Source organism: Meriones unguiculatus, chromosome 2 (genome assembly GCF_030254825.1).
Source record: "Meriones unguiculatus strain TT.TT164.6M chromosome 2, Bangor_MerUng_6.1, whole genome shotgun sequence".
Taxonomy (NCBI): Eukaryota; Metazoa; Chordata; class Mammalia; order Rodentia; family Muridae; genus Meriones; species Meriones unguiculatus.
This window is the reverse complement of record NC_083350.1, coordinates 29892411-30180768: the sequence shown is the minus strand read 5'-3', so window position 1 is coordinate 30180768 and position 288358 is coordinate 29892411. Positions and strand designations below refer to the sequence as shown.

General features: G+C 38.9%; 3 protein-coding genes, 1 long non-coding RNA gene and 1 other non-coding gene across 6 annotated transcripts; 4 read left to right on the top strand and 1 right to left on the bottom strand.

Annotated features, from left to right (window-relative positions):
* The first annotated feature begins 45046 nt into the window (after positions 1-45046).
* On the top strand, positions 45047-45153 carry LOC132652696 (U6 spliceosomal RNA). The gene has a single exon (XR_009590273.1). It is a non-coding gene; the product is annotated as a U6 spliceosomal RNA (small nuclear RNA).
* Positions 45154-54295: 9142 nt separating this feature from the next.
* Positions 54296-264210, top strand: Adamts19 (ADAM metallopeptidase with thrombospondin type 1 motif 19). The gene is made up of 23 exons (XM_021634122.2): positions 54296-55034; positions 55589-56238; positions 100279-100444; positions 109876-110048; positions 111135-111218; positions 111901-112058; positions 135838-135881; positions 150436-150541; positions 162559-162699; positions 164614-164764; positions 173726-173827; positions 179030-179160; positions 180077-180249; positions 185490-185617; positions 195496-195616; positions 202667-202747; positions 216578-216735; positions 220329-220482; positions 233262-233397; positions 238840-239044; positions 239943-240095; positions 259623-259800; positions 263070-264210. Exons 1-23 carry the CDS (start codon positions 54947-54949, stop codon positions 263219-263221), a joined length of 3633 nt encoding a protein of 1210 aa, XP_021489797.1. The 5' UTR covers positions 54296-54946; the 3' UTR covers positions 263222-264210.
* Positions 59522-60218, top strand: LOC110546923 (small ribosomal subunit protein eS27-like). The gene has a single exon (XM_021634117.2). It carries the CDS (start codon positions 59563-59565, stop codon positions 59851-59853), a length of 291 nt encoding a protein of 96 aa, XP_021489792.1. The 5' UTR covers positions 59522-59562; the 3' UTR covers positions 59854-60218.
* Positions 118775-120380, bottom strand: LOC132652300 (uncharacterized). Its single transcript, XR_009589793.1, has 3 exons — positions 120299-120380; positions 120082-120167; positions 118775-119783 (listed from the first exon to the last, which is right to left on the bottom strand). It is a non-coding gene; the product is annotated as an uncharacterized LOC132652300 (long non-coding RNA).
* A 9802-nt stretch (positions 264211-274012) lies between the features above and the next one.
* Positions 274013-288103, top strand: Minar2 (membrane integral NOTCH2 associated receptor 2). 2 transcript variants are annotated; one of them, XM_021634125.2, is made up of 5 exons: positions 274258-274339; positions 276256-276313; positions 277236-277296; positions 283209-283433; positions 286761-288103. In XM_021634125.2, the coding sequence occupies exons 3-5, from the start codon at positions 277246-277248 to the stop codon at positions 286938-286940; spliced, it is 456 nt and encodes a 151-aa protein (XP_021489800.1). In that variant the 5' UTR covers positions 274258-274339; positions 276256-276313; positions 277236-277245; the 3' UTR covers positions 286941-288103. The 2 variants fall into 2 exon arrangements, with proteins under 2 accessions (XP_021489799.1, XP_021489800.1); XM_021634124.2 differs by lacking the exons at positions 276256-276313; positions 277236-277296 and having other exon boundaries at positions 274013-274339.
* Positions 288104-288358: the final 255 nt, after the last annotated feature.

Below are 288358 nucleotides of genomic sequence, written 5' to 3'. Positions count from 1 at the left end.
AACTAATACCAAGGGTTTTCAACTTCTCATTAGATACTTTTGATGTTGGGAATATTGTGTGCATCGGTGGGTGCGGAAGGTCCATTTGGCTTAGCTTGTTTGCCACGACAGCCCCGACCTGCACCCAATTACCTGGATGCAGTGTGAGCAGAGGTCAGAGCTCTCCCAAACAGTTCATTCATCTAAGAGTGAAGATGAAAAACAACCAGCAACTCGCCCTGCATTGTGCACTAGCTCTTTGTTTTATCTCCTAAAGGTTTGATGTTTGATAATGAATAAATTAGAATAAAATATGAATGCACCCTCTGTAAGGACCCAGCAGGAAACATTAGCTGTTGAGCCAGATCTCAATCAGCAAATGAAAGAGGGTCCTTTTGGCTCAGAAGCTAAGCCTGGGAAGTCCGCTTATTTAGAGGAGAATTGAAGATGAAAGAGGAAGTGCATGTGCATGCTGCTTGTGTGTGCGTGTGCGTGTGCCTGTGTGTGTCAGGGAGGCAGTAAATGGAAGGAAAAAGTCTCTGCTTTGCTGAAATGCCCCAGTTTATTTAACCCATGCTAAGTAATGCCTTCGTCACCTAAGTTTTTCTAAAAACACTCACCAACTCACTGTTTTCTTATTCTTGATTAAATTGGCAGGCGTGTTTATAAATAATGTACATGGCATGTTGCCGCTTGCGGACTGAACACACCTGACAGCTCATAACTTCTATAATGTATCTACATTGCTGCATAAACTTAGTTTCGTAGAGTAAACTTGACAAAAATGCAGATTGTAGGGCAAGAGGCTCTGTGCTGAGTGACCTGCCCCTTACTGTGTTATGTCCTTGAAAGGTTGCACAGACCCCTGCTCTGAGGCCAGCTTCACTTCAAGCCAGGATCTGAGCCTCCTAGCTTTGCACACCTGGTCACCCAGCCCCTTGCCATGCCAACCCCGCCCCGGACATCTCACTTCCCACAGAAGCTGTGGCATTTGGTTATCAGCTCCCAACTCCTCAGTGGACATTCAGCTTTAAATGAAAACTGGCTCTTCCTGACAGCCCTCCTTCTTTCTGTCCAGGCACCCCTGAAAGTCACAGAAAAAGCTGCTCAGCAGGTTTATGTTCAGAGACTTTTAGAGTTCCTCAGAGGGGGAGGGGCGAATGTCAAGAAACGGTATTTTCCTGGTACTTTTCCCATTTTTACTATGTCCCTCTCCCCATGACAGTTCACACTGTCAGAACAGTTAAGCAGTAAGTTTTGAGAAAAGGATGTGATACGATGTGATACAAGTGGTGCGTGTGGTGTGTGTGTGTGTGTGTGTGTGTGTGTGTTTGTGTGTGTGTGTAGCGCTCAGGCACCTCCTGCATGGAGCCAGAAGTCCTGCAACCTGAGAATATCACGCAGTCTTTTTTCAGTCCTTGAGCACACAGCAGCACAGTCTGTCCTTTTTAATTTTATCTGATGGGTCACCTCTGCCAATGCAGGTTCAATTATTTTAAGTAAAGTTTATAAAGGATAAAAAAAAATGTAGTAAGTTCATTACTGTATTACATGCACATATTCATAGTACATATTTATAATGTAGCATTTGGCTTGCAACTTATAATAAACATTTATTTTTTAATAAAAATGGGAAGGTAAAGCACGTGGCCACTGAAACAGTGGGGACAAACGACATTAAGAAAATGAATGAGGTGTTTTTTTTTTTTTTTCTATTTCTTTGTAAGAATTTTTGGGCAGCTTAAATTTAATCATTAGGATTTCATAGAGGAATGGACTATAAAAGGGTGACATTAAAATACAACAAACCGAAAGTAATATTACTGTCTCTGTAACAGAAATTCAATATGTTTAAATTACATTTTTCTCTTGATTGTATTGCACACTCTCTTTATCTTCATGACTACCAAAGTTAAAATCTTTATCTGACTTTAGTAGCACTGATTTCTGAAGTTATGGATGCCTGGAGCAAGTAAGTATAAATGGTGAAATCCTCTCTTCCCACCATGCAATTAAATGAATTCCAGCAGCGAAGGGAGTGTGCGCTGTGTGACAGGCAAACCCTATGAAGCAGCAAGCTAGGAAATGTGTCATAGTAGCAAACAGCCAGTTGTAGTTCCTCATAGTTTCACTAGGTGGCATGTGACCGGCTTGAGCAGAAGTAGAACTGCAGGGTAGCCGCGATGTGATGATGAATGGAAAAAAGAGCGGTGATCCAGCCATCAGCATTTACGCACAGGCAGGTCTGTCTGGGCAGCTCACAGCTCAGAGAGCTAATATTTGGACTAGCTGTCTATCACACGGTAGAGTGTATGACGCCAGCACTGAAAACACACGCATACGAGTAGCACGATATGGAATGAGCAGATTGTATTTATATATTTAGGCGTATATACACACATGCATATATTTGCCTATGTATCACAACAGTTAAAGAAGAGAAGAGCAAGGGCTACGTGTTAGGGTTTGGAGGAAAGAGAGTGGGAAATGATGTAATTATGTGATAATTTCAAAAAATAAAAAAATAGAAATTATACAAATGAATGAGCCACAAAAGCTGAATGATTAAAAATATTGTATGATCAGCACTCATGGAAAGATTATCATTGTTTCTTTTGATTTTCAACTGTTTAATGTTAGTAATGAGGAAGGTCAACATTTTCTGATTTGTAACATATTCCAAATTATTTACAAGATTATTTAAATTACTAAAATACAAAACTACAGAAATAAACACATTTTGCTGAATGTCTTCAATTATTTGTAAAATATATTTAGATCCTTTGTACGGAGAACTGTTAACAATGGTATTTAGCTACTATAAAGACGATAGCCTAAAGGAGAGACTGCAAACGTTACAAAGATGGCTTTCTTTTTAGTTCGTCTGTGGTAATGAAGAAACGGGAGTCTGTCTCACCACGTTCTGGAATCAATGACTGAACAGTTAGTCTTGGTTAGCTTTCTACTGCTGTAATAAGGACCATAACCAAAAGCAACTTGGGGAAGAAAGCGTTAGTTGTTCATTATCAAGAGAAATCAGGGAATGTTTCAGTCCTTTCTGAGGGAAATCAGGGCAGGCAGTCAAGGAGGCTGGAGACAGGAATTAAATTGGCGGTCAGAGGTTGTGGAGGAATGGTGCTTGCTGGCTTGTTTTTGTGGCTTTATTCATCTTGCTTTTTCATACAGTGTAAGACCACCTGCCCGGGGTGGTTCTGCTCCTAAGTCAGTTATCAACGGGAAAATACCCGATAGCCTGCCTGCAAGCCCATCTGATAGAGGCAATTTCTCAGCTAAGGCTCACCTTTCACATAAGATGCCAGCTTTCATCAAGTTGACAGAAAACAAACAAACAAACAAACAAACAAAAAAACAAAATAATAATTTAAAAAGAAGCCAGCATATTGCATATCATTGATTTTCACTTTCTAAGGGCTACAATTTTTGAGTGAGAATTATACAAAAATGTTCGTTGACATTTTTTTTCTCTCTCTCTCTAGAGGTTTATTTACATTGGGCAAATTGAGTGTGTATTTCAGGAGACTCCTCAAGTAGAAATATCTATCAGTTCCCATTTTAAAGCCATGGGAAAATTACAGACATGTAAAAGAAGTAACTTTTTGTTCTCAGAAAAACAAAGGAATTTTAATTTATTGATGATTCACTTTGAGGCAAACCCAATATGTAACTTTTGACAATAACTCATTAAGAGAAACAACACTATCAAATTACCTGCTAGGGAAGTGAGGCATCTGTGAAAATGTGTGGCTGAAGTTACACTTCAAATGAGTAGAAATATTTGAAGAATGGACAACACCATCAGGCTTCTTCCTATGAGCACTTTTAGCTGTCAGATGTTTCTAGACACTCAATTGGAAAAGGAAATAAAATTTCACAAAACATCTGCCTGCGTAGGAAATAGAAAGCACCTACATGTACTTGCACTGGTGAATGGGCAATGGAAATACAGTACATAAACTCAGCATAATACTAGTCAACAATAAAGGGTAATCGTAGAAAATAAGGTAAGTACATCTAACTGTGCAGGTTTCAGTAGAGAAGGGAGGAAGAAGAAATAAATAACACTAACAACATTTGAAAAAGCAACGGGAAACCATATTTCTTTAAGAGCTCACTTGGTGGTTTATAAATCGTGCCTACATGTGTGTATGTATTTATGGTTTAAATGGTGTTATGCCACATGAATTGATAATGCCTCCCCAAGAGCCACAGTCTAACAAAAACCTCAATTCCAGGATGAGTAACCCCTTTTGAGCTGATGGTCAGAATTGTCCAAGAGACCCCCACAATGATAAAGACTACTACCATAGTCATTGATTGCCTTCCAGAAGAGTTAAGACCTTGTTGCTGAAGGCACCACTCTCTGGACACAGGATTTGGAAGAATTCAGCTGGACCTGACTTGGAAGTCTCCTTCCTGATGTCTTGCTCTCGTAGTATCAAAAGGTCCAATGCTAACGCTCCCATGCCAGCCCATTCCTTCAGGCCTTCTGGTGTTGGTCTCCTTGGTTTGCCTGTGGTGTATATGCAAGATTAGAGTCTCACAACAGCGTAATGCAGCCATGACCATTAAGGCATTTACAGCCATTGAAGCAGGACAGTCTCCCCAAGCATGGGAGCTAAAATGTTACGCTCAGGATGCAAGGCTAAGCACTGCACTCAGGGTCAGCCGCTTTTGACCCAGAGAAGAGCATGTCTGATTGCATGTGGGTTGATGCCCCAGGTCCCACCTCTGAGAAAAAGGTATTGGACGGGTCTGATGCTCTTTGGGTGGATGACACCTAAATGAACACTGGTACAAAGTCCCAATTTATTTCTAATATCAGAGATCAGACCTCTACCCTTGCCTGATACGTCTAAAACAAAAAGGGGGAACTGTAGAGAGCTGCGGAATGCCGCGCCTTAAAGATGGTGCTGGTTTCCGCCTTCCACCTTCCTGATGGTGAGTGCTCTCTGTCACAAACAACTCCATATTTGGCTAAGGATGAGGATCTGACTTGCTTCCATGTATGTGGACCTATCTGCATTGACCACGTGGCACGCTGGGGTTGGCTACCCAGAGGCTATTTAAGCTGTGGGCTGGCTTTCCCCAGGGTCAGAAGATTGTTCAAGGTTCCTGAATAAACTGCATTGAAAAAAAAAAAAAAGTCCAATGCAAGCGGTGGGATGGGGGAGGGGACAATCAATAGTCACACATAGTTATAAAGCCCAAAAATCGCAACAATGAGAGCCTTGGTAAGAAATCACCAGTGCTACAATATTGGCATTAATATCTTGAGGTTAACCAACACACCTGTTTAATTGGACTTAAGGCCTACTCAATAGGAGAGGATTTACTGTAAACCTAGCTAGCTACCTGGCTGAAGAGTGTATTTAATGAATATTTAAAGTGTTCTGGCATGATCTTTCGTCATGTTTCCTAGGTCTGAAGTGTCCTAAATTATAAAAAATTTATAAGTAAATTTATAATTTCCTCAATATGAAAATCCTTCTTTAGGAGTATAGATTTTAGTATGTTTATCCTATATTACATGTCTAATATCCACTTATGAGTGAGTATATACCATGTGATTCTTTTTGTTTCTGCGTTACCTCACTCAGGGTGATCTTTTCTAGTTCCCTCTGTTTGCCTGCAAATTTCATGATGTCCTTGTTTTTAGTTGTTGAGTAGTATTCCATTGTGTAAATGAACCACAATTTCTGTATCCATTCCTCATTTGAGGGACATCTGGTTTGTTTCCAGATTCTGGCTATTATGAATAGAGCTGCGATGAACATGGTTGATAAAATTTCCTTTTTGTATAGTTGAGCATCTTTTGGATATATGCCTAGAAGAGGTATAGCTGGATCTTGAGCTAGCACTATTCCTAACTTTCTGAGAAAGCACTAAATTGATTTCCAGAGTGGTTGTACAAGTTTATATTCCCACAAGCTGGAGACCAACAGAGCTAAAAAACAAAAAACAAAACAAACAAACAAACAAAAAAAAAAAACCTGAGCCCTGGGGGCCCTGAAGAGAATGATATCCCAAGCAAGGACAATGCATGGAGAAGATCTAAAAACCTGGCTCAGATGTAGCCCATAGACTCAGTCTTCAAGTGGGATTCTTAGTAAGGGGAACAGGGGCTTTCTCTGGCATGAACTCTGTGGCTGGCTCTCTGATCACCTGCCCCTGAGGGGTACAGCCTTGCCAGGCCACAGAGGAAGACAATGCAACCAGTCCTGATGAGACCTGATAGGCTATGGTCAGATGGAAGGGGAGGAGGACCTCCCCTATCTGTGGACTAGGGGAAGGGAATAGAGGGAGAACAGGGAAGGTAGATGGGATTGGAAGGAGATGAGGGAGGGGCCCACAGCTGGGATACAAATGGAATAAATTGTACTAAATGATAATAATAAAAAAGAATTTTGGAAAAGAACAGAAAAAAAAAAGAAAATCCTTCTTATCACATAGTTGCACAACACACAGCACAAGGAACAAGTGTAGGCTGAGTTATAACTTAAAATCTGTTTCTAGTCTGTGTCTGGATTGGACTCTTAACGTAGTAGTGCTAGCCTCTCTAAACTTATCAGCTAAAGGACAGCTGTGTAACCACCACAATTTCATTAAACTGATTAGTTATGGCTCAGAGTTGACTTTCAACCAGGCGTCCACATTGACTCGGCCTTCAGGACATAGGTGACCCTCTGTGATGTGGTCCCTGCTAAAAGCTATCCAGCCCTTCTCCCTCTGCCATTCAAGCCCTGGAAAGGCACATGAGTTCATGCTTTCTTCAGACTTTGTCTCTATTTTCAAATTCTACTCTGTGTACCTAGGAGACTTATGTCCTTAATTTTTCCAAAACATTTTTTTCCTGAAAAAACAAACAAACTTCTCTTTCTAAATAATCACCTGCCTCATTTTTATGGATGCCCTAAATAGGGAAGTGAATTTTAGCTACTATATGTACATTTCAAACCAAGTGTCATGCTTGGTCTGTGAGCATATTCAGAAAAAAAAAAAAAAGTACAACAGAACTGTGTTTGAAAAACAGAGAATGTTCTAGCGGCAGTATGGTATGCTGGACAGTATTGTAGTTCCTGCCCTTGGCTTCACCATACACTTCTCACTTCATACCCATATACAGGAGACCTAGAAATATCATTCAAAACAAACAAACAAACACCCAAACAATAACTCTGAAGTCTGAGGCAGTGAGCATCTTGTAAATTCGAATCCCAAATCACCAGTTCATTCTCCGTACCAGAGAACCCATGTGTAACTACTGAAATAATGGCCTAAGGGGAAAAGAAAATAACTTGATAGTTATTTTCCTGTGTTGACCTTACCAACATAGAGTAAGATGCAATAAATACTGGAATAAAAGCATGGGCTTTTAAGAGAATTAAAAGAAAAATAATGCTCTCCCTGTCTAGAGAACTCTATAAAACCTGGTAAAGATAAAGGTTGCCAACGGGCACTGGAAGATGAACTGAGCTATCCAACAAACTGGCTCCTGTTCTGGACAGAAGCCATAGATGTGCTGGATGATGAAAGCAAGGCAGTATGGTTAGATAACAGCAGGGTTTTGAGTGTTGAAACACGCATTGGAAGCTCAGCTGTCAAAGGGCATGATCAAAGATGAGCTACCAAAGCAAATGGCAAGAATTCACTGGCTTTTTTTTTTTTTGTGCCCTCCAAAATCCACAGTGTGACTGCTTGAGTGGAATTTCCTGCTTTCTGAATGGTTTAAAGTGGAAGGAATCACTAAACGTGGCAATGAGAGTGTCTAACAAAAGTAAAATATATAGTACGATTTAAACACTATGCCACAGATATTCAAAACAGTGGTATTCTGTTTTGTCAAGGGATATTATCTTTGTAGTCTGAAAAGGAACATAAAAATTTAGACTTTTTCTGAAAGTTTAATTCAGTTAATGCTAGATCGAACTTTCTAAGTACACAGTTTTTAAGTCTGTTAAATGCTACAAGATCTTATGCTTAACAACAAAAGAAATTAAAGTTGGAATATATGATTTTTATGCTTCCCTACAATTATGAAAAAAATCAAACTACCCCTAATTACTAGAAAACATCTTACATTCTTTCAAGGGACCCAAATCTATGATCACTCAATTTTGTTTAACAATAAATCTGACCTCTAACTACAGTGCAAGGAGATTTACTGAAGTTTGTCCTCGGGGAGCTTCTGAAATCACCACTTTCACAGATGTTGACATGCTGTCACATCTGAAGGAAATCCCACATTTTTGACCAGGTGTGAGCTGAACAGAAACACAGGGCACACCAGGAGTGCCTCAGCAGAAATGAATACAGATGAAGTGACAACTTCAAAGATGTCACTGGATCCTCAAAGTAGGTGGTCAGCTGAAGGACAAGGAACTCCAGAGTTATGTCCTCGGTGATTCCTTTTCTTCGTGACTTTGGGACAGACTAATCCAGCAATTTCTCAGTTATGCTGTCTGTCTCCAGGTGCCATTACCTAAAAGGAGATTTCAAAGATGCCTAAGAAATGCTGGCATCGTATTTCACAATGTGATTTGTTCATAGGACCTTGTTGACATTTTGAAACTTAAAATTTCAAGACTTGTCACTTTGCCTTTGGTCTTTTTTTTTTTTTTTTTATGAAGTTACATATATCAGACATCATCGCAAACTCTTAGAGAAAAATATCCTGTCACCAACTTTGGTGAGACTCACTAAAGACCCCTGAGCTGGAACAAATGAGAAGCTGTTTTCCCGAGGGCTCTCCTCCTCGCTCTGCTGGCTCCTGTGTCATCCCTCCTAATGGATATGAATCCCAGACTGTCCAGTGTGTGTCCAAGCTAGCAAATACGCCTTCTGTCCACAATACACACACTTTTCTGTTGCTCTTCTAAAACTTGAAAATGTATCAAATGTGGGTGTGTTTCACAAATTTAGTGAGAACCAAATCCAAGGCCAATGACATAGTACTGTCTGCTGCATAGCCAAAAAGAGACAATATATAGAACAAGATATTCTATTTATAAAAGCTATATATCACTCAAGGCAAATATCCTAGTGAAATGAGATCAGAGGAAAGCTACAAACAGAAAGGGGGTGTGTTTTGCTACTTCTCCAAAGTCCTTCTTCACACTCTTGCTTTTGAAGCATATATCCTATATAACTTTAATATGTTTTAAGTTCTTTTATAAAAAAATAGTTAATATCCATGCTGCTCTTAAACATGCTGAATAGCACTCTATTTCCAGATTTGTGAAAAATCCCACTCATTAACTTAGGATAAGCCCAATATGTCAAATATTTTCAAATGATATTAGTAGTTAGCTAGGGTTAGCCTTTCTCTTTCACACAGATATTCCTATAGGCCAGGTCGAAAATGCCCAGGCTAAAATAACCCAAACATGCTTTTCAGTGCTAAGTCTGAATTAGGTAGAGTGATCGTTATTTACTGTGTTAAAGATGATGGGCTCCAGGTTGAAGTGATGCTGCCGTCTAACCGTGGTCTTACCGTGTTGGTGCCACACGATATTTGCGCATGGTTTCTGTATGATCAAACTAAAATCAAAAAAGAGATTCTTCACTAGGGTTCCCATCACACGAAACAAACTCATATGTGCAATTTTTCCTCAGCTTACTCCCCTTGTGGTAAATGTTTAGATTCAATTCTTATATCAATAAGGACATATTATGTACCAGGCATTGAGCTACATACACACTTTCACATGTTATATGAGTTAATTTTTAAACGCTACCAAAGAAAGCACAAAATCTTTCTTAGTTTTGTTAAAAAAAAAAAAAGAAAAAAGATTTCGCTGTGAGGTTTAAATCTACTAAATGCTGGTGTAGGTTGCAGAGAACATGAACCGATATATTTACAGACGCTGTATTCTCAGAAAGATGTTGGCCCCGCTGTCTAATAGGTATAGTTGCCATTCTTCCAGAAACAGAGGGAGTATGTTTCACGTCTTCAAGTCTTCACTGTACTTCGAATTATCTTCATGTCATGGGGATTTATTTTACTTACCCGCAGCCTGTATTCTGCTTAGAATTGCTGCGCCCCATCCGAGACGCTCCCGGGGTTTCTTTAGGGTAGAGATGAAGGTGCTTTATTAGCAACGCACTGTTTTCACCTTGATCTTTATAACCGCTCTTCTGCTGGATCCTGCACGCTTTCCCGTCACACAGTTACAGTCTGCACACGACCTCAACAATACACACTGGAGAAAACATCTATTCTCTACACCAGGGTTTTTCCTGCAAGCTAGGACTGCCTACAAATGTATGCAGTCGAAACCTCTGTCATTCTGGAATTTCTCCATGGTAATCCTGTTTATGTATGTCAAAGCACAACTTGATTACAGCCCTGCTCCTTGGTGGCTCTAGGGCTTAACCCACTGTTTGCCTCCTCTCACTCCAAATTCATATCTTTTCCCTACAAGCTGTTGTTACTGCTGTAGAACAATTAGCTGACAATGCACAGCTTAGGGAAACAAAGGTCTCCTTCCGGGGGACTTGCCCCTCTTCCCCTAACTTCAGAATTCCATTTTTTCAGCTTCCCTTCGGCACCAAACTTCGTGGGAGCTGAATTTCTCTGTCCAGCATCTCTTTCTCCGACACCCATAAACGCTTTAATTCATTCCAAACTGACTCCTGCCTTCAACGTATCTTGTCAAAACAGAAACCACTGTTGTCAGCAGCCTCCACTTCCCCAGCCCGGTGAGAGGATTCACCACGTCATTCCATCGCTCAGCGGAACCCCCCCTTGACGCAGTGTTCTCATGTACTGTGCTCTAACTTTGACAAACCTCACCACCCCTGGTAGCGATACTTTCATCCGGATCTAGCTTTTTGTTGGTCTGCTCTTTAAAATCTGTGGATTAGAAATGCTGGAACCTAGACTTACATATATGTTTTTTTTTTTTTTCTTTTTGGCATTTTAAAATATACTTGGTATCACCAATATCACGAAACAGTACTTGTTACACAGGAGACTCTAACTGGAAAAATAGTGTTTAGGGCATTTCACTGAGCGTCAGTAAAATACAATCAGTAGAGAAACGTTTTACTTCATTTTAATGGTAAGTAGCAAGGCATCTGTGACCCCGCTTTTGGAAGCAAAATGAGCACATGCACGAGGTCAGCGTGGGGGAAGGTAGCACCCCCCAGATGCTTCTTAATAGACACGCGACAACTGGTACCGCCTTCAGACACAGGAAAGGAGACTATCAGCTGAAGTAATCCAGGACTGGATCCAGGTGCCCATCGCATCCCAAGGCAGCTCTTTCAGTAATTCAAAGAAACACGGGTGTAGTTCTGTTATACACTCTCAGGTTTTCAAAGCATCGGCTCTAGTCCCATCAGTTCCAGTTAATACAATTTCACTACAAATGTAATAAAAAATACACATATGATATAGGTGAGACTATTTATTATAATTAAGATGGGAGCACTACTAAATATTGACAAGTCTGTGTGTATGTGTTCCAACTAAGAGAATAAAAGCTATCCATATACAAATAAAACTTAGAAATAGAGACCATGTCCAGTGAACTATCAACAGCGCGAATGTCTGCCCAGTGAATTTTCTGTTGCGTTTCTCGTGTGTTTCTCTCTACTAAAATGATTCAGTAATTATGAATTACATTAGCAACTATAAAATTTAGCAGTATGTATAAAAGAGTTGTCTAAAGACTCCAAAAGCTTTTTCTTTGAGGAGGGAAAAGGCAGCAGTTGTTCTTGCCATTTTACAGCTGAGAGCCACTTCCCTCGGAAATCACTCTCTTGCTTCCCTATCAATTAAATCCTAGACATTAGGGCAGTGTATTCCCTCAATATATGCAATAAGGCTATCTTTGCTGTATATCTCCCCCACATGCAAACATGTAAGTAACCACATTTTTTTATTAGAAATGAACAAAATACCCAATTAGTGCTATTATTATATTAGCATATTAATGTCTTCAGCATATTAATATTACCACATGAGTATTACTGCACATATTAAATTAGCTCTGCCCTAATACTAACTTAGTAAAATTGCCCTTGTTATTGTAAATAATAGCATGTTATTGACATGGTATTTCATTTGAATTGGCTTCTAGGAAAAGATCACTTGCACTTTAGCTTTGATAGCTGTGATGATGGACAACAATAATAAAATATGTGGGCATGAACTGTGTGTTAAGCTCAGCACTGGGCTGCTTAAATGAAAAACAGCCTCTGATAATGCTGCCAACACTAGTCCAAAATAACTCCAGTGTTAGCTATAAATTCTGCCAGGTTCCACAGCTTTAAAAAAAAAAAAAAAGCCATTACTAGGGATCAAACCCAGCTCTGTATAACTTCAACGTCTGTCAGCACTACTATTCTCTTCCATGCTTTATATAATTAATACATGTCAATAAAAAATTGAAATAAAAGATGGAGGGTCTAATGAACCGAAGGCCTCTCTCTCTCATGACTCTGCTTTCTTAAATGAGTCGTCATTATTCTTTGTTTCTTCTGTTTGTTCGGTAAAAGCCTTAGGAAATCAACTGTCATCCATCATACCAGGCAGGGCAGGGTCAACATCTTCTAATGAATGAAATCCAGGGTAAGATGAGAAAGTAGCTTTCTAATTTCAAATTTACACTGGTCTGAACTTTGAAGTGGGTTAGGCATGTCAACGGGAAGCATTTACCTGAAGATCATTTCATCTTATCTTTAATTAAAGGATTAGATGCACTGACACTTAACACACAGGGAAAGTGAGATGCCTTGGAGTAAAAGCAGGGTATTCATTGGAAGGAAAGAGATATACTTGGAGAGTAGATGTTAACCTTTTAAATGCTGACTTTTTGACTTTCCTGGAACCTGAAAAAGATTTATATTCTTTAAGCTACAGAAAGACTCAGTTTTTCTGAGGTATTGCCAGGGCTTTAATTAGAATCGTACAACTCATTGTCTGATACAAATTCAGTTGAATGTGAGCTTCCCTAACAATTTAAAATGATAAATGTACAATCCAAAGTAGTTGTTACTACCTCAAATGTTCACGCCCAGCTACACTACTTCATCTACATGGTTATATCAATTTCTTTTCCCTGACACCCAGGATTATGTATTTAAACAAGAATGGTGACTTATGCAAAGTGTAAACAATGATTGTTAATACAACTATTCAGTTGTTCCGGGGAAAAAAAGTTTAAAATCATAAGCCCACGATTTCCACAGACAACAATATGGTATCAATGCACTATAATTAGTTCCTTTACAATTCTTTTTACTGCAGATAAACCACTACAATTATGGGTCACAGATATTACGTGAGTCCTCATTTGTTCGAGTTTATGCATTATACAGTAGGCACATTGTAAGATTTTATTTTTATGTTGTAATAAAATTAGTTGGTTCTAATAACTGATTTTAGAATATTAAAATTTTCTCATGGGCATGCATTTTCAAGCCAAAAGGGGAGGGGGGAATCAATTAGTGTCTTCAATTATTAACCCATGAAAAACAATGCAAAGATTTGTCAATTTGTCATTGGGAAATCAAGCCGGATCTAATCTAGAAGTTTTCTCCCTGCTGGCTAGCTTTTACAATATTGGGAGGTACTGTGCAAACTACTTTGGGAGAAAAATCATCAGTGGTCCTACCCAGCCGTGGACCTCATAAGCTAGAGCGATGGCTTGCCTGGCAAGCTAGAGCCACTGAAGTGATAGTGGAATGACTATTACGGAGGAAACCATTTTCCTTATTATTGGATTTGAGACCCACACCAGAGAGGATACTTGCACCTGGTCCTGTAAACCTGGTCAAAGCCTATGTCCGAGTAAGTCATGATTGTTTTGCTAAATGGACATGATGGTGGTGTCAAACTCCGTTCTAAATTCTTCTGTTTACAACAACAGATTAATGTTATTCTTTGCTTCCATTGGGGAAGCCCCTTTTTGATGGTGATGGTTAATATGGAGACTAATAATACACCTAAATGCAGAGAATACTTGGCTATGGAGTGCTTAAACCCAAAAGAGACTTGTCTATACTCCCTCCAAGGCTCAAAGAATACAGCAGAAGTCAGGGCAGAAAGACCATAAGAGCCAGAGTGTTTGGTAACGCTGTGAAACGGTGTCTTCTGGACCTGACAGGCCATTGCAGGAAGCTATGCATTTTGCACAAGATCTGCACAAGTTTGGAACACCACTGTTCCCAAATGCATGGGTGAAAAACTTAAGAAGCTTCACTACTTACTGAGGGATTGCGTTTCCTTACTGGGTACTGGGGATGGGGAGTCATTCTCTTCAACAGTGCAGCCACTAATAAGCTACCCACGTTCCTGTAGATAACTCCCTCCTCGTGTAAGTGACCAAACTCAGTGGGCCAAAAGAAGTAAATGAGCAAATGAATAAATAAAGACATAAAATAGGAGGGGTTTGTTGGCAATAAGAAGGTCTTCAGAAGTTGGTCAACTGATCAGAAAAAAAAAGGCAAAACGTTACTACTTAAAGAAAACAATAAGCAAAAAACTTTTGTGTTCATGGTCAGCACGAAGATTCATCTACTCAAATAAGAACATGGGACATGCCTCAGAGATGTAACATGGCCAGTATACACTTCTTGAAAGGTTCTCTTGGAAAGTTTTTCCTGTTTATAGTGTTTCTCTGCATAACGAAGATATGAGTCCAACACACTCAAAGGCAGACAAAGAGGCCATTGTTAATAGGACTGAGACCAATTTCCCCACTTCCCGTTATTTGACACCTCAAAGCTACAAGTGATCTAAAGATGTCTGGGTCTGAGACCAAGAAATAGAAAGAGGCTGTTAGAAGTTCTTACTGAGACTGGTGGGTGGGAAGGGGTCAGGTGTATTTGTCTTTTGTCCATTGTTACAATAACCCTTTCCCAAATCCTGGAGCTGGATTCAATGTTATCTTATCATTGTCATTATTACCCTCTACCTCCCTCTGAGACCAGTATTTGGATGAGATGCTTTTGCTCTGTGTAAATAGCACTGTCAAGAATTATATTAATCTCAGAGCTGATTGGAATAAAACGAGACAAAACAGAAAATACAGGAGAAATAGTCTACAAAGATGGAAAACACCAATGTCTCCCTTCTGTGGTCATGAAGAAGTGGCATTCAGGTTCCCATCCATTGAATCTAGGCTGATCTTATGATTGATTTTGATCAATAACATGGCAGATGGATCTTATAGGGCTTTTGAGTTTAGATATTAAGACACTTCATAAACTATCAGTTCGCTCTCAAATTTCACCTGCCACTTGAATTGTGACTGTGTCAGAAAAACAGAAGACGCTAGAGCAACAGGCAGAGCCAGGTGATCCCAGTCACTGCAGCCTTAGAAGATGCCATGGATGTTTGAATGAGGCTGTCTTCAACTTCACAGAAGATTCCACTTCTACTTAAACAACTGCATGGCAAAATCTAACCCTCAGAACCTCAGATGGTAGCTAAAGGACTGCTAATTTCTGGGATATTTTCTATATGGCAGCTAGTAACTGACACCAATTCCTATTCCAGGTCACACAACACAAAATCTCATTTCCTCCTCACTGCTGCAGTGAGGCAAACTCACTTCCATTTGCCTCTAACATAACTTATTTAGTTATAAGATTATATCACATAATATTGGACTTTTTTTCCCCAGCCAACCTGCACAATAGATGGAATTTGAACAATCAACTGTCTTTACTCTGCTTTTATGACAACATCTCTACCATACTCAGTGCCTTTTGAGAGTATCTTCAAAATCAAAATCTATGTCCAAGGCACCATCCTTCTGATTCCCTTCCAATGTTATTTTCTTTATGTTTCCAGTGTTAAATTCTTATCTCATGAGCAAATAGGAATGGCTTGTGGATTTGCTTTCATTTTTATGGTGTAGTTATCTTTGCTGCAACCATTTGCACTTCATGCTTCCTTGACTGCCTGTTTATAACTCTCTAAATTTTCTAATTCAGGTCATTCTCAGTATGTCATTTACAATCTCATCTTCAACTATGTGCCGGAAATTTTTAATGTCTCAGTGTTTCAAACTTGACATTAATCTAAGTCTTGACTTTTCACTATCAAATTGTGTTATTCCTACACAGTTTTTGAATTACCTGTTTACTTTCCCTGTGGTTCATACATCTGTGGATGACTCTTCTATGAGCCTTCCTTTGTGGTTACTTTGCTCCTATACTTTTCTAAGTCTAAACATTTCATTCCAGCAAAGCTTCTCAGCAATATCCCTTACATCAGGGATATCCACAGGAAGATCCCTTTTTTTGTTTCTTAGTCTGCTCAAAGATTTCAATATTTATCTCCTGTATTAGTTTGATTTTCTATTGTTGGGATAAACAACTCAGCTAAGAGCAACATAAGGAAGAAAGGGTTTAAGTCATTTTCCAATTCCCCAGTTACAGTCTGTGGCTGAAGAAGTTGGAGGCAGGAGCCAAAGCAGAGGCCACCTGAGGATCACTGCTTACTGGCTTGCTCCTCAGGGCTTGCTCAGCTTTCTTACATACAACTCAGGAACAGCTTCCTAAGAGTGACACAGTAAGCTGAGGCCTCCCAGAGCAAGCATCAATCAAGAATATGCCCTACAGACAAGCCCACAGAGTAATCTGACAGAGGCAATTCCTCAACTGGTTTTCTTTTTCAAGGTGACTTATTTGTCTCAAGTTGACAAAAACTAACCAGTGTATTACCTGAATATCAGAGCTGAATGTGCTCATATCCTTAGGTGTTTGTGAGTTTTGAGTGTTCCATTTGCCTCTAACATAACTCATTTAGTTATAAGATTATATCACGTAATATTGGACTTTTTTCCCAGCCAACCTGCACAATAGATGGAATTTGAACAATCAACTCTCTTTACTCTGTCAGATGGCTGTGGCACTCCGACTGGTATGCTTAGAACCTGCAGGAGCTGGAGGACCCTGGAAGTCTTTGATAACTGAGCTGTTGGCCATTGTCTATATGTAGAAGACTTTTGCTAATTCTGTATGTTGTGAATCAAACTTCCATAAAAGTGTCCTTCACCTAGACAGAAGTATGTCTTCCTCCCATATGCCCCATCCTTACTATTTCATCCTCCTCCTCTCATCAGAATTATTGGCACCTGTCACTTTCCTTGTATGCTTGTTCTTTGAGTCTTAAGAATTTGCAACAAAAACTAACTCATGACAGCTACTCATTTATTTTTGAATGTAGGAATAAATATATGGAAAAAAAATGACTGTTGAGGCTGATGAAATTGAGAACTGCCATCATTCTATGTGGGGCTCTTCACCATCCTGGAAAAACTGACCTTCATTGACATCAACCAATAGGGAAGAAAAAAAAAAAAAGAGTCCCTTTCATTGTGGTTAACGAGACATGATTGGAGAACAGCCCAGAGATCTGTCAGCACCCTCCGTAGTTAAGGGTCTGCAAGTTTCTCCGAGATCAAAAGTACTTCAAAGTGTCCCTCTTTCAGAGTCTCTGGCAAGAAATTTTAACACAACAGGAAGGAGAAACGAGTAATTGCAAACTCCCTGCAAACCTTAATGCCATGAGAGTCTCATAAAGCAGGGAAGAACCACGTGCTTCTGCTTAGCATTTTCTTAACACATGCAGTTCCTGGGTCAACTAGTCAGAGCGTCACAACAGGAAAATCCAAAGGGAAAAGCAAATGCAGATCACTGTAGATCACTTTGAAATGTCTGATTTTAAAATCACGCCAATAAAGAGGTATATTCTTGATGGGCATGGTAGCTCATGCCTTTAATCCTAGCACTCAGATGGCAGAGGCAGGCAGCTCACTGAGTTGGAGGCCATCCTTTACAAAGCAAGTTCCAGGACATCCAGGACTACAGAGACAAACTCTGTCTCACCTTCCCCTGCCCCCCACCACAAAGAAAGTAGTTTTCTCCATTTTCCTCTCTGGGTAAGCCATGTGGCTCATCCCTGAGCTTGTCATATGTGCTATGGAACTTATTACACCCCTCACAGATAGTGTCTCTGGCAAAACACAAAAGCCAGGAAGGCTGATAATGGAGGTCTAAAATAAGCCTTATTCAAATCCTCAGTGTCAGCGCTTTCAAACACTCTCCTCCAAATCTGGCATAGGCTAGCAAATAACCTTAGCAACCAACAAGACCCACATGACCATAATGTCACCACTAAGTAGGCCAAATATGCCTTCATAAAGATTAAGGAGGAGATCTGAACCTGTCCACATAGAGAGCATAAAATCACAGACAACCAGTTTAGCAGGACCACTTCTCTTTCTGTGAAGTGAATTGCCGTGGGTGTCAGAGCTCAGCAATAAAATGCATATATTCACTGAACACCATCTCTGGTCAACGCTGATTATTTTTTTATTTTGTAACACCAGTGAATTCAATGGTTCCTGGCCATTGAAGAAAATTACCAACAGGTTCGATATTTTACATTGTATCTTATCTTTTAGAGAAACTGTAGTAGGGTTATCTGTATTTATGGCTAATTCCAGAGATTCATTGAGGTTGGAATGGTAGAGCTAAATAGCATCCATGATTTTCAGGTTTATATTATTAATCGTATAGTATGAAAGACACATTTCATGCACTGAACATTAACTTCTACAAGTTCGTATTAATAAAGCTGGTTACGAGTCAGCAATACAAACTTCAGGAACAGAGGGTCACTATGGGGTTGCAAGCTTCCTCACTATGGGCTGCAATATTTGCCATCTGTGTTCACATGGGCAATGGATGGCTGAAAACAGTGCAGTTCCTCACTCCTATTCATTCTTACATTTATTCATTCTTCTTATCGTATGATATTGTCTTGCTCATTCGTTCAGCAAATTCAGACTTCAAACAAGGAATTCACTGATTAAAACAATGAATCAGTGTTTTAGTTGGAAAACACAGAACACACACATATGTAAATACATAAATAATGATGATTCTTGTAGGCTGTAAGAAACAATGCTTATGACACTTATTATAATGAAGAATTAATAAAGAAGGAAGAGGAGAAGAAGAAGAAGAAGGAGAAAGGGACAAGCCAGGCGTGGTGGTACACGCCTTTACTCCCAGCACTTTAGAGGCAGAGATGGGTGGGTCTCTGTGAGTCCAAGCCCAGCCTGGTCTAAAAAGCAAGTCTAGAACCGGCAGGCCTATTACACAGAGAAACCCTGTCAAGAAAGAAAGAAAGAAAGAAAGAAAGAAAGAAAGAAAGAAAGAAAGAAAGAAAGAAAGAAAGAAAGAAAGAAAGAAAGAAAGAAGGAAGGAAGGAAAGAAGGAAGGAAGGAAGGAAGGAAGGAAGGAAGGAAGGAAGGAAGGAAGGAAGGCAAAGGAAAATAATGAGTGCTCTATCTAGAAGTATTGGGAAGTTGAAAGACTGTTAGATCTTGATATTCAGCCATCTTTCAATGGAGAACTAAATAAACAATGCTATCCAAACTGGAAAGTGATGTTTCACAGGCTGAAAGCGATTTATGTAACTAGGCTTTAAAACACTGAGGTCATTTAGAAACATAAGTTGAAAGGCCTTTTCTATGTAGAAATAAAAAGGATGCAAGCAAAATAGAGACTTTGACATCTGACCACAGTTACAGTCATGACAGATTCGATAAGCTTTTTTATAATGTTTGATTTCCAGTTTAAGCACCTGCAAGGATTTGTTCAAAACTTGGCTTCTGAAACTATCTGTACATCTGACCAATTCCTCCTTAACATTTTCTCATGTTTCAGAAAAAAATTACTTATTCTATTTACCCAAGAATCAACAGGTGGTGTTCCTGGAGTTTTAGAATCTGAAGTAGAACTCCAGAACTATAGGGTGAAGAAAGGAGAGCGAAGCCAGAATATGCCAGCGGGGCAGGCATGCCTTTGACTTGTTTTTTGTTTGTTTGCTTCCTCATGTCTGAGAAATTTCATAGAATCTACCACCTCCTTTTTAAAAGATAAAACTGTAAAGAAACTAAACATTTCCCATCCACCATTCCCGTGAAGCCTGCATTACGGACATATACTCTTTGGAAGTAACTAACAGCTTTGGTTAGATACCCATGTTACTGGAAATACACACAACAGTTAACAGGTTGAAATCATTATTAGAACAAAACAATGGAGGCATCTGGGAGACCTAGAAAGAATCTGGGGAGGTGAGGTAATTACTGCTTTGCTGAGTCCTGCTAGAGTTTGGGAGATAACAGGAAGGCTAATCTGCAGCAGACAGACTGTAAGGTTGGAGAACAGCCAATTAAAAAAGAGTATACTCTTTCCATAGGAAGAAATAGCTTAAGCAAAACTGGCAGAGGGGCAATAGTGACTGGTAGGGAGATATTTATTCTTCCACTACTCAAGTTCTCTTTCTTTGAGTCTCATAATTAAAACAAAACAAAACAAAAACAAACAAACAAACAAACTAAAAAAACCCAAAGGAACCACCCAGATAATTTCTATCTGTGCTGATAGATAATTCCATACATTTAACACCACATGCTAGGTTTATTGAGAAAGTACAGAGGTAGCTCAATTCACCCCAATGTCCAAATTAACCCTAGAGGTATAGCAATGTATGATTAAACTTCCAACTGTATTACAAAGCCACAGTATTAAAACAGAATGGTATTGAAATAAAAATGGACACATTTACCATTGCAGCAACATAGAAAGCTCAGAGGAAACCTACACATTTATCATCAATTGATTTTCAACGAAGATAAACAACAATAACCAAAATCAATGGAAAAAGTAAATTTATTCCATGTAGATTGGAGAGGTTAATATCCAAATGCACAAAGAACTCACTAGGAAAAAAAAACAATTAAAAGGGGACAAATATTTGAGAAAATACTTTTCAAAGAAAGGCAGACGCATAATCAGTGGGTAGGAAAAATGTTCATCACTACTAATTAGAAAAATACATATTAAAATCCTGACAAGAGATCACCTCATAACTTTCTATAATGACTATTAACCAGAGACAACGTACATTTCTGTATTTGCAACACTCAATTTGGAAACTGAGGCAGAAGAATTGCCAGAAGTTCAAGGTCATCCTAGGGACACAGAATGAGCCAGGACTAGCGGGGATTACATAGTGAGACTGTCTCAAACAACAATAACACAACAACAAAAAGAACCTAAAACAAGTAAGATGAGATATAGTTCCAACAAAAGTGGAAACAGAGAACCTGTGTGTAGTGTGAATGAGAATAAACCTTATAGCATGTGGAAGACATGTGGTGGTTCCTTAAAAATCTGAAAGCAGAGTTCCAAGTGGAGCCAACAATCATGACTCAATGTATATCTCAAGCAATAAAATCAGTCTGATGAACTGATATCAAACTTCAGTGTTATATATTATGCATCACAACAGTTAAGATACATCCAAAGTATGTGCTCAAATAGACGGATTAAGGCAATGCGTATGCATGCATGTTCAAGACTATTCTATCTTGAAGAGGAGGAAAATTCTATTGTTTGCTACATGAATGAACATGCCAGTATGTGAAATAGATCAGGAACAACAAAAACGAAAAGATAAATGTCCAATGGCCTCCTCACTCATCTAGGGGATAAAAAATTCCAAAGACTAGAACGGCGGTCAACAAGAGCTATGTGAGAGGGAAGTGGGCCATGTTAACCAAATAACACAATCCTTGGGATCAGTAGAGGGAATTCTCTCTCATGGCCCACTGCACAGAGTAGTAACTAAAACCAGCACAGCATGTGCTTCAAGATTGTTAAAAGACCACATGATTTTAATTGCTGCCGCTACAAAAGAATGTACGTGAAGCGGCCGAGGCTTTGCTACTTAGCTTGATTTCACCATTCTGTTGTATAAAACATATTAAGAGTCATTTTGTAACCCATAGGTATGCACAATAATTTGTCAATGAAACTTATAATTAAAAGTAGAAGTTAAATACTTCAGAATTGATGTTCTCGTGACCCCACACAGCTGCCAGAGCTATCTACACAGTCCTGGCCACAGAGCCCTGCACCCTGGTCGCATTTTGGGAGTGCAGGTTTCAAGTCATGGATAGATAATAATGTTTTCCTGTTAGAACATGGTGGCCATGTGTTTACGGGACAAGCGTGACTAGGTATTGGATGTCTGTTTAACATATCAATCCCCAAATAAAAGAAGAGTGTTTTGTCACAGAAGGATGTATAAGCCTCACTTCTCCAACTGCTTCATGTCCCTGTGAGTGAAACCCACCCATTACTGTTTCTGCCAGCCAGCCTGGGCAATCCAAGGAATTGACAAATTAGATGCCCAGTATGGTGCAAAACCCTTCTAGATCTTGCTCTTGAGTGCCAAAAGCTAGAACATTTCAGGGGACTGAGTCTTCAAAAAGAAAAGTGATGGTTCCTTTGTCTTTGGAGACTCAGAGGCACTATTGAGAATGGGAGCAACATCATTTCTTGGAAGTTCTCTACTATTAAGAAAACTGATCTGTTAAAATGTTTTTGTCCTACTTCTTTGGTGTCACATGCATGGCTAAGAAGTGAAGTACTATTTTAAAGGAGGGAACAGAGGCATATTTAATGACCTTATCATTTATTAACCAGTGTATAAACATCTGTGAGAATTGTTGCAATCACAGGAGAACATCTGGGTGCTTAAGCTTTATTTTTTTTAAAGAATGTTCCAGTAACAAATAAAATGTGGTTGAACCTCATCCCCAAGGAAAAAAAGAATTGATGTTTATGTTTTGAGTTATTCTGTAAAAAAAGGAGCTTTGAAAAGGCAAAAATGATCAGCATGAAAAGAAGTTCCAAGTAATTGAACTGTTTAAACTATAACTGCAGAGAAATCCAAGGATTTAAATATGATGCTTTCATAATAATGATTTTTAAAACAAAAGTAATAACCTTTAATTACTTAATTAATTAGTTGTTTGAGATAGTCTTACTGAATAGCTCTTGCTGGCCTACAACTCACTATGTAGAGTGGACTGGCTTCAAAGTCACAAAAATCAGCCTGCTCTAAAGACCTGCCTTACCATGCCTGGATGATGTGGTACTTTTAAAAGAAAAATAGATCATCAATATTAACTATGACTTAGAAATCCTAGATACACTTATACATAACAACACTACACATATTTAAGATCTCTTCCAAATAATCCCCACAGCAATCTAACCAAACTAAAAAAAGCCAGCCAAAGATTAGTTTATTAAAAATGTCTCAGGAAATGAAAGCCTATTTTACCATACATGGAAAGCATGCTTATGACCTGCAAACCACAGAAGCCCATCAGGTCACAGAGAAACAGGCAGCTCTACTAGAAAACATAGATGGAGAAAGTTGAGCATGAAACACTAGCAAAGGAAAATTAGCATCTGCATGTGTTAACATCATGCCTGTGTCTGTCTAGATTCAAATTTAATTGCACAGATCTATAAAGTAGTGATAACCAGTAGGAAAATGTAAATTCAAACAAGACATAAATTTACATCCTTTGTTTTGTAAAAATGTTATCCTGTCATTAGAAATAGCAATAAGGGAATAAAAACCGTTATTCACCATAGGTTAAAAATGAACTATGAAAACAATTTTGGGAATAATTTGACAGTGCTTAATTCCAAATTAATATTTTAACATCTGTCCATAAGTTCTACTTCTAAGAAGCTGCCTAAGACTTTTTCATACATAATTGCACAAAAAATATGTCAAGAATACTTTCACAACAGTTGTTGTATGGAGAAAAACTAACTTCTATCATCAAAATATTAACTTAATTATGATACATTCATTATATAAAATTAAAATTATGACCTATTTTTACAAAGCTTAGAGTAATATATCGTTATTTAAAGTAATATACCATTAATATACTATATATACTAACTATAATATATAATATATATAGAAACAATATTGAGTAAAAATCAAGGTTCTTATAAATACATGATCAAAAGTCACACATACATACTTTTGCTATGAACCATTACAAATTGACTAGAGGATTCTGGGTTTGCCTTCTATTGCTTTTTTAAAAAATTACTAAAATACCTGAAGTAATAGCAGTATCTTGCTACACAAGAGACAAAGCCAGACTGTGATCTATAAGAACAAGAAAAATGCAGGAGTTAAGTACTATATTTGCATTGACCTTCTACATGGAGCATGTCCAATAATAGAGGTCCTACTATCACTCTCAGTGAGTTGACTAGGCAAAACACTGCTTTTAGTGTTCACAGCTAATATTCCATGGTGCTTTGACTTGACTGTCTATCTATTGAAACCCATGTACAAGCTGAATTGCCATTTGAAAAGTAGGAAATGAGACCCCTGAGAAATGCTTAGATCATAAGAATCCACTCTCACTTGGAGATGTGTGCTCTACACAGCAGACAAAATATGATTTTATGCTTGCTCTCTTTGGCTTTCCAGAACAGTCAATGTCCAAATCATCATCTGGGAGGTGGAAACCAGACACTTACTAAACAGAAACCTGCACTTTGGTTTGGACTTCCAATTTTATAGAAATATAAGAATAAAGAACAAAATATCTGTAATATAGACAGATGATAAGCATATATCTCAGGTAGTCTATAATAGTAGTACAAAAGAGACACGAGGGAAACCATGAAAGTGCATGGTATCGACACCGCTGGCAAGTTCAACAGTGGCTGTCTTTTCTAAGCAAGGGCCAGCACGAAGAGCATTTTAGCAACTTGAAACACTGACAGTACTGAAAAATAACACCACTAAACAAAGGTCATTTACAGAACCACAGCCATTAGAACAATGAGTATAGTAGTGATCAACAGGTGGAAATGTACCCAGTGAGGTCTAGTGCAGAATTACAGAGATAGATAATAGAGCACAGATTCCCTGCTGCAAAATAGACAAGTGGGCAATAATGGAGATGTGGGTATGTTAAGGCAAAAGAAACCAGAGATGGAAAACATAGAGCAGTTTCAATGAAAGTCACAATTTCTCTTTTAGTTTCCAGACACAACCCAGTTTGCACATTCCGTAGTCATTAAGAGGTGATTTAGTCTCCGAGAGGGAGGACCTTGTTTAGACTACAGCAACTATGTGCAGTCATGAATCCTCAGCCCTTTTCCAAGGGAATGTCTGTCTATGTACTCATACAGCTGTATAGCGGGGGAAGGGCATAGTCAGGCATTTGGAAACCATTGTAGACAGAATCTGAGTTGACAGTGATACCATCAAGAAGACTGAAGGCAATATGGCTTGTTTGAAAAAGAGTAGCTCAAATGCGAATTACAGGACAATCACCAAATGCAAAGCTGTATCTGGTCATTATTTTTGTGATCACCATTGCATAACTGTCATTAGCATGTTTGACAGCTTATATGATACCCCAACTGATCTTCTTGGAAGCAAGAGGCATTGTACAAGAAGTGGACAAGAGAATCCAAGTGAAAGGATCACAACTATATTAGCACATAATACTGTAAAGAAAATATCATACATTCTTGGTTTGCGGCATAAGTTAGGTCCACCCTTAAGAAACTACAAAGTACATATAGAATTTTTTACCATCACATGTTGTTTTAAAGAAAAAAAATGTCCCCATCATTACATCTTACTAATAAAGACACAGAAGCCAGATGCTAGAGTGAAAGCCGGCTAGCTCAGAGACGCAAAGCACCCAGCTGACCTTCCTACTCAACTCATGTTCCAGAGGCAAAAGCCTTTCTTACTCAGCTCACATCCCAGATAGAAAAAGGAAAATGCCAGAAGCCTGTAGCCCAAAGCCCCAAAGCCAAATGCTCCTCCTTCTTCTCCATACTGTCTTACATACCCTCCTATAAATACTCCTCTTTTCTGTTTAATCCCTGTCAGCTAGTTTCTTGCTCCATATTTTGACCAGGGTTAACTTTATTTAATCCTGTGTGCAGAAAGCTCTTGGATTAAATGTGAGTGGTAGGACTGAGTCACACCATAACCACTTGTTTACCATAAACAAAAAGGCCTTGGATTAAAGGTGTGCGTTAGGGCTCCACAACACCGAACAAGAAACAAGTTTTTACAGTTCACAATCTCCGGGTTCACAATGGATTAAAATATCCTGCAACAGTCACATCTCCATTTAATCTGCCCATCTGTTTCCTGGAAATGGTGTATAGACCCCATAATGAGAACACAGGTATTCTTAAGACATAGCAGTCAACACAATCGATGCTAAATCAGATTAACATTGCTTTTTAGACACACAGTATATAGTTATTGATTTATACCCTCATTCAAATTAAAAAGATTAGAAAACCTCCTATTTAATTAAATAATATACATTTAAAATTAACCCCACAACTGTATTAGCTCCCACCTCTCTCTGGCATAATATAGCACAAAGAAATTTCGATTATCCAGTATCTTGATGAGCATCAATCTGAGGTATCACAGTGATGACTCTGTGATGAAGTTGGCAGAAGAAAAAGTTGTCATTCTTGTGTCTCTTAAGAAGTGGGGAGCATAAGGGATGATGGAGAAAGAGAGAGATAGATGAGGGAAAGGTGGAGACAAAGAGAAAGAGAGAGAGAGGTGGGTTTAAAGTATTTAATAGTTTTTAATTGTTAGGCATATGCTAGGACATTCTTTCAATAAAGTAAAAGAAAAATAGAATATTGCAGCATCTAGTCCAAAGAAGGACAGGCATCACCATACAGGGAAGTCTATCTCACCTTTATGCTCCATTTACTAGAACTGATAGCACAAATGCTGGTCATGAGTGGGCTCGGGGGATGAAGAGGACTCCTTAGCAAGTCTAAACTTAGGCTGTATAATTTGTCAACCACATGGGTTGCAGAAATTTGTGGTGTAGAGTCTGTGGCAAGCTTCCCTGTAAGAATCCCAACAAAAACTCAGGAGGTTCTGCAGGAGAGCTATACCCTCTGCGACGAGATGTTAACATCTTTTGAGGAACACCCACAGACACGTATGTTGGTGCTGGTGGAGATAGAGGACCTGATTATGGAAGATTAAATTTGTGGCTAAAACTACTCATCAAGGCAGAACCTCATCCAATATGATAATGGATACGTTGAGTAGACCCAGCAAAAACTTCATCATAACTTGAAAAATGGTGCTGGACCAACTGGATGTCTACATGCAGAAAAATGAAAATAGATCCATATTTATCACCCTGCACAAAACTAAAGTCAAAGTGGATCAAGGACCTCAACATAAAACCAGATACCCTAAATCAATTGGAAAAAAAAGTGGGGAACAGCCTAGAACTCATTGGCACAGGAGACAACTTCCTGAACAGAACACCAACAGCACAGGCTCTAAGAGCAACAATCAATAAATAGGACCTCATGAAACTGAAAAGTTTCTGTAAAGCAAAGGATACCGTCATCAAAACAAAACGACTGCCTACAGATTGGGAAAGAATCTTCACTAACCCTTTATCGGACAGAGGACTAATATCCAGTATATACAAAGAACTAAAGAAGCTGAAAAGCAGCAATCCAAGTAATCCAATTAAAAAATGGGGAACAGAGCTAAACAGAGAATTCTCGACAGAGGAATATCGAATGGCAGAAAAACACTTAAAGAAATGCTCATCCTCATTAGCCATCAGGGAAATGCAAATCAAAACGACCCTGAGATAACACCTTACACCCATCAGAATGGCCAAGATGAAAAACTCAAGCGATAACACATGCTGGAGAAGTTGTGGAGAAAGGGGAACCCTCCTCCACTGCTGGTGGGAATGTAAACTGGTACAACCACTCTGGAAAGCTATCTGGCGCTTTCTAAGACAAATAGGAATAGTGCTTCCTCCAGACCCAGCTATACCACTGCTAGGTATATACCCAAAGTTTGTTCAAGTACACAAAAAGGACACTTGCTCAACCATGTTTATAGCAGCTCTATTTATAATAGCCAGAACCTGGAAACAACCCAGATGTCCATCAACGGTGGAATGGGTACAGAAATTGTGGTATTTTTATACAATGGAATACTACTCAGCAATCAAAAAGGAGGAAATCATGAAATTTGCAGGCAAATGGTGGGATCTAGAAAAGATCATTCTGAGTGAAATATCCCAGAAGGAGAAAGACAAACATGGGATATACTCACTTATATAGACCTATAAGATATGATAAACATAATGAAATCTATACACCTAAAAAAGATAATCAATTGAGCGGACATGGGGTAAGATGATCAATCCTCATTTAGAAAGACAGATGGGATGTGCATTGAATGTATGACAGGAGTCTACTGAGCGCATCTGAAAGACTCTAACTAGCAGTGTTTTCAAAGCAAAGACTCATGACCAAACCTTTGGCAGAGTACAGGGAATCATAAGAAAGAAGGGGAGTTAGTCTGATAGGGAAAGGATAGGAGCTCCACAAGGACCAAATATATCTGGGCACAGGGTCTTTTCTGAGACTGACATTCAACCAAGGACCATGTATGGATATAACCTAGAACCTCCACTCAGATGTAGCCTGTGGTAGCTCAGTAACCAATTGGTTTCCCAAAGTGAGGGGAACAGGGACTATTTCTAACAGGAACTCGATGACTGGCTCTTTGGTCTCCCCACCCCCGAAGGGAGGAGCAGTCCTGTTAGGCCACAGAGGAGGGCTTTGCAGCCAGTCCTGAAGATACCTGATAAAACAGGATCAGATGAATGGGGAGGAGGTCCCCCCCATCAGTGGACTTGGAAAGGGGCATGGTGGAGATGAGGGAGGGATGGAGGGAGGGACTGGGAGGGAATGAGGGATGGGGACACGGCTGGGATACAGAGTTAATAAAATGTAACTGATAAAAAAAATAAAATAAAATAAAAAAAAAAAAAGAAAGTGACATATCTGGAATCACCCTCAAGCAATTCCAACGAGCACAGTTTCATTTCAGTCCACGCTTTCCAGAGAGACAGAACTGAGAGGATGCACAGAGGCACAGGGGCTGTAGTTATTATGGGAACTGGCTCACTTCTTCATGGAGAAGTGCCATCCGAGAGCTGGAGAACCAGCAATCCTGGTAGTCTGGGTCAGTCCAAGTGTAAAGAAGTGTCAGAATCAAGAGAGCTGTTGCTATAAATCTCAGGTCTGGGCTGACAACTCTAGAAGGAGGTATATCCCCGCTGGTATAGGTTCTGGGGCCTAACGTTAAAGAAACTCAAGTTATTTTGAGTCAGAAGGACTGGAAAAGGCAGCTAGGCTTTAGGAGAGACAGGACGAGACTTCTCCTGTTTGCTCTACCTGATCTCTCATTTGACTGGGTGGCGGCCCTTTACTTTGATGGAGGAATCTTTCAAAGTGAGTTCACACACTCACCTGCCAGTCGTTTCTGCAAATACATAATAAGCAACCCAGAGACATCTCAGTTATTCTAGTCTACAGCAAAATGGCACAGATTACAGCAGAAGTTCATTCCATGCCTACTAAGGTTGGAGAATAAATAATGCCTTCCCAACCTTCTGAGTATCTCTTAATTCGGTCAAAATGATGTCCAAACCTCATGAAATGCCACATAATCTTAACACGGCACCCACAATTGTAAAAACAATGCAGTCTTGTGGTTTTTCGTAGCACCTTGCTACCCCCACAAGCATTCAGGATGGCTGACTCTGTCAAGTGTTATAATTTTACCCTTTCCCATCATTCAGAGAGCAAAATGAACAAAATAGCTATATCTAATGGAAACTTATTTTGCCGACTAAACTGTGCACATAAATGTCCATAACTGGGAAACCTTTTAACAAAACCATCTCCTTTTATCAAAATAACTGAATGAATTTTTGTAATTTTCAGGAGCAGAGTTGGGATGCAAAAAAAAAAAAAATGAGAAAAGGCATCTTGCTTGAAACTGACAATGCCACTTACTCTGAAAATTTCTACATATCAAGAATGTGCTCAACTTTTCAAGCCACAGGGATCTTGTATGTCAGTTTAAAGTGCCTTCCCAAGCAGTGCGATTAGTTCAGAAGTTCAGTGGCACCACAGTGTTCTATGTGGCACAATACAATTTCCAGCAATTTACCAAATTATTTTCCCATTGGGTTGTATTTTCAAAAGGGAAAAGTATTTCCCCTTTGCATAATAGACACAAGACAAGATCCATGCAAATTCTACACATTGATTTTGCCATTTATAACACTGCCCATAATTTGTTGAGTGCTGACAGTGAGCAAGAACAGTCCCTGTACTCTGAGTTATACAGAACCCAGACAACCAAAGAAAGCTGAATTAACTACACCAGTTAGTGTAAGGCTTTGGGGCTTGTGTCCAGCTATAAATTTTTGCTCTTTGGCTTTTCATTTCCTCTCCTTTATTCTTGTAGGATACCCTGTACAATGAAAGAACATTACTGTCTTTTTGTTTTGTTTTGTTTTGTTTCAGAGCTACCATAGCTCTGAAAAATTCATTTCATTTAAAGTGAATTTAAAAATTTATTTTACATTTAAAAATTATGTATTTAAGAATTCTGCTGCAAATTTAGAACATAGACTTTTAAATATAGTTTATGGATATCACCCAAAGTCCACAATGGCTTTTCACAGAGAAATTAAGTTGATACAAATTTGTGCTATAGTAAACTATTTTGTTGCTAATTTATTGTGTTTCATTTCCATGAAGAGCCTATTTTAGCTGTATAACAAAAAGAAATAAAGGAAAACTATATTTGTTAATTACACACCATTTATTTTTAATAGTATGTTATCTTTGATTTACCTAAGAAGGTCATTGCACTGCATTAAAGAATTTATAAATAGATATTGTTATGAAACAAATTTACTGGTGAGCGTCTTAAAATTACTTTTATAAGTAATTCCAAGTACACTTATATTTATGTTTTCTTTTTAAATGAATCTTGTCTGTAATCACATAAATATAGCATAGAGTTACACATTGAACATTTGGAAATCGTGAGTTTAATGGGATATAAAAGACTCTTTAGGTCAACAAAAATACACCATTGTCTCTATAGAAAGGAACAGCATCTCAGAAGCATTCTAAACAAAATCAATACTTAGTATATCTAAACATGCTGCTGAGATTAAAAAAAACAAAAAAACAAAAAACGAAACTGGCTTATCATCTAGCTCCGATTTTTATGAGTTTATTTATCCTGAGATAACATTTGCAAGGCTTTCCAAAAAACAGGAAAGCAGAAGTTTCTGTTTCTAATTTAAATAGTCACATGACATGTGACCTTAGCTTATGTAGTAAGAGGTATTCTGGCCAGGGCAGTTTCTTCTATGGATCAAAAATATTCTTCTAAAATCATAAAAAGTTAAAACAAATGTCTCTCCAAGCAAAAAATAATAATAACATTAAACCATCAGGGGCATCATCAGTCATAACTTTAAAACACATGCCCAAACAATTAACAGCCAAATCATAGTAAGAAAACTGAGAGGCTCTCTTGAACAATTTGTGGTATTATTTAGAGCCTTCTTTTCCAAGGGAATTGTTCTAGAACGACTGATTTTATTTTTTTGCACTTTCACTCAATAAGCATTAATGAGTCAATTAGGTAAAAGTAAAAATAAGTAAAACAAAGCAGGCTTGATCTATTTTAATAAATTAAATGACAGAAGAGAAAAAAAAGAGTTTCTTTTTCCTGAGTCTTCCTATTATATCTAGTAAACAGCGACATTCCTTTGATGTAGTCCAAGACTTGGCCGATTATTCTATCATTCCTTTCTGCACACTCATAAACACACACACAGATGCACGGGGGAGAAGGGAGGCATGCTGTATTATGACTTCTTTAAATAGTTATAACACAGGAGATACCTCTCTGCACAAAATAGCTCTCTGTAGAAGAAAATATCCCGATGATTTCAAAGTCACAGAGAACATGTCTCATAGTCAGGAGAGGCCAGCCTGTCTTCTCCTCCACCTAGTTCTTCCTTCTCTTTGATGCCACAGGAACAATGGAGGAGTCAGCACAGGGCACAGCCTCTCTGCATGCCAGGGCTCCTCTAGCCCCAAGACGGCTTCTTTAGATTTAAGTAAGGAGTCAACAAAAGAGGTCATTTTTAAAAAAATTGTGTTTAAAAAACAATACCCAGAGCTATTTGCAAAGAGGATTTAGCACAAACTTTCAAAAGGCAGAGGTGGCTACTCCCGTCTGTTACAGCACCGATTCCGCTGACTTCTATCTCTCTTTTAACTGTGGTGGGTGAAAAAACTGAGAGCAGGATCTGTTTGTAATAGTACACATTATACTCCCAGTGGTGACATTGGGTGACTTTTCATACTCACGTGTGATTATTTTCCATTTATACTTCCTGTCGCCTAGATTACTTTAACATCCTTATGGGTTTTCTTTTAGACACTGGTCTACTTAATACAAAGATCATTTTGAATTAGTATCACTGACATTTATTTTGTCCTACGCAGATTTTTTTTCTTACTTTCAAAATATTTTTTCTATTAGGTGCACTTTTGTCTTCTTTTTTATATATATAATAATAAAAAAAACCGTTTGTTCATACACTATATTTTGGTCACATTTTCCTGTCCCCCAAGTCCTCCCAACCATCCTACCTACCTATTTTATATGTTTTTTTTCCTCCGTCTATTTAAAAAAAGAGCAAAAAGAAAAAAATCAACAAGGAAACAAACAAAAGACCCATAGAAACCCCCAAAATAAAAATCAAAACAAACAGACAAAAGGCCATAAAGGCCATGAAGATAAAAACTCTTAGGCATGGGTCTCCCTGGAGTAGGGTTGATGTACCCAGAACACTGCACTGGAGAAAACTGATTTTCCGTTTGCCAGTGAATATCAACTGCAGATAGCTTCTTGATTAAAGGAGGGAGAACTTCTCTACTTCTTCCTCTGAGTGATACAACTCCATCTGGCTTAAACCTGTACAAGTTTTGCGTGCTGCCACAGTCTTTGTGAGTTCACGTGTGCATTAGTTCTGTTGGGTGGAAGGCACTGTTTCTTCATGTCTGCTTAAGATTGTATGTTGTACAAATGGTAGCTCTACTAAAGTGTGAAGTGTACAGCGAACTTTCTTCTTCTTCCTCTTCTTCCTCTTCTTCTTCTTCTTCTTCTTCTTCTTCTTCTTCTTCTTCTTCTTCTTCTTCTTCTTCTTCTTCTTCTTCTTCTAATGAGTATTGTAGCTTACTTTCTGTTGCTGTGATAAAATATTCTGACCAAAAGTGGCTTGGGGAGAAAAGTGTTTATTTTACCTTACAGGATACAATCCATCGTCGAGGAAAGTCAGGACAGGAACTCAAGGTAGGCAGGAAGTACAGGCCATAGAGAAATGCTGCTTACTGGTTTGCTTCCTCTGATATGCTCAGCTGTTTTGCTCAAATACCTACCTGCTAGGAATAGTATCACCCAGAGTGGACTAAGCCTTCCTACATCAATGAGACATTAAGAAAATGCTCGCAGACATGCCCACAGGCCAGTCTCATAGGTCAAGTTGATGAAAGCCAGTCATGATACAGGGTCTCACTAGGTAGGTCAGATCAGCCTCAAACTCACAGAGGTCACCTGCCTCTACCATTTTTGCAAGGATTAAAAGTGTGTGCCCCCACACTCAGCTACTAGATACATGTATTTTTTTTCTTTTTATGTCTACTGTCTTTTCTATGGTATGTCTAAAAGCTTTCTCAACTAAACATCATTCAAATAGTCCCCCATAATGTAACGCTGGGTTCAGATCTGACATTTTGGGGAGTTGGCAGTGGTAGAGGCTGCATCAATGTTCTTGAGAGAAGCAGATGTTCGGAAGTTTATGAATCTCATCCATCTATGCCACAGTTCATTTGGTCAGGCCTACCTTGATCAAGGGCAAGTTTATAGAAAATGAGGCTGGCTGACATAGTCAAAAGGGGATAGTTTGTATTATAGAGGAATGAGTACTTCTAGAGGCACATAAATGTCTCCCATTTTGGATTCACTTCAAGAAGTTTGTATACATGATTCATATACAGGTTTCTTTTCTTCTCACCAGCTTCCTTTAATCAGGTTCCTTCCCAACTTCTTTGTAAAAAGTTGTGTGACAAACCATTAATCATTGTTATTAACTGGGATAGAAATTTACTTCAATGCCTTTCTTTTGTTTCCCATCTGGACAGATAAAGATGCATGCTTGCCATTCAGCCAATTGCTTCCAGAGCAGTATAACATTGCAATAGCCCACCTGTGACCAGAAAATATCCTATGAGCAGAAGTCTAGTCCTCAACTAGTCTAGAGAATTTCTAATGAAACAGTAGATAAAGTTTGAGGGAGAAACATCAGTGAGACAAGAGTATGCATGCTCATGTTTTGAGAGAGAAGAGTTAATAAAAGATAAAGCCCTTGCAACTTCCTGACATATTATCCTGTGTATACATTTTTTTTTATTATTTCATGAGAATTTCTGGATGCTTAAATGGATTCCTTTCTTCTTTTTTCCCTCTTTCTCCCCATTCACTTGTAACATTCTTCCTTTCTTCTACAGCTTGTTTACATGCCTTGAAATATCAGCAAACTCTTAGAAGAACTATTCTTAACCTTTTTAAAAAATTTATTTATTTAATTTTTAGGAGTGCTCTGTCTGCTTCTATACCTACATGCCAGAACAGGGTATCAGATTCCACTAGAGATGGTCATGAGCCACCATGTGGTTCCTGGAAATTGAACTCAGGACCTCTGGAAGAACAGCCACTATTCTTAATTGCTGAGTCTCTAAACAGCTCTAGAAGGAGCTATTCAAATCTCAGCCTCTGAGGAATGGGGGTGAGCAATACAGACCAGTTATTCCTTCATGATGATCATGTGCTAGGAGATGGAGAGCTAGGAGGTAGACCAGAGTTTCCTCTGTTCTTCCATGCTTTGGTATGCTGTTTCAATGAATAGTCAGAAGAACAGAGCATAGCAGTGTTCCAGTTGTCTTAGGGTTAATATTCCCATTTTCTGTCTTTCTGCTGCTCTCTGCAGGGCTGAGGTGATGCAGGATACCATCCAAATCTGCTTCTTTCCTCTTAATAAAATGTTGAGCCATGAGGCTACATCTGCTACCCAAACTTGCACATAGAGACGGTCCTATTCTTGAATTTTGTTAAATGACCCTGATCAAGCATGGCATATACAACTTCAAGGTGTTTTTGCAAACGCTTATGTCTTTCTGACATTCCTCTCACAGACTGAGTGCAGACAATGGAGAGATTACAGGAGATGGAGGGCTCCAGCAGAGGAAGGACCCTGGGTTAAAAAGCAGGAGTGATACTTGTCTCAGCTTTACAGAAGTGTGAAAACATATCATTGTGTTTAACCCATTTTGTATTGTTTGTTTCCATGGCGACTGATTATGCAAAGCAGCTTTGTCTGCTTCAGCCCCCTTCTAGTTGATATGACTTTTACTGTACTGCCATGAGCAGAGTGGATCCAGGTTTTCACTGGAGTTGTAGATTCAGATCAACATTTATTTATGATCTTCTTAAGCCACCAACCCAAACATATCAGTTGCCATGGATTTGGTGTTCTTGGGAATTGATCTTGGCCCAGAGTTCATGTCCAAAAATAACTCCTCACATATCTGAGTATGTTATATTCTATTTGCAAGAACATTACAATACTAGAAAATGCTTCCATTTTCTCTTCTGAGAGGCAATGAGAGAAATTTACTTACGTATCAATCTTCTTCCCTCAGGCTTTCTGAGGGGCTCTTCAGGTTTAGCTTTCTTCGAGGAACTGTGAGATATGTACTAAGCTATGTCTGGGAATTTGACAACAAAGCAATGACCCTCTATTAAAATTAATGATCAAAACTAGGGGTTACTTTTTTTTTTTTTTGCTTTGTCTTCATATCTAAAGACAGATAACATAGGATCCAGTAAAATTACTTATTCATTCCACTCCTGTAATCTTATTATATGTCATTAATCACAAAATGTATGAGTCAGATACAGAAATCTTTGTAGTAACCAGAGGCCATTTGACTAAGACTCAGCCCTACCTAATCCAGGATGCTAGCTACTTATTTGTAGATAGGGCAGCCTCAACAGCATCCCATGTGAGCACTTGAGGCTTAAGTATAACAATGCTAGTCTTCGGCTTGCTACTTTGGGCATGGAATAAAAGAGCCAATTTGGGACCTTTGAGAGGACATAAAGGAATTCCTTCCAACAATCCAGCAGGCTAGTCTCTGTATTACTTTTTTTTTTTCCAAAACTACAAAACCTTACAAGATGTTTAAGATTATTTTATTTTTCAAATTTTAGTCTGTAATTTAAAAATTTTTAATTATTTTTAAGAAGGGATAAATAGAAAGATCTGGAGGGGACAAGAGCTCCACAAGGAGAGAAAAAAAATCTGGGCACAGGGGGTCCTTTCTGAGACTGATACTCCATCAAGGACCATTACTTGAGATAACCTAGAACACAGATGTAGCCTGTGGCAGCTTGGTGTCCAAGTAGGTTCCTTAGTAATGGGCACAGGGACTGTCTCTGACATGAACTCAGTGGCAGGCTCTTTGATTACCTCCCCCTGAGTGGGGGAGCAGCCTTACCAGGCCACAGAAGAAGACAGTGCATCCAGTCCTGGTGAAAACTCATAGACTAGGATTAGAGGGAAGGGGAGGAGGACCTCACCTATCAGTGGACTTGGGAAGGGGCATGGGAAGAGATGAGTGAAGGAGGATGAGAGGGTGGTTACTAGGGAGGGGGCTACATCTTGGATACAAAGTGAATAAACTGTAATTAATAAAATAATAAATAAATTAAAAGAAAAACAAAACAAAAAAAAACGATTATATATTAGCACTGTATTGGTATAATTTCCACCCCTCATTCTCCCACCTCCAACTCCTCTCATATCATCTCACTCCCTCTGAAATACATGACCTCTTTTTAAAATATTGTTACACACACATGTATATCATTATTCTTATGTGCTTAGGGCTGACCATTTGCTGTTGGATATATTAGGAAGTTTATTCCTAGAGAAGATGGCTTTGTCCTCTCTTGGCAGCCTTTAATTGCCTTCATCTCAGGGTTGGGCCTTGTGGCATTTTCTCCATCCACAATGGCATGCCAACTGGTGGTGTCATATATGGTTCCTGGTTAGGCAATCATATTGTTGAGGCTTCGAGGCTTCAGGTCCTTGTCAGAAATAGAAGACATTGTCTCATAGATAAAATCTTAGCCCTCTGCTGCTTACAGTTCTTCCATCCCTTTTCCTGAACAGTTCCTTGAGCCCCAGGTGTAAGAATTTATTGTAGATGCATCAGCAAGATCCAACCGGGAACGCCACAGTAGTTGTTCTCTGCATTTTGGCTATTTGTGGATGTTCAAGAAATGTAATGGTTTCTATGTGCCACACAAAGGAGTTTCCTTGATGAGGGGTGAGTGCTATACTTATCATTGAATATAAAAATGAAGTTATAGAAAAATGGCACTGGTAGTTTCTCCGTTTCTCCTTTGTGTTGCATGATCTCATCAGGCATGGGTAGTTGGCTAGTTTTCCAGTACCAAACACGAATTATCTTTAACTCAGTGGGCCTTAAGTTTAATTATATAGTTGTTGAATAGTTTATCCAAGTTATAAGAGGCACAGTTGTACCCTTGGTAGTATCTTTCCATGATAGTCCTTGCTGTGGCTCATGGGGATCACATGGGTAGGACTATTGATTGTTTTTACCCCTTGCACAGTTTGGCAGCTTGCACAGACAACATCTTCTGACACTGTGAAAGCTAGACTTCACGGCTAGACTTCAGGGCAGAGGCTCCCAGGTTAGTTCCTGATCAGTCCCTCCGAGTCCCGGGTTCGAAGTGCGTGCTGTGTTTAGCAATCGGGTTATACCTCCAAGTGATAATATCAGTCAAGAGGCAGAGAATAAGCTACATATTTTACTTTCAAGTATCGTTGACTACCTTGACCAACAATTCCTCCCTCCCCTGATTCTCTAACCTATATCTATATTGGCCTCTGTTTTTCTCAGTCAAATTCCCCACCCACATTTTTATCCATTTAATATTTAACAATTCGTATATCTATTTAATATATTCTGGTCACGCTTGTCCTTCTTTACCCTCTCCTTAAAGCCTTTCCATCTCTATGAGCCCCTCCTACCAACAAGTTTCCATCCTGCTATCATGTCTTTTTATCTGTTTGGTGGTCCACCAAGTTTAACAAGGCTCTTAAGGGCATGGGTCAAGAGCTAGCTCCTGGAGCATGAATAACTTACAAGTGGTTGTAACACTGAAGACAATGATTCCTTCTCTCACAGCAACCATTAACTGCTAAAGCTCTCCAGAAAAAAAGCCAGGTCTCCTAAAGCCTGTCTCTAACCATGTGTGGATATTTAATGGGCCCAGTCCTGTGCAGTTCTTATGCAGACAGCTGTAACTGTTGGGAATTTGTAAGGGTAATGGCCATGTCAGATGCAGAAGATGGCTTTTTATGCTCTTTCTCCATATTGTCTGGCACTAAACTCTTTCATTGGTCCACTAGAGCAGCTTCCTGGATTTCCACCATTCCTTGCCTGGTCTGGGAGTTTAGAATTTGGCTCTCAGATTCTTTTTGTGTAGGATAATTAGGAACAAGCATGTCATCCCACAAACCTTCAATCCCATACAACAAGTATATGGAAAGAGAAGATCTGCTTTCAGTGCATCTGTCATTCCAGGAGGCCGTAGGCAATAATTTAAGGACATTTTTGTTGCCATGTGTCACAGACCAGAAGAGTCCTACTGATGAAAAGAAATACAATGTTCATTCCCTTCAGCTCAGACTATGCATATCAAGCACTTTGGATTTTTTTTTTTTTTTTTTTTTTTTGGTCCCTTTGACATCAGACTAGTTTAAGTTAGGGCTCTTGCCTGTATCTGCAGAAATGAATTCTGTTTTTGCTTAAGAGGAAAAAAAATGAAATGATGCCATTTGTAGAGCCTAAAATCAGTGAAAAGGCTGGAATGTCAAGCTCTGAACACAGGCACAGACCACAGGAAGCTGCTGCTTGGAGCAGTTGGTTTAGATGACTGTGTGACTGACTTGGGAAACTGAACCAGCTCCTGACACCTGTGCCACTCAGGCCCTTGGACTCCTTCACAGAAGAAGGCTACAGTGCAGTCATTGCCTTGAATATTTTGTTTTGCATTTTTCTGGTATGAACATTTTATTTGCTATGACCAGGACCCATGGAGACTGAAAACCTGGATTGTTGTAATACTATAAGAAATAAGACCAACCCTTACCCTATCTCTGCATAAATTTTTAGTACTAGTAATGGCCAAAGAATTGTGAACATAAAAGGCACATCAGTCTGACTCACTCTTCCATCTATAGCAGGATGTGTAACTTAGGTACTGCTGATATCATCTGTGGTTTCATTGGATCAATTACACAATAAATACTTTTTAATATTTAGCAGTCTAGGCCATCCAACACTTACACTACAAATAGTGTTAAAATTAAGCATTCTCCTACAAGGAGTAAATGTTAGTAAATTATGGAATGCAAGAAGCTTAGCCATTATGTCAAAACAGATGTGTGGGTCTTCAGGTAACAGTCACTATAGTTAGTGATAATCAGTTGTACTTGGTGGGATCTTCTGAAAGAATACAACAAAATAGACTGCACAGAGAGCTCTTGGCTCTCAGTTGCTATGTTTAAGTTTAGAATTGAAATATGGAAGTGTTTGTGTCAATGATAAGTAAATGTTTAGCAGCAAAGACATTCTAGGATATAAGCAGCAAGTGTAAAGACCTATGTGCAGCAAGTGTGAAGACCATGGTTGTTACATACCTTACGATTCAGAAAGTGTGAAGACCATGGTTGTTACATACCTTACGATTCAGAAAGTTGGACTGTCAGTCACATTTTACATAATTTATTTTTCTCTCCACAGTTTTCCCTCCTTGCTCCCCTCAACCTCTCCCCTCATCTACTCCTCTTCCATTTCCCTTCAGAAAAGGGCAGACCTCCCAAGCGCACCAACCCAACATGGCATGGCAAGTTGCAATAAGACTAGGCACCTCTTCTCATATTAAGGCTTGATGAGGCAACCCAATGGGAGGAAACGGATCCCAAAAGCAGGAGAAAAAGTCAGACATGCCTCTGTTTCCACTGTTAGAATACCCACAAGAAGACCAAGCTCTACAACCATAACAAATATTCAGAGGCAAACATTCATAACAAATATTCAAATAGTCAGTGATAGTCACATTGTTAAAGTTTGCTTTTCATTTCTATTTACTACTGAGAGAATCTTTATATACATAATGGAACTGAGTCCTGTATCAAGTTTTATATTTAATCCGAATGATTGACATATGTCATGTCCTAATGTTCTATACCACACTAAGAAATGAGTCTCACAAAATCCTTTCCCCTTCCCCCCCAAAAAAAAAATGGATTTTTTTTTCTGGTTAAAATAATGAAATCCCATTAGGAAACTTTTCATTTATCAGTATTTGCAAAGTCCAGTCATTACAACATGGAAATTGCTCCTGAAGTAGCCTTGTCTCACCCTCTCAAAAAATTAAGTGGAACTAAAGAATCAATTCATGTACACTATTTTATTTCCTTTTCCTTCCTCCTTCTTAGCCATGTTATTTTCTTTTACAGACGATTTTCTGAATAATAAGAATTTAAAAGGCCAGCTCCTATTCTATTAAACAAATACTTGTTCCATGTGCTGAGTGAAGCTATTTAGAATGACCCCTAAGAGAACGAAGGGAGGAGGTGTCTGTGTATATTTGCACACTTAAATCTTTAGCTCTAAGCAACAGAACAAGAAAATTTGAATACAGGGAACTTCCCAGAGACTCATACTCTGACCAAGGACTATTCATGGAGATAACCTAGAACCCCTACACAGATATAGCCCATGGCAGTTTAGATGGGAAGAGGGACTGCCTCTGACATAAACTGATTGGCCTGCTCTTTGATCACCTCCCCCTGAGGGGGGGAGCAGCATTACCAGGCCACAAAAGAAGACAATGCAGCCATTCCTGACGTGATCTGATAGACTAAGATCAGAAGGAAGGAGAGGAAAACCTCCCTTATCAGTGGACTTGGGGAGGAGCATGCATGCAGAGGATTCAGGGGAAGATGGGTGGGATTGGGAGGGGAGGAGGGAGGGGCTTATGGGGGGATACAAAATGAACAAAGTGTAATTAATAATAATAATAATAATAATAAACTTTCTTAAGATAAAAAAAATCTTTAGCTCTATCATATAACATGGCGATGTCTGTCCATATGTTTTTGTTTTGCAGTTGTATAAAAGGCGCAAAAGCTACCTGTGATTATTCCTAGGGAGTAGAATTGTGGGAAAGTGGGAGGAGTTGGGCAAATCAGATGTAGCACATTATAATTTAAACACTAGAAGTATGGAAGACACAGGTGTTCTGGTGGCGCAGATCAGTAGGTATTTATGACACTTTATGAAGCAAACAGACAAGCATGAGGGAGTGTCAGTTATTTAACTTAGTAGAGGTGTGATGTGACATGTTCCAGGCAAAGGGAATAGCATATGGAACCCTGAAGCAGGGAGATCATGCTATAAAGTAAAAATTAAAGACATCCCAAGGGAGGAACATAATGTGATTCTGAAGAAAGGAAGGGGCTTGGACCACACAGGTCTTTAGGTTTTGTTAAGGAGTTTAAAGTTGCTCCTAAGAGCACAAGAAAGCCATTGACGGTTTTTAAATGCAGGGTATTATTTTCATCTTAAACGATAGCTCTGGCTACAGAATAAAAATCGGATTGTAGAGAGACCACAAGGCAGCAGGAGACAGGCTATTGAGGTGGTGCAGTTGTTACACTTAGAATAGCGATGTTGCTTGAAGCTAGGAGCTGAGGGAAATAAGCCCAGGGCCTGATGTAAATGGGACAAAGTGGCCTCCATGTTCTGGGTATAAGAGTGGAGGATGATGATCATTGATAAATGTGGAATCTTGAGAGATGGTCTCAGCTTCTAAAAAGTACATTTTCTAGTTGCTGGTATTTAAATATTGGTGATATCAAATATTTATTTCTTTTTAATTAAAATATAATCATATCATTAACCCTCTTTCCTTCGTCCATCGACATCTTCTCCCTCCAATCCCTCATACGCTCCCCAACTCCCTCTGCAATCCACACCTTTATTTTCTTTATTAGTGTTTTGTGTGTATGTGTGTGTACGCATACATATATAAATAAAACCTGTTGAGTCTGTTTACTGTTGCTTGTGTGTGCATCCACTTGGAACTGAATGACCAATTAGGGGGCTCATTTCTGGAAAAGACTGATTCTCCCTCTTTTAGCACTCTAATGTTGTCTGTAGTTCTTTGTCTAGTTGTGGGGCCCCATGGACTTTCCTCTTTCATGTTGGTATGTCTATTGGCATTGCCCTTGTTCGGGTCTTGTTTAGGGAGTCATATTGTTAAGTTCCTGTGAGTGTGGCTTCCCTGTCATTTCTAGGAGATGCAATCTCACAACAGATCTCCTGGTTGTCTGGATCTCATCATCTTTCTTTCCTTCTTTCATGAGGTTTTCTGAGCCTCAGTTGTAGCAGTTGTGCTGAAGATGTACCCCCTGGGGCTGGGCACCATGAGATCATTTGTTTTGTCATGTTGACCAGTTGTAGTTTCCAGTAATGGTTTCTGTCTGCTGGAGAGAGAAATTGTTTTTGATGAGGGGTGAGAGCAACACTTATCTGTGGGTGTAAGACTAAGTTTAGATGCAGTTAAGAATTATGTTGGTCTTGAGAAGTAATAGTAAGTTCTCTAAGGTTCTTCATCTCACAGACCTATTGCATTAATGGCACTCATATCTTCGTGGCAATTAACACCTCTCTAATTGTACTTAAGGCTCATTTAAGAAGAAGAAAATCAAGCCTAGTACTAAAAACTTAGCCGACATTTTAAATTTTTTTAAAAAATAGATTTAGTGAGATATAATTTAAGTATAATAAATTTACTTAATGTTAAGTTTATAATTTTATTAAGTTCTAAATATTGCCTGTAATAATTAAATCAGTGTCATAACTATGACATAAATCTATCCCATCATCCAATCCCTCATCATATCATGTCTCTTGATTCCCTCACGAGCCCATTTTTGAGATTTTTTTTTTTACCTGTTGTAGATTTTCATATAACCAAAAACTTCCTTCACATAGAATCCTGCTCTTGAGAAGCATTTATGTGGTTGTATGAACAGTGGCTCACATTCTTTCATGCTGAATAATTTTCCAGTACAAGGACATACATCAGTCTCCTTATTAACCAGAAGATGCTCAATGTCACTCCTGGTTTTATTTACACAAATAAAAGTGGCACGATTACTCAAGGACACATCTGTTTTTCATGCACACTTGTTAACTTTTCTCAGATAAATTTCTAGAAACGTACTTGTTGAATTGTACATTAATATGCACTTAAGACATAATTTTAAAAAAGGTATTAAACAATGTTTCTTAAGTGGCACTATCATCTTGCTTCACAGGAAATGTGTGAGAGTCTAAGTTTTTTTATACCCTTTCACACATTTGGTATTGTACAAAAATTTTGAAATTTATCAGTTCTAACAAATATATCAAAGTTGTTGCTTTCCTGTATTTTTAATTAATATGCAACACCAGGATACTTGTTCCCGTTATAAGAATTATATTAGATAGGATAAGGGATCTACACTGAGAAATTTTAGGACTCTCTAAACAAAATGCAAGAAAAAAAATGACATGTTAGAAATTGAAAATCAAGAAGACAAACCTATAAAGGCAGAATAATAAACCAGAAGCTATCAAAATTATTGTACTTAAAATATTGCAGACGTCATGTCTACAGTTTCAAATCAGGTCATTTTCCCCTCACTTTACCTTGGGCTTATGATTTCCTTGTTACACATTTAAAGTATACCCTTTAGCCTATAGCCACCCTATAGCCCTTTAATGCTTTTGTTGGCTCATATTACTTCTATTGTGTCTGGATCTGTTGTTTTACTAATTGACTTTTTTTCTTTGTTATTAGGCCATAGGTTTTATTTTTTTGCTTGTACAGAACATTTAATTGGATGGCAGGGAATGGAATTTTTGCATGGTTGCTATTTTAAAAAAAATCAGTATTCCTTTAAATACAACAAACTTGTTGTGGTAGGCAACACACGGATCACATTGAGAACTACTTTCAAGCATTGCTAAGAGGGTCACATGTCAACGTTAATGCCGAGGCTAACTTTGCCTAACTACTAAGTAGATGCTTTTCTGACAACACTGTCGAGTACCCTGCATGTGTGTTGCCTCTGAACTCTAAGGTCCACACACCGCCTCAGAGAGCACTAATGTTTTCTGTATTTTCTGGCTTCCCTATTGCAGCCAATGGGACGTTAGTTAATATGCTTGTACAAATCACAGCACAGGTAGCTTCTAGAATTCCCAGCTCTGATGTTTCTAGGATCTGTGCACAGATTCATTGAAGTTCTGTCCATTGCAAGATGCAACTCAATTCTTTTATTGTGTTGGACTTCTTGAATCATGCCTGACAGACTACGGGAAAGTGACGGTCGCTTCTACTCTTAGATTACTTAGGTGCTGGGCTCCTATCTTGGGTGTACTCTTGTTTTCCCTTGAATCACACCTCTGTGGAGAACAAAGGCCCTCTGGTTTAGTCTTCTTTACTGAGTATGGACAGGGTCTCTGAACTGTAGTTGAACTTTCTCCTTATCAGAAAATCTGAGCCAGAAGTATCCAAACAGATCCTTTCCTGAGAAGATAATGTGAAATACAAGCCCAGACTTTTTAAAATATAGAACTTCTGGCTTAATTTATTATGTAGCAATAGACAATGATACAAGTAAAGCCTTGCTGCAAAAGAAACTTACATTCTGAGAGTGCCTTTGTAATTGGGTAGCTGGCATTGTAAAGAGTGTCAGTGAGAGTCTAAAGTGACACAAATGTCTTTCTTTATGCTCATTTGGAAAATATTCACATTTAACTATTTGCTAATATAATACAGATATATTCTAGCTTCTTTATCCAGAATTTTTGTTCATTATTTTGTGTATGTTTCATGCTGTGTGAATGTCTGTGTTATACACTGTGGTTAGTGCCTGTACTCACACACACACCTAAAAAAGCCAGAACAGAAGATACCAGATACCTTCATCTATTTCTGTCTGCCTTATTGCTTTAAGACAATAAGAAACTCACCATTGTGCTCACTTAGGCATCACAAATACTAAAATTGTAATGATACAGAGAAGATTAGCATGGTCCCTGTGCAAGGATGACATGCAAATTCGTGACGCATTCATATTTTTACCCAGACTACTACACCAGTAAAGCTATCAATCAACACAGATGGAGAAAACAAAATAGTTCATGACAAAACTCAACTTAAACAAAAGCTACATAGCAACCCAGCCCTACAGAAAATACTAGAAGGAAATCTCCAATCCAACAGAAACAACTGCAACCAAGAAAACATAGGATATAGATAGCTTCACAACAAACATTAACAGAAAACAAACATAGAAACACAGTAACTCCACCAACTCCACAATAAAAGGAGCTAACATTCATTGATTACTATTATTTATTAACATCAACAGACTCAACTCTCCAACAAAAAGAAGCAGACTAACAGAATGGTTGCAGAAACAGGATCCAACATTTTGCTACATCCAAGAAACATACCTCTGCAACAAATATAAACACTACCTCAGAGTAAAGGGCTGGAAAAATGTTTTTCAAGCAAATGGATCCAGAAAACAACCTGGAGTAGCTATCCTAATATCTAATAAAATAGACTTTCAACCAAAATTAATCAAAAAGGATGAGGAGGGGAGCTTCATTCTCGTCAAAGGAAAATTCCACCAGGAGGAAATCACAATCCTGAACATCTATGCCCCCAATACAAGAGCATCAGCATTCCTAAATGAAGCATTGTTAAATTTTAAGTCACACATCAATCCCAACACCTTAATAGTGGGAAACTTCAACACTCCACTCTCACCAAGGGACAAATTATCTGGATTGAAGCTAAATAGGGAAATAATGACACTTACAGAAGTCCTAAATCAAATGGACCTAATAGATGTCTACAGAACTTTTCACCCAAACTCAAATGAGGATACCATCTTTTCAGCACCTCATGAAACCTTCTCAAAAATTGATCATATACTTGGGTAAAAAACAAGTGTAAACAGATACAAGAAGATTGAAATAATCCCTTGTATCCTATCAGACCACCATGGCATAAAACTAGACCTCAACAACAACAGAAATAACAAAACAAACAAACAAAAAAACCTACATACACATGGAAACTAAACAACTCTCTACTCAATGACAGCTTGGTCAGGGAAGAAATGAAAAAAGAAATTAGAGACTTCCTAAAAGTCAATGAAAATGAAGGCACAACATACCCAAACTTATGGGTATGTTGAAAGCAGTGCTAAGAGGAAAGTTCATAGCACTAAGTACCTCCAGAAAGAAGTTGGAGACATCTTATACAAGTAACTTAACAGCACACCTTAAAGCCCTAAGGGGAAAAAAAAGAAGCAGACACACCTAAGAGGAGTAGACTATTGGAAATAATCGAACTCAGAGTTGAAATCAATGAATTAGAAACAAAGAAAACAATACAAAAAATCAATGAGACCAAGAGCTGGTTCTTTGAGAAAATCAACAAGATAAACCCTTAGCCAAACTAACTAAAAGGTAGAGGGACACTATCCAAATCAGCAAAATCAGAAACAAAAAAGGGGACATAATAACAGACACTGAGAAAATCCAATCATTAGTTCTTACTACAAAAGCCTATATGCCACAAAAATTTGAAAATCTAAATGAAATGGACAATTTTCTTGACAATTCCATTTATCCAAAGTAAATCAAGAGCAGGTAAATAGATTGAATAGTCTATTCAATCTATTAGAAGCAGTCATCAAAAGTCTTCCTTCTAAAAAAATGTCCAGGGCCAGATGGTTTTAGTGCAAAATTCTACCAGACCTTCAAAGAGGAGCTAACACCAATTCTCTTCAAACTATTCCACATAATAGAAACAAAAGGAACATTACCAAACTCATTTTATGAAGCCATAGTAACCTTGATACCTAAACACACAAAAATCCAACAAAAAAGAGAACTTCAGACCTATCTCTCTTATGAACATTGATGCAAAAATACTCAATAAAATACTTGCAAACTGAATACAAGAACACATAAAAGTTATCATCCACCATGGCCAAGTAGGCTTCATCCCAGGAATGCAAGGGTGGTTCAATATATGAAAATCCATCAATGTAACCAACCAAATAAACAAACTGAAGGTGAAAAAAACCACACGATAATTTCCTCACATGCCGAAAAAGCATTTGACAAAATCCAACATTTATTCATTTTCAAAGTCTTAGAGAGATCAGGGCTACAAGGCACTTATCTAAACATAGTAAAGACAATATACAGCAAGCCTATAGCCATCATCAAACTTAAATCAATCCCACCGAAATCAGAGACAAGACAAGGCTGCCCACTCTGTCTGTATCTCTTCAACATAGTACTTGAAGTCCTAGCTAGAGCAATAAGACAACTAAAGGAGATCAAGGGGATACAAATAGGGAAGGAAGAGGTCAAAGTGTCACTATTTGCAGATGATATGATAGTATACATGAGCGACCCCAAAAACTCTACCAGGGAACTCCTTCAGCTGATAAACACCTTCAGCAAAGTAGCTGGATACAAAACTAACTCAAATGAATCAGTAGCTCTTTTATATATGTAAGACAAAAGGGCTGAGAAAGAAATTAGGGAAACTACACCCTTCACTATGGCCACAAACAACATAAAGTCTCTTGGTGTGACTCTAAACAAGCAAGAAACCTGTTTGAAAAAAACTTCAAGTCTCTGAAGAAAGAAACTGAAGAAGATATGAGAAGATGGAAAGATCTTACAAGCTCGTGGATCGGTAGGAAACAGTGAAAATGGCCATCCTGCCAAAAGAAATCTACAGATTCAATGCAATTCCCACCAAAATATCAACACAATTTTTTACAGACCTTGAAAGAACAATTCTCAACTTCATATGGAAAATCAAAAAGCTCAGAATTGCCAAAATGATCCTGTACAACAACTGATCGTCTGGAGGTATCTCCATCCCTGATCTTAAGCTATACTACAGAGCAATAGTAGTAAAAATTACATGGCAGTGGCATGGAAACAGAATGGTGGATCAAAGGAATTGAATAGAAAACTCAGAAATAAATCCTCACACTTATAGATACTTGATTTTCAACAAAGAAGCCAAAATGATACAATGGAAAAAAGACAGCATCTTCAACAAATGGTGCTGGTCTAACTGGATGTCTACATGTAGAAAAAAATGCAAATAGATCCATATTTATCACCCTGCACAACACTAAAGTCCAAGTAGAGCAAAGACCTCGACATAAAAGCAGACACACTAAACAGTTAGAAGAAAAAGTGGAGGAGAGCCTTGACCTCATTGGCACAGGAGACAACTTCCTGAACAGAACACCAACAGCACAGGCTCTAAGATTAACAATCAATAAATGGGACTTCACGAAACTGAAAAGCTTCTGTAAAGGAAAGGACACTGTCATCAGAACAAAACAACAGCCTATAGACTGGGAAAGGATCTTCACTAACCCTATATCTGACAGAGGGCTAATATCCAAAATATATAGAGAACTCAAGAAGTTAAAAAGCAGCAAAGCAAGTAATCCAATTAAAAAAAATGGAGTAAAGAGCTAAACAGAGAATTCTCTATAGAGGAATATCAGAGAAACACTTAAAAAAATGTTGAACATCCTTAGTCATCAGGGAAATGCAAATAAAAACGACCCTGAGATTTCACCTTACACCCATTAGAATGGTTAAGATCAAAAACTCAAGTGACAACACATGCTGGAGAGGATTTGGAGAACGGGTATGCGAATCCATTGCTGGTGGGAGTGTAATGTACAGCACTTTGGAAATCAATCTTGTGCTTTCTCAGACCATTAGGAATAGCGCTTCCTCACGTTACAGCTACACCACTCCTAGGCATACATCCAAAAGATGCTCAAGTACACAACAAGGACATTTGCTCAACCATGTTTGTAGCAGCTTTATTTGTGATAGCCAGAACCTGGAAACAACCCAGATGTCCCTCAACAGAGGAATGGATACAGAAATTGTGGTACATTTACACAATGGAATATTACTCAACAATGAAAAACAAGGAAATCATGAAATTTGCAGGTAAATGGTGGGATCTAGAAAAGATCATCCTGAGTGAGGTATTCCAGAAACAGAAAGACACACATGGTATATACTCACTTATAAGTGGATATTAGACATATAATATAGGATAAACATACTTAAATCTGTACACCCAAAGAAGCTAAGCAAGAAGGAGAACCCTGGGAAGGATAATCAATCATCACTCAGAATGGTAAATAGGATGAATATCCAAAGAGGGAGAAAACAGGGAATAGGACAGGAGCCTACCACGGAGAGTCTCTGAAAGACTCTCCCCACTAGGGTATCAAAGCAGATGCTGAGGCTCATAGCCAAACTTTGGGCAGAGTGTAAGGAATCTTATGAAAGAAAGGGGAGATAGAAAGACCTGGAGAGGACACGAGCTCCACAAGGCGAGCAACAAAACCAAGAAATCTGGGCCCAGGGGTCTTTTCTGAGACTGATACTCCAACCAAGGACCATGCATGGATATAACCCAGAACCCCTGCACAGATATAGCCCTTGGCAGCTCAGTCTCCAAGTGGGTACCCTAGTAAGGGGAACAGGGATTGTCTTTGACATGAACTCAGTGGCTGCCTCTTTGATCACCTCCCCCTGATTGGAGCAGCCTTGTCAGGCCACAGAGGAAGACAATGCCAACAGTCCTAATGAGACCTGATAGGCTCGGGTCAGATAGAAGGGGAGGAGGACCTCCTCTATCTTGTAGGGGCATTGAAGGAAAAGAGGGAGGGAATGAGGAAAGGGGCTACAGCTTGGATACAAAGTGAATAAAAGTATAATTAATATAAAGAAAAACAAACCATTTCTTTTCTTTTCAAATAAAAAGAAAGAAAAAAGAAAAGAAAAAAGAAACTCACCTTTTTTTTTTTTTTTTTTAGGCTGCCTGGCCAGTGAGCTTCAAGGATTCACAGTGCTTGTGTTACAGGCATATAGAACCATGCCTTGACTTTTTAACGTGGTAACTGACTGGAATACAAATTCATGTCCGTATGCTTGCATGCAAATGTTTATATCCACAAAGCCTTATCCCTAGCTCCTTCATTCAGATTTGAGCAATGATATATATATTTAACTCATGATTTAATAAAAAATAGGAAACTGACGTGACATAGCAGTATTAAACAAATTACAGATCCTACCCATTCTTCATTAATGTTTGTGTGTCCATATGTGTGCAAGCATGGCTGTATGTTTGTGTATTTCTGTGACATTTTTCTGCTTTTTTTATTTATTTTTAATTTTATTTTTTGTATTGAGAAAGTCATACATGTACTTAATGAAATATAATTATGCATTACAGCCATGTGGTTCTTTCCTGCCTCCGCTTTACTTCTTTCTGAACAGAAATACAACTGAGGCTTCCGTCATTAGTTCAGCTTGTGGGAGTTTAATAAACAGCTCCTTAAGTTTCTGCAGTGTACACAGAGGAGAGGCTAAATTCAGCGATTCATGGAGGGCAGTCATATGCATCTGAAAATTAGTTAGCTGGTCAGATTCTTGACCCTTCAGAATTGAGGAGCCTTGAGAACAGCAAAACCCTTTCATCAATATATGAAATGGAGAGCAATCAAGGATGATAATCAATACCACTTGGGTCTCCAAATGAATGCATACATATAAATATGTGTACATGCGTGCATATGAACATACACATAAACACATATTCTCCACACATACTGCACACATATAAATAAATGCCTTTGTGCGTCTTAGAAATGGATGGGTATAACTTCCTTAAGAACAGAAAATACAAACTTTAAGATGGGAGAAAAATGACAATGATTTAAAATACGCATTCAGAAATTCTTTACTGTGTTTTTCATTGAATGTGAACTGGACAGAGTGGTTTCTTTGGTAGCCATAGACTATGGGAGAGCTGTTGGCTCACCTTTCTTGAAGTTATAAAACAAACACGATTGCTCCTTCATTGTGTAGCCTCTCTCTGACCACAAACACATGTGCCCAGCAACCCTGTGGGGGGAATGAATGTAGCAAGCTGTGAGCACTGTTCTCTGTCCTGTGAAGTGTTCTGAAACTATAGCCCTGGCCAAGAGTTTGATGACAATCTTAGAGAACTCTCAGCCAGAAAGAGCCAGCTCAGACACTCCTAGATTCCTCAGAAACTGTGAAACTGTAAATGTCTATCGTTTTAAACTGTTAAGTTTGCTCTTCAACAATATATGTGGTGCACTCTCTGAAGACCCCTCTTTTCTGGCACTGTAATTTGTAAATTCTAGCTACATTATCTTATGTTCTGGTCTTCAGGATTTTGTTTGATTGTTTCCTGTTCTGAATACTTGATTCTGGGTGGTGGGTTAAGGGAATTATAGTGCTTATTTCACTTGCTTATTTCTTCTCTCTTGGGTCACAGCCCTAGCCTGTATGTGTTTAAGTGCCCGAAAACTATTATTTTATGTGTTGTTACTTAGTATTTTCTTTTAAAACTTTAATGTGTATGTGCGTGTATATGTGTGCAGGTGCACACACATGCACCGATGTCTACATGTGTGTGCACACACATGTCAGAGGATACCTTTAGAAGCTGATTCTGTCCTTTTACCATGTGGATCCAAAGGACTAATCTTAGGTCCTCAGGCTTGGTGGCAGGTGCCTTTTCCTGTTGAGCTATCTCTCTGGCCCCATCTTGTCTGTTGTCTAATTCCTCAACGTCTGAGTTAAAATATGGTCCATACTATTCTGCCATAGCCAGAAACAGTTTAAGTTGTGATCTCATTTCAGATGTGAGTTTTATGGCGAGCTAATACCTTCATGAAATTCAGTAAAAGAGTTCTTTGTATTTCCTTAAGATTTTAAGTCTCTCTTTTCTGGAGTAGGGAGCATTTAAGGTGAGCTTTACGCTGTGAGAAGTGCAGTGCCAATGATGAAGAGAACAAGAGATTTGCGGAGCAGGGAATCAATCCAGCTCTGCCTAGAGAGCACTGAGGTTATAAAATGCAACTATGCACAGCTGTATCTTCTTATTCTCAAACTGTGCCACCTACTTCTCCTCCCTCTGTGTCCTTGCTCTGAGAACACAGAAGCAGTGTTATGTTGATTCTGGCTACTGTCTGGTGATATATGTAGCAACCTGTCATAATCAACTTATTTCCCAGCTGTCCCCACCCCCACCCTGAGAATACTGATGCACACACACACCACAGTCCTCCTCTTTCTTCTCTATTTCACCAGGCACCCTTCACTGAGTCCTAAATCAGATTAGTTCTTTCTTTCATCCACATCCACAAATCACATCCCCTCTCACTGATACTCATAAAACTCTCTTCTAGTCGGAGTACAGACATTTCCCACACGTCGTCATTTCTCTCCCTGGTTTGTTTTGTTTCTCAGCCAGCCACATCAAGTTGGTAGTGGCAGATCAGCAGCTAGAGCTAGTGTTAATTCTGGATCAAGAAGTTGAAATCGGAATAAACTAACATCTTGGACATTTCGTGAAGGCTAGAATCATTATTCAGTGTAGGTCATTAAATTAATCAGGATGTTGTGGCAAATAGACAAAAATAATCATGGCTACCTTTGAAAACCTCATAATCTGGGAGGAGAAATAAATGTGGAATATATTTCAGTGGAAGCTATTTGTAAAAGTATTTGGCTATGTACAAAATAAGTGACATTAGTATTCAAATGGAAGGAAGCAAGGCTGGCTAGAATGCAATTAAATATTTCTGCACTAATTAATTAACCACTTCCAGGAAGGATTTTTATGGATTTCTAATAGTAAGAAAGCACTGAAGTGGGGATGGGAACCTGACATGGGCAACCCTCAACCTTTAGCAATCTGACTTAAAAAGACAGTTCACTTAGTTTCAAGAAATCCCAAATATATTTCGACAAGTCTACATAATTTCCTATGCATTTCTCTTGAAACTCTACTTCAGTGTTGTTGAAGTCAATGTGAGAAATGCCTTAAGGCCTGCATTGTAGTAAGAAGCTTCAACCTTCACAATTTCTGCAGTCCCTTAGCATCAACCTCCCTATCTTTGATGCCCTGCTTAGCTTAATTCTGTGGAACTGAGTTTTGTGAAAAGAAGCCACAGGTTGCTGGATGAGTCTCTGTGAACTCACACCCTGGGGCTATATTTTTAGAGTTTTTACAGGGTGAAATCACCCATTTTATCTAGAACGTTTTTCCTGTCTGTTTTTAAGCTGTGAGCTACCCAAAGCATTCAAGGAACAAGCTTATTGAAACCATTCAAGTGGATTGCCTTTGAAATAAGATCTTCTGCCTCCATTAAAGGCGAGGTTATCACCTTTGAAACCAGGGACAAAGGTAAGACAACAAAGGATGTGAGAAGTAACTCTCAGGGATGAGATTCTCTCTCTCTCTCTCTCTCTCTCTCTCTCTCTCTCTCTCTCTCTCTCTCTCTCTCTCTCTCTCTCTCTCTCTCTCTCTCAACTCTTGACGCCTGGCCTCGTGTAGAGGATTGAAATAGTGGGTTGGCGTAACCATCCTTGATCCTTGAGTCTGATTGAAAGTTTCTTTATGACCGTCAGAGATGTGGGCTGCAACAAAGGGAGAGGAATTTTTGAGATCCAAGACAGGCAAATCACTTATGCACACACAAACAAAAGAGGCGAGATATTTTTCGCCTGGTCTGAGAGCTTTAGAATACAGTTTTTACATTGATCTTAATTTTACTCCAAGAAAAGGAGGAGGAGGAGGAGGAGGAAAAGGAAGAGGAGGATGAAGAGGATGAAGAGGAGGAGGAAAAGAGGAGGAGGAAAAGGAGGAAGAGGAGGAGGAGAGAAACTCAGGCGAATGGAGATCTAAGAAAAGGTGGGCTGGAGGGCTTAGAAATCTCAGTGGTGTCTGTTGTCACTGTCCTGGGAACCTGTTTAGTATGCTCCGTGAGAAATTTTGATTACCTCCTTCCAGGGTTGGAAAGTTCTGAGACACAGAGTAGACCAATCCAAGAAGTTTGATACCCAGGCTGCAGCTCCACGCTCAAGTCTGCACTGAGTTCTGCTTTGTGTGTTGGGCAGATGGTGACAGAACCGGACAGAGGAGGAGCCTGAGAGAAGGGTGGGATGGGAAAGTGAAGACCCTTACCTGTGTTTACCTAAGTCACACCCCTCCCCCGCCCCCCGTGAGGGCAGAAGGTGGGTGGGGGGCATGCAAATGAGGTCTTTCGGAAGGGCCAATCGGGAGGCAGGTGAGGGAATTTGGCTTTTCAGGCTACCCTCGCCCAGCCTGTGAGCACGTGTGCGGTGCGCTGGGACCTTTGTCCCGCAACGTCACGCTTGGCGGGCGCCCCTCGGTCCCCGACTCTGGCCTGACCCGCCTGATCCTCCCCGCCCCACACCCTTCTGCTGAGAGCGCGCTCCCCCGCCCTCCCTCCGCGCCGCGGCGTCCCGGGGAGGGTGCAGATCTCTGCAACCGCAAAGCCGTCCAAACCCGGGCGCCGGCCTCTCTCCGCGCGCGGGTGCTGGCGGCGAGCCTCGGCCGGGACAGCACACTCGTCCGCTCGTCCCGAGGCCGTTCCGCCCGCCGCCCCGAGCCTCCCGGCTGCCGGAGGACTGCAGGTTTGTCCCGCGGGGCTCGGGCTCTGGCCCGCCGGGCCTGGAAACTCCAGCACTGTCCACAGCACAGAAAAGTCGACTCATCACCTAATTCGCCGGGGAGCCGGAGCGCAGGGAGCCGGGGAGCCGCCGGCCGCTCCTCCCCAGCCCAGCCCCGCCCGGGCTCCCGGAGTCACACAGTTTGTCCCCCCCGCCACCCTCCCCCCCCCCTTGGCAGACAAAGGGCCCGAGCACAGTCGCCGCCTGGCCGCCGGCGCTCCGGGGAAGCTGCTTGCGTGCGCTGTGGCTCGCGCGGGAGGCGCGCGCCGTGGAGATGGGCCGCGAGATGCGCCTGTCTCGCCTCTGCTGCTGCTGCTGCCTCCTCTACCATCTAGGCTTCCTGTCGCATGGGACCACCTCAGGTACGTTTCGGAGTGACTTTCCCCTCCAACTTGGCCAATGCGAACGGAGGACGCACACACGGGAAGGCAGGACTGGTGCACCCCGTGCGTGGCGAGCCGAGCTTTGTGGATAGCGGGGCAACAGCTTGCCGGGCAGGCGAACAGGTCGGGTTGCAAGCGGAGCGCACTTCTCCCGGTCCCGTTTCAGCATCTGGGAAAAGATCAGGGGCCCCCACCCCCACTGCAAGTAATGTTTCAAAGCTGTGTTTTCCCGTACCTGGAAGGAAAACCGGGAGGGAGGCGTGCCTGGGGTTACTTTGGTGATTACGCCGGAGTTCGCACCGGTTTCAGTTAGCGTATGATCAACTACCACGACCACACTTTTATTTTGAGAATGCCGAGGTCTGTAAGAAGTTCGGGGCTCGCGGGAGCTTCAGGAGCTAGACGGGTGGTCTCCCCTGCTCTCAGGGAAGCTGAAGGGATCACTGCTCTAAAGTGTCCCTTTGCCTGGGTGCTTGCAGGAGTGGCACCGCCGAACTTTAAGCCCCGCGCCTATCTGTCTGCTTCATCCTCAGGGCTGCAGCTCGCGCCGGACCTCGAGGAATGGGAAGTCGTGTTTCCTGCTCTCTGGCGCCGTGAATCGCCGGCTGGTGGCGGCCGCAGCGGGGGCAGCGCAGACCCAGGCTCCGGGCGCGGCTCTGGGGGCGGCGGCCGGGCGCAAGCTGTGGGCAGCTCGCGCGAGGTGCGCTCTGTGGCCCGGGCGACCCTGGAAGAATCGGCCCGGGGCCAATCTGAGACCTGGTTCGGGTCCTCCCCGCAGCCAGGTGCAGAGGAAGAGGAGGAACTCGAATCTCAGGAGCTGCCCCGGGGATCCAGCGGGGAGACCGCCTTGTCCTCCGGAGCGCCGGCCTCGTGGCAGACCCCGGCGGCCCCGCAGCGGCCCTCGTCCCCGCCCCCGCCCCTGCAAGAGGAACCCAGCACCGAGGAGGTGCTGCTGCGGATCCCGGCCCTCTCCCGGGACCTCTACCTGCTGCTCCGGAGAGATGGCCGCTTCCTTGCGCAGCGCTTCGCGGTGGAGCAGTGGCCAGTTCCGGGTCCCGATCCCACCCAGGCGGCGGCTGACCCTCACCCTTCCACGCTGCCAGACACCGCCTGCTTTTACACCGGGACGGTGCTGCGCCATCCTGGCTCTCTGGCCTCTTTCAGCACCTGTGGAGGTGGCCTGGTAAGCACTCTCCTCCCCCAGCTCGCCATTCCACCCCGTTTTTAATGCTTCAGACTGATTTGCATGCACCTCCTCCTCCTCCTCCTCCTCCATGCTTTCTAGTGTTTCTCTGGGCTTACTTTGACACTTTATCACCCAGGTGCCTACACTAAACGTTTTTTAAGGGAACCCCTCCAGGACAGTCTAGTGAATCCGAGGTCTTGTTGCATAGGAGGAACTTTCGAGTGAACTGTAACTTTCTTTGGGGGCTCTGCCTTCCTCTTTTTTTCTTTTTTTTTTAACGTTTTTCTGTTCTGAGTTTCTAAAACCCGTCCACCACGTGGTGTCTTTCAGGAGTTTGAAGTCAATGGATTCAGTCTGTATTTGCCCCCACCCTCAGTTCATCATCTGTTGTTTTACAGGTTTGTTCGTGGTGGTGGTTTTTAATGGCCTACTGCAAAAGGGTCAGAGCAGTTTTCTGGGAATTATATTCTGACAGGAGTTTGGAATCCTTACGCCTGACAGCATTCTTTCTAAACAAGTCCAGTGCGAAGGTGACTGATCCAAAGCCGCCACAGGGCAGCTCTTGGCCACAGGGCAATCGTGGAATCCCACCAGCAGAGGGCGATGGTTTAACCTCGCCCTGTCCCCCTCTACATGCTTTTTTGACAATAGTCCTTTTTCTTCTCTAGACTCCATGGTGGGAAGGGAGTGGTTTCCTAACACTCCTGTTGAGAAAGTCAAAGCCGCTTCCTCTACCCATGACCATTCCTTGACTTTCTCTTCGAGTTGACCCCACTAGCATTCATAAGTTGGCCTTTACTTTGTGTGGGGTTGGGTATAAAAATATAGATGACAAAATTTGACCATTTTGGTGGGTCTTATATGTTCAGTTTGTGGCAGTAACTGTATTTACCTTGTTTTCCCCACCATAACCTTTTTACTGTTAGTAAAAGGCAGAACTCATTGAAAATCCGTATGTGAGTTGTGGCTCCCTTGTTACTCCGCTTCAGAGAGAGCCATTGACGGATGTAAGAGCTAGTCAAAAAGCAACTTGCATTAAGTTGCATGAAGTAAAATCCAACAGCAATGGATGACAGTCAAAACCCACCCAAAGCCATGGAATGTAAAAGAAAAAAAAAAAAAAACATTAAAAACCCAAACAAGACTGGAAACTTTTACCTCCACCACCAAAGATCGCATGATTGAATGACGTGAACTGTTGGACAGGGCAGCATTTTACCAGTCGCGAATATTCAAATATGGGCACTTTAGACATGACTGAGAAAGTGGCTTGGAAAAATGACATGAAAAGCTTTGAAAATGTTTTCCGTGGAACTGATACTTGAACACCTCAGCAGGGTAAACATTTTGAGGGGGTTTCATTGTCTGCTGGCTTTCAGCTGGGGATTAAATAACGATCCCGGTGCGGTAAGAGCAGTAGGGGGACAAAGCATATCACTGTATTGAAGCTTGGGCTGTGGGTCAGATTTTCCAAATGAGCTATGCCCTCTCGCCATACTTAAGGGAGCAAAGTTAGAATTATGAGTAGGTTTTTCATGGACTGAATAAGAGTTTGACATTCCTCCCTGTTTATCATGTTGGAGTTTTGCTCACTTTTCCTACTAGCTACACACATATACGCTGAACTGGGAAGTCTTTGTTATTGAAGAGAACTGACGTTGCCAGCGATACAGTATAGCAGTCAGAGTTTGGGTAAAAATGTAGGCAAATAGCCAAAGGGTAGGTTTGTTACTCCAACTGCCATGCCAGCCCCCTCCCTTATGTACTCCTGGATTAGGAAAGAGAGAGGATAATTTGTGATCTTGACGCCAGCATTGGCTTCTTCCCCAGTGACAAGTTCTTTACCCCTCTCATGTGAGGAATAAGACAGTCAAATGGTTGAACTGAAAACCTGAATGGTCAACTTTATATCTATTAAATGTATTTTAGATCTTGTGTTAAGGGCTAGAGTAATCTGCCTTCAGAGGCACACAGATAAGTTGCTATATATAAATGGACATGACAGAAGGAGTCATGAAGCAATGGAATGCCATCTTGAGGTGTCAAATGTCACACCAGAATTTAGAAATTCTTGCCCAAGGTAAAACATCAGTAGGGAAGTTGGGACTGGCTTGACTTTCTAATGTCCAGAAGTTTAACTGGGTTCCTTAGAATGGGGAGATATTCTCCAGCCACATCATACAGACAGGAGTGTTTCATTTTGAGGGAAGGAGACTGAGAGAGGCATTGGCAGAGCATGGAAAGGAAATGAACAGAAGAAACTTTAGTATCTAGAAACAGACGACCTTAAAATGTCCATTGAGATCAGACCTCCCGAAGCGTCATCTGTTAAGAGTACGGGCCTTGACTGGCTAACTTGATGAGCCGAGACTACCTTACTGCCGGTCCTGTGACACCTATGGGAGACACTGTGATGCAGAAGGTGGATTGTCTGCAAATGTGCCAGTCTTTAGCTTGGAACAGCTTTTTTTTTTTCCATCAGCAAAGACTTTCTTACTGTGAGTTGCTTAGACATGGGCAAATCACTACATAATCAGTTTTTTTTCTCCCCCTACTCATAACTACTTGCTACTACTTAAGGATAGAGCTGAATTACCTCCTTGATTATCACATATTTTAAAAGATTCACAAGTTAGAATAAAAGGAACAAAGCTGTCAGCTACCCAGCGTTGTAAAGGATTAAGTACTTGGCAAATTAGGCGTTTATTCCCCCAGATACTAATCCAGTTTGGATTATGAAAATACTCATGACAGGATGAATATTTTGGATAGAGGGCTAAGTGCTACCTCATCAAAGTAGCCAGTCTTCTTGAATCTCCATTTTCCCCTTATAAAATGCACACATTGTAATTGTCTTTAGCAACTCATTTACATATGAAGTATTAGACTAAGTGAATGCAACCTTTGCTTAACTATTTAGTAGATTGGATGTGCCCCCAATACTGTTGCAAAAATTGGTCAAATATGGGTTCAATAACTCCTGTACCTAAAGCACCTTATAGATACAGGAACAGAAGCAGATAAGGCAGCAGTGATGCTTTTCAAGGGGTGCTCACCTAGCCTGCCAATCACAAGACCAATCAGGAAGTATGGTAAAGATGATGCAGGCAGGGCTGGAGACATGGCTCAGTGGTTAAGTGCACTGTCTGCTCTTCCAAATGCACCTGGGTTCAATTCCCAGCACCCATATGGCAGCTCACAACTGTCTGTAATGCAAATTCTAACGGATCTGAGACCTTCACACTAATGCACAAAAAATAAAATTAAATAAATTATTAAAAAAAAAAGCCTTTCCAGTGGTGACAACCTCCCTATGAGAACATGCCTCTCGCAAAGGATCGCCTTCATCCCTCTCCAGAAGAGGAGAAGAGGAAACACAAGAAAAAGCACCTGGTGCAGAGCCCCAATTCCTACTTTATAGATGTGAAATGCCCAGGATGCTATAAAATCACCACGGTCTTTAGCCATGCACAAATGGTAGTATTGTGTGTTGGCTGTTTCACTGTTCTCTGTCAGCCTACTGGCAGAAAAGCAAGGCTGACAGAAGGATGCTCCTTCAGGAGGAAGCAGCACCGAACGCACCCGATTGAGGATGAGTGGGAGCCATCCTAATAAACACATTTTGGATTAAAAAAAAAAAAAAGGATGATGCAAGCAAGGCTCCAAGTGCTGGGACTGGCTGCCTTGTTTTCATTTCCAATGCATTCTGAGATGGCTAGTTCTTAGTAGGCAAAAACAAACAAACAAAGCAAGAGCAAAGACCACATGCCAAGGAATAAATAATAATAAGATAATGAAGTTAGTACTTTACATCATACTCTTTAAAATCTAAAATAAATAAGAGTAACAAATTCTGCAAAACAGCACAGCAGTTATGGTAGCCTGAAGTGGACATCAAGTTACTGTTTTTTAGTGGTATCCCGGGCTTCATGCACACTAACAAAAACCTTTATGAATGATCCACATGTTCAGTAACATTACACTTTAAAAGAATCAAATGCACACACAGAGCCAAAGAAGAGTAGACCACTATCTTTTTTTTTTTTTTTTTTTGCTTACAGTTAAACATGTTGATAATTATACTCAGAAGGGTAAACAGAAGTGACTAAATCACTTGCCAATTCTTTACTTAAATTCAGAGTTTTAACTGTTATCCCAGAAGTCAGAGTCTAAGGCGGGAGAATTGTGAATTCAAGACTAGCCTTGGCTATATCATGAAACATTTTCTAAAGTCAAACAAGAGCTTTCAATATCGGTAGTCATTTTGTTTAACATCTGATACAGAATGTGGAACTTCCTGTAAATACTTTTTATTTTTCACTTGCGCTTTTCCTGTAATCAAGAATTCCACACTGTGACAAATGTTGAACAAGTTAATATTTTGGGACCTCTGCTTTAGACAAGTCATATCAGCAACGAAAGTGACATCAGAAGCAAGGGCAGGGGTGATGGAAAGAGAACGCATCTCAAGTAGAACAAATGGGTTACACATCTAAATATCACGCAACAGTCTTCCTGGGAAGTGGTGAACAAATGTCCGCTTACCCCAGAGAGGACACTGATAACAGCCATAGGAAGGATACCATCAAAGTCCAGTTGTCAGACCAATGAGTTTTATTGGCATTTTTACAATATGGGTTAGCAGTTACTTAGAGGAACGGAAATGATTCAAAGACTGATACAGCATTGAAGCCTACAACAGCGTGGAGGCCAGCTCATGGAAGCTGGCAACCAGGAACACACTGCACAGCCCATAAGCAGCTCATGTGGGTTGGAGAATGATCTTTCCTGGCAGCCCAGTCGGTCTGAGCCTTGCGTGGGCCATGGTTTTGGCAGTTCAGCTTATCTGAGAGTGTCTCTTAGCAGTCCGTATTGTTTTTACATGCTTAGGGAAGGAGAGGCCTAGTGAGTATGGTCAGTTTCAGGAACTTCCTGAAGCCTTTGAGTTGTTTCTTGAGCTCAACATGCTCCCTGTAAGACAGAATGTTCCACTGCTGCTTAAATAGGAGTTGTCAACCTGTGGGTCATGACCCCTTTAGAGGGGTCTAATGACCCTTTCACAGGGGTTGCCTAAGACACTCCTTGCATACCAGATATTTACAGTATGATTCATAAAAGTAGTCAAATTATAGTTATGAGGTAGCAACAAAAATCATTTCATGGATTGGGGTCACCACAACATGAAGAACTGTATTGAAGGGTCCCTGAATTAGGAAGGTTGAGAACCACTGGCTTAGAATATCCTGTTGCCTTTCCTCCCAGTAAATATCCTGTGCCTTTTGTAGCTTCTCCTTTCCAATATGCTCTGGGTTGAAGCAATAAAAAAGATACCCGAACTTTGATACACTATGAGAGAATATTTAAAAAAAATCAAAGAGAAAGAGAGAAAAATCTAACAAATTTACTATGGACATCAGTTGAGCTGAGATGATTAACTCTGTAGTGTTTGATGTTAGAGCATGGATTATTCAGAGTTTGAAGCTGTGATTTTGAATCTTGATTTGTATAAGAGGCTCATCTTCCATTAAATTCCGAGGCCAAAAGAAATTATTTCCAAAAATAAAGTGGATTCAGAATTTACCACATAGAACCTCCAAAAAGTGATAAAATGAAAACCCCTCTGTACCTGGTTTCTCATTATTACTCATTGTTTCTTCCTAAGTATCAAACGTGTTATTTGATTGTAAGTACATGATCTGGAGGCCACTGATTCACAAACATATACACACGTAACTTTAGGGTTTTTATAGTACCTGCACCTTCCATGTGTGAGATTTTACTCTTTGAGTGATTGTTTTATTTGACCTCAAGGCTTTTCCATTATCTCTCTCAGTTTGGCTTAATGGACATTTGAATGATATCAATCATCTCCTATTGTCATGAGTAGTGACGAACACTGAAAAGCAGATATACAGCTTTGGCTAGATGCCAGTTTTGCGTGTCTAAAGGCATGTGTGTGTATTAGTAATGTTGTCTGATCGTGTTGTTTTGCACACAGGCCTACAAGACTATGCAAGCCCACCTTTGCCTATAAAGTTATTAGTATTGCTATTAAAATTTCTTTCTTTTTGTTCTCACTATCCTACAGAATTTCTCTTCATATCGTTTATGTATTTTTACTTGTGTTTTGTTCCTCTTCATTTCAAATTATGGAGTTCGTTAAATATTAATGTCTTAAAAGACAAATTTTAATTAAAACTAATAATTCTGAGAATAGGTAATGTTGAAAATATATAAAAATATCGTTTGTAGTCTTCCATCTAGAGAAAGGTATTTAACTTTTAATGTTTTGATGAAAATATTAAACTGTTAAAATCTTTAGGAAACTAGACAAGGTGCACCTTCTTAAATGTCCCTTTTGGTTCATAAGACTAGACCAAATTTCACAGATTTAGATGATCTCATGGACATATGTGGCATTCCTGATCTCATAGAGATCATTTTGTATGTAACCACTCTAAATTTTATTCAGCGGTTTTATCTGTAGCAATCACCTTAGGAAGCACATCTACCTAGCGTCCTGGCTACAATTTTTATGCAAAAAAAATTATAAGTAAGCCTGTTGTACAGCAATCTAACTTCTCCAAAACTTCATCAGAGGTCCTTCACATCTTTACATCATACAATGCAGAAGGTCCAATAAATGCTTCTTGCTCTAAGGCATTGATCATGTGTTGATCAGAATGAGTTCCTTGCTCAGCTACTGATCTGTGTCTTAGACCTGAGAAAAATCCCATCATGTGGGTCAAATTTTAAGAAGAAATTTTGCATTTTCTTATCTAATATTTACTTTTTGAGGTTTGCTAACTGAATCCTAAAGAGCACATTAGAGGTCAGTTTTTAAAGTTTTATGTGAATGAGTGTTTGCTTGTATGTGTATCTGTGCACCACGTGTGTGCCTGGTGCCCTAGGAGATCGGAAGAGGTTGCCTGAATCTCTGGAACTGGAAATGTGGACAATTGTGAACCAACTGTAGGTGCTTGGAATTGAACTCAGGACCTCTGCAAGAATAACCTATGATTCAAAATGCTGAACAAGCATATATTTAAAATCTCTATAGAAGTCTTAAAACACTTGTAAAGAATTACTAAATGACACATTTCCATTGGAGCTCATTAACAAGGGGATGTTTTCATTTAATAGTAATTATAACTCTCCAGATAGTTTAATGTTTCTAATTGAATAAATAAATAATAGAAAAGATGGTATTCCTATTGGGAACTTGGCTAAATTAGAGAATTAATGCATATATCTTTATAAATGATAGGATGGATGGCAATCCCTTTAGGTTTATGGTTTAGGGAGGAGATCGATGAGAAGAGGCTTTCAGGTGCCCCTAGACAAATGAAGACCATGATTTAGTGCAGATTTCAGTGAGCAGCTCCAGTTAGCACATCACCGTGTCATTCTCATCCTTAGTCTGATGCCAGGCCCCGGACTGAGAAAAGTGAGAAAATGGGAGCTCAGCCATTCAAAGCTACATGGGCACTTTTATAGAGTGCTTACACGGTAGTGTTGGAGAGACCCTGGGGATTGGACAGTGCAGCGCTCACTTGTCCAGTAAAAGCATCTTACCTTCAAGTTCTGGAGGATAACCATTGCTACAGCAATAGACTGTAGTATTTAGGGCTGTCTCATGCAAGCGGAAATCTGAGAGCAGCCATTCGAGTAGCTCCGAAAAGCCACAGAACTCAGGATCTTTAATGAGCACTTTACATCCAGCAAACCTTAAAAAATTGTTTTAAAAATATTGAGCTCATTGTTTTTCTATTATTTTCTTTTTCCACAAATTATAAGTGCAGATACCTTCTGTCTATGCCTTCTAATATCCTTCCAGAAACCTACTCACATGTCACTGGGCTATAAATGTGAATTAGTGGAGAGGTAATACAGTGAAATTTTAGTGCCGGTGTGCAAGTCTTTTTTTATTTTCCAGCGCCCCCCTCCAGAGTTAGACACAAGCAGCTAAAACGTACTTTGCATTTTAGATACTAGCTTAAAAATGAGGTAAACAAACATGAATTATTTTAAACTATAATAAAAAATAACTGGCACTAAAACAGATGGCTTATTCGAGCTTTTCTTTAATCATTATGAAATAAAATTTATCAGAAATAGAATATGGAGCATACCTTCAGATTGACAGGGACCTAACCTACCATCAAGTTAAGATGCAACTAAATAAAGACTGAGATGCACTGCTGTGCAGTATTTCTAAATTGTCATGAAGAGAAAGTTGAAAAGTATCTGTGAAGTTATCTAAGCTGAATCTCAGAGCAGTACAGATAAGTTCAAGGGAACTCAATAGGACTTAAATGATAAACTATTTCAAACAGCATATAAATGCCAGGCCTTATGTACATAGTCGTATTCTGAATGTGGTATCAGTAGTCCTGTAAAATCATTAGAGGAGAGAGGATCCAAGATGGCGGCTCCAAGTGCACACAGTTTCTGAGTGGCAGGACCATTGTGATTGCAGAGTAAGCAAAAGGCTTTGAACCCCAAAAGCCAGCATCTATGTATCCCAGGGGAGAGGAGAGACCAGGGTTGCTGGGAACAATCAGTTTCAGCTTCTGGCCTGCTGGCTAATCCTGCCCTTCTCAGGGAAAGTGCCTGGGTTCCTTCCCCAGTTCTAGGATGCTCCAGCCTCTACCCACCCAGCTTTTCTCATCTTCCCAAGGAATACTCCTCTGTTCCATAAGCATGTGGTTCCAGCGTCTGGCTACCCAACTCAGCAGATCCAGGGGAATAGCGCCAGCCTCCAGGCCATACCTCAGACCTTAGCCAGAACTCAGGAGCACTTCAAAATGGTAGTGACCAGCCTTCATGGTGTCTAAGCAGCTTGAGCTCAGAGATCATGGAGCAGAGGGAGTGAATGAATGATGAGACTGCTGATGCGGGGAGTTCCCCTGGTATGAGTGGAGGGTTCCTGGGTTCTTGAGGAGACCTGCTGATCCTCTGGATCATAAAAGCAACACAGCCCCATTCCAGTACACTGTCTCTAGGTCTAATTGGGACACAGCTACCTGAGGAGGACTTCAGACTATTTCCTAAGATCTAGCAGCCAGTCCATAACCACACCCACTGTCCTGAGGAAGGGTACTCCAGGAACATCTAGCCTAGTACCGAGGGCTCTTCCCAAACCCAATAGAAAACAAGAAGGAACCAAGAACTATCACCCAATATCAGAGACAGATGGCTAAAGGCCAGAATAAGAACACAATCAGCAAAAGCGAGGGCAATGTTGCACCCCCAGAACCCAGTTATCCCACTACAAACAACACGACTGCAGCACAAGAAAATGACCTTATATCTATGCTTTTGAAGATGATTGAGGCATTTAAAGAGGAAATGCATAAATTTCTTAAAGAAATACAAAAAAAATGCAGTCAAACAGATGAAGGCCCTTAAAGAAGAAATGAACTGATCACTTAAAGAAATAAAGGAAAATAAAAACAAAAAGGTAAAGGAAATGAACAAAATAGTTCAAGACCTAAAAATGGAAATAGAAACAATAAAGAAAATCCAAACTGAAGAAATCCTGGAGATGGAAAACTTAGGGAAGAAAGCAGGAACTATAGAGGTAAGCATCACCAACAGAGTACAAGAGATGGAAGAAAGACTCTCAGGTGTAGAAGATACAGTTGAAGAAATTGATACATCTGTCAAAGAAAATGTTAAAACTAAAAAAAAAAAAACTTCCAGACACAAGACAAAACCTAAAATTAATAGGAATAGAAAAAACAGAAGATTCCCAGTTCCAAGGCCCAAAAAATATTTTCAACAAAATCATAGAAGAAAATTTCCCCAACCTAAAGAAAGAGATGCCTATAAACTTACAAGAGGCCTACAGAACACTAAATAGATTGGATCAGAAAAGACAATCCTCCCTCCCCATAATAACCAAAACACTAAATATATATATATTAAAAGCTGCAATGGAAAAAGCCCAAGTAACACATAAAGGCAGACCTATCAGAATCACACCAGACTTCTCAACAGAGACAGTGAAACACCAGACTTCTCAACAGAGACAATGAAAGCTGGAAGGGCCTGGACAGATGTCATGCAGACCCTAAAAGAACACAGATGTCAGCCTAGACCTACTATATCCAATAAAACTTTAAATCACCATAGATGGAAAAAACAAGATATTCCATGATAAAACCAAATTTAAACAATATATACACAGCAATCCAGCCCTATAGAAGATACTAGAAAAGGAAAACTCCAACCAAAGAAAGTAAACTACACCCAAGAACAACACAGGAAATAAATAAAGCTACTGCAGAAAACCAACAGAAGAAAAACAGACAAATATACTACCACCAGCAACATCAAAATAACAGGATCTAGCAATCATTGGTCATTAATATCTCTCAAAGGACTTAGGAACTTAATTCTTCAATAAAAAGATACTTAATGGATGTGTAAATAGTATTAATCAAGGACCCAAGGAAGCTAAGTAACAGCAGTGGCCCTTTGGATATCACTCAGATGGAGAAGTAGAGTAGGCTATAGAAGAGGAAGTAGAGGAGGTAAGTGGAGGGAACCGGAGGGAGGGGGTCAGATCTGGGGAGATTGGAGAGGAGAGATTTGAGGGCCTGGAGAGAAAAGGGAAACTGAAAGAGGGGACATCACTGAAACAAGCTGGAGACCTGTGAAAAGGTAGGCTACAGGGAGGATGTGGAGAGGTCTACAAGATGTGCAGAGATAAAGACAGAGATCAAGGAAATGACCAAACAATGCCTGGCCCAACCTGACACCCATCCCATGGGAGAGAGCCAAACCATTAAGGATGCTCTGCTATGTATGCTAGACAGGAGCCTAACTTAACCATTCTCCAAGAGCCCCTGCCCCCAAGCAGCTCTGAGCAAATCAGATGCTCAGACTCACAGCCAAATATCAGGCAGAGCTTTCGGGGGTGGGAGCTGTCTTGTGGAGGAGTGGGAAGGAAGGTTAGTAGGACTTGGAGGGGACAAGAAGGCTGCAAGAAGACCAACAGAGTCAACTAAATCAGACCTATGGCAGGTTACAGAGAGAGAAGCCTTCTACCCATATGTAACAGATGGGTGTTTTGATCTTCGTGTGGGTTCCCTAGAAAGTTGAGCAGGTGCTGTCTATGACGTGGTCTCTGTGCCTGCTTTTGATCACTTTGCCCTAGCCAGGATGCCTTGCCTGGCTTCAGTGGATGAGGGGGAGCTCAGCCCTGATGAGACTTAATGTGCCGGGGTAGGTTGGAGGGGGCAGAGCTCCCTTCTTTTGAGAACTAGGAGAAAGGGGATTGGGTAAAGAGAGTGAAAGGGAGGGCCTGGGAGGAGAACAGAGAAGGGCTCATGATTGGGATGTAAAGTAAATATATAAATTAAAATACTTTTTAAATAAAAAATTCCTTAGAATTAACAGTAGAAACAATGACTATGCTAACAGGAGTTACAACGCAGAAAAATCTCACCAGCTAATAAAATGGAACATTTGATCTATCAGTATTATAATTTGAGTTTGGAGGCATATCTTAATAGTAAGTAAAATATGATATCTTTAGTTATAAAAATAAAACATTTCTAGGAGTAATTTTATTTCCCCGAAGTCAGGTTCAACTAGCTATTGAGAGAGGAACATACATATTATAAGCGTATCTGACATCCATTCTGTCCTCACAAAGGATACAGAACTTCAGAATTGAGTCACATCAAAATAGCAAGCCTGAGTACTCTACTGGAGAATCAAGTAGAAACAGTCAGCAGAGCATAAACTTTGAGCAATTTGTTGTAAAAACAACCACCTTCTAAAAACTAAATTAATAATTGCCTAGTCTATGTTCGTACAGATGATTCCTAATCCCAACAGCTTTTAAGTTGTAATTTTATGTGGTCCAAATAAGTGGTTTTATGCACTAGCATTTTTTAATTATTCAACTTATAATCTTAAAACCAAGTGTCCTCCCTAGACCACCTTCCAAATATGGCCTAATTATTTCTCATAGGAAGATGCAGTCATAGATGTCAGGCTGATTCAGCCTAGAGTAAATCACTCTGTAATGTTGAAAATTAAAAAGGATGCTGCAAGTGTTTTCTTTCTACCATCCTTTATTGGAATTCTGAATTACATGCCGCCAGGGTCAGCTATGCTATGTGTTCAATTCAGTAGTTTGTAGTGCATTTACAGAATTGTACAACCGTCACCATAGTGGAGTTTCAGAACATTTCCATCAGTTCAAAGAGGCTGTTATACCTCTTTTCAGTCACTTTACTTCTACAGCCTCAGGCAGTAATCAATCAGTTTTTTCCATGTAGATTTACCTGACCATTTCCTATAAATGAAATTATACAAGGTTAGTATGTGCCTGACTTGATTCTGTTATCAAATCCTGTTTGTGACCACATTGTACATTCGCTCTCTCCTCTTTTTTTTCTTTTCCTTCCTTCCTTTCTTTTTTTCTTTCTTTCTTTCTTGTTCTTTCTTTTCCCTCTTTTATTTTTTCTTTGATTTTTTTTTTTTTAGAGACAGGGTTTCTCTGTGTAACCCTGGCTGTCCTGGACTCCCTTTGTAGACCAGACTGAACTTGAACTCACAGAGATCCACCTGCCTGTGCCTCCCTGAATATTGGGATTACAGGTGTGCTCCACTGCCCCCTGCTCTCCTTTTCTTTAAAAGAAATTAAGACTCTCTGTTTCTGTGATCTCATTAATCATCATATTTTTTGATGAGTAATGTATTTACCCTTACTTATTTTTATTTTATCATGTTATAATGTTTTTAACTGAAATAGAATTATATTGCCTCTCTCCCCACATCCCACAGCTGCTTCCTGTTACCCTCTTTGGATGTGCCACTTCACGATATCAATGCATCAACTGATGAGCATTTAGATTACTTCCATGTTTAGGTATTGTAAGCACTGCTAATATAAAAAATCTATTTATAAGTCTTTGCAAAGATACATACTCCTAGAGTAGATATATTGAAATGGAATGTCTAGGTCATGTAATAAATGGTGTTTTAAAGTCATTTAAAGTTTGGAAAAAATAATTTTACTATTTAAATTTTGGGGTCAGCATTAAGTCCCACTTTTCATCATGTTAGTTTTATGGTCAATCTGTATTTCTAAAGGATAAGATAATATTAAAACTTTTGTCATGAAAGGAACATTAGAGAAGTCGGAGGGAAGTCAGCAAGATATAAGCACAGTGTCATTTGAAAATCATGCCAGCTCATAAAATGGTAGATTAAAGAAATAGATTTGCTGACTGGAGATATAGCTTAGCTGGCAGCGTGTTTTCCTGGTATGCATAAGGCCCTAGGTTTGATTTGCCCAAAGTGCCCCCCCCAAGACAGACGGGGACACACACACACACACACAAGTGAGGTAGTATACACTCAGGAGGTGGCAAATCATAAATTAAGTCTGAGGCCAAGCTAGGCTTCATGGGTTTCATACTGAAACAAAGCCAAATAAATTAAAATACATGCAAAAGAAAGGGATAAAGGAGAGGGAGAAGTTTTGGTTTTTAACTTAATTCTCATGATTGATTACTTTTCATGTTTAATTTTACATTTCCTTGTCTTTGTTAAGTCCCAAGAGCTTACGTACTGTGTGTGAATTGAAAGCAATATTCCTATCAGGGAGGTAGAGCTATGAAAAGGAGCAGTAAGGAGAAAGAGAAAAGAATTTGCGTCTGATGACATATACTCAGGATATGTTTTAAATGTAAGAATATGGTAATGCTTATTTCCTAGTTTCCACTTGAATGCTTGGGAATAGCATGCTGACATTTCCCTGGGGAGAAGCCTACCTCTGCCCATTAATGTGGTTGCCTAGTTAGCTCACCAGTGATATTTTAGTAAGTGGTCTAAGAACTTGGCTGCTCCTGCCTTTGGCTCTGGAGTCTCCACAAGTTAAAAATTTGTGTTCTTGGTGACACAGTCTGACGTGTTCATGTTCTGAACCTATTCATAGCTTACCGTAGGCTTGAAATAGAGTATGCAGATACATTGGAAATGCATGGTTAACTGGCTGATTCTGCTCTCTAGCAGAAACATACCGGGTGTGTATAACCCCTACTGCTCCTATCACCCTTGGAATTTTGAAAATACAAGAGAAAGATGAAACAAAAGAATCCCCATGATGCAATATGGTTAGAATCATAATAACAACATAGGCTTTTGAAAGTACATTAGAATTTACACAAAAATTTTGTCTGAGGTATGATAAATGCTTTATAGAAAACATAGAACCTCAAAGATGCACTTATGTGCTGTCTGTCTTTTAGAAACTTAATTATATGTCAAGAACTCTATGAGATGTTGCTATCTAAAGTAAAGTTTTTTAAAATATATACTAACTTCAAATTTATTTTCTTAGTTCAAGTCAAGTTTGGATGTGCTGATTTACCTGTTAAAACTTTAGGATATTCTTCAAATTATAAATTTTGAAAGGAGTAGATCACTTAAAAGTATTAAACATGAATCTTTGTGAGTTATGACAGTGGTAGGTAACAAATTACATAAGAAATATGCAGGGATCAGGGAAAACACCCAAATCTTCCAGCTATCATGCTTTGCTGTTAAAGACGTCATGGCCAAGGCAAACAAAAGAAAGCATTTAATTGGGGTCGTCTTGCTTACAGTTTCAGAGAGTTAGTTCGTTATCATCAGAGCAGGAAGCAGACATGGTGCTGAAGCAGTAGTGAGAGCTTTACATCTTAATCTGCAGGAAGCAGGGTGGGTGGGACCTGGTATGGGCTTTTGAAACCTCAAAGCCTACCCTTAGAGATAGACAGAGACACACTGCAATTCATCAGCTGGAGACTAAGCATGCAAATATATGAGCCCATGGGGAACATTCTCATTTAAACTTCCACACAAAATGTGGTGTAATGCCTTCATTGTTTACTTTATAAACACTATGAAGAAAAATTGACTAAAATCTGCTTATAAGTGAGTACATACCCTCTGTGTCTTTCTGGGTCTGGGTTACCTCACTCAGGCTGATCTTTTCTCATTCTATCGATTTGCAAATTTCATGATTTTCTTTTTTTTTTTTTTAATGGCTGAATAGTATTCCATTGTGTAAATGTACTACAGTTTCTTTATCCATTCTTCAGTTGAAGGATATCTAGGTTATTTCCAGTTTCTGGCCATTATGAATAAAGCTGCTGTGAGGATGATTGAGGATATGTACTTATTGTATGGTGGAGCTTCTTTTGGGTGTATGCTCAGGAGTGATATAGCTGGGTCTTAAGGTGGGGCTATTCCCAAATTGATTTCCAAAGTGGTTGTTCGAATTTAAAAGAGGGCTCTCCTTTCTTCACATTCTCTATAGCATGTGTTGTCACTTGAGTTTTTCATATTAGCCATTCTGATCGGTATAAGATGGAATCTCAGAGTCGTTTTGATCTGCATTTCCCTGATGACTAAGGGCGCTTAGCATTTCTTTAAGTGCTTCTCCAACATTCGAGAGTCCTCTTTTGAGAATTATCTGTTTAGTTCTATATCCCATTTTTTTAATTGGAATGTTTGGTTTATTGGCGTTTAATTTCTTGAGTTCTTTGTCTATAAGCGGATTTTAGTCATATAGTACAGGATTGACATGCTCCAATGCACAGATCCCAAGGAGATAAGTAACAAGGGGAACCCAAGGGAGGACTTGTAAATCTCATTCAGGAGGGGAAATAGAATAAACATACGTGGTGGTAGAAGAGAGCAAGGTCAGAAAGAAAGAAGAGTGGAGCTCAGACCTGGGGAGAGAAAAGAGAAACAGTGGATAAGGCATCCCTGCAACTAGCTGCAGACCTAAATCAGAATAGGCCTCTGGGAGGGTATGAGGAGGACTCTAGCTAAGACTCCTAGTAGCAGGGGCCCAGGGAGATTGAAGAGAACATCCTTCAAGACTAAACAAGACTCCTAGTGGATGGAGGAGATGACCAACCCATCCACAAAAACCTCAATCCAAAACTTACTCTACCTAAAGAACTGCAGGGACAAAAGATAGAATAGAGACTGAGGGAATGTCCAGGCAATGCCGGGCCCAACCCTAAGACCCACCCCATGGAAGAAAGCCAACTCCTATCACTACTAAAGATACTCTGATAGGCTTGCAGACGGGAGCTACCAGAGTTGTCCTCTGAGAGGCTCCACCCAGCAACAGTTGGAAACAGATACTTAGACTCACAACCAAACATTGGCGGAAGCATAGGAAGTCTACTGGAAAAGAGGCGGGGAGGATAAATGGATCTAGAGGTGACAAAAGCTCCACAAGAAGACCAACAGAAGCAATCAACCATGGCCCAGAGGGGCCTACGGAGTCTGAAGCAACAGCCAAGGACAATGCATGGTCTGTACCTAGATCCTCTAAGTAGCCGATGGGCATCTTAGGTGTAATGTGCGCCCACTTGTTAGGGAAGTCAGAAATATCTCTGACATGGATCATGTCACCTGCTTTTTGATCGCTTCCCCCTGATGGGATTTCCCTACCAGAACACAGGGAAGGAAGATGTTCTCATGTGAATAGATGTACTGGGGTGTCTGGGTAGGAGAGCTCCCCTATACTAAGGAATGCAGGGTGCAGGAAGGAGGGTAGGACTGAAAAGAGGGGAGATGTATGTATAACTGCAATGTAAATTGAATTAACTAACAAAAATAAATGAAAAAAATAAAAGAAAAATGACAGGTGTAGATGATTTTGTTTCTATTTGCATTAATCTTTAAAGAAAATAAAATCATATTTCACAAAAAGCATAATTGAACCCTCTTATGTTCAATTGTGTTCAAGTATGATACACTCTTGTGTATCCCACTCATAATGTTATATCAGAATGCTCAGTTCTTACAGACACCCTACTAAGACACACTGATTTTTTTCATAGGCATTGGGGGTCTACAGAGGTAAATACTTCTTCAAAATAAGGGGTATGATAACATCTGGGGTGAGGTTCAAAATTGTCTATGTGTGTTTTATTTATCATGATATATAATTGATATTAAACATGATGATAACATAGGCTTGTAGAAAACAGGACTCAAAGGTATGATTATGTGCTTAAGTGTACTATATAAAACCCAATTATATTTTAAGGGCAATGAAACGTTGCTATGTAGGGGAAATAGTTTGCATCATTGTATTCAAAATTTGTACAGAAATTGTCAAGAAATAGATATAGGAGTAGAAATATATATGTTGGAAATATAATCTATCTTTCTCTTCCTTTATGGTTCTCTTGTGTTAGTATGCTTACTATTTTAAAACAAGAAATTTTCACACAGCAGAGATATCTATTTGAAGTTATGCCAGATATTGTTAAATATCTTTAGCACTTTTTCATTTTACAAAGAAGCTCATTTTTTGTTATTGTGTATATGACCTGATGTGTGTAAGATATGTAAGTGCTGTATTAAAGGGTCGTAGCATTAGGAATGTTGAGAACCACTGATCTAGTGACAAAAGCTATAGCAGTAAATTCAACAACTTCATAGCAGTTTCCGACTTGACAAACCCACTTCCCCAGCTCTCTTGGTTGCAAATGAACCTGGGGAGTGTCCTCACAGCTGCCTGTCCTAGTCTTATGGAAGGAGAATAGTCTGGAGGGAGATTGAGCCCACTTTCTCCCTTCCCTAACCTGGAGCTAGACACGGTCTCGGTGACATGGTCTCAGGAGGCCCTGGCTTATTCAGCACACACTGCATGCTTTCTCACAGATCTCTCTGAGGTGTAGGGATATATTTATTGTAAAATTCGAAATAACTAAGACGTAAGTACATAACAAAAGAATCTCAGTCTGAAGATTCTCTCAAGTCCAGCAATGTGCTGTTGCAGAGCGCTCTCCTGAGGGATTACTCACAAGACCCCTGAGCAAGCTACAGCAGAAGCTGCCTTCTCCAGGGGACTTTTGTGGCCCTTGTCGTAAAGCCTTGACTTTCAGGATTTGAAGAGAATTCTGTTCGAGTTTGAGATAGGGAAGAAAGGAGAGTGGCTCTCCTATATATGTTGTTCCAGATAGAGGCTATGTCCACAGAACAGGTTTCTTAATTTCAAAATTATCTACAAATTAAAGACTAAAATTAATAGTTGCAAGTCAGTTACTTGAATTAATGATCTAACACTACTGTCTATTGAATCATACCCTTTCTGACCAAGTCTCAGGTAAGTGCTCTGAGTACTTTTAGCATTACAGTAGAGATGATGGAGGGAAAAACTATAGTGATGAGAGGGTCTGTCAGTGATACTCGATGGCATCCCTCCACCCGGCCACCATGCCCTCATCATCCCTGTCGTCTCCCAGAATTTTTCTTATTTACATTTCTGGAGATCACCCCATCTCCATGCACCATGATCAAAGGCACACGTTTCTTCAATTATTTTTTTTTGGTTGATATTTTTTCTGAGTTTTAAGGGATTCCCCCTCCTTATGGTAGTTTTAGTGTGTAGAGGCAAGGATGAATACCATTTACTGTCTTTGCAAAATTATAACTTTGTGTATGTGTTAAATGGCATTGCAGTTATGTGTCTTGTCTAACTTGTTTATTGGTGTGTAGGGCTAGGGCCCTAATCTGTGACTGTGTATATTGCTCTCTGGTCAAGTCATTAGTTTAAGCCCTTTGTTTATATCCACATTTAAAAATAGCTACATCGTAATCCATAATATGAAAGCATAATTTATTGAGACCACTAGTATCAGCATTTGGACAAGAGCAAGAGCTTTGCTTCTTATTTGCTTTTATTGCTTTCAATATTCAGCCTTTCTGAGAGGGTTTCTAGTTTATATTTAAAATAAGGGAAGTGTTTTTAAATTATGTAGTTGTAGATGATATTAGGAAAATAGATAAATTGTTGCACTACAAAGGAGTGTGTAGGGTGAGTGCTGCGGAGTGTTGTCCAGTGACTGGACGGTGTTTAAAGGCATCTGATCTGTACACCTAGATGCCTATTTAGGACAGGCAAGATTTATCCAGATGTTGTCAGCTGATACCATTTCTTCTAGTCTGTTTTCTCCCTCCCTCCCTCCTTCCCTCCCTCTCTTCCTCTCTCTTTCCCTAGCCCTCTTTCCCAGTCTGTGTGTGAGTGTGTGTGTGTATGCTGTGCCCAATTTCACACACTTGCTGCTCTGGAAAAGAGCATGGAGTGTGGCATCGTGCCGGCTAGTTCAAGCTGGATACGTGCACAGCACACCTCTCTCAGAGGCTCTTTAGGGATGACATGCCGGTGGCTTTGATTGCGTTTATTCATGGCAGTAGCTGTAAAGAATGACACATGTTGCTAGGATTTTAGTTCAGCACCAGTTTACACAGTTGCAAAGGACAGTGGTTCTGCAATACACTGCTTTACCTACAGTTTTACACCTCTCTGTGAGACATTTTCTGGAAATGGTGTCTTTGAGAGAAGAGAGAATAATGCAGGCTGGCATTATTGAAATAGTATATTCTGTCAAACCACCTAAAGATGCCAGCTCAACTTACCTCATCACCAGTTGCACAATAGTTCTCTTTCCTGCAGATCTTTGACCATTGTGGATGGCAGCACTCTTTTTACAGTCAACATTCTCAGTCAGTCATAGTGTTTCTTTGCAGCAGCTTTCATAATGCTCATGATCTTTGCACATTTCCCCACCAATCTTTTAATCATTCGATAAATATATAGTGTTCTGTAACTGTAGAACTTCACAACTGCATGAAAACACGTTGGTTAATTCAGCAACACAGATTATGTGAATATTAAATTTCGCCATTTTTGCCTAAGACCTTTATTTTCAAATGTGTGCATCATGTTGAAGCTCCCATGGTACCCTTGGCAGCTAATTTCTTCCCCAAGTCTCCAGATGTAACCACTATTCTCACCATTGTAAACATATTTCCATTCATATTTTTATAAATTTGTTATGTATGTGCATCCATAAAAGTATCACATTGTTTTGTATTTAAAATGCATTATTGGAATCATACTGTAAAAGTCTTTCTAGAACTTTCCTTTTTCAAGTTGTAACATACACCACCAATTAAAACTGACAAAACCACTCCCCAATCCAAAGCAACAGCAGATGTCATTGTATTCATCACAGTTTCCCCTGATTCTTCTTATTTCCATTCTCTTGCCCATCAGGCCCATGTATCATTTTTGTTGTTGTTTGTTTGTTTGTTTTTTGAGACATCTCTGTGTAGCCATGGCTGTCCTTTACCTCACTCTTTAGACCAGGCTGACCTTGAACTTACAGAGATCCACCTACCTCTGCCTCTCAAATGCTGGTGTTAAAGTCATGGGCCACCACTTTCCAGTCTCATTTTATTTTAATACATAGTTTTACAAGATAAAATATCATGAAATATTTTACGAGATAAAATAACACAAATCGAATAGCAAATTTAGAGGTAGCCCAAACAAAATAATTTCTTTCTCAGAGAACTATCTCACATAGTCATTTCTTATTGATTCCTGAGGAATTTAAAGATTCCTGGTCTCTCCTTAACCAGAATGTTAAGAACTACTAAGATATAGAGAATGTCTAAATAAGTGCTTAAAACCCAACTGGTCAATTTTAATATATAATGCTATTTGTCTTATCAATAATATGATTTAAAATGATACCATTTTACACTTCTATAACTTAATAAAATAATTTTTAAAAACCTCTGTAGCAATTCAGTGAAAATATTTGTATAGGTTTTGTGGTCTTTGAGTTCTCTTTCTAAGTGTACCAAAAATATGCTTTGTAGCAGATAGTTTATCAATAATAATAATGTAACAAATTTGGCTTTTTGTATTGATCACACCTTGTGCAGTATATTGGCCCACTTCTGAATGGGCAATTTTATCTTTATGAATCACAGTACCTATCAAACATGCATTCATATGTACATTCTATTACATCGCAAAATATACATGATGAGTGTACTGATATGTAGGCCCATTAATGCAACTGGATTTATTGGTTTGTCTTTATAACTATAAAATAACGAATGCATCTCTGTACTTTCTTGGTGTTCTCATGCTGAACTCCAAAGAGAATTGCTGCTGAAACAATTAAGCTAATTTTTTCTGTAGCAGAGGATGGATACATCAGTGAGTTACAGTATAATTTAGTAAAACATATTATGACTCCAATTCTAAATGAATTCAGTCTGCAGCAAAATGCAGTAGTGGGATTTGCCATTCGTGTGCATCGTTGTGCTAATTGTTGAATTAAACCTATTATACCCACATGTGGGGCTGAATTCTATATGTGGGATTCATTTAATGAACATCACAAGAGAAGCACACTAGGCTTGTAAGTTGGAGTGAAAATCTTAAACTATTTAGACATGAGCAGTTTGTAGGGCACAGTAAGGAGGTGGTTCGTTTCCTGCAAGGATTTATAATTGTTCAGTGTGCTTTTGTGTGCACAGTGACCTTTAATGGTAGGCGACTGTTAAAAGTGTGAGCTAGGAAAGGGTTGCTTTACTTCACTGTAAGTGCTGCCTCTGTGCCAGGAGCCTCAAACCACCTCAACTGCCAAACCTCAGCCCATATCTTTGATTGAAACACTGACCCGTCTGCCTTTAAATGTATGCCTTTAAATGAATGAGAGGTGGTAAAGATGATCAAATCAGTACTGAATAGATTTTAACATGCTGTCTGTGTTCAGTAAATGGTGGAGGGCAGGCCTGCAATGTTACAGCTATGCCTGTTTAGGGAAATTTCACCGCTTTTGTTAAAAAATTCAAGGCAGTAGAAATGAAGTCATCATCATCAAAGGGCAACATTTTTTGAGAGCCTGTTAAGAAAAGTGGTATTTGCACATTTGATTGATAATATTTGTGGTAAATCTTGTTTTCTGCAGAGGAATTGTCATGTTGCAGAAATAAGAGGGAAATTCACATGTTGAGGTTGCTTTAACCTTCTCACTGCTCAGCCATAGTTAAACGTCTATCACCAGTGCTGTTGCTGCCGTTCCTAGAGGGTATCCACAGGCGGTGGGCTTGGGATGGTGGCCCAAGGCTGCAGGGTGGGAGATGCCTGCACCCCTGCTGCAGGTTGGGAGGCGGAGGGTAGCTTAGGGTTGTGGCAGTGCCAAGCAGGAGTCGGGAATTTTTTCCAGTATTAGCTGGATGTCCTGAAGATGGATCTTCGAGTATCCCCATGGATTCTCTTCTCACTTTAGAAACACAGATGCTGGAGTTTTGGGGTCCATGGTACGGCCTGCCAGTCACTCTGCTCTCACTGCTGAGCTGCTGTTTAGATACCATGCGTGGTCGGCACCACCATCTTGGACCTCCTAAAATCTGTTTAAAAACAACAACACGATGGACAGTTACTTGAAAATTGACCTGAGATGTGGAAGAGCACACGTGTGCCCACAAGCATGTACACACAGCCAACAAGAGAATCAAAATAACAAGAATAGACAATCATTGGTTATTAATACTTCACAACATCAATGGATTTATTTTCCCAATAAAAAGACATAGGGTAACTGAATATGTGAAAACAGGATCCACAATTCTGCTGCATACAAAAAAAAAAAAAAAAAAAAAAAAAAAAAAAAAAAAAAAAAAAACAACACACCTCAGCAACAAAGATAGACATTACCTCAGAGTAAAGGGCTGAAAAAAGGTTTTCCAAGCAAATGCACCCAAGAAGCAAGCTGGAGTAGTCATTCCAATATGGAATAATATAGACTATCAATCAAAATTAATCAAAAGAGATGGGGAAGGACTCTTCATACTCATCAAAGGAAAACTCCACCAAGATGACATCTCAATTCTCAACATCTATGCCTCAAATGCAGGGGGAACATTAATAGAAAAAAAAATTACTAACGCTTAAATCACATACTATACCTCACACATTGATAGTGGGAGACTTCAACATCCCTCTATCACCAATGGATAGGTCATCAAAACAGAAACTAAAGAGAAATGATGAAACTTAGCAATGTTATGGATCAAATGAACCTGACATATTACAGAACATGTCAATCAAACACAAAATAATATACCTTTCCAGCACTTCACAGAACCTTCTCTAATATGGCCATATAGTCAGTCACAAGGCAGTGTTCCTCTGTTTCTATTTTGTGGAATAGTTTGAGGAGTATTGGTATTAGCTCTTCTTTGAAAGTCTGGTAGAATTCTGTCCTAAAACTGTCTGGCCCTGGGATTTCTTTTAGATGGGAGGCTTTTGATGACTGCTTCTATTTCCTTAGGGGATATAGGACTATTTTATTTATTTACCTGATCTTGATCCAGCTTTGGTAAATGGAATCTATCAAGAAAATTGTCCATTTCATTTAGCTTTTCAAATTTTGTGGCATATGGGCTTTTGAAGTAAGACCTCATGTTCTTTGGATTTCTTCAGTGTTTATTGTTATGTCCCTCTTTTCATTTTTGATTTTACTGACTTGGATAGCGTCTCTCTGCCTTTTAGTTAGTTTGACTAATGGTTTCTCTATCTTGTTTTTCTGAAAGAACCAGCTCTTGGTTTCATTGATTCTTTGAATTGTTTTCTTTGTTTCTAGTTTATTGATTCAGCCCTTGAGTTTGATTATTTCCAGCCATCTACTCCTCTTGGGTATGTTTGCTTCTTTGCCTCCTCCCTATAGGGATTTCAGGTGTGTTGTTAAGTTAGGTGTATGAGATGTTTCTAATTTCTTTTTGAAGGCATTTAGTGCTATGAACTTTCTTCTTAACGCTGCTTTCATTGTATTCCATAAGTTTGGGTATGTTGTGCCTTCATTTCCATTGAATTCTAGGAAGTCTTTAATTTCTATCTTTATTTCTTCCCTGACCTAGCTAGTATTGAGTAGAGAGTTGTTCAGTTTCCATGCATGTGTACGCTTTTTTGCTATTTCTGTTGTTTAGGTCCTGCTTTACTACATTGTGGTCTGACAACATAGAAGGTATTATGTCAATCTTGTGTTTGTTGAGGCTTGCTTTGTGACCTACTATATGGTCTATTTTGGTGAAGGTTCCATGAGGTGCTGAGAAGAGGGTATATTCTTTCATGTTTGGGTGAAAAGTTTTGTAGATGTCATTTGATTAATGACATCTGTTAGTGTCATTGTTTCTCTGCTTAGTTTCTGTTTTGTTGACATGCTCTTTGGTGAGAGTGGGGTATTGAAGTCTCCCACTATTAGTATCTGTGCATCTCTGCATGGTTTAAGCTTTATTAATGTTTCTTTTACAAATGTGAGTGCATTTGTATTTGGGGCCTTAGATGTTCAGAACTGAGATGTCTTCTTGGTGGAGTTTTCCTTTGATGAGTATGAAGTGTCCTTCCTCATCTCTTTTGATTAATTTTGGTTAAAACTCTATTTTTTTTAAATAAACATTTTTTTAATTGAAAAAAAGTATTTTTATTAACAAAAATAAAGTTTAATTGTTCTTATCTACAAAATGAATCTTCCCTTTGTTATTAGAAATTTTGAACATTAGTGATATATTTTTTTTCAATGCAGTTTATTCAGAAACCTTGAACAATCCTCGGACCCTGGGGAAAGCCAGCCCACAGCTTAAATAGCCTCTGGGTAGCCAACCCAGGCATGCCACGTGGGCAATGCAGATAGGTCCACATACATGGAAGCAAGCCAGATCCTCAGCCTTAGCCAAATGTGGACTTGTTCGTGACCGAGAGCACTCACCATCAGGAAGGTGGAAGGCGGAAACCAGCTCCATCTTTAAGGCATAGCATTCCGCAGCTCTCTACAGTTCCCCCTTTTTGTTTTAGATGCATCAGGCAAGAGTAGAGGTCTGATCTCTGATATTAGAAATAAATTGGGACTTTGTACCGATGTTCGTTTAGGTGTCATCCACCCAAAGAGCATCAGACCCGTCCGATACCTTTTTCTCAGAGGCGGGACCTGGGGCATCAACCCGCATGCAACCAGACATGCTCTTCTCTGGGTCCAAAGTGGCTGACCCTGAGTGCAGTGCTTAGCCTCACATCCTGAGCATAACATTTTAGCTTTTTATGGTATCCAACCATGCTTGGGGAGAATGTCCTGCTTCAATGGCTGTAAAGGTTATTGGATATTAAAATGGCTACTCCTGCTTGTTTCTTGGGACTTTTTACTTGGAAAAAAAACTTTTTTCAGCCCTTTACTCTCAGGTAATGTCTATCTTTGTGGCTAAGGTGTGTTTCTTGTATGCAGCAGAATGTAGGGTCCTGATTTCCCATCCATTCTGTTAGTCTTTGTCTTTTTATTGGAGAGTTGAGTCCATTGATGTTGAGAAAGTTTAATGACCAGTGACTGACTGTTAGTTCCTTTTATTTTGATGTTGGTTGTGGCAGTGTGTTTGTGTGCTTTTCTACTTTTAGTTTTGCTGTAGTGAAGTTATTTATTTCTTGTGGTTTTCTGGATGTAGTTAGCCTTTTTGGGTTGTATTTTTCCTTTTAGTATCTTTTTTAGTGCTGGATTTGTAGGTAACTATTCTTTAAATTTGTTTTCATTGTGGAATATCTTATTTTTTCATGCACGGTGATTGAGAGTTTTGTTGGGTATAGTTTTGCTGGGCTGACACCTGTGGTCTCTTTGGGTCTGCATGGGATCAGTTCCGACCCTTCTGGATTTCACAGTCTCTGTTGAGAAGTCAGGTGAGATTCTGATGGGTTTGCCATTTTATGTGTCTTTGTCTTTTTTCCTTGAAACTTTTAGTATTTTCTCTTTGTTCTGTATATTTAGTGTTTTGATTAGTATGTGGTGGGAGGACTTTCTTTTCTGCTCTATTCTATCAGGTGTTCTGTAGGCCTCTTGCATGCTTATAGCTATCTCTTTCTTTAAATTTTCTTTTAAATTTAAAAAATATTTTAAATTTAAAATCTTTAAATTTTAAAGATTTTAAAATTTTCTTTTATGTTTTTGTTGAAAACATTTTCTGGGCCTTAGAGATGGGAATCTTCTTTTTCCTTTACTCCTATTATTTTTAGGTTTTGTCTTTTTATGGTGTCTTTGATTTCCTGGATGGTTTCTGTCAGGAATTTTTTTTATTTAATATTTTCTTTGATGGATGCATCAATTTCTTCCATTTTGGTAATAGATGGAAAATTCAGTTCAACCAATGAATTTTTCTATGTTTGAACATCTGCCAAATGAAAGTTGATGTTTATTAACTATTGGGGGTAGCTGTGAGAGCCCCCTCTTACACTGCAGTTGCTTATGCTTTTTTTGTGTGTGTGGGTGCCTTTGGTTTTCATGTGTTTGTTTGCCTGCTTGCTTTTAGAGTTACAGTCTTACTCTTCAGCCCAGACTAGTCTCAAACTCATGGTAATCCTCTGATGAGTGGTTCTTAAAGTGGTAGTTTTCCTCTTCTCTTATTTTGAGTTATCTTCAGCATAAGAGAGATGTCTTCAACATTCATTGCCATGTTTTAGGATTTAAATAACCCAAACTCAAGGCAGAATAAAGAGAACATTCAACAAAATGATGGGAATGACAAGGACAGGAAACCAGTTTCAAGCAGAAATGGTCATAATAACTGGGCTGTGAGCACATTTGTCATGTGTCTGAGGCCTGAAAACATCTCAGATACAGAAACAGAATTTCCTCTGAACAGCAAGGACTGGACTATATTGGAACTGTAGTAACACTTATCCCAAGAGTTGTTACTATCCAGTTAGAGACCAAAATTGCCTCAGCATGGTAACTGCTTTATGTATGTTTGAAAAAAACAGACACAGATATAAATATTTATCAATGATGCTGATGAATGAGACCTTCTCTACATAGAATTTGGAGCCCAGACCAATCTCTATTGTCTTGTCTTGATACTTCCTTATTTAAAGATGTTTTACTGAAACAAAGATTTATGAAGAATGTCCTGTATATCTGAATTGGATCTTAGGATGTCTTGGTTTTCAGAGTGTACACTGTATTATATCGGTTATTTAGGTCTGTGATTTCCTAAGGTTGCATGCAAAACTCAGCATATTGCATGAACATTTTAAACTTCCTCAATCTTGGATGACATGTGTATAAAATGAGAGAATAAAGAAATATTAGGAAGCAAAAAGCATTCAGTTGTATTCAGTTAAGGAAACACTCAGTGGGAAAGAACTGTCAGTACAAGGTTTATCTCTCTCACACAATAAACATGCCTCTGTGATTAGTTAATGCAAGTCAAAATGGAGATGAAAGAATTATTCAAGAATCTGAAATGGAAAAAGCCACCACTCACTTCATTTTGCTGTTATATTGCAAATGAGAAAGGGATTTAATATCTTCAAAAGTAAACTTTTATTATTTGAAGATACTTCAGATTGTTTTCTTAAGAAGTAGAAAAAAGTTAGAAGGTTTCCTTCCTGTGTGTCTTGCTGTATTTTCTACCTCTAGAATACTAATTAATGCATAGTTTACTCTTGGTAAATACTGTTAAGTAAATGAGTACTGTATTTGTTTGACCTTTAATCGACCCCTTAAAAGATGTTGCAGCACTTTTCCATTCTCTGAGTTCCGATGCTATGGTCCTAAATAGTTTGCTTCACTAATCTTGTTTCCATGGTAAAATGAATCTGCATCTTCTCTCTTGGGGTATGTAGGAGGTTGGCAGCTTCTCTGTCAATTGTGAGGTCACCAGTAAGACCTGGCAGTGATGTGCACTTCTCCAGCTGCAGCTGTGCAGCTTTCTCAGTGGTCTCATTCGGCTCCGCTTACAGCTCAGGACTGGGCTGGCATTGCATGAGATAAGCATCACCAGAGCTCATCACCACGGCGAGCGGCTTCCCAAACTGCCCGGTGACTAACGCTTAACAACGAGGTGCCTCACCAAAAAACACCACCTCCTGCTAAAGGTTAGGATGGGTGGGAGCTTGGAAGCCACTTTTCTTTGTTGTTTATGAAACATTATAGATCGAGTGAAGTCAGTTAATGACTCTGGACTCTCCCTTCTGACCACATACTATGGAACACGTGAATTTGTCTCATTTGCAGCGACAGCAGAACCTCACATTGTTAGTGACTTGCGGCAACCCTGATGATGAAGGCATAGGAACGTTCCTTAGCTGAGACTCTGCTGTTGATTTGGACAATAGCCCCAGCACATGTGTTTGATCATTGTGCCTAGCACTTCTGGTTTTTTAACCTTCTGTATGTAGGTTAGACTGGGACAACAGTTTCCTCAGACCAACTGAAGTAGGGCATATTACTAGATTTTCTTCAAATATCCTTCAAGAAAGAATTTAAAAAATAAAATATATATATATATATAAACAATTCCTTTCTATCAACCTTAGCCTTTCTTCCCTTCTACCTGTTTTTGTCTCTCTATTTCACAATTTTAAGGTCCTGGGTTTGATTTTAAATCCTCTGTCTTCTGTCCCTACCTATCCCTGCTAGAACGCATCATTTATTTCTATGGTTTGAATTTCTGTCTCCCACGATTTTTCCAGCTTAAGAACCTCCCTTGAGCTTTATGTGTCTACTTGAATTCTCCATGTGGAAGTCTCACAGATGTGTCAAACTTAGTTAAGTTCTCAGCAGAAAACCATTCTTTACACCCACAGTCCAGTTCATCACTGAGGTCAGGCTTTGATGTCCTAATTACAGAGTCTCCTTTTCTCTTTATTTCATGCTTAAGCCAGATACTCCCGAGTCGCCCTTAATAATTCTGTGACCTGGTTCCATGCTGGGTCAGTGTCAAATCACTGACAAATTTGGGTGATTGCCCTCTGGTTGAGGTGAAAGTCCAAAATAAACCTGAAATGTGTTGAATTTTCTCCACATCTTAATCTAGCCATGCTGATCTTGCACCTGGTTTATTGGGACAGATTTCAAGTTGGTCTGCCTCATTTAGCTTTCATCTCCATTAAGTACATTTCCAAAAAAAGAAAAAGAAAGAGAAAGAAAGGAACAAGAATAGTCTTTGGAGGGTATTGATCTCAGGTGATTCAGGGCACTGTTTGCTTCCAATTACCCTTCCATTAAAACTGAAATGTCTTTCTGTCCCAAGGGGTACCTGCTTTATGCTCCGCCATCGTGGATATGTGTTGTGTGAGGCCTGTCAATGTTGTGGTTGTCACATTAGCTGTTAGTTTTTATACTAAACCCCACTTGTCTCTAGGTTTTCCTCACTGATAGGCTTTACCCTAAGGCCAACAGTGCCCACTGCTTTAAGCACTGCAGCGCCTCCAGACAAGGCTCCTGCCTTTGAGTCTGCGGCTCCATCTTTTTTTTTAAAAAATTTGTTATTAATTACACTTGATTCATTTTGTATTCCCCCATAAGCCCCTCCCTCCTCCCCTCCCGATCCCAACCTCCCTCCCCTTTCTGCATGCATGCCCCTCCCCAAGTCCACTGATAGGGGAGGTTCTCCTCTCCTTTCTGATCTTAGTCTATCAGTTCTCATCAAAAGTGGCTGCATTGTCCTCTCCTGTGGCTTGGTAAGGCTGCTCCCCCCTCAGGGGGAGGTGATCAAAGAGCAGGCCAATCAGATTATGTCAGAGGCAGTCCCTCTTCCCATTACTATGTAACCCACTTGGACACTGAACTGCCCTGGGCTACATCTGTGCAGGGGTTCTAGGTTATCTCCATGAATAGTCCTTGGTTGGAGTATGAGTCTCTGGGAAGACCCCTGTGTGCGGCTCCATCTTTTAAAGTGTATCTATACCCATTTACTGGTGCCCAACCCCCACTCCCGTCCAACACACTTGCACAGATATAACTTAGACAAGTTATGTGTATACATATATAACCTTAAAAGTCAGTGCCTACTCTAATCCTTTGCAAATTACAATGATAGTTTAATGCTTTTCTAGCATATTTACAGAATGACAAAACTATCATCATTACCTAATTTTAGAATATTTTGGAAACTATTTAGAATAATAAAAAAAAGAAACTTTGTGTCCATTAAAAGTTACTTCCAGGTTTTCTTTTTTTTGGCTGGTCTCTGGTAAATTCAATCCACCTTGCATCTCTGGATTTTTTTTTTTTTATCTATACAAGTTTAACAAAACAGAATCATGCCTTAGATAGTATTTTGTGTACTTTCTTTCAAATCTTAAAAACTAAGAGATTTTAAGATTTATTCATGTTGAAATTATAACAACATAATGTCAATTATAACGTCAACATTGCTGAATAATATGGCAATATGTCAATGGTTCTCAACTTGTGGGTTGCAAACCCTATGGGGGTCGAATTACCATTTGACAGGGTCACTTATTATATGCATATCAGATAAAATTATAATTCATGACAGTAGAAAACTTACAGTTATGAAGTGGCAATGAAGATTATTTTATGGTTGGGGTCACTACAACCTAAGAAACTGTATTTAAGAGTCATAGGATTAGGAAGGTTGAGAACCAGTGCATTGTATGAACAAACGTTTTGTATAGCCACTCATCAGTTTGTAGATATTTGTGTTGTTTCAGTCTTTGTGGTGTTATTTTTAAAATACTGCTAGTATGAATATTAGAGGTTTTATGTGGAGGCAATTTTCATTTGTCATGGGTACAGAACTAGGGACAGAATTGCTAGGTCTTAAGATAAAGCCACACGAAACATTTTGAAGCAATGAGCAAATAGTTTTCCAAAGCAGCATTTCATATGCCCACCAGCAGCCTAACACTCTACCTTCCCCCTGTTGTTATTGAAAATATATTTGTCCTCACATAAGTTCTGATTATGGTTACCCTATCTCTATTCCCTCACTTTCTCCCTACCTTTCTTCCAGTCTGGATACAATCTCTTTCTATCTCACATTAAAAAACAAATAGGCATCTAAGGCAATAATAATAATAATAATAATAATAATAATAATAATAATAATATAAAGGTAAAACTAACACATCAGAATTGCACAAAACAAAGAAACACAAGAAACAGAGGCCTACTTGTCCACACACTCAGGAATCCTATAAAAATACTACCCTAAATATAGGTTATATATATGCATGCTTCATACATAAATATATATATACATCTATATGTATAAATAAATACATACATACATACATACATACATACAGCCTGGTACAGTCCTAACATCAACAAAACACTGACCAAGACCAGTTCCATTCCATCCAGGGGGCCTTAAGTCAAATCAGATACTGGTTGGTTACTCCTAAAAGCTTTGTGCTACCATTGCCCATGTATATTTTGCATCAGAAAACCACTGTAGGTCCACAGCTTTTTGGTTGTGTTGGTGTTTACTTTTTTCTTTGGTAGAATGCAGAGTAACTTCCTGTACCAAAGAAGATGGACCATAGGGGTGAAATCTGTATGTAGGCACCAGCTTGACATCACCATGTTCAGTTAGTTGTATAGGTGTTGTCTTCAGCAGTGGGGTCTTGATGTCTATTTCTGGAGTACAGTCTACAGACTTGGTTTTTTAGGAGGGGAGTGGTGGTTCATGGGACCCCTTTGGTCTGCAATGAAGTCAGCTGCAATGGAAAAATGTTATCCTGACTCTGCTGCCTCCATGAATTCTGCCTTCCAGGATCAACTTCTTTTTTTCCTAACACTCACCTCTGTATAGCTATCGCATACATTGTTTATTTAATATGGTTATATTACATGCTGTTTTTCAGGTTTAAATATGTTCTTATCTGGGATGTAGATAGCAGGTGCAAGCAGTCTGTTATAATTTTAAATGTTTGCTTTCACGAACATCAAGTGTGTGACCTGACATCCTTTTGTGTCTTCCAGCATCCTACTTTGCCTTGCTATCTGACAGGTTTCTGCTAAGAAACAGCTTTTTATCCCCCCAATTACAGTCTTAGTCTTTTTTTTTTCATATGACTGGCTGTTATTTTTTTTTTTTTTACTTTATTTGCCCACCCTCTCTAGCTCCTCATCACTTTGCCTGTAATGATGCTTTCTACGATGTGTAATCTGAATCCATGCTTTTTCTGGGGGTGGGGGGAGGTGTCTACTACACTAATATGTCAGATTCATGAAGATAGGGTTCAATGTGCTTTTGTCATCAAATACCTATGCCTTGTCCACTACTTGCGGTATACCATCAGTCTAATCAGAACACTCATAAAGAATGCTTCACAGTCATCAGAAAGATGCAGGGGGACAGAACAGAATGTCTCTTGGTAGACTGGCTATAAACTAAAAGTTTAAAACTTGAATTCATGGCCATTAGCATACATATTCTCAAATTTCCATAGACAACCCAAATTATTTATTAAGCAATGAGATTATAATGGATAGATGGATACAAGTATTTGATGATCAGTCTCGTTACTTAACATAAGCAAATAGCAAATGAGTCCACTAATCCAAGTTCTGAAAGTATTGACATTTGGGAAAACAGTTTAGGACATGCAGTTCATTTTCTCCCATAATCACTGATCCTATAACTTCCATTCGCTTCTTCAACACAGAGGCCATAACACAGCTGTCTGTTATTAGATACATCCATGTTTATGCATGCATGCATTCATGCGTGTGTATGTGTATGCCTCTGTGTGCTGGTGCTTGTACATATGTGTGCTCATGAATATGGATGCCAGAATACAGCTTGGGGTGCCATTTTCCAGACGCTATCCAGTTTGTTTTTGGGACAGTGTTTCTCACTTTCATCAGAAATCACCAAATTAATTTTTTCTCAGCAGGGAATCCCTCCCGGCTCACCCCACTCTGAACCATAGCACATAGATTTCAAGTATGTGCCTACCACTATGCCTGGGTTTTTTACATTGGATCTAGTGACTGAACTCAGGCAAGCAAGCGGTTTTTAAATTTTATTTATATTTTTATAACTTACAGTTTATTCACTTTGTATCTCCACTATAGTCCTCTCCCTCATTCCCTCCCTCCCTCATCTCCTCCCATGCCCCTCTCCAAATCCACTGATAGGGGAGGTCCTCCTCCCCTTTCCTCTGACCCTAGCCTATCAGGTCTCATCAGTACTGGCTGCATTCTCTTCCTCTGTGGCCTGGTACTGAGTTCATGTCAGAGACAGTCCCTGTTCCCATTACTAGGGAACCTACTTGGAGACTGAGCTTCCATGGGTTACATCTGTGCAGGGGTTCTAGGTTATCTCTGTGCATGGTCCTTGGTTGGAGTATCAGTCTCAGAAAAGACCCCTGGGCCCAGAATTTTTTTTTTCTATCCTTGTGGAGCTCCTGTCCCCTGCAGGTCTTTCTATCTCCCCCTTCTTTCCTAAGATTCCCTGCACTCTGCCCAAAGTTTGGCTGTGAGTCTCAGCATCTCCTTCGATGCCTTGCTGGGTAGAGTCTTTCAATGGCCCTCTGTGGTAGGCTCCTGTCCTGTTGCCTGTTTTCTCCCAGATGCCTCAGGGGTTAAGAGCAGTGGCTGCTCTTCCAGAGGACCTGGGTTCAATTCCCAGCGCTCACATGGCAGCTCACAACTGTCTGTAAGTCCTGTATCAGGGGATCTGACACCCTCACACATACATGCAGTCAAAACACCAATGTATGTAAAATAAAAACTAATAAAAGAAAAAATGGCCATATAATGAATGGAAAATTAGCATAAGGATATGTAAAGTAAAAGGCAAGCAAATGTTTATATGAGCCTTCACCACAGCTCCCCGAAAGGGAGTTTCAATCAGTTTTGAAATTCCTATCTCTATCACATATCAGAGGAAACATCAGGAAAAAACAAATAATGGTTTATAGGAAATGGACAAAGAGCATATGTTTCACTGTTAGAAGAGGAATCTGGTCTTGTGTAAGTTTCATGTAAATAAAATACGACTGTGTTAAAAGAACACAACACAAGAAGCCAGCATGAGGCACCCTGCAGTGAAATCTGTAATCCAGTCCAAGAAAAGATGGAGAAGACAGAAACCAAAGGGGTTTACTTTTTAAATGCATACCACATAAGTGATCCAGCTATGGAAGGACCCTGGGCTTCGTTCTGATTATCTTCCAAGTTACATCACTCTTCTAGCTATACATGCATTGCATTTTCTCACAGGTGCTGCTTCTGATCTGTGCCCTACTCTGGACCTTGTCTAGAATATTCCTTGCCCCTGCCCACCAAGCCTGGCACAGCCATCTCCACTCAGAAGTTCCCTCATTCACAGGACCTCCCCCACGTATTTTTAACCCTTTCAGAGTCCTTACAACTGCCTGAATCAACTTAGGCATTTATAACTTCTGATTGTGTTGTCTGGACTCAGACCTCTTAACATATAACCCCCTTCTAGTTTTTCTTGTTCTGATATACTTTTAGGTTGTGAAAGCTCTCATACACTTAACCAGAGCCATCCAATTGATAATTAAAATATCATCCTCCAAACGTCACACCTTCCAACTTATGTCAGCGAGACCTTCTTCTGCTCTGTGCTCTCCATCTTAAGCCTTTCTTAGAATGAACAGTAACTGCGTAAAGGGGAAGAGTCCTTGACATTACCCAAGTTAGGCTTTTCTGGTTTGGCCTGGGCTTCTTTTGATTCTTCAACAGCTGGAGTTGGAAGGGATGCTCAGCGGGAAGGAAGCATTTTTTGCTGATTAATAGTATTATGGGTATTGTTTGCCTGGTGCTTAAAGTAGACACTCTTTAATAGGTAATTTATGGGTTTGGGGAAGACTCTTGTTCATAGAAAGTCTTTAATTTCTGAGGCTCTGCCACTTGTCCTTAGAGACAGGGCCTCATTCCATGCAATCATTTTTTCATCCTATGTAATCGACTACATCTTATGTAATCTAAAGGTCCTTAGTAACTGTTACATTTCATTTTTGTTTTATAGTCATAGAATATAACACAGACAAGAGCCAAGGGTTAGGTGATTGTACAGAACTTAAACAATTGTTAGCCAAGGTAGGTTTTTGAGTCAAATAAATGGCACCTTCTCTCCTCTTCTTGATATTTAATGATGAGCCTTAGAAACCTTCTTCATAGTGGATGGAAGCCTGACCTCTTCTCTCACAAAGCTGGTACTAAGATTTTACTGAGCAAAGGATTGGGTGGCTAAGTAGTTAATAAAATTGATACTCGGGAAGATGCGTGATTATTTATCATTTTAAAAACATACAACTAGCAGATTTAGTGTGTCTGGTTTTATGTTGAGGTCTTTGATCCACGTGGACTTGAGTTTTGTACAGGGTGATAAATATGGATCTATTTGCATTTTTCTACATATAGACATCCAGTTAGATCAGCACCATTTGTTGAAGATGCTGTCTTTTTTCCATTGTATGGTTTTGGCTTCTTTGTCAAAAATCAAATATCCATAGGTGTGTGGATTTATTTCTGAGTCTTCTATTTGATTCCATTGATCCACCATTCTGTTTTTATGTCAGTAGCATGCAGTTTTTATTATTATTGCTCTGTAGCACAGTGTGAGACAGGAGCTCCACAAGGAGAGCATCAGAATCAAGAAATCTGGGACCAGGGGTCTTTTCTGAGACTGATACTCCAACCAAAGACCATGTACAGAGATAACCTAGAACCCTTGTATAGTTGTAGCCCTTGCCAGCTCAGTCTCCAAGTGGGTTCTCTAATAAGGGGAATAGGGACTGTCTCTGACATGAACTCAGTGGCTGCTCTTTGATGATCACTTCCTGCTGATGGGGGAGCAGCCTTACCAGGCCACAGAGGAAGACAATGTCACAGTCCTGATGAGACCTGATAGGCTAGGGTCAGATGAAAGGGGAGGAGGACCTTTCTTATCCGTGGACTTGGAGAGGGACATGGGAGGAGATGAGGGAGGGAGGGCAGGATTGGGGAGGAAGGAGAGAGGGGGCTACAGCTAGGATACAAAGCAAATAAACTGTAATTAATGTAAAAATAAAATTAAAAACTACATAAAGATTGTTTAATGCTATTAAGAAACAGGTTATTTAATATGAAAATGGAAGTAGAATAAAGATCCAAACCTGTATGACTTTGTCTACACATACATAATGTCCCATGATAAATTTGTATATACATCTAAAAGTATGTATGTGTGCAGGTATATGTATGTTAATTGACGAAAAGGAAATCTATACTTACACTCACATGTAACATTCTATATTTTGGATTTGGAGACAATTTTTTTCTTTAACTGCATAAAATGTTGTTATTTAAAATTTTTATTGTCATGTTCAGAAGACTTTAAAAAATAAGCAGAACAGAGACTTAAAGACAAAGTGAAAGCTTAAAGTTCTGTCCCAAATCTGCCATGGGAGAATTATTGGACACCTATGACTTACACAGCCTGGGGAGAAAGCCCTAAGTTGTCTTGGATAGCCAATGTGCCTTTGGCAGTTAACCACTCAAGATAAAGTTCAGAGCCCACAGCAAAATGTTTTTCTCCTCTGCATTGTGAGGGACAAGGCCTGGCCTTGCTGCTGATATCAAAGTTTGGATGTCTACCATCTGTGAGGTGCTATGCCTGACATCCAAATCCTTAGTGAGAAATTTTTTAAAGATGAGGATTATTTGAATTAACAATCACATGGCAAGCTTAGCTTTCTGCAGACAGCCTCCCAAAGGCAATATGCACTCAGAGCCAGGCAATCTTTTGTTTGAATCCTGTCACCACCACGTGCTGATTTGTAATCTTAGGATGCAATAAATCTTTTGGAAACCTCACTTTTGCAACTATAAAACTAGTGAATTAGTAAGTGTGTTCCAAGATCAGTGTGCAGATTAAGTGAAGTAATTACATGTAAAGTACTTGCCACATAAGAATTCGCTCTTCTTGTTTTCATGTACATGTTTTAAAATGAGTTAAAAAGAAATTTATAGATAACTACATATAGTTTTATTATACATGTGCTGTTTACATATTTTGTCAATACACAAACTGGATCATTTGAGAAGAGGGAATGTTAATTGAGGAATGGCCTCAATCACATTGGCTTTTGGGCAAGTCTGTGGTGCATTTTCTCTATCAGTGATTGTGTGGCAGGGCCCAATACTTTGTAGGCAGTACTATGCTTTGGCAGGTGGTCATGGGATGTAGAAGAAATCAGGCTGAGCGATCTGATTAACAGTGTTCTTCCACGGTCTCTGCTTCAGTTCTTCCCTCTAGATTCTTGCCCTGGAATCCCTCAGTGACTTCCCTCAGTGATGGAGTGTGATAGGGACATGTAAGCCAAACAAATCATTCCCTCCTCTTGGTTGGTTTTGGCCAGTATTTTATCACAGCTATGAAAAGCAACTAGAACAGTGGGTAAGAAGAAAGTAGATGGAACCACAAGAAGAAATATGCACTTTGAGAAGTATTAGTTCGCTTTAGAGAGAATGATGATTCATAAAGTGAGCTCATGGAAATGAAAGAAAAAAAACATATTTAAAAGGAAGCAGGATTGTTGGGGTAGAGTTTTGGATGGTCTCTTTATAAGGGGTTATCTAAGCAGTGAGGTATAAAGGCAGAGAACATGTACTGATCAAAGATTAGCTCTGAAATGAGGACCAAGACCCGTTTAAGTCATACTTGGTACATCCACTGGCATTGTCATTATGCTAATTTTGTTCATGCAGCCATATTTTTGAGGTTTCATGTGTGCATTTTTTTTTCTTCTTCAGTGTTTAGGAAACACTGTCTAACAGCATGCATCATGAGCCTTTTAAGATCTGTTCCCCCCTTCTGTGTCTTTTCCTGAGCCTTTGTGTGGGGGTAGCACTTCAGATGTTCAGGGGATGGGGACGCCATTGCCACTTATTCTTCGAATTTTGGCTAGTTATCTATGTCCTTACCTTCATATGTTGCAAAGAGAAGGTTGCCATGCCTAGATGAAAAGCTACAGATGGCCAATGTCTGCTGAGAAAGAGCCGGTTTCCTAAAGGGCTGAATGCCTGTATATAAGGTCACTGATCCCAAGTGGTCTGTCCTAGACACATGTACATATGTACGTTGTTGAATAGATTCAAGAGGTTGAATACACATGTGCTCATAGAGATACTGATTTACATGTAGCAGTAATAATTAAAGAGGAGACCAGGAGTTTGGGGGGAAGGGTGAACAATGGGAAAAATTGCAGGTTGGGGCGTGAGTGATAGAGACAGAGGGCTCATGTGTGAAGTTCATACAAACCCGATATTAAAACATACAGAGCAGCAACAAGTGTGGCAATGAAGAGTTGTAGATGTTGGGTCACAGCTTATGGAGGATGTGTTGACACTGGGAGACTGAGGGAAGATAGAATGGTCAGCAAAATAAAAAGAGTTCTTTTCCAGAGAGTGAATTTAGAATGATTTAAAGTGACTTTTAAAACTGGAATTTATTTTGGAAATTCAGAACTTTAGATGCTGGTCCTTGCTATATGAATTTTAAACAAGCCATGCAACATTTCCAAGGTCCCGTTTTCTTGATTTAAAAACTTCACCAGTTCCCAGTAGATTTCTAAGTGTCTTTCTATTATTATACTTTTATGATTCTCTTTGAAGCTTTTTGGCTGTGAAAGAAAATAGAACGACTTTTATAGTCTGGTTGCTTGAAAAGTTTCCTCGAGATATTACTTGGACATATAAGGAAGGCGACATTGGAAAAGCCTAGTGGAAGAAATGAAATCTGGATTTTCCCTAGATGAAGTAATAGGTGCAGTGAATACAGAGCAGTGAATTGCTATGTTCTCTTTTAGTCCAGAAGAGAAGAAGATATTGGGTTAAGAACGGATTTCTCTGTGTGCCGATGCTGGAATGGGCCTTCTTTCTGAAGGCATGGAGCTATAAACTAACCCCAAACCCTTCTCCTTAGAAGCTCTCAGCCCACACAGGGTGAAATGGGACATTAACTGCATTAGACAGCACACTAACAGAAAATGTGTGGTGCGGAAAGGCCAAGGAAGGCATGGGATCCTTGATGAAATGTTAGGGTCTTCTTGATTTTGAAGAAGTATATCTATGCACAAAATGCAAGGAGATTCTAGAAAGAACATGACGTCTGGAACAGGTCAAATAACACACTAATTGTTATCCTAAAATATTTCAATGTGATGTTTGTTCACACAGATAAAGTCTGTTCATTACAGTTATGCAAGATTTGAGTAGTAAAATAAAATGAAAGACACAGGCAACAGTTTGTCATACACAGCAGCTTCCCATGTTTGTGATAGGAAAATAGAATAGCTCTGCGTGGGTCAGAAATGTATTCCTGTACATATTTGTATCTGTATAAGGAATATACAATTACATATATACAATATACAATTACTTCAGATTTTAATTATAGAAAAATATCATTTTATTTGACTAGGACTTAAAGTAGACTTGAGAGTGTAATTCTTCTTAAGCCCTGTTTTTACACTTTAAGATATAAGCTTTACTTAATTACATATAGTATCACCTACAAAAATACTTAAAGCCAAACAATACAAATTCAGATTACATAGGGCATCAGATACTCGTCTAAGGTATTTTGACAACCATATACTGATGGCAAATCTTTTACAGTTGTGCTTCTTTCAGTACTTCACTCTTGTCTATAATGTATCTTATCTTGTATCAGTAGACGGATTAGTCTAAGACACTCAACAGTAGACACTCTTTTCCTACCTAGAGCATGGTCTTTATGTTCTTCACCTCCCCATTTAATGGGTACATCTTAATTTTTGAATGCATTTTTCTATTTCTCTCTCAATCAGGTACCTTTTAGAAATGTTACCTACAATATATTATCTATTCACCACCACTCATGATGCTTCACCCAAAGACAAAAGCATCATTTCACTATTATCCAAATCCACTACTCTTCCAGGCCTTTCTTATGTCCTGATATTATTAAGTCATTATCTCAGCATCCCCAAATCAAATCTTTTAATTGTTTTATAGACTAGAATTTAAAATTACTGCAATTGATAATAACTGCATATTTATGCCTTTTGTTTTCTACTTATATATGTGTATTGATTTAGAAAGGCTAAATCAAGCTAATTAGCATGATGTTTATGATATTTATATTCTGTCCTGTTCTTTTACTTAACACAGTCTCTCCCTGGTTCATCTAATTTGTCACACACCGAATTTCCTTCTTGTTGGCTAGTATTCCATTGTATACCTGACAATTTTTTCTCTGTTCTTTCACAGATGTTCACTTAGACTGACAAGGGTAAACGATACTCCAGTGAACATGGAAGTGCAAATATCTCTCACTGATTTCATTTTCTTTCTATTCATGGGTGGAATTGCGATAGCCCATTTTAGTGATGTATTGTCACATATCCAGAACATTTAGTACTCAGTATGTAGTCACTCCATATGGGGTATTGAGTCCCAACAAATTCAAGAGATTCACTGAAACTTTACCTGGAAATGGAGAAATGGTGAGAAGGGATCATGGCAGAATGAGGCAATGATTTAACAGAATGGGAGCAGCGTTTTTTTTCTAGGTGAGAAGTAAAACATGGAGTGAAAATCACCCTTGGAGGAACAGAAATGAGAGTCTTGTACTCCCTTGGGCCGTGTAAGTTTTTAGTGAGGTCTACATTAGATGTTTAACATCCATTTTTCTAAGGAGCTTCAAACTAATTTGAACAAATAGAACAATTGCACTTGATTCACTGGCTCAATAATGTTTAAACAGCAATGAACACTGGACAAATCAATGCTCTCGATGTAATTAGAACAGGTGTGTGGGTTCCTGGTGGCAGTACCAGTGTACCTGACAGGAGACCAATATTGTGGACAGCTTACAAAATACAAGAACTGAGCAGAAGACCCAGCAGAGCCAGCACAAAAGGAATAGCAGCTTCTTTTCACATAAGCAATGCTAAATTGAACGATACTAAAATTCTTTTGAAAATCCTTTTCATTATTGTGATATATATATATAATATATATAGGCATATGTGTGGAGGTGATGTGTATATATGTGTGCATGCAGAGGCCAGGAGACAACCTTAAAGCCTGCTGCTTCGTGTACACTTGGATGTATGTGCATGTGTGTAGTTGAAAGCAGGTGAATGTAGGCCACAGTTCAGTGTCAGGTACCTTCCTCTTTTGCAGTCTCCGTTGTTTTTTGAGGTAGGGTCTGGTCCTGGGGCTTGCAGATTCAACAAGACAAACTGGCCAGCCAACTGAAATGAAAAAGTTATCCTGTCCTTCTCAACGCTAAGCTCTTCTTTAGAGCTGTGCAGGCAAGTGCTACAACCTTAGCTTTTTATGTAGATGCGCAAGTCTCAGGGGCCTCATGCTTGGAAAATGAAAACTTTACCCCAAAGCAACCTGCCTAGCTCTACTCTTTAGTTTTTGTTGTTGTTTTGTTTTGTTTCTTTCTTTGTTTGTTTGTTTTTAAATATGGTTTCTCGGCAGAGCAATCTTGGGGACCAGTGAGCCGCCAAGAATCTGCCTTTCTCTGTGTCCCTGGGTACACATCATCAGTCTGGAGTTTTCAGTCAGGTTCTGGGGTTCAAACCCGGCCACTAATGCTTGTGAGACAAACACTGTATTGAGAAAATAGCCTGAGTTCCCTGAAATTTTTAAGTTCTGAAATAAAATAATTAATGACAAATGTACATTACAACAGAAATAAAGATGGAAACAACTATGAGACTTAAATTTATTGTCTGATATTATCATACAATATTTCAGAATAACTTTGGAAAGTACAGAGGGGATGGCCACACAATGACACCCTATGCTGCTATTTCGTAAGAGCTTTCATTTTCTTCTACTCTCGCACTAAAACAAATTCTGCACACTGGGGTACTGTAGAGAGAGGTTAATAGGGGTTTGTAGTTTTTCACAGCTTGTAAAACCACAGTGCAGATAAAGCAATCTATTTTACTAATAGGAAAAAAAAAAGTTTCCAAACCTCTCTCCGAGGACCCAGAGGTTTAACCTAAGCTAGTATCTCGAATGATGCAGACCAAAATTGCAACACTTGCATGTCATAGTATAGGTTTCCTGTCTCTGATGGAAAGTCCCCAGTCTGATGTTTGGTGCTGAAGTGCCTCAGAGGGAGCAGGGCTTGGCACAAGGTGCTTAGATTGGAGGTATGCACCGCCTGAATGAGTCACCCTTATAATCATTTTAACTTTTTTTTTCTTTTTTAAAGTGGGTTTCTTGTTGTTAAAGTATCTATAGGCAAAATTCTAACACCCCAGGGAACCTGTATGATTTGATCACTTACCCCTGGCGACACGGCCTTCTTAGGCCACGGGGGAGGAGGACCCAGGGAGTCTTGATGAGACTCGATACTCTCATCAGGTTAGCAGTTTGGGATCTGTTGAGCGTGTCTTAGATCATGAATTCAGACTTTAGGCAGACCTGGCACGTTTGCGTGAGGTGGTGTGACATCGGGATTCACTGGCCCGCTGTAGCATCATTGATGATTGTGGGATGAGTGAATAAGGATGGTCACTAATCTGTGACACGCACACACGAGGCATCTCCACAGCTTCCTCATGCAGAGCAATTTCTAATTCCGTTTCATTATATAGGTGACCTGCATGTTCAATTTATATCCATTTGTGTGTTTTTATTTAGTATTCTATTTATCAGCCAACTATGGCCAAGAAAAAATTTAAGGGTCCATTTAATTGCTTTAAAAATTCAAGTAAATTTCATATGTATGTATGTATATATATATATATATATATGAATGTGTATGTAGACATATTTTTGCACACATATTCTAAATAGTTATTAGATAAAAAAATTTATTCCGTGTTTTAGGGTGGTAAATCTTAAGGATTAAAGAGATAGGACAGAGAGAAGTGATGGAATTCAGAATTTTATTAATGGTACAAATAACTCAAAAATTGAAATTGATTAGGACTTTTATTTACTCTAGAGTACTTTGCAGTGGGAATTAAGTAAAGAATAAAATGAGGTAGTATATACTTACCACTTCATGTTTCTTAATAGAACATTTCATTCCCTCTATTAAAGAAGTAAAAATTACATTTGAACTTATTAGCTGCAGAAATGGAGAAAGTAGACACAGAATCTTGATAGCTGATTTAAGTAATAACTATTTGTTAACTAATTTGCATGTTGTTGTTCTTTTGCTGTTTATTAGGGGAAAAAAAGGAATGAACCCATGAAATATTTTTAAAAAACACATCTGCAGTATTTTTTTTTAAAAAAACTTCCATGCTCTTGTAAAGAAAATGCATTTTTTTCCATAGCAAATGTAGTTTTTATTAATCTTCTGTTTGGAAAGTTTGCTCTTCCTGAAGAAATTTTTATACTAATTATATATGTGCACCAAACTAAAGCGAGCCGTACATTTCATGTGGTTAACGTAAAGCTGAATTTAAAAAAAAAATATATCATATAAATAGAATTAGGTTGAATAATTCATTTTTCAGGAAAGAATTTCTATAAAATGCCTGCTAAAATGTTAACATAGTTAAATACATGTTATTTATAGGTTGGGTTATAGACTTGAGCAATAAATGTTGAAAAGAACAACTTCTGACAATTCTCTATGCGGTGTTTCCCTAGCTTTAATGCACTTTATCTTTCAATAAGGAGAAAAACAAAAACAAAAACACAAGTTCCAAGGCTTAGCCCCAACCTATAACAAAAAACCAAACTGATTATTTTTATTGATCATAACAGTGTTTAAGTTTTCATGCCCGGTTAGATAAGTCTAAGATCCTGTGAAATGAAGCTTGTGCTTGAATTTGATGCATCGGTGTTCTGATTCATCCTGAATAGCTTCTGGGGAGCTTAGTGGTGAGCTTGAGACATTTTTTTTTTTTTTTTTTTTTTGTATTAATCTCAATGCCATGCCTCGCTTCGTTGTTAGTCTTGATATGTTACATGAATCACTTCACGAAGCAGAGGCTGTCAAGACGTTGGACTGTGTGGTGCCTGCAATTAAAAACTGACTTGCTGTCACTGGACGGGTTGTTAGTGACCCCATGGGTCTCCCAAAGTCAGTCTTTAACATTCCAGAATTTTAACTGTGCATCTGTTGCTGGCCTCTTGCCTCCCACCCACACAGGCTCAGACTAACTAAAGGGGGTTTCTGCTAGTGTAGTAAGCGCGTCAAGATGAAGTCATACTATGAGAAGGTGGCTGGCTTACCAGTGGGGCTGCAAAAACAGCTTTGCAGGGAGCTCGTATGCACATTTGTTAAAGAAAACAGAGCGTGGGTGTGGAATATGGAAAGTAGTTTCTAGACGGTATTTCTTACGTATCTTTCTTGTGTGTGTGTGTGTGTGTGTGTGTGTGTGTGTGTGTGTGTGTGTGTGTGTATTATGTGTTCCAGATGGGCTTTATACAACTCAACGAGGACTTCATATTCATCGAGCCGTTCAATGATACAATGGCCATAATAGGTCACCCACACCGCTTATACAGGCAGAAAAGGTCCACAGAGGAAGAAGTCACAGAGAAGTCAGCTCTTCACGACCGTCACTGTGGTGTCATTTCAGGTAATCCTTCCTGAGACAATCTAATTCAGTGTGCACGTCCAAGTGAATTCTTTGAAACCTTGTCTCTGCCTTTCCACATACGCCTCTCCTGGTGTGCGCTCCCCCCTCCCCTCTATCTCTTGATTTGTTTATTATCAAAATGGAATCCCATTTGCTTCATAGCATTTAGATATGTCCACGCGAGGCTTACCATTTCGTGTTTTTAATGGAGCACTGTATTTTAATATCAAAAGCTAGATTTTTCTCTTTTTTTTTAGTTCATAGTTCATTTAATTTTCTTTTTAATTTTTAACTATTTATTATTATTTTTACAATTTATTCACTTTATGTCCCAGTTGTAGCCCCCTCACTCATCTCCTCCTGACTCCAACCTTCCCTCACCTCATCCTCTTCCCATAGTCCACTGAAAAGGGGAGTCTTCCTCCCCTGCCATTTGACCCTAGCTTATCAAGTCTTATCAGGATTGCCTAGATCGTCTTCCTTTGTGACCTGGCAAGGCTGCGCGGCCCTGGGGAAGTAATCAAACAGCAGGCACCCGAGTTCCTATCAGAGACGGCCCCTGCTAAGTTCTCCGGAGATCAGCACGTGACCTACTCGGCCATGTTCGTAAACTGGGAGGTCTTTCCCCAGAGGGAGTTTTGTACTGTACAGTAGAAACGACAGACAAATTTGCAGACTTCTGAGCAAATGCTGTGGACTCAAAGCCTTTCTTATTCCACTCCCAGGAGAGCTACCTGGATTCTGCTTTACTCCGGGTAGAAGCATCCTCTGTTTTCTTTTTCACTCATCTAAAAACACTTCTTGGGAGATCAGCAGCAGGAAAGGAAGGAAAAGAAAACTGATCTATATTCTCCGGATCAGAATACAGAACCTTTTAGAAGCTCATAAACATATCACCTATCGAAGTCCCATCATGTCTAATGTGAGAGCTCACAGATATAATAATGTGGCTCTTCTGTTTACTTTCCTATCACCACTAGGCAGAAATCTGTCATATTTTCAAGAAAAGGAAGGAAACTGAGTGGACTCCATAGCTAGCTTCAGAAGAAAATCTTCCCCCACGACAGGTTTTTTAGACATTTGATGTGGTCACCTCAGTGAGCAATCACTAACTTGAGAAATATTTTTTATTATAATGTGAGAAAATATGGGTTTTAGAAGAATTTTAATGTAATGAGTTTAGGATTAGACTTACAGGTTTGAATTTAAGTGTTAATGTAGTTAATGTACAGGATATAAATTCTAAAATTGACTGTGGTATTTGAGGCTAGGTTTATGAAGTGTGAGAGTAATATTTGCAGACCACAGCTCTCTAGGGTGTTTGTTCTGCAGTAGAGGGAAAATATTATATAGTTTGTGTAGGATGTATTTATTTAAAATTAATCATAAATTTTACTTTCTTTTGTGAAAACTCATATCATACATGAAAAAGATCTTCAGTGCTTTGGTGAGACTGTTAATATCTGATTCAGTGTACCAGGTAAGACCATGCTATGAGAAACGAGAGCTCTTCTTTACTTTAGGACCTGTTCATTCAAAGGGGGGTACAGAGCAGAAAAAAAGATACAGCATTAATGACCAAAACAAAGGACACATTTGAAAACAACAGCAGTAACTCGGCGGCAGTCTGTTGAGAAAGATTGCTCTGTACAAGGCGTCCTGAGAATCTGCACTATGCAGCTTCTGCTTCCTCAGGAGCTCCAGCCGCTCATTAGCCCCCTACAAGCAAGCTTTGGGTGCCACTGTTCACTGAGGCACGGGTTCTAAAACGCCCTTGAGTTTTAACAGGTTAATAAAGCGTAAACGCATGAGTCATACTTGGCAAATATTACTCCCCATGTTTCTGATATTCATTGCATAATACGAATAATATGCATAATATATTGACCTATTTGGATAAAAGATTTGTAGGCAAGGACAGAGAGCTGTCAACAATCGGATGATTGGTTGGGCTTACCTATGTCAGGGAGCTCCATGTTTGAGAAGTATTTTAGATTTAGCCACATATGAAATGCATTAATTTTCTTTCACTCGTGTGTTCACTATTGCATTTTGATTTGCACTTCGCGCACATTAACACATTAACACGATAGCATGACTTAAGCTTGGGCACAATGTTCCAACATTCTTACAAAATAGAATTTAAACTTTCATTTCAGCTTGGTCTCTGTGTTCCTGCTTTCCATCATGTGAATGTCCTGGGTGGATTATGTGTCTTGTGCTGATCACATTAATTAGTTTTTCACAAACACTTGTGTTCTTTTTTTAACTCATTTTTTTGAGAATTACTACTTTTACACACAAATATGTGCAGACATACACACATATTTATATATCCACGAGGCGTGTATAACCACCACATGCTGAGTACTTTAGTGTTGCTGATAAGTATATATTTTAAGAGTGGCCACTGGGATCGAATAACTCATCAGTGTTATCCATGGAGAAGACTGATTCTCTCTTTTGGAAGCTATTAATTGCATGTATCTCTTTATCTAAGGACGAGACTTTGCGATACGTTGTTTTTTTTTTTTTTTTTCTCATTCACGCTGTCATGTTAACTGGTGTTGTCATTATGTAGGTCTTATTTAATATGTCATATTATTGAGGTTTAATTAATCGGTACAGCTTCCTTTATATACATATACATGTATATATACACACGTGTAGTAACATATATATACACACATATGTACATGTATGTGTGTGTGTGTATATATATATATATATATATATATATATATATATAGTTAATACTCTCTTACATCAGGCATCCTTGTCCTCTGGCTCTTACAACCTTTTTCTCACTTGGTTTATAATAAACCCTAAACCATAGGCATAGGGCTTTGTTGAAGATGAATCAGCTCTGGTTGGACATTATACTGCCAGCTGACCTCTGCATTTTGACCAGTTGTGGCTTTCTGTAATGGTTGTGTTCTACTGCAAAAAGAGGCTTTGATAAAAGGGATCCCCTTCTCTGGGGACGTAAGGATCCTTTAGAATGCAGTTAGGAGGTATACCAGTTTTGGAAAGTGGCAGTAGTTCTCTTGAGGAGAAAGTTCTCTTGAGGAGAACCTTTATTCACTGCCTTATCAGTCACTGGTAGTTGACTTGCATTTTAGTACTAGGGGTGAACTCTGTCCTATTGAGTGTTCCTTACATTCAGTTAGACAGCTGTAAGTTACCCCAGGAAACAAATGTCACTATTGTCCCTGGTGAACGCCTTGCTGGCCTGGTTATTATGGGTCATAAATGTCAAACTGAGTCAGACTGTTGCTTGTTTCCCCCTTTGAAACCTTGCATATTAAAATATAATATAAAAGAGGGGAAGATAGAAAAGTTTAAAATCAAAGGCGTCAGGTTTGAGACCTATCTGTAACCACCCACCAGTTAGTAAGTTTTAAATCTGTCTTCTGTGCTGACATTGTAAAAACAACCAGTCCTCCTTCTCCTCCATCAAGCTAACTGACAGAGTTTCCATTTCTAAGAGGTGAGTAATACCTTATTTTACAAACAAGTCAATCAAAAATTATATTGTGATATGTATGGTGAAAATCTCAGTTTATGAGATTCCTTAAAGTGGGGAACTGGGCAGCAAGAACGCTGCACACATGCTAAGCCAATGAGCTGGGAGGTCAGGGGTCAGGCTGCCTCTGTTGACACCATCAGATTACACTTCCTAAGGGTGTGAACTTGGGGAACTAAGCTCTCTAAAGGTCCATTTACACCATGCAAATTGGGAAGAGGGTACCTGAACCTCAAAGCCCTTCTCTACATGGGAAAATGAAAAACGTATGCACAGATTTTTTGTAATGTTAATGGGGCAAGAACATTTTGGGCAGAAGAAGCAAAACACAGGAAAGTGTAAAATTTTGAGAACACATCAGCCAAGGTAACTGAAGCCAAATATCTGTACTTGATAATATACAGTCTTGGAGAAGTAGCTGTGCACTAGATAATAATGACACTCATGTGCTCTGCAAGTGGCATCATTAACTATTCATTTAAAAGGATTTATTTATTTTTATGTGTGTTGTTATTTTGCCTGCATGTATTTCTGTGAGAGGTTGACAGATCCCCTGGAACTGGAGTTAGAGACAGTTGTGAGCTGCCATGTGAGTGGTGGAAATCAAAAGCAGGTCCCTTGGAAGAATAGCCAGTGCTCTTAACTGCTGAGCCATCTCCCTAGCCCGACATTGTCAATTTATAATGTTTAGCATTTAAGAATAAACTTATTATTCTGCCTAGGACTTGTAAGGAAACCTGGGCATAAGGGATTGAAAACCAAAGTCCGAGCCTAGAGCTGACTCAACCAGGCCACTATTGAAGAAAGTCGTCTACTGCCTCCAGCATGGCTCTGGTAAAAGTCAGTGTGGGCAGGTGTCGAAGGAGACATACACTTTGCTTAGTTCTACATACTATCAGTTTCCTTCTTTAATGGGAAGTGTGCAGCCACAGCTGTGCATATGGCACCATGAATAGAGGCAGAAATGATCTGAAGATTTAGGAAATGAGGAATGAACTAAGTAGACTTGTAGACAGTAAGAACCAATATAATGAAATGAACCAATATAATAAAATGATTGCTTCAGTATGCATGGCTTTCACACACGATGGCTAAATTGCGTGACTTGACATTATTAAGAAATATAGAATGTTTTAGAGTCCATTTAAACGTACGCTGCACAAAAGAACAGAGGAAGCTGGCATATTGGAACTCTCACTGTCTGAGATAGTGTATAATCTATCTACCATTCAACACAAGGGAGACATCCTCTTTGCTTATGATCATCCCCCATTTCTTGTTTCGGTCTCTCTGATTCTCAGCTGCTCTGTCTCCTTAGAGTGTCCTCTATATTTACCTACTGGTGTGTAGACATTTCCCAGGATGCCATGCTTGCTTTGTGTCTGTAATTTCACTTCCTCTCTGAGGGTGATAGAGATCAAATTACTGGGTTCGACTTCACACTGGTTAGTTCCAAATTCTGGCTCCATTTCACCTTCTCTCCTGGGCTTCCAGATGTGTACCAGCTCCCACTCTGATGTTTGTCTTAATAAACCTGAAAATGTACAAGGGTACATTTTATTCATGGTTAAAGATTAAGTTCATAGTGATAATCTGATGGAAAGAGTGACACTGAGGAGATGGGAGTGAGAAGAGAGAAATGGTCCCTGTCTATTCAAAGTTGAAAGGCTTTAAAATACTAAATGAAAGTCCATTGTCTGAGGAGGAGCTAAAGTGCTTGTTTTAATGCAGAGAGAACTTGTTAAAAGATGAATTGACTAATATCTGGCCACACTCATCTTTAATATTCAAAATCCCTAAAATTTCTTATGGGGATACCTATAGGCCATGAATGCCCATCTTTGCATAAACTGGTAATTCTTAAGTTTTGGCAGGTCGTATGCGAGGGAAACATGCTGTCCTCTGTGTGGAGCTCTTTGTGTGATGATGTATCGATACAGACAACCAGGAGGGCAGAACACATCATAGACATAGGGTTTGTAATGAATAATTCACCAGAGGCACCTTTTTGATGACAGTAAGAGACCCTTGTAACAGTTCCAGGGAGGCTCTAAGTTGTGGTAGTAAATAATAGTGGTTTAAATGAGAAAGAAGTTTGTATCTCCAACATGTTACAGATCAGACGTTTTCAGAGCCAGTGCAAGATGATAGTAAGTATGATCTGAGACATCATCCAGTGTCCCCACATTCTTACCCCATTACTATTCCCCATGCCTTACCCCCCTGTTATTCCCTGTGATGTGTTCCTGATCTCACTACAGTTTGTCTGGATTCCAGCTCACTGGGATGGAACTGAGAGAAAGAAGGACAAGTAATCTTGTTTTAAAGATGATCTAAGAATCATATACATCAGTTCCCCTCATGTTCTGCCCTTGAACATTTAGCTGGATCACCACGCAATTGAACTTTAGGCTGAGCAATCACAAACCAGCCAAGAGATGAGTGGTGGTGGTGTGGGAAAGAGAGTGGGATGCCTAAATACAATTGTCTTTGCCACAGCAACTTCCGTAAAACCAAAGAAAGGGAAACAACAAAGAAATAAAACATGTGGATGTTCAAACAAATGCACTGTCCTTTAGTTATTTTATGTTTCCGTATTCATCTTGTCACTGCAGTGAATGAATGCTTCACAGCATGTGAAGTTTCTCATTTCCTTTCAAGGTCAGTAGTGGTAAAATATGAGAACACACACAGCTTCTCATGATCCATTTAGTAGGTACTGACTCTGGTAAGATAAGCCACTTCATAAATAAGCTTGATGGAATGTTCCCAGCTAATACTTGCTGTAAGGTAGCCTGGAGTCTACATGTATAATTTACACCGCAGTTGGAAAAAAACACACAAGTTAATTTTTAAATGGTCTAGACCAGAAAACGCTCTTGAACTCAATTTGTATTTTCTGTTCTCCCTTTGGAACTTTGGAATTCATTTCTAGCACCGTTCTGATTGCATAAAACCTAATTTTCTTAACAGACTCTGTTTCATGCTCCCGCTTTTGTTCTTACCACTTTGCATTGCTTCTTATTTTTTTTAACTGTAAGACACTGTCATTGTTCTGTAGTTTTTATTTTATTTATTATTATTTACAATGTATTCACTTTGTATCCTGGTTGTATCCTCCTCTGTCATCTCTTCCTGGTTCCCCCCCTTCCTCCCCTATCTTTCTCCCCTACTCCACCGAGAGGGGAAGTCCTCCTCCCCTACTATCTGACCCTGTCCTATCAGGTCCCATCAGGACTGCCTGGATCCTCTTTCTTCATGGGCTGGCTAGGTCATCCCACTAGGGAGAAGTGATCAAGAAGCAGGCAACTGACTTTATGTCAAAGACTATCTGCCTCTTTTTCCCCTTACTAGGGAATCCACATGGAGACTGAGCTGTCTATTGGCTATATCTGAGGAACGGGTTGATCCTCTCTATGCATGGTCTTTGGTTGATGCAGCAGTCTCTGTAGTTCCTGTGGACCCAGCTTTTTTTTTGTTTTTTTTTTTTTTTGTTTTGTTTTGTTTTGTTAGTCTCAAGATCCAGCTATACTATTTCTGGGCATATGTCTGAAAGATTCTTAACCATACAACAAGGACATTGCTCAACTATGTTCATAGCAGCTTTATTGGTAATAAATACACTTACACAATGAAATACTACTCAGCTATTAAAAAGAAAGAAATCATAAAATTCTCATGTTCATTTTCAGTAGCTAAAGAGCTTTTGCCTTTGTTTTCATAATACTTGTATTAATTCATTCAACTGACTTTATGGTATTTGGATAAAACTCATTAAGTAGATATTTAAATTTCTATTATAAGAAAAAAACAGTAATTGTGCGGATGGACAAAAGCAATAGCTATTGTCATCTATTTCATCTATTGGCATCTATTTCATGTTAGATCTCAGAGCTGACTCAAATTTCTAAAAAAAATAATAACAGAGGAGTCTGGAGAGGTCAAACAATCCAAGATATAAATGAATCCTCAAACTGCAAATGTTAGAAGTAGAATAGATGGAACCGGAGAAGCAAGATAAATTCAAGGCACCTAGTATTAGTAAAAAGGTTTACAACAAACCAGTATGATGAATGCAAAAGATGAGAACACACTCCTAAATTCAAACAAGGTTAGACATCCAGGGAACCCTCCCAATTCAACCCAAAGTTTTTCTTCCTGTTTCCAGAGAGTCCACAAATCATGGTAAAGAAATAAAACAAACAAACAAAAAAACAAAAATAAAAAACAAAAAAAAATGTGTGAAGGAGACAAAACTCTGTTTTGAGTTCCACATTCATTGTGACAGGAGTAAGTCATAGCTGATTTAACCATGCTTTGTAGAGATGATTATAGGAGCATTAATATTAATTAAAAGTTGTTAAATGAGTCATGTAAACAGCTGCATATTTATGTCATAGCAATGATACCTCAGGGCAGCTGTTAAACCATAAACATCACTGAAGCAGCACATGAGTACAGGAGGTTCTATGCTGTTACACATGAGCAGTCACTGAACTGAATACAGGAACTCTCTGTACCACCCATACATCCAGCTATGAGCACTCCTACCCTACATTCAGTCTCTGGGTTTCTATCTCCAGGAGTGACCAGTCGACAAGTAGCCTCAGCCTATGTATTCTTGTATAATTGGCTTTTTACTGCAAAGCATAGGTTTTGAGATTCCTCCTTAGGTTTCCTTTTATAGCAGTTGTTTTCTTTCCATGTTATCGAGTGTTCCATTGATTTTGTTAAATAAGCAGGACAAAATTGGACCCTGTAGACTCTTGATGGTCACATGAACTATTAAGAACAGCGTTGTTCTGAACAACTTGCGTGTACTTTGTGTACAATTCTGATGGAGACTTTTGAAAAATGATAACTGCACATGTACAGCTTCATGTTAGTAGACCCTGATAATCAGCTTTTCAGTGTGTTTATCCCAAACTGAGCACCCATCTCTTTGTATTCTTGATTGTGATTTCAGTACAATTTTCAGAAGTGTGAAGACTAACACCCAAATTCAACCAGCCGTTTTCCTGGATATATATAACTCTTTTGAAAATACACCACATATATGTAGCTGGGTAGTTTTCCTGTATTCTTATAAGCATTTAATGTTACAAGTCTCTTTAATTTTGCTCATTGCAGGGATTTTTATTTATTTCCACTTGACTTTGTATTTTCATGTTAACATACTTGATTGAGGCATTTATTGTACATAAATTAGACCTTTAGATTTTTGTTTTGTTCATTGACTGACAACTGTTCAAGTCTGTTGTCTGTGTTTCGGTCTGGTTATCTTTCATTCAATTAAAATTGGTCTTCATTTATGTAGTCTGAAAATATATAGCAAATACCTTCTTCCATTTTGGGGCATTCATTTCCCTCTGTCCATTGTATGATTTTATAAAAAGAAGTGGTTGATATTTTATGGTCATACTTATAAAAGTATCAAGTTTTCAGTTGCCACATTTGAGGAATGTTATCACCTTGAGGTGTAACTTTTATACACAAATAACAGAATCCACACCTTGCATCTCATTCATGATGACTTAATAATCAGAACACATACCCAGGAAGTGCAGAACAGTCATTTTAGGTACTTCTTACAAGCAGACCTTTCATTTGTCAGGGTGAAAAAAAATCACAAACTTCTTTTGTTGTTTATTATATTTTATGTTGAAGTGATTTTTATGTGCACAAGTCTTCCATAACTCCAGGAAGAAGAGTGTATTAAAGTTCACTTTACAGGTGGAGAAACTGAGGAGAGCTTGAAGACAGAAGTCCCTTGAGACAATGGAACTGATGCACCAGACCATCGTTCCACACCCCCTGAGATTCCATCTTGTAAGACTTGGTGATGTTTTCTATAAAGAATGATCACTGTAATAGATGCATTGACACGTTCATTTCTCTGTCGCAGATAAAGGAAGAGCAAGGTCTAAAAAAGTAGCAGAAAGCAGAAGAGAAAAACGGTATTCCTACAAATTACCTCAGGAGTACAACATCGAGACTGTAGTAGTTGCAGACCCAGCAATGGTCTCCTACCATGGAGCTGATGCAGCCAGGAGATTCATTCTGACGATCTTAAACATGGTAGGTGAACCTTAAGGTTATCTTGAACCTTAAGGCACAAAAGGTTATCAAGAAAACTCGAAGTAGAATCAAGTTTAAAGCAGTTCTGTTTTGTAGCTCTGGCTATTGAACGTAGGGCCTTGGGCTCCCTAAACATTAACTCATCCCTTTCTTTCATTAATATGAGTAGAGGTAGGGATTTGATGTGTTAGGCACGTCAGATGCTCCAATGAAACAGAAAATGGTTTTTCAGACATTACTTTATCTTAAAACCTTTTTTTTTTGTTAGTTTTGAGATGGCAAAACTCTTAATTTTCCTTTTCTTTTCCCTTTCCTCTCTCTGCTTCTGCCTTTATTTTCTGTACCTGTTAGACCTTGTTGATAGTATTAGCAATATTGCAGTATCAGTTTGTGTGCATGGTTCTACCGCAAATAATATAGAACAATTTTAGGGTGGAATAAAAATGAATTTTTGTCAACCGGCTTAACTCAAGCAGGTATGCAATTTTAAATAGCAAGAATGATTCCACTTGATGAGTAGAACCTAGTACCTATGAGATAAAATCTAACAGGCTGATCCCCAGGAAGCTAACTATGACCGCCAACTTCAGGAGCACAGAAAACAGTTGGTGTCTCGTGTCCTAGGGATGATCATCACCATAGCAGTCATTTGACCTATTGTACTGGGCAAACTTTCTTCAAGGAGGAATCACTAAATTCTAACGAAGAATGTTTTTTACAGAAAGCAGAACTATAAACTGAAAGTAGCTTTTCTATCATTTGGCCTTATTTCAGTCCCTCCATCCATCTTCACCTGCATTGGACTGAGCCAGACTAACAGCCCATCTTTAGTCTGATTCCTGTACTAAGATCTGCAGAGACACAATTTTGCTGTTAGTCATGCGTTTTATAGTACATATTAAATAAATTTTAAGTTAAAAAGAAACATAAAAAATAAGATACTATGTTAAAAATTGTGTTGCCTACCAGTTTTTTTAAAAAAATGCATTTCATAGTAAGTTGAAATTTGCTCCATTTTTGGCCTTGAACAAATGTTAGCATGTTTTTATTTAATTTTAGGAGTCCTAATTTTTCCTTTGCTTTTAGGTTTTTAACCTTTTCCAACACAAGAGCCTGGGTGTGCAGGTCAACCTTCGTGTGATAAAGCTTATTCTGCTCCATGAAACACCAGTAAGAAAGTCTTGAGATTTTATCCCATTAAGTGAATGAGAAATTGTGTTCAGGAACTTTTAAGGGAAGAGAACTTTCGGGATTTTTTTTATTGACTTAAAAATCCAAAAATATCCACTGAATCACTTAGTGTATACGTAAAATTGGCCTTCGGTTTGGGTTAATCCCTCAATTTTATTTGAAAAATGGAATGTTCTTAGTTTCCAAGGATCCTAACAACAAACTCTAACTTTCCAAAATGTAATGTTATTTTAAAAGACAGCTTTATTCTATTATTTAAGCATATGTGTTGAAGGTATTTTCTTATCTGTATTGCAACTGAAATGAAGAACAGTCTATGGCATCACTCTGGCTAATTAAAAGGTACTAATTAAACTCTACTTCAGAAAAATTCTATGTAGAAGTTGCAGAATAACCTATTTTCCAAGCCTTAAAGATGAGATGTTTGAATGTTGCATTATGCCTCTTTGATTTTCATGGTAACTTTACACAGACTCTGCCATCATTACACCTTCACAGCGGATTTCAGATTTGTTTAATGTGTTTTGTTTGAGCTCAGGATAAATTAAGACTAATCCATGTTCAACAGTCAGCATTAGTAATTAGGATTAATGAATTGATTAATTAATTAATTAGGTATATGTGAGAATAATCTGGAAAATGAAAGCGGCCTCTGTTGTAGGCAGATCTGTACATTGGGCACCATGGAGAGAAAATGCTGGAGAGTTTTTGTAAGTGGCAGCATGAAGAATTTGGCAGGAAGAACGATATACATCTGGAGATGTCAACGAGCTGGGGACAAGACATTGCTTCGGTGGACGCAGCTATTCTCATAACAAGGTAACATTTTAAGGCCAATTAAATCAGGTTCTTAATTCAGCATTCAGTTTCTAATTCCATCTTTCATTGGTACAATACTTCATTCCAAGATTTCTTGACATAGTGATTTTAGTCTTCTCCATCTATTTATCATTGATTTCTCAGAAGCATAATGTTGGATAGATGCTCCTGAGAAAATGTTTGTTAGTTAATGTTTAAAAAAATCACTCACAACTGCTGATATCTTTAAACTATGGAGAATTTTAGTAGACATTAAGGAAGTACTATGAGCATGTACTATATGGTTTTTGTTTGTTTGTTTGTTTTTTAGCTGTCTCTATACAAGTAATTTTATAGTAGAATTCAGTAACACGATATCTGGACTTTTAGCCTGAAACAGCACTTTCTTTAACAAGGACTATGTTTCCTTTAATGTTGTTTACTTCACCCCAACCACTGCTCTTTGGAATCAGGTACAGACATTTTTCCATTGAGCAAAGGTCTGTTTTCAGGCTCCATCCGAGAAAAGGTTTTCTGATGTAGCTTTAGCTAATTAATTGGGAGTTGCTTAGTGAATATACTTCGCACAAATGTTGGAGGAAGGTTAGCTTGTAGCTTTAAAAATGGACAACAGTGCACCACAAGACGCCCTGTGTCTGTTCTGCATGTTAACCATTTCCAGCGAGTTTGTTTTGCTTCTCAGCAAGAGATAACAAAATGGACGAGAATTCCTTGTGTGCCAGTGTTGTCATTTAGGTCGATAAAAATTCTCAAAATTTTATACCATATCAGTGACAGCACTCTGATTTGTCTGAAAGAAACCTATGGAATTAATGATAGTTTCCTGTCAGTTATACTCAACAATTCTTAACCAACCTTTCGTAAAGAAAAAAAGAAAACTGCATGAAAGAACATGCTTGGACTTCTACTTCCAACTGAGTGCACATAAATGGCCCTTGGACTGTATGCTAAACAGACACAAAACTGGAAAGCTTAGGTGCCAACAGTTTGAGGTCATTGGAGTATAATTCCTAAAAAAAAGGGAAAATGTGTTTGGGAAGCCCCACAGTTAACCCAGGTCATTGAGGACACTTTCTCAACTGATAAAACAGCTAGGATCTTGGTAGGTCAGCGGGGTGTTCCTGAGAATACCAGAGGACAGAGCCCTATGCACGAAAAGGTGCCGAGAAGTATGTGTGTTCGTCATCACCTGTGTAGACAGAGATTGCCCCCAGTTTCTTAGAACATAGTTGCTATGGAGTTCTCATTTTGAAAAAGATGGTAATAAATGGGTGGAGTCAGGCTGCAAGTCAGAGGCAATTTTGTGATACTGTTTCATAGCTCTCAGCATTTATCTAAGAAAAACAGGAAGGCTGTGCCCATCACCATGGACACCCAGGAGGATCTGTTCTGACTCAGCACGATCTTTGATGTTTAATAGAATGAGTTCTCCTCATTCAGAGGGGGTGTGAGAACCATCTCAGGCCTTTGCTAGAGCCTCTATGGGGGGCATTTGAGACAAGAACAAAAAGAAAATAGGAGTCCCCAAGTATTTTCTTTTATAAGATTTGCCTTAGTCATAGTGTCTCTTCACAGCACTAGAACAGTGACTAAGACATGTGTAAACCTTTAAACAAAATGTAGGGAAAAATCTTGATAGCAATTAAAAAACCTAAATTTACTCCTTGAAAATAAGCAGCCTGGAAATAGACTTACACACCCTGAACAACAAATTCTAATAAACTCGCTGACATAATTCAACAATAAGAAGATAATTTATTCCTTAAGTGATATGTAGTACTACGTTACAAAAAAAAAAAAAAAAAAAAAAAAAACAAAAAACCGAATGACAACATTTCTTAACAACTCATGTAATGCTAGTTAGGAGAGGACCATCCACCTGTCAGTTACTGTGACAAAATCCGTGGTACACTTGGTAGGAAAGTGAGGTGGATCTACAAAGCTCTGGGGGTGAATACTGTCAAAACTGAGAGAGCTAGTAAAGATGGAAAAAGATAAAGACTATGCTAAAAAACATAAAGTTAACCACTTTGGACTACAAGTTTGTTTTTATGTTGAGCATCCATATACCAGATATTCTAGGTCAAATTTTATCTATTTAACAACAACAACAACAACAAAATGTAAGCATGTATTACTGAAAACTTATCTTTGAACATTTGTGCTAATAACAGAAACATCTTTTGGCAAGTTAATGGATCTATTTTTATGTATCCATTTGATTAAGAGCTCTTTAACACAGAGAGACCCTGTCTCGAAAAACAAAGAAACAAAAATCACCCCAAAACAAAAAAAAACCCTCTTCATCAAAACCATTAATATTATAAACTATAAGTTATAAAATCACTGATTTCACCTTCTCAATCATTATTTCATTATTTTTTCTTATTTCATGTCTGTTTTCATTAGCGATCGAATCTGCACCCCTTTCAAATGAGTACCTCCAGAAGACTCACATATTTTTTTCTGATTCAGTTGCTTCTATTTTCAAAGTATTTTTCATTATGAGAATTTCCATATTTTTTTCATGGACTGAATGAAGCAGGTGACCCCTTTGCTTTCATGAGTGGAAGAATTTATTGAGTTAGCATCGAAAACTTGGCCTTGTTTAACCCTTTACATTTTTTCTAGGTCTTATTACTATAGTTCCATCCATGACATATTTTTTCTCTTCCCAACACAAGATGAAATTTACTCGTGTATTTTTTTTAATTACCTACCTCTTGGAAAAGAATATGTGAAAAATAATGCCGTTTTAATGAAAAGATGCATAGATGTTGGTACATGTATTAGAAGCAGCATATTCTCTTAGTTATTAAAGATGTTCCCTTGTGCTCTTTCACAGCTTTCCATGCACTCTGAATAGGCAGCATCTGCACACAGTAATTGAGTTGGTCTATAAGCTCATATGAAGAGAATTATCCTTCTAACTTTTGTAATTAGTTTTACTTATTAGACTGCCGGGCACCCACTCTGTTTTATTGCATATACTGATAGTCCGATGCTACTGTATTTGACTTTTTAAAATGTTGAATGGTTATTTTTTCTTTTATTATGTTGCAAGTGCCAGACCTTATAAATGAATAGAATTTGGGAAATAATTTAGTCCAATGTGAATTATTTGGTAGAAATGCAAATCAGGTTGCTTAGAGATAAAATATAAAGCAGCAAATAATTAGTATTCATTATTTCATGTTAATTATGTATTTTATGCTTTATTTTCTCAACATGAAGTATAGAAATGTGATAAGAAAATAATACCGGTTGGAATGATTAATATCTAGAAAAAAGGAATATTAAAATTATGTATAGAAAGTATTTCAAAGAAAATATTTTACATTTAAACCCAGACTAAAATTGCAAGAAAAGCATATGATGACAGAATACGTATTTCATAGGATATAAGTTAAATTTCAGAGCTCAACAACTAACCTCATCTAGCTCAGTAATAAACATGTAAGTAGTGAGCCTAACACTGTTTGATTAATGTCAAGCACATAATTAAAGTGGATGCTGATATATTATTATTATTGATACTTTCATAGAGAAAGGATTATATGGAGGCAAAGATGTAAGCAAGTAAGGCTGAAGCATGAGTCATGTCTGCAGACATTTGGACTTTCTCTGTCTTCTGCAGTGATCTTCCTTAATCCAGTGCTTTCTTATGGATTTGAGGTACAACGTGGTCTCCTGTCATGGTAGTATGTCAGGAGTTCGAACTACTGTGACGCTGAAGGGGAAGAGTCCCCTGAGCTCAGGAGTTGGAGTTCAGCCTGGGTTGCATAGGGAGACCTTTTCTCAAAAGCATACAACAGCGTTCCCACATTTGCATAAGTACGCCTGGGATTTACAGTCAAATTCAGAATTAGTGAGCTTCAGTGATTTGTTTACTTAAAAAAATCAATTGTCTGATACTTTGTACGTGAAGGAATAAGTTCTGTTACTTTCATCTCAATAAACAGTTTCTAGGTTGTCTACTCATAATAAAAGGAGAGAAAAGGAAGCACCACCATCTAGCACCCCTTTCTGTGGGCTGTGGATGGGTGTCGCTCAGCAGGTAAAGTGCTTGTTTAGCAGTGACTGGGATTCCATTGGCTTCCTCTTCGCACGGTTGACTGTTTTCTTTGAGGTCAATTGTTGGCCTTTCCTGCACTTATATCTTGTAGGTTACTATGTTTGTGTCTAGCAATTTCAGTATTTCAGGTGTCACATGGCGGTCTTTGATCCACTTGGATTTGGCTTTTGTACAGAATTATAGATATAGGTCTGGATGGACTTAAAGAAGGTTTCTACCAGAGTTTCTAAAAAGAACCTCACTGTTACACTTCAAAGTATTAATAGACAGAGCAGGAGAGAAGGAGGGAGGGAAAGAGAGAGAGAGAGGGAGAGAGAGAGAGAACTTCCAGACTCCTGTGAAGCCAGTTCTCTATTCATACCCAAACTAGGTAAAGACAGCGCAGCAACAATAATCCTTAATGAATATAGATTCGGCCCCCTCGATAAGTAACTATTTCTCATCATTACTGCTTTCTCTAGATTTCCTTAGCTGGGCATATGGGAGTTCTTAAGAGAACAGAACAAAGTAGCATTATAGACATCAGACTTTCAACAAACATAGACTATTATAATTAAAAACTACCTGCTCAGAGATATTCATAGGAAATAAAACACAGAGTGGGGTTGGTTTGCACTTCATTACTGTTTAATAGTCCACCATTTTCTTCAACATTTTATTCCTCCAAGAAAGGTCTTAAAATATTTTCATCGTATAAAGCATAGACTCATGCTCAACTTTTAACGTAATTTCTAAACCTTTAAAAACTATATTCTCACCATATAAATGTTCCCTCATAGTAAAGTTGAAGAAATATTTTTTCTACTTCAACGGATAAGATTTGTTTCACTAATCTCATGCCCCTTTTCTACCCAAAGTTAGCCTACATTATAGGTATGGACAGCGCGCTGGCTGTATGTTGCCCACATTTCTGGATTAGTTTCTTTCACCTTCTGTATTTCTTCAAAGTATGTCCATTCCATGCACTATATCAGGCACACCAAGCCCCTCCTAATGTGCAGAACCCATGAACTTGTCATCTCATATGCCACAGGGAAACTTGCATATTTCGTAAAGAAATAAAACTTGTGCCGACACATTGGGTTTGCTTGTGAAACCTTGGATAACCTCTCCTACTCAAGATCCTGAATTTATTTAATCATATATGGAAGGTTCGTTGCGATATGGATGGTTTCAAATTCATGGGACCGGAAGAGGGTACACTGTTGACTTTCAAGATAGGTAAAAGAAGCCAGCAAGTAAAGAATGGATTCAGTGTCAGAAGTGGGAAAAGGCAGTACATTATTCACTACAGCCTTCAGGGTCTTTTGCTGTGACCCTAAACACATGCCAATACTCATGGAAGCAGTAATTTAAAGTGCTTGCTCTGTCAGTGGTACACACACATAAACTGTTCGTTGGGGCATACTGACTCTTCTCCCTTGCCCACCTGTGAGGTGAGGGTGAAGCATACATGGAAGATCCAAGTCTCTGCTGCCATCCCAAACACTGAAAACCAGTGCACCAAGGAGAGAGTTTTAATCCTAAATGACCTTGAACCATCTGGTCAGAAACACTTAAATGAGAGTTTTGTGGAATCTGGAGAAACATTCCACTTACTAAATAGTGTAAAATAATGATGATGAGACCTTGAATTTGTAAGGTAACTGTGGAAAAAAAAGTGAGGAAGGTTAATCATGCCATGTTCTTATTTGAGTGTGTCAGCTTAATTTAAAGCCGAGTTAAGTTTCTGTTGAATGCTCGTGTCAGGCAGTTGCTGAATGTTGCATGGTGCGTGGACACATCACGAGGAAGAAATTGTAGCACAGGGATTAATCTTGGTCTCAGCTAAAATGCATGATGTTCTCGAAAGTTTGAACCGATCTGTTTGTTAAGTTGTTCTGTATGATACAATAAAGTAAATAGTTTAAAGCTGACCTAGTGCTGTGGGCTCATGGTAACAAAAACACAAAACTCCTTTTCCCATTTGTCAGCTCTACAGTTTCTTAGCAAATTGTCACATTTCTCTCTGGCATTATAGAGAGCCTAAGTATCTGGCTCTTGAAAGTATTTTTTAGTTACAATTTAATTTTCATAATAAGTTTTGCCTTTCACGTTTATTTAAATGATTTTGGTTTATCTGTAATCCTTCTGAAAATTAATTTCAAATGAGTGCCATTGGCAAGTAAGATAGAAAATCTAATAAAATAGAAATGCCAAAAGTATCTTGATTTAATAAAAATCACAGGATCATTTCTGAATGAATCATTTATAGGTATATCCCAGGGTGCTGTAAAACTTTACAATGAGATTTATTCTCAGATGCATCTTCATTCCTGGAAGTTGAAGGCTATTTTTTTTTCAACATATGTCAAAACTTAGGCAGAATTTATTGGTCTTTCTCAGTTTAGACTAAAAGTATCATTTCCATAAACTCACATAATGAAATTCTCTGAGGCCGACTTCATGAACACCAAGTCCACATGGGCCAAAAATGAGAATTTGAATCTGTAGGAACACATATCTAAGATGCAAATAAATCTTTATTTTCTACCTCTTGGAATATCTTGAAATTAGTAATATATTACTTTGGTCATCTGGACAAACATCTCTGACCAGTGAATTTCAGAGTCATCTGAGGTTAATGCTCTGACAACCACTCTTCAGCTGTAATGGAGATGCTTCCAGGAATGTTGGTAAGAGGATGACCATGCAGGTTCTATATAAAAAAGCATACTTTATTCATTTCTTTGTTTTGCTTAGTGAACAGAAACTGGCTTTGTGAGGCTTGTGGTGCCCTTGGCAATAAGCAGTGCATTTGTCATAGTTTTATAATGTTGTTCACTTACAGATGAAGCCTTTGGTTTGCATTATGTAAATCAAATAAATATTCATGTTGCAGCCTCGTGCACCATGATATGATATATTATATATTTAGAGAAAAAAGCATATAAAACCTTTTCCTTCTACATTTGAGTATTCTTTACACTCAATGATTCTGGCCTTGAGGTTGATTGTATTTTATGTGATTCTTCAGTTTGCTGTATTGCCATGGCATTCAGTATTATCTCTTTTGTATGTTTAATTCTCTATTTGTTTGCTACAGAGATAATTAAAGAAATAGAACTGTTATTACATACAACAGCACTGTAGGCTTCGACACTACAAAGTGAATTTGCCTCATGTTTGTGTGTGTGTGTGTGTGACTCTATAGAATCCCTTTTCATTTTGTTATAGCATTTCATAGATCCAGATAAATAACACATGAAGTGTGTCATTTCATTGGAACATACAGGTCCTCTCTTCACCGAAGCACAGGAAAATATTTCATCACTACATAGGTGAATACACCTCAATTTTAAGCCATTCCCAGACTGTGCAGCCTGGCATTATGTCTCAATGAAAAACTGATATCTGTATTTCTCTGTGTTGAGTGTTTTGTCATGAGTGTTACTTACTGTGAACATGGCAGCAGCTCTTTCCTAAAATCTTCCATCTACAGTCATATTCATAGTTTGGATACACTTCGCTACTTGGAAATACATTTGCCCTCATGACTTGGAATTAGTTTGGAATACGGATATTGACTCTGTCTAGGTTGACCAGCGATGAAGCAGGCTTGAGGTGGTCAAGATGCTTTCACAGGGTCCATAATCGTTGAAGATCCAGCCCTGAAAAAAAGATACCATAGAGGAGCTTGATGGGAATTTCACCCTCTGATGTCAGATAATAGTCATTAACAACCTGTTACTCTAGCTTTTACTTTACATACTCTGACAACTATGGATTCAATTCTAGGAGCAATGTTCTTCCCTTTTGTTTTTATAATTAAAACACCATCATATCATCATATAATTTACTCCCACCGAGCTCCCTATTTATCTCCCATATAACTTTCTAAAATTTCCCAAATTTACAAGGCCTCCTTTTCTTTAACTGTTTGATAAATCCATAATACAACTCCTATACCTAAGGTCCAGGCAGCATCATGGAAGAGGAAGCGAAAAGATTGTCAGAGCCAGAGGCCCAGGATGTCTGCTGTAAGGTTGTTCCTCCTATAAATGACAGAAAAGTTACACACATGAAGTTACAACATGGCTGCCTACAGAGACCTGAACAGTTCAGGCAACAGTTGACATCCCAAAGCATATGGAGGAATAACTTTTGCTTAGAAGTTTGTGCTTACCCTATGATGACCAAAGTATATGAGGTAACACAAGATGTTCCATGTAGAACAGCTGCTGCTGGTGGGGAGAGGGGAAGGACCAAGACCTTAAGATTTAACTTAAGCCTGTCAAAAACACAAACAAACAAAAAACACCTCAGTTTTATCTAATCCCTTAACCATAGGCCCATAATAAGTGTTTCAGATGGAAGCAGTCTTGTTTTGCCTAGTGGTACAAGTTTTCTAGTGTTTGTTTGCTTTGTCTGTTGAAGGAGCTGTCTTAGCTTTACCTTGGAAGATGCTCAGCTGCAGTTGTGACATGTAGGAGATAAAATTTTGTATCGTTATCGACTTCTGATTGTGCTTTTTCTTAGTAACTAAAATCATAGGCATGAGAACTCTCAGGGCAGATATGTAATAGATTATTTAGTTCATCAACATTTGCTTTCTTTTCTTTACTATTTCTTTTGAACAACACCAAACAGCAAACCTAAAAGTGAATTTTACTTTGAGACATTCATTCAGTTGAAATAACAGAATTTAAGACACATGCTCCTAAGAACCAACCATAAGTATCCAGGAAAAATTAACATCCTACTACCAATTTAATATCGCGAAAGTGATAGCATACTAAGAAAAACCTCAAAATTTCTGCAAACTACCTTCAGCCTTGGACTGCTAGTATGCAGAAGTGCGTGGTAATTAGGACACAGCATATCTTGTCTCTATATATGTCTGTTGCATTTTGGGGATGGGCCACACCCATGACAGTCAGAGAAGACAGGGCACAGGTGTCTTAGGCATAAAGGCCAACAGAGGTGGGTGAGGATGTAATACTAGATTACACCAAAACTAGGGGAAAAGGGAATCAAGAGGGCTTTAGTCTACCTTACTTGAATTCTAGTGAGTTATTGCAAAGGAGATCTCAGGTAAGATACCCAAAGAAATTGATAATAAAGCCCTCTTGATTCTTAATGGAGAAATTTATATGATAAACCACCAGACCTGTATTAATTTGTTATTTATAATCACAAATAATTTGTGCATTGGGCATAGTTGCATGGGTTAATTTCATGCTACGTCCCCTTCTGCCTAGAATTACAAAGACATTCAAATTTTGAACCTCCTCATGTTAGCTCAACCCTTTCACATTACTCTTGAAGTTAGAGTTGATTCTATGTCTGTTTCACAGAATTTTAGTCAGAAATTGGCAAGACAAAAAAAAAAGATGAACCATTTTATGATAGTTTACATTAAAATAATTCATCCATAGCTCATTTTAACCCATCACATGTTTTTTTCTCTAAACTTTTGAAAGAAAAAAAATTATTTCAATCACTAATTTTGCAATAATTTATAATATAATCTTCAATAAAACAAAAATGCCTTTGAACAGGTGTTAAAAGTTAAGTAGCTTCATGGTGTAATGCATACCTATAGTTCTAGCCTTCAGGAGGGAAAGGCAGCAAAAATCAGACAGTAGAGCCAGCCTGGGCTACATGATAAACTGTCGCAAAAACAGAAACAACGGAAAGAAAGAAGTATTCTATTTTAAATGAGACCATGGAAATATATTATTGAGACATTAATGTGAACGTTTAAAACCATTGGGTTTTGCATGTTATAAAATATAATAAAATAGTTCATATATGTCCTTTTCTCTACATATTGGTATTTGTTGTTAAATAAATCTATCCTTTTCTGGTACTTAATTTCTACCTGGAAGGCCACAGATTGAATTAATTCTGTTTAATTTTGTGATTATCTAGTTGACTAGATGATGAGAAAATGCCCCCTTTTAGAACACTTATAAAATGAATTTAAAATACAAGACTCATCTTTTATGTACATAGATTAGCCATAAACCAAAAGATCTGTCAAGGACCATGCAACTTTAGAAGGCAATGCAGTAATTTGCCCAGAGGGAGTTTGCTCTTGGAAGTTTAAATGCTTCCTTTGAAGTACTTTGCACATCTTGTTTCATGATTTTTTTTAGGTCCATGCAGAGAATATCTTTCAAGGCTATGCAATGTAGGACATAGAAATGAAGTGATTACAGATGACTATAACTCATGGATAGCTAGACCTTTCATAAAAGTGTGTGTGTGGTCAAAGCTCTGACCACAGCTACAGGCTGCCAAGAAAGGATTACTCTGTATCATCTATGACTATAGAATAGGGACAACATATCTCTACCACCAATCAGTCCATGGATTTACACTTGAAATTTAATCACTTAAAAAAATATTTTCAAAAATGTCCTCTTTTATATTATACAAAGCCAAGTGAACTAAAGAACCAGTGACCAAGTTAATAATTAATTCCAAAGTACACAATTGAATTGTGTACTTTGATTATGAGAACCCATTATAATATTCAAAATAATGACAATTATAAAATAAGCACATTTACAAGATTAAGAGTAAAAACACCTGGAAAGCACAATGCTTGTTTTGAATACTGAAAACAATACCATAAAAATATGGTGTTTATGCTTAAAAATCTCCAATTGTTAGTCGGAGATCTGATTAGATATGGATGAAGAGAGTATTAATGAGATGGATGGTAAATCTGAAGACTTTGTTCAGAAGGCTGTTCAGAGTGGTTAAGAGCTAGAATTACAAAAAATCTGTCAAAAGTTTGCTTATATGAGAAAGGATTGATTAACTTATGCCCCAGGATGTTCCAGGAAAACAGAGTAGAAAGACTGTCAGAGCTAATCTTATTAATTTTATTTTGTTCATAGATCTTAATAATTAATAACCCAAGCATCACAGGAGATAAATAAAAATAGTGCCAACTCCTCAGAACATCTAGTTATGACTGAAGAGTTACCCAAAGAAAAAGTCAAAAGTAACCAGAAACCAAATGCATGGAATGGAACAAAAATATGATGGTTGATACTAATATTTATGAATGAGACAGTAAAATGAAATCTGATCTATGTTCTGTGACTCAGTAATGCCAACCAAAAATTATGTCTTTAAAGCCAGGCATATGAGACATGCCTTTAATCCCAGTACTCTGGAGGAGGCAGAGGAAGATGTATCTGTGAATTTGAGTCCAGCAAGGGCGTATAGTGCGTTCCTGTCTCAAAACAATGACCACAGAAGTTCTATAATAAAAACAGTCAGCTTTCTATTTTGAGTAAATAGAGGACAATGAAAACAAAGGAAACGGAATGTTGGATGGTTGACTGGTATGGGTGTCCAGTTCGTTTTACTTTGGAATAATGATGTGTCGTCAAGCTGTAACTGACAAAAGAAATTGTTAGACAGACAGAAACATTGCTAAGAAAGCATTGATGGTCTGACAGGGTACCTATCCTGAGATCCTATAAATGAAGATGGATGCTGGGGAAACAGCTGAACTGGTAAACTGTGTGCTGTGTAGCCATGGAAACCTGAGTCTGCTTCTCAGAATCCGTGATGACAGATCCATTGCAGTGGTCCACACATGCAGTGTCATCACCTTGGAGACCCAGCACGATCCCTGGTGCTCCCTGGTCAACCAGCTTAGCAGGCTTGCTGAGGGCCCAGGTAGGCCAGTTACATCTGCATCTAAACGAGTAAATAGCAAAGTGCCCAATAAGCAACAACACATGAGATTGATCTTTGGTCTTCATGTGCATGTCCATTCACATGCATGCTTACCCACATTCATACATGCACCATCACCCACAAATAGACTTGCCCATATATGAATATATTCCCCACAGTCATGGATGATTAGAGAGGTGAAAGATAGTATCCAGATGAAGATGGAACTCAAGTAGCTTATTAAAAACAATAAACAGAATCGCTGGGCATGGCACTTGGTTGCTGAAGTAAGAATGTTGTCGTAAGTTTAAGGTATGCTTTGACTGCACTGCACGCAGAGCTACTGCAATCCAGAGCTACAGAGCAAGACTTTATCTCGGAAAAAAAAAATAAATGAAAAACAAAAATTGCAGTAAAAAGCAGGAAAGGACGAGGAAGATACTGAATTAAAAACATTTTGTGCCTTTTTTTTTCTGTTTTGGCTTTTAGGAAAAGACTAATGATCAATTTTTAGCTCTTAGCATTTAAGCCATCTCTGGGCAGAATAATGTCATCCTTAAATGCCCAGGCTCTCCTCTCCCGACACTGAATATACTATTTTACATGGTATAAACGACTTCATAGATGTGACTGTGTTAGGGATGGTGAGAGCAGAGACAGTCCTCGGTTATTTGTGGGGCCTACTGTAGTCACAGTGCATAAAAGAAAGAGCGGCACTTTTAGAGGGCACATTACTCTGTATGACATAGTTTTAGCCTAGAACCTATCTCATTTCTGACTTCTCTGATCTCTAGATTGTAAGCACAAAACTTTGTATTATTTTCAGCTTCTAAATTATGTAATTTACTATAGCAGTGATAGGAAAGCAGCAGATACTTCTTGAGAGTGTCATTGGGAACCATGTATAAAACAAACTTCTGGACAGATGGCTTACAATTAAGAAAGCTTGCTGCTCCTCCAGAGGCCCCATATTCAGTTCTCAGCACCCATGTTAGGTGGCTCATAACTGTCCGTAACTTCATTACCAGGGTATTTAATACCCTCTTCTGGCCTCTGTGGTCACCAGTGCACACATACCCAGAAGGAAAAGTAATAATAGCACACACACACAAAAAAAATTGGAACACTAGAGAAAAATTGGAAAAATAAGATTAACAAGGAACAAAATGGATCAAAGGAAAGAGTGAAAACAGCATTAGAAATAAGATAATACATTCAAATAAACCAATGATAAGCATGTATTATTGATAAATTAAATCACTTATAAAAATGTTTTATAGAGAGCTTTACTTGTTCAAATGTTCTATTTGCAAGAGACTCACAAAAGTGAAAGTTGAGTCATCCACAAGGCAAAAGTTTCCTAACATCAGACACATTAATGATTAAAACAAAAGGGGTGTTTTCATTAGCTTTTGTCAACTTAATACAAGGTAGGCAGCCCTGGGAGGAGGGAAGTTCAGTTGAGGAAACGTCTTCATCTAATTGGCTTACAGGCATGTGCATGCCTCCTGTGTGTGCGTGTGTGTTCTGTTTTGGGGGAGCAGTACATTGTGTGTGGTCCTAACCCTTGAATAGTGGTCCTTGGAGCTATAAGAAAGAGGCTGAACATGAGCATGGAAGAAATCCAATAAACACCATTGATTCATATGTGTGTGTGTGTGTGTGTGTGTGTGTGTGTGTGTGTGTTGTCTTGTTTTCTTTGTTCTTGGAGTTCTTGCCTTCGCTTTCTTTAATGATGTACCGTGCTTGGAACAGGTAAGCCAATTAAAGCCTTTTGTCCCCCAAGATGCTTTTGGTCAGTATTTTATCACTGCAACAGAAAAGCAAACTAGGACAAGAGATAAGACCAATAATTCAAAATACACAAAATTCATAAAAATGTAGAATGTTTAACAATTCAATAATTTAGCTTTGAAGTGAACAAAACAAAAATTAATAGACCCTCACAAGGAAACATAAAAATCTTATAACTTTAATGGAATTTTAACATTTCTTCCTTACTAAGAAATGAAAAAAAAATTCAAAGTTGTTTATTTTAGTAAGCAATTCTATCTCATGACATGTAATAGGTTAATATGAATAGAAATCTGTTTGAAAAAATAATGCATTTAAAAATGCAATGGAATCTACAAGACTATTTATAGCTGCCAAATTGTAAAGGCTTTTACTGATTGAATCATGATGTAGACAGAAAAGCATGATTGTTGATATCAGTATCAGTGATGAGAGTGGCAGCAGCCATGCATTGTAGCTTCTTGATTGTTAATATTTGAACGTTTTTATTCATCAGTGTACACTGACTGTACAAAGAGGTAACATTGTAAGATTTCCATATTGCACATACTGAACTTTGACCATATCTATCTTCTTTTACTATACTCTAAACACGCCCCTTCTTTTTTCCTCAGTGGCACAATATTTTTTTCTCTGTTTCATTATGTTTTTCTTATGTTTTTTTTTTTTTTTTTTTTATTTATTTATTTATTTATTTATTTTTTTATCAGTTACATTTTATTAACTCTGTATCCCAGCCGTGTCCCGATCCCTCATTCCCTCCCAGTCCCTCCCTCCCTCCCTCCCTCATCTCCACCGTGCCCCTTTCCAAGTCCACTGATGGGGGGGACCTCCTCCCCATTCATCTGATCCTGTTTTATCAGGTATCTTCAGGACTGGCTGCAAAGCCCTCCTCTGTGGCCTAACAGGACTGCTCCTCCCTTCGGGGGTGGGGAGACCAAAGAGCCAGTCATCGAGTTCCTGTTAGAAATAGTCCCTGTTCCCCTCACTTTGGGAAACCAATTGGTTACTGAGCTACCACAGGCTACATCTGAGTGGAGGTTCTAGGTTATATCCATACATGGTCCTTGGTTGAATGTCAGTCTCAGAAAAGACCCTGTGCCCAGATATATTTGGTCCTTGTGGAGCTCCTATCCTTTCCCCATCAGACTAACTCCCCTTCTTTCTTATGATTCCCTGTACTCTGCCAAAGGTTTGGTCATGAGTCTTTGCTTTGAAAACACTGCTAGTTAGAGTCTTTCAGATGCGCTCAGTAGACTCCTGTCATACGTTCAATGCATATCCCATCTGTCTTTCTAAACGAGGATTGATCATCTTACCCCATGTCTGCTCAATTGATTATCTTTTTTAGGTGTATAGATTTCATTATGTTTATCATATCTTATAGGTCTATATAAGTGAGTATATCCCATGTTTGTCTTTCTCCTTCTGGGATATTTCACTCAGAATGATCTTTTCTAGATCCCACCATTTGCCTGCAAATTTCATGATTTCCTCCTTTTTGATTGCTGAGTAGTATTCCATTGTATAAAAATACCACAATTTCTGTACCCATTCCACCGTTGATGGACATCTGGGTTGTTTCCAGGTTCTGGCTATTACAAATAGAGCTGCTATAAACATGGTTGAGCAAGTGTCCTTTTTGTGTACTTGAACAAACTTTGGGTATATACCTAGCAGTGGTATAGCTGGGTCTGGAGGAAGCACTATTCCTATTTGTCTTAGAAAGCGCCAGATAGCTTTCCAGAGTGGTTGTACCAGTTTACATTCCCACCAGCAGTGGAGCAGGGTTCCCCTTTCTCCACAACCTCTCCAGCATGTGTTATCGCTTGAGTTTTTCATCTTGGCCATTCTGATGGGTGTAAGGTGATATCTCAGGGTCGTTTTGATTTGCATTTCCCTGATGGCTAATGAGGATGAGCATTTCTTTAAGTGTTTTTCTGCCATTCGATATTCCTCTACAGAGAATTCTCTGTTTAGCTCTGTTCCCCATTTTTTAATTGGATTCCTTGGATTGCTGCTTTTCAGCTTCTTTAGTTCTTTGTATATACTGGATATTAGTCCTCTGTCAGATAAAGGGTTAGTGAAGATTCTTTCCCAATCTGTAGGCAGTCGTTTTGTTTTGATGACGGTATCCTTTGCTTTACAGAAACTTTTCAGTTTCATGAGGTCCCATTTATTGATTGTTGCTCTTAGAGCCTGTGCTGTTGGTGTTCTGTTCAGGAAGTTGTCTCCTGTGCCAATGAGTTCTAGGTTGTTCCCCACTTTTTTTTCCAATTGATTTAGGGTATCTGGTTTTATGTTGAGGTCCTTGATCCACTTTGACTTTAGTTTTGTGCAGGGTGATAAATATGGATCTATTTTCATTTTTCTGCATGTAGACATCCAGTTGGTCCAGCACCATTTGTTGAAGATGCTGTCTTTTTTCCATTGAATGGAATTGGCTTCTTTGTCGAATATCGAGTATTCATAGGTGTGTGGATTTATTTCTGGGTCTTCTATGCGGTTCCATTGATCCTCCTTTCTGTTTCTATGCCAGTACCATGCAGTTTTTATTACTGTTGCCCTGTAGTACAGCTTGAGATCAGGAATGGAGATACCTCCAGATGATCTGTTGTTGTACAGGATCGTTTTGGAGATTCTGGGTTTTTTGTTTCTCCATATGAAGCTGAGAATCTTTTTTTCAAGGTCTGTAAAGAATTGAGTTGGTATTTTGATGGGGATTGCATTGAATCTGTAGATTGCTTTTGGCAGTATGGCCATTTTCACAATGTTAATCCTACCAATCCATGAGCACGGGAGATCTTTCCATCTTCTGATATCTTCTTCGATTTCTTTCTTCAGAGACTTGAAGTTTTTCTCAAACAGGTCTTTCACTTGCTTGGTTAGAGTCACACCAAGGTACTTTATGTTATTAGTGGCTATTGTGAAGGGTGTTGTTTCCCTAATTTCTTTCTCAGCCTTTTTGTCTTTGGTATATAGGAGGGCTTCTGATTTTTTTGAGTTGATTTTGTATCCTGCCACTTTGCTGAAGGTGTTTATCAGCTGAAGGAGTTCTCTGGTTGAATTTTTGGGGTCGCTCATGTATACTATCATATCATCTGCAAATAGTGACACTTTGACCTCTTCCTTTCCGATTTGTATCCCCTTGATCTCCTTTAGTTGTCTTATTGCTCTGGCTAGGACTTCAAGTACTATGTTGAAGAGATATGGGGACAATGGACAGCCTTGTCTTGTCCCTGATTTCAGTGGGATTGATTTAAGTTTCTCTCCATTGAGTTTGATGTTAGCTATAGGCTTGCTATATATTGCCTTTACTATGTTTAGGTATGTGCCTTGTATCCCTGATCTCTCCAAGACTTTAAACATGAATGGGTGTTGGACTTTGTCAAATGCTTTTTCGGCGTCTAAGGAGATGATCATGTGGTTTTTCTCCTTCAGTTTGTTTATGTAGTGGATTACATTGATGGATTTCCGTATGTTGAACCACCCTTGCATGCCTGGGATGAAGCCTACTTGGTCATGGTGGATGATATCTTTGATGTGTTCTTGGATTCGGTTTGCAAGTATTTTATTGAGTATTTTTGCGTCAATGTTCATAAGAGAGATAGGCCTAAAGTTCTCTTTTTTTGTTGGGTCTTTGTGTGGTTTAGGTATTAAGGTGACTGTGGCTTCATAGAATGAGTTTGGTAGTGTTCCTTCTGTTTCTATTTTGTGGAATAGCTTGAGGAGAATTGGAGTTAGCACTTCTTTGAAGGTCTTGTAGAATTCTGCGCTGAAGCCATCTGGTCCAGGGCTTTTTTTGGAGGGGAGACTGTTAATGACTGCTTCGATTTCCTTGGGAGATATAGGGCTATTCAGTCTTTCTACCTGATCTTGACTTAGTTTTGGTAGATGGAATCTTTCAAGAAAATTATCCATTTCATTTAGATTCTCAAATTTTGTGGCATATAGGCTTTTGTAGTATGACCTAATAATTGTTTGGATTTCCTCAATGTCTGTGGTTATGTCCCCATTTTCATTTCTGATTTTGCTGATCTGGATAGTTTCTCTCTGCTTTTTAGTTAGTTTGGCTAAGGGTTTGTCTATCTTGTTGATTTTCTCAAAGAACCAGCTTTTTGTTTCATTGATTCTTTGGATAGTTTTATTTGTTTCTAGTTGATTGATTTCAGCCCTTAGTTTGATTATCTCCAGCCGTCTGCTCCTTTTGGGTGTATCTGCTTCTTTTTGTTCTAGGGTTTTCAGTTGGGCCATTAAGTTGTTTGTATGTGATGTTACGAATTTCTTCTTGCAGGCACTTAGTGCTATAAATTTTCCTCTGAGCACTGCTTTCAGTGTGTCCCATAAATTTGGGTATGTTGTGCCTTCCTTTTCATTGAATTCTAGGAAGTCTTTAATTTCTTTCTTTATTTCTTCCTTAACCCAGCTGTCATTGAGTAGTAAGTTGTTTAGTTTCCATGTGCGTGTCGGCTTTTTGTTGTTTCTGTTGTTGTTGAGGTCGAGCTTTAGTCCATGGTGGTCAGATAGTATACAAGGGATTATTTCAATCCTTTTGTATCTGTTGAGGCTTGCTTTGTGGCCCACTATATGGTCTATTTTGGAAAAGGTTCCATGGGGTGCTGAAAAGAAGGTGTACTCTTTTGAGTTTGGGTGAAATGATCTGTAGACGTCTATTAGGTCCATTTGATTTAGGGATTCTGTGAGTGCTTTTATTTCCCTATTTGGTGTCTGTCTAGTTGATCTGTCCCTTGGTGAGAGTGGAGTGTTGAGGTCTCCCACTATTAAGGTATTAGGATCAATGTATGATTTAAGCTTTAATAATGTTTCATTTACAAATGTCGGTGCTCTTGTATTTGGGGCATAGATATTCAAGATTGTGATGTCCTCTTGGTGGATTTTTCCTTTGATGAGAATATAGTGGCCCTCCTTATCTTTTTTCATTAACTTGGGTTGAAAGTCTATTTTATTAGATATTAGGATGGCTACTCCAGCTTGTTTTCTGGAACCGTTTGCTTGAAAAACAGTTTTCCAGCCCTTTACTCTGAGGTAGTGTTTGTCTTTGTTGCATAGGTGTGTTTCTTGGATGCAACAGAATGTTGGATCCTGTTTCCTTAACCATTCTGTTAGCCTGTGTCTTTTTATTGGTGAGTTGAGTCCATTGATATTGATAGATAATAGTGACCAATGCATGTTAGTTCCTTTTGTAATGGAGTCGATGATCTAACCCTGATTCATTGCTTGTTTTCTTTTCATTTTTGTTGGGATATTATCTGTATGCCCTGTTTTCTTGGGTGAATTTGTTTTCATTGGATTGGAGTTTTCCTTCTAGTATCTTCTGTAGGGATGGTTTGCTGTGTAGATATTGTATAAATTTAGTTTTGTCATGGAATATTTTGTTTTCTCCATCTATGTTGATTGAAAGCTTTGCAGGGTATAGTAGTCTGGGTTGACATTTGTGATCTCTTAGAGTCTCCATGATACTTGCCCAGGCCCTTCTGGCTTTCATAGTTTCTGATGAGAAGTCCGGCGTGATTCTGATAGGTCTACCTTCATATGTTACTTGGCCTTTTTCCCTTGCTGCTTTTAATATCTTTTCTTTGTTCTGTAGATTTAGTGTTTTGACTATGATGTGACGTGATGTGTTTCTTTTCTGGTCTAGTCTATTTGGAGTTCTGTAGGCCTCTTGTATATTTATGGACATCTCTTTCTTTAAGTTGGGAAAATTTTCTTCTATGATTTTCTTGAAAATATTTTCTGGACCTTGGAGTCTGGAGTCTTCTTTTTCGTGAATTCCTATTATTCTTAGATTTTGTCTTTTCATAGTATCCTTGATTTCTTGGATATTTTGTGATTGGAACTTTTCTGATTTTACTTTTTCTTTGAGAGAAGTATCCATTTCTGCAAGTGTGTCTTCAGCTCCAGAGATTCTCTCTTCCATCTCTTGTATTCTGTTGGTGATGCTTACTTTTGTGGTTCCTGATCTTTTCTCCAAGTTCTCCAGCTCAAGGGTTTTCTCATTTTGTGTTTTCTTTATTGATTCTAATTCTGTTTTCATGCCTTGCACCATTTCTTTCATGTGTTTGAATTTGGATTCCTGTCTCTCTACGATGGCCTCTATTTCTTTTTTCATTTCCTTCTTATATGCCACTAATTTTTCCTCTACTTGTGTATCTATTTGTTTGGCTATGTTTGCCTGTGTTTCTTTAAGGATATTGTCTATTTCTTCTTTCTTTGCTTCCAATTGACTGGCCATCTCTTTGAAAGACTTGTTCATTTCCTCCTTATGAGCCTCAAATAATTGGGCAAGCATGGCTTTAAAATCATTTTCCTGTGCTTCTGCTGAATTGGTGTATCCATCGATTTTGGGGTTTGCTGGTGAAGTCATGATGTCCTGATTTATGTTGGAAGTGTTCTTTCGCCTACCTCTGGCCATTGGCTTATCTGAAACCTTCCCTGTTTGTTTTTGGATTCTGCAGATCAGACTGGTGCTGTCTCTCTCTGGTGTCTGGAGAGTTCTTCAGGAAGCTGAGCACTCTCAGCGGGTGCTGAGGACTAGCTGTACCTGTGGGAGGAAAGTACGCAGGCGCAAACGGGGCAAATGCAAGCGTGTGTGTGTGTGTGTGTATGTGTGCGCGCGCGTGTGTGACTGTGTGTGTAAGTGTGCGTGGATGAGTTTCTCGAGGGACAGAGTGATGGCTAATGTTGAACCCTTGAGTGTGTGGGAGGGGCTCTGTACTGTATATGTCGCAGGCGCTAATGATGATCGCAGCACAATTTCTGGTATTAACTGTCTTAGCTCCTCAATCAGGCCCACAGGGCAGGAACTTCAATGTCCCTAGTGCCCCTCTGTTTCCCAAAGTGGGTATGTGGGTGGGAGGGGGGTTCGATGCCTGGCTTCTGATTTAGAAGGACCCAGGATCTGGGGAACTGCAGATTCTCAAGGGTGCACTCACTTACAGGCAGGTCTCTTGGCCGAGATCGTGGTATCCGGGGCTCTCTGCTCTCTGGTTTGGCCCTGCTTCTTTGATGTGTTCCGCCAGTTCTGTGCTGCTGTCACTGCCAGGTTCTGAGGTCTTGCTGCAGCTGGAGATTTCAGGGTGGTCACTTCAGCAGGGATGGGGTAATCAGGCTCTCTGTTCTCTGGTTTGGCCCTGGTTAGTCTTAAACTGGAGGGCTGTGGTGCCCCGCCAGTTCAGTACTGCTCCGCTGCCACGTCCTGCTGTAACTGGAGACTGGCTTGCTAGTCCCAATGCTTTCTGGGAAGTCCTGGGATCTCTTCGTTGTGCTCTCCAAGCTTGGGAGGCCCAGTGCCTGGTGTTTCCAGGTTGTATGACGTTTCTGCCTGGTTTCGGTGAGTATATAGCGTATTCTCTGTCACTGTGGGATTGGGCGGGTCGTACGTCCGTGATGGCGATCCTGCGGAGCTAGTATGGTGTCTAGCAGATTCGCGCCCTGGGAGGATGGTGCAGCCGCTGCGCGAATCTGGGACTCCGGGGTACGTACTGCTGGCTTTTGTCTGCAGCTAAATTGTTTGGGGCTCCGTCTCAGCGGCTGTATACCCCAGGCAGTTAGGTCTCCGCTGAGAAAGATGAGTCCGCTGTGCTGCTGTGCCGAGGAGGAAGGAGGTCTGGGGGAAGGGAGTGCAGCAAGAACAAAGGATCTTTTCTCTCCCTCCCCAAGCAAGTCTCCAGGTGACCGGAGGCCAAAGTTTTCACCTCCTGCGATGTTCTCTGGTATTCAGAAAGCCTCGCTGTGGTTTTCCTGGGTTGGGGGTCCTTCCATTCTCCAACTCAGTAGATCAGGTATCCCACTGCTCAGAAACTGTGTGTGCTAGTCGCCATCTTGGCTCCGCCCCATTTTCTTATGTTTTTAAAAGATTTTTAATTTAGAAATTATGATTGTTTTAATTTAAATTAAACATTTTGATCATGTTTTCCTTTCCTTCAACTCCCAGCCTTCTTACCTTCCTCCCACCTGTTTCTGTTCTCTCCCTCTCCCTCCCTCCCTCTCTCTGCCTGTCTGTCTCACTCACACACCCATACACTCTCTTTCTCAAAAAAATAAAAAAAAAAAACCCAGAAACAAAAACCAAACCTAAACAAACAAACAAAAAAAAACCACCAGGGTATAAGACAAAGAGATGCCAAATGAAACAAAAAGTCCACTGGGAAAAAAAATGGAGTTTACTTTGGTATAACAACCTCTTATAAAGGTTATTTGTTGTAGTAAATAAAATCGGTGTTTGGCTAAATATTATGTATGATTATTTGCTCTATGATTATTATGGTGGTTTTATTTAACCCACTATCACAATTAAATAAATCACAGACACCTGTTAGATTTTATTATGGCCTTAAAACACCTTACGCTGGGCAGATAATTCCTTCTATGCTATCTCAGTAACTTCACCATCCACATTCCAGCTCCCACCCAATGTCACCCTCCTAACCATCCTCATCTGGCCTACCTTCCATCATAATCTTATAATTACTTGCTTGTATTCTTTTTCTGGGTCTTTCCATGCCATTGTTAGAGTCCTTTCTCCTGGCCCACATGGTTCGTTTTCCACACTAACCCATCATGGTGTCCTCCTTACTCTTTTTTTCCTGTCCATCTGTGCTCTTCCCATGAGTCTCCTCTTCCCAAAGACCAGGAATCTTAGCCACACCCACCCTATTCTGTCCTGCCCAGGTTTTAGGCCTTAATCAGCCAACCAGGTATAATGTCTTAGGCAGGTTTACACAACAAGGATAGGTGTATCCAGGCAGTAACTACATCTTGAGGGCCAGTAATTAGCGTTAAAATACAAGCATCAGACTAACCCCCAACAGTTATTTGTTTTTATGTTTATTTGTTTGCTTGTTTATTGTGTGTGGGTGAATTCCTGTGCACTAGAGGCCAGAAGAGGGCATTAATCTGGAACTGGAATTACCTGATTGTGAATCACCATGTGGATGCTAAGAATAGAGCCCAGATTCTCCACAAGAAGCAGTGAGAGTTCTTAAAGACTGACACATCTCTCCATACCTGTGCACTAAGTGTTTCACGGTTTTTTGTTTTGTTTTGTTTTTTGAATTTCACAATGGGATTCAGATTCTATAGTTGGTAGTGGCCTTTAAACAAAGCTAATTTCTGATCTCTCAGGAACACAAAGAGTAAACAAAGATGCTTGCTGTCACATGGAGAAAGAGAGTGGTGGGAGGGAGAGGGAGAGAGAAATGGATATGCAGGAATGGGAAACCAACTGTGTCAATATTTAAGAGTGAAATTATCTAAAACTTAACAATAAGGGATAGGATATTACTCACATTATGTATAAGAATAGCAGCAACAAAAACAATCCATCAAAAATACCAATAATTACTATATGTCTGACATTGTTTTAATGCCTTTTGTGGAAGACTCGCTTAACTTGCACAATAAACTTATATTTTAAATGATTTGTGTATACTAGATTGTTTATCCTGCAAGGTAAATACATAGGGTTTTTCCTCTGTGCATTAAATGATGTGTCTGAGATGCAAGATAGTTAAGTAAATTCTATAATACCTAATCATAAGCAACAGACAGATAAATAACAATTATTTTATATAGCATATATTCCGTAAGCCAAATTCTGATTATGTTCTTTTAACTGTGGTTTGCAAAATCTCAAATATGTGGGAACAAGAGTAAGTTTTTTAAAAATAATCTCTAACATACAATGCTAAAGTAAAATCAAAATATGAACTATAATTCACAGAGCCAATTTACATAAATATTATATAAGTATCTTTATGCTCTTTTAAAAGTACATTTTAGCCTTTGAAAATGTTTGCCACTCTTGGAAAGGACTGTAGATAGCCATAAGTTATATTCCTTACCTCTAAGCTCTGAACTTGAAATTATTTTGTTATACAAAGTAGTGTTATAATATTTTTTCATGTTAAGCTATTTCCCAATGTTATAAAGTAATTTTTTAACAATACAATGAAATTTCATAGAAAAATTTAAAACAAAGCATGGTTTTATTTCTAAAATAGTGTCTCCTAAATAAGAAGATACCTCAGATTTGTTATTAAATTCTGATGAACTGTCTTTTCAGATCTATTCCTTAGTCTCCTAAGTTATATTAAATTTGAGGGAGTTGATGACGTGGTTCATATAACTGTGAATATAAGTTTTATGGTGGCTGGTGATCATCTGAAAAGATCTATCCTTACTTCTACTTTCTATTCTCCTTTCTAGGAAAGATTTCTGTGTCCACAAAGATGAGCCATGTGATACTGTGGGTAAGTATCTTGGAAAATTTTTCAGTTTGAGGATCACTGGAGCACTGGAGAGCTTATATGCACCCTTCTTTGATTGTTAACTCGTTCATTGCAAAATGAGCAATTAAAAACAGATAGATGGGGCTGGAGAGCTAGCTCATCAGTTAACGGCACTGGCTTCTCTTCAGAAGAACGTGTTTCATTCCAGCACCTACATGGCATATCGCTACAGCCCACAGTTCCAATTCTTGGGGATCCAATCTTCTACTGGCCCCCGTGGGCACCACGCATGTCTCTGCTACATATTCATACATTCAGGCAAAACTCTTCTACACATAAAACGTTTTTAGATGGCTAGAAACCAAATAAAAAGATTTAGATATTTTAAAATAGCTCTAAGTAGTTCTGTTATTTCAATTTCTCTTCAACATTTTCATACATTTAAGTTCTTGGGGAAAATGTGAAATGTAAGTTACAAAACAAATGATGATGACGGAATTAGGGACTATTTGATTCGGAAAGGACTCTCGGTAACATGAGAGCTAGACATGCAAGGAACCTAAATTCGCCCAGAGACAGTCTTCCTCACATTTCCACCATCTACCTTTCATTTTTTTTTCTTTTCCTCTTCCCAAACACTAGAATACAACATGGCTTTAATCATCCTAACCATGGAATGTTTGATCATCAGTCACTCCTGTCTCACTAGAGATACACTTTCCTCCACTTAGAAAGCCATGTTACTATCCCCTACACACACACACACACACACACACACACACACACACACACACGGCTCTTTAAGTGGTAGCAGATAATGTGTGAGTAGCCTCTACCCTTCCAGAACAGGACATTAGGATGCTAGGCCCATGCCAGTTCAGCAAATGAAGTTGCCCTGGTTGGTACTGAAAACTGTCTTATGTTTGCTTCACCAAGCCATTAATGGTTCCTCTATGTACCCAGCAGATATTAATGAAGAATACTATAACTGTAGTCACTGTAATAGCAAATGGAAGCAGGCCCATGATAATTACAGCATTCTCCATTGCAGAATGGAGAAAAGGGAGATGTCTTTCTCCCAGTGGACACTTAAACCATTGCGTATAACCTGGAACCTAGTTTAATGTCTGGGTTCATTGAAGTGAGAGCAATAGAAATCTCTATTATTTAAGCCAGTTTTAGTCTTTTTTTTTTTCCTGTTATTTCTAGACGTGGGTAAACAACATGTATTCAGTCACAAAACAAAAGACTAAGGGACAATATTAGTAATTTCTGTATTATCTGGAAAATGGCTGGTGTCTCTCTGTGATTTGTTAAGAAATAGAACAAATTCAGCCATTATACAGTATGTGTGTGTATCCAGCCATCAGTCTGCAGATCACAAATATATAGGACCATGTCAGTCAGACCTGTGTGCAATTGTATGCCTGACTGCTGGAGGATGTGCTATGTCGCAGCAAGGAAATTTCCTCTTGCTTCCTGGTGATTGTACATGGATCTACTTTACTTTTTCAGTTTTTATGAGAAAGATGTTTCTAGGTTTGATTGGTTTTAAGTAGCTGTATAAGGGCCTTCACACAAAGAATTAGGTAAGCATTGATATTTTGTCAATTTTTTTATGAGGTTGCAATTGCTAGTAAAGCAAAGGACTTTCCAGTTCAAATTCAAACATATTTATCTATAAATGTTTTTAAATATCCGAATATAATTATAAAGGGCTGCATTTCTGTCAGATGTTTTCCTGGAACACGAGACTTCTTTCACCTTTTCTTTATAAATGATTTGGATTTAGGCTTTACACATCAGAGTCGTCACAAGTGCACAAAGAAAGAGAACAGAATGGATTCAAGACTCGTTAGTTTAGAAAAAGAGTGGTTGATGATGACCTTCACATGACACGTGCGAAGGTATTGACAAGTGTTAAAGGCTTTGAGTCGATGCTAGAGGTTTGTTTTCTATGTGGAAGAAGATAACAATGTTTAAAAGCAGAGGAGAACTTTGAGGTGTGCATTGTAATCCCAGAAACACTTTTGAGGATATTTCATTTAATTCCTTTAAGATCTGAGCTCTCTGTTTTTTCATCGTTACATTGTGCAGATGAAGAAGGCTCTAAGGTAGGATAGATAGATCATGGGTTTTGAAGTCAGACGTCTTTGTTTAAGTCACGCCTTTGCTGTTTATTGCTTTTCTGAAGATGGTACACTTTATTTAACATCCCAAAGCAAGAGTTTCCCTCCAGTCACCACCCCATGACCCCTGCAAAGCACCTGCTTCTTACAGGCACTATGTATGTGGAGGCGTCTGTCTCATGCTGTTATTCACTGAGGAATGGTCAGCTGTTAGTCTGCATCACTGTTACTGTGAGAGTGTGTGGGCCTTGGTCCCAGAGCTCATCACTATAACGTGAGTCATTTACTGTTACACAAGGCCTTCATGTAGTAAGAATGGAAGTGCACATTTGCTTGGTTAGCCTCTCTCTCTTTGGCGTGTAAGCTTCTATCCCAGAACTGGTGGCCATGATGTCAGGGGCTTCTTTTGTTCTTGTTGTGAGAAAGGCTCTCAGCACTTAGCCTTGGCTGGATGGGAACTCAGTATGTAGATTAGGCTGGCCTTGAACTCACGGGTCCATCTGCCCTGCCTTAAGAGCACTAGAACCAAAGATGTGCAGCACCATACCTGGCTTCAAACAGAGTCCTTTGTGGAAAAATTAGTGAGTAAGGTTCTAGAATAAAATCAGATATGGTAAATGTAAACTCAGAAATAAATTTTACTTGCTGAGAATTAATTTTAAATAATAGGGTATTTTGATCATCAGCTAGATCAAAAGGAATATATGAATGCATTTGAATCAATTAGGTGTGAATCTATGTTAGGAGCTATATGAATAAGTGATTCACTTTACAAACTGTAGCTATTTTTGAGAAGTTACATTTGAAATGCTTCATAGAGGGTAAGAAAAATGAAAATTTTTGTTTACTATCCCCTCAATCACATAGATTTTGCTTTTGGTAGATTATAGAGATATATGCAAATACTAGAACAGAAATGCCATTAAATATTTTAATCAACAAAATAGAAAATCCTAGAACACATTTGTGTTCGCCTTATAACACTTCACTGGGCTCTATATCAACAGCTTACTAGATTCATTGCCAAGGGTTAATGCAATTTTTAAAATTTTTAGTCTCATTGGAATACAGAGTATTTATAGTTAAAGGAAGTAAAGAATAATCCAGTACACAAATGTATTCTACAGCTTTGGTGACATGACGTTTGTTCCTGTTTAATGCTTTCAGAATATGATTGCATATAACATTATATACTATGCGTTTAGTACATAATATAATGTATAAAATATAACATCATGTAACATGTGTTAGCACAAATGTCTGATTTATATGTAATAAGCCCACAACATTTTTCATCTGTGTGCTCACAAAAATTAATCGTGAGTAATCTTAACTTCTTTTTAAAGTCAGGTTGTTCACCTCCAAGGCAGATAAGATCTTTAAAGCCAGCTCTTTTTTTTTTTTTTTTTTTTTGAATGTAAAACCATATAGAGAGCCTAAGAACTCTGACTTACCCAAAGGGAAATACTGATTTCCAGACATGTTTGTAGAGATTCTACAGAAAGTTTCTCCTCACAATACATAGCTTTTTCAGTATTCCACAAAACTATGGATTCTTGTTTCAATAGAAGCTGGATTAAAAATTTCACGTTTTACGTATTTGATTTGTAGGTTTTAAAAGATAAAAACAACAAGCATTGTCAGTGGAATCTGGTTCAATATAAACTTTAAGAATTTGAAAGTTTACTCTTCCAAAATGAAGTGATTGGCTCTGTTATTCTCAAGAGGAGTCAGAAGCACATGTGAAAGATGATAATCTAGAATGTAAGAGAAAGAGTACCATATTACCTTTCTCATTGTCTTATGGAGGAGGAGGAAGGTATTCCCCAGTGTTGTGGTTCCCATCAGGACCAGGGGAAAATCTGGTTGGGACTTTGATGGCTGTTGTGAACCCCTTTCCTTCTCTCAGAAAATCCAGGTAATCCTAAGCATTGGCTTGAGCCATCTTCTACTTCCTTCTGCCTGCACAGTACTAACATTTTGTCTAGAACCTTGCCAGAGATTTGGAAATGAAAGCAGGTAAGCTTTATAGACAAGTGTACCTCTTCAGTTCTTCAAAATATGCTATATTCAGAATATACCATATATGTGTAATATATATATATATATATATATATATATATATATATACACACAAGATGGTTTGAGATGGGAACTGTTAAAAATAGTAATTGATTATCCAGAGTGGAAGACCGAAATGGCAGTTCTGAGGCTACTGTGACTGACTGCCACGGAACCCAGAGAAGTGAGTGGTTTTTCCAAGGTGTATGTGTGGATGAAGACACTGCAGCTCAGAAGAGTCTTCAGTGGGAGGATAAGGAGGAAGGGTGAGCTCTGTGGGCAGGGGGGAGACAAAAATGCAGAACTTTACCATGGGAGTAAGGAATATATGATTTTAAATGTGATCAACATAAGCCCTCATAAAATAGTCATTGAGATCGGTTGGGGGGTATTGAAGGCCTGTAGAGACTTGCCAAGGAAGAGAATGTTCTAGACATAGGAATAACTAGGTGGAGAAGTTCTAAGGCGAAAAATATGCCTGCCATATTTGAGAAATAACCAACTTTAGCCACTGTCGCTGGAGTTAAAAAGAGAATCATTCTAGGACATTTCAGGGTTATGTCTCACCTTTTGGCAACACTGATAAATAAGTGGCTTTAGCTGCTCTTATCACAAAAATCCTCTAATTGTTCTAGATAATACGTCTATCTCTTCCATATAGCCACATTTTTACTACCTGTGTGTATGACACAGTATGCCATCACAAGCTTCATGCAGCTTTTTAAAATTCTCTGCATGTTCCTCCGTACTCACTGTTACCCTGTCAGATTCTGTCACATTGAGAATCAGATAGGGCCACAGCTTTCTAAAAGATCTTGCTGTATGACATCATCTGATTATTGAAGGGGTAAATTACTGTTTCATTCTTCCTTCCCTGGCTTTGTTTGTCCATGTCTTTCCTGAAATTCTAATCAGACCCTTCTTTCTTTCTGAGTCTAAACATTTGCAGTATTTAAACACTGGCTAGTGCCGTGTTCATGGTTGCCAGGAGTCTCCACTGGGTGTTTGCTCACTGTGTAAGCACTGCAAGGCAAACTCTGTCCCAGACACACTGTTATAGTCAGTAATAGCAGCAGAGTAGTGTGTCTTCACAACCTGAGATGGCCAAGGCTGGGGGATCGCAGCTGCCTGGCCTGATACAGTTCCAGTTACGATAAGGATCAGCAATGCCTTTCAGCTTGTATCCAGGTGCTGGGTTTCATTTCCAACATCAGAGCTTGCTCTTCTCTCCATCTCCGAAGTGGGAAGTGTCTTCATCTAGCCTTCTTAGAAGACACAGGGGAACAACATAGGCAATCTTCTCAGGGTGTCTTTTGATATGGATATTCTTGAAACTTTCCCACGATTTCCTTAGCTTCAGGGAAGGTAGTTCAATGTCCTTTAAGTGTGGGGCGTCATGGGGAAGTGGCCACCAGGGGCTCTTGCCCAGACACTTCTTGATGCACCTCTTGCCTTACACAATTTGCATAATAACCTTTTCCCCCTACGGATTATCTCTGGTTTTTCTTTGACTTCTTGGTTGTATGCAAGTTGCATGTATTTTCACGCTTGTATTTAAAATGTTACTTCTTTCATGTAAAGCTTGATCAAAGCTTTAAAAAAAAAAAAGTCTAGTCCTGGCTTTCTGTAGTTGTCCATGTCTGATGCAAAGAGAAGTTTTGTTGATAAGGGAAGGAGTGTGCTAATTTAAGTGTAAGGACAAATGCTCAGATTTTTGTTAGGAATTACAGAAGTTTAGTTAAAGTGGGGTTCTAGGTTCTTTTTCAAAATCTAAAACTTCAGTAGTACTTAGTAGTTGGCTAGCTTTCTAGTTCCAGGCATAGTTCTCCTCTTGCTGAGTGGGTCTTAAGTTGAACCATATGCTGACAAATTGCAGTTGTGGAACCCAGCTGCATTGGATACATCTATAAAATACTCCCTCACCTAAGGCTCAGGTAACATTGTGGATGAGCGGGCAGAAAGATTGTAGCAGCCAGATGATCAGGGAGTTTGCTGTGAGATTAGGTCTCCCAACAATGTCATAAGCTACACCCATGGATTCCCACCAGCTGACTGTCTGAATAGGCACTGGACAATGATGACACCAATAGCCATGCCAAAGTGGATGGGGGAATGCCTGGGGGGCCTCAACCTTACACAAAATACTGCAGGCAACTAAGGAATTTGAGAGAGGGGGAAAATAGTCTTTTCCAGGGAAGAGCACACCAGCAGATTATCCAATACCTAGTGGTTAGCCGTGCAAACACACATGCAAATATCCCTACACAGATCAAGCAGGTTATATTTAGTAATACATATGTATGCATATATGCATGGAACAATAACTAATAAAAATAAGGATAGCATTGAAAGAGAGCAAGGAGGACATAATGAAGGCATTGGATGGAGAACAGGAAAAGGAGATATGTTATAATCTAAAAAATAAAAAGTAAATCTAGCTTTATAACTTTAGTTTCAACTCAGAATAGCCTGTTTTTTAATAAAGCATTTAGCAGAAATATTATCTTACTTTATTGTTGCCTTGTCTTCCTTACTTATTTAAAGCAAATCCAATATATTTGTGGCATTTTTCTTTAGGCTTGTGCATTGCTTTAATATTCTTTTATGGATTTTTAAAGTAATGTTTACCCTTTTTTGTTAGTCTCATAATATTATTGCTGGATCTTTTGAATAGCTGCACTCTATCGCTTCATAACCTGGAGTCCCATTTATTTTAGTTCTCTGTATTTTGAATGTTAAAAGTCTTCAGTGTTAATGTCTTCATCCATTGTCTTATGTACTATATCTTTATCTGTTTTCTGAAGCTATAACATAAATGACAGAGCCCGGATAATGGTTCTGGGGACAGGAAGTTCTGACGTCTAATAGAGCCTTCCTTCCCGGTCATAACAAGATAGATGGCAAGTGAGCATACAGGCCACCAGGAAAATCAGGCTGAACACCTGCTTTCCTCAGGACCCTGCCTCACAGTAACCAAGTCATTGCCACAATAACACTAATAACCATTCATGAACAGTGAGCTCAGGGACCTCATACCCTCCTCATACCACTTCTCACTAGCACCAGGCTAGCTCCTGAAGTTCGTGGAGTCTTGAGTTTTGGAAGGGCTTGTGTCCTCAGTGTCCTACAGAGGTGTCTGTTCCCTCCTACATTTCCCCGTCTCCGTCTGAAACTTTTAAAATTGCTATTTATAACCTTTGGTGTTAATCATACCTAATTTCACGTACTTTTTACAACTACATATCATGTATCATGCTAGTATATGATACCTGTGTATAATAAACATTTGTGTCTATACTTGAACAAATTTCAACATATGTCAGTACAAGTCCTTATTCTTAAAAACAATTCATTATACTAACATTCTGATATGGATTATCATAAGGAAACTCATCTGTAAGCTGAATATGTCCAAAAGATGTATTTTAAATTTGCTGGCCCTGTGAAGATGGGTCTTGTGTTTTTTATCATAATGTCTGTGGACCATTTCTTTGATTAATTTTCATTTTATTTCGAGGCCTCATTCAGTGGGTTTGTTTTCCCTCTCTGTGCTTGCTGAGATGGTGAAGTCATGCTTTCCGGGCTGAGAAAATATTCCCTGGTGCAGGACCCATTTTTATATTATATTCATGGCTTCACACTTACATTCACAGTATTTGGAATCTGAATTCTCTAACCGAGTTTGTTCCCAGCATCCTTGGGGTTGTTGTTGTTGATTCCAAGCTGCCTTGCTGATTTTCAGTAATGGCAACATTTTCGAGTTATTTTCATGGATGTTTAAAAACAATAAATAGCAGCAATTCTAATTTTCGCATTTGATCAGGGATCTCAGTTCTCATCTTATAGACTCTACACTCCCCACCATGTTGAAGCTATGTCTGATAATAAATCCTGTCACTTGTTACCCTGATTGTGGCAACTTCTGACATTGCCTGGAGTCTCAAATCTGAAACTTTAAGAACTTTTTCTAGTACTGGAAAATTTCCTTTTCCTTAAGCTTTGTTACATATTTTTTTTTCCATAAAAGGAGTTTCAGACAAGCACCATATTATAATACAAACAATACTTTAACATCTACGGAGTATTCCACCTCTTTATCAAGGGAGTCACTACACTTTTTAATTCTTTTTTTTTTATGCTGGAAGTCATTTTTCCTTAGTGTTTATAGAAACTTTACTGTCAATAGTATTGTAAGTTACTATTTAAAAGAGCCTGAAGGTGTATTGTAATATTGACATTTGTAATGACATCAATATCACATTCATAACTTGCCTAATTGTACTTTTATATCCCTAGATGACCTTCTTGTTTTTGTAGTAAATAGTCTAGCAATAAGTCATTTAGTAGGACAGATTACTGTTTATATAATATTTTAAAGGATGCTGTAATCAGTCATGCACATGAATTTTCAATTCCCGGGCACTTTTCTTTGGAGTGTGTGAAATATATTTTCATTCTTCAAAGTTATGCTTTTATTTAATTCTTGAAGCAAACAATGAGTTATTAATCTTAGCTCCAGGGAATTTTACTTATCAAATCCTTTTAAACATAGGCCATGATCAGAACATTCTAAATCAAATGTTGATGCAGCGATAGGCTGCCAGCGTGCACATTTACAGATCCTACACTATCTAGTCTCAAAAGCATCCCTCTAACCCTCTCCAGGCTCAGTAATTCGCCCAATAATATCCACCCTTTCCTGTGGTTTTCTAACCTTCACCCACTTGGTAGTACCAGCAGTGGGTTTCCATCTCACAAAGCCTACTGATTGTCACACTTTAACATATGTGTTTTATTTTCCTATTATAATATCTTACATACATGTATGTATCCACATTTTTAAAATGGGTGTTTGTATGGCTCACACTTATAAAGGTATGATCAACATGTTTGTACTCCCACGGTCATTATATATAATTTTAACTAATTAAAACACAAAAAAAATATATTCCTGGTGGGTAAATAACTTATAGGATACAGCTACAGGATAAATAACTTATCTAAATCTCTGCTGAAACCTCGTGCCAGGAAAGTCAGATCTTTGATTTCAGGTGACCCGGCTGGTCATAAAAGCAGCAGTTATGAGGAAGAGCGCCTAGTTCTGTTTTCATTTATCTCTCTAGTCAGATACGAGCTCTGATTTCATCCAGAGTCTGTTTTGTAAATGCCCCTGCAACATGTCAGGACTCTCTCATGGTCTTCATTGGGTATAGCTTGTTTTAGCATAATTATAATTTGCTTTCAGAAGAAAGATTCTCTTGGATCCTGGTTCATAAATGGGAAACTAGAAGACTGTTTTAGTTTGCTTTACATTTCCAGAATTCTTTACATTACCGGTGCTTTGAAATGGGTCTGTATAACATCTATCTTTAATAACAGCTGTGTTAAATCCTTTTGCCTCCTAACCCCTAGACCTCATTATAATAAGAAACATATGGACTCTTAAAAGAACAGAAAAGCACGGCCTTTGAAACAAAATAACACAATGCATTTAAATGGTAACAAGCATTCTCTGTAATGTTCAAGGCAAAGACATCTCCTTGACCTGCCAAATTAAATGCAATGAATTTCAGATTTACCAAGTACTAGCTGAAGTTTCTGACTCTACACATCAGTAGATTAGGAGAAGAAAGTTATTTTCAATTGTTAAACCACAACCTGGTCTTTGAGACATTGCAATGACCAATCAAATTTATAAAGATGATTTGTGTGTGTACAAGATTTACATTTCTCACTATAAACCTATAGGAACACATGAATTTAGAAAATAGGAAACAGGGAGAAAATTCACTCATAATTTTAGCATGCTGTACAGTTGTTATCAGTGAATTACCATATACTTAGTTATTTTCTTTTTTCCTGTAATGTGTGATAGTGTGGTTTTATAATATAACTGTAATCATACCTCCATGTAAATACATAATCAACACTTTAATAGTTTATTATTTCATATGGATTTACATTTAACGTGTATAAATGTCCTTCAGAGTACATGTTAATCAGCATATTTTTTCATAACCACACCAGTCAATGATTTTTTTTTATAATCTTGTTATTGTAGACTTTTATGCTCCCAGGATACTTAAAGAAATCACTTTCTGCTCTTCTGTGTTACAAGATGGTGCAGGAGGGATATGACAGTGCAGGCTGATACATTCCCCTTGCTCCTTGATTCTAAACCAGGGTTTCCCCCACTGTGTTTATCAACTCTTCATTCATAAATGAAGCTCATGTGCTTTATCGCAGCACCATCTGGTTCATCTAATCCTCCCCACATTTTCTATGAATATTGGCTGCCTTTTCTGCTTTCCTACGTTCATTCTAACTTCAGACTTCTTATTCAGCAAACACCAACTGATTGATTCGTCTTAAAATATCGAGACAGCTGGGCATGGTGTCCTATACCTGTAATCCTAGAACTTGGGAAGGCAGAGGCAGGTGGATCTCTGTAAGGGAGAGGCCAGCCTGGTCTACAAAGCAAGCCTAGTACAACTAAGGCTACACAGAGAAAACCTGTCTTCAAAAAACCAACCAACCAACCAACCAACCAAACAAACAAACAAACAAACAAAAAAGTCAGACATTCTAATCCATAGGAACAGTCAGCAGTATTTTTTAACACCCTCCTGGTCTGGAAATGGCTATGTAAATCAAGCTGGCTTGGAATTCAGAAACTTACCTGCCTCTGCCTCCTGAGTGCTGAGATTAAAAGGTGTGTACCTTGTATAGTTGAGCATATTTTGGATATATGCCTAGCAGTGGTATAGCTGGATCTTGAGATAGCACTTTTCCTAATTTTCTGAGACAGCTCCAGACTGATTTCCAAAGTGGTTGTGTAAGTTTAAGTTCATACCAGCAATGGAGAAGGGTTCCCCTTTGTCCACAACCTCTCCAGCATGTGTTGTCACTTGATTTTTTTTCTTTTTTTATCTTTAGCCATTCTAATGGGTATAGATGAAATCTCAGGGTTATTTTTATTTGCATTTCCCTGATGACTAAGGACATCAAGCATTTCTTTAAGTGTTTGTCTGCCATTCTCTGTTTAGCTCTGTACCCCATTTTTAAATTAGATTTCTTTGTTTGTTGGTGTTTAACTTCTTGAGTTCTTTATGTTTTCTGGATATTAACCCTCTGTTAAATACTGGGTTGGTGAAGATCCTTTCCCAGTCTGTAGGCTGTCGTTTTGTTCTGATGACCATGCCTGTGCTCCTAAAGAAGCTAAACAAGAAGGAGGACCCTAGGCTCAATCCTCATTCAGAAGGGCAAACAGGATAGACATCAGAGGCACAAGAAGGCAGGAGAAGACAGAGAACAGGACAGGAGCCTACCACAGAGGACATATGAAAGACCCTACTGATCAGGGTATTTAAAGAGATGCTGAGACTCATAACCAAACTTTGGATAGAGTGCAGGGAATCTTATGGAAGAAGGGGGAGATGGAAAGACCTGGAGGGGACAGGAGATCCACGAGGAGACCAACTGAGCCAAAAAACAAAAAACCAACCAACCAACCAACCAACCAACCAACCAACCAACCAACCAACCAAACCTGGGCCCAGGTGGTCATGAAGAGACTGATGCTCTGACCAAGGACCATGCATGGAGCGGTCCTAATACCCTGCTCAGATATAGCCCACAAGCAGTAGTCTCTAAGTGGGTTCCCTAGAAAGGGGAGGAGGGTGTCCCTGACATGAACTCAGTGGCTGGCTCTTTGATCACCTCCCCCTGCCAGGCCACAGAGAAAGACAATGCAGCCAGGCCTGATGAGACCTGATAGGCTAGGGTCAGATAGTCAAGGAGGAGGACCTCCCCTATCAGTGGACTAGGTGAGAGGCATAGGGGGAAAAGAAGGAAAGAAGAGGATTGGGAGGAGACAAGGGAGGGGGTTACAGCAGGGATACAAAATGAATAAATTGTAATAAATAATAATATAACAAGTTAAAAAAAGAAAAGTGTGCAACTCCTTGCTTGGCCTCTATTTTTAAAGATCTATTGTTTAGTTTTGTTTATGTGGGTGTGGGGCCTGGGGGGTGGGTGTGGTATGTTCTGATGAGTGCAGATGCCTGCAGAATCCAGAAGAGGGAATCATGTCCTGGAGCAGAAGTTACTGGTGCCATTGCATGCCCTCTGCAAGAGCAGCGAATGTGTTAACCTTTGAGCTATCTCTGCAGCCCCTCCTTTCTTTATTGATGAATCCATTTTTCCAACCATTGTATCACGCTCTCCAGATTTTCATGCTCTTCTTCCTTATTTCTTTGCTCACACACAGTCTTACACGTATATCCTCTTTTTATTTTTTTCCACATTTTATTTACAGGCAGCACATCTTCTTTGTCTTCCTCCACACCTGATCAACAGAGAGCTTCAGAAAAATGAACCCATGTGCTGCTCTGTATCTTCCAGTCTCTAGGATTCCTGTCCCTCACCTGGACACACTCCTGCTGCTCCCCACATGCTCTCCCACTTCAGCTGAGCTGATGTTTGATTCTTTTCCTCAATAATATTCGGTAGCCCCCTTTACTACTTAACTAACTCGGTTCATATTTACTCAGTGGCTTTTTTCATTCTTTTGTCCTCATCCAAAGACACTGTCTAACTCTCATTCACCCAGGACACCTACATCAGACATTAGTGCATCCTTTCCCTTCACTGTGCAACAATTTCAGGCAACATTCCTGCTAGTTGATATGTCGCCTCTATTTAAAAAACAAACAAACAACAACAACAACAACAAAAAAAAACCTACAGCAGGTGTCATGCAACTGGGAACTTAGAGCTATTCTTAAAAAGTCAGGAGGGAAAAATAAGGAGCTCAGTGTGAATGCAAATCTCAGTATGGTATTTTAAATATTGGTAGTTTGTTAAGCCTAGAGATAGACAAATTATAAAAGAGGGGCATTGGAGAAAGGCTGTTAAGTGCCTTCTGTGCATGCATGAGCATCGGAATTCAGACCCTCACATAAAAAGCTGGAGGAGGCAGGGGGCAGTTTTAATGCCCATTAAGGAGACAGAGCTATGTAGAGGCCTGTAGTACATTAGCCATACAGCCAAGGGGACCAGCGAGCTTCAGGTTTGGCGAGAGATCCTATCCCCAAAATTAAGGGGGAAAGCAATTGTTAAAGATACCTGACATTGTTCTCTGGCCTTCATACTCAGGTGCACACGCTCATGAATGCACACATACATACACACATGTAGGCAGAAAACGAAGGTACATAAACAAACAGCCCTATTTTATGTGAAGAAAAGATGCTGCTCTAGGAATACAGAATATAAAACCTAGAAGTGATTAAAGGGTGTAGATTTTCTATGTTCTGATCCATGCGAAGTGATGCGAGCAAACAGGTATAGGTATAGGACACCTATACCTATTATAGGTATAGGACACCATATTGAGTAAATATGCAAGTGAGTTAGGATGACAATCAGGTGGCTTTATTTACAATGAAATGTGATACAATTTATAGGAATCCCATGGCAGTTATTATACCAAACAATCAGTAGCAGTATGCTGATTAAAGTGAACTTTATTTAGCTTTTGGGAAACATTTAGTCACATATTAGCATTTTATTTTCTAATGTTCATGGAAAAAAATTTTCGGGACAGGGTTTCTTTGTGTGGCCCTGGCTGTCCTAAAACTCACTCTGTAGAGCATGGTGGCATTGAACTCAGAGAGCCACCTACCTCTGCCTTTGGAGTGCTGGGATAAAAGGCGTGTGCCATCACTGTCAGGTGGAAAACTTATATTGTCCCATTAAGAGAGTAAAAATTTTCTTTATGCTTCTACCTGAAAAAATAAAATACCAATAGCTTCTTGAGATCTTTATGATAACAACTATTTCACTGCCTTGTACACTGTGCACAGACTAGCATATTAACCAATGTGTTTCAAGGGTATTATTCTAATATTTATTCAAAATGTATAGATAGTGCTTATGTTGCTTAAAGTATTATTTCATTGAGTACAATTTTAAAATTGCATTAACTAAAATTAAGTTCAAGAATTTTATAAGTAGTTTAATTTCATTTTTTATATTTCTGAGTTCTTAATAACTGAAAAATATGCAACATTGTGTTATATTTCATATATTGTGATTATTTGTTTATCTCATAAGAATAATAAATAATATATGACTTATTGTTCAGTATGCATTTTGAGAATTCATTTAGTTATAAAATAATTTTACTTAAAATATGAAACTTTAACATAAACTAATAGATTATAGAGATGTATTTCCACCCAAATTTCTGTTCGTAAAGACTTGGTTTTCCAGTTTAATGTTATCTTTGTGTGGAAAAGGCTCATTGTCATTTTTACACTATTTTAGTATAGATATTTTCAGGTTAAATTTGATATATGATTAATAATGTTGATGTCTTTTAGGTATAGCGTACTTGAATGGGATGTGTAGTGAAAAAAGAAAGTGTATTATTGCTGAAGACAATGGCCTGAACCTGGCATTTACAATTGCTCATGAAATGGGTCACAAGTAAGTAAAAGTCATCACCATGCTGTACATTTAGCATGTCCATTTACCATGTACATTATAGATTAATAATGTGAGTTTGGGGGATTCATAGATGTCTTTGATTATTTTCTTTGGAATCTAAGTTCTTGAAAACTTAGAAGAACTTGGAGTGTTATGGGCTTGGGAAGCAAGGGGAGGACAACATTACATCAGTCTGACTAGCTAAACATAAGAATAATCGATTTTGTTACAAATGTATTGTATCTAGGTAGCTAGACAAAGCACTTTTAAGCTGATTGGCTAGGATTTAGGGGAGTTCTTGGGAGCCTTCCAGCTTTCCTGGAGAAAGGAGCATAGCAGGATGTTGAAGTCTCACTTCTAACAGAACATACATATATCTTTAACTCCAGCAGAACACGAATATATCATCTATTGTTTTATTTAAAGCCGAAAGTATTGAACTATTGAATTGTATTCTGATCTCAGGCAGGTAGGGCCTGAGAACTTGAATTCCTGTTTCACCTTATAATCAAAATGGAGACTTGGAGGCAAAATAGCTTCTGATATGCTAAAGGTGACAGCAGGTGTTGACAGAGAAGTGGAAGTTATGCTAAGAAGGAAAGTAGGTCTCAGTGGAGGAACTTTAGTTATATAAAATTTTTAAGCATTTTACAACAAAAGTTTAAGCATTTCCCTCTGTAAGAAGCAGAGGGAAGTAATGCAAAGGACATTTTCTAACCTGTAACCATTCCTGACACTTTGAATAAAACCCCATTTGGCTGTTGCATTCCTCAGCAAGACAGTGAACCAAGATGGCAAGTGTCTGACTTTTCCAAATAGATATCACAACAGGCATGGAACTACAAAGCAATGTGTGTTTTCAACACCAGGCATTGAAAATGCTTCAGAATGATAGAATCTCTGTTGCTATAGCATAGACTGAACGAACTAATCTGTACGGTTTAGGCAAATTACCTGAACAATTCAGTGAGACATTTCAATAATGTGAGGAGGGGGAAAAAGCCTTGACAAAGCATCATGAAAGAACTAACTTCCATATCTAATTCTACAGACTTTTTCATTTAGTACATTACCCAAAAGGATGCATACAGCCATCCTTTTTTTTCCTGTTTTATTGAAAATAGATTTTTTTCCCATGCAGTATGTTTCAATTATAGTTTGCCTTCCCCAGCTGCTATCAGATCCTCCTCACCCTCCCTCCCATTCAAATCTACGTCCTTTCTTTTACTCTAGTTGAAGAGCAAATGGGTATCTAAATAGTGATAAAATAAAATAAAACAAAACAAAACAAAATGGAATATGACAAAACAAACAAAAGAAGAAGTGCAGGGAACACATACAGACTCAGGGAGGCACATGTTTGCACACACAGGAATCCCTTGAAAACAGCACTGGAAGCCATAATATATCCACAAAGGACCTTTAAGGAGGGTTAAAAAAAACATGCCAACAAAGCATCATGAGACAAAGAACCTCTAAAAATTGCCTTTGAGTTGGTTTTGTGTTGGCCTTGTACGGCTGGCCACAGGGCAACAGACCTAACTACACCTGTGTCATTAAGCACAATGATGATCAGTAACAGTGGCATGTAAAAGCACTTGGACATTTTTCAGTGCAGGGAGGAGGAATCCTTTGAGTGAGTACTGTTAGGACTCCCCTGTTATAGCAAAAATATTAGTGAGAAATATAAAGAATTTACTTTCCTCTCAAAGTTATAAAAATGGCATTTACCCCCCTGAGGGGGGAGCAGCCTTACCAGGCCACAGTAGAGGACAATGCAGCCACTTTTGATGTGATCTGATAGACTAAGATCAGAAAGGAGAGGAGAACCTTCCCTATCAGTGGACTTGGGGAGTGGCATGCATGCAGAAAGGGGAGGGAGGGTGGGACCGGCAGGGGAGGAGGCAGGGGCTTATGGGGGAATACAAAATGAATAAAGTGTAAACAATAAAATAAAAAAAATGGCATTTATGGGAGTAGGGATTTAGTCATAAGCCATTGAATGCCAGGTAGGCTCTTCTCAATTCCTACATTAGGTTAGTTGTTATCTTGCATCTAAGGTTTTATTCAGTAATTTGGGCCTAATACTTTTCAGATAGGGAAACTTTAGATTAAAATTATGTAAGAACTCTTCATTTGTCTTCAGGAAATTTACTGTAGTAGATAGGGCATAGATTGGGAACAAACCTGATTTTGAATGTAAGCTTTGCAGTTTGCTGGACACATCAGCAGTAGAAATGTCAGATTTAGTCAAGTCTTTCCAAGAAATATAGTCTTTATGAAAACCCCATTGATCAACAGACATCTTCATTTTATTGTCCAACGTTTGTTATTATTTATTAATCTAAATTTAAAAAATATGTATAAGCAGACAGTAGAGTTCTATCTGCCATAGAGTAGAATGAAAATGTGTCGTTTGATGGGTGCAAATAGAGATTTTCAGATTAAGTGAAACAAGACCAATTTAGAAAAGACAAATGTCACATTTTCTCTCATTTGTGATGTAAAACTGTGTACAGATACATAAAACTGCATATTTTATGACACAAAATCATGAGAGGCACTAGGGGAGAGGATTGGCAGGAAGGAAAGAATAGAAGGTAAGGGTAGGGTTTGGGAATGAATACTGTGGAATCATGTGATAAATGCAAAGGAAACTGTCTTTATGAAACAATTACTATGTACAATGACTGTATCACAAAAGTTTGGAATAAAGAAATAATCGGGTAACTGTTTTTTTTTTTTAAGATTTGTATAGCAGGATCTTTACATCTAATAATAACTAATGGTAACAAATGACAGAGTTTCAACCCCTAGAAAACTGTTGATCCCGAAAATATTCAAAATTAAGTATTTATAATTAGTAGCCCTTATTCTACTGCAATCAGCGATGAGTACAGGTAAATTACTGTTGCTGTGTCGTGCTGCCTAGAATGCTGTACAATTGTGTCCTGTCTTCCTCTATCACTTACTCTTTGGCCAATGTCATAGATTCCTTAACTCTTTAGAGACATGTAATTCTCTGTTTACAGCTTATCAGTTAGAAGACACTTTTATATTTTTACTTTTCTTCTAACTTTAGGACAGTTGCTACTATAAATCTATATCCACTGATAAAGCAGTAGATACTTACTTGGTAAGAAACTGAATATTTCAAAAAATGTTAAATGGCAATTTTTAAAATGAGAGACAGCTTTAAACGCATTCTAAGCGGCAGTATGGTACAGAGACTCATTAATATTCACTAGGAAGAGAAGGTAGTTCTAATTATGTCTAACATACTCTATATTTTAAGGACACAGATGTTAAAGATCACTAGAAATATGGGCCTAAAGATCCTGTATTTGTTGAGTAGTTCTTTGTAGATAATGAAAGGTTAAAACTTGAGATGAAACATAAATGAAGATTTGCATAGGGAAGCATTTTACTAGAGAGTAATGACACATGTTAGGCTAGAATTAACTGTTCCAGGCAAAATTAAATTGAACCCAGTTGACAGATGGTTTGAATAATGGTATAAAGCATAGGTTTTAGCTAGTGTATCATTAGTTCTCAGAGAGTAAATAAGAATCATCCAGAGAATGTACTCAAGTAAGGTTTCTTAACCCCTAGCCATCAGTGTTCTCTTTCAGTTGATCGAAGTCAGGCCAGGGGATGTGCAGTCTAACGAACATCATGTCAAGCTACATGCTCTGTCATTTAGTGGGAAGGCATCCACTCAGCACATTTCAGGATTTCTCCCTGTTGAGAGAAATAAAAGGATTTAAATTGGAGACTTGATGGTCCACAGGTGGATAGGATCAGCACTTGTCATCATTGATGGCCATAGAAGCAGTCAAGGGGAGACAGGAAAAATTTTAACACAAAAAATTCTCAAGACCTGCACTAAGTAAGCAAGAATGTCTCAACCCCAGTGGATAATAAACTGACAGTTGAACTTGGTCTTAATCGTATTTTTGATGCCATATCCTACAATACCAGTGCATTGTTTACGCTTATCAAGTGTGAGCCACACAGTGTGGGGGGTTATAGGAAATGTCTTGTGCCTATGCTTTGCTTCCTTTTCTTAATCCTGTTTTTTTTTTTTTTTTTTTTACTGGAGATGGAACCCATGCCTTCATATGTGCCAGGAAAACATTTCTGTGCACACCCAATTTGTTGCCTTGTCTTATACAGAAATGCAAATTTTAGGAATGCTAATAGTAATACATTTTTCATGGGTGATTTTGCAAATTAAAATTAGTTAAATTGTTAAGAGGATAAAATAAGTAAAAGATTTAAAATTAGCTTTTAATTCCTAACATCTAACCATTTATCCATGAGGACACAACAGTGCAATTACATCAAATGAGATATATTTATACATTGAATGAAGTCAAATGCCGTTTTATGGAAACCAATTTACTATCAGGTAGACATGTCCATCTATTTATTTCTTTTTTATGACTTTTACATGTAATATCTGCTTCTTGAGAAAAATATGATGTCATAAAAGTGTTAGCAAAATCATCAGAAGATCCACTTTTAAATTTAATATTTGAGAATTCCAAATTCTCCCTTTCCCCCTCCAATCTTTCCCATGACCCCTTCTCATGGTCTTAACCTATTATTCTTTAATTTTTGTTGTCATGCTGAGAATGTTTAGTGATATCATACATATATATTGTTAAGCTGACCACTTGGGATTGGATGATTTGGATCCTTGAAGAAGCTGATTGTCAGTCTCTCTCTCTCTCTCTCTCTCTCTCTCTCTCTCTCTCTCTCTCTGTGTGTGTGTGTGTGTGTGTGTGTGTGTAAAGCAGTTACTGACTTTTTGTAGCTCTTCATCTAGGAGTGAGGCCTTGTGATATTTTCCTCATCCTATTTTCTATTTCAACTGGTGCTGTTATGGGGATTTTGTTTAGGCATCTTCATTGTTGAGGTTTCATAGGTGCAGCTTTATTGTCAAGTCTAGAAGACAGTATCTCACAGCAGGTCACCTGGTCCTTGGCTCTTACTATCTTCCCTGAGCTATAGGGGCAGAGATTACATTGTAGATATACCAGTTGAGCTTAAGCACCACAAACTCACATCTGTGTATTTTGACACTGAGTTTGTCTGTGGTAGCCTCCATCTGCTGCAAAAGAAGCTCTTGTGATAATGGATGGGAACTATATTTAATCTATGTGTGTAAGTGTTGAGAACACAGTTAGGAATATTATTGGTTTAGGAAAAAAATGGTAGTAGTAGGTTCTCCTCTATGATCTGTGACCCACTACGGGTATTTGGTTAGGTTTCTAGTACCAGGCATGAATTACATTCAATTTAGCGTTTCTTAAGATTAAATGCGAAATTGTTTGTTACCCCTAAGACATAAGCACTATTATTACACTCTTGGAGATGTCTTACCATGCTCATCATTATTATTGTTATCAAGCCTTGAGTAAGACTCTTGATTGCTTTTCTCTCTTGGCAACTTACAATGACACCTTCTGATCCTAAAATCCTTATGGAGGAGACATCCAGGTCAGTGTCTGCTCTATTTCTTCAAGTATATGGTGTCTTCTGCAACAGAGTTTACCTTCAAGATCTGGGAGGCAAGCTAGTGTAATTGCATTGCAGAAACTGATCTCGAAGACTTTACTTTGGAGTCTATAGAACTGCCTTGACCAACAACTGGAGTGAGGTTTCCCTGCTTAGTGCTGGATATTCTGTTAATCTGTGACTTTGTGGGGAAATATTATTTCACTGTATGGCATAGCTCCATTTAATATACAAATACATATGCACATATATAGATATAGTTTATGTAACTGTTTTATATATATATATACATATATATATACACAATAGTATTTTAAGGGAGATTAAAAATAATATATTTCTCTCTTGGTTCTTAAAACATCTTTACTGCTATTTATCTCTCCTTTATCACCCACCTCAGTTAGAGAAAAACTCTTTCCTTTTAAAATATTACTGTTTACGAATCAAATCCTTTCGAAATTACTCCCCAAATGGGAGTGAATGCATGTGTTCTCCAACTCTTCCAACATCAAAAGGGGCCATCTTCAAGATCCAAACCAGTCTCCAGCTTTCCGCAGGATATCACAAAAACTTCCTGGCAGGGATTTTTAAACAAGTTGAGAAGTTTTATAAGATAAAAATATTTTTTCAGTTGACTTGACAACCATGTACAATGTTAGTGGAGAGTTTATTTGCCCAAGGCTTTTTGTCAAAATGCATTTAAACTGAGATTATTAAAATGTAGTTCAGTTGCACAGCATGAGGAGAGGTGCTACTAATGTCTTGCTTGAAACGATTTTTCAAGCAACGTACAGTATGTGGTTATGGAGCTGGATATAGAGAAATGTGTTTCTGCTAAACATGGGAGGCATTAAGAAAAAAAAATAAAAACTCAGGACACAAATCATCTGCTAAAATGGAGTTTGCTCCAGAAAGAAGAGCCTTAGAATGGGGTAGTTTAAAGGTCTGTTTGAGCACTGAACTAAGCAGGCATGCATCTACAAGAAGCAGCTCACTTCTTGACCTCAAAGCCGTCCTTGTCTATAAAATAGAAGCCATTCTAATGGGAACATTATGGAGCTATTATGAGGGTTAAATGATATCATTGTAAATGACTAATGTGTCGTCCAGCACATAAAATTCACAATTGTTTTATTAAAAAGCTGTGGAATCAAGATTTAGCAGTTTCCTGGTGATTCCAGATGTGTTTTTAAAAGGCTGTATTCCAGCTTATTGATAGTCTTTTCTGGTGCTAATCAAACATACTTAGGAAATATCAATTATTAATAAACAGTAATTCCATCATCAGCTCTTTCCATGGGTAAGCTAAGTTCTAACATGATAATAGGGTGCCCAGAAGGAAACTGGTCATCAGAATAAAAGACTGCCCTTTTCCTCAACTGGAAAATCATATCACTTTTTGGAAATGGACAAACTGTAATCTCCCAAATGGATACGTCACTTAAGTTTTATTTTATTTATGCAATTGTCAGATGCCAACACTTGCACATGACTCTAAAGCCTGCCTCACCAGGATGGAAGAATTGATCATATTCCACATACTCAGAGGCTGTTAAATAAGGGGTGCCCAGTGAAGCATGCTATAGCCAGAATCCAACAGGGAAATGAGGCAGTGCTCATCCCTACCAGCAGGGACTGGATCAAAAGTGATCAGTGAGAGATGGAGCAAGACATCCTGATTATTCTGTGAGACTGTGCCAAGCCTATAGGTGCTTAGTTTAAAAAATAATAATATATTTAATTTTATCTCATTGCATTGGCGTGAAGGTGTCAGAATACAGATAGTTGTGAGCTGTCATGTGGCTGCTGGGAATTGAATTCAGATCCTCTGGAAGAACAGCCAGCACTCTTAACCTCTGAGCCATCTCTCCAGCCTCCCCCTTTTTTAACTTAATTGTTTTCATAAATATAATTTGATTATGTTTTCCCCTCCAACAACTCCTCTCAGATTTTCCCAACTTCTCTACTCCACCCAACTTGTTTAATTTCAATAACTAAGCAAAGCAATTTTTGCTCTGGTAAACTTCTTCATGAGCATTTAGCACATACTTTCAACAAATAAAACAAATTCAGAAAATCACCTGGATCTCTGTGTCTCTTTTGTCAAAAGATAATAATTCAATAAAATTTTTTTTACTCACTATCCCATTATAAAGCACCATTTATGGAGTCACTATATAAATAATTTCAATCAGCCCAACAACTCTCCTCTAGGTAGGAGAGTGCCTTTAATGTCCACAGTTATTTTGCTAAAATTTTTTAATTTATTCTTCCTGGAAATGGTATGAGATAAAGAGAGAAAAGTTACTCTTTTGTGTGTGTGTGTGGGGGGGTACCCTTGGCTGTCCTGGACTCACTTTGTAGAGCAGGATGACCTTGAACTCACAGAGATCTGCCTGCCTTTGCCTCCCGGAGTGCTGGGATTACAGGCTTGGGCTACCACACCTAGCTGAAAGTCACTCTTAATACCCATATCTTGTCTTTCTCTGTCAGTGGAGCTGTTCATACACATCCAATATAATTTCTCAAATTTCCTTACGATTATCAACCTTTGAAAGCATTTTTCTTTTCTTATAGTTTGTGCCATTCATGCCATTAATCTGTGTTGATACAGACCTAGTTCAAAGACATTCATGAGAAAATGGAAACATTACTCACAATTTAATATTTTGTGCTCTGAAAGTGAATGAATAGTTACATTTCACAGAGCATTTTTTAGTTTTATCTAATCAGAATTATCATAGATAAACTTATCATGCCTAAAACAGTGTAATTTGTATTCTTGCAGAATACAGATGGAATTTATTACCTTCATGTTAACTCTTCTTTCAAAACTATTGTTATAATAAATTTTATTCAAATATTGAATTTACATTTCCATATTTTATATTAATTTATACTTTAATATTTTGGTAATTTTTTGTTTTGATTTTAGAACAAGTTTAATTGTGATCACCCAGAACAACTTTGATTGAAATTCTAGCTTAGTACCTTAAGCTACAAAATGAATGCTCTTGTAAAATTTTATTTTTTATCTAGAACCATGTCAAATGAAATAGAATATTGTACTATCATATTATTGTTGGAAACTTTGCATGTATTAAACAAACCTTTCTTTTTCTACTTCTTCAATATTAGCCTTTATTCGTGAGTAATTACATTGAAATCCTAAGTTTGAAAAGTAATTAGACGTTAAAAGAATTTTGTTTTTAAAGAGAAGCCATTTTATTTGAGGTATATAGAATTTGATTTCTAGGTGCCAGGCTTTTAGGGATCCTAAAAGGTCTTTGTTCTCAAGATTGTTGAAAATAAAGACAGTTGAAAATGAATAATACAATGTAGAAAATACTGATCATTAATCTTCACAAAGTCCTATGGTAAGTTAAGGCCAGGTGCAAACAGACAAAGTAGAGGCTAGAACAAGTTTTCTAAAAATAACCTGCAGAACTCTTGACTATTAAGTAGAATCTTTGTGGATAAAGAGCCTGAAGAAAGACATCCTGTAGGTGAAGGTGAGGGGTGGAATGTACAGTGCTCAGCATGTGGTGGCTGTTTGTAGCCTTATAAACCACATGCTACCTCATTCTTTTCTTTCCAACTATAAGCAAGTTTTCACCAGCTAAATATGTACTTATTCCTAAAACAAAGGGTTATTTAAAAAGTGGTAAAACACATGTGTTCATTTCAACAAGAATTTTTATGTTCACTGATGCTTGCTTATTCAATAATTTCTCACTGTAGAAATGCTTTTTCTGTTGGTCTTCTTATGGAGCTCTTGTCCCCTCCGGGTCCCTCTATTCCCCCATTCTTTCTTATGACTGCCTGAACTCTGCCCAAAGTTTGGCTGTGAGTCCTAACATCTGCTTTGATCCCCCGCTGGGTGAAATCTTTCAGAGGACATTCATGGTAAGCTCCCATCCTGTTCCCTCTCATCTACCACTTCTGATGTTCATTCTGTTTGCCATTCTGAATGAGAATTATGTGTCCTCTCTAGGGTCCTCCTTGTTGTTTAGCTTCTTTAGGTCTGTAAATTTTTGTGTGGTTATCCTATATTATATGGCTAATATCTGCTTATAAGTCAGTGTATACTGTGTGTGACTTTCTGCTTCTGGATTATATCATTCGAGATGATCTTTTCTAGTTCCACCCAGTTGCCTGAAAATTTCATGATTTCCTTGTTTTTAATAGCTGATTAGTATTTCATTGTGTAAATGTTCCACAATTTCTGTATCCATTCTTTCCTTGAAGGACATCTAGGTTGTTTTCAGATAATGACTTTTATAAATAAGGCTGCTATGAACATAAATGAGCAAATGTCATTGTTGTATGGTGGAGTATCTTTCAGGTATATGCCCAGGTATGAGACCTTTGTGGCACATAATTATTATGGATACTACCTGTCTTATGTTCTTAGGGGTGAGGCCTTTGGCATACATAGTTAACTGTGGGCATGTCCTGTCTGCATATTATTAAGGGAGAGGCCTGAGGATCAGTAATTACTTTTGACTACGGATCTCCATGTTCTCCATGTTCTGAGAGGTGGAGTATATGCTTAATGTGAAAGGTCTCTATTGCCATGTTTGTGGGGATAAGGACTGTGGAACAAATTCTTACTGTGGATATTCCTTCTCTTCATGTGCTTAGGAGTGAGTCTTATGGGGCACATAGTTACTGAGGAAGCTGCCTGTTCCCATGCTCCACTGGAGAGTCTTGGGAAGCACGTTAGTGCCCCGACCTGCAGGGCTTCAACGGGGTTCCTAAGGTGGAGAGATTGGAAGGAATGGGGGAGAAGGGACAAGAGACACAGGAATGAAAGCCAAGTCTGTTCATCTGATCAAGGCTTTCATTTATTAGAAATTTTTACCCAACTTATATAGGGAGAAGACAGGAAAGGGGGAAGGTTAATCTACTGCTGCAGGAAATACGAAGAGTGCTTTCATGGGTTAAATATTGTACCTGCAAGATACCAGAAGGATGGTTTCTAAAGATATCTTACAGATGCTCTAACAAATGGATGTCCTCACAATCTGTCACCCATGATTTAGGGTCTTAGATAACTCTTTCACTACATAGCTTTAGGTCTCCACTAAATGACCTTTGCTCTCTACTTGGCTTTGGCTTCAGTAAATACCTTTGTCTCCACTAGATAGCTTTGGCTTTGGCTTCCATAGATAGCTTTGGCTCCCAGCACATTAGTTTCCTGGTGTAACTGTTTTGCTTCTCTTTCTTTCTCTTTCCTACTCTTTCTCTTCTTTGCCTCCTCTTCCTTCTTTTGTTGTTGCTCATTTGTTTTGGTGGTTTGATTAGTTTTAGACGGGGTTGCCATAAAAACTATTCACTTTCTAGTTTACTTCACATGGTGAGTATATAAAGCACAGGAAGTACTAAATGGTAGTGGAAAGTAAGAAACTTAGTTGAGAAATTCCAAGTTAATTGTAGTAAATAAAATGGCAAAACATGAAGGGCCTCTGTTGGGTCATCTGGAAGCTGTCATAACAGGAGATAGGAAGACAGAACTGTGGTAAAATCAGCTTTTGTTGTAAGTGCATGTCACAGGGGAAAAGTAGAAGTAAACAAAGTAAGAATGCCAGTAAAACATACTGAGATAAGACTCAGGAAGACTATCATACTATTTGTCTTAATTGTCTATAAAGAATGTCTCATAATCTCCTTTCAGTGGCAATAGGAATAGAAAGGAGATAGCAGTTGATAGAAATATTTAGGAACTATACTGGGCAAAAGCTTTCCCCAACCACAGTGCTTGCTTGTGAGTAGGAGTAATAAGCTTTGGTGTGATGATAATTGGGAATATGGTAGCTAGCTAAACCATAACATAACACCAGAGGAAAAACAGTTCAGGTCTAAATAGAAGCTTTAAAGAGGAAGATCTTCAGTTAGATTTTACTGAAGATGGTTATAAAGTATTGATTTAGAGACAAGCCAAATTGTAAGGATAGGATCTATACTTAAAGCAAAAGATTTATGATTCAGGAGAAAAGATAGTGATGCCCAAGAGGGATATCTTTGTTTTGTTTGTTTACCAAAAGGGATACCTTGTTATTTGAGGTGTGTGGGAGAAGATGAAGTTGTGAAGCAGATAAGAAAAAAATGTTGCAAGAAGTTAGAAGTTCGGTTTGGTTTCATTTGTCAAGGGCAAGAATACAATGAGGTTGAATGAAAATTGGCTAGTTTTATTCATATAAATACAATGAAGAATACATGTACAGATCAGTTTCTTATATGTGCCTAAGCATGTATCTTGAAGATATATTTGGGAAAATGTTCTTAATCAAATTACATTTTCTTTATTTTAAGCCTGGATGATGACATTTCAAAAAAACATAACTTGAAATCCAGTATTAGTTTTAAACTGATTTCTTTAGAACAAAAGTTCCTATTAGTTATTTTGACTAGAAAACCATTGTAGTAATGAAAGATATAAAATACCATCTGTTTAATATGACTCCTTTTCTCTCAATTATATTCTGAGTCAGCATGGGCATCAATCATGACAATGACCACCCATCTTGTGCTGATGGTCTTCATATCATGTCTGGTGAATGGATCAAAGGACAAAACCTCGGTGATGTTTCATGGTCCAGGTGCAGCAAGGAAGATTTGGAAAGATTTCTCAGGTACTAAGGTCATGAATTACTTTTTGTTGTGAATATCTACATGTTCCTGCCAATTATGCCTAACAGTAAAAGCAGTATGACAAAGCGGCAAGGCCACCACAGTGAAAATGGAGCATTTTATTCTGTTCCTGGTTCTCTCATTGACTCACAGAATGAACTAGAACACAGTTAACTCATCTGTTCTTTAGTTCTCATAATTTTCAGATCGAAGGATGCTCAAGATGATTTGAAGTAGAAAATTGCTACAGTCATGGAAATACAGTTGCCTCTTCCTTATCTCCTTGTAGAAACAGCTCATTGCACATTACACAACACACCTGTTAGCATATGAAGTCCCTTAAACCTGTGGTTCTCCGCCTTCGTAATGCTGCAACCCTTTAATACAGTTCCTCACGTTGTAGCGACTCCAACCATGAAAATATTTTGTTGCTACTTCATAATTGTAATTTTGCTACTGTCATGAATCGTAATGTAACTATTTGATATGTAAGATACCTGATGTAACCCCTAAGGGAGTCACAACCCACAGGTTGAGGACCACTTCCTTAAATGAACCCCTGATTTTCATTTAAGATGCTTCAAGGTTATAAATTCTTTCTTACTCAGAAGCAATTCTAGCCTCTGTGGCCTGTAGAACACCTTAAGTCTTCTTTAACACCTCTGTCAAGAGTAACAGCTTCTATCTTCCCAGAAAGAAAAATGAAAAATACTGTTGTTGTTCTTGTTTTTGTCACAAGTGCTTGTACTTTGTCTATGCTTTTGGTAAAGGATCAGGGAAAAGGCTAGGTGTTATGTGAAGTAGTAAGAGAAATGATTAAGCTCTCCATAAATCTAAAACAAAAAACAAAAAACGTTACACATTTCCACTTTGTTTGTATAGTTGATCCTATTTTATTTATGTATGTTAGGTATTAAGGTATGGTAAAATCTAACGCTCATTTGGGGTTGCCCATACTCACATGGCTGTGTGATCATCCGTGGGGTCATGAGTGACCTACCATGATCATGTCCTGAAAGGAGAATGACGCTCCCTTCCTCAGCAGCAGAAAGTCGTCAATAGTTCCTCTGATTGTGGGTGCCCTGAAATTCCTCCCCACATCCATGCTGGACTTGTGACTTGCTTTATCATATAGGAGTCTTTCCTAGGTAAACCCTGCAGGTGCAAGATGATGCACGCAACCTCTATGTTGTGCCCAGACATTAGCAGTTTGTAGCTCTCCAATGATTACTGAGGAGGTAGTTGTGGGTAAATATGAACAATCTACATTGTATGAAGGTCTAAAACACTCAAAGAATAAAAACTTTATTTATAATATATAATGTTTTTCTTTATAGCTATAGCTCTAATCCAAATTTTGTCCAGTAGATTCTTAGCGCCTCTTAGCTTGTTCTGGAAGAATATGCAAGATTTGTATGGGTGTCTTTGCACATCAGGACTATGATCATATTAAATGTCATGTCAAACATGGAAGCTGTACCACAATGTCAAGTACAGACATGGCCTGACAATGTTTGTTAGGAAATGATATATTTAAATTCCCAAGTAAGGTTGATATCATGTGATGCTTTGGGGCAAGCAAGCTACACTCAGAGTCTGAGCTTACATATCTTACAAAGGCCTACAATTATGCTAACATTACAGCAGATTGAGAACAGCTGAACTGTTTCTTGTGGACAGTGTTTATATTCAAAATATTCTGTTAACTTGAACAGTATTGTTATTATTAGGATTATCATAGCTGGTTATAAATAAAGTATTCTCATATACAGAATCCTTTCTAAAGTATTCAATGGCAGAGCTACTAAGTAGAAATTTAATCTTATTATGAAGCTGTTTATTCTTACTAAATAATCATCATGACTGTTTTCATTACATTCAAATTAAATAAAAATTTTGTATCTGCACGTGGACAGGTCAAAGGCCAGTAGCTGCTTGATGCATACAGATCCTCAGAGTCTCAGTTCCGTGCTGGTTCCCTCAAAACTGCCCGGAATGGCGTACACTGCAGACGAACAATGCCAGATTCTCTTTGGGCCTTTGGCTTCTTTCTGTCAAGAGATGCAGGTAATGGTCCTAGGAAGCTTGAACTTTAATCTCTCACATTCATTGTGTAGAATGAATCATTGGTGGAGGGGATGACCTTATTTTAATATGTGTTGATCTAAATCATACCAATTCTCAAAAGAAATTTCTGAGAAAAAATAGTGTATTTGGGCAATTCCACCCAACTCTATAACCTGCCTGAAGGCCCCATAATCCTCTCCTGCCTTTCTGCCCTGCATCTGACCCACTTTATTGCAAATAGGGACCCTAGACTTGTACTACTTCCCTGTAACCTGTACTGATAATTTATATTTTAGGGGTCAGTAGGGGAACTTTTCCATTCTCCTGCTCTAGCTCCCCAATAAATGACACAGAATTATTAGATTTATTAATAACCCTTAGGGTCAATAACTGAACAGACATCCTTTTATACTAAGATAGTCTGGCTACTTCCCAGCCATATGCCCCAAGAGACTTGCCATATTGGTCCTTTTGGGGATGTTTCTGTTCCATCATGCCATGTCCTTTCTATACATCTCTCCTTCCTTTTCTCTCTTCCCTCCTCCTTTCTCTCTCCTCTCTACCTGTAGTCCCTACCTGAGACCCCTAGACTGGGAACAGAAGTTATACCTGCCTATCTCCTCTGCCCAGAATTGGCTTCTTTATTAACAACAACAACAACAACAAAAAAGCTTCTTTATTGAAAATCAGAGATAATTGGGGAGCAATGTTTACTCAACTTTGATCAGTGTCCATGACAATGCCCTCATCTCCTGGGCAACCATATCTTGGGGCCCAGAATTCCGCATTTGAATGCACAGAGCACCAGACCAACCTGCAACATTCTCTTCATTTTGTCTAAATAAAAAGGCTCTTCATACAACAATAAACAATACTAAGAACAATTATGAAACCTAGCATGTAAGAATTACATTCATAGTGTCTAATCCATTTGTATGTGACAATTTAGGAGAAAATACTCTATTATCTACCCTATCCTCCTGAATTTAAAGTTTTGTACTTAAGTCATTTTCTATCATAGTTTTTATTTATCAACCTAAATAATCTACTTAGAACAAAAATGTATTTTTTAAAACATTTTTATAAATCCTAAACTTAAGCTTAATGGTAAGACAATAGCTATTTGGTCTTCAACCCCATCAGAGACCTGAGAAGGATAAATATGATCTGAGGAAGGTCAGTCAGAGCGAGCAGCTTCCAGGATATAGAAATGAAAGAGACAGCTGGCTGCCTGGGCAATCACCCAAACTTGGGGCATCATCTTTAGCCTACTGGCCCCAAATATCTGACAATCTTTTTTTTTTTAAGCAGGAGTAACCCTCCTATTTTCTTTGCATATTGGAAGATAAAGCAATAAGGCAAAGTTTCATAATTGTTAAATGGGCAAAATGTAATAAAATGATATTTGGATTATGTAATTGTGGTAGAAGAGTCATCTATCCTTAAACATAAAGTGTTAAAATATTTGTTATTAAAAATAATTTGGGGGGAGGGGGATGAGTCTTTCAACCTAAATCTTCACTGTCCCCAGTGGAACCTTATTATACTTTTTTATTTTCTATTTGCTTAGTTTACATTATTATTTGTCACAAACTCACTTGGATTGCCATAGGTTCTTTTAATTTCTGAATATTTGACTGTGTAGGAGATTTTTAAAAAAAATAAGTCATGTTTCTCAGTATTATAAGATAATGTCCTATTTTAAGTTCAACATTGCTCAACTAAGTTGTTTCAATTTCTGTGTGTCCAGAAATGTTCCTTTTTCACTCTTCCAATTTTATATACACAAACCCATACACAAACACGTGAAAACTATGTAACCTATTACATTTTTAGCATTCATTTTTAGCATCTCCTTTTTGAATGTCTGCTCGAACCCAGGCTCGGGGTCACATGTTTTTAATTAAGAAGCCTAATAGTACAGGACTCATCATCATTACAGCTTCGATTGCAGCTCCAGTCTGCTCTGCTGGCTGAAGTTAACCACAGACAGCATCTAAGTGAATGAAAATGGGGGTGCTATCAGAAAGCTTCACTGGCAAAGAGAGTTGGCTAGTCCCCAGTGGTTTACTAAACTCAGCTATAGGGTTGAAAATGTAAGCACTTACTATTTTCTAATCTACCTAGATTTAATGTGGTCCCTTTTCACGTGGATCATAGAAACACGTAACATGAAGCCACATATGTGCATTCTGCTTTTTGCTGCAGTCATCATATATGCAAATCTGTGCGTAGTAAACCACAAAGACTGTATTCTAAAGCCTCCTTTACCATCTGTATGCTGTTTAAACAGTGATTAAATTGTGTTCTCTTTTGCCCAGATATTTGCCCCTCTCGTGGTTCTGCATTATGTATGAAGAGAAAGTCTACCCTTTGGTTTCATTTCCCATGTTTACTTTTTTATTTGAATATTTTGCTCATGGTAAATTTTGCTCAATCTGAAAATGGCAACTCACGTTGAAATACATTTTCACTCTGTAGGATGTGTGGCTGACATCTGCTTTCTCGACTTTCCCAAGGCATTTCCTTTCTTTTTGTGCTGGTACTTCCAACATAGTCGTGTGTTTTGTGAAATTTGGTAGGAAGTGCTTAGTTATCATTCCTTTGACTACACTTCTATCCTTCCACTACATTTCTATCCTTCCACTTCTGTCTTCTCTCTCCTCATAGTCCTACTAAACATGTGAAAATTAGGATGGCCACACGTTTCCTTAGCATTTTAATATTCTCATTCATTCATTCATTGATAATCAATAATCCCACTTCCTTTATTTTCAGGTTTACTGACTATTTTCTATGTAATCTCTTCTGAGTTTAAGTCTATCTCACACTTTTATTTACTTCACATTGTGTTTCTCTTTTCAATGTAAAGTGTCTCTTGCTGTTGCCTGTCACACACTTTTCTTTCACCTCACTGAATATATTTATAATGCCAGCTTAAAGTGTGAAAACTGCAACTATGTTTCACCTCAGGGTAGTATGGTTTCATTTTTCCTTTGGAAAGTATCATCCTTTACAACATCTTCACAGATAATTAATATCTAATTGCATAGTAGAAATTGTGATCTTATGTTTTAAGCAAGGGTAAGCACACTTTGTCCTAGGGAGTTAGCTGCTGGAATTGTAAATTAAAATCTTACAGAAATGTCATCATGAATATTAGCTCACATAATCTTTACAGCTGGGATCAGATTGCAGTGATAGCATTAAACAGGGGCCATATGGCCCAAAGTCATAAAATATATAATATATGTTACTTTTTAGAAAAAAAAGTGCCAACTCTGTTGTCTATGCTAGATTCTGTTTTATTCCACAAAAAATAACGTGTTTGTTTTTTATCCTTTTATTACTTTTTTCTCTTATTCACAGTCAATTAAGTTAATTAGATTTAAACTAGACACTTTGCATCGTCTGCTACAAATCAGGCTTCTCCTGCCTTATGTAGCATTTATAGTGTGTTCTGTGCATTCACTGAGCCAGCGTCACTAACAGGAAGCTGCTCTTAGTCCCCTCCCCTCCAGGGTTACGTCTTTAGTGATTTGACCACCCAGAATCTGCATCTATGCTGGCATACATTTCACCATCATTCCTTGATGCCAGGCTATGACCAAGAGCATCTGTCTGGTCAAAACTATAAAGAGAACCAACTAGCTTTGTTCAGTTCCTTCAGTTTTGTGTTCATGCCCCAGAGCACTGGGAACTTGATTTTGCTTGCTGGGAATTTGTCATTCCTAGAAGGAGTTTTTGTTTTGTTTGTTTTAATTCCAAATGTTCTCTCTTGCAAATATAAATATTTGTTTCTTCTCGTTTTTTTTTTTCGTCGAGACTTCATTATGTAGATATTGGCAGCTCCATTCAGTTCTTTTTACTCGCTGACTTTTTTTTCATACTTGCTGATGTCTTCTGCCAAAGAGTCTTTTGCAGTTACTGCATTATTAACTCACTGTGCATGCCCCGTGTTTTGCCTTTAGAGCCTTGATTACATTATTCAATTCCCTAATATTAAAACTTCTGTATTAATACATCTGTCTCTACTAACCCTGAAAAACAGGAGGAGTGGGAATGGTGAAGAGGAAAATGGCAAACTTCAGTGACAAAGGCACAACTGTGTGCTGATAGGAAACATTTCCAGCCAGTGAGCTGCATCCATAGTGCTGCTTGCCCCAGGAAGAAGCTTTACAGCGGAGAACTCGCTTCTCTTGACTGCCGCCTTCTGTTGTCTGCTTGCTTAGATTTCCCCTCATTTTCTTGGACTTTCTACATGGCATGGCTTCTCAGTCCTCAGCTAGGATATCATATTCCATTTTCCTATGGAAGTGACATCACGTAGAAGTGTCGTTTGTCCACTTTTTTTTTTTATGGTAAACAGATTTGTGTTTGCTTTGAATAGTTTTTGAAGGGAACTTTAGCTTAATTTAGTAATTTAGGTTGACAGTTTTTTGGGAGTGGGATAGGGTACGTATTTAGGTTTTGTTTTTGCCTGAATATAGAAGCTATTCCTGTCCTCACATTGGTTCAGTTTTTCCTTTTGTTTTATTTTGCTTTTGTTTTTGTTCTATTCTGTTTCTTGAAAGAAAACCATCACTGCTGTTTGGGGTTTTATCGTAGACTTTCACAAATTTCGAAGGATCATTTTCTGAGGTTTTATAAAAGTAATATGTTGGCCAGCAAAAAGGCTCAGCTGATAAAGGAGCTTGCTAGCAAGCCTGACATGTGGAGCAAAATCCCCAGTTTCCACCTGTGGAAGGAGAGAACCAAGACCCACATGTATGCAGGTGCCCTGCCTCAGACAGATCAATGAGGAAATAAATTATAGAAAGAAGGTTAACATGCTTTATATGAATATACAGAACACAGATTTAAAATTTTGTTTTCTGGGTTTGATTACATTATTCATTTCCCTAATATTAAAAGTTAGGAAAAAGCACTTGCCATTCATTGTGAACTACATTTTCTTTCATTGTTTGCTCTGTCCAGCCTGTATATAAATCTAAGTTTAAAATATAGTAATAACTAAAATACTTGTTCTTAACATTCCAGCCTAACAATGGCATCCAACATATGATGTGTTTAGACGTGTGGCCTCTCATTCCTTTCTGTGGAGAGTTTGTGTGGGCTGAGAGAAGAGATTTAAAATGATTCATCTGAGGACAAGAGATGTTTTTCGTAGTAAGACAACCAGTTTTTAGCTTGTCTGGTAATCATATACTAACACACTATGTGACTGAAAAGATTATTTTTAAAACACCATTCCACAAATGGACTATATTTGCAATAATATATTGAGCTACTGAGATTGTATTTCAGAGGGAAATCTGCTTAAAAACAAGGAGTTACAAAACTAAGAATGAATTACTACTTGGATGTATATGATTTCAGATCACTTAATTCGACAGAAATTTGAAAATATTTTAGTGGCACCATTTGCTACAAACAAAAATTTATGGTATTTATACATGGAGAGCTAACGTCTCATTTAAATGTATACTAGCGTGTATGTGTGCATGCCTATGTAAAAACATATTTGAAATAAATAACTGATATCATATTGCGTGCTTGAAGGGACATTTTCTCATTCTAGAAGATTAAATCATGAATATTGCTGTGTTGTATATTTGTGTTTAGATGATCCAGGCAAAGTGTTTGAAGTACTAAATTTTTTTAAATATAAAACTAAGAGATCTTCCCCAACCAAGTTTAAGAATATAATTTGTTGCTGTGTGACCTAGGAAATGCTGTGTCCTAATGTCACACCCTACCTTCCTCCTTAGGAAATGCAAATGAACATGCAACACTAAGACCTCACACCTGACACATTCCACTATTAAAGGCTCAAACAGTCTGTATCATTCCTTCACTTGCTTTGGAGAGGTCAGCTTGAAGTGAACCGGCATTCTTCAGAAGAGGGAGACCATAGGTTACTTACCACCGGTCTCTTAGACCTGCAGAACACAAAGTATCCAGGAGATCCTCTGGGCATGATTTATGATAACCCGTTATGCTTATCTTGAAGAGCTGCCAACTTCGCTGTTTATGTTCTCAGTTTTCCAGGGGGATTGATTCGAACACCTGCTGTACTGCTGTTTTGAAGCGCTAACTGCTGATAGTTGAGGTCAGGATTAGGACCACCCATGGTGGTCAGCTCTGAAATGGTAGTGTAGATTTGCTCTTCTCTTCGGGTGACTGAAGAAGAAGCTAACTAATTTTTGTTTTAATATAAAAGAACTCTATAGAGTAGAAGTAAACCCATCCTTTGTTGGGAGTACAGCATTTGACTCATTTTCATTTACATGAAAGGGTAAAATATTTAGGAACTAAAACGATGAAAGGGTAAAATATTTAGGAACTAAAACGATAAAGCCTGAGATATATTCACCTATGTATGAATGAATCTATAAAAAGCATTCAGGGATTTTCAAGGACCTAATATATCACAAAGCCACAAGATTATTCATATTTTTAAAAGTATTTCCTAGGTGAATCTTGGGAAAGAGATCTGTACAAGTGTTAGATTAAACCATATTCAAAATAATATAAGATATATTTGCACAAGATATTTTGGTGTGATGATTTTTTTTTCTCCATGGAAGAAAAATAAATTATACCTCCCTCCCAGTATACTAAAAGTTTAGGAAATTACAAACAATTCATAGGTCTGAAACTTTTTTCCATTAATTTATTTATTTATTCACCTTGCATCCTGATCGCAACCCCCCTTCCTCTTCTTCTCCCAATCCCCCACACATACTCCTCAGCTTTCAAATCACTGGCAAATGGTGCCCTTTTTCCTACTTACATGGCATCTTTAGTCTTACCTGTTTCTTTCCCAACTTCTTTGGAAAAAAGAAGCAGTATACAGGCACAATTTCCTCTGTGGAATTGTGCAGTATACAGTGTATATTACCTTCCTCATCTCTTTCTTCACTCTTTTTCTTTATTAATTCTTTCCAGTTACATGCTTCCAAATAAATTGTGAATCTTTTTTCTATGTCTGTGAAGAACTGACTTAGCATTTAGATTGGCATGGTTTTGAATTTGTAGATTGCTTATTAAGACTGCTATTTTCACAGTATTAAACCCTACCAAACTCTTAAGCAGAGAGAGGTGTTTCCACATTACTTTCAGTTGTACTGGGGACATCCATATTGGAGTGTAGAGTCGAAACTGGCAGGGAAGAAAATGAGTTTGCACTCTTGGTGGCTGTGCACAAAAGCGTGTTTTTTTTTTTTTTTTTTTTTTTTTTTTTGTTTTTTTTTTTTTTTTTTTTTTGGAGAGATGCCTATGTATGTGTTCTTAATGAACTGATCAGGAGTCTCCCAACCTAAAGGGGCTTAAAAATATAAAGGAAAATCCAGCTGAGGAGGAGGTAACAGAGGGGAGCAGAGGGCAGCGTCTGGAAGCAGCTGGAGGGACTGGTCCTGGAAAATGCAATTGAAATCTTGCTACTTAGTGGGAAAGTCATGGAACCAATATCTCTGGATAGGGCTAATCCCCACTGTTGGATCGTGGGAAGATAAGAGGTGCTCTCTTCTCCAGCTTCTTCAGTCTTTTAAAGTTTTCATTGACCTCTGCTGACACTCTCTTCCCCCCCCCCATTTCCTTAGAATTATTTTAGTCACACCATATCTAGCTGTATAATGTTTTTAAAATTACCATTTAAGTTTTCCCTGGAAATTTTGCATTTCAAAGTCCTGAAATATATTTGGACCTAAGTAAAATGACTGATAATGATTGACTGATACCTGCACAGAGTTATGTATGGGTCAAGCCTGTCTGTATTAATTGTGAGTTCTAACCATAAAGGAAGTCATATGCATGAAGAGGTGTTGGGAAAAGGGTGCTGAAAGAAGTAACACGAATAGAAACAAAGACGACGGACATCAGAAGAAGGGGAAAACAGGGAACAAGTCAGGAGCCTGCCACAGAGGGCCTCTGAAAGCTCTGCCCTGCAGACTATCAAAGTAGATGCTGAGATTTACGGCCAACCTTTGGGCAGAGTGCAGGGAATCTTATGAAAGAAGTGGGAAATAGTAAGACCTGGAGAGGACAGGAACTCCACAAGGAGAGCAACAGAACCAAAAAATCTCAGCACAGGGGTCTTTCCTGAGACTGATATTCCAACCAAGGACCATTCATGGAGATAACCTAGAACCCCTGTACAGACATAGCCCATGGCAGTTCAGTGTCCAAGTGGGTTCCATCGTAATGGGAACAGAGCCTGTCTCTGACATGAGCTCATGCATGGGCTGGTTCTTTGATCACCTCCCCCTGACGGGGAAGCAGCCTTACCAGACCACAGAGGAAAGTCAGCCAGTCCGGATGAGACCTGATAGACTAGGATCAGAAGGAAGCAGAAGAAGACCTCCCCTATTAGTGGACTTGGGAAAGGGGCATGCATAGCGAAGAGGAAGGGAGGGTGGGACTGGGAGGGGATGAGGAAGGGGTTCACGGGGGATACAAAATGAATAAAGTGTAATTCATAAAAATAAATAAATAAATAAAATAATAAAAAAAGAAACATATAAGGGCTGGGGCTAGAGCTTAGTAGTGGGGTTCCTACCTAAGATGCTCAAGGCCTTGAGTTACATGACAAAAATAGAAAAATAAAAACAAAGTGTTTAATTCTTTTAGCCAGGTTCCTTATCAAGGCATATATGTAGGATTTTTTTTTTAGCTAAAACATTTCCATTATAAGCTATATAATTTTTTATCTCTCTGTGATTTATCAAAACATTTTTAAGATTTAAATTAAAATTTATTAAACAGAATTTCTACAGTTATATATAAAGTTTTCTATCCATATAGATAATCTATGTACTGTTTTATTATCTTTAATATAATTAAAATACATAAAGCATATTCTCATCAAATACATTTCTATTGAATCAGAATAACTGAACCTACTGACCTAAACTCAAAGCTATGGCTCATTCCACTTCCGACATTGTGCCCCCTTTGCAGCATGTTATCTGCACTGGTCTGTGGTGCCAAGTGGAAGGAGAAGCAGATTGCAGGACCAAGCTTGACCCGCCAGTGGATGGGACTGACTGTGACCCTGGCAAGGTGAGTCTTTGCACTGCCTACAGTAAGTAGGAATATTACATGCAATGGCAAACTTACATTTCCTACCGACAGCCACATACACATTCATCTTAGCGTCAGGCAGATAGTTTTAGTAGGCTAAAATGCTAGTATTTCATCTTTCTTTAATTGTAATTTATATTTTCTTCATATGAAAGATTTTTGGTTAATGTTAAGATGTTTAATTTTCTCTTGATATTGATTACTATCGTGTTCACAGTCAGATATAAGTACTACTATACCTCAAAAGTGAACTCGTGATCTTTTATGAGTCAAATACACAGAAAAAAAAAAAAACACACAGATAATCACATCATGCTAAACTTTCCCACAGCACCAGTACACTCTTTAAATTGTGTGGGGTTTTTTTTCCTCAAGAGTTCAGCTGTCACAGAGACTGACCAATAATTTTCTTTTTTGTTGTTGTTATATTTGTCTATTTTAGGTACCAGGATTATACTAGCTTCACAGGAAAATTTGGAATTGAATCTTCCTTTTCCACCCTATTAACTGATTCGAGGATGTTAATATTAGTTCTTCTCTGAAAGTCTAGTATAATACTGCACTGTAACCATTTGGACCTGGGTTTTTGTTGTTGTTGTTATTGTTTGTTTGGCTTGTTTTGTTTAGGCAAAGATTCCTTTTAATTATCCACTTTATCTTGGTTTGATTTCAGTAGATCATATGCATCTAGAAATTCATCCATTTCTCTTAGACTTTCCACATCAGATGTTTAACACCAACACTCCTCAAATTATTTCATAAAATAGAAATTTGATAGCATTACTGTTACTGTAAACAAAAACCCAGAGAGGTCTCGTATTAATGATATAATGTCACCCCTAAATCTTTGGAACAGTTGTGTCGAAGAAACAGATGTCCCATATACTTTTCTGAAATTACAGAAAAGTATAGGCTGTCTATACTATACCTATAAATGTAGATGTGACTATATACAGATATCTTTTTTTTTACACCAATAGAAAATAAATTGAAAATATTATAAAGAGTTAACTGTTAATGCAGGCCCTACCCTTGGCGAGGCATTATTGACAATGGATTGTTGGTAGGGGTATGGCCACTCAGATATTCTGCTGGGATGGGACCACACCTGTGTGTTAGCCATTTAAAAATAATGAAACAGAGAGAGAGAGGTGAGAACATGAATCTGAGAAGAGGATATGCTTAGAAAGATATAGGTGAACTAGAGGAGGAAATAGGAGGTAGATAGGAGCATATTTCATTGTATACATGTATTAACTTCTTAAAAATATATTCTGAACCATTCAAAGAGGAGAAGAATTGATACAGAAGATTTAGGAAACAATGGTGACTTGATATCAGCATGAATTTCTATGATGTCTTTAAGTAAAAGAGGAAAAAAACTACACATTATTTAAATCAGAACTTTAAGCATTTTGTCACTTTAATTAGAGAATGGCCTCCTGGCAGACACTTCTGTGAAATATCAGTCAGTTGCTTATAGACTAGGGCAAGTATTTTTCTATGAGATCGTATGGAGAATGAAGATGGAAGTCTGTTTTATTTTTTGTCAGATTATAAACAGAGATACAGCACTGTGGGTTGATCAGGAGCATCTCATGACATTAATCTGAGTAACTTATTGCTGGAGGAGGGGCAATAAGTTTGATCCTCCTGGGTACACTGCAGAGTCGCAGAGAGATGCCTGTGCCACCAGCCAGGAGCCCTCCAGCATCACACAAGTCACTCATCTAATTCGGCGCTTCATTTTTGTAATCTGAATTCTAAATATTTTCACTATAATACTTTTCTTCTCCTATTGTTAAGAATAATCTACAGTCTTGAAATCCGGAATGTAATTTTTTCTCCTTTTAGCCAAAACTATAATTACTCATCAAAGGTAAAATGTTTTCTTTTCCCGTGATCCTGCCAGTGCTGTTCTTCTGCAGGTTTCTTAACATTCTGCATTTGCACATGCGTGATGAGCATTCCGGTTTCTTGGACTGTGTGAGTTCATTCCATACCTATGTGTCTCAGATATTGTGGGAGTCCTCCTTCAGAAGACTTTCAAACTTGTTACATTACTGCTAATCTTAAATGCCTTTGGTTAGCATGTAATCTCACACCAAATGCTATGAGCTTGGCAGATGGTGCAAAACAAGGAACAGAGCCGGGAATTTTCAGTTTGTTGTGCCACGGTGATGGGAATTAAGTGGTAGAAGTGCTGCCTTGTAATTGAGTCTGAAAAGCCCCCCCCACAGGATTCTATTAGTTAAATGATTTTGAAGGTGGACGTTTATACACCATTTTAGATGTCATTTTATGAGGTCATAGAAACAACCTGTTTCTTTTTACACTATCACCGTTTACCATGTCTATCCTTTTTTATTAACAATGTGGAAAACAGTGAATTAGTAAGCCATGTAGCATGAAACAGCAAGTAGGTGGGTTTTCTCTTATTCGCAGCGTTTGCTAAGAATGGAGAGAGAAGAAAGGAGGCTTAAACAGCAACTTGGAATTAGACTTCCTTGAAAGATTCATTCTAACCTAGTAATTTACCTTCCTGCACGGAGACACTTGAGATTGCTGGGCTCATTGACTACAGGAAACAATGAAGACTTCCACACCCTGACAGTCACCAGGTGTGTGTGCAGAGACCTCCTGTCTGCCCTGCCCCTCTCCCCGTTTCTCCAGGGAGTCCAGAGGGTACACCCTCGCAAGAGGATGGTCCTGCCGCTTTGATATCTTCATCCTCCACCAGTCCTGTTCTCCCAGTCCTCCTAGGCAGGTCTTCATAAACATTTGGCAACACAGAAATCCTGCCAGACATTGGAGAGCACCTCTTGCCGCAGAGACGATCAGTGTTATACATAGTCTATTGATGTTTTAGTCAGTCAAACTGAGTGTGTAGAGAAGAGAATTTTGACCATTCAAACCACGTGTCACATTTATTTCTTGAGGTTAAAAAGTAGCAAACATGATGTACAAAATATGGTGCTACCAAATGTATGAAACATGTCGCTAGGAATGCTTTTTTTGGTAATTTATTGTGTAATAATGTAAGCAAAATCGCAAAATCGATGCTTTCCCTAGCAAGAAAACAGCACTACAAAGCGGAAAAGCAGGTCCTTCTCCTGTGATGCAAAAAAAAGACCTTGTTGTCTGCATGGTGACAAACCTTAGCTATCATGTGACAGTTTCCTTAAATATCACTGGTTTGTGTGTGCATGCTGGCTTGCAGAACTGTTCCCGTTTTTCTTCATATGCCAGATGTGATCTAGTATAAATTATATGCAGGCTAAGTCCAAGCGCTTTCCAGAAGACTTCCAGTCTCCTGAGAACTCTCGCCCAGCCTGTCAGTGCCAGCTTGCTGCTAAATGGGCGAGGATCTGTGATATGCACCAGGGAAAAGTAAACACCCTTCAAGCAGGCCAAGAAGTGTGACTGGCTCAAGTCTGACAGTTTTTGTACTGGGACTTTTCCATGGCTGCCAGAACATTATCGAGTGGTTTAAGCTAGCACGTAATATACAAGTTTCTGCACTGACCACTCTTTCCTGTTTTTCCTTTTCCCAATTGCATTTTCACATAAAACTATAGTTTAATTATGAACAGATTTGCAATACCTCCTAAGAGGTCGAATCAAAATTCTTACGTAACAAAAATATACAGAAAGTGATAAATCTTGATTGTATCAGCAGTTCTCAGCCTTTCAAGTGGGTCACCTAAGACAATCAGAAAACACGGATATTTACATTGTGATCCATAACAGTAACAAAATTACAGTTATGAAGCAGCAAAGAAAGTAATTGTATGGTTGACAGTCATCCCAACATGAGGGACTGTATTAAATGGTCACATTAGGAGGCAGAAAACCACTGACTTATATAAATATCAACTGAGTATAAGCTATATTATATAGCGTTGTTTTCTAAGCTGTTTTCTCTAAAAGTAGCCAAAAAAATCCTCAAAAATACTTTTAAATCATGACATTAAAATCTGAGTGAATGGAACTTTGCTTTGTGAAAACACATTAGCATTTGTGATGGCTTTGATCAGCTTTTCTGATTACTGTGGCAACCACTAAGGATCCCTTTTGCATTGTGCTCTGTGCTCTCGAATATGGCTTTATGCTGAGTAAGATTCCTTTGCACTTTCAACATGAGCAAGATGAGACCCAGAGCATTTCTGTACTTTCTTCAAAATCCTTTTCAAATCTTGTCCCCCCCACACACACACTTGGTGCAGCAAGCCATCCAGGGCCAGAAAGATCAACTTTCCCAGCTTTACTAATTTATAATCACTGATCTAAATGGTCCTAATAATGTAACATGTTATTCATGATATGATGTTGTGGCCTTGTACCTGTTTCCCGTGTCCATCATCTATGTGATCAGTTTTCAGAGGAAATTATAGTATTCTTCTCTACCCATTCTATCATTCCCCAATAACCATAGAAATAACTATTCTTGTCAACCTACCCTATCATTCTTCAAAACCCATAGAGGTAACCCATTCCTTGGCTATTGATTTAACTTCATGAAAAACACACATGAATTAAAAAAAATAAGCCAAATTTTCCCTTTCATTCTCATGGTAACACTTCCCAGTTAAATTAGGTACAGAGTTTGAAACTGAAATGCAGAATTCCACGACCAAATCGCTCAGGCCTTTTCAAATACACTTGACTGTCAGATGAAAGTTTACAATGTAGTCTTAGAGGGAACTCTAAAGTTTGCTGAAACATATGCTTCAGCCTAGTTACAGAGGAATAATTGTTGCTGTTTATTCATACTTAAACATGGCTGCATTGGAATCTTTTCGTTTGGGGGTTTGTTTCTCTGATTTCCTCTTTTATTTAGTTTCACAGAATGTGTTAGCTTTTCTTTTCTGCTTTTGCAACCTCAGGTCCCCTCTCCACTGATTCTATTCTTCCTCCCTCACAGCGCTGGGTTTTCTGCACTGTGATAGCCTGTCTTGGAGCACCGTTTTCATGCCGTGACTGTTAATGACACCAGAGCTACAAGAGTGGGCCTCAATACTGCAAGTGTCAGCTAACTTTTCTCTTTTGCAGTGTTCATGTTTGGTACTTGGGCTGCCGTAGACCTAACTGACTTGCATTCATTCCAGTGACTGTATAAACCAGTGAATGATTTTCAGTTGTGCCCTGATTTGTTCACCTAAGACATGACTTTTGGAATAGTGGTGTAAGGCTGGAGAATGCACCCGCAGGACCCCTGCACCCGAGCAATTGGCTGGAGAGTGGAGCACGTGGAGTTCCTGTAGTCGAAGTTGCAGTTCTGGGGTCAGCAGTCGAGAGCGCAAGTGTCCTGGGTAAAGTCACAGCTCCTGGTTTGGGGGAGGGCATATGGCCAGCAGATTCGAAATACAGAGCTTTTACCATCCGTAGATCATAATGGACAACAAAAGAAACTGTTACGACTGTACTACTGCCTCAAATTGCTTACCAAAAATAAAAGCTCTCCTTTAAGAAGAGAACAATGATTAGGCTTTCTAAACATGAATAATGAATCTACAAAAGGAGACTATTCATGAGTAAGTCAAAGGAAATGCACTTAAATGAACAGGATCGACATTGCAAGAATCAAGAAACAGTCAGAGGGAGTAGGAGGAAGGCAAGGGGATGGTGGGACTTCAGAAAGGCAAAGGATGAGAGCAAAGTTAACATAAGCTAAAGATAAAAAACAAAAACAGAAAGAACAAAGAAAAACTCGCTTTAGGTCCATGAACTGCGAGGGTCATTAATAGGTCCTCTTGTTCAATGCCTGTACTGCACCTGTAGAGAGCACAAGGAAGTAAGGGTTTCTGCTCAGTCTTTGTGGACCTTCGGACACAGTTCAGTTATATGCAGCAAGAAAGCTTCTGAAATTTTCCTGAAAATATGATCGTAACCATCCTCAGATCCAATTGACCCATGGGAAATTCAGCTTATACAGGTTGCACTGAGGCCTGCCCTGGAATTATGCCTTCTGTTTTATATAAGATCAGTTTTCTCATCCATGAATTTTTGAAGGATAATTTGAACATTGAGGGAAAAAAATGTTTCTTTTTTTTTTTTTTTTAATAATAAGCCTCTGGATGTCCTACTCTCCTTGGCCATTTAGTATGTCTGTGCTTTTAAAGAAACATTATAATAGAAAGGTTATTTTATAAATATGATGGTTTTCACTTTTTAAAGTTGGTGCTTGTGGGGGAAAGGTGAAATTTATTATCTGTACTCTTTTTCTAGGCTAGGTTCTGAAGCAAGGGATTGTAATGGCCCCAGAAAACAATACAGAATATGTGAGAATCCACCTTGTCCTGCAGGTTTGCCTGGATTCAGAGACTGGCAATGTCAGGTCTATAGTGCTAGAACTTCGTACCCACAGCATGTCCTTCAGTGGCAAGCTGTCCTCGATGAAGGTATGGCCACCAGCTGAACGCAAATATGTTTTATAGTACTTGTGCTATTTTACAAATTACCTTGTATTCATTTGTAGACATTCATTGTTTTTTGACTTCACCAGCATATATCAACCACAGAACTAAATATGTTTATTTTAATGTTGTTGTGATCAATGACACTATACCTATTGGAATAACTAAAATAAAAATATAATAATCACATCATACACTGGTTAATATGAGGAGCTGGTAAATATCTCACATTACTGATAGAAATATTAAATGGTGCAGTCACTCTCGAAAGAAATTTGGAAGTTTCTAAAATAGACAAGCAATGAGCAATGGTGAAGCTGAATGCTTGAACACTGGAGTACTGTGCAACCAGTACTACTGACAGATATAAAACTCGATGGATTTCAGGGTGTCACACTAAACAAAAAAACACATAAGGCCGTGTGTTACAGTGTGATCCATGGAAATAACAGTGGCAAAATTACAGAAAGGAAAGTAGATGATTGGTGCCAGGGACTAAGGGTAGTGATAGTGAGAGGTGTGGCAAGAGGCATACTCATGACCTGATGGAATGCTCAAAGCCTTGGCTGTGGCAGTGGGACATACACCCAGTCATTTGATAAAATGGCACAGAGTAGCACACAGTTAGCACCGCACTCAGGTTTTACTATGTATTTAACTGTAGTTATCATGGGGTAGCCTTGGAGGAGGATCCTAACTGAGAAGTTTGTGGGTCATTTCTAAACTATTTTTACAAACTGGAGTAAATCTTTAATTACTTTAAAATGAGAACTTCGAGAGAACTATATGCTGCAGTGTTCTTTTAGAATGATTTCACATCCTGTGAAGACCTGACGTGGGCTTGAGGAGCACTAGTCAAAAATGGGTGGTATTGGCTTCTCTGGCTCCATCGTGCTGCCAGGATTACCTTTACTATTTCTCATTGTCAAGACGGACCATGATTTCCTGTGTTTCCTTAAGTCTGTTTGAAAGCTTACACTCCACTGCCTCGGAGTTTTAAAGCTTTAACTCAGCTTTAGCATATGAGCATACAAAAACAAAAAAAACCACACCACCTCCCTCACCAAAAGAGTAAAATAGTAGATCGAAGTAGTACAGTCTATTCCACAACATAAAAGACTATATATATATATATATATATATGTATGTATGTATGTATATATTTGTATATTACTAAATATAATATATAAACTAATATAACATATAATATAAAATCATATAAATAGACTATATAATGTATATAATATATAAACAGACTATATATAAAATATACATAAACAAAAAATATATATTGTTTTTCATGCCATCTTTCACCTGGGTAAACCCATCATTACCGCGAGTTCAGACTATACAAATAACTCATCAATTTATATTTTCAATCGGAATTTTCCTTTGAGCTTCAAATTTATGTCCACAGCGGATTTCTTGATGTCTCTCCTTGTTACTTGAACGTACTCAGTTCTTCTCATACATTCCCGCTGGCTCCCTTACTGGGATCCATCTCAAAGAACAAAACACTGCTTCAGCTACACAAAGTTAACCAGCCAAGTTTGAAGGATTTTTGTAGCCCCTTTAAACTTCTTTCTGCCTCACATCCATAATCTCTTTCTGCAGTCCTCAGTAGAAGAAGCAAGACAAATTCCATACCATCCTCAGGTACATATATTCACTTGTTTTCAAGCCCTTAGACCATGGATAAAACATTGTACCTTTTAATTCTCAAGCCTTAATCTTACTCCCTGTTTATTTACCTTGAAGTCTAGTGATCTTGGATGAGAAACCCAACTCACACTAGTTTCCATAGGAAACAAGAATTCCCCTGATCATCCAAGTTAGCTACATGTCTCTTGTAAGCATCCCGCAAGCATCATGCAGTATCAGAATCTGGTGCATCTCGGTTCTGTCGAATGTTTGTTCTGAGTATAGTGTTTGGTACATATCAAGCTTTTAGTGAATTTTATTGCATTAATTTGTGCATATTTTCTATAACTCCTATTATAAAGGCTTAGTCAATATGATCATCCACATTAGGAAAACCCCATTATTTGAAGACTGAGGGATTTAACAAAGGTGCATTCATTTGAAGACAAGTTACTCAACGTGAAGTCAGGTTTCCTTCAGATGAAAGGGAAATCAGTCAAATGGGCATCAACATAATGCTTTTAGAAGTCGCAGAGAAGCTGGCTTATCAGGTAAAAGCCTGATGACCTGAGTTTAATCTCTATTACACATGTTGGAAGGTGGGACAGACTCTGAAACATTGCTCTCCATCTTACACACACACATGCATGCACAGACACACACATGTGGACACACACATGCATGTGCCCTTAGTTAATAAAAATATTTAATATAAATCATAATGAATGGAAGAAAGCATGACTTCTAAAGACATCATCAGTAAGTTATACCATTTACATACAATAGATCAGCATTTAAAAATTAAATCTATTTTTAAATGATTCATGAAACAGAATATTGGACATTGTATATGGTTCCATTAGTATATTTGTAATACTGTCCAGTGATCAAATTAAACATATTTACCTTCTTGAACATTTACCTTTTCTTTATGCTGAAATTGTCAACTGTTATTGTCCTGCCTTAGGAAATGTGTGCTCTCTGCTGTCACACAGTCAGACTGCAGATAGCTGCACACCAGAACTGCTTAGCACCCCTTGGTAGACTTTCCCTGTGAATCCAGTCTCTGTCTCCCCAGACTCTGGTAATCACCTTCCTAGACTCAATTTCTTTGAGATCAATTTTCATACTCAAATAGGAGGGAGGTCATGTGATATTTACCATTCTTGCCAGGATTATGTCACATTACACGATAATTTCAAGTTCCATCCATTGTACTGCAAATGACAGGATTTCATTCTTTTTAGCATTATAGAGCGTATTGTCCTGACCCAACCAGTCATTGATATATAATTTATTTCCCTTTCTTGATCGCTGTAAATACTGCTACACTGAGCAGGGGACTGTGAACCCCTCTTTCTCACACCGACTTACTTTCCGTTGACTACATGCTTAGCAGTGGGCTTGCTGGATCATGTGTAAGTTAATTTAATTTTTTCCCTAAACATCCTTACCACACACCCCCAACCAAGTGTGAAAATTCTCTTTTTTCCACATTAATGCAACACCTGCTGTCTTTAGATTTTTTTTTATCATGCTCCTTTCTACTAGAATGAGGTGATATATCAGTGTGGTTTTGAATCACACATTTTTAATCACTTTGAAAAATGGATCAACTGAGTTCAACAGTTTGTTTGATAAATAAAATACACAAAATAAGTTTTCTTCATATCATGCATACTGTGGAAGAAAAACACATGATTTTAGAAGTCCAAAATCTTGATGAGGCATGATACCTTATAATATAGTAGATACATCTGGTTTTTTATGATATATTAACTATAGAAGGATAGCTGGATATAGGGTCTCATTGAGGTAGCAAACATTCCTTGTTATAAAAAAAGCAATTTGTGGTTTTAGTGTTTATGTTTCTGCATCCGCCTTGAACGCTGATCTTCTCCCTCAATCCATGTACAGTGTACATGTTGGAGAGGGCTGTTCCTTTAAATCAAGTCACAGTGCGGGCACGCCAACTACTGGCATGATTCAGGGATCCACTTTGTGTCACAGTCTCTAGGACGGAAGAGAGGGATCAAAGATTTATGACAGCCATAAAGTTAAATTAGAGAAATCGTATTGACAAAATGCGACAGAGGGAAAAATAAAAAGATTCTTTTCATCGGACTCTTTGTTTGGAACATGAATGGAATTTTCACAAGGACTAATTCCTTTCAACCCGTGTATCTGGTTTGCTTCTGTCTCCGATGAAAACTCTAGAAAGAGAACTGCATGTGTCCCTGTTAAAGCGCTGCAGTTATAGCAGCATTTTAAGTCCAGATATCCGACCCACTAAGCACTCTCTGGATAAGCGTACGGTACGGTGAGGTGCGAGAGCACACTGAAGTGCTTTATTGCGGCTTTTAATGGCATCGTAAAGGAAAATTTTAAAACCATGCACATTAAAGGCCACATTCCAACTCCCCCAAATTGTTCAGAGCGGCATTCAGAGGCCACATGTGAAAATTGTTTGAAATGTCCAGTTTTGAAGGCTCATTTAACTGTCTGTCTTCGTTTTTGCAAAGTGATACCCAGTTCCATGCCTCTGGCTGTTATTTGGTATTTATAGAATCCCATCAGCACACGTGGAACTTTACTGAATACATGAGAGCAGTGTCAGGGGCTGTAAACTATTTTCCATCCTATTTATCCAAGTTTAATAAGCAGTCAAGGCCCGGCTGGCATCAAGCCAGGAGAGTAGTAATGTAGCATGGACGTTCTTCTGAAGTTTTGGATTTGATTATCTGCACTATTGGTGTCACCAAATAGTACAGATCCTCTATAAAATGTTTCAAAATAGAAACACTTAGGAAAATGATGCCACTTTTGAGTCTAAGAGGCGAGTGTGTGAAAGCCAGCCCTCCTACTTCATGCTGAGTGGGGCACTGAGGAAGAATGGCAGCGGCTCAAGAATGCCTCACCCTGAATCAATGGTTTCTGCTCTCGATGTCAGGCACAATGACATGATATATGAATAAGCGATGAAGAGACTGAGTTCTACCAACAAATGAGCACTGTGCCTCCTGATCGAATTTCTTATGCATTCACTTGTTGTTTCTGGAAACACAGAACACAGAGACCCTGATGAAAATTGTTTTCCTTCTTTTAGTAATTTTATTCATTTGACAATGTTTGTAAAACATCAAATATTTGTATACTAAAATTTATAAGTGAAAGACATAAAAAACCATTATGTATAAATAGTAATCAGAATTGTTAAATGAGTGAAATACTGACGTATGATTAGAATATGGAAGCTATCATTCCAAAAGACATGGACAAAAATTGGGATGGACCAAATGTATTTCAGGAGGATGCTTGTTATTGTTTTCTGTAATTTTGTGCCAGAAAAATATGCATGAGTATTTGAAGCCAGATTTCTTAAGGTAGAAATTAATGTACACCGGATGCTTCTAAACAGTGTCATCTAATATCATAAGCTTCTCGAATAAATCTACTTTAATGTTGTCTTGCTCAGTTAACATGGGTTATATTTTTACCCAGTAATCATTATGGAAAATATAGAGGTAAAAGTAAAAAAAAAAATTGATGACTTAATTTTCTTCTTTTATCCATTTTGTATGTAGAAAAACCATGTGCCTTGTTTTGCTCTCCTGTCGGAAAAGAACAGCCTGTTCTACTGTCAGAAAAGGTGATGGATGGAACATCTTGTGGCTATCAAGGATTAGATATATGTGCAAATGGCAGGTGCCAGGTAAGATATTCGTAAAGAGAGACTCTACATGCTGAAGTGATACTATGGTTCCACTGTGAAGCCTTATAACATGGTGAAAAGCTTTGAGCAAAGATTCGGGAGAATAGGGTGGTTTACGTATGACTGGGATCTTGAGTAAGACAAATTTAATCTGAAATGCCATGTCCCTGCCTGTATATAGGCGAATTTGAACAACAATACCCACAAATCCCATTATCAGCTGAAAGACTCCGTGGTGTTAAGATATAAACATAGAGAGATACCATTCTAAAAATTGGAACACTGATACTCCAGCCAAGTACCATGCATGGAGATAACCTAGAACCCCTGCACAGATGTAGCCCATGGCAGCTCAGTGTCCAAGTGGGTTACATAGTAATGGGAAGAGGGACTGCCTCTGACATGAACTGATTGGCCTGCTCTTTGATCACCTCACCCTGAGGGAGGAGAAGCCTTACCAGGCCACAGAGGAAGACAATGCAGCCACTCCTGATGAGACCTAATAGACTAGGATCAGAAGGAAGGAAAAGAAGACCTCCCCTATCAGTGGACTTGGGGAGGGGCATGCATGAAGAAGGGGAAGGAAGGGAGGGATTGGAGGAGAGGAGAGAGGGAGTTACGGGGGAGATACAAAGTGAATAAAGTGTAATTAATAAAAAAAAAATGGAACACTTATATGTCAGATCATTCCAGACCAAAGATTCAAACACTCCACTTTTCTAGTTCTCTGTCTTATTCTGAGGCAGGAGTCACAAGATTTTAAAAAAACAAGTCCTACTCATCATATTCAAATAGTTACAACCTTGCTAGGCTCCACCAGTTTTCAAATGCACCCTCCATTGTTAGCAGCAGTCACTGGGTTTGGTTTGCTCCTAAAATCTAGAAGATGTTTTGTTGTTGTTGTTGTTGTTTACATGAACTTGTGTGTTCTTTCTCACCAATACTTAGAAACGAATCTGCTGTCAAATGAGCATGCATAGCATGATGGGAAGATAAAATGCTGTAATGTAAATTTTCTCCTCATAACTGATGCTGTCTCAGGTTGACTTCCCTCACTGTGAACATGGGGAGGGGCTTGGGCGCAAGGAGACATGCTGATCCCCTCAGGAGTTCTGATGCACTGCATTTTCAGAGTTGTCACTTTGCGTGCTGAAAGGAGACCTGTGTTTGTGTGTGTGTGTGTGTGTGTGTGTGTGTGTGTGTGTGTGTGTGTTCAAGCAGCCCCTGGGAGTTCAGTGTGACTACTGATGGCATGGCATCTCTTAGGGGACTGTGTTCTCATGCAAATCATACACATTAAACATGCATAAGGTGATCTGAAAATTAACTTGTTAGAACAATGACCGTTAATTTTGATCTGTATAGTTCTCTGAAAACCCCACAGATTCCCCTAACCCTACCACTGAGAAAATACACAGCCAAACATACACAAGCCATGCATGGGTTGATCAGGGACCCAATGCAGGCTTTAGACTTTTGGTTGGCAACTGGAACCACATACAGCTTGAGTGTTCCACAGCTTCAGCCTTGTCATTCTGCTGTCATGCTGTAAAGCTTAACACTTTGAGTTGTGCAGTACTGTCACACACATTGATAGAATATGACAGTGACTTGAACTACAGTGATACATATAGCTGACTTTATATAGAGTTTGCTTTCAGAAGTATATACTATGCAATTAAACTTGTAATTCATCTCATGACATGAATTTGTTTGATTAGGGTATTCTTAAATAAATTAATTTTTTCAAAATTAATATTCCTAATTGTGTGTGTCAAATAAATGGCTATGCTTTTCATATCACAGTACTGCCCTGATATTCATAGAAATCTATGCTAGGCATTAAAATCATACCATCAAAAACTCTGCACAAATGCTCCCATAAATCTGATTATTATAATTCTAGTAGCATTCTATGAAATGGGATGAGACTTCTGTCTGCATACAAACACATAAGAACTCAGGTTTTGTTTATTTTATTTTTTTAATTCAAATGCATCATTTGGTTAAAGTGTGATGAAAAACATACAGAATGTTCTGACAGCACTCTGAAAACTGGGAATTTGATTAGCATGCTTTTGTTTTTGAATCTCAAAGTGTATAGTAACAAAACTTTCCCTGGAATTCAAAATACAATGAATACAGCTCCAGAATGGAATCTTATCTTGAGTACCCAGTCTACCTCAGTACAGTTTCATTTCCTGCAAAGATAAGGGAGGGTTGGCCTGATCATCCAGTCATTGGATCTCAACAGTACACCAGGAGTGTTTAAGGTATCTGTCTGCCCCTGGTGGAATGGCATTGTCTCCCTAAGCTCTTTGCCCTGTTCTCAGGTCATGTGGGTATACTGTAGTTATGAAATACAAAGACTGCAATTTTCACAGCTTAAGTATTCGCTTACCTTATGTTATCCAAACCCACTTCAACCTCTATCCTAGATTTTATTTTTAAACATTTAAACACAAAGGGCAGATTATTTTTTTCTTAGCCAGGACCCAAGTTTTCCTGACCCCTGCTAGGCGACCTCCTCATATGTTGTGTGTTAAGCAATTTCTGTGATGGTCACTTCTGAAATAAGCTTGACTGGCTGATCAAAGCGCTCCACTAACCACTGCTCATATGCCTTGACACTGCTGGGCACAGGGAAGGCATGCTTCCATATGCAACGCTCATGTTCCTTTTGCATTGTCTGAATATCCATCCCTTAGCTGTTTTTGTCGCCCTCCAATATTCTCTTTGCTTTCTCTGCTTGCCATCCTAACAGCATCACCAGTCACAAGCAGGGCCTTTGCTTTTGATTCTGGATTTTCTTTATATTTGAAAATGTCCCATATATAATGGCTACTTGACATGAATTAGTTATAAGTACTGATTTCAAACCTTTTCTAGAAAGGAGGTTCTCAGGGGCTTTCTTGCAGTATTGATAGACTAAGCTCGGGTGGTGTATACTCAGCTTGGGAAAACAGGATCGCCTGAGTGTCAACAGACAATAGTAAGTTTATTTTCTCTCAGCTTCCGATGGACAGAATAGTTGTAGGAAGGTGCAAAAATGAATTTATCAGCAATCCATGCTCTCTTGTGTCAACAGGGATGTGCACTCGCCTCTCCTAGGAAATGCAGCCACTGTGCAGTGCAATTCCGCTACCCTGTGGCATGAACTATCCATGGACCAGAACATAAGTCCTTCTATTTTCCTCAACAACTTCATTTTCTTCAACAATTTCTGTCTTCAAAACTACTTTGAGCCAGGCCTTGTGGCACAACTCTTTAGTCCCAGTACTTGGGAAGCAAAGGCAGGTGTACCTCTGAATTCGAGGCCAGCCTGCTCTACAGAGCGAATTCCAGGACAGCCATGGATACACATAGAAACCCTGTCTTGAAAAATGGAAGCAAAACAAAAACCAAATCAAAACAAAACAAAACTGCATTGCGATATCATTCGATAGTCACAAAAACAACAACAAACAAACAAACAAACAAAAAACCTTTTTACCACTACTTTCAATTTGGCCAATTTGCCAGTTTTGTTACTTGACATGAGTTCGAAGGGGGGAGGGGATGGATATTTGAAGTGCAGAATGTAGAAGTTTGATAATTTTCCTCTCAGGGACCTGAATTTTAGAGATACAGATCATCCTAAATTTCTAGTTAAATAAAGGGAGGTTAAGTACAACTTTGTAGGAAATCATTTCAGTTATCATTTTGTTACTGTTTGCAGATTGCATGTATGCACATCACCTTATCAAAATTCATGGCACATTTCCTTCTCCCAACATGCCATTATTTCCTCCCTCCGTTCTTTCATCCTAATTCCGTATGTTCTGTTTTAAACTCACTGCATCCACGTACTGCTACCAGTTTGTGCACGGGTGTAGGGCCATTTACTGGTCAATGGATAGCTTGCCAAGGGCCATATTCTTAAAGGAAACTTCTTCTCCCCATCCTAGTATCTACCTGTGCTTATAGCTTTTCATCTAGGGGTGGGACTTCATGAGCGCCTCTGCCAGCCATGCTAGGATTTCTGTCTTATTTGATTTTATACAGTCAGAGCTGCTATGAGTTTGTATGTGCAAATACCCTGCCATGTCCTGAACGCCCCACCACCACCACCACTGGACTCACTTACCTATTCTTGTTCTTTCCACCTTCTCTTCTGCCATGATGGTTGAGCCTTGAGAGAATGGCATGGGCCTGCTAGTCACATCTACTGTCAAAAGACCCATCTTGCTCTGAATGAGGGTGGGAGAGGCACTAATCTATGGTTACGAAGACAGGAATGTAGGGAGCAGTTTAGTTAACACTGTGCTCATTCTCCAGATTAAATAGTAATAGGTGCTCTCCTAGGGCCTATGACCTACCCAGCCGTGGGTTCTTGGCCCTGTTAATGGTGACACACATGTTATATCTTGCAGAATGAGCCTCAAAATCTACCCTAACGTGATTGATTACTCCCATAAGATTTTCCCACCACTCCTCTACCAATAGGTTTATTTGGTCAAGCCACCAGAACTTCGTGGTGTCACAGCTGGATAAGACTGTTGATTACTCTGCTTCCCTGGTAGCACACATACCAACCCTTGCACCATGAAAGCTGGAGAGCCGATATGTCACTTCCTTATGGCCACCAGCTGGATTTCCCCACAGTCTATGATTCAAAGATTGCAAGAGAATGTAATTTTTTGGGAGGTAGGGGGAATTTTACATGATGAAAATCTTAGAAAGACGTACCTAAATTCTGCCACTCGGTTTTTTTTTTTGTTGTTGTTGTTGTTTTGTTTTGTTTTTTTGTTTTTATTTTTGTTTTTTTTTTTTTTGTTTTATTTTTGTTTTATTGGATAGCTTGTTTTATCTGGGAGAGCAATGTTCCCATTAAGGGTAACTCAAATTGAACTCTTAAGATACGCATAAGTGTGTCTCAGGAACCTTTATACCACTAGGTCTAAGGTCTACTACATCGCTTTCTTGAGGTGTTTGGTGTTTTTATATTCTAGACTCTAATCCAGTGTTGAACATATGGTTGGTATATCTAAAATTGTGTATTTGCCAATTTTTAGGTGCCTTTTTGCTTGATTGTGTTTTATGCAATATAGAAACTCTTCCATTTCAGAAGGACCCATTTACTAATTGTTAGTCTTAATAGTCTTAATACTTGTGTTACCAAGATCCTGTTTGGCAAGTCCTTTTATATGCCTACAAATGCAAGTGTATTCCCCACTTTTTCCTTTAACAGACTAAAACATCAGACATTACATTGAGGTTGTTGGTCCACTTGCAGTTGAGTTTGATACAGAATAAAAGGTAGGATTTAGCTACTTTCTTCTACGTGTAGCTACCCAGTTTGACCAGATCCCATTTGTTGAAGGTACGGTCTTCTTTCCAATGTGTAATTTGGCCTCTTTGTAAAAATTAAGTGTCTGAACGAGTGTGGACTAATATCTGGATAATCAATTTTATTCCATCGATCAGGGTGTCATCTTTGGATGATGATTCTGCGCTCTTTCGATTGTTATGGCTCTGTAGTGTCACTAGAAATTAGGGATTGCAATGTATCAGCAGTATTTTGTCTTTTGAATTTCTTCAAGTATTCTAGAACTTTTGAGTTTTCAAAAAATTTAAGATTGTGGGGTGTTTTACTTTTTTGGCTTTTTGTTTGTTTTGTTTTTGTTTGTTTGTTTTGAGATAGGATTTCTCTCTGTAGCCTTGGCTGTCCTAGACTCACTCTGTAGACCAGGTTGGCCTCGAATTCACAGCAATGCTTTTGCCTCTGCCTCCCTGAGTGCTGGGATTACAGGCATATGTCACCACGCCTTGCTAAGATTGTGTTTTTAATTTGTGTGAACAATTGCATTGGAATTTTGATGGCGATTGCACTGTATCTATAGATTGCTTTTGGTGTTGTGGCCGTTGTCACAATCTTGATCCTAGCCATTCATGATGTGTATTGTTGGTATGTGTGTCAGTTTCTTTCTTCATAGGCCTAAAGTTTTCATTTCATAGATCTTTCACTTCCCTGGTTAGATTTATTCTGAGACATTGTTTGAGGAGTTTGTAGAAGGGTGCTTATTTTTGTGTCTAATTTTTCATCTTGCTGCTTTCCTGAGCATGTTTATCAATGGTAGGAGTTTTAGGAGTTAGTGTAATGCTGGCTTTGTAGAAAGAATTTGGAAGCAGTCTTCACTCTTCTATTTTATGGAACAGTTTGGGAAACATCAGCTTTAGTTCTTCCTTAAAGGTCTGGTAGAACTCTGCAATAAATCCACCTACGCCTGGATTGGTTTGAGTTTGGAGGATTTTTATTGCGGACTCAATCTTGTTATTCATGATAGATTTATTTAAATATTTATGTCTTCCTGGATTACTTCGGCATGTCAGAAGCACTAAAAAAATCTGTCCATTTCTTTATATGTTTCAGCTTTATGGAATGGAGGTTTATGGAGGTTTTTGTTAATCTGGCTAAGGTTTTTATATCCCAGCATACATCTACTTTGTTGAAGTTTCCATTGGCTACTGAGATAACCATGTGTTCTCTAAGTATTTGGATGGACTGTGCTGTAGATATTTATTAGACCCATTTGATCTATGATATCACCTATCTCTGCTACTTTTCTATGCATCCTCCACTCCAGATGATTTGTCCTCTGGAGTATGTAGAGTGTTGAAGTTTCCTAATATTAATGTGTTACGGTTAATCTGTTGCATGACTTTCAGAAGAATGTGCTTTATAAAGCTTGGTCCTTGAACATCTATAATGTCTTCATGGATTGTCCCTTTGATCAGTATGAAGTGACCCACTTCACCACTTTTGATTAGTTTAGTTTCAAAGTCTACTTTGTTGGGCATTAGAATGGAAAGTACTTCTTGTTTCCTGGTTCAATATTTTAGAGAAGCCTTGTCCATCATTTTACTCTAAGGTGTTTTTTATCTTTCTTGATGAGTGTGGTTCTTAGTAATAGCAAAGTGATGACTCTTTTTCTTTCTTTTATTTAAGATTCTTTTCTCGTACAGTATATTCTATTACAGTTTCTCTTCCCTCTGCTCTTCCCAGGCCTTCCCTACCTTCTCTCCCCCTCAGGGTTTACTCCCTTTCTCTCGTTAGAAAAGAACAGGCTTCTAAGCAATAACAATCAAACATGACAAAAATACAGTAAGATAAAGCAAAAACAGTTATATCAAAATTGGACAGAGAAGCCCAACAGGAGGAAAAGAGTCCCAAGAACAGGTACAAAAGTCAGAGGCTCACTCATTCTCAGTCAGGAGTCCCATAAAAATACTAAGATAAAAGCTATAATATATATGCAGAGTACCTGGCACAAACCCACGTAAGCTCTGTGCTTGCTGCTTCGGTCTCAGTGAGTTCAAAATGTGTCTTGCTTAGTTGATTTAGAGGGTCATGTTCTGGTGTCCTCCATCCTCTGTAGCTCTTACACTCTCTCCTCCTTCTCTTCTACAGTGTTTTCTGAGCTCTGAGGAGATGGATTTGATGGAGATCTCCCATTTAGACACTCTCTCCACATAGTATGGCTCTGGGTCTCTATCTCTTCCCACCTGCTGCCAGAAGAGGCCTCTCTGATGATACCTAGAGAAGGCAGTGACGTATGAGCATAGCAGAATATCACTAGGAGTCATTTTATATTTCCTTTTTAAAATTTCTGACCAGAAGTGTTAGGTCTCTGGGTTTGGTTATCTGATTGTTGGTATCTAAGCAGTGTTGATTGTGTCTTAAGTCAAATCGGGCATTTTTTGGCTACTCCCACAAGTTCTGTGCCACCATTGCCCTAGAATATTTTGCAGGCAGGACAGATTGTAGGTCAGTGGTTTTGTGGATGGGTTGGTGTTTACATCTTTTGGTAGCCTTCAGAATACCTTCTTCCACCAAAGGCACTAGACCATAAGGGAGAAGGCTCCATATAGGCACCAGCTCAATGTCTCCATGATCAATGAGTTGTATGTGTTCTGTCTTCAACAGTGGAGTCCCATGGTCAGTTTGCAGAGAGCAACACTTCATCTTAGCAACAGCCTAGGTCATTTGTGGATTTCCATGAGATCCATTGCCCAACAATCAAATGAATTCAACCCAGTCCAGCTACTGGAAGTCTCATTTGGTGACAAGTGATGACTATTTGAGATTCCATATTCCCTATTATTAGGAGACCTCACTAGGGTCACTTTCATATATTTGAGAAAGTATATTCTGCACTATGTTTTCATATTATTCCTCGAATGCCCCTTAATTCCATTTGTCTCTCTCCCCATTCTCTCCCTCTACCCTATCTCCCTCTCCTTCTGTGCCTACCTTTTCCCAGTCCACCCTTAAAATCTATTCTATTCGCTCCTACCAGGTAAATCCATGTATCCCCCTTAGGTCCCTTCTTTTTATTTAAACTCTCTAGGTCTGCAGATTTGTAGGTTGGTTATAATTTACTTAGTGGCTAATATCCAATTACCAGTGAATAGCTTCTGGGTCTGGGTTACCTCACTCAGGATGACTTTTTTAGTGTCATCCACTTTCCTGTGAATTTCAGGATGTCATTTTTGTATACCTTTCTTCAGTCCAAAGTATTCTTTCTCGTTTCCTCTGTAGGGCAGGATTTGTTGTCATGCATTCTTTTGACCTGCCTTTACCACAAAAAAAAATTTTCTTCACATATAGTGTGGCCATAGTAGTCTGTCCTGGAATCTGGAATCTTTAAGGACTTGTTTTATTGTTTTTGTTTGTTTGTTTGTTTGTAAATCTCTAATGAAAACTTGTTGTTTCTCTGTTCAGCCTGCCTTTATCTATGACTTGGCCTTTTCTGCAGCATTCAAGATCCTGCCTTTGTTGTGTCCATTCAATGTTTTGATTCCTCTATGACATGGGGACTTTCTTTTCTGGTCCAGTCTATTTGGGGTTCTGTGTGCTTCTTCCACGTTGGGTTGGTAGGCATCTCTTTCTTTAGACTGGGAAATTTTCTCCTATGATTTTGTTGAAAATAGTTTCTGGGCCCTTGACCAGGGTTCTGTCTCCTTTTTATATGCTGATGATTCTTAGTGTCCCATAGTTAACTCACGCTCTGTTCCTGGATGTTTTTGGATTTATTGTTTTCTTTGATCAAGTGATCCATTTCCTCTTCTCTGTCTTCAACCCCCAATATTCTCTCTCCCACTTGATTCATCCTATTGTATGACTTTCTTTTGAGTTTTTAATTAGGCTTACTGAAATTTTTATTCAAAGTTTTATTTCATTTGGGCTTTACTCTATCTCTATTCCTTTATTAAATTGTATTTTCATGTACTGAATAGTTTTCCTCCTTTTTTATTTGATATTTTTGTTTCCATGGTCTTTATTCTGGCATTTATCCACAGCCTCTCTGCATTTTTGAACATATTCAAATGTATCTGCTGTTTTGAAATAATTGTGTTGTGTGCCATGTCAGCTGCTCTTCTCAGGGAACATTAATGTTGGAGTGCTCATTTTTGGAGTAAATATACTTGCTTGGGTATTTGTCTTTGTAATTTTGTTATGGGATCTTGGTACCTGAAGTTACCTCATTGGTAATGTCTTTTTCTATTGCTATCCCAACTTTGACAGAGTGGACATTTGAATCTCTGTTGGCTTTAATTCAGTTGTGTTGGATTTTTGACCAGGTGGGGCCAGGTGTCAGCAGGTGATGTTACTCATAAAAGCTGTGTGGGACTCTAGGACTGGTCCTCTAGTGCTGCTTTAGTGGCAGGGTGGAGAGTCACTAACCAAGGGAAGCGCATGATACCCCCAGTCCTCAGACAGTGGTGTGGAGCTTGCTTCCTGGGGGAGGTGCACAGAGGTGTGATGGTCCTTTGAAGATGGGTCTGCAGGCCCTGGAGAACGCTTCGACTTGATATCTGCCCTTCTTTTCTTACAGAAAGTTGGTTGTGATGGCTTATTGGGGTCTCTGGCCAGGGAAGATCATTGTGGCGTATGCAATGGCAACGGAAAATCATGCAAAGTCATTAAAGGCGATTTTAATCACACCAGAGGGGCAGGTAACTTTTCTTTCTTTTTCATACTCAATAAACGTAGTGTCTTTGTGGATAAGAAGTAGATTAAATTAGATTTAGAGATCACAGTTCTCAATCTATTGAAGATATTTTTAGCGGGTTTTCAATAATTTTAGTGGTGACGTACAATGTATGTGATATGAGCCAGAAACTTGAACGAGCCTATTTTCCAATAAAGAAAACATGAAGTCATGTGTTGCGCATTCTAGAAGTTACAGCACGACAGGAGTAATCTAATTTGCATCTGCTTATGTTAACAGGCTTCTAAAGTGCTTTTTAGCGAATAAAAAGGCATGTCTAACAAAAAATAGTGATTTGCAACAGCTTGAAGCAACCATTGACAGTATTAATCTTTAGGGTTTTAGCTTTCTATTTCCTTTTTGTTAAAGCTTTTACTAAATTTCAAGGGAATTATTTTGAAAGCAGACATCTGAAATAGTACCGTGTGGTGAAAAGCAGAGCAGGGGTGGCAGAACACAGGGAAATTTCCAAGTACATTAATAGCAGGAGTCCCCTCCCCTCTTTTATCCTCATCTGCAAATGCCAGTCAGGATGTGAGGGCAGAGTGAATATAAATGATCTATGTAGTGTGAGTGTAAAGTTCCTTACCACAGAAGTTAGCATTTGCACTGAATTATAATGACCCATAAGAATTTCATAGATACACATATGTATACACTACATAGGTTTACATGCATATATATAAATAAACATAAATTTACATGCTTTACATACATACATATAGGCACAGACACACATCTATCAGTACATGTCAGGTTCTCAAGCTTACTGGGGAAAAAGCAAATATTTTCTGTGATTCATCAACACCTTTCCTGCACATGTTATCTATTGGCCCATCATTTATGACTTTCTTTTTAAAAGATGTATTTTATTATTTATTTAGGTGTGTGTATGCATCTCTGTGTATGATTGTATGGCACATATGTACAGGTACCCATAGAGGCTAGAAGAAGGTTCTTGGTTACTGTAGCTCGAGTTACAGGTAGTTGTCTGCTGTCTGACATGGTTGTTGGGATCCAACTTGGGTCCTCTGAAAAAGCAGCAAATGCTCGTAAGTTCTGAATCATCTCTCCAGCTCCCATTTATGACTATTTTCACACCATCATTTGTAGGACTGCATTAACATTTAATTAACTTCTCTATTTCAAAAAATTAAAATAATTCCAATGATAAAATATAAATTACTTATATTTGAAGCACAATTGATTAATATTGGACAACCAATAAAACTGAAGTCAATTTAAGTGACTTGTTCTAAAAGGAAAGTGAGATGAATCATTGTGAGGTTAAATGAACTTGTTTACTTCTTTTGCTTTGCCCTAATAGAATAAGAGATAAACAGCTTGAATATGCCAACACTCATTTAGGAAAGCCAAGATGCACTTAGCTGAAACAGATTTTTAGACCTTCTGTTTAAACATGTCATTGTAATAAGCTGCCCACCCCTGCCTCATTTCCATGGTTGTGACAAGAGAAGCTTTTATGTATAGAAATTCAAACATGAGCTGAAAGACCAAGGAAATACCACAGTACTATGCTTTGAAAGGACATTTGCATGGTTGATACACATGACCCATCCTCAGGAGATCACTAAAGCACACTGAGCACTGTACACTTTTCATTTCGACTGCTCTTATGTAGATAGGTTTTCCCTGCTGTTTGTTCTCAAACCCTTTTAGATTGGATGCCATGTTAAAAATATGTTTTAATAAACCATGGCTACCTAAATTAGCAATATCCCTGCATGATGTTGTCCTTGTAGGCTCCCCAGGGTCACCTCCCAAGTAAATCCCTTCCTTCTCTGAATTAAAGCCTAGTAGTTGTTTAGCTGGCTGTTTCTTACAGCAGCACATTTTAGCAAATATCAGCTGCCCTTAGGTTTGCTAGATGGATTTCTACACAGCCCTCATGTTAAAAATGTTACCTCTCCAGTGATCTCTGAAAAGGCCTTGTCTTCTATCCTTTATGGCTCCTTCCACAATATTCTCCATATTTATCATGTGGTGTAGCTCAGAGAGATGCTCGTCATGGCTTATCATGTGGTGTATAGTTCTAAACAGTCGGGACTTTACATTTGGGTTCCTTTTCTCAGTTACATTTCAAACTCAAGGAGGAAAACAGTGATGGCTATTTCTGTTCACCACCCCCATTCTCAGTTGCAACCATCATGAGCAATCTGTTACCATCCATTTCTTTAATTACTATTGAAGCATTAAAAAAAAAAGTACTGAAGCATTATGGTTTTTGAAAAGCTGTGTGGGGTCTTAATGCTGTCAGGAGCTCCATCTACCTGTGACTTTGGAATGCTGTCTTCATTTCTCTCGAGACTTCTTTATCCCTACAGTTTATGGACTTCTGGAATTTCTTTAGGGATTTGCAGGCTCTTTACCCAGGAAGACCTACACACTGTAGATACTGCATGAGTAAGAGGTGTGCAGACACATGTGGGCATGGTTAGTCCCCTGGCTCTATGTAGTGTTTGCTAAATCATTTCTGTTGGAGCTAGAAAATGAACTTAAGAAGTAGTATCTTTCCCTCACTACATTTACTACACCTTTCATTGTGACTCGCCCTACCAAGTAATAGCTTCTTAGAGGAACGAATGGTAACTTGCATGTTTGGCCTGTTGAGAAGCGGTGTACACCCAGTAAACAATGAGAAGAAAATTGATGCCAAATGTGTGACTCTTTGTATAAGAAAACGAACATAATGGATTGAAATAGGAAAGTGTGCTCCTAGAGTTTTTAACTGTTTGGTTGATTCCTACAGGATCTGAAGAGTCATGCATAGTCTCTTCTATTTTATTTTATAGGATAAGAACTGTGTGTCATGGCAGGGCATGGATAGTAACACAACACAGATTGTGACAATGAAATGCAGGTTGGATGGCCCTTGCCTAAAAATTAGGGGACTTAACATGTTCCAAAATTCAGAGTTGTTTAATGTACTGAATATTTGTATATAAATGGTCTGTTGACTACCCATAATCTCAAACTCTACAACCTAAAATTCAAAATAAGGATGATTTTTTTTTAAATGTGCCTTGTTCATTATCACAATGACTAAACACAGCAATTTATCTAAATAATTTTGATTAGAATACAGAACCTCTTAAACATATGCAGGGGGACAGGGGCTGTCTCTGATATGAACTCAGTGGCTGGCTCTTTGATCATTTCCCCCTGAGTGGGGAGCAGCCTTACCAGGCCACAGAGGAAGACAATGCAGCCAGTCCTGATGAGACCTGATAAGCTAGAGTCAGATGGAAGCGAGGAGGACATCCCCTACCAGTGGACTTGGAGAGAGGCATGGGAGGAGATAAGGGAGGGAGGATGAGATTGGGAGGGAATAAGGGAAGGGGCTACAGCTGGTATACAAAGTGAATAAACTGTAATTAATATAAAAAATGAAAATAAAAAATATATGCAACCTGCCTCTCTGTTGCCAGCGCCATGAAGATGGTGACTGCAAGTCACATTTTAGATGCTAAGAATGCAGTCTCTGGGGACATAATACAAGGCTTCTATGAGCAAAGCCCACTGTCCAATGAAAGAATTAGGTTTCTAGCTTTGGAGTCAGTGGCCTCTTGTCCATCTTCTAATGTAGGCCTTAACTGTCCTTGCATTCCCTTTAAGAAATATACATTCTCAGTTGTGCCAAATGTACTACCACTAAGTACCCCCGCCAATGGTGTTTTGTCTTCATATGTCCTTATCTTTAACATTTTTCTCCCCCTCTCCTCGGGACTCAGGATAACTGGCCAATCCAGTTGAGGATTTTTCAATATACAGCCATGATTTTAGACGCAGTTTTTGCTCTGATTTACCATATAATTCTGTTTATGGTTAAAATTAAGCAAGAGTTGGGTTACACAACTTCAGATTTTTCTACATTTTATCAATTGAATTCTTTTTTTTATTTATTATTTATAACTTTATTCATTTTGTATTCCCCCATAAGCCCCTTCCTCCTCCCCTGCCGATCCCACCCTTCCTCCCCTTTCTGCATGCATGCCACTCCCCAAGTCCACTGATAGGGGAGGTTCTCCTCTCCTTTCTGATCTTAGTCTATCAGTTCTCATCAAAAGTGGCTGCATTGTCCTCTACTGTGGCCTGGTAAGGCTGCTCCCTCCTCAGGGGGAGGTGATCAAAGAGCAGGCCAATCAGATTATGTCAGAGGCAGTCCCTCTTCCCATTACTAGGTAACCCACTTGGACTCTGAACTGCCCTGGGCTACATCTGTGCAGGGGTTCTGGGTTATCTCTATGAATAGTCCTTGGTTGGAGTATGAGTCTCTGGGAAGTTCCCTGTGTTCAAATTTCCTTGTTCTGTTGCTCTCCTTGTGGAGACCCTGTCCTTTCCAGCTTCTTACATAAAATTCCATTCACTCTGATCAACAGTTGGCCATCAGGCTCAGCATCTGCTTTAATTGAATTCTTAAATTTAATATGTTATTTATACTTTACTAAATTGGTTTGCAGAGAGATTTACAGTGATCCTTACTGGGGTCTTTGCGTTCATTTTTCGTATTTATAGCTCTAAACATGGTTGGCCACCATCTCATATGTGGGAGACCCTGACATCACAGATCATTTCCTTCTCAAGAATATTTCTTCTCAGACTTGTATTCTTAAAACTCTGTCACCAAGTTCATTTACTGACTTCTCTTCCCTTTCAGTTTTCTCCATGGGTAATTTGACTCATTGAATATATTGGTTCATGTTCAAGGTCATCTTCAATAACAACCTAAACTTTCCTGGAGTTTTTACTGAGTATTTGTACTGGAATATTGTAAATTTCTGTTACATAGAACTTGCTGAACTTAGCGAATTTTCTCCAAATTGCGTCGTCATTCTCTCTTGATTTCCTTGTGTGATTGATGATGCCATTATTCCCACCTGCCTGTTGTTTCCAAAGTGTCACTCATCTACAACTTCAGAAATATTTTTTTCTCACAACAGCATCTTCTAGATTTTCTTTGTTGGCCTTGACCTTTCCTGATGTTCACCTTTGTCTCCAATCACTGCTGTGCATGAATGCATTTCTGTTTTTCCTGCATTTGCTGCTGGCTGAAACCTCTGCAAACCAGAGTCCGTCACGATTTTAGCAGAACAGTGATCAGTTTATTTCCTTGGGTACTTACTTAACCTCTCCACCATAGATTGAGCTTTTCCATCTTCTTATCCCATCAGATTTGCATCATCGAATGGGCTACTAACCTCGCTGCTTATCTCACACTCTTCTTTACATACAGAATATGAATCTTTTTTTACTTATCTGTCCTTTGAGGAAAAAGTTCCCTTGACTTGTATGGTTGGTTCTCCGCTCTGACTGATATTAGCATTTTCAGATGCGAGTCATATATGCACACTTTTATAGAAAGAATAACAGTGAATTGCTAAGCAGTGTTATGATCAAAAAAGGGGGAGTGGCTTTAAAAACTCCAGTTTTTGTTATCGAACAGAGAATTAACCATAAAACGTAACATAATTTTACAATTTACTTAACTCCTGTCTACATAACTGCCATCCTACCTTCTTCCTATGCACAAATACCCACCAGCCACATGTCTGTTTCCATTGCTGTTTTGTTTTTGTGACATAGTGCCAGTGCTTTCCATTTGGAACTGCTGCAAGGAATTAGATGGTACTGAAAATGGCTAATTCAGTGAGTAATTAGATAAGCAGTGTCTTGAATGGAAGTTTTGACTTTAAAAAGCATATGCCCAGGGGCTGGGGTGATGTCTCAGTTAGTAAAGTGCTTAATATATAAGCATGAGGGGTATTCAGATCCCTAGTGTGTATGTAAGCGAACAAATAAAACAGTCAAGTCCTTGAGCACTTGTAATCACAGTGTGGGGGAGATGGAGACAGGAGGATCCCTGGAGCTTGCTGACCAGCCAATCTGGAGATCTGTCAACTCCAAGTTTGATGACTGACCCCATCTCAAAACAATAAGGTGAAGAGTGTCTGAGAAAGACAAGTGAGTTCAGCCTCTGACCTTTGCACAAAGGTGTGTGTGCACACACACACATATGCACCTCTTGTCTTTATTTTATCTTTGCCACTAAATGGATTGTACATTATGCTGCTCACCTAAATATTTTTAAAATTACAATAATTAAGAGACAGGAGAAAGTGTTGAAATTATCTCTTTGTCTTTTTAAAGCCTCAAATCAGGTGTTAGCCAAATACGTGAATTTTCACAAAATGTTAAAAGAGGAACGTTAATTTTAGAACAACTAGTAAGCTAAAACCAGCCTTCATTCTTTTAGCCCTACTTCTTGGTGTTTATTAGTATTTAATATTGATTTATCTTTTAGCTAAACAGTGGTTATTCCTAAACCAGCTATATTCCAAAATCACCACACAGAGACAGATTTTTTTTTTTTTAATTAACCTAGAGCACAATGCTGGGCAATAGTTACTCCATCCTAAACCTCCAAGCCTGCAGAACTTCCTCCCATTCAGATTTCCCACATTATACTTGCTTTTTAGTCATATCTTAGGTCCTGTTCATTTCTCTTGATGTTTCCTGATCCTCTCCTTTTGGATTTCCCCTCCCACTCTTCTTTCTCCTCTCCTTCAGAACGGGATGTTCCACCCTATTCTCTCCATTGCTCAGCATTGGCTGGTTGTTTTTATTGGCAATGTAGAGAACAAATGGTAGCATGTTTACACAAACCTGAGACAGGTGATGCTTATAAGCATCACAATGCAATGGGATTGAAAGCAGATGGTAGGGTAGAGAAATCAGTATTTGAGTGAACAAAGGTTAATTGTATACATTCCACAAGAGTCTTTCTGCACTTCAGCCACCTCCCTGCCTTCTCAGTAGATCTCTGTGCTCAGTCTTTCTAAGAAAGTTCACCTGAAATCATGGCAGCTTTATAATAAAACATTTTCTCTTCCTTAAAACATGGTGGAGGTAACTAAAGGTGTGAGTGGTTGTCAAGTCAAATAGAAGAGATTTCATAAGAACCTGGATTCACTGCATGTTTTACTGACTCTTACAGGTTATGTAGAAGTGCTGGTGATTCCTGCTGGAGCAAGAAGAATCAAAGTTGTGGAAGAAAAGCCGGCACATAGCTATTTAGGTAACTGGTGCTACAGACTCAGAGCTTAGTAGGAGCCTAACTGCCTACTCTGGGGATTATATGTCGGGGGAGGAGAACAGTCTGTTTCTAGGTTCACGCTTGAACCTCCCCAGCAATTATCACTTCTAATATTAAGCAAGAGTTTCCCTTTCTCCAAGGGACTCCCAAGAGCAAAAGCTATTTGGTTCAGAGAATAAAGTACTTCCAAATGTTAGCTCATGATAAAAACAAAACAGAACAAAACAAAATTGCAATAGACAAAAATCTCATTAAATGACTTAGTCCTGTTTTATCCCAAATATATGCATATATATTATATCCATTAAGCATATGCAAATACATATAATTCTGAATATGAATGCACAGGTATTTTTTTGTGCAATGATTATTTTAGAAATAGGAAATCTTGTCACTCAAAAGAAGCCATGCATAGTTAACAGATTTGACCTTGTGTTAAGTTTGTCTGTCTTGCTTCACTCCAGGAAAACTTACTTATGAAGAAAATATTTTTTTAAAATTTAGGTATTGCTTGTGGGAAACATTAGGTTGGCTATTTTGATATTTTAATTAGGTCAATTGATAACTTTTTAATATAGCAAAAAGGTATCACAGATAGTGGAATCAGATAGGATGAAGTCAGGCTGGGGACAAAGTAGAATTTAAACACTGCACTTTAAATTCTCTTTTAAAAACAACCCCCTTTTGTGATAAACCCAATGGTCACATTATTTGACATGTAAGTAGCAGTTGTTTTCTCTTAAACTCTCTCATCTTTTGGCTTCTAGTTCATAGCTTCTTTTTCTCACTGGTACCCTTTCACTGGTCTCCTTTGCTGGACCCTGGACATAGTATCCAAAATATCCTCTTGCGCTGGGACTCTGTCCTAAGCCCTTCTCTATTTTTGGCTTTGCTCTGTCCCCAGAGAATCTTATATATGTTTCATGTTTATTTGCTGGAAATCATCACAATAAGATAATTGATTTCTACGCCCTAGCTAAATATGTTCTGTGCTTATTTTCATGATAAAGATACTTCCCTATTTTGTAACAGTTGACACAAACTCGGTACGTAAAAACAACAGAAAACAAATCTATCCTTCTAAGTTCTGGAATCCAGAAATCCAAAATTTGTTTGAGTGGGCTAAGTTAAAGTGTTTGCACACTCATTGTCTTTGGGAGACCGTGGGGTAGCACCACTCAGTTCTCTCTTAGTTTTTGGAGGAAGGCAGCATTTCTTTGTGGAAGTGTCACTTCTCAGCTGCCCGCCCCCCCCCCCCCATGGTCTGCTGCTGCTTCTGCAGTGTTTAAATCACATAAAGAAAGGCGTGACTACATTTAGGGCCTCCTCTGTGATTCAGGAGAATTTTGGGCACCACAGAAGGCAGCTCCCTTCATCTTCTCAGGCTGCAATGACAAAATCCAAGAGACTGGGCGGTCTACAAATAAGATAAATTCATTTTTCAGTTTGGCAAGCCGGGTACTTTAAGATCAAGGTCCTGGGAGGTTTGCTGTTTCCTGAGGGCCCAGTCCTGATTTGTAGAAGACATTTTGTTTCTTCACAAGGTGAAAAGGGCTAGCAAGCTTTTCAGCCTGGGATGAGTACACTACCTTTCTGAGAGCAGATCCTTAGTTTCATCACCTGGGGAATTTTGTATCACGTTTATGTTTTAGGAACACGGGATGAATCTATTCAGCTTATCTTATTCATTCATTTTTTTTTCTCTTTTTTTTTTATTTTATTTTTTTTTTATCAGTTACATTTTATTAACTCTGTATCCCAGCCGTGTCCTGATCCCTCATTCCCTCCCAGTCCCTCCCTCCCTCCCTCATCTCCACCGTGCCCCTTTCCAAGTCCACTGATGGGGGGGACCTCCTCCCCATTCATCTGATCCTGTTTTATCAGGTATCTTCAGGACTGGCTGCAAAGCCCTCCTCTGTGGCCTAACAGGACTGCTCCTCCCTTCGGGGGTGGGGAGACCAAAGAGCCAGTCATCGAGTTCCTGTTAGAAATAGTCCCTGTTCCCCTCACTTTGGGAAACCAATTGGTTACTGAGCTACCACAGGCTACATCTGAGTGGAGGTTCTAGGTTATGTCCATACGTGGTCCTTGGTTGAATGTCAGTCTCAGAAAAGACCCTGTGCCCAGATATATTTGGTCCTTGTGGAGCTCCTATCCTTTCCCCATCAGACTAACTCCCCTTCTTTCTTATGATTCCCTGTACTCTGCCAAAGGTTTGGTCATGAGTCTTTGCTTTGAAAACACTGCTAGTTAGAGTCTTTCAGATGCGCTCAGTAGACTCCTGTCATACGTTCAATGCACATCCCATCTGTCTTTCTTGCAGAAAAATGAAAATAGATCCATATTCATTCATTTTTAATCAGCTGTTTATGCCAGAATCAAGTGTCTTCCCTGCTCCTGGCCTTTCCTCATCTCCCTGATCTGATACATTTGCCAATCCCACCACATGCTTGGAGCTATTGTTTTCCATGTGCCCTGGGAGCTCCATCATGCCACTTCCCGTTACATTTTATTCTCCTTATAGTTTACCCCTTTCTAAGTGTCCTTATTTGCGTATGTATTTGCCTTGTGCAGCTCCACTCATAATTGCTGATGTTTTGCTCACTGTCTTCTGTACAATGACAAAATAAAGCATGCTTCACATGAAAGAATCTCAACATGTTGAATGAACTGTATAAAGGAAAGGTGTTTCATGCCTGTAGATGTTTCATGGCTGTTAATAGAAAAGCAAGTAGCACAAATCTGTTAAGTAAAGCTTTCAACCCCTGGGTGACTTGGACACTTCAAATAAGAATTTAAAATTCCCAATTGAAATTTTCAAAAGAAATAACATAAAAATTTGTATACACACACACACACACACACACACATATATATCTCAAGCCTTTGATCCAGTATCTCAAGCCTTTGATTTGTGATACTGAATTCAAATTCAGAGTGTCTAGTTACAGCATCTCTGTTTTGAACGTAGATAGACCAAGCTAAGTTGTGTGTGAATGTGTGTGTGTTTTAATGTGTTTTTTTTGTTTGTTTGTTTTAATCTGTATGATGTATACGTGCCTCTTGAGTGCCTGGTACACTTGTCTTCAGAAGAGGGCATGAGATTCCTTGGAAATGGAGTTATATACATGATTGATGTGGGTCCTAGGAATCAAGCCAAGGACTTCTTCAAAAGCAAACTCCTGTGGAGTTTAACTGTGGAACTATCTCTCCAGTCCCTGTCCTAAATCTTTTTAGTAAACCTTTAGAAAAAAAAATGCTTTTCATGTAACAACTGGAATTTTTTAAAGTGAAAATCCTAATTTAACACATTTTCCTTTAACTGCACACATATTACACACATAGTATCTCTTTTCTCCTTTTTTTTTTTTGTACTTAGGTAACTGATTGGTATAAACAAAGTAGGGCGTGTAAATTTGTAAAGTATGTTGTTCTGTGATCACTGTCACAGTTCTTCCTTCCTACAGACATCCACACATTCCCAGTTTTTTGCTAGTATTTTTATTGTTGTTGCTGCTGCTGTTGTTATAAGAACACACAATTTAAGTCTGAGTGTTACACCTGTCTGAGGTGCCGAGTCCTAATTATTGTCAGTTCTCAAAATAATGTCTGTTCTAAGTAGCACAGATGTTATTCCAGGTATTATGTAAGTATTGCTTACTGTGTGTTACCATGTAACCCAAGTTGCCTACTGTTCTCTTCCTTGCTAAAGAAGTGAGGAGTAAGAGTGTAGGATGTAAGAAAAGTGACCAACTGGATAAACCCATCAGGAGAATAGCAATGGAGGGGGAGGGTGGGGAAGGAAGGCTTCCAAAGACACTGAAACAGGTTAAATGTGTCTGTTGAGAGCTAGTAAAGAGTCAAGAGTGACTTCTCGGTTTTGGTGAGGAGTGATGCATGAGGAAAAGGAGGAGTGAGATATTGTTAAGTCCTGATTCTAAGGACCTACAAATCCATGCATTCATAAACCACTCTCCACACGGCTCCTTTGGGAATAGGAAGGAAGTTGTAAGAAGTCTTCAAAGGAGATGAAAGTATTCACAGAGAACTTCGGTTGACATAATTCTTAAACAATTTAAATTGTTGACATCAAACTATATATTTTTACATAGGAAACATTTAATCACTTCCCAATACAATTTTCCTTTCCATTATCTTTCTTTCTTTCTTTTAATTACATTCACTAACTATTGGCTTCTCCAAAGATTATAGCATTATTTTGTTAATGATACCAGTTAGCCTAAAATGAATAAATCATATGTTTTTATTTATAAAATAATTTTAGAAAAAAAAACTTACAAAAGTACCAAATCAAACTTACCCTGTCTGAAATTTCTCTCTCTCTCTCTCTCTCTCTCTCTCTCTCTCTCTCTCTCTCTCACACACACACACACACACAGGGCACTAGGGCAAAAATCTCATTAAAATATTTGAAATGAGCAAAAAAATAAAACAAGCCTCCCTTTTAATATTTGCCTCTTAATTTAATCACCTCAAGATGATGTAACGAAGCACCATGGGCTGAGAGAGTTATAAACCATAGAATTTTTTTCTCAGAGCTCAAGGCAGGAATTCTGAGCCCAGGAGACCAGTATGGCTGGATTGTGATGAGGAGCTTTTATTAGCCGGGAATTCCTGACCCCTGTGTCCTTCCATGGCAGAGGAAAAGGACGCAAGGCCTCATACCAGAACGCTAATCCCGTTTACGAAAATTGTGCAGTACTGTCCTCAGCCAACTCCAGTTACCTCACAGTGCCCTACTGCCTGAGCAGGTCACAGCATGGAGTCAGGCTTCAGGGCACATCAGACCCTTGAAGGACCAACACCAGCCTGGATATAATTTATGCAAGAGAGGAGAAACAGAGAGAGTGTAGGTACCGTTAGCATAAGGCCCACATGGAAAGTCAGCTTTCCCGAGAATTTGCAACGCAAAGCAAACCCACATATGTGCACCACCATCATCTCACTGCGAAGCCACAAACCCTCGGGGGCGTTTGTCTTAACGCAGTGGTAACATGACTGACACATGCTAAGGGAAGCACTTTCCATAAGCAACGCCCTTTGAACCAGATCTCAAAAGACTTGGGGAATTTAACAAATAGAGTATTAAAAGTAACCCAGAAAATAGAAGGGACAAGGACGCCGTGAGCCAGACACCACAGTGAATAAGAGAAGATCAAATCAATATACAACTTGTGTGACACACAGAAAATAGCAACAGAATTTCGTAAATAACAAGCTTATGTATCATTTCAGGAAACCATTAAGAAAGTATAGAGAAGAGCTCTGATCTCAAAGAAAATAATTCACTTGGCTTCAAAGAGCCCTTATTCTCAGAGTATATAAAATTGTATTTAAAAAGTCAAATAAATATTCTTGATTAGTATAAAACAATAACACATTTAAATATATTACGCACATATGGCAAATAGCATTTTTAGTGTATTTGAAGAACCTTGTATTCCCTCTTTTGCCTGAGCTATTTTTGTCTAAAATTAGTAACAGTTCTACTTTGATGTTCAACCATTGAAGTCTTATTTGTGGGAAGGCCTTTTAATCTCTGATACTCCTTTATATGTGCTGTGTTTTGTTTTTACAGAACTTTTCACATAGATATTACAAGTGAAAATGTATGTTTTCATGTATTCTTTCATGCAGTTTTCGTAATCGTTTTCTGCAGGGAATAAGCTGTTTCCTTTGTCATCTCTTACTAGCTGGCTGAAAGCTGTTTCTGATGGCTTCTTATTGCACCATCACCGAGGACAGTGTTCGGACTCTATTTTTCTATCACTGCTATTGTGCCTTGTTTTCTTGATCAGTTTAAATTTTATCAGTCATTTAGTCTCTCCAGAAAACCAGCCACTGCTGTTACTGGTGGCCTCCACTGCTAATTTATTTCTGTTTAATTCTCCTTTGCCGCTTTCTTCCATTTGCTTTGGATTTTAATTGCTCTCCTGCCACAGATAAAACCAGGAGAGTAACTTTAGCTCCCTCCTTTCCTCTCGTGACATTTCAGAGCCACGATTGTGCCCCAGAACCCACTTTAGACATGTTTCACAATGCACTTTCAGTTAAAGCTGTTTTCATAGTTGGTTTCTGCTTGGATCTATGAGTTTTATGTTTGAATACACAACTTACAGATATTTTCAGGTACTTGCGTAAATATTCTGTTAGGCATTCCCAGTGTAAATAAAGTCTTGGGGTGAAAGAACATATGCAGTCAGCTGTCAACTGAGACTTGGTTTGTCACCTTCGACCTGAAGGAGTTACTGTGAAATTTCCAGCAACGGTCTTCACTGTCATTCTCAGCACACTAGTTCAATTTTTCTACAAGCTTACATATATTCCTTTTGTCTGATCAGTTAGGGAAAGAGGAGTAAAAAGGTACCAAAATGTATTTTTCCTCTCGCAATTGGATCAGTTGCTACTCTATGCATTTTGATGCTTTGTTATATGTTTAAGATGGATCTATAACCTTAATAAATTTTACAAGCCGTCTAAGAATCTGTGTGTGCGTGTTAGCGGTGCATGCATATGTGTGTGCATACAAGTGTGCACACGCATGCAGAGGATTATGTTAGCTGTCTCTTCCACCCCCACCCTTCTTCTTTACTCCTTTCAGATGGGATCTCTCAATGAACAAGAAACTCACCATTTTTGCTGAGTTATCTGGCCAGTAAGTTCCCAGGATACAACCTTCCAAATGCTGGAGTTACAGGCATGATCAGCAAATCCCCTGCTTTGTATATGGGCTCTGGGAAGTCAAATACATGTTCTCACGCTAGTCCAGAAAGCGCTCTTCTCCACTGATCTGTCTTTCCATATATTATCTTATATTCAAATTAATTGTAAGATAGAGGCATTTATGTAACTGTAAGACAGGAATACTCTTCGAAGTCCATGCTACCTGGCACAGAGACAGCCAGCGAAGCACTTTATGAATGACTAGTGTTACCTGCTTCATTTTTCCATCCTCTTAGTATGGGTCTTTATTTTTTTTTTCAATGCAGTTTATTCAGGAACCTTGAACAATCATCTGACCCTGGAGAAAGCCAGCCCACATCTTAAATAGCCTCTGGGTAGCCAACCCAGGCGTGCCACGTGGGCAATGCAGATAGGTCCACATACATGGAAGCAAGCCAGATCCTCAGCCTTAGCCAAATGTGGACTTGTTCGTGACAGAGAGCACTCACCATCGGGAAGGTGGAAGGCGGAAACCAGCTCCATCTTTAAGGCACAGCATTCCCCCTTTTTGTTTTAGATGCATCAGGCAAGAGTAGAGGTCTGATCTCTGATATTAGAAATAAATTGGGACTTTGTACTGATGTTCATTTAGGTGTCATCCAAGACACACATTTATAAATTGAAAATATTAGGGTTTTCTTGTTTTTATAACCTGACATCCTCCACCTTCTTTTTTGCAATTTTATTTTATTTTTTTATTTTTTTTACAATGTATTCATTATATATCCCGACTGAAGCCCCCTCCCTCAAGTCCTCCCAGTCCCACCCTCCTTCCTTCTTCCCCCTGTCTCCTTTCTCTAGTCCACTGAAAGGGGGAGTTCTCCTCATCTGCCATCTGCTCATAGCTCACACCCACCAGGGGCTCAAACAGATGCTGAGACTCACGGACAAACTTTGGAAAGAGTGCAGGGAGTCTTGTGGAAGAAGAGGGGAGTAGGGATAAAAGGACATGGAAGGGACAGGAGCCCCACAAGGAGACCAACAAAGCTAAAAACCCTGAGCCCAGTGGGTCCCACAGAGACTGTTGTACCAACCAAGGACCATGCATGGAAAGGACCTAGAAACCCTGCTCAGAAGTAGTTGACATGCCGTTCAGTTGTCATGTGGGTTCCCAGGGAAGGGGAGCAGGGGCTGCCTCTGTCATGAACTCTATTACCTGCTTTTTGACCACTTGCCCCTGGAGATGCAGCCTTGCCAGGACACAGAAGAAGAGGATCCAGGAGTCATGATGATTCTTGATAAGCTATGCGAACCCTCCACATTTTAACCAATGTCCACAGTCCCTTTAAACCTGCTATAATAATGGACACACTGATGTTTTCAAATTGCTCATCTCTTCTTCAAGACATTTTCTTCTTCAGTCTGGCTACCATTGAGCAGGAAAGTTTTTAGTATTTCATTTTATCTCATAGACTTGAATAATTAGATATACCTATTGTTTTGTATTTTGTTGATTAATCTAGTCTTATTTCTGTATATATGTATTTATTTAGTCACTCTACATCCCCAATCATAGCCCCTTCCCTTCTCTCCTCCTGGTTCCATCCTCCTTCCCTCCTTCCCTCCTTCTTGTATTCCCCTCCCCTTCCCCTCAGAAAAGGGGAGCCCCTCCCACCTACCTGTCCAACACATCAAGAAGTTATATCTGGACTGGGTGCATCCTGTACCAAGGTGGTCTGTCAAGGTAGCTCCATTAGTGGGAAGTGCTCAAAAAGCATACAACAGAGTCCTTGTCAGAGGCAGTCCCTGTTCCCCTTTCTTAGGAGACCCACATGAAGACCAAAGTGTCCATCTTATACATATGTGTAGGAGGCCTAGGTCCAGTCCATACATGGTCTTTGTTGGTGTTTCAGTCTCTAAAAGCTCCCCTGGTCCCAGGTTAGTTGGCTCTGTTGGTTTTCTTGTAGAGATACTGTTCCCTCCAGGTCCTTCTTCTTTCCACTCTTCTACAAGGTTCCTTGTGCTCTGGCCAATGTTTTTGGCTGTGAGTCTCAGCATCTGTTTTACCTCTCAAAGGACAGCTATGCTATGCTCTGGTCTGCAAGGCTAGGCTCTGGTCTGCAAGCATAGCAAAGTGTCATTAATAGTGTTAGGGGTTGGCTGGACAGGCATTGTTTGTATATTCCCTCAATCTCTGCTCTATCTTTATCCTTGTACATCTTGGCAGGGTAACTTTTGGGTTGATGTTTTGGTAGGTGGGTTGATGTTCCCTCCCTCTTCTTGGAGTCTCTGCTAGGCTCAACCCCATATCCTCCCAGAAGTCTACCTCCCAGAAGCCTACCTCAGTAGTGCCCAAGCCATGATTCCTTTCCTCTCTGTATGTCCTCTGTCCACCTGCTCTCCTCCCCGGCTCTCCCCACATAAGACCCTCATGCTCATTTTCCTCACCATCCCCTCTCCTATCCTGTTCCCTCTCTTCGAGCACTTCCTCTGTCTTTTCTGTTTTCCCTTCTCAGTGAGATTCATGCACCTCCCTTGTGCCCTCCCTGTTACTTAGCTTCTTTTTGTCAGTGAATTGTAGAATGGTTATTGCAGTATAAATTTTAATTTATTGTAGTATCATTTCAAATTTTATTTTACATTTTTATGCACAATGTAAGTACTTAAGGAGTGCACTTTGCCTGATCTTTTACTATCATGCATTTTATTTCCACTTTCATATCCTTAATTTACTTGTAAATGTGTTTTAAACACCCTAGGACATTGCAAGCACCTGCTTGTAGCCATCACTCTCTCACTAACTGAATTTATCTCTAAGGGATGCTTTATACGTTTAGACAGCAAGACTTATATCTGCTGTCTTCTCTCATACACACGCTCCCACCTGGTCTGTGTTCTGCCAGAATGAAGAACACTTTGGCTTCTTTTGGATAGCAAGTCTGTTGGCAATAAATTCCTAAGGTTTTCTCTGAAAATTTACTTGGTTTACCTTTGTGTCTGAACATATTTTCACTAAGTATAAAGTTCTTAGTTTTGTTTGTGTTGATTTTTTTTTTAGATTTATTTATTATTTATACAGTGTTCTGCCTGTAGGCCAGAAGAAGGTACCAGATCTCATTATAGACGGTTATGAACCACCATGTGGTTGCTGGGAATTGAACTCAGGACCTTTGGAAGAACAGACATTGTTCTTAACCTCTGAGCCGTCTCTCCAGCCCTGATTGTGTTCCTTTTTAATCGTTGAAAAAGTTTCTTTCTCTCATGTCAACATTTTTTTCAAATTTTGATTAATATTTTTGTTATCATAATGTAATTGCATTATTGGTTTCCTTTCCCTTTCCTCCATCCAAACCCTTTCATAAACCACTCATTCTCTTTCAAATTCATGGCTTCTTTTTCATAAATTATTGTTGTGTGCATGTATGCTTATGTATATACATATATATTCCTAAACATAACCTTCTCAGTTTATAGAATGTTACTTTTATGTATGTTTTCACAGCTTGACCATTTGGCATTGGATAAGAAATTGGTGTGTTCTTCCCTGGAGAAGACTGCCACTCACATTCTGAGAAGTTTATTTGCTTCTAGGTTTTTGTGTAAGGTTGAGGCCTCGTGGATATTCACAAATACTTTGGCATGTCTATTGGCTTCATCCTTGCTCAGTTCATGTTTAGAGAGTTGTGTTGGTAAAACTTCATGGGTGGAGCTTTTGATACTCCTTAGATACAAAATCTCACACCAAATTCCCTGTTCCTCTGGCTCTTACAATCTTTCAGCCCCCTGTTCCACCATGATCTCTGAGCTTTAGGTGGAGATTTTATGTTGTGGACCTATCAGTTGGAAGTATGCTCACAGCACTGAATCTTGATTGATTATGATGGTTTTTGTGATGGTTTCTATCTGTTGCAAAGAGAGGTTTATTTGATGAGGGATAAGAGCTACAGTTATCTGCAGGTATAAGAACAAATATTTAGAGTGAAGTTAGGGATTGTACTGGTTTAGCAAAGAGACAGTTGTATGTGCTCTAAGATCCATAAATTCTCTAGCCATGTAAAGTTGGCTGAATTCCTTTGACTTGCATTATTTCCAGTGATACATGAAAATGTAATGAATTGATGTTATATTTTTAATATCACGTTTTGAAATTTTTGCACACTAGTATTGTATTTATACCATTTCCACCCTCTCTTTCCCCCACAACTCCTCCCATGCTCTAGGCCCCTCTCAAGTTTCTTACCTCTTCTTTAATTTTTGTTACATACGTGTGTGTGTGTGTGTGTGTGTGTGTGTGTGTGTGTGTGTGTGTGTGTGCAGCTGCTGAGTCTTGTATGTCTCTGTGGTTAGGGCTGGCTAACCTATAGGGGCTCATTCCTGGGGAAGACCGATTCTTCCACCCTCAGCAGCCTTTATTTGCCTGCAGCGCTTCATCTGGACATGGAATTTTGCACTGTTTCAATTGGTGTTGTCATTGTCCAGGTCTTTTTTTTTTTTTTTTTTCTGATAAAAGTTTTGGTTTTATTTTTTTTTTTAATTTTATTTTTTTTATCAGTTACATTGTATTAACTCTGTATCCCAGCTGTGTCCAGGTCTTATTTAGACAGCCATATTGCTGAGAGTTCATGGCTGCAGCTTTTCTGCCATATGTAGAAAACACGATCTCCCAGAAGTCAGACACAGTGCTTCTCTTCCTCCCCTTCTTCCATGAAGGTTCCTGAACTACTTTATGTTTACACGCTGTGTTGTAGACACAACACTTGGGGTTGGGCACCTGACAGTCAGTTGTTCTCTGTATTTTGACCCTTTTGGATTTCTGTAATGCTCTCCATCTGCTGCAAAAAGAAGCTTCATTACCGAGGGGTGAGAACTAAACAAGTTTTGTACATTTTTTAAAAATGCCCAGGAGTAACAGATATTTTTTCCTGACCACTCTAAACTATGTTCTCCCAATCACCATGTTAAGTGTGTGTGTGTATGTGTGTGTGCTTTCTAATGAGTTCTTTGTACTTTTTAAGAACTATCTATTTGGAGTTTTGTTTGTTTGTTTGTTTGTTTGTTTTTTAAGGAAACGTAAAATACTTTTAAGTACTGTGCTTTCAAATACTTTGTATATCCTTGTTCCCTTTTCTGGAATTCCAGTCACATCAGTTTGATCCATACAGCAGTCCCCACAGGTCCACCTTGCTCTGTTTTTGTTCATCAGGTCTCTCTTCTCCGAGCCTTCATTCCTCCTATGATTGTGTCTTTGTCTAGGATGGTTTTAAGTGTATCCATTAAGTTCACTTATTTGGTATATTATATTTTCCTGTTCTAAGACATTTGATTTGTCTTCCCCACTCTCATTGCTCTACAACATTACATAGCTTCCTCTAAATGTGTGTGCATGTTTAAAGGCTTAATTTACTAGTTCCACTATCTCCAAGATTCTTCTTCTTGAATCTCATTTTATTCCTGATTCCGCCATCCCCCATTTATTATAGGTCAGTTTTATGGTGGCCTCATCCCAGCAGGTTTTTAACTGGATGGTGAACATGAATAACAAAGCATGGATGAATGGCTGTATCATACTTTCTTTATTACTGAGTATAAATCTCATTTTGCTGAAAAGCTCATTTGCTTCTGGATCAGCTACATGTGTTGAGACACTTTTAGAATTTTGTTAGAATTGACTCCGGTTGCTTTAATGTGAATGTGAAGTCTGTTGCTTTTTTTTTTTTTTTTTTTCAAATTTGACCACCTGCCCTTTTAGGTTCTCTATAAGCAACTCACCTTGGAACTACCTAGAATTTTTTTTTCCTCCATACCTACTTGAACTAGAACATCATTTAGAAAGTTTTAAATCCTTAGTTTCTGGGCAGTTTCCAGAATGGCTGCTCATTTCCCAGCCTTTGGGAGTCACACCCTATTTGTTTGAAGCTGAATATTCAGCTATAAAGTTAAAAGCTCGCTCTGATTGTTTTGGAAATTTTTTTCCTTGTAACTCACAGTTCTCCAGAGCTCCGTAAAACAGATTCTAGCCATCTTAGCCATAGTGAACTCTATTCTCTGTGCCTCTCCACTGTGCAAAGCCTCCTCTGCCTGTGCTCTGGTAAATACCCTCGGGAAGACAGCCAAGCAATCAGAGAGATTATACCAGCTTTCTTCACCATCCTCATCGAAAGTTTCAAAACTGATTCTCCATACATTGGCTGGTGAACAGAGCACTTCTGCAGATCGCCAGAAGCAAGGTTTTCAAAAGAATATTTTTTAAGTTAATGAGGTAAAAAATAAAATCAAGAAACATGATACATACAGACTCCTGGTTCTGAATGAAGTGGCTCTTAAGCCAATAAACTTTGGGATTTTCATGTACATGTGTATGCCATTTTCTAGGAAATGCTGAAAGCCAAAACATGAGTAGAGTCTGAATATCATATTCTGTTAACCCCAAGGGGGTTTTAAGACATTGTTATTAGAGATTTTCAGGAACTGTAAATTGATAATTGTAACCTGAGATACAAGCATGGAAACTGGGAAATATTGATCGATGTGCAACACTAGACAAAAATATTTCTCAAAATATTTAACATAATTTACAAAATTAAAGCAGATGTTAAACCTTATAAACAAAACCATTAGTTGTTTTTTTCCCAAAAGTTTTAACATTATCTAAGCCATAACTATTTGTTAGTGGTAACCAATGCTGGCAATGTTCTGAGATGTTTTAGATTAATATATTTCGCTTTCAGTAAAAATAATTACACATTGCTCTCATAAAAATAAGAATATGCATGCTTGTTTAACTTCCCTTTAGACATTAGTATATGATAAAAACTTTTTTTGTTGAGAAAATTGATACAGTAGATTTTAATATTTTCATATGCTTGTTGCTTTTATTGATGGGAGTACAAGCACCAAAATAACTTTTGGTGAAAGATGAAAACCTTATCAGGTGAACAATTTTAAAGGAGTTGTAATTATCTAGTAAATACTAAAAATGCTTTTGACTTCAGTGGCAACAAGGCCAGTGACTTAGGATTTGTATCAGAGTTTGAAGACACATTGATTTTTTTTTTTTAAAACAAAGTAACGTCAAGGATACTCTTCAGTCTTACATGATTCACACTCATGTATTTCACCTATTTATAGCTCTTCGAGATGCCAGCAAACAGTCTATAAACAGTGACTGGAAGATAGAACATTCTGGAGCCTTCAATCTAGCTGGAACTACAGTCCATTACATAAGACGAGGCCTGTGGGAGAAGATCTCTGCCAAAGGTCCCACAACCACACCTCTACATCTCCTGGTAAGAGGAAGAGATGGGATAGTGTTGCAAAACCAGCCTCTCATGCCAAAGAAATTCCTGATCTTCTCTCTCCCCCTTCCTCTGTCCCTCTTCCCCTCCCCTCACTCTCCCTCCCTCCCCTCAGTGCCTCTCATTCTTTTCCTCCCTCCCTCCCTGTCTTTCCCTCTTTCTTTCTCTTCCCCTTTCCCTGTCCCCATCTGTTTTTAAAATCAGAACTTCAGAACAGCAGTTAAAATTGTCTAAGAGATGAGATATTTTGTAGGCATTTTAAATCATGATTTGTAAAATTAGTAATTATTAAAAGTGGACCAAGATGTAGGGAATTAAAAAACTCATAGCGGAAATAGAATAACACCAAAGAATAAGATCCCCACCCCCTGCACACCAGAATGGATATTCAGCAAGACAGAGCTATGGTATGGAAATTACAGCAAGTCATCATTCATTTAGTGAGACTCATCTGTGTCTGAAGAATGTGCCTTTGAGAAAGCAGTGAGAAGAGAGAGTTCATAAGCACATCTTAAGAGAGCTCTCAGTCTCCTTACTGTGACTCGCTAGGTTAGTGGATTACTGTAGATGGCATGAACACTGCACTGTTTGGAAATGTCATGTTCTTCATCATGTAGCAAAAGACTAGATGTGCATCTTGAGAGGACTGAAAGGGAAAGGACAGAACAGTGGGATTGTGTCCTGGCTGCTGGGTTGTTCAAGGCACGCAGAGGATGGTAAAGTACCCAGAAGAGTGACGAAACAGACAGAATGAGTTTCTATGCTAGTGGCAAAAAGAAATCTAATATTCAAATACCTCAGTATCTTTCTGTATACCCATGTACAGAAAACCACTCTAACACAATGAAGTCATTTGTCAATAATGGCATATGCCACATGATTTAACATCTTTACTGCAGTTGAATTGGCCTTTAGCTATAAACATCTCTGTTGCTTCTTCTAGGATCCAGAGATTCAAATCATAGCATAGCTCACTGCTCATCTTATTTTTATGGACCCATTGTGTGGGGATCATTTTAAAATGTACCTTCTGAGTCACTTGGTTTGGATCGGAACCTGAGATCCACATGTTTCCCACAGCTCCCATCTGATATCACTGCTGAGGACACTGAAACTACAATTCAAAATTTCAGGCTTTATGTAATGATAGTTCATTCACTTTAACAGGGAAAAAAAGGAAAACTGTTCAGTGCGTGTATTTTCTGTCCATTATAAATAATACCTTTCTTTGTTCATAAATATATATGGTCTTTGAATAATCATTTTATGCATCTCCTCACAGTTCCTTTGCATCCTATTTAGTAATTTCAATGAAAAGATCCGCTCTACCCCATACTGTCTAGAAAAACAAACAAAATATCTATATTGTGGATAAAATACTTAGCATCATCTTTGACTGAATCATGTAAAATAATATCAATAGCAAACATTTTTAATGATTTGATACCAGAATTTATTCTATAGCCACATATTAGTTTTAACCTACTTAAGAAAAATACAAAAATGAGCCTTTGTTTAAAATGTGAAAACAGTGTATGTCAGACCTGAGTCAGAGACTTTTCTTGCAGCAGAGCCCTTAATCTGACTAATAATTGCCAAGGTTTTTCCTGGAATCATGAATCGTAATTGACTCAGTGAACTGGATCTAAAAGGAGCTATGTGTGTGACCTGGATTTATTTGGTAATCCAAAGGAAACTGTACCTCTGAGATATTTCTCTTTAATGACTATTGCAGATTGAAACCTGGTACTGACTTGAAAGGCAATGTTTGCTGCTGCCATTCCCCAATATGTGCTCTTGCCTGTAATATGCTCACACTTTCCTTCTGCAAAGAATTCTGCCAGAGTCAAACGGTTTATGAAAGAGCTCATGGCTTTGTGGCCAATCACTCAATTTTAAACCGCATTAGATGTTCAATGCAGTTTGAAGTTCTATCAATGAAAAGGTAGCTTATGAAGAAAAACAGTATTGTTTTCATATAGTTAGGTCTGATAACAAATAAGTATTCTCAATATGGTCATTTTAGCAAATTACATGATAGTGTTGACATAATAAAAAAATGTAAACTTTCACTCTTTATTACATTGCAAGTAACGTGTAATTGGCAACATCTGATGAAATATTTAAGCCAAAATCAGTGCTGTGATGTGCTCTGACTTGGTACCCATAGTTTTCACATTTGTGAACTTAGAAACTATTAATTTTATTATTCAATGTTCTTAAGATCGGTACACTAGCTTCACAGTCCACACATCAAATATGTTGTAGCACCCTTTTTGATATGGAGAACAAAACCAGAGAGAGAGTAAGGAAAATTCAATTGATATGTTCATATTTATTCTTGGGCTTATTTAAGTGTTTTTGCAAGTTGTATTATTCTGAATCACCTATAATTATAATTAATGTAGACAAAGGTTAAATAATTGATATTCCTCCCAGCAACACAATTTAAAAATATATGTAGAAATATTTTATGTACCAACAGATTGTCAGATCCATAGACATGTCATATTTCATATTGTTAAACTTAACATATTTCATAAAACCAAATTTCTAAACACATTTTCATTTATTCTCTTTTGTTTAAAATATATGCGTACACACACACACACACATATACTTTTTATGTAGAACAGTGGTGTTGCTAATCTAATGTTCATTTAAAATCCATTCAAACATGCACATTTCCAAAATTCTAAGGTAATTGTAAACATCAAGAGCAGAACTGTCACCCTTCCAGTGACTCAGAGGTCGGCTACCATTTGTAATAGTGATCTCCAGTCCCCAGCCTTACCCGCTGTCTTAGTTAAGGTTACCACTGCTCTCGTAAGACATTCTAACTGAATGAAACATTTAGAGGAAAGGTTTAATTTAGTTTGTACTGGTTTACACTCTCAGGTCACACTCCGTCCTTGGCAGGGCATGAACTGAAGGTGTGGGAACTGAAACGGGAAATGGGAACTGAAGCAGAGGCTTCCTCCTGGATTGCTCAACCTGATTTCAACCAAGGACCACCTTCGAGGGTGCTACCGTGTCTATAATTAAGAAAACACCCCACAGCCTTGCCTTCAGGCCATTTTTTATGCAGACATTTTATCAACCAAAGGTCCTAATGTGACTCTAGCTATGTCAAGCTGGCATAATACAGCATGGCGACAGCAAACTCCATACTGGCCGAGTGGCTTTCTTTCCATCTTTAAAAAAAAATAGTGGAAAATCCAAGGCTGATTTTATATTTTGACATTAGATGTAATACACATCTCTCTCTTTCTCTCTCTCTCTCTCTCTATCTAATCTCACGCTTCAGTAAATGGTCTGCCAAATCAAAAGAAAATGATCAGGTATCTCTCTCTGGCTTCATTCAAGTGAGCCTTTATCGTGATGTATTTAGCTGACAGGGTGACTTTCCAGCCTTTGAAAAGGATAACATTTCAAACGTTTAAAAGTAATGTCACATGAGGGCTGTGAATAGAAAGAATACGTTCCTGTGCAATTAGTATTTTTAAGTATCAGTGTCGTTGTAGATTTTCTCAATGAATGTGCTCTATTTAAATTATATTCTTTAATCACTCTATGTGCCACAGGTGCTGCTATTTCAAGATCAGAATTATGGTCTTCACTATGAATATACTGTTCCATCAGACCCACTCCCAGATAATCAGAGCTCTAAGGATCCAGAACCTCTCTTCATGTGGACACATGCAGGCTGGGAAGATTGCAATGCCACGTGTGGAGGAGGTGAAGAGTTGTTAAACTTCCATCTTTTCAAAACTTCAGTTGTTTTCTGATTAACTACTTATAATTGTGATAGATCTAAAATTTCTAACTTCTGAGTCTAGAATCCATAAAGGTTTGTAAACTACATTCGATTTGTGTATATGCTGAACATCTGAACTATTTCATGGAAAAAAAAAGTTTACTTAAACTGAAAGGGCTACTGACCATTGTTCCATTTCACTCCATGAGACTGGTTGTTATATGTATTACACATGTGCTTGTTTAGAGCATACTCGGTCCCAGAGACCCTTTTCAGGCTGTGAGATACATTTTATTAATACCAGCAGCTGATAAACACTCTCAGCAATGTAGCTGGATACAAGATGAAATCACAAAAACATGTGACTTTCCTATATACAAATGACAAATGGATGAGGAAGATTAGGGAAACAACGCCTTTCACAACACACTTACCTAATATAAAATATCTTGGGGAAGGAAGTGAAAAATTGTATGATAAAAACTTTAAGACACTGAAAAAAAGAAATTGAAGAAGACATCATAAGATGGAAAGATCTCCCATGCTCATGGGCTGGTAGGTTTAATATAGTAAAAATGTCCATACTACCAAAATCAATCCACAGATTCAGTGTGATCTCCATAAAATTCCAACACAATTCATTACAGATCTTTTAAGGACAGTTTTCAGCTTCATATGGAAACACACACACACACACACACACACACACACACACACACGACAGCTAAAAGTATCCTGAATAATAAGAGGAAACCTTGAGCTATCACCATAACTGATCTTAAAATGCACTACAGAGTGATACTAATAAAATCATCATAGTATTGGGACAAAAACATTAAAAATCTTAAAATTTCTCAATTCTATATTATATCAACTCATAAAACTTATAGACATGGTCGGAATAAGGAAGGAGTGTTTTGACAGACTCTTATTGAGTTTATTTTTAGTTTGTGTGCTACAGCTATATACAAACACATGCAAAGTAAGCAATTTAATCCCTCCATTTCTTGAGCATACGAATTCTAAAGTATGGCCCTATCACCCACGAATATAGAAGCACCCAAAAATTGGGTCTAGTGTTTTCTATTTCTATGTTATATATTGGGAGGCAAAAGAACAAGAGTTACTTCAGTATAAAACATGAGAATGTGATATCTCTTAATTTGACCATTCTCCGAGGAGAGTCTGTGCCCTAGATTTTGTGTTTATCCTACTCTAATTCCTATTTGCATTTATTAGCACTTTGCGCAGATCCATGTAACAGGTGCCTTTGAAGGATGAAAAGGAATCTTCAGTGTTTAGAATTATGTAGTGAGCAGGATATGAAATGGTTTGTTTCAGGAGCTGAATCATCTGTTTAGGGGGATTAAAAAAAAAGTCCACACTCATAGCCTAAATGTTCCTAAAGAAGTGAGGAGGGCACTGGAAGAAACTGGCAGATCCTTCAGGAGAGCACATGGGAGAGAAGAAACAGAAAACTGATGTATGAATAAAGCTAGAGACTGAAATAAAACAAGCAATGAGGAGAAGAAGCAAGAAAGCTGAAAATGGGAGCGAGGGAGCAGGTACAGTGTAAACCAGATCTTCAGAAGTCACACTGAGTCAAGGTCTTAAGGCTGAGTGCCAGCTGTGCCTGTAATGTGGAGCAGAGCTCTGGGTGAAGGGAAGCAAGAGCATAGCTGATGTGAAGAGAGCAGCAAGGTGCCCCGTGCAGCCCTCCTTCAGTGGGTGACAGGGGATAAAAAGCAGGGTTAGAATGGAGGGAGTGAGCGTCTTCAGGTATGAATCTGATCCTCAGCTGAAAGTGAACTAGAGAGAGCACACATTAGATGAAGCACTGAAGTGATGGGGAGGAACAGGGCAGTTGGGCCACTTGGAAGCATTTGAGGAGAACTGATGAGTCATGCTGCTGAGCTAGATGTGAAGCCAAGTGGGGCAGGGTGTGTGTGGGGGGGACTGAGACTTTTTTTAAACTAAATGACAGGTTGAAGTCACCACTACTTTACAAAAGAACATCTGAAATGCCAGGCTTAGGAGCGACTGAGGGCTTGAGGGCTTCAATCAACGTTTGAGATATCTGTAGGTTTAAATGTGACTTCAAGTATGCAGTTGGGGATACAAGTCTGATGTTGGAGAGGGAGTATTAAGCTATTCATGTACAGTGTATGGATGTATTAAATGATGTATGAAAAATGTTGAGACTAGATGGCGACACCTGAAGAAGAGAGAAAGCTGTGTAGGTGATGGACATTTGAGGTGCTCTATCTTTGTGAGTTGGAGAGGTGAGGAGAAATCATTAAAGCAGATTAAAATGAGCAGCAAGCAAACACAGGGAGCTAATATTAAGGCTGTCTGCAAGGCAAGTGTGGGCAGTGTTACAAAAACGAAGGAATGACGGTCTGCCCAAAGCTACTAAGGAACAATGTAAATGAAGAATTGATTAGCATTTCTTAAGATGTAGTGTTTTTTATTAGATGTGAAGCAAGGAGGTCGGTGCTAACCCTCTAAAATTAATCTTAATACTGTATTTGGCTCTAAAGACTAAGCAGAATGGATTTCTAAGAAAATAGCAGAACAACAAAATAACAAGACATCGTTGTCCTGCCCTGGAAGGGAGTGGTGTCTCCTGAGGCCCCATTCCTCTCTTAGAACTCATAGGCAGCAATTACTGAAGGAGAGGCATTTCTTTAGTGGTGCAACCTCTGGAGAGATAAGTGTGTTTCTGTAACAGACGCTTTATCCATGCTCATCCAAATAATCCTAATAAAACTTAGCTGGCTCACACATATAAACATCACGAAAGTGGAAGGGGTCCTAGTTAGAAAGAAGAAGGGGGTCGATGAGAGTGAGGGGGGAAACAAGGTAGTAAGATGGGAGTGAATATGATCAAAATACATCACACTCGGGTATAAAAGTGCAAAAGCCAAAATAGGAAAAAAAAGGAAAAGAGAAAATATAACAATTAAAGACTGGAACTCTTAACTCAGTTAATGTCCAAGGAAGAGAAAAGCAGATGTGGCGGTGGCTGGAGGGGATTAAAGTCAAAGGACTTTGCTTTTGTTGGTTCCAGCAAGAGGCATTGCACGTCGTTTGGGTTTTCTAGAGGAGGCCATCAGAGTAGCAGTGTGATAAACTGCCGGAACAATATCCAGATGGAATGGGAAGGAATTAAATGAGTAAGTTCACAGAAACCATGGGCAGCCTATCAGTCATCACAGGAAACCTCGCAGTTTGGGGACAAGCAATGCTAACTTTTTTCAGCTGTGCCAATTCTCTCTACAAAGGCCACTTTGCTGAGGGTGACCAGGGACATAGAGGAGCTTGGCAAAAAGAAAGAAAGAAAGACAACAAGAAGAAAAAGACAGGAAGAATGGAATTGTTACAAATTGGCTGGGTGGGTGTCTTTAGGTGAGATTATAAATCATGGGTCAGCAAAGAGAAGCTCTCCAAGGGCTACTCTTGGGCGTATTTCATAGCTTTGGCATCTCATGGCAACTGCCTGTCAGCAGGAAGTAGGAACAGCAGCAGCTAGTGCTCTCATGCAGGGCTCCGTGGTGGCACTATTTACTCTAGTGGTAAGCTGAATTGAAGATGTCACCCATAAGTCTCAGGCATTTGAATATGCTGCCCCCAGTTCTTGCCGAGGAAGTTCTGATGGGGACAACTCAAGTCCGAGATCTCAATAGCTTCATGCCTTCCGGGTTGGCTCTCTCTGCTTTCTGCTTCTTGCAGTTCAAGAAGTGAGCTCTCAGCTGCTGCTCCATCTGCCTACTGCCTGCTGCCTCCACTCCACCACCATGTACTCTAACCCTCCGACACCAGAAGCAGGTTCTTCTTCTGTAAGTTGCCTTGGTCACAATGTCCAAGCCACAGAAAAGTCACTGATGCAAATAGCAAGTCCGACTTTCTCCGTCAAGGGTAGTGGTACAGCGTGTGAGACTCAGCTGTAGCCATTTTGCCCCAAATGCTTAGCGGTTGTCTGAAACTCTTTCATTGAGGAGGACTTACGGTTTCTCTTCTGTGGCTTCTTACAGCCTTCTAGCCTTCAACCTTCCTTTTCCATCCCCTTGCCTGCTCTTGTCTCTTCTGTTCTTGCCTCGGCTGCTCTCTCAAACTCGCCAACTGCATCTTGGTATAGCTGCTGTCAATAGCTGCCATGCAGGAGACAACTACTTGGGATCCTTCTCTGTTAGAGCTGCTATTGGCTGACAGTTGGAGCTATCTTTACATCTGGCCAGTCTGCTGCCTTTGCAGCTTTGAGCTGTGAGCCGCTTATCTGTCGTTGCCCACTCGTTCCCGACCTTTTCTATTAGAAGTGGGCAAGAACTGACTCTTGAGAATCTCTGTATTAGCAGTAATGTTGCAATATCACAGGGTGTTTCTCAGCCACCTCGTGGGGTGAGGTGAGGTGGGGTGGGGTGGGGTGGGTAAAAAAATTCTGTATGCAGAGAATTGGTGTTTTCATCAACCCCAGCAGACCCTTCATGCAAATGAAGATTTGTGTTTGCTCCAATCATGGCATTGTCCTTCTAACAGAGAGAAGTGGCTCAGTGTGCCCTTGAGCTTCCTAAGCCTGTTGCTATCAAAAAGTCAGTAGAAAGTGTTTGAAACTGTCCTGGCTGGACTTCACATTCAGGAGAGCAGAACAGTCAGTTAAGATCATTGTGTTCCCTTAAGGTCTTCAAAGTATGTTCAAAGTATTCGTGCTGGTCTGGAGGCCAATTTGAGTGCTAGAACTTTTGCTCAAAATGTTAAGGAGAGCTGATCAGCTTCCATAATCTTAGGGACTCAGATTCCCCTGTCCACCTGTGTCTTTGATTATTTACAGAAAAATGAGCATTAAAGGGTTACTTAAAACAGGAATTTAAGTTATCATCAATACTGAGTGATTTTTAACTACCTGTGTTAGGACTGTGGTGATGGTTAACATCTGGCTGATGCCCTAGGGAGAAGCTGGTCCTTTTATCTGCTTTTGAATGGGGACATGGGTTTTGGTCTATGGTAGCACTAATGGGCCAGTTGAACTCCAATGTCATGAATTTATCGTGACCTCAGTGTCTGTGATGGCGTAATGCCTTCCAGCTGAGTACAGTTTGCAGATTCTCTTATAGAGCAAAATGAGGAATTTCAAAGTGAATATGATAAAATAAGATGATGGCCTGAGACTGTATGTGTTGTGTTCAAAACGATCAAATGATGAGGAAATTAAAGATGCATGGATTTGAAGGACATTGAAGAGGTGGTAGGGTCATACAACCTGTTTGGATTTTAGAAATTGTCAGTCTCCGTGCACTAACAGGATGGGAACATAAGATCATAGAAAATAGAGAGATTATGGAAGTTACCAACAGCAGTTACAGGGATGACAAAGGAAGTTATTGTTGCTATAAAAGGAAGAATGAATCAGGTGGTTGGGAAGAAAAGACCAGTCGCTGAGAACACAGCACTGGGAAAATCATTTGGATATTATAATTTGAGATTTTTTTTTTTGTAGGCGCAGTATCAAAAACAAAACAACAGTAAGCTGGGATCCAAAATCCATAAAGAAAAGGAGTGACCCCGAGGCTGGCATTTGGCTATAAGGAGAGTGAGGCTATGGTAATCCACAGCCTGGAGGGGAGGGGCAGGTGGATTAAACACAGTCTTGTTGAGAATTCTAATGCCCACATTATCTAGATCCTAAAGTCCTGTCTGTGAACAAGAAAATGTTTCTGTGGGTGAAGGCAGCATAGAAAACAAAGGGAAGAAACAGCATATTAAGGAAGCATAGACACTCAGGGAGCATCCAGGGTTACAGAGAGCAAGTGACAGCAATATGCAAATGGGCCTTGCATGCCCTAGCCACGGGGTCCTCCAGGACAAAAGCAAAGCAAGGCAGGCGGAGGAGAAGGGGCTACATAATACAGCTATGTAAATCAAGGATGTAGGTGAACTCCAGCAAGCACATTTCAAATCACTGCCTAAACTGGACTTCTTATCAGTCCTCATTGCCACAAGGAAATTTTCTTTCTTGCTTGGCCCCAATATCACCGTGTTTTAAGTTCCCCATTCTCCTAGCCTGGCATCTGATAGACACCCAAATCTGTATGCCTCTGCTTGTCACTTCTTCACAGAACCATCAACATTAAGGGATTCTGTTTTCATCCATAGAAAAGAAAAGAGAGGGGGGGGGAGAGAGAGAGAGAGAAGGAGGAGGAGGAGGAAGGAAGGAAGGAAAAGAAAGCAACAATAGAAGCAAACATCCAAATGAAAATGTATAGTTTCAAATTCTCCTTAATATAAATCCAGTATTAGATTGTGTCTGTATTCCACTGTCTAACCACTGTCTTATAATGTTGGTGGACAATGAAATGGGAATAATGAAAAAACTAATAATCTGTCTCCTCACTGAGGAACCGGTCATTAAAACCTTTTTACTTGAAAATGTAGACAGGAAAGTTCATTTTTCTTTTCTCTGCTGATGTGGTCAGATAAAATTAGTTAAATACAATGTGCAATTCTTCAGTTTGAAGAGCAAATTGTTTAAGGTCAATAGTCATTTATGTGAGTCTTAGGGAATATTTTGTCAATTTCTAAACATCAAGCAATAGAGATTCACTATGGGGTCTCTGAGTTTCCAAGTCAGAGGGAACATGAAGTATTCTTCAATGTGACTTAATTTTCTAGAGTGAGAAACTGGAATGCATAGAGAATAAGGAGATCTTAGTGTCACTTATCGATGTATGGATGGTCACGATTAGCGTCTAGGACATCTAAATAAAGGGTTTTTTCCTCATGCTGCTTTCAAGGGCAGCGTTTGGAGTCTTCATGTAGCTCATCCTGGTATAAAATGGTCCTCTATTGACCATATAAGATTTCTTTGGGTTCAGAGAGATGCTTGACTACACAGTTAGATAAAAACTTCCCCATCCTTATATTCATTTCCCCTGGCTGGTTTTATAACACGCCCTCACCACATGTAGCTCTTATAGGGTCTGTTTTTTGTATAAATTCTCTGGAGGGGGTTCCAGGTTTTCGTCAACAGTTTTTAATAATCTCAGTGTTAATAAAGCACATGTTTATGCCTATGCCAAAGTATTTCTGGACTTTTGGATATTGTTTCCCTTTTTAGTTTATAAAGCTCATAGGCATGATTTTGAGAATGTCATCATCTCCAACTTTGCACCGTAGGCTTTATTGTCAGAAAGAACTTGTGATCTTTCAGCATATTAATTTAAATGTGAGTGGGTTCAAGACACAGAACATTAGAAACAGATTCCTACGAGGTACCTTTAACAGGAAGAGGAAGAATAATAGCATCTTTGCAGGGTCATAAGGAGAGCAAGTAGCTTCCCTGGGTATTAACACGTTTTGAAGGGTTTCTCTCCTAAGTGTGTGGTATAGAATTAAACACACAGTAATAACTGGAGAATAGAAATAAAAACCTGTTTTGTTGTCCAGCTAAATTTTTATTACAATTATCTTAAACTGCATTTAACATTATAGTTGCATTATAACATTAAAACTGCATTTTAACATTATAAGCTAAACTTAGTTCATTATGAATATCAATTTTATTAATGTCAAGTTTATTAATAAGTTTTATTAATGTCAAGCTTATTAACCAAGTTTATTGATGAAAACTTATTAATCAAGTTTTTAATGTGAGTTATTACAAAATACAAAAACTTAAGAGAAATTTTTAAGGAGTTCTATAGGGTGAATGCTACATTAAATTACTGCTAGCAAACATTTCCAATAATTTAACATCACGCATATACAATGTGTGTGTGTGTGTGAGAGAGAGAGAGAGTGTGTGTGTGTGTGTGTGTGTGTGTGCCTGTGAGTGTGTGTAGAGGAGGGGGAATAAGAGAAAGATGAACACATGTTTGGTACACATTCGCTGATAAAAGCTTTCATCCTGGGCTTTATAAAGATTAAGTTACAGGTGCTATGGAAGGAGGGAGTAGAAAGGGCAGGGAGGGACCTTGGCTGTGAAGGAAGGAGGGTGGGTAATGCAGAAGGAGAGGGAGGAAGGACAGATGAATGTCAGTCAGGATGTTTAAAAAGCCACTAGAAAACACTTTGTTATATCTATACATGGTCCTTGGTTGGAGAAACACTACAACCCCTGTTCGGATGTAGCCCATGGTAGCTCAATATCCAAGTGGGTTTCCTAGTAAGGGGAACAAGGATAATTTCTGACATGAACTCAATGACTGGCTCTTTGACACTCCCCCCATGAAGTAGCAGCCTTGCTAGGCTACAAATTAGGACATTGTAGCCAGTCCTGAAGGTACCTGATAAGCTAGGGTCAGATGGAAGGGGAGGAGGACTTGGAAGGGGGCAGGGAGGAGATGAGGAAGGGAGGGTGGGATTGGGAGGGAAAGAAGGAGGGTGCTATGGCTGGGACAAAAAGTGAATGACCTGTGATTAATATAAAAAATAAAATAAAACACCACTTTGTAGGCTTGCTTAGAAATACATAAAATAGTTTTGTGTGTGTCCATATTATATCTACACACAAATACATAGGCATGGTAAGAATCCAAGTACCAGGCATAGGGAACCTTTCTTTCAATTTTTGGTCCGGGAGAACCCCCTCCCAAATAATCTATACTATTGCTATTGCCCTGGGTTACCTTCCAGAATTTGAAGGTAAGCCCCTATGTCTGTAGACACCATACATTTTTTACAACAAGGCTTTGAGGAATTAAGCTATAATTGATCTGGAAGACTCATCCTGGGGACTGACTCTTATAATATCTGAAGATGTTTTGTAACTGCCAAAGGAGAAAGCAATTGATAGTTCTATCTAGCTTTAAAGCTCACAAGTCATTGTAATGGCTAGCATGCCAAGATTCCCCCAGTGGGGCAATGTGGCACATTTATTTTAGGGAGAGCCAACAGCTGACTCATTGAATGGAGTTCCTGCTCAGTGGGAAGGAATTCATTCCTAGAACTGTGACCATATTATCCATGACTGGAGAAGTCATAGACCTTAGAGGAAAAGCTATTATTGCCAATTTCCTACGCCAGTATAATTTCTAACTGCATTCTAAATATTTGTCCATGTACCCATGGATAAGTTTAGCCCTTATACCTAAGGCTGGTGGAGAACTCATTTGAGGAGGAGCAGGAGGAGGACTATTACAGAATCTACAACTGGTCAAACAACAGAGTGTAGGTGAGCAGGTTTGAATGAGATGTAACTCACAGGCTGACATCTTTGTACACTGGCTCTCCAATTAGTGGTGGTCTCTGTGGATGTTAAGGAAACTTTACAGGATGGACCCTTGCTGGAAGATGTGTGTAACTGGGGGGGGGGGGGGGTAGGCTTTGAGAATCTGTAGCCTTGCTTTGCTTCTAATTCACACTCTGCTTTGTATTTGTGGTGCAAGATGTGATGCCTTAGTTTCCTGCTCCGGGACTGTGCCAGCTGTTCCTGTCATACCTCCCCACCATAGAGTACTGTTATTCTTCCAGAGCTGCAAGCCAAAATAAACGCTTTCACCCTGAGATGGTTTGGGTCAGAGTATTTTATTACAACAGGAAAGTTAATCCAGAAGGTAACTGTGGGATGGTCAACCGTAGTTGAAATGTCTGCAATGCAGTTCCACACCTAAGGCTCAGAGAACATCCTGGAAGAGGTGGAAGGAATTAAGAGTTGGAGAACCAGGATGCTGGGTGTGAGGTTGTGTCTTCCGGACATGACACTGCATCTTTGAAATCCCAACAATACTATTGCGTAGCCAAGACTTGTGTAATGACAACACTGACTGATACCACAATGTAGATGGGAGAAACTTCGTAGGAGCCACCACTAGATAAAGAGCTAGAGGCACTCAATGGCTTCTCAAAAAGGGACATTCAGTTTCTTCCAGGGACAAGTCCCATCATAGGTTATCCGATCTAAGAATATATATGTGCGTGTGTGTATGTATATGTGTGATACATACAAATACATATACATGTATGTATATAACAATATAAATTTAGGAGAGACTGAATTTTTAGAAGAAGTGAGAAAGAACATAGGGGAAGTTTGAGGGGGGAAGGGGTAGGAATGTTGTCAATATAGTATTTATGGATAAAACTAAAAATTAAAAAAATATTTTAAAGGTAGTGATACCATTCCTCTTAGTTTTTAATATATATATATATATATATATATATATATATATATATATATATATAAATTGTATGTGTGTGAGTAATCCACTTATATATCTGTGCACCATTTACAAGCCTGGCCCCAGAGGCCAGAAGAGGGCATCAGATCCTCTGAAACTGGAATTACAGATGGCTCTGAGCTGCCATGTGGGTGCTGGGAATCAAATCCTGGACCATCTACAAGAAAGGCAGCACTCTGGACCACTGAACCATCTCTACAGCCCAAGTGCTTTCATTTTCTTTTTTTATTATTATTATTTTAATTGTTTATTAATATTAGTTACATTTTATTAACTCTGTATCCCAGCTGTATCCCACTCCCTCATTCCCTCCCATTCCCACCCTTTTTCCCTCAGCTTTTACCTGCCCCTTTCCAAGTCCAAGGATTGGGGAGGACCTCCTCCCCTTTCATCTGGCCTATTTTATCAGGTATCTTCAGGACTGGCTGCAAAGTCCTCCTCTGTGGCCTAGCAGGACTTCCTCCCTTGGGGAGTGGGGAGGTCAAAGAGCCTGCCATTGAGTTCCTGTCAGAGATAGTCCCTGTTCCCCTTACTATGGGAAACCAATTGGTTATTGAGTTACAACCAGCTTCATCCCAGCAAAGGTTCTAGGTTATATCCATACTTAAAATGTACCTGTAAAATAAGCGTTTTCTTTGCTTTAGAGTTGTGAAACATCACAAGATATGTGAAGGAATGTCTTAAATTTATTTTGACAAATCAGTTCATTACAAATTTCTATTTTATATAAAATACCCATTTTTAGCAGCAAGTACAACAGAGGCGTCGAAAGCATGTCCTGCAATGCTTGATGGCTCCATGTGTAGAAGCAGCCGTACCCACATCCCCTCAGGCTTTTCTGCCTTTTCTTCCTTCCTCTCTCTCTCTCTCTCTTTTTTTTTTTTTACTTTAAAATTTAGATATTTCTGTTTTGTTTCTTTGTAATTTAATTTTATTTATATATTTATTTATTAAACTTTGTTCACTTTGTATTCCTGCTACAGCCCCCTCCTTTATCACCTCCCAGCCCTACCCATCCTCCCTCTTCTCCCCCTATGTTCCTTCCTTAGTCCAAGGATAGGGGAGGGCCTCCTCCCCTTCTAGCTGACCCTAGCTTATCAGGTCTCCTCAGGGCTGGCTGCATCATCTTCCTCTGTGGCCTGCTAAGGCTGCACTCTCCCACCCCAGGGGGAGGTGATCAAAGAGCCAGCCACTGAGTTCATAGATTGAAGAAAGAAACTTGAATGGACATGGAAAGACACTTTTTAGAAAAAAAAAAAAAAAGGAAGAGTTATCAACATGCCTTTGTACCTTGAAAAGATGCGTATGAGAACACTAATAAGTCAAGGAAGAGGGGGAGGAATTTGCACAAGAGGCAGAATGCTCCACATTCTTCCAGTCACCATCTTACCACACCTACAGCCGCAGCTGCTGCTCTCTGTGTCTGAATCCAGATGCCAGGTGGAAATCAAGCATTCAGCTTCAAACTGGAGTGGAGCTTTCAGCATTCAGATGCCTTTTAAATAATTTAGAATATGCATGACCAAAAGATAATATTTTAGGGATATCATTGTCTTTGAGTTTCAGTTTTGAAGTTACTGTTGTATGTTGGTTCCAAGACATGTGATGTTGAACAAAAGAACTGCACTAAAATATATCTACCCTATTTCTTGTAGCATTCAGTAGTAAAATGTGATTTTGTTTTCTATTTTATTTGATATAATAAGGGCATCCTTGTATTATAATCTTTTTGAGCTTGATTTTTAATATCAACATGATGATTCATGAACTGGGTTTGCCATAAGTTACTATTCCAGTAATTTGGATCTTTGGTTTGTAAATGACATTTCCACCATCTAATGAATCCAAATATCAAGATGACCCCCTTCAATCTTAGTTGCTGATAACATTAATCAATAAATTAAATATATTATTCAGTCTCTCACCTGGATATTATATATAAGAATTATACTGAGAAAATGAAATTAGAACACACTTACTAGACTTTTAAAGTTGTTACGAATATCACTATCAATGGGGTGTCAAAAGTGCCTCTATGAAAAATGAATACAAAATATAAATAATTTTCTACTGTTAAAGTTTTTATTGTTATAATAAGCTTGTGGTTTTTAATCAAAGAAAAATGACAGTCATTTCTAGAATTCTTAGTGCCTTTGTCAAAAGCACTAAGAATGAATCTCTAAGGTACAATCAAAAAAAGTGTTCTTTCTTGCTGTAGAGTAACCGGTAATGTACATGCAAGCAATGAAATCTATACATGTTTTTCTACCTGTTTATGTGCTTTTGGGAATTCTCATCGTAGAGAACAGGCTTAGAATGTTCTATCCATACAGACTGTTCGACCACTTAATGCTGAAAGATATATTTTCAGTTAACATCTTGTTAATTTATCCTACCTACATCACGTAACATAGGAACTGCCACTTACTCTTTGAAGGAACAATTCTTAAGCCTAGCAGTACATTTTGTGATGTAACTTAGTATCATATCCATTGCTATAACCTAAAATTGGATTAAACTTTCTGAAAATATCCATTTTGCAAAGGCCTATACTGACATCGTGTTATATACCCATCTGCTCTTTGTAGGAGAGAGGAAGACAATAGTGTCCTGCACAAAAATCATGAGCAAGAACATCAGTATTGTGGACAACAAGAAATGCAAGTACTTAACGAAGCCAGAGCCTCAAATTCGAAAGTGCAACGAGCAACCCTGTCAAACAAGGTAACCATACTCTAGCAGGCATTGCGTGCTTTTGCTGCAGGACTAACTCAGAATATTATCAAATTCACCTTTTCTTCAGAACGTTACAAAGAAATACATATCCAAGCGTGAACATTTGAAATAAGCAGGGTCTTAAATTTAAGAAGGAATATGAGTCACCCCTTCAGATTATTGTTGTTTAACTGAATCTAGCTATTTGCTTCAGTATTCTCCGAAATGAATTAGAAGTTAACAGGAGGAGGTAGAACAGGGCAGATCTGGGCAAACCCAGCCCCAGCAAGACAATGAGAGACATGGGGTCCTTGTGGCCATGGCAGTCAGGTTCTCACTCCTCCAAAAAGTCTCAATTCAAACTGCCCAGTTGCTGATATTTGGCCCCCAGACACCTAGACTGGGCTGTGATTTCCTCAGTGAATATTTGGAAACAAGACACTCAAGCACATGAACGGGGAACGAAATAGCAATGCCAGCAGCCACAGGTGTAGAAGAAGAGCCCAGCCTTAGGAAGCAGAAGTGGAAGCAAACAGGAGTATGTGGACCAATGAATAAACTTGACATGGCTTCCATAGTTGGGCCTGAAACTTCACATGCTTTCTCATAAGAAGGAATGGTGTATTTACATGAGACAGCCCAGTGTCAAAAACCCGACCATGTTTAGAGGTGGGCCTGATAAAAAGAAAATGAGGGTGCATTGTTTCTCTAGCATGGTGAAAGAATGCATACTTTAGCTGACACTCAGGATTGTCGACTCGGTGCATTAGAGTTGAAAGTTCTCAGGAAGTCAGAGAATTGATCCCCTTCGTAATGGCTTTTGCACTGGAATTAGGGAGAGTTTTTGCACCGTGAGACTCAGACAGGCAAAGAACGCACACCAGCTCTGTAGGGCTATGCTGCTAATCTTCCCAGGAACTTCCTGCCACAGAAGGGAAGCATGGGGAGCGGGGTATGCAGTCAGAGACGCAGCACGGCCAGTTAAGCTATTTTTCACTTTTGTCCTTAAATCTCCTTGGGAATCATTGTTGCCTCAATGTATGTTCACTTCTGAATCTTATTTCTTTTCCTCTCCTATGCTGAAGTCTCCCTGTTCCCACTGCTTTGCAGAACAAAATTATTAAGCCCTACTGAGTGAGTTCACCCCATGTTGTGAAAACTGAAAATGTTTAGGAAATCTTATCTTTGTTTACCGTGTTGACATTTCAAGCCCCATTTTGCTATGGATTCAGTGTTCTTAAGTTATTGAAGTTCGATTCTTAGATTTTCCCTTCTCCGCTGACAGACCTAACCCCCACCTAGGTACATACTTCTAAAAAAAGAGAGGGATGATTTGAAAATAATTTTCAGAAGAAAGTACATTCGTATGCACCCTAAATAATTATGGGATCATCATCATCATCATTACTATTATTATTATTTAGTTTTCCAGAATAGGGTTTCTCTGGGCAGCCTTGGCTGTCCTGGAAATAGCTATGTAGACCAGATGGGTCTCTCACGTAGAGATCTGCCCACCTCTGTCTCCCAAATACTGGTGTTAAAGGCATGCACCAACATACACAGCTAATTTATTTTATATATGCTAATTTATTTTATGGAATATTCTCAACATTAAAACACAACTTATTTTATACACTGTATACCTCTGTAAATGGCTTAGTGGATGAAGATGCCCACTACCAAGCCTGAGCATCTGAGTTCAATTCCCAAGTCCCAAGTGTGGAGAGAGAAAATTGACCACATATCTACACACACACACACACACACACACACACACACACACACACACACTTGCTCCCATAAAAGCAAGTTAGGGGAGGTCACAGCATCAGGAACATGACACAATTGGTCACATTATGTCCAGAGTATGGAATCAGAGTGGTGGATATTTTTGCTGAGCTAACTTTCTCCTTTCTCTGAAGTCCAAGATCTCTGTTCTGGAAGTGGTGCTGCCTGCATTTAATGTGGCTTTTCCCATCTCAGTTATACCAATCTCATCCCCTCTCACAGGCATGCCTGGAGAGATCCTGTTGCTCTGACAGCCAGTATAAACCATCACATACATCTACTGAGAAAAGTCGCCAAATAGTCTGTGTCACCTTATGTGCCAAATACAAAATAGATAGTAGAGGAAATACACAAACAAGTAACATTATGCATATTGAGTAGGTTGTATTGGTTTGTTTAGACATATATGTGTATATACATAAGTATGTAATAATAGTTAATAAAATAAGAGGCAATGAATTTTAAAGAGAGCAAAAAGGGGAATGTTTAAGGGTATGGAAAAGGAAATGATGTATTATTATATCCATAAAGGAAATAATTAAAATTAATAAACAAATATCTCTGTGATGTCTTACAGATGAGGTCATCCTAATGTAGATGATCTCTAAACACAAAGAATATTTTTTATCCTCTTAAAAATTTATAGTTTAGGTCTTTCTTTTGAGAAATTACCAACAAGTAAAAATTATTACCATCCCTCATTATATTGACTATGTGAGAATCAGGTTTATTGCAAAACACTGAGGGTCCATGACATCACATGACCAACTATATCTATGGTTTCTAAAGGCTGAGGAAAAAAAGTACTAAGAAGAATTTAAGTTGTGATTATTTCCAGAAATAAAAAGTAGAAACCAACCTAAATTTGGCTGTTAACTATTCACTCTAGGAAAAATCAACTAAGGGACTCCAGTGCAAGATAATAGAATGGCATCCCTCTTAATAAACCAACAAACAAGAACCCCCTATGAGTGAGTCCTAGCTACAAATGTTACTCTCAGAAATAGAAACACAATATTTGCTAGAATTAAACCATCTTTGGAGATGCAAACTTGTCTATAAGAGAATACAGTATTTCAAAATGTGGGTCACTACCAGAAAGGCTTGGGCTTGATTAACTTTGATATAATTTTTCACTGTTTCTGGAAAACAGAGAAATCTAAATTTTATTTCTAGAAATATTTAATGAAAAGGTATTATTGGAAAATTTATATATATATATATATATATATCCAAAAAAGAAAAGGAGTACATTCTTTAGGAGGCCAGCAGAACCTCTAGTCAGGCAATACTGGGAGTTAACACAAGCCAGGCGACAGAACTGTGGAAATGTCGCAGCCTGTGGGGCAGAAGGAAGAGCATTCTAAGAGGAAGTTGTTTATTGCCTGATCGGGATCCAAGGGTTGAAATGGTCTGAGGTGAACATTTTCACTGTTCGGAGAGCATGCTAAGCACATGGTTAGTTTTATGAACACACAGAAGATGAAGATGCATGTACAGTGTAAAGATAGATTATTTAAATATAGATCAATATATTACACTATCTCCCTTTCTGGTGGCCTCCCTCCCTCTGTGCAATTTTAGTTATACATAGTCAACAAAGCCCAAAATAGTAACCAGGATATTCTTATCTGTTTGTTTGTTTGCTTGGAGGGGGGGATGCCAAGGAAATCTTGTAGAAGTCAGAAGAAGGCAAGCAGGGATTGGTTTGTTTTCGTTTTTGTTTTGTTTTGTTTTTCTTTCATGATTGTTTTTTTTTTTTTTCTTTTGTCGTATAGGTCCCCATTGAAATTGGATTGTTAGGCTTGGTTTCAGGCATTTTAACTCTCCGAGTCATCTCGACAGGCCTGGAATCGCTGTGTAAATAGCTGTACAAATAGTTTTAAGTTCCATGCCTTCTGAGTGGCCCAATCAAATTCAACTCTGTTCACTCCATTGTGCCTGGGATGTGAACCATCCTTTGGTCTCACGTATTCATGCCATCAATACTGTTTTATAGTCAGTCACCATGGAACTGTCTCAATTGTCAGACGGACTGTCTGTTTATATTTGTGTGGCCCTTACAAGGTATCTTTGTGCTGTGTCACAGTGCCCTGGCCATTCCTCCTGGCCTGGTCGTTCTCCTCATATAGGCATATGATACTTCCGCTGTTGTTGGTGATTGATATTTATTATAGCTTTATCTTTTAGTTAAACGGTGGTTATTCCTAAACCAGCTCTATACCCAAATCACGACACAGAGACTAGGATCTGCTTAATTAACCTAGAGCACAATGCTGGTCAATAATTTAGGTCCATCCTAAACCTCCAAGCCTGCAGTTTCCTCCCATTTAGATTTCCCACATTATGCTTGCTTTTAGTCATATCTTAGGTCTAGTTCATTCCTCCTCCTGGTGGTTCCAAATCCACTCCTGCTGATCTCTCTTCTCAGACTCCTTCCACTCGCTTCTTTCTCCTCCCCCTCAGACCAGGATGTCCAACTCTATTCTCTCCATTGCACAGCATTGGCTGGTTGTTTTATTGAAATTACAGAGAACAAATAGTGGCATGTTTACACTAACTTGAGACAGATGATGCTTAGAATAAACATCACAATGCAATGTCCGGATTGAAATCTGATAGTGGGATAGAAAAATCAGCATTTGAATGAACAAGGGTAAATTGTATACATTCCACAATAATATACCAACATTCTACATTGAAAAGTTCATGGTAAATACAGTACAGTGGAACAGGAGGCTGTTCCTAACGTAGGAACCGGTTCTTTCCTGAAATTAAATTTGGGTAGATGATCAAGCTAATCCCATTGTGATATGTATCAAATTATTAGAGGGAATGGTAATATAGATACATTTTACTACCCTGATCATTGCTTGGAACTAAAATCTCTTCAACTATTAAAATATACATGTGGTTTGGCTGAGTGATTAAATCAGTAAAACTGAAAACAAATTATTAGAGTCCAAAAGATAACTAAAGGGAGATCATTTTAATTAACCCATGTCTGTGTTCACATCAGAGCTGGTCAGTGATTAAGCCTAAGCATAGATTAAGCTCTAGCTGGGACATATGTCTCCTAACTTACTGAATGTCTGTTCGATTCAATTTGCCTTTCTGTAAATGGCCATGATAGTTGTGGTTCCTAATGCATTTATAATTCAAAGAAAAAGAACAATTCCGAAACATTTTCTGTTTTTTTAAGATTTATGTATTTATTACATATACAATGTTCTGTCTGCATGTACACCTGCATGCAAGAAGGCTTCAGATCTCATTATACATAGTTGTGAGCCACCATGTGGTTGCTGAGAACTGAACTCAGGACCTCTGGAAGAACAGCCAGTGCTCTTAACCTCTGAGCCATCTCTCCAGCCTCCAAAGCATTTTCTATGCATGGTTATCCTGTACAGAATGTGTTGAGCAGAGAAGTTAGCACAGAGCACCCTGGGAGTGGCACCATATATAGATTTTGAGCATTAAGAATGTAAAAGAGATAAGGATTACGGATCGTTCAGGGAAATGCACAAAATGTGTTATGTTCAAGGTAATGATAGCCTAAGTAAAGTTAACATAAATGACCGTCCTTCTAACCCTAAACATGTTGGGTATGTGCTAAGAAGACATTTTTCAACTTATGTTCCATGACCTTCGCTTTACTTTTAGGTGGATGATGACAGAGTGGAGCACGTGTTCACGAACGTGTGGGAAAGGAGCTCAAAGTCGACAAGTGGCCTGTACACAGCAATTGAACAATGGAACCCTGATTAGAGCTGGGGAGAGGGACTGCGTAGGGCCAAAGCCCGCGACTGCCCAGCGCTGCAAGGGCCAGGACTGCATGACAGTGTGGGAGGCAGGAGTGTGGTCCGAGGTGTGGCACATGTCCTATCCTGTCCCCTTCTCCTTCTCTGACCCTTTCCTTCTACGAGATCTTGTTGCATCGTGTTCCAAATCACTACAAGTGACAACTGGTATGCAGAGCTATTAATTTTCATTGATATAAAAGGAAAAATGCTAATTTTGAAACTATAAAAAAAGAAAAGATGCCGACATAACCCACAGATCATTCCATCTATATTTTAGACTTTTGCTTTTTATCATCTATATCCTGTGAGCCCTGCCGACGAGACATACGTTACTGTGTATTTGACTCCTTGTATGTCTCTGAACATATAAAGGGAAAAGAAAATTCACAGTTAGCGATCATTTTATATGTGTGAGCCATGAGATTTTTGCTTCATAAGTGAAGTTTACATATAAGCACAAATGTAAGAAAATTAATTATTTACTCTTTTATATGTGGGAGCAATATACATAACAGGAATTTATTCAAAGCTACAGTTTGAACCAGGATGAACTCACTATTCCACAGTCTTGCAAGCTGGTGGTGTGCTACATGCAAGTGTTTTCCATGCAAATCCACAGTGATAACCTCGGATTATCATTACACGTGCTGTAACATAATTATATATGTCCTTTGTTGCATACATTCAGTGACATCTGCAAAGCAGTTTTGGTGTATAAGTGCGTGGAGCCCCACAAACACGCTAATGTGATACGTGGGCAGCGTACACCCCCATCTAAACATGCATAAAATGATCCGTGTACATAATTTCCTCATCTTGTATATGATATAAAATGATGGACATGTTCTGTTAAATATCTAGCTGTCTTTTTAAAAATAAGAGAAGTGATAGAAACCATTATCGAACGTTCCTTAATCCATAGCCTGTACCAACTCTGTTCAAACCTTTAATATTATCTTCCAGTGCTCCGTGAAGTGTGGCAAAGGCGTGCGGCATCGGACCGTGAGGTGCACTAACCCAAGAAAAAAATGCGTCCTCTCCACCAGACCCAGGGAGGCTGAGGACTGTGAGGATTACTCAAAATGCTATGTGTGGCGAGTAGGTGACTGGTCTAAGGTGAGAATGATCTGGGTGGCATTTAGGAGCCATAGAGAGCAGAGGTGGACATCACAGGGGTAGGGTGTTCCATGCCCAGTTTTAACTCCTGCCCAATTCTCTGAGATTATCATCTCTAAGGAATGATGTTAATGACTGAGACAAAATATATAAAGTGTCTAACATCATAGTTGGCATAGAAATAGAAGCTGTAAAAATAGTGAACATTATTTTATTGCTAACATTTTTGGTTAGATTTCTTCCTCAGAATGTGTTTAATAATATCTCTGATAGAGAAAATACTATAAATGAGTAAACTCATGCTACAGTTAAAGGGTGTAATGTCCAGCAGAACAGCAAAGAAGGGACAGGATACAATTCTTTTCTGTTCAGTGTTTTGGGTTGTATACAGTAGAATTGGAAATGACCAGAATTTTTCTCCCAGTTTGGTAAAACAAGGCTGGAACAAGGTAATTAACATAGAGGCAGAGAAACATGCTAGGAGAAGGTATGTCACAGATGAGGACACCAGCTCGTCAAGAGAGGGACCAGGATAACAGTGGTTAAAGTTAATTCAAATGGACAGAATTCATTTGGGTGGGGAGCAATTTTATTTCATGGTAACATTAAGCTTTGCTAAGAGTTTTCATTTGTGGAAGCTCATATATGATTAGACTTGGAATATCAGTGAGCTCTATGTTTTAAGATGAAACTTCTCCTAGACCCCCAAGCGTAACATTTCCGCATCAGCTATGGCACTGGGTTCACCCTAGAGCATGTGGCGCTGCGTGGCCTACGTGTGAAATATAAGTGTCCTCTCCTGGTTTCATAAATGGAAAGAAAGCTCTGCTGCAGCACAGCACGAATCATGGTAGCTTTCCACAAGTTGAAGAACATTCTGGAAGAAATATTTTCAGTATATAAAGCATCGTATATATAAAGCATTTCAGTATATAAAGCATCCTCAGTGTTGGCACACATGAAAGCCTGGATATTTAAAGTCTAATCTCTTTTCTTGTGTGTATGGATGTGTAGCATTGGTGTTGATGTGTGGGCGGGAGACTTAGGTGTGGTATGTGTGTGTGTGTGTGTGTTTTCACAGGTGTGTGTTTATGGCTTTCTTCCCTAATAATAATTTGCACACTAAGACTGCATTTTTAGTTCTTTGAAAACATGTTTTTCCACTATTTTCAACATTCATATTTCACTTTACGACTCAGACACACTTTAAAAACAAACGTTGAACCTGATCTATAAGGTTCACGTTTCAGTCTGAATGGCTTTCAGGCATCAGCAAATTCAAAACTACCCAGAATCAATTTCTGTCATGTACAGGATTTGTTTCACTAATTCTGTGAAGGAGAAAAACACACTGGGTGGAATTCAAGAGCTCTAAAAGGGTGTGTTCTGATGGCTGCATTACATCTGAGCACACTGATCCGCCAATAAATGGAAAGTAGACACATAGGGTTAAATAAAATGAAATATCTTTGAAGGTACATATCAGATGAAAATGCAGAGAGAGCACTAGTTAAAGTTAGGGTACTCTCTCCTGTTGGGCTTTTTGCCAATTAGTTGTTTTATTTTTCTTTGTTATGTTTTGTCTTTGTGTTTGGGGCAGGCACAGGAGTGCAAAAATTGATGGAAGACCTCTTCTTCTATATCTCCACCTTGTTTGTTGAGACAGACACCCTCCCTGAACCTGTAGCTTGCTTTTTAGGCTAGAGTAGCTAGCTGTCCCCAGGATCCACCTGTCTCTGCCCTCCCAGGGCTAGGATGAGAGGGCAGCTATGCTTGGCCTTATATGTAAGTGCTGGGGTCTAACCTCAAGCCCTCAAACTTAAATGTTACCACTGTACACACAAAGCTGTCTCCTTGGCTTCAACATTTATTTCTTATAGCTAGTGATGGTCTAGATGCTTTATTTTTTTTCATTTTATTTACTTTTATTTGTATTTTGCTATTAGGTATCACACCTAGGGACTCATGCTTTTTCGGCAAGTGCTCTAACACCAAGCTCTCGGGCCAACCTTAGATGTTTTATTTAAATGAGACAGTTCTTCCCAGAAAATATTTGGATACCATTTGTGCTGGTTAATTTATTGTCAGCTGACACAAGCCAGGGTCATCTGGGAGGAGGAAATCTCAACTGAAAAATGAGCAAACAAACCTCCATCAGATTGACCTGTAGGTAGGAATGTAGGACGTTTTCTTGATTAATGATTGATGTGGGAGGGCACAACACAGTATGGACAATTCCATCTCTGGGCAGGTAGAGCTGGTGTGTCTAGGATAGCAGCTAAACAAGTAGAGGAGACCAAGCCAGTAAACAGCCCTCCTCCATGCCTCTGCTGCAGTTCTATCTCCAGGTTCCTGCCTGGAGTTCCTGTTCTGACTGCCCTTAGTGAGGGGATCTCATTAGGACATGTAAGCCAAAGGAACCCTTCCTTCTCTGAGTTGCTTTTGTCATTGTGTTGATCATAGCAATGGACTAGTACACCATTACGTAAAATGAATTCTATTTTCCCAGCTTTTGTGATAAATAGAAATATTTCAAATGATAATTATATCCTAGTTAACTGCAAAACCCAAAATATATACTTTAAAAAGCAGAAAATGTTGGTGTTCCTGTAATATCTGACACAGAACTTGGGACACACTTGAGATGCTGTGTAGAAACAGGATTGACATAGCTGTCCCCTTGGAAACATTGTTAGTTTGGATTAGTAAAATGTACATACTGTGGCCTTGCATTGTATCTTATGCAAGAGAAAAATTAACTTTGGACGGCATAAAGAACACTGGTTTTTATTTTTATGCTAGATTTGAAAAAAAAACTGGTTTTTCAATTTTCCCATAATTATATATAAAATTTACATAATTATAAATGAAATCCACAGGTATAGTCAGATCAAATACCTTCTAACTGGGATATGTTGTCATACAACTAAAACACACGCTTCGTGAAGCTAAGGGAAGAGGGTGGTTCCAATGAGATAATTGTTCATTATTCTGGGATGCTTAGCCTTTGTTAGCCTGTTCTTTTTTCACTCAGTTCTCATTCTCAATCTCATTATTCCCAATCCCTCCCTATCCCCTCACCCCTATCTCTTTTCATCAAAATGTGTTTTTTCTTTTCCTTAGAAACATTTTTTTTTTCCTTCTCGAGGTCTCAGCGTCACAAATCCAAACAGCAATGTGCACAAATGAAAACCAGCCGCTTCTTGTGAATGCTCCTGATTTTACCCATATTCTACTTCTAAGATAGGGCTTTTATGTCAAGATGAAAAACATCCCAAACAATGACAGAGGAAAGGAACAATGCTGTAGTTATTATGTTCCAGTGATTAAAGTGTTCAGGGACTGAGAGAACACAGATCTCTTATTCTTATCAGCTATGTCTCTACACCAGAAATAGCAATAAGATGTGTGCGGTTGTGGCTGGATGCTTGTGCTCCCCTGAGGGCAATTAATCTGTCATCTTCACTCAGTTTCTACCCAGAGTTTTATACTATCAGTACACCTACATAGACCTAATATTAAAACTTGGTTTGGCTTTGATCAGGAATATTGAATTTGCTGTCCATAAAGTGTAAGAAAGACACAGAATGCACTAAGTCAGTCAGAAGAGAAAACGAGCCCTCAGGCTCTCCCACTTCCCAGGAGTCATTAAGGAAACTGATACCAGTCAAAGGCAGATGCAGAATATGGCTAATGCCTTAAACTCGCTCATTGCATTTACATTAGCCTATGGGATTTCTAGCATTTATATTTGGGATAGTTTTACGTAAACAATGGAATAATTGCTCTCAGCTTAAGGAGCAGGGGGACAAGGTCCAAGGAGTGTAGCTTAATACTAGAAAACTTGCCTGGCATATGCAAGGTCCTGGGCCCTAATACTACCTAAGCAAACAGACAAATAAGCAAACAGATCCCCACATGAGAAAACAGAACTGCTGATTTCTAGGTAGATTCACTGCCGTGGATGTTAATTTCATTGAGCTACAGAGCTTCTAAAACTAGGACACACATTGTTGGAACCCTGGTGTGGCTTAGGTTAATGGTTGGCACAGCTGTTTTGTCACATTTTGACTGTCTGATACAGATGTGGCCTGAAGATCTTCCTTAGGAGAGGGGAACAGGACCCTCATGTTTTGTGGTGACATGAGTTTGTATTTACCCACTTAAGCCGAATTGAAAAGGAACATCATTACTTGTGCTTAATAAAAGGCCATATTTTCTCCCCAAATTTGGCTTTTCTGCCTTTATTTGGACTTCTACGACTTCTGGTTTGCATTACTGGAGGCCAAGAGAAGAGCAAACAAATGCATTTTATTTACCTGTTATAGAGAATTTTGTCCTTTCTTGGAGAGTTAATGGGTCTTGGTCTTCCACGATATATTAACAGATGATTTGTGTCATTGAAATAAACTAATTATTTTTGTTATAATGTTAGATTTACTTCATACTCTAAAAATCTAAGCTTATTTGGTACTGGAAAATTACCAAAATATGAAAAATGAATATTTGAATCACATATCAAATCATGGCATTTTTCTTTTTTTTTTTAATTTATTTATTTATTTTTATCAGTTACATTTTATTAACTCTGTATCCCAGCCATGTCCCGATCCCTCATTCCCTCCCAGTCCCTCCCTCCCTCCCTCATCTCCATCGTGCCCCTTTCCAAGTCCACTGATAGGGGGGACCTCCTCCCCATTCATCTGATCCTGTTTTATCAGGTATCTTCAGGACTGGCTGCAAAGCCCTCCTCTGTGGCCTAACAGGACTGCTCCTCCCTTCGGGGGTGGGGAGACCAAAGAGCCAGTCATTGAGTTCCTGTTAGAAATAGTCCCTGTTCCCCTCACTTTGGGAAACCAATTGGTTACTGAGCTACCACAGGCTACATCTGAGTGGAGGTTCTAGGTTATATCCATACATGGTCCTTGGTTGAATGTCAGTCTCAGAAAAGACCCTGCACTTGGACTACATATTATTATGAGTCTTTTGAAATGATGTAAACCTAAGTGATACAGTCAATCATTTTGAATGAGTTAATTGTACATGGAGTTGGAAATATCTCTGTGTAGACACAAAGCTTGGAGGACACTGAGTCATTTTATCTTATCCCTGGAAAAAAACTACTACTAAATAATCATCTTAAATTAATAGTAGAGAAAATTTCCTAGACAAAAAAAATCTTAAAACTAAGGTAATTTTTGTAAGCGGTAGATAAAATATATCAGTCTATCTAAACACTTTCAGGTTGTAAAATAAACATCAAAGAGGGTAATAGTTTCACTTATTTTACGTCATCCTAATTGTGATGATTTTCTAGTTTTAAGTAGTTATAAATCTCAAAATTGTGCTTTATTTTAATTTTGTAACTGTAAAAAGCCTCATCCTTCTGGATTAGTTGTATTGAAACACACACACACACATATATATATATATTAATATTTTTAAAATAATTTTATACATTCACTTGTATCCCAGCTGTAACCCTCTCCTTCTTTTCCTCCCAATCCTCCCCTCCCTCCTTCATCTCCTCCCTGCCCCCTTCCGAATCCACTGAGAGGGGGTGTCCTCCTTTCCTTCCATCTGGTCCTAGCTTATCAGGTATCTTCAGGATGGTTGCCATGTCCTTATCTGTGACCTAGCAAGGATGCTCCTCCCTCAGTGGGGAGGGGAAGCTCATGAGTTCATGTCAGAAAAAATTCCTGTCCCCCTTACTAGGGAACCCACATCAATACTGAGCTACCATGGGCTATGACTGAGCAGGGGTTGTAGGTTATATCCATGTATGGTCCTTGGTTGGATAAACAGACTCATAGAAGACCCCTGTGCTCAGATATATTTGGGCCTTGTGGAGCTCCCTGTCCCCTCTAGGATATACCAATTCCTCCTTCCTTCATATGATTCCCTACACTCTGCCAAAGGTTTGGTTATAGGTCTCAGCATCTGCTTTGAGACACTGCTAGGTAGAGTCTTTCAGGTGCCTTCTGTGGTAGGCTACTGTCCTGTTACTTGTTTTCTCCTATTTCTTATTGGAGATAGGAGAAAACAAGTCTTCTAGATGAGGATTGATCATCTTACCCCTGGACCTCTTTCTTGCTTATCTTCTTTAGGTGTACATATTTAAGTATGTTTATCCTATCTTATAGGTCTATCTAAGTGAGTATATACCATGTGTGTCCTTCTGCTTTTGTGATACCTCACTCAGGATGATTTTTTCTAGATACCACCATTTGCCTGCAAAATTCATGATTTCCTTGTTTTTAATTGCTGAGTAGTATTTCATTGTGTAAAAGTACCACAATTTCTGTATCCATTCCTCCGTTGATGGACATCTGGATTGTTTCCAGGTTCTGGCTATTACTAATAAAGCTGCTACAAACATGGTTGAGCAATTGTCCTTGTTGTGTACTTGAACATCTTTTGGATATATGCCTAGGAGTGGTATAGCTGGATCTTGAGGTAGTACTATTCCTAATTGTCTGAGAAAGCGCCAGATTTTTTTCCACAGTGGTTGTACCAGTTGACATTCCCACCAGCAATGGAGGAGGGTTCCCCTTTCTCCACAGCCTCACCAGCATCCATTATCTCTTGAGTTTTTGATCTTAGCCATTCTGATGGGTATAAGGTGAAATCTCAGGGTCGTTTTGATTTGCATCTCTTTGATGGCTAGGGATGTCAAACATCTCTTTATGTGTTTCTCTACCATTCTGTATTCTTCTACAGAGAATTCTCTGTTCAGCTTCATACCCCATTTTTTTAATTGGGTTACTTGAATTATTGCCTTTTAACTTCTTTAGTTCTTCATGTATTCCAGATATCAGCCTTCTATCAGATGTTGGGTTGGTGAAGATCCTTTCCCAGTCTGTAGGCTGTCACTTTGTTCTAACGGCAGTGTCTTTTGCTTTACAGAAGCTTTTCAGTTTCATGAGGTCCCATTTATTGATTGTTGCTCTTAGGGCCTATGCTGGTGGTATTCTGTTCAGGAAGTTGTCTCCTGTGCCAATGAGTTCTAGGCTCTTCCCCACTTTTTCTTCTAACCGATTTAGAGTATCTGGTTTTATATTGAGGTCTTTGATCCACTTGGGCTTTAGTTTTGTGTAGGGTGATAAATACGTATCTATTTTCATTTTTCTGCATGTAGACATCCAGTTGGATCAGCATCATTTGTTGAAGATTCTGTCTTTTTTCCATTGTATGGTTTTGGCTTCTTTGTCAAAAATCAAGTATTCATAGGCTTGTGGGTTTATTTCTGGGCCTTCTATTCGGTTCCATTGATCCACCTTTCTGTTTCTATGCCAGTACCAAGAAGTTTTTATTATTATTGCTCTGTAGTACAACTTGAGATCAGGGATGGAGATACCTCCAGAGGATCTGTTGTTGTGCAGGATTGTTTTGGAAATTCTGGGTTTTTTGTTTCTCCATATGAAGTTGAGAATTTTTCTTTCAAGGTCTGTAAAGAATTGTGTTGGTATTTTGATGGGAATTGCATTGAATCTGAGATTGCTTTTGGCAAGATGGCCATTTTCACTGTTAATCCTACCGATCCATGAGCATGGGAGATCTTTCCATCTTCTGATGTCTTATTCGATTTCTTTCTTCAGAGACTTGAAGTTTTTTTCAAACAGGTCTTTCACCTGCTGGGTAGAGTCACCCCACGGTTCTTTATGTTATTAGTGGCTATTGTGAAGGGTGTGGTTTCCCTGATTTCTTTCTCAGCCCTTTTGTCTTGGGTATACAGGAGGGCTTCTGATTTTTTTGAGTTAATTTTGTATCCAGCCACTTTGCTGAAGGTGGTGAAACACATATATAATCTAGGCTATTATAATCCAGTTTATCTATTGTGCCAGAGCTATAGACTCTAAAGAAATCACTATCGCTATTTTTGAGTACCTAGCATGCTTTTTTTTTTTTTTTTTTTTTTTTGAGAAACGGTTTCTCTGTGTAGCCTTGGCTGGCCTTGCTTTGTAAACCTGGCTGGCTTCAAGGTCACGGAGATCCGCCTGCCTCTGCCTCCCTGAGTGTTGGTACCTAGCATGCTTTTTAATAAAAAGCTTGAGGCCCAGTAAAATGACCACTGAGTAATGATGTTCTTTGTCTCTATGCCTGATGAACTGATTCAATCCCTGGGACCCAAGCGGTGGAAACGAGGGAACTCCAAGTTGCCCTCTCATCCCCCCATATTAACTGGTACATGCGTGTTTGCACACTACACATACAACACACACACACACACACTTTTTATACTGTTGCTTTTGAAATTGCAAATACATTTTCCCCCTTCCTATCCCCCTCCATTCTCTCACATATAACCCCTCTCTGCTCACCTTCAAATTTATTGCTCACTCCTTCACCAATTATTATTGCATGCTTATATGCATATATACATATATTCCCAAATGTAACTGCACAATACTTCTTGTATGTATGTATGTATGTATGCATGTATGTATGTATGCTTTCCAGGGCTGACCACTTGCAATTGACAACCAGTTGGTGTCCTCTTACCTGGGGAATTCCATGTATCCCACTCACATCTTTTCTCACTTGCCTGTTTATATAGGCTTGAAACCACATAGGATTTTTCCATCCAATGTGGTATGTTCATTGGTATCATCCTTGTTCAGCCCAAACTTGTTGGTGATTATTGATCCGATTGAAAGGAAGCTCAAAAGTAGAATGTACAGTTGAATCAATTAAAAATGTACCAGCTCTTTCCATAATTGTACTTTTGTGTAATCAACCATCGTAACTGTAAAAGAGTCACTGAGTTATGTAATTATTAAGTTAAAACAACTCAGACCTGAGGATAAGGTCAAGTATTAGTTTATTTCTCCGTCACAGTAATAAAACACCGACAAAAAGCAACATGGGGAAGAAAGAATTTATTTCTTTTTACAGCACATAATACTTTGTAGAGAGAAGCCAAGGCAGGAACTCCAGGCAGGAATCTGGAAGCAAAAGCTGACACATAGACTACGGAACACACAACTTACTTATTTGTTGCCCATGGCTTGCTGCGTTTGATTTTTTTTTCTATAACCCAGACTACCTGTTCAAGAAAGGACTCACAGTGGGATGGGACCTTTTGTATCAATTATTAATTAAGAAAATGTTTTATATCTGTCCCCAGCCCAGTTTAATGGATAGAGGCATTTACTCAATTTGGGATCCCTCTCCCAGATGACTCCAGTTTCTGTCACGTTCACAAAATCTAATTAATACAATTGAACCTTTATCAATTTGACAAACACATGACTATTAAATTATAACCTTTCCTTTCTTTTTTATCTTCACAATCTTGTGTCAATTTTATAATGTAGCATAGCATAACTTTTAAACTACCACACCCTTTTAAAAAAATCCAACATTAAAAAGGTCAATATCTCTTCAAAATATCCAGTCTCTTAACTGCAATGTCCTATAAAATCTAAACGAAGTTATATACTGCCTTTCTGCAAGAAGGAAGAATCAGGACATAAAATCAATCACACTTAGGCAAAACTAAAGTCAAGCAGTTTAGCTCTAAATCTTGTAGCTCAGTAACTAACATCTGGATTCACTCACAGTCATCTGGCTTCTAAAGGGCTTTGGCAGTCCTATCTCTTCTGCGCTGCCAGATACAGTACACATAGCTCATACCCTAGGCTCAGGCCAGCCCTGTGCCTCACCTGCTGCTGTCCTTGGTTGTCACCCCACAGTCTTCCATAGTGTGAGTCTTTATTCATCTGAGGCGGCACCTGCACCAATGGTCTCTTATTTGCCTCTTTTCAGGAAATTCCTTCCTACCACATAGTGGGAAAGCTCAGCCTCTCCTTATGACCCTGTAATCCTAGAAATGAGGCTGTGCTTTTACCAGTGGTAACTTCTGCCCTCTCACAGTGCCAAGACTCAGCTGCTTTCCATGACTGCTCTTTTTGAAGACTTCCCAAACTGGTGTGATGTGGAAGACACTTACTACCAACTTTAGCTCCCAGCTTGAGATGCAGCTTTGGCCATCTCTGGACCACAGCTTCTGTGTGCCGACCCTAAAGAAATTCTACCCAGAACACTTAGCTCAATGATGCTCGTCTCTTATTCTACAGCCCTACATAGTGAGCATTGGTTATCCCAATAAAACAAAGCTTTTATTTACACAGATTCTTAAATCAAAATATCACACAAAAGCCCTGTTAACGTCACAGCAACACATTATGTTCCTCATACCATTTTCTGTATTAGTTTTGTTTCTCTGTTGCTGTGATTAAACACAAAAAGCAACTTGAGGATGAAGTGATTTATTTAACTTGTAATTCCATGCTCCAATCCATTAAGGAGAATATAGAGGCAAGAACTCAATGCAGGAATCTAGAGGTGGGAAATGAAACAGGAGCCAGGGGAGAAACTCTTTGTTCTGGTTTTCTTTTAGTGGTTTGCTCAGCTTGATTTTGTATATAACCCATGAAGAGCACCTGCCCAAGGGGGTGGCACCATCTAAAGTGCAATTGTCCTGCCATATGTGGTAGAGCTAGCATGTAGAAAACCTGGGATTAGACTCCCTAGTGTTGGGAAGAGATGCATGTAACTAGGCAGACAAATAGAATATTTATCCACTACCATGCTGACCTTTGTGTTTTTCCAGTTGGCCAGCCGTTGATGTGTGCAGGATTTGATTATACCATTTCCCATATGCACGAGGAAACCTTTGAGCACGGTTGGATCTGTGTTGTAGTAGATTGGAAGCGACAGAGCACAATGGTTTGAATTGTAAATAGGCTGTACAGGTTCTGGGTTCTTAAGCAGCTGCTTTCTGCTTGCTGTAAAGCAGTTGTCATTACAATTATTGTGGACACTAAAATTAGGATTGGCAGTGGTGATGGTGACCTGTCACTTGAGTAGAAACTATGAAGGAAAATTCAGGAAATTTCTGAAGGCAACTTTAAGGATCCAAATTCATCTGAATCCCTCAGGAATGTTCTGCACTCTGGTTAGATCACTTTTTTTCTTGATACTGAAGATTTAATCCAGGATCTCACTTGTCCTAAACACACACTTTTTCACAACCCACAGCTTCATCCCCATGTTGCCGAGCCATGTAGGTTATATGGGCCTTTTGAGCCACACACTGTAGATCAATATTTTTTTTTTACAGTAACAAAATTAACCAAAAGCATCACATAAAAATCTTTTCTAAACCATCGTGGATTTCTTGCTTCCCTGGCCCCTTTTAGGCTAAGACCTTAGACCCCACGGTTCTTGGCATGTCAACTCTGCCTCAGTACTAGCTTCTATCACATCTTAGTCAGTGTGCTGTCGCTATGAAGAGACACCACGACTGTGGCAACTCTTATAAAAAGAAAGCATTTAATTGGGACATGTTTATAGTTTTAGAGGTTTTGTCCATTATCCCCTTGGCAGGGAGCATGGCAGCACACAGGCAGAAAGAGTAGCTGAGGGTTCTACATCAGTATCTTCAGGCAAGACGAGAGAAAGCTGCTGGATCTGGCTTGAGCAGAAACTTTGAAAGTGACATACTTCTTCCAACAGGGCTAAACCCACTCCAACAAGGCCACACCTCCTAATCCCTGTCAAATCATGCCACTGCCTAATGACCAAACATTCAAATCTATGAGCCTATTGGTATTCAACATTTACTTTCACATTTCACTAATGCATTTAACTTGGTTATTTGTGGTTCCTGCTAATCATTTCCTTAATTTTAAAATCCTCATAACAAGTCATTAAGCTTCCATATTTTGAAGGGAAACACCCCTTACGGTAGTGTAATGTCATGGACTCTGTTGTTCCCAACATCTGATTTTACCTGGTATGGGGTATGCGGTGGTTTGAATAGAGAGAAGAAGAAAGCCATAATGAAGCTGAATGGTTAGACTCCTGCCTTCTTTCTTGGAACTTTATGAAAAAGTCCCCGTGGCTGTCAGTGGTCCCTCACATTTTGTACATTCATTACTTCCTAAAATCCAAGCTCACCTCAGCTTCCCTTCTGTTAAATAATGTCAGCATCATTCATCTCCTCCGCTGCCAGGGCAGGTGTTCTTCTCTGTTCACAAGTAGGATTTGTCCTTCTTGCTATTTACTCCCAATGTGATAATATAGTCCCTATGCCTTTGTCTCCAGGGATAGTCACAGTATCCTTACGGCAAATTTGCCCTTCAGGTCCATCCATTCATGCAAGATCACCTTGTTGCTCTCTTCTGCAGCCCATATACTTCCAGAAAATCCCCAGTTACCCTACTGTCCACTCCCAAATCCTCTGTCCCATATTCTGACCGAAGTGAAACATTCAGAAATGTCTACTCATCCTTGTTTTCAATAACCAGAGTGTTTCCACTAATCCTGGCTTGAGCAGTTCTTCCTTCTGCAATGGCAATTTCTCTGTAGACCCTCTGTAATTCTTCTGACTATGCAAGTCTTCAAGGAGCAGCTCAAAAGTTTCCACAGTAAAAGAAGCTTTAGAAATCCTTGGCACTGGACTGGATCATGGTTCTGCTAATTAGTTATTGTCTTACATTGCTGTTGTCTTATCTGAACTCCTTACCCTTCTCACAACTGTCTCAGCAAACAGACCTTTGTAGTATATGTAAGAAGTGATGACTGAATATGCATCACTCCTATTTGTCTTCAGGTAAACAAACACACTTCAAAATGTTATTTCTTTAGAAAATTTATGATTTTTCTGGATTCAATTCTACAACTGTATTTCATGTCAGGTATATATATGTGTGTGTGTGTATGTATTTATTATGTATATATTATGTATGTAGTTTGTTTCATTCATTTATTTATTGATTGATTGATACAAGATCAGAAAGTATAGCTTGGAATAGACTAGAAATCACTGTGTAGCCTGAAACTTGAGTTATTCCTGCCTCAGCTCCTGAGTTTGGGGATATTTCATATATATTAGGACAAGAATAAGTGTTTATTAAAAATAACTTTAATTAAATTAAACCAATATAATAATAATAATAATTATATTATTTTATATTTTTCTTGAAATAATAATTATTATTTATTACAATTTATTCACTTTGTATCCCAGTGTAGCACCCTTCCTCATCTCCTTCCGGTCCTACTTTTCCTCCCTCTTCCCCCCTATGCTTCTCCGCTAGTCCACTGACAGGAATGACCTCCTACTATCAGACCCTAGCCTATCAGGTCTCATAAGGACTGGCTCTATCCTCTTTCTCTGTGGCCTAGTAAGACCACCTTGCCAGAGAGAGGTGATCAAAGGGCAGGCAACCAAAGGCTGCCCCTGCTCCCCTTGTCAGGGGACTGCCCATGGAGACTGAACTGCCCGTGGGCTACATCTGAGAAGGGGGTCTAGGTCCTTTCCATGCATGGTCCTTGGTTGATTCATCAGTCTCTGCAGGACACCCTGGGCCCAGAATTTTTGGCTTTGCTGGTCTCCTTGTGCAGCTTCTGTACCCTCCAGGTTTTTCTGTCTCCTCCTTCTTGCATAAGATTCCTTGCACTCTGCCCTTCATTTGGCTATGAGTGTCCACATCTGCTTAGATACCTTGCTGGGCAGAGCCCTTCAGAGGACCTCTGTGGTAGGCTCCTGTCCTTTTCCTTTTCTTCTCCTGCTTCCGATGTCTATCCCGTTTGCCCGTCTGAATGAGGACTGAACATCTTCCCTGGGGTCTACCTTGTTGTTTAGCTTCTTTTGGTCTATAGATTTTAGTCTGTTTATCCTATAGCATACGGCTAATATCCACTTATATGTGAGTATATACCATATGAGTCTTTTTACATCTGGATTACCTCACTCAGGATGATCTTTTGTAGTCCCCACCATTTGCCTACAAATTTCATGATTCCCTTGTTTTTAATAGCTGAGTAGTATTCCATTGTGTAGATGTACCACAATTTCTGTATCCATTCCTCAGTTGAGGGACATGTAGGTTGTTTCCAGATCCTGGCTATTATGAATGAAGCTGCTATGAACATAGTTGAGCAAAAGTATAGTTTTATGTAGCCGAACACATTATATCACTTTTTCCTATAGAGTACTAGCTCATACTATTTTAACATGCAATTTTAAAGTAAATCCATTCGTATTTAACTATCCTGACATTGGAGACAATAAAGATTTCTAAGGTTGAGTGTGTGTGTGTGTGTGTGTGTGTGTGTGATGAATGCAAATGAGTATGCTTTGAGGATTCACCTGTTCTGTCTGTTCTGTCTCTCCAGTGCTGTGGTTACAGGAGAGCAGAGCTATGCCAAGCTTTTTATGTGGGTCCTGGGCATTCCAACCCAGGTTCTCATGCTTTGCAAATTTTCTTATCGGGAGAGCCATCTCACCAGCCTTCTTAAAGTTTAATGGGGGGATAACAGACTCTTTGGCATCCTGGTGACGTGAGGCAGCTGGAATACTCACCACTAGGTTAGATAGCAGCTGTGTCACCTGGAAGGGCAACGGTAAAGAGAGTGGCTCTCTCTTGACAATTTTTTCTGAGACCTAACAAATATGCGGCTTCTGTCAAGGTCAAGGAAGTTAAAGATGGCTGCTATGTGCTAATATGTGTGCTGTTTGCCATCAAAGCTTTACTTACCAAAACTCTATAAAGTTAAATTCTAAAGTTCAAATAATTCATTTCTCTCTCTTACCTGAGTAAAAAAAAGAATGTAGTCAGCATTTGACAGAACTGTTGAATGAGACCTGGAAAATATCTCAATTTAAAACGACGTTTAATCTCTTTGGTTAAAGTGTTCTGTGTAGGAAGATAATACAACAGAACCACCTGGACACCTGTCCCGCCTTCCCTTAGCCTCTGTGGGACACTCTGATTCTGGGCTGAGAGCTGACAAAATGTCAAATGTGTGAAACTTGTTGTCAGTTGCTTTGCTGTAACCCATCTCTATATTGATCGGTGTACACTCGATGTTGGTCTCTCACGGCCTTTCCACAAGGTATGAGGGTCTCTTAAGTCGTTCATAAGCAATCTGTTTGATCTTGCCACATCAGTTTTCTGTATTTGCTTTAACTACGTGCAAACATTCCCTTAAACATAGCAGAATACTTAGACCTTTAGACAGGAGAAAGAGGGGGGGGGGAGAGAGAGGAGGGGATGGCAGGGAGGGAGGGAAGGAAGAAAACAACACTCTCAAATGTCTGACATCGAGGAATGAATCAATAACAAACACCCACATCTTGAATAAAGCCAACAAACTCTAATGAAGCCAACAAACTCTTTAAAAAAAGACACCGAAATGTTGAGGAAAATAAACAGCTCATCTTAGGGAACCAGCGCAGCTTTTGTCCGTTAGTGTGCTTGTTTCACACTCACTTCATTACAGAGTTGAGCAGGAACTGCCAAGCGTGCACATAAGCCCATGAGGAATGCTGCCCTCATCGTTTCCAGTGGAAGTCGCCTTCAGCTTCTCTCTGAGGTCCACTGCTACTTCACTGTGTTAAACCACTTTAGAATATCTCATTATTCCCAAAGACAAATGCCCTGACTCAGTGCCGCCAGCCTTGTAAGAGATTGGCACTTAACCATTACAGATTAGATCATGTTTTCTAAGACTGTCCATTATATTGGTAGTTGAAAAAAATTTTCAATCCCTGCCAGTGACAATTTTCCCTTAATTTAGGAATTCCTATTTCTTCTAACAGCCAGCTGGAAATGAGAAAAGTATTACAGAGCTTTCCTTAGTGTTTGGCCTAGAGAAAACACATTCCCTCCAAAATATATATCTTTGGCACTGTCTAGAACTAAGGAATCTTGGGTAATCTCTATGAAGGCCAACTATAAAAAATATTATTTTTTACCCATTAGAGATAATTTTACAATTGAGTTTTGCACCTCACTGGTAAAATCTTTAAGGTGGCCATCTACAGTGTTTACAACTAGAAGAAATTTGTAGCCCCTCAGGACTGCTTGTAACTTTCAAAGATTAATGCTTCTATAAGTTTGATGATAAAATGTTTGATTATGTAATAAAAAATATACACTTCTATATAATTAGCTCTCTCATTAGGTCTAAATAGATAAGAACTCTAAGTATTGAGAATGAGAGACAGAGAGCTAGAACCCAAATATCACTTTTATGACTATACTCAATCAAGGAGGGAAAATCAAAACTACATTTAACCAGTAATTTAGAATCTTAATATCTTTTCTCTAGAATCTCACTGTTTTTAAGTAGGATTTGAAAGCCTTGTTTTAGACCCATGTTAAGAATCTTGTGTTACTTCAAATGGTAGCTGCATAAGCAAATATAAAATATTTCTGTAACACCAGTTGGTTGATAAATAGATCTGGTCATTATTTCACAGTGTAGTTTGAAAGGGCTATAATTCAGGTAAAATAGCATTTGTAGTTCAAGAACTATTTCATTCTAATACTAAGGTATATGTATTGGATATGTTGTGCTCCTTTGTACAAGACGCTATCAAACTCTTTAATTCTAGGACGACATTTTGTTTTCCTTCTTCCTTTTATATTTCCTCTTAGGTGCATTAAGATATCTTTACAGTGGAAACATTATAGGATACAGTCATCTCTTATTACCCGCCATAGGAATGACAGAAAGGATGTAAGCCACAGGAGTATCCAACGTTTTGACCTTGTAACTTGGGGTTGTCATCTATGAAAGTGGTAGGCCATAGTCATGTTTTTCCTGGGACATATGTGGCCCAGAGTTTGAACACACCAAGGTTTTAGATAGGCTACACGGTTTGGTAACGAAGGGATTTACTTCATGCTATATAACATGAATCTTAATGAAAAAAAAAAAACTCATTTCTGAATTTACTAGTAAGACAGAAAGATGTCCTAGTTTTCTTTCTATTGGTGTGACAAAACACCATACAAAAACAACTTGTTAAGGAAATCAATGTTTTACCTGGCAAATAAGTCCTGATCATAGTCCATTATTGTGGGGAAACCATGGCAAGAACTGAAGGCTAACCTGGAGGCAGCAGCCGAAGCAGAGACTGTGAAGAAACCCTGCTTACTGGCATGCTCTCCGCGGCTTACCCAGCCTGCTTTTCTACACAGCAGAAGACCACCAGCCCAGGATGGTACTGCTCACGGTGGGCTGGTCATCCTACATCAGTCATCGATCAGGAAAATGCCCTTATAGATGTGCCCACAGGCCCATCTGTTGGAGGCAGTTCATCAGCTGAGATTCCCTTTTTGTGGCTGACTTCGTAAAAATGATTCAGCAACCTGCGGAATGAAAAAAGGGTTTCTGGATGTGTTCGCCTAGAAAGAACAGTAGCAAACACTGAGTATCCTGCAATGCTAAAGTCTCCAAAGTCTAAATTCATGTGATTAAATTAAGTTCAGGCTCCATTTCTAGCACTTAGTTAATGTATGAAGGCTCTGTTTTTCTCTGATTGAGAATGATGGTAGTAGTATTCACAGGTGTCATGGGAAACATCGCACCACTACTTTGACATACAAGACATGCTGGAGCCGCTTTGGCTAGTGGTGGCACAGCTCAGTAACAAAGGCTTCAGAAGGAGCAATGGTAGTTTCTTTAGTCCCAAAGCAATCATGTCCCTGTAGTATAGCTTATTATTTAAACATTAAACAACTGGCTTAAAGTAAATGAAACTGCCTGGCTTTCACTGTGTTTAGTAATCTATTTTTAATCCCACCCATTAGTCACTGTGTTTTGCTAACAAAGGCCATTAAATACAATACCAGATCTTCAGTATAAAGAGACCATTCATTTTATTTTCGGTACAGGATCCAGAACGTAATGGCTAATCAATAAATATTTTCGAAACCCCAATAATTGATGGAACATTCAGAGACACCCAAGCAAAGTGTAATTTTGAGACTGTTTGACACAATTTTTGTCATAATATTTCAGTTTCATGACAAATCATTAACAAGTAATGATTTGTCTTTCACTTACACAGTTTCGACGCTTCAAAACTGGAAGTAACATTAATATTAAATTGTGTGGAAGTTTTACTTCCATCATAGGTTAGAGCTTAAACTATTGCTGGGATCAACTGCAATACTTTGCTTAACACAAAGGAGAAATAAGTCCCAGATACGTTAGTTGCTGTAGGCAATATAAAAATCAAGGTCTCTTAATTACCATGCCAGAATTATTTTGACTTTATCCTTTAATGCCTGTCTGTTTTTAATCACAGTGATGTCATTTGAGAAAAATACCAATTATTTAGTTTTGTCTTCTGTAAGAAGTAAAAGGTTTAGGAGACGTCCTGGGAACCCAGCTGCCTTTCTTCAGATATTTATTCATTTTTTTCATATATGAGTAATAAAACTTTTAACAAATTGTATTTTATGAAGAAAATAATTACTACTAGGCTTTGTATTTTGTTACTGAAGTATCCTGATGGAAATTAATTTCTAGATGCATTAGTTAATAAAGTTTATTTTATTAGTTTCAATAGCAGACCTAATACTGCTTACTTAAAAAAATACCAATTTTCTATTATCCCCTGAGTAACATACTGATTTTCAAGTTGTTCTCAAAGGATTACAAAATTGGTTTTCATAAGAACTAAAACTAAAGTGCTTTATTGCCCAGTATTCACGAAACTGCCCTTTAGCCATTCATCAACTAGTTCTGTGTCATCACGCATCTTAAGTTATTTTGGTTTTGTTAATAACTCTGAAAAAAAAATGATGTTTTGCTTCAGTTTTGCCATGCCTTTTGGAGTCTTTCAGAATGAGTTGGAACAATGAGAACTGTCAGTGGTAGACTTCCAGGCTTTCGGGAGACATGAGTGAGGGCCTCCTCTGTCCCAGCAAACTGATCCTTTTCACATTGTACACTTTCTCACCCTTTTGCTTTCTCAAATGTCCTGATTGTCTTGAAACGTTACAAAAAAAAAATAGGTATATAGATAAGAACACCTTTTCCCATGTTGTTACCCCATAGATGTGGTAGTTATTTATTTCCTGGAGGTTGAGAAGAAAGCAGAGCCTGGGCTTGGTTTGGTCTCCAGTGCCCACCACTCATAATAACACCAGCACTGAGTAGTACAGAGAGACAGCTCGCTGGGCTATCCAGCCAGTCAGTCTACTCAGCAAACTCCAGCCAATGAGAGACCTTCTCTAAAAGGAGATGGATGGTGTTTCTGAGGATGACAGCTGAGGTCTTTTGGCTTACACAACATGTAAACACAAGAAAATAAATAATAAACAATAAAAATATGTGTTTATTATTTATTTATGACTTCCATACTCCTCTAATTTAAGTCCCCACCCCAAATCCCTCCCTTCCAATTCTTCCCCTATCCTACCCCACTATTACCTCATAGTTTTATCTGTGTGTTTTTTTGTTTTGGGTTTGGTTTTGATAAAACCACTGAGTCCACTTGGTGCTGCCGGTTGTGCATATATGTATGGCATCTACATACATGGATCACAAATAGCTCGTTATATCAAGAATGATGTTGCAACAAGAGCCTCCTTAGATAAGCATGATTCTATTTCCCTTACATGTAATATGTGTGTGTATGTGTGTGTGTGTGCGTGTATGTGTGTATAGGTTTAAAATGCAAACAGCAGACTAACTCATACACATTTTCTTCCCTAGTGCTCCGTTACCTGTGGCAAAGGCATGCAGTCTCGTGTTATCCAGTGCATGCATAAGATCACAGGAAGACATGGAAATGAGTGCTTTTCTTCAGAGAAACCTGCAGCATACAGGCCATGTCACCTTCAGCCCTGTAACGAGAAGATTAATGTAAATACAATAACATCACCCAGACTGGGTAAGCCAATCTCAGAGTGCTTGGCTTTCGGGAACATAGGAATGCTGTTAGGTCACTTACTGCCTAAAAGCTTGGGAATTCTTAAACTGTACTGGTTAGCTGGCCCCTGTGTCGGGTCTGTTGAAGTATACTTTAGTTCAAAAGGTCAGAGATGGAGTTTTGAAGTTTCATAAAGACTCCTTTCCTTCCCTGAAGCATCTTCATAGAGATTAAGTCCAGGAAATAATGATGCCACACTACCTGAGTTCACCTTGTTAATGTTGCCAGAGAATTTCAGAGTCAGTCTAGTTCCACAGCAGGACGACACGGATATCTGTGGAAAGGTGAAGTTGTAAATAAACTTTAAATTCCTCCAAGGCCCTTGCCCTCCTTTTGATCCTGGATGCAACTTTTTTTTTAATTAGAGTAGACAGTATAAAAATGATTTCCCTAAAAATGGACACCTAAAGCTACACAACCAAATACGGGGTACTTTTCTTATATTTGAGGACAGAAGCATATATTTCCAAGCTCTGGCAATATTTATTTTTATGTGTTTTTTTAATTTATTTTTAAATTGACAGAGTAATAAGTTTCTTAGCATTTCCATTCAGACTTAGTTCTAGTTGACCTATCTCCATCTCCCCCATGTCCTGGCCACTGGTACACACTGTACCCTTCCATCCCATTATTCCCACGTCCACTTTCATGTCATGTGTGCTCTGTTACCCTCCCCACCCTGTTCCTTGAAGGCTCTCTTGTTCCCATGTCATGAGCCCCTGTCCTGGCCTCTCCCCACACTTTGCTTCCACAGTAATATATATATGAAATGATTAGAATCTAAGAACCACGTATGATAGAGAGAGTATGCAGTAGAGGCTGCTGGCAATATGTCTATCGGGGTTTTCTTTGTATTTTTATATTAAGAAGTATTTTTGTACTTATTCTCAATTCTTGTTATATAACCTAATTCATCATCAAGAAGCAGAGTGTATCTGTTAAATACTGGAATACTGTATTTGCGTAACAAATCTTAATGGCTGGATTAGCCTTTTTTCTCAGGCAATCAGTGTTTTAACAGCACTTCTACCTGGCAACCGGCAGATTAATTTTTTTTCTCTTGTGTTTGTAACTTTCAGAACAATTTAAATCACACTAATATGTGAATAATTGCAAATCAAAAGGAGCTAATTTATCATATGTACTTTTATATGATCAGCACGAAATTCAATGAGGTCGAGAAGTTTCGTTTTTCATGGAAATGCATTGGTTCCTTTTGAACCATATTATTAATGTTTCTTTGACATAATTAGTTAAAATAGAGTAGCACCACTCAAGACAAAGGTTAAGCAGTCTCAGAACAGATACCTCAAATGCTTGCTTCCAGTAAAACCCAACGTCCTTTCTGACAGTCACATTGAGTCTGTGAAGTCTCAGTGAGGAAAAAATCATGGAGTAGAGGAAAATTTTTGTTAAAATTGCATTTTCTCTACTTATGCGTCTTTGAAGGATGCGTTGGTTGCTCTTCTGTTGCCGTAATGACATACTCTAACAAAAAGCAGGTTAGGGAAAAAAAGGGTTGTTTATATCTCAGTCTGTCGTGGCCAAGGGAAGGCAAGGCAGCAGAGAATAAGTCTAGTCAATCACATCTTGCAGACACACAGGAAGCATAGAGAGAGAAAGAGAGAGAGAGAGAGAAAGTGGGGTCCGACTGTAAACCTCAAAGCCTGCTCCAGTGACTTACTTCCTCCTGTGAGGCTCCCCAGCCTAAATGTTCTAGAACCTTCCAAACAGCACAGCACTAGGGACCAAGTGTTCAAATAAATGAGTCAGTGGAGAACATTGCTCTTTCAGACCATCACAAAAGTGTACCTTGAGACGGAAAGCAGGGTGGTTGGGAACCTTATGTTTTAAACCAATGAAATGAATTTGAACAACCAGAAAATCAAAAATTAAAATTTTTTTTAAAAAAGGGCCAAGATTCACTCTCCCTGTGTTCTGCTGCACCACTTGTTAGATGGGAAAGTATAGTATGCAGTAAACATGAGCAGATTGTTCTTTTGCTGTTTCTTTGTAATTTCATCCATAGAAATCGTTACTACCGTGCACTCCTGTATTAGTAGCTATATGAAGTCAGGTGGGGTGGCACACACCTCTCTTCTCAGAGGATCAGGAGGCAAGATGCTCATGAATTCAGCCCGTCTTGGGTTGCATAGTGAATTCCAGACCAATAGAGTTACAGGGCAGGACTGCTTCAGAGAAACAAACAACGCTTACGTACCTGTACATAACAGAGGAGAGGAGAGAGAGTGTGTCCCCCCTTTAATACTACCTACCAAAAGTCATGAATAAAAACTTAAAGGAAACAGATAAAATTGTAGTGCTGTGCTAGTCATGGCTGCCGACTCTTATACTCTCCGCATTCAGGCCTGAAAGTTTACATGCCAAGACCCTGTTTTGTAACACACACACACACAGGGGCGGAATGGTGGATCCGTGGTTATCAGTACTTACAGATCTTGTGGGGGCCCCAAGTTCAATTCCCGGCACCCACATGGTGGCTCACAGTCCTCTGTAACTGGAGTTCAAGGGGATCTGATGCCCTCTTCTGGTCTTGGCACCAGATGTGCATATGGTACACATACGTATTTGCAGACAAAACACTCACACGTGCAATATAAAGTGAATAAGTCATTAAAATGTAAACCATACATAGGCCTGCAACCAATATGATGGTTAATCTCACGTGTCAGCCTCTTAAGATCTAGAATCACATGGGAGACACGTCTTGGCGTACAGGTTGGAAATTATTTTGACTAAGTTATTTGAGGAGAAAAGACTCACCCACTGTGGGGGGCACCAGTGCCTGGGATGGAGTCGTGGACTGTATGTAAAGGAGGAAGTCAGCTGGGCACAAGAGTCTGTTCCTCTCTACTTCTTGGCTCTGCGCCCATGTTGCTTTTGTTGGTGTTTTATATCAGAGCAACAGGGAAAGCAACGGACACAGCTGCTCAATAAATGAAACTGGAACTTAGAAGCTCTGCTACCCACCGGCTGTTTAGCAATCAGTAAGCTCCTATTGTAAGCAACTTGGTAAAATAAGCAGGATAAAATGAGATGGATTAACTCCACACACACACATACACACACACACACACACACACACACACACACACACAGAGAGAGAGAGAGAGAGAGAGAGAGAGAGAGAGAGAGAGAGAGAGAGAGAGAAACGAGTGGAAGTATCTATGCACCTTCACAGAATGAATTCACAATATTCTGTTTCCCAGCTGCCCTGACCTTCAAGTGCCTGGGAGACCAGTGGCCAGTGTACTGCAGAGTGATCCGGGAGAAGAACCTTTGCCAGGACATGCGATGGTACCAGCGCTGCTGTGAGACGTGCAGGGACTTCTATGCTCAAAAGCTACAGCAGAAGAGTTGACCTCTGGCGGGCTGGCTGACTGGCTCATAGCTCTTCGCTACTACATTATTTATAAACACACACTAGCATGTTTTTCAGACCAAATATTATCAGATTACATATAATTTAATCAAATTAATTTATTTGCCTGCCAGACATCTAATGTGGTGTTCGTTTTTGGTTATACAAACATTTTGATTTATAGTATAAGGCTTCATGGATAATTTTATACGAATGAATAAGTTGGGTCTAGTAAACTAATGAGAAAAAAAAAGAAATGGTAATTTTTTTCCAGTTAGGGCTGTCTCTAAGGTGCTATTTTCTCTCCACCAAAACCATTAGGTTGTCCAGCGTATACACTACCTTAGCATGATAGCTTAGCTATATATGCGGAAAATGACATATTTTCTTGTGTCCTGCTGCAGAATCTGCCCATTTTCTGTTATCTGCAGGAGGTGTGTAAACAGAACAAACCCCGCAGTCTTGAACAAGTTAAAGAGATGTATTAGGACTTTGGTTCAGATTTAGAGACAAGCAGAGGAGACATTCTACTGTAATGATACTTTTATATGAGTAATGGAAGAGTCAAGACAGGGACCTTGATCATGTTCCTGAACGTGCACTTGAACACAAGTACTGTGAGCATGAAGCACTGTATTAATGTACACTGAATCACCATTGCACTGTTGGTGTAGGTGCTGAGAAGCTGTGACGGAAGTGGCAGCGTCCCATAAAACCTGTTTTATCTTAACATGCCAGTAGACTGTAGTTTCTCTTGAGAGTATTTCAAACAGAGATAACGTGGATCCACCTGCATCCTCAAGCCCCCTTAGCAGAGTTATGAAAGAGGATAGTACTTAGACTCACAAATCATATAAGCAAAGGTAGTAAATATTTTTCCCTCTTTTCCCTAGAAATAAGAAAAGGAAAATAAGATTCAGATGATACTTGGATAATCTTATTGTGTTTTCCCTTTTTAAAAATAAAGGTCATAATTATCTGAAACATTCAAAAGGCATCATAATTTTTTTCTTGTAAGAAAATATTGTACATGGTTCAGATATTAATTTGTTTTCAATAAAATATATGAATTTTTCTTTGGGGAGACAGTTCTTCATGGGGCTGTCCACATTTCCACCCCTGGCAGGAGGACGCACTGCCTGCCTCTGTTCCGAAGTAGCCACATAGGAAGTGTGCAGAGTGAACCAAGGGAGACAGAGGGTCTCTTTTGGGAGCAAGTGGAATGTGTGCTTACTCCAAGTCCTAAAATGTTCAGGTTCCTTAAACTTGAGGTTCTTTTCTTACAGTACATCCCACTTTGTGTGCAGGTATCAGCCATCCCCCTGTATATTACTGTTGGTGTAGGTGCAAAAATATATATATTGATATACAGCTCTTACCTTAAGTGAATAAGAGATAGTTTATTCCAGGGCCACATTTGAATGGCCTGGAAACACTGATTTAGATTACCTAAAATTCCATGACCCAACATGGAATTGGTTTCATGAAGTTTTATAGTTTTATAAAAGAATTCTGAAATCGAGTTTAAAATACATGGGTGGGCATGTCAGCAAGGTGGTTACGGCAAGATGGGCAAAGCTTTCCCATGAGCTTCAGGTGCTGTCTGGCAAGATATTTAGTTTCTGGGTGTTGGAAGTACATTGTCTGCTAAGTGAATAGATTCCAGAAGATTTTTATCTATTAGTCACAGGATGTTAGTTCCCTCACAGAGGTGGGCAATGAATGGCTATGGAGGGGACGAAAACTAGGCAATTATCCTCTAGCTCCTAAACATCGCAACCTCTCCATGAAAACGGAAATAAAAGGAAATATTCCCAATTAGGTCTCTTGATTTCTGAACCCACCAATGCCACATCAGATGAGCATAGCACCACATGCTGAAGTGCTTCAGAGTATGAACAGTATCTTTTTTAAACTTTTATAAATTACACTTTATTCACTTTGTATCCCCCCATAAGCCCCTCCTCCTCCCCTCCTAATCCCACCTTCCCTCCCCCTTCTTCACGCATGCCCTTCCCCAAGTCCACTGATAGGGGAGGTCCTCCTCTCCTTCTTTCTGATCTTAGTCTATCAGATCTCCTCAGGAGTGGAAGATGACAATGAACAGTATCTTAAGAGCTAAAATGTCAGTACATTAGGCCTCCAAGGTGTCTCCACTCACCCAGTCCGAAACTAAAATTGTTATAACACTGTTACTCAGTTGGGCCATCTTTTGTAGGACTTTGAGGGATTTTCATCAACCTGTAGCTGCATTTTATGGTCATTAGTGGGAATTTCCCCTTAACTTTGTCCTTCATCTCTGAAACTTATTCTTTTGCGTCCTTTTAAAAATTAAGCTCGTTACTTTGTCTACTTATTTTAAAAAACTAATGAAAATAAATTATTCAAAAAGAAAATGCCCTAGGAGACTTTAGGTCAGAGTTTACAGGGAGGAGGCAACAGGGATACCCTCAACAGGGAGAAGTAGTTGCTCTTGGAGCTTACTGTGCTTCCAAAATGTTACCAAAGTTGATCTTGTACAACTGTGATGGGTGAGATGTTCTTCTCATCAGGCAACCTGCACATAGGCTTCGTGAATCAGACACCATCAGCCCATGGAGTAAAAGAAGTCTGTCTGTCTGTTATCTATAAGTAACTCATTTTACTTTTAAAGGTAGGGCCAGCTTAAAGTGAAAGAATAGAAAAACTTACTCTACACAAATTAGGCCAGGAAGTAAGCCTCTGATGAAATAGTCTTCAAAGAAAAACAAATCAGAGGAGATAAAGGGTACTCCATTCTGGTAAAGGGAACAATCAACCAAGACGCCATTACTATCCTAAGAATCTTTTGACTATTTGGGTGCACCAAATTCATTAAAAAAAGATACTACTAGACTACCAGTTAGAGAGTAACTCTAACTCAGTATTAGTAGGTGATTTTGATACTCCACTTTTTCCCCAATACATAGGTCCATAGGTCATCTGGACAAAAATGTGAAAGTATCAGTATTAAATGACACCAAACATTAAACTTACTTAATGGATACCTACAGAAAAGTCTACCCAAAGACCAACATACAAATATTATTCCCATCAGCCCATTGACGCCTCTCCAAAACAGACCACATAGTGGGACACAAAACAAAAATTTTAACAAATTCAGGAAACACTGATGTAACTCTATGTATCCTGTCTTACCATAAACTTTTAAAGCTTAAAATCAACAGCTATGGAGTCCCTAATAACTCCATAAACATGTGATTAAACAACACAGAGCAATGAATGGACAAAAAAATAAATTAAGAAATATAAATATGCCTAGACTAAATGAAAGTGAAACAACACTAGGACACATTAAAGGCAATCCTAAGAGAGAAATTTATAGCTTTATTTTCTACATTAAAAAATAAAAAAAGATTAAATAGATATGAATTAATGATGCAAGTAAAAAATTGGAAAAAATACAAACCTAGCCAAATTCAGGCATGAATAAATAAAAATCGTTGTAGAAATTAATTAAGTAGAAACAAAGCAAACTCTACAAGAATTAATAAAACTAAGTGCTTTTTCTTTGAGAAGATAAAACGAGATCTATAGACCCTTGGCCCAGTGAACTAAAAGAAAGAGCAGAATTGGAGATGAAGAGAGAACATTATCACAGAGGATGAAGGTGCTCAGAACATTGTAAGAGGATATTCTAAAAACATGTACACCAAGACAGAAAATTTAAAGGAAATGAACAAGTTTCTAGATTCACCTGAGCCACTAAAGTTAAGCAAGAGAGAGAGAGAGATCAACAATTAAAACAGATCAATAATGCATAAGTAGATCCAAACAATAATAAAAAAACTTTCCAACCAAGAAAAGCCCAGGCCCAGATAGATCCATGGCAGATCCTACCTGTCTTTTAAAGAATAACAACAACCAATACTTCTTAAATCACTCAAAGGGAGATGAGAGAAAGAAACAGAAGAACTTCCAAACTCCTTCTATTATGACAGTATTACTCTAATACTGAAATTAGAGCACACAGAACACACACACACAAGAAAAAAAAATACAAGCTAATATCCCTAATGAACATATAGGCATAGGTCCTCAATAAAATACTCACAAGCTGAATATAGATATGTACCCAAAACATCATCTACCAATGTCAAGTTGGCTTTATCCTGGTGATGAAGGGATTGTTATGCAAGTTAATGAATGTTATTACCCAAGTAGGCTTAAAGACAAAAACTGCATAAACATCTCAATACATACAGAAAAGGCCTTTGACAAAATCTAACATGCCTTCATAATAAAAGTCCTAGAGAATAGGTCTGGAGGGAACATACCTTAACATAATAAATGCTACACCTGAAAACCAAATGACCACATCATCCTAAATGGAGAAAAAAACTAGAAGAAGATAGGTCTGTCTGCTGTCTCTGTTCTTTTTTAATAGAGTGCTTGAAGCACCAGATAGAGCAATAAGACATTGGGAAATTGAAGGGATACAAGTAGAAGTCAAACCATCCTCATTTGTGGATGATTTGATATTGTACATGCAAAAGCCCCAAAATTCCACCAGAAAACTTCTAAACAGAATTATAATTTCAACAAAGTGACAGGATACAAAATCAACTTATAGAAAACACTAGTCTTTGTATATTCCAGTAACAAACCTGCTGAGAAATAGATCATGGAAAAACTGCCATTCACAATAGGCTCAAAAAATATAGGATAATTGTAACCAAGATGGTGAAAATGCTCCATCTATGAAAATTATAAGTCTTAAGACATTTGAGAAGACACTACAAGACAGAAAGACCTTCCATCCACCCTCATTGAAAAAATGACCATTCTACCAAAAGAAATCTACAGATTCATTGAAATCCTAATCAAAATGTCCATGGCACTCTTTACATTAGTGATAAAATTCATATGGAACCACAAAAGTCTTCAGATAGCCAAAGTAACATTGATTTATAAGGAACAGCAAACTTTTCCAGATTTCAAGCTGTATTGCAGAGCTAAAGAAATAAAAACAATGCAGTACTGGAACAAAAAATGAACATGTAGAACAATGAAACAAAATAAAATACACAAATATGTAGACACATAACTACAAGCATTGTATTTGGCAAAAATGCAAAAACTACACACTATCAAAAAGCATGTTTAATAAACAGTCCTGGAAAAAGTGGATGTTGTAATGTAGAGGAAGGGAATTAGACCCTTATCTAGTATCCTGAAGAAAAATCAACTCAAATGGATCAAAGACCCCAAGGTGAAACCTAAAACACCAAAACCGTGCACAAAAATACAACCCATGCCCTAAAATACATAGGTGTAAGAAAATGTTGCTGAGTAGGACTCCGTTTACCCAAGCATTAGGACCAAAAATTGACAAGGTGTGGCCTCATAAAACTAAAAAGCTTCTGCATAGCAAAGGAAGGCACAGAATGGGAAGGAATTTTTTCCCATCCATACATCTGGCATAGGATTAATATTTCAGAATATATTTTAAAAACTCAAAAACAAACAAACAAAATCTTAAAAACAAAACAAAAGAAAGGGTCAAGAAACCAGGAATTCCAATTTTGTAATAGGCTATGGATCTTAACAGAGAAATTTCAAAACATAAAAATGGCTAAGAAATAGCTCAAAAAGTATTCTACAGCCTTTTGGGAACCAAGGAAATGCAAATTAAAACAACTTAAAGAATTCATCTTACCCCAGTCAGAATGGATGTTGACAGGCATGTGGGGAGAGGAGACCTCATTGACCGTTAGTGATGTTGTAAACCGGTTCATCCATGTTTGGAAATAAGTGTAGAGAATTCTCAAAAAACTTAAATGAACATACTATATTACTCAGCAATACCACTCCTCAGCACATAAATAAAGGACTCCATATCCTATTCCAGCCATGCTAACTGACCCTGTATTTGTACTAGGTAGAAAGTAGAGACAGTCTAAATGTTTTTCAAGCAATGGTGCATAATGGAAATGCAGTACGTATGTACTATGGAATACTATTGAGGAAGAAAGGAAAACAAAACGTATTGAAATAGACAACATATTAAATGAGGTAACCTAGGTCCCGAAAGACAAATAATGTGTGCTCTCTCTTACTTGTTGTTCCTTGCTCTGAGTCTTTAGATCTGAGTATGTTAGAGTAACTGCAGAAACCAGAAAAATAAAAAGGAACCATGGGGGAGCAGAACTCTAGAGAGGAGAATAATAGAACACAGATGCTATAAAGGGAAAAATGGGAAAAATCAGGAGGGAGACATTAACTAGAGGAGGGGAATAATAAGGCAATACACAGAGAAAAAGAGGAAGAAAAGGAGAAATAACACCAAAGATGTTCAAAACTGCCATTCAAAATTATATTATTCCATGTTTATTTAATATTACATCACATGTTAATATATGTTATGTGCATGCATATGTGTATTGTCTACATAGATATACATATAACATATATCAATATATATGTCTATAGTATATTTTACATATTATTTAATATATATTATATTATTTATATATTTATATTATATATAATATATATTAAATTGAATTATATCATCTAGGATGATAATGCTTCTCCCAAAAGCCATAAACTATCTAAAAAAAATCTCCATGCAGGTCTAGGGCATCTGGCACCATCTTCTTGCCATGACAGGCACTGCATGCATCTACTGCACTTGCATACATACAGGCAAAACACTTAGACATGTAAAATAAAAATAAACAATTCTAATTAAAAAAAAAAAGTGCCAGGCTTGGGAAACCTAATTTTAGGTTATGGGTCTGGGAAGTCCAAGAAACTCCCAAACCCTATAGGCCACTGTCATTGCCCTTGGTTTCAATGGCTTCCCAGAAATAGAAGGTGATGCCCTATTGCTAAGTGCCACACACTTAGGCACTTAGGACAAAGACCTGGCAGAACTGAGCTGGATCCGACCTAAAATCCTCTCCTAGACGCCTCCCTCTCATCCTACTGGAAGGAGGTAGGAGAGCTGCCAAAGAAGAAAAGCCACCAATAGTTCTGCCCAGCTGTAACGCTTACCAACCACAATGACCAGAACAACAAGATCGCTCCAAAGGTGCAACCGTGGCATTCATGTCCCAGGGTGTAACCAACAGATTATCTAATTGGAATGTATGTCCCCACCAAAGGAAGGACTTCATAATCTGCTAGTGCAAAAAAAAAAAAAATTATTCCAGTGGCTGATGAGATGCCATAGAGCCTAGATCCTGCCACTTTCCTGAAACAGTAACATTTCAAACTGTTATTCTTATGCACACAGATAAAAGCAGCTCTCATCCCTTATCAAAGAAGTTTGTTTTTGTAGCAGATGGAGACCATTACATATGATGTATGATATCATACAAATATGTTTTCATTGTACTGTATGATATATCATCATACTGTATGATATCAAAATCTAGAGACAACTGATCATGGGTACCCAACCATAATGGATGATCTGTAGCTCAAATTCTATACCTAATATTTAGGGGTCATGATGCAGGAGGGTCCAGGAAAATTGTAAGAACCAGGGACCAGGTCGACTCCTATAATATAGTGTTTTCTTATATTTCAGGGAGGCTGAACCCAAGACATTATCAATATGGTAGGATAAACAAGACCAGCGCAATGCCAATACCAGTTGGCATGCCATTGTGGATAGGAAAATATCACAATGCCCCATCTCTAAAGGAAAAGCTACAGGCATTTAATGACTGCTGGGAGAGCGAGAATTAATCTTCTCCAGGGACAAGCCTCCTTCTAACAGGTTATCTAATCTCAAGAGAGCAGCCCTAAGCACACATACATAGGAGCAATAATAAAGGAACTCAGTAGGTTGTATTTAAAATTTAATGTGTATAGACTTATAACAATTAAATATCGGCAGCCATAAATTTAAAGGGGAATTGGAGGAAATGCAGGGAGAGGGAGGGAGGGAAATGATGTAAGTACAATACTCATATGGGAAATTCTAAAAATAAAAGAAGAAACTCTCCAACAAATAAATTAATTCTTTTTTTAAATTCAGCATGAGACGCATTTTCAAGAACAGGGAAACATTTAGCCAGATTATTTTGCCAGGTTATAATCTGAATGTCCTTTAGCCCAAATGTTTTCTAGAATTTACATTGTCCTCTGCATCATTACGAGCTAAGCCTCCACTGTGTGTACTTCCTTCAACATTCTTGTCTTCCAAGCTCCCACCATTAACTTCTGCTTTCAGCATACAGGAGGTAAGCCCAAAGTTCCAAACTCTTCCATCTTCCTCCTGCAAACCAATCCCAAAGCCCTTAGATCAGGTTTATCACAACATCAACCTCACTTTTGCTACCAATTTTCTGTTAATTACCAGTTTCATTGCTACAGTAAAAATACTAGACTCAAGTAGCAAGGATGAAAGAGATAATTTCGGTTTGCAATTTGAGGGTACAGATCATTATCAGGAGAATATAATAGTGGGCATATGCTTCAGGCAGCTGGTCCCACTGACTCTGAAGTGAGGAAGCAGACAGAGGTGAATGAGTGTGCTCAATTGATTTTCTTCCATACATGGAATGGCACCACCCACAGTTAAGAATGGGTTTTTCTTTTTCTTTTAGGGGGAGGGGAGCGGGTTGTTACTTGAGACAGGGTTTCTCTAAGTAGCCTTGGTTCTTCTGGACTCACTTTGTAGACAAGGTTGGCCTTGAACTCACAGAGATCCGCCTGCCTCAGCCCTCTTATTCCCCCCAGAATTTTGGGATTACAGGCATGTGCCACCACACCTGGCTAAGAAAGGGTTTTTCTTTATTAATTGAGTCTAGATAATATCTCATAGGCATCCTCAGGGGATTGTCTCCTATGTTATTCTGCAGAGTTTCAAATTGGCAAACAGTATTAAACATAAAATCATAAAACAGATGAAAGTATAAATAAATCACCTAGCATTTCAAGGAGGAAAACTCATATTCACTGAAAAGACTTTAGGGTTTTCTGGAAGGTTCAGTGTCCCCTGTCACTCACAGATGAGACCTTCAAGAGATGGGGGGATGAGAGGAGAAGTCTTGGATGCAAATAGATATGTCAGTTTGGTGGGGAAGGCCATCAGAATGGAGAGGATAGTATGTTTTTTTTTTTCTTTTTTGCAACATATGAGCTTCAAGGATGGCAGTAAGAAATGAGAAGTGGTGGGTTTTAGGATAAAGACAGAACGCGGGGAAAGATGGAGACCCTGCAAATAAACAGAATGCAAAACTCTGGTGCATGGGGCAATGCATAGAAATCTGGAAGAGGCCTAAGGAGGACTGACTGCTCATTTCACCTACCTCATACTTTGGCTAAGAAAGGGGTCTAATCAAATCTGTTTGGATGTAAGTTCCCTGTCTCCACTTGCCAGTACAGAGAGCCAAACACAAGTTAGGCTCTTCTTGAAGATGTGTATTCTCCCCCAAAGAATACTTTAGGGAAAGCAGTCTGAGAAATACTTGTTCATTAGATATTTTCTGGCAGCAGCCAGCATATATCAAGCACATGATAAGCACATAATAAACTTGATTCTTGGAACATTAGTGGTTTGATTGTTTTGTTATTAACTGTCATTATTAAGTACCCATTGCTTTTTCTAGCAAAACATGTCATAATCACCCAAAAGATATAACAGTCATTGTAAGATTTCATGTTGAAAAATGTTAGCTTCTCGATTAAGCTTACGACTATAAATAGGTCAGGTTTGGTCCACTCACACACGCACACGCTCAGGAGTTTTTTCTCTAAAGAAGGTAAGTGCTCTCCAGTGTCTTGCCTGATTCAAGAACATCCTGAATCTTGTGAGCTCTATGGCCCTCTTCTGAAATCTATTCCTGATATATTCCACATGGAACCACACTGCCTCTGAAAGAGAAGCCTTCCTGCTACATCAGAGGAATTTATACAGATGGTAAAGTAACAGAAAATAACAGACAACTGAAGTGTTTTAGGAGCCATGATATTTCTACCATTCTCTAGTCCTGCAAGTGGGAAGGCTGCTTTCTCCAAATGAAATCCCATACTTTTTAGGTGAGAGGCAGAGGCCATTTATAGAGTGTCTTGTGCACAGAGAGCATGCCTACATTAAATTAATCAGTTGTTGGCTGCCTATGCTGGCCGTAAAGTCACCCTGACCTTGGCTGTTTTAACAACAGATGGGTTCGCTTACAACACACATCATCATCCAAACTCAGTGCCTGGTTATCTTCGGGTTCCAAATCCGTCGTGGGAACACCAAATGTCATAGGCATTCATCTGCTAGGGGTAGAGTCAAAGGGAACTGGAAATTGAGGGGTCCCGCAGTGTGTTAGGGACTTACTGCAACAACCCACAAGGCACATGCCTGCTGTTTTCCCGCTTAGAACAAGCTGCCAACCTCAACCCAGTTAAGTTTACCACAAGCTTGACAGGTGGATACAAAACCTGAGAAGGGATGAGATTGGGCTTCTCGGGAGAGGCTGAGTAGTAGCTGTTTTACTGTAGCAGTACAGAAAGCAAAATCAAACAGTGTTTCTCTTCGAGAGACTGCTGGGCTGCAACGCATGGGCTTTCTTACTAGATTACCTCAGCTTTATTATACAAAATAGCCATGTTGGACTCTGAATGGGGAGAGGTATTAGTGCTTATCACATATGATTTTCCCATTCTATTAATTTTAATTGATGTACCCTTTTTAGTGCAATTCAATTTCAGCATTGTGTGTGTGTGTGTGTGTGTGTGTGTGTGTGTGTGTGTGTGTGTGTGTGTTGTAAGGTAGAAGGGAGGGCCGTTTACTGCTTTGTTGTTTTGTTCCTATGTGCTGACGTGGCCTTTGAAAGTGGCTTTTGTGTGCAGCCGGGAGACCTGGTTTCAGATGCCAGCCGGAGCATCTTCAAGCTCATTAATAATGGAGGCGTCTGACAGGAGCAGCTTTCGCTTGCTTTGTTTCCACTGTAGATGAAAGGGGACATGGATCTTTCTGTTTTGCCCAATAACAACCATCCTGACAAATTCCTGCAGCTTGACGTGAAGTCTTTAATGAGGAGCTCAACCCTTCTACAGGCTAGCCTCGCGAGATTTCCGGGTGGAAATTATCCTGCTACACAACACTGGCAAAACCTTGTCTACTCACAGGTAGGATCTAATGGCGTATAAATATAGGGTGGGAGCTTGTTTCTTTCTCACTATGTGACATTTTTTTATTCGTGTGAAGAAGTAGGCTTGGGGTGGGAGATACAGAGAAGCTGTTTATTCCTCCCCCGCCTTCCTGTAAGCTCTGCGTATGTTGTGCAAATTCTCCTACCTGCACACTCCCTTCCAATCCCTGACTTCTCTGCCTGCCTTTGTTTCAGTATTGTGTGGGTCTCATTTACTCCTTCCTTTCAGAACATTTCAAACCAACTGTAACGTTTTCAAATAAGCTTAAAGGGAAGAAATACTTAACCTCTGCCAGTGTAATCTATGCATAAAACATGTTTACTGAGCAAGGCTCTGAAAGAGCCTGAGGCTTGCTTTTGCCCCTTTTAGACTCCCGTTCCTTTGATAGAGAAGCTCAAAGGATACCGAGGAGTGACTGGCCACTTTCCCCCGTGGAAAGTAATGGCTCTCAGCTCAGATGCAGGTCTTCCACAGGTGTCTGTCTGCGTAGGCCAGCCATAGGAAGAAGGCCTTCCAATCCAAGGCAGAGCTTATTGCTCTTGATCTTTCACAAAAGAATCAAACTGATGAATTCCATCTGCTGAGACCAACACAAAGGCCCCTGCTGAGGCACAGCTAATCAAACAGGGATAATCTTGTTTTAAGATGTGAAGGCTAATGGCGTTGAGGGTGACTCCATGTAGAAAGAGGAAAAGGCATTTTGTTTCAGAGCTGATGTAAACTGACCTACAAGCCCCTGTAAGTCGTTAAGTCCTTTGGAGTTTTCAAATTCCCTCGACAGAAATTTGTTTGCTTTTAAGAACAGTTGCTCCTCATGAATCCTAGTGTACAGTGACTGGCTTGTGGTGTGTTTGTAGCCTCTTTGGGACCTATGTCATGAGTTCATTCAGAGTCGTATACACTTGAGTGATTATGTAAGTTGCCTCTGCCCTGTAAAGGGTTCAACTTATTTCCATTATAAGTCATCAGCCTGATTTTTTTTTAAACCATTGCATCCATGTTTTGTAATCCTCAAGGCCTTGTGGCTTTCTAAACAAACCTGCTTATCATTGTTTGGTGTTTTTCTTGGTTAAAGGAAATAAAGATCCTCCTTTACTTCACTGTTCATGTCACAGAACAACATTATTAAAAATGATTTCAGAATATCTTGCCCCTCCCCTTCATACTGTCGATGAAGTACATCATAGGGTCACATAGTGAGAAGATTGGGGGAGGTGGAGGTATGACACAGAAATCTTATAGCATCTTTTGTTTAGGGGCTGTGGTTGGTTGACATACTGTCTCCATTTGGAATTCCACAATTAAAACTCAAACCGTAAGGAAATGCAAATTTCCAACAGGCAACTTTTTATACAGGCCCTTTGGGGCCTAAATATTATTCAAGGAACAAAGATGTATATTTCTGATCTTTGATAAATCTCAAATAAATTACCTTTTTACCCTAAAAGAGAATGACAAGGAATTTAGTGAGGATCATTTTCCTTCTGAAGTAATGGATGGTGAGGAGTCATGGAAGACAAGTGCAAAACAGGAAATTAGGTAGGTGTGGCTCAAACTACTAGTTAGCCCATATGATCATCACAATTGGCTCAAGTGGATCTCAAAATCAAGAACTGACTTATTTAGTAAAAAGTAAGTAAATATAAAATGGGAACATGCAATTTTGAAATAGAACCATGCTTAAAATTTTTTTTCTTCCTCAACCAGGCGTGGTGGAGCATGCCTTTATCTACCAGTGCCCAGGCATGTGGGTGGACACATACATACAGAATAAAACATAGTTTTAAATTAAGTGATATAATGTTTAAAGCCATCCTAGTGAGCAGATGGACTCAAAGGGATTTTCTTTTGTTTTTGTTTACTATTTCTGACTCCTTTCACATTGGTTTCAGAACCCTGGGAATTCTCAGAGGAAATCTGTGAGCTGGAGTGGAAAGCCAGTGGTGAGAAGTGGGTATCAGTATTTCCAGACAGGCTTTTTCTCTGGTTTCATGTCCTGACTTCCATTCATCATTGCTTTTGTGTCCTGCACTACTGTTCTCCTTAAATACCTACATTCCGTAGGTGTCTCTGCGAGGTTTCTTTTATGTTCAAGCATTTGTATGTGTGTGTGTTTATCCTGTGCATGTGTGCTGCTATATGTACATGTATATGAGCTTATGTTTGCATATGTGTGTGTGTTTGTATGTGAGTGTGTGTATGCATGCATTTGTGCTTTGGCCTAGCATTTTGTAACACCACATTTTACTTTCACTGTGTCATAAGTTAAAACATTTCCATTGCTTGTCATTTAAAATGTAGTCGTAATGTTTACAAGATTTGGATTGGGGATATGCTTTTGTTGATTTCTAGGTTATTAACTATGTTGTTTGTGTTCATTAAAATCTATCACACTATCAATGTTTCTAAAATACAAAATGTAGTATTTCCAACTATTAATGTCCATTGATTGGGTTTGTTAATTTTATTGTTTGTCTTTATCCTTAGGAATCTTTTGTATAGATATATGCAGTTTTAATGATTAATTTTTATTGTTACAATATTTTATATAACGTACATAACATTTTAGAGTTATCATACTCTGCCAATGATGTTACTTTTACTCAAAACCTTTGTATCTAACAGTTTCTTGCTTTAAGTCTATTTCGCTTGATACTTGTAGTGTATCATGATATTCTGTTTTCTGTACCAGTTCCCTGTAGCATGTTGTAGGAACAAGTACACCCAAATCTAGTAATGCAATAGGGTATATATCACATCTGCGCCCCTGAGATGTCAGTGCCGCACACATCCTCAGAGGCTTACCTAAAGGCATAATTTACGTTTTTTTTTTTTTTTTTCCCCCTCCTGGATGTCTTTTCTACAATATAAGAATCTGCATTATGCCTGCAGAGCAAGAGGACAGAGAGGAAGACACACACACTGTTGGGGAGGTTAGTAATCAAGCTTGACTTTCAGCACAACTGTTGTGTGTCACTGAAGAGGAAATGGGTTTTCCTCTGGCCAGGCACCACCTCATTCCCATTGTTTGAAACAGATAGATGCCATCGTTAAGATCCTTCAGATATATTATATGTAATCTAGCATATGTGTGTGTATACGCACAGATTGTATCTTTTTAAACCTCGCACAGAACTGACAGCTGAGATCATCTATCAGCTAGATTCTGCCTCAGCACCACCCTTAGCAAGGGCTCCTGCGAGCCATCCTGCAAACTTCCCTGTAAAGAAGCAGGTTGTTACAGTACTTCTTTCTTTGTAAGCAGTAGAGAAGTCACTATTCCCAAGTCCTTCTGAAGTCTCTCTGGAAGTACTTCCCTGGAGGTGAGGCAGGGTCACTGCTATGTCTGCTCCCTTTCAGGACATCTTGGTCTCGTTCTGTACAGCCTCATGCTTCTGGGAAGGTCTCAGATCTTACTTCTACTCATTTTTCCTGGGAATTTAGAGACCTGGGCTTACCATTGTTTTCTCAGTCTTTGGTCTGTTGTTTTTGTAGTTATTCTCAGTTTTTATGTCTAAATGAGTAGAGATGCAGATGGTTGTGTTTTCCAGGAGTTCCCAAGTAATTTTTTTTAAAGACTCAGGTTATCATCTTGTAGTGTCTTCAGCAATTTATTTAACTATTCATTAATATAGGTCTTTTTTATTTAGTCTCCAGTGGTTCGTTCTTACAGATATAAAAGACAGCTAAAAGTCTTTTAAAGGCATGGGTCTCAAACTGGCCTTTGGACCTTGATTTCCTGTCTTCATTCCTCTAGTTTCTGGCTTAATGACCACCAACCCTGAGGCTTATAATCCATGCCTTCAGCATCATCTTTGCCTTCACTTACTGCATATAGCTGGGACATTTCCCTCATCTTTGTATTTTTTGTTTGTTTGTTAGTAAGTAATTTTACATCTCATTGTTCGGGGCCTACAGCTGTTACACTGGGAAGCACCAGGCTTCTGGACCCTCCTTGCACACTTGGAATCATCCTGTTGAATTCCCCAACTCTTGTCATATACAAATGTTCTGATTGGTTATATATGACTCTATATAGTTCTCAGATTTGCTACAAGTAACTACTAAAGTTAGTAATGACTGTCTCTAAGCTTACCATATTAAGATTTATAGCAAATGACTTTTGCTGTAGAACATGAATAACCGTCTTCAAGCTTCCATTTGCAGGAGGTAGAGATATGGCTCAGATGGTGAAATGATCCCACATGAAAGTTCGATGCTCTGAATTTAGCTCTTTGATGTTCACATGAAAAGCTGGGCCTAGGGCCACATTTCTGTAATTCCAGTGCTAGGGTGAGGTGGTGTTGGGACAGATGGACCCCTGGAGCTCACACTCAGCCAGTCCAGCTGAGTTCCAAGCTCAACAAAAGACCTTGTCTCAAAGATAAATAAATAAATACATAAAGCATAAATACATAAGTAAATAAAGAGTAGCGTGATTAAGGAAGACATCTAGTGTCAGCCTCTGTTGTCCACTCATGCACACATGTGCCCTTGCATGTATTCATACAAGCACTGCACACAGAGAATCATGTGCATACACTGTACATGTACAAAGCAAGCCAGAATAAAGCTGTTAGTATTTCTTCCTGGTTCTGGAGTGCCACAGCAGTGGGATGCAGATGCCGCTTTCCAGCAAGTCTCCAGCTTTGGACACTTGTCTCCACTGTGACAAGTGGCAAAGTACCAGGCAGTATAAGCAGTCCTTCTCGATTACGAGAAGCCTGAGGAGCAGCAGATGGCCTGGGCGTAGGCCCCTCTCTTTTCAAGTAGTGACAGTGTTTTTGAGTTGCTTATTTTATGGTCCTGCCATCTCAGATCCCTGTCTATAGTATCAAACGACAACAACAGAAAGGGGCAGAGATCATGTGGAAACGTTTGGAAACAGATTGGACATGTCCTCAAGTCACTTCTGCTGCACTTTCTTGGCTTTGCAAAGCCTGACCCCAAAACTAATTTCAGGGCAGACTAAAGAAGCCAGACACTGCACTCAACCGAGGAAACAAAACGGGTTTCGTTCAGCCAGTCGCCATGCTCAGGTCTCTGTGTTCATACATGCCTGCCTTATCGTACGTTCTTTTCTACTTTCATGCTTCCTGAGTCCTTAAAATCGAATCTAGGTATTAAATATTGAATAGTTAAGTTTACATCTTAACATCTAATTTGCCAGTCTTTGTCACTTCTATATCGAGTTGAGCCTGCTTCTATTTCCCACGTGTGACTTTTCCTTTATATGCTTTTGAGATGGCCTTCATTTATACCCAAACCACTTAGAGATCTATCAGCTTGCCTTTATCATCTTTACCAACCTAGTAATTTGGAGATAAACAGTCTTTCTTCAGTTTGAACAACAGCTTTATCCTTTCCCTCCAATTCTTAGTTTCTTAATTAACAACACCTGTGTTAAACTTATTAACATCTAATTCTTTAGTTCACTTTAAAACTCAAATCATCATATTATTTCCATCTTAGCAATTTCTATTTACTTTTCAACATTCCTTTGTCTTCATCTCCCTGACTATTGATTTATATTTTTAGAGTTTCTTGGTTTAATAGCCTATTAGCTGCTAACCTTTAGATTTTGTTTGCCTGAGTAATGTCTTCCAGCTCTTTTATTAAGTGATATTTTACTTGCACATTGAAGTATTAGGATTAAAATGGATAAAAATAAATGGGCAAAGTTTGGCTTAATAGTGAAAGTCTAGCTAAACTTTGAAGTGTTACTTCCTTAAATAAATATTTTAAATGGAATTTATTTTACAGTTCAGTTGATTAAAATCATACAAATGCTACTGCATTTTCTACTTAGTAGTTTCCCTAAGATGTAGCATGGAAAGTTGGGCTTGCATATATGTTCCTTATTTTCTTAAATCTGTTTGGGAAAAAATAGCAAAATACAAATCAACCACAACAAATTTTTTTTTGCAAACTGCTATTTAAACCTGGAGATTCACTCTTGCTAGGTAAGCACTCCACCACTGAACTACATCTCCAACCCCATAACTAGTATTTATTTTTATCCTACCATTAATTAATAATTGCTATTTATTTGGCTGTCTTGGAGATCTTCAGTAATCTAAGCGTGTATTCAGTCTTTGAGCTACGTCCCAGTAATTCCATCAAATTATTTTTGAGTAATTTATTAATGTATAAATTATAAGAAAATAATTGTGTTTTTTTTCAGATTAGCAATAAATCTTTATATTAAGTTTTTTTTTTTTTGGTGTGTCCTTCAGAGGTAAGAATGATAAATAAGGCTTAAATTCTACCTTAGAATCTACTTCTGACTGTTTGATACCATCATACATTAATTCTTCTAAATCTGTATATGTTTTATAGTTTATATATACTTTTCTTTAGCCACACATTTTATTTCACTCATTTATCAAACCTCTTATTTACATTCCAGGAGCAGGAAAGGAACCTAACAAAGAAAATTTGTACATATCAGAGGAGTTAGCCTGCTCCAAACATGATCAAAGCCACCCAGACTTGAAGAAAACAATAGCATTTTAATTATGCTGAGCCCAAACAACCTTAATTTCTTGTAAAATTGTTTTTATTTGATTTAGAACAACACTTATAAAGCTACTTTAAGCTTGATGCTTAAAGATAAATGCTTAATGATAAAGTTCATCATTTGATGACATGACATAGCATCATAGTCTATAAATTGACTTTTAGCAGACAAAAACCAAGTTAAAGTTAGAGACTGTCTCTGAAGTGAACTCTATGTGAAAAGTGCATTTATTAAAGTTTCAAGGAAGGAGAGATGGCTCACTTGCTACTCTTTCTGTGGACCCAGGTTTGATTCCCAGCATCCGCAGTATCTTTAACTCAAGTTTCAAGGGCTCTGTATCTTCTCTGGTCTTGGAGAGTACCTGGCCTGCGCTTGATATACATACATACATGCAGTAAAACACTAATACATGTAAAGTGAATAAATATTTTTTTCAAAGTCATAGAAACCCAATGCCCAGGATAACACAGATGGTTTTATCTATATTATTTCCCTCTTTACTTACCAGTTATTTCAAAAGGTGGCCAGGCCATATCAAGCAAGTCTACAATTTTAGTTTATATAACTACATATTTAATGTAACCTTTATGTTCTAAGAAATGCTGAGGTCATCGGAATATGACCTGAGGTAGTTTTACACACAACTCAAAAGGAGATGATTCTTATTGGTATATTTCCAATGTTCTTAGGTTCAGTCGCCATGTTTTACACATACACACACACACAATTGAAAATTTGTGGGGAAAGCACATGTATTTGTCATGTGTGTGTTCCTTTCTATGTCTATACTATGTTCCAATATCAATTGTTTTAAAATTTTATTTTATTAATTATACTTTATTCACTTTGTATCCCCCCATAAGCTCCTCCCTCCTCCCCTCCCGGTCTCACCCTCCCTTCCCCTTCTTCACACATGCTTCTGCCCAAGTCCACTGATAAAGGAGGTCCTCCTCTCCTTCCTTCTGATCTTAGTCTATCAGATCACATCAGGAGTGGCTGCATTGTCATCTTCTGTGCCCTGGTAAGGCTGCTCCACCCTCAGGGGGAGGTGATCAAAGAGCAGGCCAATCAGATTATGTCAGAGACAGTCCCTCTTTCCCATTACTATGGAACACACTTGGACACTAAACTGCCATGGGCTACATCTGTGCAGGGGCTCTAGGTTATCTCCATGCCTGGTACTTGGTTGGAGTATGAGTCTCTGAGAAGACCCCTGTGTTCAAATTTTCAAAGCGTGTGGAATCTTATGTAAGAAGTGGGAAATAGTAAGATCTGGAGAGGACAGAAACCCCACGAGGAGAGCAACAGAACCAGAAAATTTGAACACAGGAGTCTTCCCAGCGACTCAATATCAAATTTTTAAATTTTTGAAAGTGAAGAATTAATTTCTCTAGCAGACAGCTGGTCAGCAGACACCTAGAGGTGAATGGTATTAAATTGACTCGGTTGCTCTATGGCTTTTCCTGAAGCCAGGGAGATGGGATCAAATGTCGTTCCACCTCAGGTAGGCTACTGATAACAGACCAAAGAAATGATTCCACCCAAGTCTAGCTTGGGTTAACAATAAGTTTATTACAGTAATCTACGGGAACAAGGGGGACTCACAGGCGACTGCAGCACCCAAATTCCCAAATCAGCAAGGGTGAGGACTCACAAAACTTGGACCCCTGCATGGCCCTACTTATGCCAGCCTACAGGCAGATCCACTGAAAAGTGTTTGTGTGTGCACATGCGTGTGTGTTCATACACATATGTGTTCTTTCCAGGACATGTGTATGCAGAGGACATAAACAAGGTGTTACAGCTTGTAGATCCCATTCTCTTGTGCTGTGAGGGTCCAGAGATCAAATCGAGGCTGGCAAGTTTGCAGGAATCACCTTTATCCGCAGAGCCAACTTGCGGTCCTAGAAAATGTTTTCAATCTTAATTTTCTGGTTTCAAACAATAATATTAAGTATTACTTTTATGAATCTTGAAATACATTAAAAGACATAAATGCCATTAAACTCTAACGCAGACGAGCTGGAAAACTGTGTTTCTTCAGAAAGTAGATGAATTGCAGAATATAATTCTGTCTTTGTAACTGGAAAGTATTATTGAAATGGATATTAAACTGAACAACAAAACATACAAAGAGAGAACTCAGTTAATGGAAGGATCGTAGATCAAAGTAGATCCCAGAGTTATTTCATAATTCATTGTGTAATCTGTTGGGTATGAGACAGAAACAACAAATTTGCAGATACAGATTTCTGTGATTTGGGCTCCTCTGCCCCCAGCAACACCAGCTTCTAATAAAAGCCTTGTTTTCTAATCTCCCAACAGAGGGAAAATAACGCTGCTACTCAACGAACTAAGGGAATTAGCGGGGAGAGCCCAGTCCTTCCTGACAGCCCTCCACCATCCGTGTCTCCAGTTATGAAGAATAACCCATTATATGGTGACGTAAGTTTGGAAGAAGCTATGGAGGAAAGAAAAAAGAATCCTTCATGGACTATTGAAGAGTATGATAAGCATTCTGTGCACACAAATCTCTCCGGACATCTGAAGGTGTGTATTGTAAGAATGATCTTAATTTGCTAACAGATCAGCTAAGTGATCCTGAAAAGGTGTAGGCATGACAGGAGTTCTTCACCGAACACAAAATCTCCAGACCACAGGTCCTCTTGGTCCTTGGGATCATTTCTTTTTCCCAGCCACTGTGTGGGGTTATTTATTTGTTTTGTGTTTTACTCAACCAATGGCATCTGTGTAATGTAGAGAGAAGAAAGGAGGAGCAGTAATGAATAAAGTTCTCCTCGGAAGATGAAAGGCAGCATTTTTGTTGTTTTGGTTTTGTTTTTAATTAAATTTTAAGGTCACATGTGTTTGCCCTAGTTTGTAATCTTATATAATTGTTTATGCTCAAGAACACTTAGGGATAAATTTTTCACTGTACATTTTTTCTTCAAAGCTACTTATGAAATGATGGGACTCAGTTTGGCACTGTGCAGGGAAGCCCTTCCCAGTAATCACAGTGATCGTTTTTTAACATTCCAAGCCCACCGAATGATTTAAGATGGCAGGTTTACATTTTGCTCATTTTTCTTGTGTGTCAAAACAAAACATTTCAACAAGGAGAAGTATGCAATGAACTCAGTCATCCAGCTTATGATTTCTCTTCCCCCTACCTTTTCTTTTCTTCCTCTGATGTCAGCCACACACAGAAGACCCAAATACCTGAAAACCAAAGTGGTCCCTGTGTTGTCTAAAAGAACTAGATTCCTGACACGTCTTGGCTTGCTTCCACCTGCCTTAGGCCAGAAAAGCCTGACATTTCCCAAGTACCCTTCGTTTAAAAATGTGTGTCTGGTCCAAGTTTACACCTTAGCCACCTGAAGTGGAGCACAATTTTTTTTTTTTTTTTGAAGAGTACCATAGATGCTCATGTTGTGCACACAAGTTTTAAGCCTTGAGCGTACGTTCCTTGAAATCTATTACGTCTAGAATCCCTGACAGCTCTTAATCTCCTACCTTGAACGTACCTCCTCTTTGGTGCCTTTCTGAGAAATTTCCAAAAGACAACAACAGTGCATTTCTTTTTCTTGTCTTTGTTTTTGTTTAATCTCATGTTTCTTACTAAAGACTTCATAGCATTAAGTCTGTTATGGGGGGGGTACACTAATTTATTTCATGAAAAGTCATTTACTGCTGGGCACCATCTAAGGCCTGTTGTCTTGTCTTTGCTGTGTGTATATGTGACAAGGGGGCTGTGGAGACAGATGCTTTTTCCCTGCCTGCACACAAATCCATCTAAATGAGTAAATAGAAATAGTTCACTGGATTCAAAGACTGTGATTTTCATATGCCAATTTCAAAAATCAATTTTTTTTTCTTTTTGTTGTTTGTTCGTAAGTTTAGATCTCCGGCTTAGGAAATTGAAGATAATTGGTAATTAATTTTTTAAGTTAAATCTACAAGATCACACATGAATAGAATGGATGTGCTGTGTTGCTGACACCACCAGTCCCCTCTGTAGTCTGTGCACACACACACTTCTCAGAGAAACTCTCAGGCTGATCTGTGTACTGGCTTCACTATGGCTTCCTCAGTGTTAACTCCCACAAGAATCTGGGATTCTGGGAATCTTCTGCTGTCATTAGAACAGCATATTATGAAACTCCATATTATATTTCATGACGTTGGCACTTCTGTCCTTTTCTCATAAATAGCAGGTAGAGCTTCTCATTTAAGTTTGTAACTTGTTTAACTTTCACTTTTATTTTACTTGCCTGGGTGTTTAGCCTGTGCATGCGTCTGCGCATCTCATGCATGCAGTGCCCTAGGAGGCCGCAAGAAGATGTCATGGGGTTACAGAGGCTGTGTGGGTACAGGGAATCTAATCCAGGTCCTCTGGTAGAGCAGCCATCCCTCTTAACTGATGAGTCATCTCTTCAGACCCATGATTTTTGTAATCTTGATACCATCTATAGACTATAAAGGTCCCAAGTGCCTCGACGTGTCACCATTTTTCTAAATTGCTAAGAGTAATTAAGTCAGAAAAGATAAAAGAAATGATACACTTAATTACCAATGCGTGCCAAAGTGAGGATTTAGGAGGGGATTGTCCCCATTAGGGAAGCCATTGGTGAAAAGAAAAATTAGAGAATTGAAGTTGCAAAATGGATGTCTCTGGTTAGGACACGAACAAGATTAAAAACAAAACTAAACAAAAACAAGGGGATGCAGATAAGGGTCCTAAATCGGCAGTATTCTACTGCACAGGTCTTCCAAATTCAATTGTAATTCTTAAGCACTTCTTAGGACGTGGTTTAAACCCACTTACACCTTCATTTTGGAGAATCACAATTGCCAAATACACCTCAGCTCCTAACAGGTGTATATATGCTTCTCCTAGCACTAAAATCCTAACTCTGAAACTAGTTCAAAGCCCCTAGAGGCTGCCAGCCACAAGAAACTGGTTTTTGTGACACCATTAGGTGATAGAAATCCAGTGAAAGCATTGAAGGTGACAGCCTGTTAAAGATCCTTCAGACTATCTAGGCAAGAAAAACCAAGGCCTACAGATGGTATGTGAAAGTGCTCATTCAACCATCTTTGTAAACTTAATGTATGAGACTGCATGCCCCGCCAAAACACAGGGCCTATGCACTAAACCTAGAGATTAGAGGAACAATTGTATTTTTTTTTTTAAAAAAAGCATATGGAATTGTAGAATATATTTGAGACTTATTTGGTACTTGAGAGCAGGCTGACTTAGAGAGATTCTCTGGCACCTTAAAGAAGATGGATCCAATGAGACAGAAGAACCCAATGGACAGGCACTAATGGGAGCAAAGCTGTCCCCTGTGATGCTCTGTGGAAGCTGTACTGTGAACACCTAGCCTGTCCTCCCTTCATGGAAGTCAGTCAGGGATTTCCTGAAACTTGCCAAATTCTTATCCCGGCCATGAGATGAGACAAAACCTCCAAGGTCCCTTTAAAGCTAGGAATTGTAATCATAATTGTATTTCAAGTAACTCAACTGATTTATAGCCATTACTTATGAGCTGTCAGAAACACACAATTGGCTAAGAGATGAAGCTGATGTTTCTTACTTGGAAGTGTGAGCAATTTAATGCAGAAATTGTGCAGGCCACCTAATAAATAAATTCTGAGTTAGGCAGACAAATTTCCTGCAGGTACCTGTGGCCAGACAGGGTGTGGCAGTGTATCTCAGATATTTAGAGATGTCAAGCCTACTGTTTGAGCCTCGGCACTTAAGCCTTATGCAGAACAGTGAACGCAGGGCCTCTGATGCTATCTTCTTGTCATGTCTCCTTCTGTAATGCTGACTGGTCACTCATCAGTGATATTTCCTGTGTCATTTTCTTTTAGGAGAACCCCAATGACCTGCGCTTTTGGCTGGGGGATATGTACACTCCAGGTTTTGACACTTTGCTGAAAAAGAAGAAGAAGCGCAACAAGCGATCAAAATTATGTCACATGGGTCTGATTTTACTCGTCGTGTCCTCCATCTTGGTTACCATAGTGACACTCAGCGCCTTATTCGCCTAAGAAAATTGCAGTCGCTTCTTTAAAGCTCTCAAACGCCTTCTAAATCCTTACAGGGAAACCTGTCTGTGCGTTGTGAACATATGCGTTGCTGACTGTGTGAACTAAACACCGTTGTCCTATAGAGTGTGAGTGAGCATTGCTTGTGTTACACTAGCCTCTGCTTTGTTCCATGAAACGTGTGTGTGATTCCGGCCTGGGGTTTGTGCTTTGTGACACAGATGTTTCCAAGCCACTCCCTTCATGCAACCACAACCAAGCTTTATGATAGCAGAGAGCATTAAGGACTGGCAGCTGCTTGTCTCGGAGCTCATTTTGCTTATCTGATTTTCACCGCACCATTCCTTCCTTTTCCCCTGGGCCCTGGGGAAGCTCCAGCCAATCTAGCCAACTGCTGGGGCTACGGGAAGGCTTCTGCTGAGCTATCAGTCAGTTTAGATGTGCTTTATTTTCCTTTCTCTCTGTTGAAGTTAGAGGGGAAAAGAAAGTGGAAGGGAGACGATGGTCAAACCTATTCTAATTTCCCTACTAATCCTTTGTAACGATCCAAATTTATGTTAGTGTTTTAGCAGAAATAAACTTGGTCAGCCGTTGTGGTAGAATCAATTCCATTATACCCAGTTGCCTTTGTGGATTAGGCGCCAACAAGTGGGACCTCTAGTGGCAGTGGGTACATGTTCACCAGACATAGGGGGTGGGGACCTGGACAGACTCCAGGAAAGCTGCCACCCCTGAGTATTCAGCTGAATGACAGTTAGGCCTGAACAAAAGATTGTGCGAGGAGGAAGCTAGCTTCAGGGAGAAGAGTGGCTGCCTTGTAACAGTAGCTTTTGCTTCAATGGGTATGTCATTTCCAATGCTTGTTGACATCCTTCTCCTGGGTGCAAGTACCTGGAAAAAGCCCCATGACACAGAGAATCATGTCTGCCCTGTCCTCCTCCCAGGAAAATCTTCCCTAAGGTCCTCAGTGTCACGCATAGAGCTTTGTAGCATATGAAACAAGATTGTAGCATATGAAACTCTTTTTCTTTTTCCCAAAGAGTGCTGTCCTCTTGTGCCCTTTGATAATGCCTTACCATCTCGCTGTATTGCTCATAAAGGTACTTGAAGTAAGGTGTATAAACCGAGAGTTTACCGGACAATAAATCATTGTGTACAAAGCAAAATTGGTCATACTGATCTTTGCACTGTGTGCCTTGCTATTCTTCTTTTTGCTGTGGGTTCCAGTTCAGGGCATAGAAATTGGCAGGGAAATGAAGGGGGCAGGGGTGGGGGAGTCCTCCCGATGCCAGGCTCACTCCCACTGCGGATGCCCTTAGACACTGCATGCTATCACTATGTCCTCAAAGCTTGACTGCTCATGGGTCACCGTGCATGGCAGTCATGCTGAACCGGGTTATTCGTGTCTCTACAAGACAAGG

What these genes read in the sequence shown, in the direction of transcription:
- Adamts19 (XM_021634122.2), top strand. Translation starts at nt 54,947, where the DNA reads ATGGGCCGCGAGATGCGCCTGTCTCGCCTCTGCTGCTGCTGCTGCCTC. An exon ending in CTTTCTGTCAAGAGATGCAG is followed by an intron (nt 164,765 to 173,725) that starts GTAATGGTCCTA and finishes CCCCCTTTGCAG; the next exon opens with CATGTTATCTGCACTGGTCT. An exon ending in GAGCAACCCTGTCAAACAAG is followed by an intron (nt 233,398 to 238,839) that starts GTAACCATACTC and finishes CTTTACTTTTAG; the next exon opens with GTGGATGATGACAGAGTGGA.
- LOC110546923 (XM_021634117.2), top strand. Translation starts at nt 59,563, where the DNA reads ATGCCTCTCGCAAAGGATCGCCTTCATCCCTCTCCAGAAGAGGAGAAG.
- Minar2 (XM_021634124.2), top strand. Translation starts at nt 274,163, where the DNA reads ATGAAAGGGGACATGGATCTTTCTGTTTTGCCCAATAACAACCATCCT. An exon ending in AAAACCTTGTCTACTCACAG is followed by an intron (nt 274,340 to 283,208) that starts GTAGGATCTAAT and finishes ATCTCCCAACAG; the next exon opens with AGGGAAAATAACGCTGCTAC. An exon ending in ATCTCTCCGGACATCTGAAG is followed by an intron (nt 283,434 to 286,760) that starts GTGTGTATTGTA and finishes ATTTTCTTTTAG; the next exon opens with GAGAACCCCAATGACCTGCG.